Raw genomic sequence first — 288,358 nt, 5'->3', positions numbered from 1 at the left:
TTAACCCACAAGATATAGCTGATTCTGAGCTATTTGGTACATATAGTAATTAGGACTAAGATGTCACTGATGTGATAAGAAAAAAAAGGACACACAGATGCATGCACACACACACACACACAGTGTAACCCTATTAGAACATTTTGGACATCAAAGCAATGCTGTACCCTGTTCTGAAAGCATAGCCATTGTTGAGTGGCTTCTAAATGTAACTGTTTTGATGTTTTGTGTTTATGTTTGTAAAGCACATCACAGCTTGTAAGGATATCTAAAATCAAATTATCTACAATATGGTTACAATTACCACTAACACATACCCCCCAGCATTGGAGGTGTCCAAATTGGGACACTTGTGTTGGAGAGAGGCTGGTCCTACAAGCAGACAGGGTCTGAAGTGTGACCATTGAGCTGGCTTTCCCCAATAGCCACCTTGCAATGGTAACTAGCATTGCATTGAGGCTTTGTTTAAGCAGCAATCGAGGTCTGTGCTATAGCAGCAAAACTGGGACAGTGGTGCAGCTACCTGGGAAAACAGGCCAATGCCTAAAAAAACAGGGCAGTGTGGTGAAAAACAGGATTGTTTGGAGGTATGCTAACAATGAGTGCCTTTGTGCCAGTGTTAGTGGCTCCCCCAAACTAAAACACATGCACATACTAATACCCAAGCTTGCTCCAGCATTTATTCACTCTTTAACGTCATACACTTACACATACGTAAATAGTACTAAGTTCTATAAAATACCGCATATTCATGTAAATGTTGAGGTGACTGGATGAGGTCTAAAGAAAGATATACTCCACCCTAACCTCGCCCAAATCCTATGTATGACCCACCCCATTTGGCGTGCTTCTTCTGTTTTTTTTAGGAGAGGAAGGGGTGTTTAAGGTACAGTTAGTTACTTGATAAACATGGGGAGTAAGCTGAGCAACCTGCAAACCTACTTGCTAACTAGAGAGCTTTATGTTAGCCATCAACAGTGTACTGTTTAGTAAATTCTTTGTCTCTCACTTTCTCCCTCTCTCAAACAAAGCTCTCTTAGGTGACATATCACCTTATCAATTGAAACTTATTCCTTTTGTAGTTCCTTGCTTGCAATTATAAATCCCATTCTGCTGAGGAAGACATCACTCTAGACCTTCATTTCTACATAAATTCTCTTTGAATATCTCTTTATATCTACTTGACTAAAGTACATTGGTCTGTTTAAAGTCTTCAAATGACTGACAGCAGTAGCATGCCTAAAGGGGGGCTGTCTGCCCCGGGTGCCGCAGTGGGCCTCCTAACATGGACCTGCAGCTTACCGCATGGTGCCCGTACACTGTGCGGGAAAACTTTTCCCACCCTCACACAGCGCGCAGCTGCCACAGCATTAATCTGCGGGCTCCAGTGATGCTTGGCCGGCCTCCGGACCAGTGAAAATGCAACAGATGTAATGGGGTGTGAAAGACTCAATGGGTGAATTAATTAAGTGAGTAAGTGTTTAGGGGCTGAAATGGGACAGGCAGGCTGTTTAAGGAGGCATAAATAGGACAGGCAGGCTGTTCAGGGGAAGAGGGGGCACATGCCTGTTGCTTCAGGGACAGATAGGGCACAGGCAGGCTGCTTCAGGGGCAGCTGTGACACAGGCAGGCTGTTTCAAGGGCAGCTGTGACACAGGCACGCTGTTTCAAGGGCAGAGGTGCACAGGCAGGCTGTTTTAGGGGCAGCGGTGGCACAAGCAGGCTGTTTTAGGAGCAGAGGCCTACAACATCAATGAGTGGCTTAGCATATAGTGATAGGGGTTATGTTGCACTACTGTCAATGTCTGGCTCAGTTTATAGTCATAGGAGTTATGCTGTACCATATCTGTTCAGTAAATGTTATTTATTTAAACATATTTAATTTATTTTTAAGTTGATATATTTTTCAAATTCTTAGTTATTCCCATTTGACTTACAGTTTACAAATTTGTGAAATAAATATTCTTGCCAACATTCTTTTTGTGTGTGTGTGTATGTGGGGGGGGTGCCACATACAGGATCCGCCCTGGGTACCAAATACTCTAGGTACGCCCCTGACTGACATTTGAAGTTCTTCATAGGTCATTTGGTGGAGAAATTCTGTTATTCATCATACACACGCATACAGTATATACTGTGTTTTTATGCTGCTGTGACAGTGAGTTTTTTTGCCTATAATAGGCACTTTCTTCTTCGGTAGAGCATCCAGCTACCATGACTATCGGGACGTAGCTGTAACACTCAAAAATCAGAACAGGATAAGAAATTCGGAAGAAATTGAATTCAGTAAATAGGCCATAAGATCACAGCAAAATGAGAAAAGACATGGTCAAATGGACTAGCCAATGTTATATACCGTTACTATCAATAACAGAAAAATAGGCAGGAGAGAGAGCCCGGTTTTAATAAATGTCAATGCAGTAGTTTTTTGGTGCTAATCAAATGTTGCAATGTCCAGTGACACATTAAAAGATGCTGATGCCTGCATACAAAAGAACACAGAAAGGAGGGTGCCGGAAACATGAGAGAACATTCTACAAAATATGACGCTGTCCATATCTGGAAGCCAGGAAAAGAAGGTCTTGACAGTGATAAAGATAAAAAGACATCAAAATTATAATGGACGATGCAATGGGCCAAACACAATTTACTAAAGATCAGTTCCCAAAATATGCTCACACAATATTTATAGTATAATAGTGCAAAATATGAGTCTAAGCCAAAGTATAAGTCTATAAAATCTAAGTCTGTATATACATAATGTATTGAGAAGATTTTTTATAAAGTAAGCCATCATATACATTAAATATCATATGAGGACTAAAGATACTTTTAATATTTTGTTCAATGTCCCACCCTTAAAATTCATAGTTATATATTCCAGCTGTGGCATCATAACCTGCTCAACTGCTGCCATTGCCAGGATACTTTATGAAAATTACTTTAATAATGATCTCACAGTAAAGATTATATTAGGATCCTATTGTCGGCTCATGTAAGAAGTTATAAAGCACCTGGACTTTATGTGTATTGCTTTTACAGACTTTTTATACCTTTGTGATCTCTCTGTGATGTTATTCTTGTGACTATAAATATGTTGTCTATAGGTGTAAAACGCAGGGCAGTGGGTGATTTACGTGCCCCCATCTCTGCTGTATGAAAATAGCCTCTGAACTGCTGTCATTTATTTTATTATTAAAGCTGACATTTAACATTAAAATCAATAATAACATGTTCATAAAATATATTATGTACAGATGGAGCTATATTTGTTGAAGGGCTGAATCTCTAGTACATATTAATGCTGTTTTTCCCTTTGAATATTTATGTTTGCTAAATGATAAATACTTTAGGAGATCAGGCAATTTTTATGCTTTCAGTAATTGAAGACAGTTTAATTTAAAAAGATTTTCATTATATAGGTATTATGTAATTTATTTTATAATGTGTCTGAAATCCCATTTGAATAGTTTAATTATCTGAGTCTCGGTAGTATTTTGGTTTATTCAGTGTGAGTAATGGGTTCTTCTTTTTACTGCTAAATCTATATTTGATTCCTAGTTGAATATTATTGAAATTAGATTATTGGAATTCAACTCTAGTAAAGCAGTTTCAGATATTTTAGTGCAAGCTTCATTGAGTGCAAGATAAGCACACCACACCTTGATATAACTGAGTGTCCAAAAGTAAATATAATATAGTATATATAATATATAATTAATATATACTATATATATATATATATTATTATTATTAATATATAATTATATATATACCGTATTGGCTCAAATATGGGTCGCACCCAATTATAGGCTGCACCCTAAAAGTTTGGAGCTAACAAAAAATATTTTTAAAAAATAAATACATATTAGTGGAATGGTAAAACAGTATTTTACCTAAAGAACAGTAATACATGTATTTTAACATTTTTGGTATCTATTACGCAGTTAGTCAGCGAGTGTTATATACAAACAGAAAACCATTAGCCATTTTAAGGACCCCCCCCTTAATTCATAATGCACCTTACTTATAGATATGCCCTTTTGCCCCCTGATATGCCCCTCTGCCCCCAGATATGCTTTATAACCCCTGATATGATTTATAACCCCTGGTATGCCACTCTGCCCCAGATATGCCACACTGCCCCCCAGATACGATTTTTAACCCCAGATATGCCACTCTGCCCCAGATATGCTTTATGCCCCAGATATGCTTTAAGTCCCCATAGAAGCACTGGCGGAAGTGAAAGCAGCGGAAGTTGTCTAAGCGCATCGCACAAACGTCCATGGCTGCCGGAGAGGAGGATCCAGGTCCCCTGCAGCGCTGCGGGGGATCTGGATCCTAACCCTTCTGCTTAAACGCAGGGCTAAATGAAAAAAAGACCCGCCTGGCGCCTGGAACTGCATGTGCCAGGCGTCAGGCGATACGAACTGTGCATCCCTGCGCGCAGATTAGGACAGGCTGAGAATAGACAAGGTCAAACAGACATATCCTGTAAATATCAATAACAGAAAAGAGAGAGAGAGAGAGAGAGAGAGAGAGAGAGCCTGGTTTAAATAAATGCCCATGTGTGAGTTGTTTAGTGCTAATCCAATGTTGCAATATCCGGGGACACATCAAAAGACGCGAAAAAGGGTAGAAAAGATGCTGATGCCTACATACACAATAGATGGTCTTCACAGTGATAAAAGAAACTAAAAAACATCAAAATGATAAAAGAGAACACAGTGGGCAAATGACAATTTACTAGTACCCTTCAAGATTGGTTCCTAAAAAATAGGCTCACAGAATATTAATATTACAATATCGCAGTCTAGGCCAACATAAAAGTCTATAAGATCTAGGTCTGTATATAAGGGATGATCCTTAGCTGGTATAAAGACTGGGTTGTTAGTACACACATGATTACAACTGTTGCCAATAGTCTGTTTAGTACTATAGGTACCAAATTCTGTTTATACTAAATATGTGTAGTACTACATTTGTACTACATCTGGGCTGAACATATTTGAAGCAATGATTTGGTCATGTAAGCGTTAAGCAGCCCTCTCTTGTAATTCTTTCTTCATGATTTTGTCTCTGCCTCGGTTTTTCATTGTCTCGATTTCTATTTTTTAGGAAAATGGATTAGAGTTGTATTTATATTTCATTTTACAGTAGCAAATCAGAAGAAATTTCTGACACAAAAGAAACCGTGTGAATTATGCATGGTGAGTTCATTTTCTCAGACAAATGTGTTTTCTGGCAAGAAGCACAAACTGAAAAAAGAATAAATGGAGAGAAAAATGATTATTAACACATTATTTCAGCATTATATCAGGATTCGGATTTAGTTGTTGAAGTTGCTGTGAAAGTGCCATGGTGGGCTCTAAATCCAAAAATGCTACTCTGATTCGACATAATCTTTGAATAAGAGTCAAAAATCAACATATCTTCCATACACAAGATGGGGCTTTTAAGAAAGGATTTGTGAAGGCTTTTAAAATATATACTAAGAATTGTAGTCATTTTACTGTACTTTTTTCTTTACAATCACATTTGTGTTCCCAGGCTTGTGTCAGTTGAGCATATACTTCTCAAGGCATTAGGCAGGAGTACTTTGTGTATCGGTTACTTTTTTTAGCTGGACAGACATGGGCCAATTTCCTGATTGCCTCAAAAGGTTCAATCTAGAAATGTAGAAGTTTTGGTCACTGGAGTGCCTGATATTCAACTTTGCAATCCTCAGTACTGGATTGAAATTGAAAGTTTGTACTCTGTATTCTGTACCTTTTTAGAAAATGGACTTCAAATATGAATTTAACTGTACCATCTCCAGATGATGGAGTTTAATGGCTTAAATTCCTTTATGATTATGATAGCTTGGATAAATTGGCTTCTTGTTCTGTGAATGTTAGCATATCGCAAACCGCTAAGAACATCATCTTACTTTGGGCGACTACTGCAGTATCTTCTTTTATGACAGTCATACATTTTTTTCCCATTTAAGGACCCATGGGTGTCTGGTGCAGGGCCGGCCTTAGGGGTGTGCGCCATGAAAACAGTGGCGCCGTCCGGGCCTTAAATTAAAACATTGTTGTTTTTTTTTTTAACTTTAACAGCTTCCATGTTAAATAAAGTTTTTTTAACTTTATTTAACACGGAGGATGTTAAATAAAGTTAAAACAAAAAACTTTATTTAACATCCCCATGTTAAATAAAGTTTTTTTAACTTTAAATAAAGTTTATTTAATAAATAAGGATGTTAAATAAAGTTAAACAAAAAAAAAAAACGGTGTTTTAATTTAAGTCCCGGGCAGGGGCGCCGAGCGGTCGCTCGTGAAGTTTTCAGCAACCACTCGGCGCCCCTCACTCTCCGTGACATTGTTGTGGTGCCGGCGTTTCATGCTGAGCGCCGGCGCTCAGCTGTGAAGCGTGCACAGCGGCAGAGCAGGAAGACGGACGCCTCCGCTTCCACCGCAGGACTCAACAAGGTAAGTAAGGATAATGAGACGTAGGGAGAGGGGTAGATAGTGAGAAGGGGCGGGGGGCAGTGAGAAGGGGCGGGGGGCAGTGAGAAGGGGCAGTGAGAAGGGGAAGGGGGTAGATAGTGAGAAGGGGCAGAGGGGGTAGATAGTGAGAAGGGGCAGAGGGGGGAGATTTTTTTCCTTTCTTTTTTTTGGGATGGGGGGCGTCAGAGGAGCAGTCCGCACAGGGCGCCAGAACACTTAAGGCCGGCTCTGGTCTGGTGTTGTGGGTTGTGCTCATCCAGCAAGGGTAGGCTCCGGGTAGCTGGAGCCCACAAGTTCCCAGGTATTTGTTTGGGTACAGGAAAAATTACAAAGGAGAATCACGGTTAAATAATGTAAAAGTGGGGAAAAAAGCTAAGTACAAAATACCCTCAGTAAAAAAAAAAAGTTAATATCATCCAATCAACAATTATGTCAACAGAAAAACAAAAATGAAAAAAGTTTAAAGAACATTCTAAACTTAATAGTTTTCAGTATAAGCTCATAGTATGTTATTATTAATTTTATTGTTGCCATGTGAAAAACATCAAAAGTATTATTCATAACCTAAAATGCAACAAAGTCACTGGAAGTATATAGAAAAAGCCCTTCAGAAATACAGCCACATTAATATGGAGCAGAATGCAATCATATAAAGGCCTTTCCACACATTAGCTCAGAAGACAGAATTTGTGAAGCATTGGAATGTACATATACAAGCCATCCACAAAGATCTCTCATGTAGGTCATTTAAGAAGCTCTTTATGTTTATTCTTTTCTCTGGAACAGATTTTCCATCAGATTGGCTGGCAGTAATGAAAGGATTGTTAGGATATCTTTCAACAGAAAGAACAGAGGCATTTTAAAATATTTTAAATTGGGATCCTAACCCTTTCTGTACCAATGTAATTGGCTTTTCTGAGGCTGCTACAATGGGGGGAAAAAAAAGAGAAAAGTAATGGCATTACCTACATTTACATTTTTCTGTTTACTTCCTTTAATTTATTTTAATTTATCCTGTAGGGTATTGCGCACTGTAGATGTCTATAACAGCGGATGTATTAATAAGGTTTGTACTATGTATTCCTAGCCACGATGAAAACCTAAAAGCCTCTATGTACTTGTCGTAAATAATTTGATCATTTTCACAACATTAGTCGCAGAACCATTTGTAGCTTGGCCTCAGCGCTGCAGGCTTTCGATGCGAGAAACAGGAGCTGACGCTCCCATTGCAGAACTGTTGTACTATTATTTTTGCTTTGGGGGGTAACATTTACACTCCAAGGTTATTCTGGGTAAAAATCAGTACCTACATTTTATTACTAAGTAATAATACTGAATATCAGAGCAAAAAGTGGTTTAACAATCATTTTTTACTCTCCTCTGTTGACCTTCGGCACAGTTACTTTTAATCAGGTTACCCCCAGGCAATAACGTAGACTATAACCTATTATTGAAGATCATAGGTTTCGAAAGAACAAAATAACTTGGTCCATATAGTCTGTTCATTTTTCCTGAAGTAAAGACCTTACTAAGTCCTTGGTCTTGACTTGGATTCAGGATAGCTTTATTTGTATCGCATGCATGTTTTCAACCCACATATTAAATTGATGATCATTAGCACCAGCTCCTGGTTTAATTGTAGGCATATAGTTAGGTATAAGATTAAACAAAGTCTTTGTGGAAGTGTACCTATAAATAATTGAGGCTGTTTTGAACGCAAAGGTTGCTCACACCAAATATTGATTTGAATTAGATTTGTCTTCTGTTCACTCACTTTACATTTTGGTAAATGGTAAAAAATAAGCTATTAACATGTCTACTTTTGAAAACATTCTTACTTTACAGCATTTTTTCACACTTTCGTAAAACCTTTGCACAGTATTGTGTATATACACCGATCAGCCGTTACATTATGACCACTGACAGGTGAAGTGAATAGCACTGATAATCTTGGTATCATGGCACCTGTCAGTGGGTGGCATTTATTAGACAGCTAGCGATTATTTCTTCTTCAAAGTTGATATGTTGGAAGCCGGAAAAGGTTAGTAGCGTATGAGGCTGTGTAGTTGTAGACCAGTCAGGGTGCCTATGCTGGTCCCTGTCCAATGCCGAAGGTGCCTGCAATGGGCGCATGAGCAGAAGAACTAAAGTATGGAGCAAAGGAAGAAGGTGGCCTGGTCTAATAAATCATGTTTTGGTTTATATCAGTAAAAGGGGCACCTACACAATACTAGGCTAGTGATCATAATGATCATAATAATATACTGTGTATATATATATATGTGTGTGTGTGTGTGTGTGTGTGTGTGTGTGTGTGTATAGGGTCATACTTGCTTAGCACAATAGAACATTCTGATGTCCTACATATGTCACCAGCTATTCGCATGACTCAACACAGTCTGTAAAAGCATCTGTACATGTGCAACAGCAATCATAAATTACTTATGCAGCATATTAACTATGGTTATAAATAACCAATAAGCCGATGTGAAGTGCTGATTTACTAGGCAAGGTCAGAGAGACTGAACGATACCTTTGACAGTTCAATTTCCTTTTCTAGAGCAAAACTGAAAGTCTTTGGAGATTCATTGAAAATGTATACTTGCGGCAAAAAAAAATAGAAAGTTTTCTTACGTCATTCTGGCACTATAACACATGAGCACACGCATACGGGCGCATATATTGTGAATGACAGTGTTCGCCTTATTGAAAGAAGGCAATTGTTCGATTAGTATGCAGCACCATAAACAGTACAAATTGTGTGCCACACAGGTATTTTTCTTTCTGTTTGTTAGGTTTTAATGCTAACATAATGACAAGATCATTCTAAAGAAGAAATATATTATACCAGAGATTCTGGGACTTTAGCTTAGGCATACAAATTATCTCAGAGACATTTTACTTTGTGCTTCTTCTGGCATTTTGGGACAAATTTTAATGAACTACTGAGATGCTCTAGTCTAGGAAGATATAAATATTTGCTTCTGCTAAATAATGAATATTACATTTCTGCTAATGCTTTTGTATCAAACTGCATTTTAAAACATGAGAGCAGATGATAACAGGTAATGTTTTTTTCTGACCCCACACAGCATAGGTATATTATTTGTGGCACAAAAAAGGAAACCAACCCTTTGTAATCATCTGGTTTTATACCATAATTGTTCATAAAATGTGATCTGATCAACATAATCAAAAGTATAGACAAACACAATGTGCTTAAGCAACTAAAATTGAGTACTTTTGCCTGGGATGCCATTTGGCTTTGGACTGGCCATGAAGGCAAGCAGTGTAAAGCGAGAAAAGAAGGGGCCCTAGAACTGATTGTCTATTAATAAGGTGTAGGTGACACCAATATCCAACTCCCCAATATACAAAAATGACAAAAATTGAAGATACCATTTGTAAAAGAAAAGAAACAATAAATTTATTTTTTCCAATACAACAAGTAGATTGTAACAACGCATTCAACATGAATAAGACATTTTAAATGCATGTACACGAAGTGGAATAGAGGCCGCAAAAGCAGGGTCGATCTGTTCTGTGCAAAACTTTAATATTTATGTTACCTTCAGTTGCTTAAACATAATAACTTTTTCCCCCACTTATCATCTTATCTTTCATAGCCTACAATATAAAAGGCTGGCATTTTAGCTCATGACATTTAATTCCTAAAATTGTCAGATTATGAACATGAAATGAATGCTTTCAGGAAGAAAGCATTTATTTCCTACTAAAATCAATATTCCATAAATGTTTTGGTGCCCTTTGGTTGATAAATTATATAGAACAGTTTGAACAGCAATGCAAAGTGACCAGATAACTGAACTTAAGCAGACAGAAAGTGGAAACAAAAATGAATATGATGCAATACTGAAAATATAGGAATGCTGACCACAAAAACATTGCCGGATATATATATATATGGAAACACAAATCAGGGACACAATTTTGATCAATCTACTTAATCTGTTGAATATAGTAGTTGTATAATTAAATTTAGTATTAGAATTATTAAACCAGTTACTTTGGAAGGACCCCACTGTGCCCTGAAAAATATTTAATCTCAGTGATTGCAAACTTCCTGTCATGTGACACAGGAAGAGGACTTTTATACATTGAGGCAGAACTTTGTTTTGGTAAAAGAAGACTGGAAGAGCCATTGGCATGTTCTTCTTATAGAAGGTGATTATGGGAAGGGCTATTAATGTTTGTGTCAGTTAGGTACGGGTTCCTTTTGACTTACCCAGCCAGTAAATGCAGGCATGTGAAAAAAAAGATGTATGCGGTTGAGGCCTTGTTGGAGAAGCTATGACCCATTTGCACATGTCTAATCTCTGGTGCCTTTTTAGGTGGGTTGATTGGTGATGCGAATGGGACCCCCGTGGTTGCCGTTGACTGTTTTAATTAGGATGGATTTAAGAAAGATGATGATAAGAAAAGAGGATGAAGAGAGGTGCCGACACCGTCTTATCTTTAGGACTGGCTCTTGGCGAGAAACACCCTTAGCAATGTTTGGGTCTTTTTTGGTACTTTTACAGCATAAGTTAAGCCTATTGGGTTTATGAGGGTCAATGTTATCTTAAGTGCAATGAGCAATTTCAGCAGAGGATGGCTGTCTGTCCTGGGATGAGGTACATACTGTGTATTTTCTGACTAGATATATTGAATTGATGTCCTATTTTTCCAGACTAAGTAAATTCAACTTCTCTTGCCTTTCTTTTAAACAAATGTGTTTATTGCCTTGTTATAATTTAGTACCCACCAATGCATTTAGTCAAGCTCAATAATGTCCTTTTCAAGAACAGGTGCCTAGACTTGTAAGGCATATTACAAGGTGGGTGGGTATCAATTACAATTGACCTCTACAGAGGCAAAATTATATTTACCGCACATGAGTCAATATGTCTTTTTATACGTGACAATATATGTCTCTTGGTCTTGTTTATAGTCTACAATCATACCCGAGACCTTTTCATTCAATCATTTCCTTAACACATCCCCATTCAAAGTCTAATTAGGAATAACATTTATTTCGACCAAATGCATTTGTCAACATTAAAACTCATTTGCCACATGGCTGACCAGTCCTCCGATTTGACCAACTCTCCCTGCAGGGAAGTAATGTCTGGTTTAGACTGTGTCACCTTACCTAATTTTAACACATCTGCAAATATTAATACATGGCTTCCAAAACCCATTACAAGAAGATTAATAAGAAAAATTAAGAACAGCAGGTCTAGGATAGAACCCCAATGTAGGGACGTACTAAACAGCATATTGGGGATGATGGGATGATGGGATGATTGGCTGCAATATTCAGCACTATCAATAGGTGTCAGTATACTTTTTACACTCATGGTAAATCAAAGGATGTTCTTTTTGGTAGTTCTTGATACTAAGTTGCAACGAATACATTGCAAAAAGAAGCTGCAAATGTTTAACTGTTTACTTGCTGAAATATATACAGTTTTATAACGAAATCATGGTAAATTATATAGAAATAATAGAAACATTTTAAGTAATCAACATATTGATATAATATGGTACATGTATGTGCAAACACCATATTTTACCTGTTTTGATTGGCACAATATGGGAATATATATTATTATTATTATTACATGGGGATTATGGGTGGAATATTATAGTTACACATGCCAAGGAACATATTTGACCCATTTCTGATAAGAATATGGGAATATTATTATTTTTACATGGGGATTATGGGTTGAATATCATGGTTACAGATGCCAAGGAACAAATTTGAACTTTTTCTGAAAGGAATATGGGAGTATTATTATTTTTATATGGGGATTATGGGTGGAATATTATAGTTACACATGCTAAGGAACATATTTGACCCATTTCTGATAAGAATATGGGTATAATTATTTTTTTACATGGGGATTATGGGTGGAATATTATAGTTACACATGCTAAGGAACATATTTGACCCATTTTTATAAGAATATGGGAGTATTCTTATTTTTATATGGGGAATATGGGTGGAATATTATAGTTACACATGCTAAGGAACACATTTGACCCATTTCTGATAAGAATATGGGAATATTATTATTTTTATTTGGGGATTATGGGTGGAATATTATAGTTACACATGCTAAGGAACATATTTGACCCATTTCTGATAAGAATATGGGTATAATTATTTTTTAGATGGGGATTATGGGTGGGATATTATCGTTACCCATGCTAAGGAACACATTTGACCTGTTTTTGATAACAATATGGCTATAAATATTTTTTTACATGGGGAATATGGGTGGAATATTATAGTTACACATGCTAAGGAACATATTTGACCCATTTCTGATAAGAATATGGGTATAATATTTTTTTACATGGGTGGAATATTATAGTTACACATGCTAAGGAACACATTTCACTCATTTCTGATAAGAATATGGCTATAAATATTTTTTTTACATGGGGATTATGGGTGGAATATTATAGCTACACATGCTAAGGAACACATTTGACCCATTTCTGATAAGAATATGGGTATAATATTTTTTTTACATGGGGATTATGGGTGGAATATTATACTTACACATGCTAAGTAAAATATTTGACCCATTTCTGATAAGAATATGGGTGTACTCATTTTTTTACATGGGGATTATGGGTGGAATATCATGGTTACACATGCTAAATAACACATTTGACCCATTTCTGATAAGAATATGGGTGTACTCATTTTTTTACATGGGGATTATGGGTGGAATACCATGGTAACACATGCTAAATAACACATTGACCCATTTCTGATAAGAACATGGGCATAATAATATTTTTAAATGGGGATTATGGGTGGAATATTATAGTTACACATGCTAAGTAACATATTTGACCTATTTCTGATAAGAATATGGGTATAATATTTTTTTTTACATGGGGTCGTGGGTGGAATTAATATGCTAAGGAACATATTTGACCTGTTTCTGATAAGAATATGGGTATAATATTTTTTTACATGGGGATTATGGGTGGAATATTACAGTTACACATGCAAAGTAACAAATTTGACCTGTTTCTGATAAGAATATGGGTATACAATTTTTTTTCTTGGGGATTATGGGTGGAATATTATAGTTACAAATGCTAAGTAACACATTTGACCCATTTCTGATAAGAATATGGGTATACTAATTTTTTTACATGGGGATTATGGGTGGAATATTATAGTTACACATGCTAAGGAACACATTTGATCTATTTCTGATAAGAATATGGGTGTACTCATTTTTTTACATGGGGATGATGGGTGGAATATTATAGTTACACATGTTAAGGAACATATTTGACCTGTTTCTGATAAGAATATGGGTATAATATTTTTTTACATGGGGATTATGGGTGGAATATTACAGTTACACATGCTAAGGAACACATTTGACCTGTTTCTGATAAGAATGCGGCTATAGATATTTTTTTACATGGGGATTATAGGTGGAATATCATGGTTATAGATGCCAAGGAACAAATTTGACCTTTTTCCGATAAGAATATGGGAATATTATTATTTTTACAGGGGGATTATGGGTGGAATATTATAGTTACACATGCTAAGTAACATAGTTGACCCATTTCTGATAAGAATATGAGTATACTCATTTTTTTACATGGGGATAATAGGTGGAATATTATAGTTACACATGCTAAGGAACATATTTGACCTGTTTCTGATAAGAATATGGCTATAAATATTTTTTTACATGGGGATTATGGGTGGAATTTTATGGTTACAAATGCCAAAGAACACATTTGACCTGCTTCTGATAAGAATATGGGAATTTTATTATTTGTACATGGGGATTATGGGTGGAATATTATAGTTACACATCATAAGGAACACATTTGACCTGTTTCTGATAAGAATATGGCTATAAATAATTTTTATATATGGGGATTATGGGTGGAATATTATGGTTACACATGTTTAGTACCTTATTTAACAAGTTTCTGTTAAGAATATGGCTATAATTATTTTCTACATGGGGATTTTGGGCGCAATATCAAGGTTACACATGCCATGGAACATAATTGACCTGTTTCTGATAAGAATATGGGTAAAATCATTTTTCTACATGGGGATTATGGGTGGAATATTACACATGGCTAGTGATGTATTTCACTTGTTTCTCGTAAGAAAATGGGTATGATTAATTTTTTTCATAGATATTATGGATACTATGATATGATTGCATCCCCATATAAAAATAAGAATACTCCCATATTCTTATAAAAATGGGTCAAATATGTTCCTTAGCATGTGTAACTATAATATTCCACCCATATTCCCCATATAAAAAAGTATTTATAGCCATATTCTTATCAAAAACAGGTCAAATGTGTTCCTTAGCATGTGTAACTATAATATTCCACCCATATTCCCCATGTAAAAAAATATTTATAGCCATATTCTTATCAAAAACAGGTCAAATGTGTTCCTTAGCATGTGTAACTATAATATTCCACCCATAATCCCCATGTAAAAAAATAATTATACCCATATTCTTATCAGAAACGGGTCAAATATGTTCCTTAGCATGTGTAACTATAATATTCCACCCATAATCCCCATGTAAAAATAATAATATTCCAATATTCTTATCAGAAATGGGTCAAATGTGTTCCTTAGCATGTGTAACTATAATATTCCACCCATATTCCCCATGTAAAAAAATATTTATAGCCAGATTCTTATCAGAAACGGGTCAAATATGTTCCTTAGCATGTGTAACTATAATATTCCACCCATAATCCCCATGTAAAAATAATAATATTCCCATATTCTTATCAGAAATGGGTCAAATATGTTCCTTAGCATGTGTAACTATAATATTCCACCCATACTCCCCATGTAAAAAAATAATTATACCCATATTCTTATCAGAAATGGGTCAAATATGTTCCTTAGCATGTGTAACTATAATATTCCACCCATAATCCCCATATAAAAATAATAATACTCCCATATTCCTTTCAGAAAAAGGTCAAATTTGTTCCTTGGCATCTGTAACCATGATATTCAACCCATAATCCCAATGTAACAATAATAATATTCCCATATTCTTATCAGAAATGGGTCAAATATGTTCCTTAGCATGTGTAACTATAATATTCCACCCATAATCCCCATGTAAAAAAATAATTATACCCATATTCTTATCAAAAACAGGTCAAATGTGTTCCTTAGCATGTGTAACTATAATATTCCACCCATATTCCCCATGTAAAAAAATGAGTATACCCATATTCTTATCAGAAATGGGTCAAATGTGTTCCTTAGCATGTGTAACTATAATATTCCACCCATATTCCCCATATAAAAAAGTATTTATAGCCATATTCTTATCAAAAACAGGATAAATGTGTTCCTTAGCATGTGTAACTATAATATTCCACCCATAATCCCCATGTACAAATAATAAAATTCCCATATTCTTATCAGAAATGGGTCAAATGTGTTCCTTAGCTTGTGTAACTATAATATTCCACCCATAATCCCCATGTAAAAAAATATTTATACCCATATTCTTATCAGAAATGGGTCAAATGTGTTCCTTAGCATGTGTAACTATAATATTCCACCCATAATCCCCATGTAAAAAAATAATTATACCCATATTCTTATCAAAAACAGGTCAAATGTGTTCCTTAGCATGTGTAACTATAATATTCCACCCATAATCCCCATGTACAAATAATAAAATTCCCATATTCTTATCAGAAATGGGTCAAATATGTTCCTTAGCATGTGTAACTATAATATTCCACCCATATTCCCCATATAAAAAAGTATTTATAGCCATATTCTTATCAAAAACAGGATAAATGTGTTCCTTAGCATGTGTAACTATAATATTCCACCCATAATCCCCATGTAAAAAAATAATTATACCCATATTCTTATCAGAAATGGGTCAAATATGTTCCTTAGCATGTGTAACTATAATATTCCACCCATAATCCCCATGTAAAAATAATAATACTCCCATATTCCTTTCAGAAAAAGGTCAAATTTGTTCCTTGGCATCTGTAACCATGATATTCAACCCATAATCCCCATGTAAAAATAATAATATTCCCATATTTTTATCAGAAATGGGTCAAATGTGTTCCTTGGCATGTGAAACTCTGATATTACACCCATAATCCCCATATAAAAATAATAATATTCCCATATTCTTATCAGAAATGGGTCAAATGTGTTCCTTAGCATGTGAAACTATAATATTCCACCCATAATCCCCATGTAATAATAATAATAATATATATTCCCATATTGTGCCAATCAAAACAGGTAAAATATGGTGTTTGCACATACATGTACCATATTATATCAATATGTTGATTACTTAAAATGTTTCTATTATTTCTATATAATTTACCATGATTTCGTTATAAAACTGTATATATTTCAGCAAGTAAACAGTTAAACATTTGCAGCTTCTTTTTGCAATGTATTCGTTGCAACTCAGTATCAAGAACTACCAAAAAGAACATCCTTTGATTTACCATGAGTGTAAAAAGTATACTGACACCTATTGATAGTGCTGAATATTGCAGCCAATCATCCCATCATCCCATCATCCCCAATATGCTGTTTAGTACGTCCCCCCCAATGTACTTCACTCATAGTACCACCTTTCACAACTCTCTGAAGCCTATCTTTAACCCCTTAAGGACAATGGGCGTACATGTATGGGCTTTGTCATTAAGGGGTTAAACTAGTTTTCAATCCAAGTGCAAGCAATACTGTCTAGCTGTATAGCAACATTGTTTGTGGGACTGTATCAGATGCTTTCATAAAATCCAAGAGGTGAGCAAATATACTACTGTATATAATATTAGTATGAAGAGGTGAGCAAATATATATAATATTAAATCATAATATAATAATCTAATATATATATTTGCTCAACTCTTCATAGAATGCAATTACGTTTGTCTGACAAAATCTGTCCTCTATAAAAGACTTTCACTAATGATATTATTGGATGAAGTATAGTCCTGAATATTATCCCAAGTTTTCAAATAATTTCCCCACCGTGTATACTCAAAATCACTGGGTGTTATAACATGTTTTTTTATTGACATATCACTTACAGCTCACCTACTCTCACTGTTTATTTGTTGTCTTTCATATTCTGGGGAGGGAGACTGCCCTTTATTTAACATTTATACATATTTTTCAGTCTCTGTAATTACCTGGCTGAGGTTTTCATCCCTTTTTGAATACTTCTTCTACTACTTCTGTACTCTAGGCAAGAGAAAGTCCTTGAAGATCAAAAACAATGGTCTGGCTATTAATCAAGCAAGTTAACTAAGTACCCGGGGACGTATACTGTCTTGTCCCGAGAAATTACCTATTTTAACTTTATTTAGCCTTTTAAGGGCTGTGTCCTGTGTAAGCCAATCACGTGCTTGCTGCAGGCTTCAGTTCTTTATTGGTATACATAGAGGCAAAAGATTAAAAACGACCTGTTCCTGATTTTCAGTAGCCAACTTACCAATTAAATATTTAAATGAGCCAACATTTTTTGGCATTAATGTATTTTAAAAATGGGGTTTATATTGTTGTCATCGCTTATGTTCTACGTTAACCATTCTAATTGCTCCTTTGCATTTTTTACTGGCATCTTTGTGTTTTATAAATAATGCTACTGATCTGTTAAAGTCAGAGTAACCTTATCATTGCTTCTGCAAAGATTGCCGACATTTTAATGATTTGTGATCCCCAGAGTAAGCCTTCCATATTTCAGGTTTCTATTAAGATAGAAATATGTTTAGTGTCCCCAAAATATAGCGAGCAGCACTTCAATTTCTATAGTAAGATGTATTTGTTTTACCTTTTCAAGCCAGGTATACATTTACAGGAAGAGCAGAACTAATTCTTTTACCAGTTGCTGCCATTAGGTCTTTAAAATAGTCCAATCCTGAGAAAATCCACTTAACCAACTGGGGAAACGGCAGAAAACCCAATTTTCAAAGCTTAATAAAAATGTTATAATTTTTGCGAATCAAATAACTTGCGCGTTTATTACTGTGCAGGCATCTTCATGAAAGTAAGGCAAACTTAATCTGCCGAACACAACAGCTGCAGGGCTTACTCTGTGTGACTGAGATGGATGCCTCTGAGGTATGGTTTTCATTAGTTGACTAATTCAAAACAAGGTTTACTGTAGTTGATTCTGATTTAAAGCAACACGGTTTTTTTTGTGCATAGAATTCCAACTCTATAGCCTGCCTCTGGTGAATTAAGTTGAATTTATTAAAGGAATTATGATTCTGCAGTACAAATATTTTCTATGTAGGATACTAGCTGTTATCTTGTGGCAATCCCAAAATTGTTCCATAGGGAAGCCTGCTCTAAAGGGAAATGTTAGCTGTTAGATGTTTGTTTGTTTTACACATATTATATGTTTATACATACAAGCACAGTTTTAGGAATATCTCTATGCCCTAGTACAATTTTTTAAAATTATTTTGTTGTGATCACTCAACATAATATTGCCTGTTATATGGCTATTCTCATTTTCTTCTTAAGGATTAATGCACCTTACATTGGGGTGACCTGATTTCTACTTTAAGAGTTTATGTTTATAGAAAAGTCTCAGGGCTGCATTAAAATCATTACACGCAAACATGGGATGTTTTCTGTGATCCCAAGGGATCCCATCCTTTGCCATAGACGCCATATTCCTTGTAGAGGAATTGCCTTACAGAAACATAGAATTTGACAGCAGATAAGAACCATTCACCTCATCTAGTTTGCCAGTTTTTCTGCTGCTGCAAAGACTGAAACCTTAATCAGTCCTTCACCTTAGCATCCCATACTAGGGTTACCACATGTCCCTAATTGCCCATGACAGTCGTGTATTTTGAGGCAACCTTGCTGGTGCCTAAAGTCAGTGGTTACATCCAAAATGTAGACTCCTTAAATCAGCTGACATGTTGTGTCCTTCTTTGTGACCTGGTTTGTAGAATACTTTCTGTGAATGAGCTATATTTTATTCTGAAAACCAGAGAAGCTACTTACCTGTAGACAGCTCAGAGTGGAAGGAAGGTGGCAATGACAACCAGGGACCCTCTTGTCTACCTGGTTCCTGTTACAGGGAATGTTTACAGGGGAGTTGCATTCTTGCATGAGTTGTGCAGAAGTCCAACTGGACAATTCGCTAAAGCTAACACTGTCTGTTTAAGTATGGAGCTAGCCCCAGATAGTTTAAATTTGTATGAGGGTGAGAGAGGACGTGGGCATGTCTTCACGCAGCTCCCACGACCTGGAGACAGAGCATCGTGACCCAGAGACCCAGTGCTTTACCTAGAGTCTCTGAAATCCAGAGAGTTGCCAAGTGTACTACCTCTTCTCTATACATCAACAAAGACATGACAACTAATAAAAAATGCTATATTCCCCAGGTATAAATTACAGACCTCCCTTTTTCCTGTACTGTGATGATATTGCACCATTTGTGGTCTCCTTGTTTTTATAGATTTTAGAAGCCATTAAACTCTGCAGATATCCTACTGAACCTTGATGAGCCTATTTTATTCAATACGTTTGTGAGTGGATCTTACACCCCTCCTTATGTTTTATTTTGTGTGTACATATTACACTATTATTGTTGTTTTTTCTCTCCCCATGTATATGCGCTCCATGGTTGTCGTATAAATTACAGAAAAAAATATTTCTAAATAATATTTTAAAATATGATACTATTGCTAAACAATGTGTATTTTAACCCTTTAAGGATGGAGGACATAATATTATGTCCTCAGAACACCAGCCCTTAAGACCTATAATGTAAAGTTACTGTCAAGGATTGTGGAGAACTACAGTTGTGCTCAAAAGTTTGCATACCCTGGCAGAAATTGTGAAATGTTGACATATATTTGGTTTTGAAAATATGACAGATCATGCAAAAAAAGCATGTCTTTTATTTAAGGCAAGTGATCATATGAAGCCATTTATTATGACTATTGTTTGATAACAGATATCACCCAAGTGGCCCTGATCAAAAGTTTACATACCCTTGAATGTTTGGCCTTGTTACAGATACACAAGGTGACACACACACAGGTTAAAAGGAAATTAAAGGTTAATTTCCCATACCTGTGGCTTTTTAAATTGCAATTATTGTCAGTGTATAAATAGTCAGTGGTTTGTTAGCTCTCACGTGGATGCACTGAGCAGGCTAGATACTGAGCCATGAGGAGCAGAAAATGACCAGTGTAACAAGGTAATGGAACTTTATAAAGATGGGAAAGGATGTAAAAAGATAACCAAAGCCTTAAATGTGCCAGTCAGTACTGTTCAATCACTTGTTAAGAAGTGGAAAATTCTGGGATCTCTTGATACCAAGCCAAGGTCAAGCAGACCAAGAAAGATTTTAGCCACAACTGCCAGAAGGAATGAGAGGCTGCTCTGGAAAAAGATGGTGTGGTTGTTTCAAGGAGCACAATATGGCAATACTTTAACAAAAATGAGCTGCATGGTCGAGTTGCCAGAAAGAAGCCTTTACTGCGCGAAGGCAACAAAAAAACAATATGCCAGACAACACCTTGACACACATCACAGCTTCTGCCACACTGTAATTCCAAGGGAGGAAATCAAAATAATGCTATGTTTGGTAAGGGGTCTACAAGGCCTATAGTGAAAATAATACCATCCCCACTGTGAAGCATGGTGGTGGCTCAATTATGTTTTGGTGATGTGTGAGCTCTAAAGGCACAGGGAATCTTGTGACAATTGATGGCAAGATGAATGCAGCATGTTATCAGAAAATACTGGCAGACAATTTACATTCTTCCATAAGAAAGCTGCTCATGGGACGCTCTTGGACTTTTCAGCACGACAATGACCCTAAGCACAAGGTCAAATTGACCATCCATTCTGGAGTTGATATCACATTCTCCTGACCTTAATATTATTGAGCCATTCTGGGGACATCTCAAACATGCAGTTCATGAAAGACGACTGAAGACTTTGCATGACCTGGAGCCAGCGGCTAATTTTATGGTTCTCATATTCAAAAAAAAATTAAAAGTAAAATCTTTTCTGAGCACTAAATAAAAATTTGCTTTCTAAGATTTGTGTGGCTTCTCTACTTCTCAACATAATGAAAATGCTGTAGCCAATAGAAAATAGTCCAGCAGTTTATGATCCATCTGTCTTGGCTAAGATAAGGGAGCGTGTAAACTAGACCATCCTTTTAAACATTTGGCCAGGTGAGCGGCAACTTTACCTGTTTGAAAATCCTGGCCTGGACTTTCAAGACTGTTAGTGCACCAGCCCACCCTACTATCTAGATGCTCTACCGCAGGAACTCAAAACATAATTTGTAGGTCTCACAAGTTATATAGCAGGCCTTATGTATATACATATGTATACATTTATTTATTTTTTAAAACGTTTTCGATTTATATATATATATATATATATGTATGTGTGTTTTCGTTTTAAATTATGTTTTTTCTATATGTGTAAAGCTTCTTAAAAAAATCCTTGCTTGTTTTGAAAAGAACCCAATATATATATATATATATATATATATATAGATATATATAATCCATGTGATAAAACTAAAGGAGAGAGGGGGAAATTAATTGCTTAGAAACAAGATAGCAAACTGTTAAAATAATTTGCTCCTTAAGTGTAAAAGAAAGAAGAAAGATAGCCTTAGTCCTTAAATAGTTAATAAGCACTCTGATAAATTAGCTTCATTAAATAACATAGGTTTTGTGACTTGGACTAAGGCCCCCATTGTCTGAACACTCATATAGCTGCTAGCTAAAACTTGGGTCTTTACGTGATCATAATTATAGAAGCTAATAATCTCAAAGCTTGCTATAACAAATTAAGTTCATTAGACAAAATTAGATGCAAATATTTTACCAATGAGCCATAAAGATACACAATTTCTATTTAAAGGTAAGAAGTTAATTCCTGAATAAAGCATAGCATCAAGTATTTCATAACTGAATATTCTGTTTAATGTTCTTCCTGTAATCCTTTTGGAATACAAATTCTCACGAGCGGTGTCATAAATAAATACTTTGCAGAGAATTATGTTAGTAATCTCTAAATGCCACATTATGCAACATATAGCATTTTGAATTTTAAGCATACCTGGGAACTCACAGGATTTAGAATTTGTACTTTAAGTCCTGTTGAGCATCTGTCTTTTCTCCCCTTGCTGCAGCTGCATCTATTCCTTTCTTTTGGCGCCAACATCTCAGATAAAATTTTTCCCCCTCTGTGTTGTTTGCAACAATATCTTGTCCTTTACAGCAATGTCAGGGAAAGAGTTCACACATCGGGATATTGTTTCCATATTGTTATGGATTGCCAGTGGCTAATTTTATGGTTCTCATATTCAGGGCCAGATTAAGAGCATCATGGGCCTGGTGCTGAAGTTTTGGGTGGGCCTTTTTATGCAAATAAATTAGACACCTTGGCATCCATGTGTACTGGATAAATATGCCATCAGTGCTAGGCAGATAATATAGGATAGAATCTTATGTGATGGGGAGTACATCAGTACACTAAAAAAGTCATCATACATTCCCCATTTAGTGCCTAAGGTGACTACAAATTCAGGAGAGTGTTTTATCTCTGGATAAGTAAAAATTAAATTAGTTCAATTTATTACTACAGTAAGTAAAGTGCCTGGAAACAGATGACCAAATATACACCAGGACAGGCTCTGCCACACCGACACCCAGACACACACACCAGAACAGGCTCTGCCACATCGATACCAGGACAAGCTCTGCCACACCGCCACCAGGACAAGCTCTACCACACAGACACCCAGACACACACCAGGACAGGCTCTACCACACAGACACACCCAAACACATACCAGGACAGGCTGTGCCACACTGACACCCAAAACACACACACACCAGGAAAGGCTCTACCACATTGACACTAAAACACACACCAGGACAGGCTATGCCACACAGACACCCAAATAAACACCAGGACAGGCTCTGCCACACAGACACACCCAAACACATACCAGGACAGGCTCTGCCACACCGACACCCAGACACACATACCTGGACAGGCTATGCTACATAAACACCAGGACAAGCTCTGCCACATCGACACTAAAACACACGCCAGGACAGGCTCTGCCACACCGACACCAGGACAAGCTCTGCCACACCAACACCCAAACACACACACACCAGGACAGGCTCTGTCACACAGACACACCCAAACACACACCAAGAAAGGCTCTGTCACACCGACACCCACACACACACATACCAGGAAAGGCAAAAGGCTCTACCACACCAAGACCAAAACACACAAACCAGAACAGGCTCTGCCATACTGACACCCAAACACACACACAAGGACAGGCTCTACCACAGCAACACACCCAAACACACACACCAGGACAGGCTCTACCACACCGACACACCCAAACACACACCAGGACAGGCTCTGCCACACCTACACATCCAAACATACTACCATGTATACTTATGCCCCCCAGCCCCCCTTTAATGTCATGTCATTATCAACATAATTTTTTTTTTTTACTTTACTTTTTTTCCAGACTTTCCTGCTTGCTTTTTGCTCTCCTCCATGGGACCAACTGCCACACAAGGAACTCCGTTGAACTCCGTGTCAGCCCACCCCCTCGAGCGTCACGTCGAGTCTCTAAGGGGGCGGGACGAAGAGCCTCGCTGAGGCACTAAGCATCATGACGTCTACAAGCCAGACGCTTTAACTTTATGTGGCCGTTGGAGGTGGTCATTCAGAATCCAAGATGAAACATATATTTATAAAATGTCTTACCTGCTGTGTTCTGCCATTGTATGTAAATTTATACATGGAGCTTTTTTTTTTTTAAAATAGCAATTATCTAAACATTAAGTTTCACATTTCCTCTGTGGAAAAATATCTTTAAATGAAATTAATGTAGTTTAAGGATCCTGAGAGCTGAATATGTGATGTATGCCTTCTGGCTACCATCAAAGGAATAGGTAGTCTTCCTATCTTATAAATCATTAGCATAATTGGATTCAGAGATGACAGTCTTTATGTCTGTTAAACAGAGATGCAGTACCCTGCAGTTTTCTATTATACCATCCTACTTCTGCATGATACAAATAATAAGGTATCCACCCATAATACATACAATTGTTTTTTCCTTTTTAATACCTTACTTTGATGATGAATGGAAAACATTGTATAGTCACATTGGTGCAGGTAGGGAACTTATCCTCTCTATAACCTTGTCTAGTTGGTTAACAATTTTGCTACTTAAAAAGTCTACACCTTGTTTCATCATACTGCAATCATACCCAAGTCTCAATGACATTAAAATGTTTCAGATTCTAGGACAGGCAACAAAAGGCTTTGTAGCAGACACCCACGAATTGTTATAGATAATGGTGTTTTGGTAAGGACAAAATTGGTCCTGACCACTAAAGTCAGACAACTTAAGAGTCTCTTAGATTCATCTCAAATGAACTTACTCAAATGAAGTCACATGTACTTGCATTGTAATACTCGCAAAGCAACTCATATGTTCACTAATATATGTTATGGTAGGGGCAACCGGGTAGAATTTATAGGGACCAAGAATTTAGAGAAAAAGAGAGCTCATGCGGTCTGAGGCATGCCAAAACCGACATACCAGGTAGACATAGAAGAGGGCCCCTCAAGTTTAAAGAAATGCAAGAAAAAGGATAGGAAAAAGAATAAGAAAGAAAAAGAAAGGCAAGATGCCTCAATACTCCTTGTCGCGGTAGCAGGATCCTTATGAATGAGTATGCATGAATGAATGAGAAATTGAATTAGTATTTGTGAATGAGTATTTATGAACAAATGAATAAATAAGTATTTGTCAATGATCATCTGTGAATGAATGAAAAGCTGTGAATGAAGGAAAAGCAGGCTGTTTGGGGCAACGATGGCACAGGAAAGGTGTTTGTGAGAGAAATATGTTTGGGGACAAAGATGGCAAGTCCTATGTGTCCAATCTCGGTGCTGGGCAGGTCCTGTGGATGCAATCTGGGTGTCAGGGCTGGTCTTGAGGTGTGTGACCTGTGATCTATGTCTGCAATTTATTTACACACATTATTTATTTGATCTCTACCTTCAAGGCTGAGTTTGCTTCTGATTTTTCACTTGATACATACCTGCAAGGGTGAGTTTGTGTGTTATTTATTTCACTATACCTGTTAATAAAGGCTTTGTCTTATTCAGTTGATCTATACCTGCAGTGATGTGTTTCCATGTGTTGTTTATTTGATCTATACTTGAACTACATGAGGGAGGAAATCCTAACCCGGGGTCCAATCAATATTAAAGGCCGCCCTGCACCAGAGGAGGAAGGAAGGACGGGTATTTGGGTGGTATGTTAATGTTAATGTAATCAGAAATAAAAGGCTAATGGGGATCTTTTCTTAAATTTTTTAAATATTTTGTTGAACTGTTTTGTAGCAGTATTAGCAATTCACATAACCAGCATTGGCAAACATTTTAAAGGATGCATAAACATCCTCTGTCTGTCCCACCTCTGTCTGTAAATTATTTGCTAGTTACACTGCTTCTTCTGTTTTGGTGTGATATACATTAAACATGCAGTGAAAATTAAGTGTTGTCATGAAAGCCATAGAAGATGCTTCTCCAGTCCCAGTGTTGCTAAGCAGTCATTACTCAAAGCTAATACTAATGACAAAAATACACCCTTGTCTAATGAAGCCTGTCGTGAACGCATCCTACTCCAAGCATGCGCGTGACTTGGTTCTGGTGGTAAAAGGGTTAAAATTCACTATCTCTCTGCCCTAGACTGTAAATAGTAATAAAAATAAAAATATTCACCCTTAATACCACCCGCAATTTACTATGATAGCAGGGAGACTCTCGCCGCAGGTTTGCTGGAAGGTAAGTGAAGTACAAAGGAGGGGGGGTTGATATTAGGGAGGTAGGGACATAGGGTAGATAATAGGGAGAGGAAGGGTAGATAGTAGGGAGGGAGAGGGGGGGTCGATTATGAGAAGGGAGGGAGAGAAGGGTAGATTGTGAGAAGTTGGGGAGGGAGAGAGGTAGATGAGTAGGAAGGGAGAGGGGGTAGATAATGAGAAGGGAGGAAGAGGGGGGTAGGTTATGAGAAGGGAGGGAGAGGGGCAGGGTCGGCCCTACCATGGAGCACAGTGGGGCAATTGCTCCAGGCGGCACTTTTGAAGGCCCAAACCCTTTTTTTTTATAAAGCAGAAAAGAGAGACTGCGCCGAGTGGTTTTCGCTTACCAAGTGGTCAGTACCTGCTCGGCGCCCCTCTCTCTCCTCTGCGAGCCCTCTAGCTCGGTCTCGGTGCCGGCTTGTAATGCTGAGTGCCGGAAGATGACGTAATTTCCGGCGCTCAGCATTACAAGCCGGCACCGAGACCGAGCAGGGAGACTTGCCGCAGGACTGCTGAAAGGTAAGTACAAAGGGGGGGTAGGGTCGATAATAGGGAGGGAGAGTAAGGGTAGATAATAGGGAGGGAGAGGAAGGGTAGATAAAGGGGGGGTGGCATTTTAAACTTCGCCGCAGGCAGCATTATGTCTTGGGCCGGCCCTGGAGAGGGGGGTAGGTTATGAGAAGGGAGGGAGAGAAGGGTAGATTGTGAGAAGTTGGGGAGGGAGAGAGGTAGATGAGTAGGAAGGGAGAGGGGGTAGATAATGAGAAGGGAGGAAGAGGGGGGTAGGTTATGAGAAGGGAGGGAGAGGGGCAGGGTCGGCCCTACCATGGAGCACAGTGGGGCAATTGCTCCAGGCGGCACTTTTGAAGGCCCAACCCCTTTTTTTTATAAAGCGGAAGAGAGAGACTGCGCCGAGTGGTTTTCGCTTACCAAGTGGTCAGTACCTGCTCGGCGCCCCTCTCTCTCCTCTGCGAGCCCTCTAGCTCGGTCTCGGTGCCGACTTGTAATGCTGAGTGCCGGAAGATGACGTAATTTCCGGCGCTCAGCATTACAAGCCGGCACCGAGACCGAGCAGGGAGACTTGCCGCAGGACTGCTGAAAGGTAAGTACAAAGGGGGGGGGTAGGGTCGATAATAGGGAGGGAGGGAGAGTAATGGTAGATAATAGGGAGGGAGAGGAAGGGTAGATAAAGGGGGGTGGCATTTTAAACTTCGCCGCACACAGCATTATGTCTTGGGCCGGCCCTGGAGAGGGGGGTAGGTTATGAGAAGGGAGGAAGAGGGGGGTAGGTTATGAGAAAGGGGGGAGTGGTAGATTATATTGAAATAAATAAATATATTGACATGAATAAAGAGTGGGATTGAGTGAGAGAATAAATGAATTAGTGTATGGATGAATTGTCTGAATGAGGGAGGATGAATTAATGTGCTGATGAATTGTCTGGATGAGGGAGATAATGAATTTGTGAGAATGCATTAATGAATATAGGTAAATGATTTTTGTGAGTGAGAGAATAAACGATTATGTGAATTAGTGAGTGACTGTAAAAGTGTATCATAGATGGATTTGTGGAAGATGACACAGGCAGGGTGTTTTTGTGACAAAGTTGACTAATGCTAGGCTGTTTGGGGACAATGATGGCAGGTCCTATGTGTGTTATCTCGGTGCTTGTCAGGTTCTATGTGGGCCGCCAGGGCTGTCTTTTTGGTGTGCAACCTGTGATCTGTGCCTGTAATTTAGGGGGGTTTACCTTTATTGCTGAGTTTTTAAGCAAATTCCAATTGATCTATACCTGCAAAGCTGGGTTTGTGTGTTTATTTGATTTATACCATCAGTGCTGAGTTTACATGTGATTTCCAGTTGATCTATACCTGCAATGCTATGTTTCCATACATTATTATTATATACATGCAAATACAGGGTTTGTTTGCCTGATTCTATGCCTTCAGTGCTGAGTTCACATGTGAATTTCAATTGATCTGTACATGCAAAGCCGTGTTTGTGTGTTAATGTGTTGATCTATCCCTGCTATGCAATGTTTCCATACATTACTTATGTATGTAGTTATGTAGGTTTGTGTCGTATTCAGTTGATCTATACATGCATGTGCTCTTTTATGCGTTGTTTATTTGATCTGTACCTATTTTGTGGTGCTGGAGCTGAGGGAGTGATTGCATGCTAAGGAGCGTGAAAATGTATTGGCAGCAAGGTCTAATAGTTATTTATATATTGGCAGCAGGATCTAATATTTATACATATTGACAGCAGGGGCTAATATTAATATATATATATTGACAGCAGGGGCTAATATAAAAGAAACCGCACAGTTTGGTTGTTTTTTTTTTTTGTTTATCTGTGTATGATCTCATGGGCTTCATAGTGTGTCCCGAGAAAGGCAGAAATAAAATGTGGTCACCCTATTTTGGACACCGCAGCAAGCTATTAGCTTGTCTGCAGACCTAATGCACGCTGTGCAGAACGTCTTCTCCTCCGTAATTGGAGGTCAGCTCTCGCGTGGCAGCATGAGTTTCCCGGAAAGCGAGGTGACGTTAGGCATCACATCAGCGCTCACTCAGAGTGAATCCTGTTATATCCAATTATAGCGGCGGCCAGCAGTGACACTGTGACAGATATTTGATCCGTGATCCCCGTGGGTGAGCTCTCACTCTTTGAAAAAATATTTTATTATTATATTATTTTATTGAGTTGGGTTAATTCCAGGCTGAGCCTGGACATAATAATGTTATATTTCCCCTTTCTTTTCACCCTGTGGCACTTTTTGTAGCACTTCCTGGGCGGGGGCAGGATTTCACACTTCGCCCCAGGCAGTACAATGTCTTGGGCCGGCCCTGAGAGGGAAGGTGTACCTATAGGAACCATAAGTGACCCCCCTTTTGTGCTGGAAACATATCAGTCAAAATAACTCATTTTCATTTTGCATGCCACAGCAATAATTCTTGCATTTATAAATTTCTTGTAAATTATGAAGTCCATAGATATGTCACACTTGCTACTTATGACTGAATACCACGGACTCCACAATTTCTTCCAAACCACTTACGTTGTACAAGCGATACTTGTATTCTTTTTGTAGGGTGTGCTTTCTCTGTTCTAGATATGCACAAAAGGAAGTATGGTTATGAATTTATGTATGAAACAATTTATGTGTTGGATATGACCCTGGTTTTACTGACTGCTAGTGGTCACTTAACATATCAAAAGAATCCACTATCTATGATGGGATACAGGCATATGGTGGATCACTCAGGAAGTAGACATAGAGGCACCTCCGCTGTAACATTTCACACCTTGCAGAGGGCCCTGGTTGGAGTCCCAGCTTCAAAAGACAACTTTATCTCATAAGACCTTTTGGCGCCACATGCCTATACAATTGAATTAACCCCTCTCATGCTAAAATTTGCCATACCATATCTACCAGGTAGCAAGTCCATGTATGCATTACACAAGTTGGTGTGACACAAGCTGTATATGATGGAGTTATAACTATTTGCTGTCTCCACACTCCTCCATATCTCTGAGAGATTAGGGTTCCAACACGATCAAGTAAATACTGTGATTGCAGCATTATGCCTCTATGTTATTTAACAACATTTTGTTCATAAACTATGTACAGAATGTTTAGAATTTGGTGCTCAATACCACCATTTTATTTTCTGTTTCCTTTGTGCTTTTTTCGATTTCCTCCCTTGTATTTAAGTTTTCCCAATTTTCCCATAGATCTTTTCATTTCTCCCTTTGTGGCTTATACTCTTCTTTGGCCTTTGAGATTTGTATTTGGCTTCCATTATTTCACCCTAAAAAAATGTTAAGCAGACACACACTGATATACCTAGGCAGACACACATGCATACCCAGGCAGACACACATGCATACCCAGGCAGACACACATGCATACCCATGCAGACACTAGCATACATACTCATGCAGACACTAGCATACATACTCATGCAGACACTAACATACATACAGACACACACTAAAATACCCAGGCAGACACTAACATACACACATACACACACACTAACGTACTCAGGCAGACACACACTTATGTACCCCGGCAGACACACACATACACCCAGCTCACTTACCCCAGGAAAACTGATGCAGCTCGCCTTGCGGGGTCAAGCGATGCATGACCTTGTCTATCTTGGGGGAGGATTGATGCTCCAATATCAGCCGGCACTGGTAGCATCGCAAGGGAGCAGTGAGATGGAGGTCTGAACAAACCCCATGCTCCTTTTATTTAGGGTTAGAGGGAGATCCATGATCTCAACCAACTGGCCCTGCTCCTCCAGCGGATCTATGTGGAGACACCTTCTCTGCAGAGGACTGGAATACCTTCCAGTCCACCCCTGAGAAGGCAACCGTGTGTAGATCTGTGTTGTAGGTCGGTGCCTACCTTGCCTTTATGTAGTGCCGTGCCAGCTGTTTAGATCCAAAGCAGGATGCATAGATGGAGAATGGGGTTCTTACATGTTTGTTCTTAATAATATTAAAAAAAGGAAAAGATAAATATACCTAGTCTCAGCTGTGCTCCTCTACACTATCGTGAGCATACACCACACACTCTCCTTTAAACTACAAGACTTTAAACCTACTGCCCCTTCTATAATGTCAGAGATGGGCAGGCAGAGTAGTGGAGCAAAGGACTGAGAGGACCCTCTAAAATGTTTTTAACAAGAAACTACAGCAAAATGGCTTTTTTTAAAAAAAATGTTTAAAGTAATGTTTATTTAAGATGTATACCATAGCAGTACAAAATAATACTAAGAATCTAGAAAAGTTTGGAACAGCGCTTGAATTCATTTTTATTGTTGTAGTTTTCACTGTACAATTATCATATTTCATATTTGAACTGCATATCAGCATACACAACATAAACAGAAGACTGTGTCCCTCCCTTTGCTTTTTATTATAAAACAATTTATTCATGTCTCATATATTTTTCTTGGAAGCTGTTGTTGGTGATGAATAGTGTCAGCACGGTTATGTAAATGTTTTGGATTCCTGACTGGTTGTTCGATAAGACATTCAATGCTTTTACTTCTGCTTTTCAGGACGTAGTTATTGCAATTTTAGATTAAAGAAGGGTGTGAGTGAAGAATTGATTATGGAGCTGACACCTAGGCCTGTCGTAAGGTTCTTCAGGTCCTCTGTGTATCTCTTCCCTCTGTATAGATTTGCTTGGTAACATAAGGAAGAAAATCATCTTGGCAACCCCAACCAGCTCAGTTCCTTAGGTAGTTATCTATTTATACTATATGGTTACCTGGGAACATTCAGACTCCAGCTACCTGGAGCCCTTACTTTTCAGGATGTGGGTGGACTCTGGAACAGCGGAAATGTGCTCTCTGGAGTAATGAATCACATTTCACTTTCTGGAGGTCTAATGGATGAATCTGGATTTGCCAGATGCCAGGAAACTGCTACCTACTGGAATCCATAGTGCCTACTGTTTGTGGAGAAGGCAAAATTGTCTGGTACTGTTTTTCAGCATTTGGGCTGGGCCCCTGAGTTCGTACGATCACATGATCAATGACGCAACAAAATAAAAAATCACCTAAAAACGCATAAAGTGTAATTACTTTCAATATATCTAATATGGGGCAGTATACAGACCAATTAGTATAACTTTTATATGGTAAAGTATCTGTGGTTCATAATCTGCATTCTGAACCTCCTAAATAATGGACTATTTCTACTACATTTATAACTTAACAGGTAAAGAAAATCATGTGTTTCTGGGAACTAATCACCTAATTTATCTCAAAGTGCTGAAAATGCAATTCAGCAAAAGTTATTCTTCATTGCGTGTAATACATTTATGGGAAATATCTTTGATATACAAATTAAAAACAAGCTACTATTAAACATGTGCATAGTTAATTTACATTCCTCACGGATTTAACTAATGAAGGGTTAAAGAATTCCTCAATAATTACCTTACTAAGCATAAGAAGGAATGTTCTCATTCCAATAAGACTAATATGGAGTGGAGTGTCTAGTATCTGAAAATGAACACCCAGTGAACTAATGCTATTGAAATGTTTAGTGACTGGGCATGCAGTACAAATAAAATGTAAACATTTACTCTTTAATGATTTGTACTTTGCTGCTTGAGATTAGCTCTAAATATTGACAAATCCATTTAGTGACATATAGTGGTGGCGGGCAACTTTAGTACTCAAGCGCCAGGATTAGAGGTAGATAAAGGTTGGGAACTCTGTAAGTGTCTAATTACCAGTTAGGCATATTAGATTAATGGCACCTCCAGGCTGCTCTGGTTGCAATCAAGGTATGAAGTGGTTTGAAAAATCTCCCTAAACGGTAAATTAGAAAGACAGCTGTGCCCTTAATGGGACAGAATACTCTCATGATCTCCTAATACTACACAAACACTAAACCACCTCCTTTGCCCTGCCCTACATGCTGATTTAATGATTTTAGTGGTCGTAAAGATAACCCCATTAATCTACATCTACTACCCTTAACACGTCCTGTTTTAAATATTTTCTTATGAACACTGAGGTTTTTTAACACCATGCAAACAGACAGCCGCTTAATAGACTACCCTATGGTATCTCCATCGGCATATCAGTGCAGACCATGAAACCATCAACCCCAGATCTACATTTTGGCCTTCAAGGGCCTCATCAGTGGAGTGCAGTTGGTTTCTTTTTAAGGACTTCGAACGCCCAGTGGAGCAGGCTATTAAACTGCTGCCTGTTCTCAGTTGAGTTGTTCTGAAATCTTTTTAGTTTTTTTGTTTCACCATGCAAGCAAAGGCAAACAAATATAGAAGTAACATGGAGCGGATAACCATATACACCATGAGTCTAGAAAAGCAAAACACAATGTACTTCATAGCGATGCAGACTCCAATATTATAACTGCAACCAGCAGCAGTATTGTTGCAGTATGGTCATTTCTGTAATATTACAAAATATTTATTTTTAAGATCATTTTTAGTGACATTTTAATTACAGGGTGAAAATAAATCAGATTGCGTAGGTAAACCTATGTATCCTCCCTGGTTTCAGAATACACAAACTGACGACTTATTGAAGAGGATGACCTTGTACCCCATGAATTTGATTTATTTTATATTACATGATTTTGCCATTTTCCTCTAGTTTCTGAGAATCTGAGAGTGCTCTTAAAGATTCCGGCTTATAATATATGCTATCATACATGTATTTATAGAACTTCCTTTATTCGATCAGTTTCTTTTCAAGGGCCACAGGTTGTGAGCTTCAAAAGAAAAAAAAAAAGAAAACCCTGACATATCTTTTAAAAAGGTTTTGTTGTTTTTGGTACTGCCAAATTCGGTTTTCAAGCCCATATTTTAAAATGGGCTATCTATGTTTTGTCTGGTGAAAGGTCACTCTAATGTGCTGACCATTGAGCAATATCACGATATTAGAATTGTTATTGTTATACCTAGTGGAGACCTTTAAAGGAAGTTGTTAAGAGGGAAATAATACAGTAGATTCTATTAGCAGATATTATCGTGTTCTCTTGCCATAATAAAACCAGACAGTCAGGGCTGGCACCACTGTAAGACCATCATAGACACCAGTAGGTTCTATGCTATGTTACAAAGCCAATGTGTATAGGAAGGGATGTTTTTTGCAAATGTTTAACAGTAGTTGTGCAGCAGATGGATAATTCATGCAGACCGTCATACTAGTAAATGTTTTAACGAAGATGAATACAGGCTCTCTGTTAAACATCGGTTTGGAACTTATACAGGTTATGGGACTTAGAATTGCTTTGCTTAGTCTGGGAAATAACACAATCGGTACACAGCAGAAATATCCTGCTTGTTATGTCATTCTCAATCATTCAAGAACCTCTTACAGCAAAAAATTTTGATGTCAAAGATTATTTTGGAACAAATGGTCTCTTTCCCTATTATCTAAACAGTGAGTTGTTAGTTGTTAGTTATGCTAACATGAAGAATTGCATATCTCAACTATGCCCTCGATAGGAGCCAATGCCCACCTTTATCCAGAAGAAATTCACCATGATAAGCGCTATGTTATGGATATATATTACAAGCATATATATTACAAGTCGCTGATGGAAAGGGCATAGCTTTTGGCTGCTCTGATTTGGTTGGAAGAGTCTTGACATTGGATTATTAGCCACAATAAACAGTGTAATGCACTGACATTGTAGCAGTCCAGCTGGATTTGTACTGCTGAAACTTGGTATTTGCATGCATTTCTTTGTTGGGGGGGGGCTAGGTTTAACAATAGTAGACTGTTACACACTATCATAGCCATGACACATAATGATAGTGGAGCATTATTTGTTGTCACAGCCCTTCTCAGTCATGTAATATCACTTTATGGCATTCGTTATTTACCTTAGTACTTTATAAACAGAGTTTGTAATACATTAAAGGCATACTACCGTATGCTTCATATTTCTAGCACTGGGAAATTATAAAAAGAGAATGGATCGACTGTGGACAGGCCAACACGCTACTATTCCTACCTCTAGCGCCTAGCTTGCACAATGGGGAATACCTGACAGAAGACATGGAGTGTCTGGTTGACATTATAATTTTGAAAAATATAAACTTGCTTACAAAAAGCTAAAGAAGTTTCTTAAAATTCCATCCACAATGTGTATTTGTATTTATGTATGTGTATATATATATATATATATATATATATCTGACAAACTGTGTTATTTATGTGAAAGTGCATAAATTGAACATCCCAAAACAAAATCAGCTCCCGATTGGAGCCAACTCTATAATTTTCTGGTCCAGACTGACTAGCCTAAGCTTCCACTAACTATATATCCCTGCCAGACCTAGCTAAGCCAGGATCTGGAAATTTCCCCCAGACAGAGCACAGAAGACCCGGCAGGTAACAGCTGCTACACTTGGCTCAGAGGTTCTTTTTAGGTTCTCTGTTTGTCCTGGAACCACAGGGGAACTTCTCAACCTCTCCCCTACACAGTTTCGCTGATTGTCAGGCTTCCAGGGGCTTTTACCATTACCGGATGCAGGCTTCGTAGGAATCCCACAATGGATCCTGCAGACATCTAGACTCTTGCAATAGCTGGCATGGATTTTCAGGGGAAGGGGAAAGTGAGGATTGCCCGCCATCCTCTCCAAGTGCTTCACCCCAGGGACGCATATAAATATCTAGGTAAACCCTACGTAACTACACCCAACAACACAAAACTCAGTCAATATGTAGCTCCACACTCACCTGCTTCTGGCCAGCTACCACTATGGCTCCTGGATAATCTCCATAAAAGCCCTCAAAATGATTCCTCATTCCTCCGCAACCTCTACTCACCCTGCAGTTTTGACAAAAGCACCACCTACCATTTATACCAGGGTGGGCCCTCCGGTCGCTGTGTAGGCTTGTCATGCTGTCCTTGCACCTAGTCTCGTCCGGGGCAGTCTTTAATTGTATAGCACTTGTGCCAAATGTCAAACAAGTCATGCTCCGTGCGGCTCACAGTGTCACAATAAAAAGAAACATACAATTTTACTTGCAATCTCTATTCAACTTTTTATTTGATAAGAATAATCTTAAAAGTATATACATAATATGAAACAGTAATTTTAAACATCAGAATAATAGTAAATGTCATATATGTCAAAGATTAAATCTTTGGTATGTACATAATATTCCATCCTAATATATTATAGCCTCTGTAAAAAGATTTGCACTTGTGTATGTGACAGATTAACGCAATATGATATTGTGTCCTTCATTTTAGTAATTTTCCAATTTAGAAATCTTCTAATCTCAGCATCCACAGTGTTCTCAAGAATCTTTTAAATTTTGTACTTAATGACTCATTTTGCTTTCAAAGCACACTTGTACGCACATTCATTTCTTATCTGAAGCACTCTTTTTTTTCTCCACTTGCTAAAATAAAATATACAAGGAGACTCTTGTTCTCTTTATCTGGAGAGCTATATTTTACAGAGAACTTGCAAGAGTCAGTTTTTCTTTAATGAAGTACTTTTGTCGCTAATCTCTCCACAATTCAAAAAACAACATTAATGTCACTGTTCTTTTTTTCCCCTCAATAAATTCAGGCAAACTTAACTTTCCTTACAGAAATAGGATTTTTTTTTTTCACAACTAAATAATAAGCTGTTCTCGGCATTCGGTTAGCTAATGATGTCTTCAAGAAAAGCTGAAGTTCTAATTAGTGCTGACTCTTGTAAATAACCAAAACGATACTTATTTAAATGCTAATCGTGTCGAAATAAGCAAAGACATTCCATGCTAAATGGGTATTGACCTATTTAGACAGCAAAAACTATTTTATTAAAAGACATGTGAATCAGCCGTGTGATCTGCTCGTCACAACATTGAGAACCTTCACATTTTTTTTTAGCAGCCCATATTTGCTATGCATTTTTAATTGGGTGACATTGCTTTGGATTTAACATGTAAACCCACAGATAGTTTCCCATCTTTTCATGTAGCGTATTTTTTAGATACAATTAGGGTACATCAGAAAACAGCTGGTGCCACAGGGATATTTACAGCTAGTATGTAATCTACAAACTAGCTTATAAACTCCTAACATTTCAAATAGCCATGTTATATATTGTGTAAATTAGAATACTGTAAACTGTACAGTAAACCAAAGCCATTTTGGAAAATACAAAATCATTTCTAAAAATAAATCTAAATATTTGTTATCCATATGGTACTATGTGCCTCCCTAAAATGTTAAGCTTCTACATATGATATTGACTGGGGTGGTGAGCAAATATAGACGGATATAGGTGCAAAATAGTGTGTTATCTGCATTGCCAATGTGGTGTGTTTTCCATCACAAGTATTTTCCAATATCCTAAAATGAAAAGATGAAAAAAAATTTACATTTACCGGTAAACAGACACTGCGGATGGCATGTTGGGGAAAATGGCCAGGACAGCTCACAGATGGATAGAGATGGCTTTGGAGAAATTGTCTGGCTAAAACCTGGATTCCCAGGTTAACTTTTATTGTTGCCAATGAAAAAAAAACACTTGCAGGGCAATTTTAATTCCTCTTTCTGAAAGTACACATTCATGATGTCCCCAGGTTCAATAGCAATGTTATACCTTATTATGTCTCTAGTCACTACTATGTGTGGCCTGGACACCATAATATTATTATTATTATGTTTTATATAGAGTCATCAAATTCCGCAGTGCTGTACAATGGGTGAACAGGACAAAACAAGTAGTATGTAACATAACATGTGGTGCAGCACTCGCAGTGAGAAGACATAAGTCTCATTGCAGCTGAACTGGCCTCTGCGGCCATACTTATAATTGGATGACCGGCCTTTCTGGTATCCCGGTATGCCAGTCCAGCATTGCTATTTTTGTACACACATACATTTCACGCAGATTAGAGGGAGCATCACTCGTCAAGGGTGCCACCAACCTCCTCCAACTTCCTGTTTGTTCTCACAGTGACTCATACATGCCCATAGACAGTGATTCACCTAAATTGTAAAAGCATATGTATAAGAGGAACCTTCCCATTCCAACATTTTCAACATTTCCCTCTTTACATCATCAAAGGTTCGAAGGAGTTTATACGTGTACTAAATTGTAGCCCCTAATCAAAGTAATTGTAACAAATTTCCCAGTTATCCGTATCGTGTGTCATTAATGGAGTGAATGAAGATATTTACATTGCAGTCTGGGAAAGCATAATCAATTATATATTAACAAACTGAATAAATTGTCATAATGCAACTTAATTAAATAATAAACACCAATTATGAATACATTAATTGAGAAGTTGTATTTTATTTATTATAATGATCTAATTGAATTAGATCAATTGATAATTGAAATTTACACACTGGTTCATGTCATCATATACAATGATTTCCATTAATCACAATGAATCCTTGAATTGCAACATACACTATATGGAGAAATAGATTTGTGACATCTGACCATTACACCTGCAGTGACTTTTATGACAGCATATTCTAAGTACATAGACATTTATATGTAGTGGGTCCCCCCTTTGCAGATATAACAGCTTCCACTCTTCTGGGAAGGCTTTCCACAAGATTTTGGAATGTTTCTGTGGGAATGTTTGCCCAGTCATCCAGTAGAGCATCAGGCACTGATGTTGGACAAGAAGGCCTGACTTGCAATCTCCGTTCCAGTTCATCCCAAAGGGGTTGAGGTCAGGGTCCTGTGGGGGCCATTTAAGTTATTCCACAGTCATGCTGGTACATCAGAAAACAGCTGGTGCCACAGGGATATTTACAGCTAGTATGGTTATGGAGGATTTTTTCCCCCACTATTTACAATGTTGCTTTAGTTCTTTGAGGTTTGCGGGCATTTGTTTATGCACAGCTCTCTTAAAGTCCTGTCAGAGCATTTCAATTGAGTTCAGGTCTGGACTTTAACTGAGCCATTCCAACACCTTTTTATTTTTCAGCCATTTTGTTGTAGATTTCCTGGTGTGCTTGGAGTCATTGTCCTGTTACATGACCCAATTCAGGCTTTAGCTTTTGGACAAAGGGCCTCACATTTCACTCTAGAATACTTTGATATACAGAGTAGTTCATGATCAACTCCATGACTGCAAGGTTCCTCGGTCATGTTGCTGCAAAACATACCAAAATCACCACCCCTCCTCCAGTGTGCCTGAAAGTTGGTATGAGGTGTTTGGGCTAATATGCTGTGTTTGTTTTTTGCCAAACGTGGTGCCGTGCACTATGGCCAAACACCTCTTCTTTATTCTTGCCTGTCCAAAGGACATTGTTTCAGATGTCTTGTGGTTTGTTCAGATGCAACATTGAAAACCTAAGCTGTGCTGCCATGTTCTTTTTAGAGAAGAGGCTTTCTCCTGGTAATCCCTCCAAACAAACCATGCTTGTTCAGTCTAATTATACTGTCATGAACTTTAACATTTAACATATAACCAGTACAAAAGGGATAGTAACCCATTGAGTTCAAATGTCAAGTACAGGAGCTGAGCTCAAGCTCAGGTGGTGTCCACTAGCACCTAAATAAATCAGCTATAACCACAAACTAAAAGACAATCAATGCTTAATTAGCAAAAAATATATAAATAAGTGATAGATTGCCACAATAGGGATGGCCACCCAAGTAGCAGTTAAACAAACTCATACATAATTAGATATCAGTTAAACCAATATACATCTGGATCTTCCTGCCCCCCCCCCCAATTTACCGGTACTTCTGACTCCCGGTGTGTAGCCGGGGCAGCGTGTAGACGTCTACGCGATTTGCGTAGACAACTTCCGCTGCAGCCGGAAGGAGGTGCGGTTAGCAGCAGGGGTTGTCTGCGTCCATCGCGCAGACCTTCCCCGGCTGTCAGAGATCAGAGTTCCCCTCACCGGGGAATTCTCTCTGACAATCGGGGAAGGTCTGCGCGATGGACGCAGACAACCCCCGCTGCTAACCGCACCTCCTTCCATTGCTGAAATATATCCATATATGCCAAGCTGCCGCATAATATGACTTTTAACCCCCTAAATGCCAGAGTGGCATATAGGGGTATAAGGCATTTCTGGAGGCAGAGTGGCACATAGGGGGTTAAAAGGCATTTCTGGAGGCAGAGTGGCATTAAGGGGGTTAAAAGGCTCCAGCCCACAACACCAGCAAGACCGCCCCGCAAGTTTTTTGGCAGGTCCCATGGGACCCGCATTCCAATGCAGTCCTCTAGTGGCAGGGAGAGGAGGAGAGGGATACCGAGCAGTCACGGAAAACTTTTTAAGGAAAGAGCCACTCGTTCGCGAGGAAGTTATGACCAACCGATTGGCGCCCCTCCCTTTCCCCTGGATGCTGTGCAACGTTGTCATGGCCCTGGTTCTTCTACTGTAATGCATTAAAAAAAAATATATATATCTTTGCTTTAATTTATCTTTTACAAAAATATTTGCTCCTTTAAATGTATCTACTGGTATTTAATATTCGATTTATTGTTCATTTCTTAATCATTGATTAATTCTAAAGTGCTAAAATTGCTGAATGGCTAGTAAAATAATTTAGTTGTTTGTAAATGTATTTCTCTGTTTGCTAAAGCATACTTTTAATGCATTTCTGCAATAATTAACCTTGAAATCTGGCTCACCATTTCTAAGTCACTTTACTCCACTGTAATAAGCAATTACTTCAACCTGGAATAATGTTATTAAGACACTGTTATGGATAATTTTCTAGAACAGCAACACAAATCAGATCAAGTCTTTCAGCAGTCATTTTAGAAATCCCCTATTTGTTGTAACAGTCACACAGATTTTAAAGTGAGAAAAATGATCAGATGAAAGATCAAGAAATGTCTTATTTGGTCAAAGTAAGTGGATTTTGGGTATTATTGGATTCTCTATGGATCTTTTGTTAATGCTTTTTTCTGTGTATGATTTTTGAGTGATAATTTGAAAGCTAATGCTTAAATCCATATAACTCGTTCGCTGTACATGTTTTTTTAAATTACAAATCTTCTTGTAAATATGGATTGTAGCTTCAAAACAAAAATGCCTAGGGTGACGTAAGTCGTGAATTATTATGCATACTCACCAATAAACTGTATTGTTCATGCATTGTTTTCGGACAGCATATTTTGTTTCCTGGCTGTTTGGCTAGGATGAAATCCGGGGACCTTTTGTGACTCGGAATGACATTTGGGGGGCATTCTCAAAGGGGGGGGGTCCCTGACACTTTCTGGACTCGCCTTTCATTATAGAAAATTTAAAAAAAGGTTCCCCAAGCAGTGGCGGAACTACCGGGGTTGCAGGGGTCGCGACTGTGACCGGGCCCTGGAGTTCTGTCAGTCAGGGGGGCCCAAGGGGTGCCGAGCGGTTGCTGAAAATGACCACTCGGCAACTCTTGGCCCCCCCCTGACTGACAGAAACTCAAGATGCCTCTGCTCCCCGCCGCTGCCGCCGCCGCCGCAGCCGCGCTGCCCAGCGTGCAGTGTTGGGAGCGTGAGGAGTTTGTCTCGGGTGCCAGCGCTTCACGCTGAACGCCGGCATATAACGTCATATGCCGGCGCTCAGCAGTGAAGAGCCGATCCCGAGACAAACGCCTCACGCTCCCAACACAGGAGTTGACGGTAAGTGACCTACAAAGGGGGGGTAGGGAGGGAGTGGGTAGATCGTGAGAAGGGAGGGAGTGGGTAGATCGTGGGAAGGGGGTGGTAGGGAGGGAGAGGGTAGATCGTGAGAAGGGGGGTAAGGAGGGAGAGGGTAGATCTTGAGAAGGGGGGGAGGGAGAGGGTAGATCGTGAGAAGTGGGGGGAGGGAGAGGGTAGATCTTGAGAAGGGGGGGTGGGGAGGGAGAGGGTAGATCGTGAGAAGGGGGGTAGGGAGGGAGAGGGTAGATCATGAGAAGGGGGGTAGGGAGGGAGAGGGTAGATCATGAGAAGGGGGGTAGGGAAGAGAGGGTAGATCGTGAGAAGGGGGGTAGGGAGGGAGAGGGGACATCGTGAGAAGGGGGTAGGGAGGGAGAGGGGAGATCGTGAGAAGGGGGGTAGGGAGGGAGAGGGGAGATAGTGGGGAGGGAGAGGGGAGATAGTGAGAAAGGGATAGATGGGTTGGGGGTGGGGGGGCCCTTAACAGATTCACGCACCGGGGCCCGGAGGTTTCTAGTTACGCCCCTGTCCCCAAGAGTAAGGATGGCTAAACAGGTGCAGCAGCAGTTAGAGAGCAGTGGGCCTGGACAGGCAGATGCTGGCAGATGGTAGGAACATGCAGCCCCTTGGAGCAGGAGTAAATTTCACCAGTATTATATATTATACATATTATAATCCCTGGTAATTAAATGGCTGTCCATTCTTAGCTTAGTTGATCTCAAACCTTCATGTATGTTATTTCATCCATCACGGATCTCTTGGAGTTCAGATGTAAAGATGAGTCTGGATATGGGCCTCATTGCTTACTTAAGGAAAACCAACTGTAAGGCCTATGAAGGAGAAACATATATGTGAGGTTGTTAGTTTACCTTTTGTAGAGGAAGTTTGCTTTGTTCTGCCCTTGGACTAGTTTGCCATTAAGACATGGTATAAGTGAACTAAAACTGCAGACACTCCTAAGCGAGAACGCACTGTAAAATAAGATGTTAAGCGGCTGCCTGTTATTGGATAAGTTGATCTCAAACCTTCTTGCATATTATTTCACCCTTTGGGAGTCCATTGGGGTTCACCCCAAGTGTAAAGGTGAGTCCAAATGTGGACCTTCTTGATTACTTGTACCTAGAGGGATATAAACTGGACCTCAATGATGATGCCAATTAAGGACAAATATGTCTGCAGTTGTTGATACCCTTTTGCAGAAGAAATTTGCCCTGAAGTTTGGTTCTGGTCTATCCTTGTGGGCAAGATCAATCAGTTGTCAATAAAAATGTAGCATAAATGAACTCAATCATGAGACACTCCTAAGTGAGGATGCACTGTAGGGTAGGCTTTTAAGCATCTGTCTGTTCTTGGGAAAGTTGATATCAAACCTTCTTGCATTTTATTTCACCCTTCGGGGATCATTTGAGGCACACCCCAAATGTATAGGTATGTCCAGATGTGGACCTTTTTGCTCATATTTGCCTAGAGGGATACCAACTGGATCACACAGTGTCAGGCTCCATTCAGGCTGCGGATCTGCTTCTCTCTTGTTCCCCCCTGTCTCGCTAGAGTTTACCCCCCATCTGGCTAGAGTTTCTCCCTGTCTTGCTAGAGTTTCCCCCCGTCTCGCTAGAGTTTCCCCCCATCTCGCTAGAGTTCCCCCTTGCTGTAATCCATTCCTGGATTTCCTTATGCTCTGTCCTGTACTTCTGATTTCTTGATTCCTGTTCGGCTCTTTGCTTCATCTCTGTTTCCTGTATAAGGTTTGCCCCACCTGTTTATTATGTTTGCCTCAGTCAGCAGTCTAAAGGTATGTCCTTCTTGGTTTTTTGTTTAGGTTCAATGTTTAGTTTTAGCATATTTGTAATTCAGTAGGCAGGGTTTAGTGCTAGGACCCACTGAATATTGGAGTACTTTGTTGTAGTGGTGGGCTAAGCATACTATGGCCATATGATGTCACAGAATCTCCAATTGTTATCACATAGTCCTAGGCTAGTTCCTCTATTCATGTTTGTCTGTCGCTTAGGTACCTTAGTTCTATTTTCTCTGAATCATCTGAGGATTTCGGTTCCTCTCTCCTCTCCCCATGTTCCAGTTAAGATGTCCTATACTTGCTTAAAGGAGAAGCATCTGAGGATCTTGGCCCCTCACTCCATCTGCTGTTACTCTGCTTAGCTTCCCTACTCCCAGCCTGCAGCATCCTGCACATTCATCTGCATAGACCCAGTCCCTGACACACAGTGGTTGGTATCTGGCCCACAATGGCCAAAATGTACATCTGGGGTTTATGGTTGCTTGTGCAGAGAGAAATTGCACTGTGTTTTAGTTTTGTACTGCCTTTCTGGGCTTATATGTTGATGGAGATTTTTTCTCTGTAATGGCAGAATGACTGGGGATGCATCATTGGGTAGGCTAGTAAGTGGCTGTCCATTCTGGGTTGAGTTTATCTGAAACCTTCTTGTATGTTAGTAGATGTAAATAGAAGGAATCCACCAAGAATTTCCATAGGCATTATCCATGCCTAACACCTTTCCAATTCTCAATCACCTTTTCTCTTTATTGATTTTTTTAAATGTAATTATCAGAACATCTTGGGGATGCTTAACTAAACAGAGCTTTTTTAGTAATACTCACCAGATGCTGTCATGAATGTAACAGTTTCTTGGAGCCCAGAATATACTATACTATATGTTAAAATAATAACATTATACTGCACTAAGGATCCTCTCATTGCAGGTTATTATTATCTTAGCCCCTGAAACCTGTACTGTCTGACTTTACTTTTAGTTTCCCGTCAGGACTGTACCAATGGACTTGCTCTATGCCTTCTCTGACTGATCGGGTGATTTGTGACTTGTTATGACATGTCAGGGTGGTCATTTAACTTTGATTTGACACAACTAATCTGTGTACCTGTATATGCGAGTGGACTATATCCCAGGGCTCTCCCTCCACTGCTCCGTATAGAGGGAATAGCCATGCTAGGAAGGTGTTCTTCTCTTTCTTCTTTTTCTCTTCATATGTTTCTATTTTCTAGGAATTCAGAATATAGGTCTGTGTTCTAGAGTCCTAAACATCACAATAATGTGTATATAAACAGCAGAAAATTTCCACACAAAGGCGTTAAATATTAACCCTGAAGCTTTTTTGTGAAAAACCAATCCACAAATCACAAATCTCATAGTTCAATAGCAGCTGCTCTCAATGAGAATCAATCTGACAAATGACATGAGTTGTACAATCATTTTATAGCCTGTGCCTTATACCTAAAAGAGCAATATCAAAATAGACACCATCAATCTTTGTAGAAAGTTACACGCTGGGATACTGCCATGGAGAAGATTAACAATGCTCATTTAACCCCTTCTCTACAAGAGCTGTGGTTGAACCATCAATCAATTAATTGTTCCATTGGGCACTGTTACTAAATAAACACATTTATTAGTTAGTCGTCCCCCCTGACTACCTGAAGATAACAATTGTTTAGGAGGTTAAATTAAAGTAAATCACGGAAATAATATAATGCAAATGCATACTGGAGACGCCATCATGAATCTAACAGTCTATTCTGTATGTGTAATTATTTTTGGAGTTCAATGGATTTACTGTGTTTTCACTACCAGTTTACTGAAGAATCCTGCAGGAGTAACCCTGGCTAGGGCCGAGCGGGATCTGTCTGAATCACGTGAAAGTGCCATCTTATTGCCAGAAACTAATATGTGAACATATCTTGCGAAGGAGGTACTCATTGTATCTCATCTTCTTTTATCAAATATGATAGATGCCCAACACCTATTGAGTACTTGTCTTGTTGCTATTCCAGCGTCCCAACAGACTTTGTACTATTATTTCACAAATATTTCAAATATTAATGATACGATCAATATGTAACAACATGACACATTCTTTCTAGCCCCTTATGATTATTGCAGCAATTGTTCCGCCACTTATGAAAAATCTGACGAAGATTAAAACAGGACAAGTTGTTATACTTGATGATACTATCACAGGTGTAATGTGATGACAGTATATCTGATATGATGTTATTATCTAGGTCAGAATATGTAAGTCTTGGAGTATCCATAATTGGATGGGGCAGTTTGGCCATCTACACTACTCGCGCTAGCCTGTGCCATGGTGAAGGGGTTAAATCAAACATTGATGGCTTTAAAAGCGATGTTGTTAGATTTAAAGGGTACAAAAGAAGCTGTATTAACAGACTTTTATTAAAATATGATCATGGTTGCGAGTAGTTTGCTGGTGTCACGGCTAGAGGACCAGCAATGCAGGAACTTGGTATCATCCACCGGTTACAGGAGCAGAGCAGGATACAGGTAGCAATAGGCAAAAGAGTAGTCGTTACACGGAGCCAAGGTGAGGACAGGATCATCAAAACAAGCCGGGTCAAATGCAGGAGATAGACAGGAACGTCAAAAGACAAGCCAAGGTCAAAAGCCAAAATCACGATGTAAGAAATTTAATAAGCACAGTCAACATGCACAAGGCACTATCACAGGCACTGATCTAGTGCAACAGCCAGGTTTAAATAGACATACTAATTGAATTTCCCGCCCCACATGAAACGGAGGCTTGGAACGCATAAGTGCGGTCCCTATAAGAGGCCACATGGTGGCGCGCGTGTGCCGACAGAGCCAGAGAACATGCGGTCGGCATTGAGGAAACTTGCCAGCAGCTACAGGCGTCGAGGGACTTCAGTGGAACAGTGGTTCGGACGGAAGGTAAGTACCCCGTAGTTACAGCTTTGTTGTTTCAATTTAACAGACCATTCCAAATCCATACAATACCATATACAGTCCCTTAGAAATTTGGTACAAGGTATAATAAACAGATATTATTATCCTATCCTGTCTGTGTGTCTGATTTCTCTCGAGCCGCTCGATAAAGATATCTATATAATTTGGAACCCCAAGGTATAGAAGTGCTCAGAAATTCTCCGACACAGTCATTATCTTCCAATACCTACGTGTATACAGCTACCTTAAAAAGAGACCACTAGGATACACTGTTCTGCCTCTATTATTTTAGCTGAAAGTCCTGATCCTGGCTTGAGGAGTTCTATACTCTTAATATAAAGTAACAAACTATATTTCTTTTCTCTTTCCAACATTTGAAGCTTTGAGAACTTTTAACAGCATACAAGAAAGTTTTAAATTTTTCCTGAAAATATCAAGAATCGAGTGCTTATATCCCCGGAAGGCATCACAATGACATAGCTATGACATAACACTTTTTTAAAGAAGTCTATAAAAATCCTGGGCTTCCATTGCTAAAGTCCCAATAATTAGGAGTTTACCATAGGATTTCATTATACGCTGATACTTTAATTATCAGAAACTAATTTGTCCTCTCATCTACCGCTAATCTACTTTTTTGCATTTACCCGTGTTCGTTATGTGCTGGCTGTCCTGCTTAATTAATAATTTAGGTAATTCAGGTTTTTTTGCATTCACCCTGTTTGTTATCTGCATCATTGCTGGCTGTCCTGATTAAGTAATTATTTAGGTATTTTACTCTTGCTTTAATATTATTCATTTGTTTGTCCTTTAATTTTCCTTTATTGAATTATTAGCAAACAGTTATCTACCTTCCTCTCTCCCTGATGTGTATGTGATTTTATTGGAGTATTTATTAAATTGGTAAATATCTAACTAGCAGCCATTCCTTATATGAGAACTGGTAACTTTCTGGGTTTTGCCCGGAGACTCTAGGTAAAGTGCCGGTTCTCTGGGTCGACACCTGAATCCTCCAGGTCATGGGAGCAGGCTCCTGACACACCCCACTCCCCCTTTTTCCCTACAAATAGGGGTGTGACTGGCAATGTCACCGGGAAAGCACACAGACATCAGCAGAGATGCCCACAGCATCAGTGGGACTGCCCGCAACATCAGTGGGACCATCCACTGGCATCAGGAATGCTTTGGAGGCACAGGCTACTTTCCATCTAAGTGTCACTAATTAGAAGTTTACAAATGGAGTTCACCAAAGAGGGCAACTAGGAAGGACAAAGAGGAACTTTGTGCTTGCTCCACTACCATTACATTCCTATAACAATCATTCTCAAAGTACCATGTTCTTCTTGTTTCTATTCTCAATTTCCTCTATTGTCAACAGAATGTTAAACTCTGTCCAGCCACTAGCACCTACACACTATATCTGAATTGCTCTCTCATTACTTTCTTTTCCCCTTCTCTTATCTCAGGCACTTTTAATCTCCTCTCTTTCCCTCACATCCCCCCCACTCCCAGCAATTTCTCTGCTCCCACAAGTCCTTTCCCCACCTTTTCTCATCCTCTCCTTTTTTACTTTTAGCAGCTGGGGGTAGCTCCCTAAAAACCAGCCCTCCTCTACTGTTTTCTTCCCTTTCTTCTGCCACAGAAATCTCAATAATATTATCCACATACTCTGCCACTCCACCTGACATTATTACTTTTTTGCTCTGTGGATTGCTATTTCTGTGTGTAACAGCTATACACTTCACCTCTAGTTCCCTACACCTTATCTTTCTAACCGAAACAAGGCTAACTTTTTGTAACACTGTCTCTCCTGCTGTCCTCTCCTATGGTGGTCTCCACCTCAATCACACTCCCAGACCCGATGGGTGGTGTAGGCTATTCCCTTTGTTCCATCACTCTCCCTCAACAAGCTTGTCTGACAGAGTATCTTCAGAAATTTTCAACTCATTGACTCCCTCTAGTCTCTCCCCACCAACATGTTATGCCCTAACCTTTCTACCTCTCTCTATAACTTTATCTTTACATCTGCTCTTGACGACGTAACCCCAACTGCTACTCGCTCTTCAGGTTTTAAAACCTGGCATAGCACAGTAACCTGACACGTTTGACATTGTTCATGCAAGCTTAACGTAGTTAGCAGAAGTCTCATTCTATGTCTGACTTTCTGCACTATAAATTCATGCTACGTTCATACTATTCTGCTCTCACTTACTTCACCTCCCTTATCTTCTCTCTTATAACCCTAAACGTCATTTCAGTACCTTTAACTCCCTTCTTCATCCATCATAACTTCCACTGTTATCATTCAATAATAAAATTGATACTATCAGATATGAAATATCTGCATTGTCTCCCTCCTGTCCTTGCCCTCTCTCCACACCTCTCTATACATTGAAATCCTTTTCATTAAACCGATTCTTCCTTTTCACTGAAGATGAGGTTCATGATCTTCTTTCCTCTTGTCCAATAACATGTCCCCTTGATCTGATCCCTTCTCACACTCAACCCTTACTCAGTCTCTTTCATCTACTTTTGTCCCTACACTAGCTCATATCTTCAACCTCTCCCTCTCTACTGGATCTATCCCATCCTCCTTCTGTCCAACTACTGTCCCATCTCTCTACTTCCTCTCGCCTCCAAGCTTCTTAAAATAATTGTTTATACTCAACCCTTTTTCTGCAATACTTATACTAGTGTGGCTGGTCCATCTCCAACAGTGGCACTTTAACCTCTTGTGTAATACACCCCAGAGGCACACGGGGCCTACCTGAGGCAGAAGAGTCGGAACCTCTAGGCAGGATGGAACACCAGGTCAGGCAGATGCAGAGCAGGCAAAAATCAGGAAGAAGATAAATTGTCTTAGACAAGCCTGGGTCAGTAACGGGTTAACACATTCAGGAGACTGAGATGTAGTCAAAGCGCAGGCCGAGGTCGGTAATAGTTCCAGGAGACAGGCGTGGTTGTGACACAAGCCGAGGTCGTTAACAGGTTAATAGGTTCATGAAAAAGAGGTGTGGTTGTAGCATTAGCCTAGGTCAGCAATGAGTTAACAGGGTCACAGAGACTCATTGGATGCTGGTGCTCGCATAGGGCAGACTGTGTGGGACAGCTCCAGGATGCCCGATTCTTTGTGTCTGGCGAGAAGCAGACTTGCAGGACGGCAGAGGATAACTACTGCTTCAACCACCCAAACTCGCTCAAGTTTGTAAGCTTGTTCGAGCTGGGCCCTCTTTACCTGTTGTTTCTGTAATTTTCTGTACTTGTTATGTCCTGTTTACCCACTGTACAGTACTACGGAATATGATGGCACTATATACCGATCAGCCATAACACTATGGCCACTGGCAGGTGAATTGAATAACACTGATAATCTTGTTATAATGTCACCTGTCAGTGGGTAGGATATAATAGGCAGCAAGTGAACATTTTGTCCTCAAGGTTGATGCGTTAGAAGCAGGGGAAAAAAAAAGAAAAAATCTGAATGACTTTGACAAGGGCTAAATTGTGATGACAAGACAACTGGGTTAGAGCATCTCCAAAACTGCAGCTCTTGTGGGGTGATCCCAATCTGCAGTGGTCAGTACCTATCAAAAGTGGTCCACTCTGCATCATTTGCCGTCATTTAAATGGTTTCCTAAATGTTGGGCTGGTTAGGGTGATCTCCCCAACCAGTCCTGGAGGCTGCAGCTGGAGGCTGCCTCACCCTTCCTACGGCCCTGTGGCTGCACAAGTGTAACAGCGCAGCGACACAAGTTATTCAGAGGCCTCTGTATAATCCAACAATACAGTGGTTTAAACAGAAGTAAAACAACATTATGTTTAGCAGTAAAAAAAAAAACATAATAATGGAAAAGTGATTTAATGTAAGAGTCTAACATGGTGTAACATGAGGTCTAAAATTGTGACGAAAGTGTTAATTACTATATGTTAAAGCATTATTACTTTAAGATCGGGCTGCTAGAGTACTGATTTTCAGAACAATGACATTGAATTACAACCAAGACCATGCTAACCTCTCTATATATATACATATATATATACTGCTACTGGGAAGAAAACAAATCAGCAATCAGGGCTGAGATAAGAAACCAATCAATTGAAGGTGCTTACGAAAATGTTAGAATTGATTTCTGTCTTGAATTATACTTCGCCAAGTGTTAAATTTCTGGGTGAACATAATTGCCATAATCAATCATAGAACAAAAAACCTTATTGGTTGCATTGTGACACTTTCACAAATGCATTGGATGATAATACATGTATATATTAATTGCCCTACTTTTTCCTTGATGCACAATCTCTATAAAAAAATATAGGCATCAAGCTGACCAAATCTAGCGAGATAAAAAATATTGATTTTCAAGCCTTTATGTCATTTGAATAACAATATTAAAATAAAAAAAAACATTTAAAAACATTACTGCATTGAACTGTATTTCACTATGAAAAGATCTGTACAAACCATGATTGCTAAGGTTTACCAATTGAATTTACCGTATTTATTTTGTACAACCATAAAAGGTGGAAATGATTCAACAATGCAAATTATAGCAATATAGAAAAGGTGTGATCCCCACCAAAGGAAAAATCAAAATAGTGTGATATTCTCAGATGTGTGACTACACGTGTAAAGTGTGTAAGTTCCACTCACACTTTGAATAGAAATATCGGGCCCATCTAGTGATTCTTTAAAAGGTTCTTTTATTCTTCACAAAAATCTAAAATGGTGAAACAGACCTCAATGGTGAAAGTACCTCTGCAATAGGAGACACAATAAAGAAATGCACTTACAATTTGGGTTAAGCGCAAAGGCAATAACCCTGTAGAACAGTTCCAAAATGTCTTTACAGAGTCCACCGCTGGTCCGGTACAAAGATAAGTAATAAAAGAATTTAAAAATAAACTTGTTCTCTACGCGTTTGATTTTTCCTTTTTTCCTTTATGTTATTGCGCTCCCATTTTTGGACACAATGCAAATTATAGTACTGGTTACATAATAGTGCAAAAATATGCACATATCAGTTTAATGTTTAACCAAGCTGCCTTGTATCCCTTGCAAATAGTGAATCAATGATTATTTCATTAGCTCCTTTACACAAGAACTAATCGCTCGGATCAAGCCTGGAAGGATTTAGAACTCTGTTCATTTTATTGGCTCCCGGCTCTCTCAGCTACTACAAAATGAAAAGATGTTCACAAAGCGAAGCTTTACAGTGACCATAGATTACCTGATCAGTCTGCATTTATCAGGCAATGCTATTTAGTTGTTAAAGGGATCATGGTTCTAAGATTAAATGAAGCAATATCACTTTTCTGTAAAAAAAAAAAATACTGTTCTTATATTTCTAGTCATAACATTTAAGAATATTGTCGAAAAACATACATTCTCATTTCTTCCCATGACCATATTCATAGGGGGAAAAAAAGTGCCCTTTCAAATCTGATTACAAGCCTGCAAATATATTAAATAAGAACATTGCATAACAAATGATATGTGGGATACATAAACTCTAATCATTCAATTAAATATTAAACACAACATCGGGCTTTAAAATACAGCCAACCATTTATTCTTACCAATATGTGCACTTAGAGTCTGTACGGTTTACAATCAGCAGGACAATAGAAAATTTGATTCAAAAGAGACATGCCCAAATAAATCCAGGGTAATACGGCAAATTGGTACACACTTCCACAACTCACATACAAAAATCTTTGAAAAAAAATATGAATAACAGAACTGTTAAACAATGTTCCCACTAAGCTATACGCATGTAAACACGGTTTGCAACCAGGGCACAAAGTCAGTGGCGCACCAGATGTGACTTAAACTCCCCTGGTTTACAAGCGATCTCATCCTAGCTGCCATCTAGACTTCAATATGGGCATCTTCAGATATGCCTCAACTCTTCAGAAATGCCTCAATATTTTTTTACAATATTAATTTCATTTGTATCATTTAATCTACTAAATTGCTATGTTATAACTGATGAATACCCCTTTAGGTCATTGATCAATCACACTGGTTAGTAGTGTGTGACTTAATCTGATCATCCATGTGGCTATACACCAACTCTAACCTACCCATAATATTTAACACTATCACTGTCCCCTTACGGCTCCCCTTACGTTAGATATAATCACTTACCCCTAACTGATGTAAAAAAAACTTAAATCCAAGGTAGGAGATATACCAACAAATATTTCAAAAATTGCCCCAAAATTCGGCAAAAACCATGCCAGGTGTGCAAGAAAAAAAGCAAAGACTCCAATATGTAGTGTTCATCCTGATACTTGCAACAATGGGAGAGGAGGAAAATACCTCAATATCCTGTGTTCCCATCAGACTTGTGGTTATGGTGGTCCACCTAGAAAGGGGAGTTGGGTGTCTTACTGGTTAAACGGTTTAAAGCTGCTATTTGGGTCCAACATAACAAATTTAAAATAAAAAAATTAAAACATTTAGTTTGATAGTGGTTGTACCATATGCTGTATTTGCAATTAAAAGATATCTACACAGCTAGTGTGGCAAATTACAAATGCATACAGGGAGCTCTTTACACAAACTTGTCGATTAAAGCGACACATCATGCTTACTTCTCCCCAGGTTGGTGGACGGTGCATACAGGGATAACAAAGCCATACTTAGAACTTGCATTGCAGCAGCTAGAAAATCTGTGCTACAGCAATAGGTTCAAGAGTAGCCGCCAACATTGGGTCATTAGAGATGAGATGACATATCTGATGAGGATGGATTGCCTAGAGGCAAGTCTTGATAAGGAAAATCAAAAAATCCTTTAAACGCTGGGCCCGGTTCATAAACCTTCTCCCAGTGGAGACCGAAATACACAGTGTGCCATTGTCAAAGAGTTATCACAAACAACCCCCCACTCAGGTTCTTGACATAAGGCTTACAGATACACTTACTAGAACATATGGCATGAAATATCAACAGAGACAAGTCAGACAGGCAAGACGTTGGTTTGCTTTAGGCTAGTTTATGGTTTTATGACCAGATATTATACTTTTATCGTTGCTTATTATTTGCTGTTATTCAAGATATAAGAAAAAAATGAGATGGTGTTTTGACTTGGAAATCACAAGTTATTATTAAATATATAATTTGCGCTGGACTACTCCATTGACGCTCTCCAAATAGGTGCTTTATAAACTTCTTTTACCTCTCCTGTACAGGAGGTTCACTTTTGTCTTATACAACTGACTTTTGGAATTATATGTTATGTGTGTGTATGAATTTTCTGTGTGAGAAGCATCATGTCAATAAAAAAGATTTTTAAAAAAATTGTTTGGAAACAGTGATGCACATCATTCAATGAAAATACCAGACATATGGGATATTTCTTAAATCAGGACAATTACATATATGTATAGGTGGAAAATGAGATATTTCTCATACTTTCTCCCATTCTTTTAGATTGTTTGTGAGGTACTGTTAGGCTACCTGTTATGGTGTGTGGACGTATTTAGGGCATTGTTATGAGGGTTTTGTTTATGTTAATTTAAGTTATTAACCCAATCTCAGTGTCTCAAATTGAATGGGCGGATTCACAAGGACACGAAGTTTGGAGCTGACTTCTTATGTTTTACTTTGATTTTAACAAGTTGGTGCTCGTATATTACAGATTACATCTATGGTTGAATAGATGTGACTTGAATTAGAATATCTATCTACTGAGCTTGGAGAAAAGTAAAATTTTCCTCTTATGGGAGTTACAGAAAATGATGTTGACACATGATGTATAATTTTCTCTGACTTCAGAACCTACACTTTCTATGTAGAGACAGACCTTTTTGCCACTTAATAGATGCCATAATTTAAGTTGTGCAGAGTGTCACGATCCCGGCTCCGGACGCCGCCGGGAGTGTTACCATCCCGGCTCCGGACGCCGCCGGGAGGAAGTCTGCCCGCGGTTCCCGTACGCCGGCCGTTCGGGACGGCGGGCGGTCCTCCGCTCGCGGCATTAGTAGTGGGCGAAGGGTTGTCTGCGGGTCCCGGGAAAACATCTCCCCGGACAGCGGACGATCCTCCGCCCGAGGTGTTGGGACACGGGGAGGATTCGGCCCCGGGAACAGTAGTTCCCGGAGCCTGTGTACTTACCCGTCCTCCGGTCGTCGGTCCGCCTCCCGGGCACGCTGCACATTGCTGGAGGAATGATGGACAGCTGGGGGGCGTGGTTTTGGTTCTGGTCTGGGAGGGGCTTGTGGAATGGCGCCAGTTTTAAAAAGCTGGCTGTACCTTTCACAAGCACCCTGTTGTGGTCTTCAGTTTATGTCTTTGGCTCGTGCAATCAAGTTTCCTGGTTTTGACCTCTGGCTTGTTGACTCTCCCTTGCTCTACGATTCGGTACCTTTGCTTGTGATCTCCGGTTTTGACCCCTGGCTCGTCTGACTATCCGCTCCGTGCATCTGACCTCTGGCTTAGCTGACTACCTGCTCCGTGTATCAGACCCCTGGCTCGTCCGACTATCCTGCTCCGTGTATCAGACCCCTGGCTTTGCTGACTACCCGCATTGTGCTCCTGTCTTGTGCTGCGCCTTGCCGCGGCTGCTGCCGCTCAGAACCTATCTCCAGCTGGTGGGAGGTTGTCCACTGTTGGGATCGTCTAAGTCCTGGACTACTGCTGCCGGGAATTCCCCTCTCAGTAGCGGTAGTTTGGGCAGAAGAACTTCTGCGGGGACGACCTTCCTTAATAGTCCAGCGAAACAGTGACACAGAGAATGATGAATATTATTATTATTATCTTTATTTATATAGCGCCAACAATTTACGCAGCGCTTAATACAATACATATATTCAAGGGGTATGACAAGACAAGAATTGACAGACTAAGACAAACCGATACAATATGTGGAGAGAGCCCTGCTCGCAAGCTTACAATCTTGAGGGAATGGGGTGACAAACATAAGGCACAGAGAACATTGAATTTGATTGCTAGCTTTCCCTTAATCCTTGGATCGCAAAGGCATGCTAGCATCATTTCGGGGCATTCTTCCATGCGTTTGCGAAGGCGTACTTTTAGCAGATCTTTCAGCTTCCTGACTATGGCTGCTACGTCAGGACGTAGAGTGCCACCTTGAACAGACTCACAGTTTTCAAGGAACACATCCATATTGCTGCCTAGATGGGAGAACACTGGGATTACCTGGGCAGTGTTTGATCTTAAATTTTCTGTGGCATCCCCGCATGGTTTAAGGACTGCCACTAGCACAGGGCGATCACTGTCCAATCCTCCCTATTCAATGGAGATGTAATCCCAGTATTGTGCTCTCTGCCCTCTGCTGCTCCAAAATCCTCTCCAGCATATCTAAAGTGGAGTTCCACCGCATACTCACTTCTTGTCGTAGACAGTGTACGGGAAGACCTGCCCTCTCTTGCTCTTCCCTCAAAAGTTGGCTAGCTTTAACACTGTGGTAGAATTCCTCAGCAATCTTTCTGCAGCATGACAGAACTACTGCTGCTAAATTACTTCCTCCTTCTGACATTGCTGCCTTCACTATAAAATAGATGATGTGGGCTGCACAGGGCACACCAACAATATGACCATCTGGCATCACTTTCACCATGTTTGCACCTCGGTCAGTTACCACAAACCCAACTTTAAAGTTGGTGCCCGCCCCTACTTCCACCCAAAGGCAAAACATTTTCCTTATTGCATGCAGAATATTTTCGGGAAGTGTGCTTTTCATCCATCACTTCTGCATGGAGAAGGAATGATCGGTAGCCTGCTGCAGCAGCTTCCTTAGACACACTGGGCTGCCACCAGTGTGCTGTCAAGGAAAGAAAGGCATGCTGCCCGCTAGGTGCACTCCATAAATCTGTTGTGAAATGTACACACTGACCAGCAGCCTTGGAAAGCTCCTCTTTCACTGCTGAAACACAGGGCCGATACAGTGAGGGGACAACATTCCTGCTGAAAGTGGAACGTGACGGAACTGTGTATTGTGGAGCCACAGCCGCCATCAATTGTTTGAAAAGCTCCCCTTCAATCATGGACAAGAATGCCCCCCCAACAGCAATGGACTGACCAATAAGTCTGGTTATTTTTATTGGCCTGCTGTTTGGACATTGACCTCCTGGAGTGGAATCCCCCAAATTCTTCCAGGGTGGGCTGGACATGTTGTAGCCTTGGTCTTTGGCTGCCAGCACTAGCTGTAGCTGCTATTGGCTCAGAAGCAGCTGTTGGGGTTTTTCCACTCTCTCTGGAAATGGTACTAATTGTTGTAGTACCAAGGCCACCAGCTATGCTGCCTGCTCTATGTTTTTCTGCATCTTTCCCCAATAACACAGCGTTGTGTTGAGTGCTGAGGTGATGTTTCATGCCAGTACTGATGAAATACCCAGACACTGACCTCTCATTACCAGCTCTGCTACACTAATTCGACAGGTATTCTACAGTCTCATACCATAAAATCAATGTCACTAAGACGCAAGCCATGTGCCTTAACATAGACCAAACACTTGAATCTAACCTCTCTCACACTTATCATTTTGAGTGGAGGGACTCTCACTTGGCCTACCTGGGAATAAAACTACCCAAAACCATACACTCACTCAATGCATTATCTCCATATGGAAACAAATAAAGTCTGACATTTTATGATGGAAACAGTTTGAGTTGTCCTGGCTGGGTTGAGTCAATGCATTGAAGATGACCGCTCTGCCTAAATTGCTTTGCGTCATGCACGATATACTGATACAGCCCCCCTAATCTTTTACGTTCTATACAAACCCTTTGTGTTACCTTTACGAAGATCAAAGACAGATCTAGAGACGCAAACTGCACTAGGTTGGTTTCCAGACTTAGTGGTGGTTTGGGGATCCCTCATGTAGAGTCATATCATAACGCTTGCATTTTGTCCCAAACATTAATGTTTCACGCACACATTAATACACCAGCTTGGGTTGATCAGGAAAACGCCATTCTCTCCCCCCATGAGGTAGCTCAGATCCTCTGGGTGAGTCTCACCTTCCCTGATCTTCCTCCCACAACTACATACACATTCACAGTTTGGTACAAATCGCTTCAACGTTTTCCTTCCCTCGTTGGGCTCAAGTCTATAACCTCACTGGATACACTTAAATTGTTAATCCCCGGGTTGCACATTTGTCATTGACTTAGACCAGGGGTTCTGGGTGGCCTTTATCAGGATGAAATTTATGCATCGTTCACACACTTATCAACCACTCACAACATCCCAAAAAAGGACTTTTTCAAATACTTACACATTCGCCATTTACTCAACACTATCCCCACCTCGATTACTCCAATTTCATATGATCTCCACACAATGCTCTCATTGTTTCGGTCGGCCCGGAAGATTGGAAGTGCAATCTCTCAATGGTACTCGTTGCTAATCTCACAGTTTTCTGCCCGTAAACTTCCCCACATACGGGCTTGGGAGAAGGAACTACAAAGTGAATTTTCTCCTGACTCTTGGCTTGAGTCAGAGGACATGATGAGGTGGGTGTCCCATTGTCTTAATCACTTGGAGTTGCAGACAAAAGTTAGCTGCTGTTGGTATTTAACTCCTGTTAGGCTTTCCTTCATGGTCAAGGGCCATTCTAAGCAAACATTGGAGGGGATGTGGGCATGAGGGTTCTATGCTTCACATGTGGTAGACCTGTCCGATACTAAATCAACTATGGTTCCGCTTATTTTACGTCCTACATTCTCTTTCATCTCAGATTAGAACCACTCCCCGAAATTGCACTGCTGCATATGTTTCCAGATCCCCCTTCTCGCCCCGTACGAAAATTAATTATACATTTCTTGCCATCAAACTCTGTATAACGAGGAAGTGGAAAAATGTAATGCCTAAACTGCGTTGGAAGTTCTGGCCACTTTAGAAAAACACAGGATTTTGGAGAAGATGTCACATTGGCCCTCAAACACTTCTAACTAGTGTTTGAAAGTGTGGTCCCCATGGCTCAACAGCCCGGAGTTTACATCTTTGGGTTGCTAGGTTTGTCGAGTCCGGTTGGAGTGCTTGTGTTTGGGTGCTGAGCAGTCGCGCCTGACCAGGGCCAAGACCGGTGCCGAGGCAGATACCTAATAATTATGTATGGCTTTGGAGACAATGCTTATACCTTTTTTATTCCTGTGCCTACTTTAATGCACTTTGTGTCCCACTCCAGACTTGTACGTAAGCGATCCAAGAATGATGCAGATCATTAGAAAAGTGCTTATGGCAGAGAAAACAAACATTTAAAAAAGCTGTTCTGATGGTGACGATTTTGATGATTGAGTACTCTAAAAAAGATCCACAGATTTAACAACATACTCATAACAAACTTAATAAACCTCAAGTTTTCAATGGTCATGTGTGATTTGGTAAAGCAAAAGGTAACTTTAATCAGTTTTCAACTTTAGAATTAATTTTAAGAGCCAAAGTACTATCAAGTAAAATTTTACAATAGTATCTGAACATTTATTCAGTTGGACTAAAGGAACCTACACAAAAGATGATGACACATTTGGGTTATTGTAACATACTATAAAATAAGTATCAAATACATACATTATCCCGATAATAGGCTGCACCCCTATAGTTTGGTGCTATTTTAAAGAAAATATAATTTAAAAAACTCAGTACAAGGTTAAAATAGTATTTTCTCACCCTCTCACCCTTACTCATGCCCGTCACTCACTTTTCTTACGCTCTCGCACACTCTCCCTCACCCTCTCACACAACTTATCCCTGTGTTTTCTGTCTTCTTCTCAGTGAAAGAGGCCTCTCTCGCACTTCCGCAAAAGAATAGAGTCTACGGGCACACTATCTCCCCTGATTGAAAGAAGGGGGGAGAAGCTGTCCACTCTTTTGAGGAAGTACTCTGATAGGCCAGAATAATGCAGACAGATTTGTGGAGAGAGAGAAGCATTAGTACATCTGGTGGGAGGCCTGGTTCACGGAAAAGAAGATAGAAGACACAAGGAAAAATGGACACGGACAGAAGAACAAGAAGATGCAAGAGAAGCAGCGGATCTACAGGAAAGGAGATAGTAACTGTCAACCGAGAAGGCAGGGAGACATTGAGAATATCTAAACCCCGATTACAGACTGCACCCCTAATTCAAAGATTTAAATTAGGGGGACATGTGTGGCCTATGATCGGTACCAGCATCTTGAGATTTAACGTCTGTAAATGAGGTAAAAATGATTACTGGATCTGATTGATTATCACAGATAAAATGTATTGCCAAATTTTATTGAGTTCCAAAAAGGAAGGGATCAATTAATGTTGACTTATAGTATAGAGTTAATGTTACCTCCCGATTCTTTCAATTACATCTTATCCTCCAATTGGATGATCAGGGAGAGGACATCACCACAGGCACCATATTGCCCCTAGTTCAATTTAAGGCAAAATGACAGATGAATATGTAAACTTCTTGAACCTTTGTAACATTTTTCCAGCTTTATGGAAATCAACAATTCTTGATTGTAGGTTCTTCTGAGATTTCTTTTCGGTGAGGAATAGTTAAAGTCAGAAGATTATTCTTGGCAAAAGCAAACTCAAAATATTTTTTAGTGGTTCATTATGTATAAGTAGCATTTAAACACACCTTCAATATTTTGCATTGATTGAACACCAGGTTTGCTAACTCCTGACTCAAATTAGCTTTTGCTGAAGTTATAGCCAAGGGGTTCACATAAATTTTCCAACCCTCACTATACATATTTGAATGATATATGGTAATTTGTGTGCTATTAGTTAATATATATTGTTTTTGTTCATTATTGTAACTTAGATATTAAATTTATACATAAATGCTAGTATTTCCACAGCCTTTGTGAAACTTTGTGGTCAGTTTTTTTTGGGGGGGGTTCACATACATTTTACTTCAGGTATAAATATGTAGCTCCTGGTATATATCACTTTCAAACAACATCCCAATAAGTGTTAAGCAAAATCTCCTGAGTACAGCAATATGATCCATATTTATCAGGTTGTTTGGTAGGCAAAAGGTCACATTTGGGGCATGCGCAATTCCATTTTTCAACTTGGAATTTTGACATGTTTTGACATGCTCCCATGCCATTTGTTCATCATTATTTTTGAGGAATGAATAAAAAAGATTGTTTTTTAAATCGTGCAGTGTCTCCCCATATTCCATATGTTCATTTTAAAACATGAAGAAAAGGTCAGCGCCGACCTGTTGTGCCTACAGCAAGTAAAAATGTATTTAGATATGCTATTTGCTTAAAGCATGATGTTTCTTTCATCAGTTTTACAGATGAAGAAGTTTGATAAATTGTTTCCCTAGAATTTCACTTCAGGGAATGAAAGAGGGATGGGCAAGGACATCTTTCATTTCTACTTTACGAGTGGATATGACAGAACGCAGAAGTTAAATATTGCTAACTCAAAGGGAAATAGAGCCAATGTCTCATTTGTGACAAATCTGCACATTAAAATTTGAATATTGCCGAAAAAGATATACAGTCATTGCCTGTCATGATTCTAATGTCGCATTCAATTGTACAACCTCCCTCTGTTATTACAAGAGGATAGCCTCAAGAGGTCTGTCTGTCATTATTGTCCTACCCACCTCTGGATTTACGGTGCTGATTTATAAATTCATTACATATCTTATGCTTAGAATTGCTTGTTATAAGAACGTTTCTTTGAGCCTGACATTCAAGCGGATTTTTTTATATACTAGGCCCATAACACTCTGCAAACCTAATGACTGAGTGCAAATGTGGATTGGTCATTTTTGGCTCTTAAAAACATGCTTTTGCCTACCGACATACACACATTTTTTTTTTTTTTTAGGGAATAGACCTGCATCTGTTTGAATGCCCCTAGCAGAAATCGAGAACAAAGACAAAAACATAATATTACGCATTAAGTTGTTTTTCTGAGAGGTACTCTCAATATAGGAATATCAGTGATCTCCTGCATTCTGTTGTGGCATTGAGAAAGGGACATAGGTGAAACTATCTGGAGCATGGATGGGATCAGGTTGATTATTAATAAATACAAAGTACCAACAAAAGAATGTGCTAAAGAAGTTTGGCTACAGTTTAAAACAAGGTTAAATGGCAAGTAATCTATAAAAATGGCTGCATCCTAGCACTTAACAATTTAAGAAAATTCAAAGCTCTAAATCACCCCTATCAACCCCTTAAAGACCAGGCTGTTTTTTTTATTTTTGTACCCTTCGTGAACAAGGCTGTTTTAACACTTTTACGGTACTCATGTTTAGCTGTAATTTTCTTCTCTCCCATTTAGCGAACCCATATAGGTTATATATTGTGTTTTTTTTTCAGAAGAAGGGCTTATTATTACCATAATGTCCTATAAAAAATAATAAAATATGGTGAAAAATATCCTTTTTAGTAGTTATTATGTATCAAATGCACTCACATTCAACTGAAAAAAAACAGGCACTTCAGAAGATCTTCTTTGTGTAAAGGAGACTTTTGAGACCTCTAATACATGCTCACACAAAAGAGGAGCAAGAGCAACACAAAAGTGAAGTATTGTATAAAACTTTGAGTATTTAAATATGCATCAGATGCACTCATGTGTAATCAAGGATTCAATAGGCACTTCAGCAATAAAGTAGGTGGATATCTTCATCATGGTGGAATAGACTCCAATGCACAGCAGGAGTGGATATGAAGAAAAAAAATTTCTCTATGGGACTGCTAAATTATTCAATCATAAATAAATAACATTTATTTATATATTTTATTTTATATTTTGTGGCATGATTGTCCCATTGTCCTTTATGTCACATTAATCTGCATCCAGCACAAAATGGGAATAAAATACCGGGTTTGGGGAAATTAGCTTTACTGTTTCTTTTTTTTTTAAATTCTCTGCAGTCAGAATATCATTAATTCCCTTGTCATTTATTTATCTACTTTCCTGAATATAAACTCTGTGAAGGTGATAAAATTCACCTGCCTGATATACATGCTATGCTGCAAATGTATCATCTTCATGCCAAGGATGTATGGTAGCGTTGGTGGGAATTTGATAATATAATCTGTTCCATTAAAACAAGACGGAGCTAAATTATGTTAATTATGTGGGTTGTGTGAGGTGGGCGGAGCTTTGGGTAGTGGGTGTGGTGCATTTTTAAGCTGTGCTGCAAAGGGTCCCTGGAAATATTTTTCAAATGTTAGCAACTATGTATGGACTAGAGATGGTTATTTTGTATCCTATTCTGATATAACGATATCCAAAAAAATCAAACTCCTGCTTGCCTCACTAGTATACCTCACACGTTGGACAAAATTCCAAATCACAAAATCACTTTAATGTCAGTTACCTAATGGTGGTTTGTTTAATATCTATGATTGCATCTGGAACTACAAGAAATGGGTATTATGATCAGGGGCCTCAGGGCCCCGGTGCGAGAATCTGTTAAGGGTCCCCCAACCCCCGGCAAAAAAACATGATTTAAAAAAAAAAATGCAACACACTATTTACTCCTCCCCCCTTCTCAGGCTATCTACCCCCTCCATACCCCCCATTCATACTATATACCCTCTTCCTACCCCCCTTCTCACTATCTACCCTTCCTTCTCACTATCTACCCTCTCCCTCCCTTCTCACTATCTACCCTTCTCCTCCCCCGCTCACTAGGAATCCCTCGCTCTGATTGGTCAGCCCTGGTCAGGTGACACCACCCACCAATCAGGAGGCTAGGGCTGAGGGGCAGCCCCTGATTGGCTGAGCCTAGTCAGCTGACCCCAGCAGCCAGCACAGGTTTCCCTCGCTCTGATTGGTCAGCCCTGGTCAGGTGACACCACCCACCAATCAGGAAGCTAGGGCTGAGGGGCAGCCCCTGATTGGCTGAGCCTAGTCAGCTGACTCCAGCGACCAATCAGCAGCCGGCCTAGGAATCCCTCGCTCTGATTGGTCAGCCCTGGTCAGGTGACACCACCCACCAATCAGGAGGCTAGGGCTGAGGGGCAGCCCCTGATTGGCTGAGCCTAGTCAGCTGACCCCAGCGACCAATCAGCAGCCGACCCAGGAATCCTTCGCTCTGATTGGTCAGCCCTGGTCAGGTGACACCACCCACCAATCAGGAGGCTAGGGCTGAGGGGCAGCCCCTGATTGGCTGAGCCTAGTCAGCTGACCCCAGCGACCAATCAGCAGCCGGCCTAGGAATCCCTCGCTCTGATTGGTCAGCCCTGGTCAGGTGACAACACCCACCAATCAGGACGCTAGGGCTGAGGGGCAGCCCCTGATTGGCTGAGCCTAGTCAGCTGACCCCAGCGACCAATCAGCACCCGGCCTAGGAATCCCTCGCTCTGATTGGTCAGCCCTGGTCAGGTGACACCACCCACCAATCAGGAGGCTAGGGCTGAGGGGCAGCCCCTGATTGGCTGAGCCTAGTCAGCTGACTCCAGCGACCAATCAGCAGCCGGCCTAGAAATCCCTCGCTCTGATTGGTCAGCCCTGGTCAGGTGACACCACCTACCAATCAGGATGCTAGGGCTGAGGGGCAGCTGCTGCTTGACTAAGATAAGCCTGTCTTGGCTCAGTATCTCTACATCTCTACATGTAAAGAAGCAACACAATTCTCTGAGGAAACTATGAGTACTAGATGAGTTACAGTGAAAGGAAATGTTCAACTTACCATTGTAGATAAGAATAACGCAGGCTCAGGATCAGGAAAGACTAGGGAATCTCGATATGTATAAGCTTGGAGAAAATACTGGAAATCCTTAAAGGCATTTAACAAATCACAGGAGGGATGTTTGTGTCAAAAGAGGAGATATGGTTAAACAAGGTCATAATCTGAAACTAGTGAGTTAGAGGCTTAGATGGAATGTAAAGGAGTTTTACTCCTAGAGTGGTAGAGAAATGGAACAGTCTCCCAGCAGAAGCGGTAGAGACTAAAAGCGAGGGAACCTTAGCTTCAAAGACACAACACAACAGAAAAGGGATTGAACAGGACATGTTAAAGCTATGGAAAGAAGAAGAACTACTCATGATAAGTGAAGGAAAATACATTAGTATTATTGGAGATGATAGGGTCTGTGACGCCTTGTGCCTTCAGTAACAGCAAAGGTGGAAGCAGGAAAAAAACAACTAAAACACAAAAGAATAGGGCCAATGTCAATGCAAAAACAGAGACAGGGGAAATACTGTACAAAGATAAGCCCTGGCCTGGACACATCCCACTGCAACCACAGCACCTGGATTTCTCAAAGAAAATGAACATCAAAAGAACCAAGGGCTGCAAGTGAAGCTTAACCCCCGCCGGGTCTCAATCCCAATGCCTGGTTGGCTGGTGGAGTCACTTGACCAGGTTCAACCAATCGGACACATCCCACTGCAACCACAGCACCTGGATTTCTCAAAGAAAATGGATGAGGACAATACACAAGGATGTGGGGGGCAATGGGGCATTCATTTACATGTAGGGGTGGCTGAGGGTCATCACATAAATCAATACACAATGTGGGGATGTATGGTGGGATAACTATACAATGCAGGGGTAATTTTTAAGTTGATGATTTTGTACGGCCTGTGAATGATGATATAAATATTCAAATGTGGGGAAAATGGCTAATGCTGACAGAGTGACCCAAATCCCTTTGAGTAAATCATTCAATTTAAATGCATGAACTTGGTGGCTTGTGTTTTGGTCTACCTGGTTGCTAACAATAGCTTTTTTCTCCCTCACCAAACAAAAAAAATGTAGAAGAGAGCTCAGAGAAAGTTCAGATGGAGCACAAGGGAATTGAACCCTGGGCCTTAAGCACTGGGGTTCAGCTCCTTAACCATTACTCTACATAGTCATATGGGAGTGGCACCTAGCTTGTCTCCCTCACAAACACAATTAATAAACGAAAGAAGGGTAGCATATACACTACAGACACTAGCAAACCTGTCCCCTGCAAACAATCCATTGTTTTTTGACCTCATTGCAATCTTGTAGCGTGCCTTCCTCCCAAACAAACACACCAAATAAATCAACTGGAGTGAATTAAACCCAAAACCTCAAAAACTAAATTCAACATCTCTACCATTGCACCACAGAGAACAGGTATAAGGCCCTGTTTTCAATCTTTTCGTTTTTACAGCCCTTTAACTAGCCTGACTCCCAAACAAATGTACTAAATAAACTAAAGAAGGGTGGCTTGCAAGGGCAAAGACAAAATGGCTTATGTTTTGGTCTATGTGCTTACTTAAAAACCAAAACAGACACAGTTGAAGCCTAGGGGAATTGAACTCAGGGTGTCAAGGTACCAAGCACAACACCTTAGCCATTAGGCTACAGAGCCTGGATGGCAAAGTTTGGAAAATCAGTCCTTTATACAATACAGTCCTCCAGCTGGCCTGACTTCTAAATAAACTAAAGAATGGTAGCTTGTAGGGGCAGAGACAATATGGCTTCAATTTTGGTCTACGTGGTGACGTAAAAAATAAGCCTCAGGGAATCACCTAAAGCTAAACTAAAATCACGTAACACCTAAACCAATATGCTACTGAGACGGGTGCCTCTCAGTATCTCTGGCTTAGAGTTGTGGTTAAGGTGTTCGATTTCCACCCCGTTGCTCGTGAGTTTGATTCTGGCTACTGCCGGCTCGTTCCCACACCAGTCATGCCCGTAAAGCGCCATTTATTAAGGATTCCTTTAACAATTTAATATTAATTCATAATTCATAAATCATAATTCATAATTCATAAATAATAATACAAAGCAATCAGGAGGCTAGGGCTGAGGGACAGCGCCTGATTGGCTGAGCCTAGTCAGCTGACCCCAGCGACCAATCAGCAGCCGGCCCAGGAATCCTTCGCTCTGATTGGTCAGCCCTGGTCAGGTGACACCACCCACCAATCAGGAGGCTAGGGCTGAGGGGCAGCCCCTGATTGGCTGAGCCTAGTCAGCTGACCCCAGCGACCAATCAGCAGCCGGCCCAGGAATCCTTCGCTCTGATTGGTCAGCCCTGGTCAGATGACACCACCCACCAATCAGGAGGCTAGGGCTGAGGGGCAGCCCCTGATTGGCTGAGCCTAGTCAGCTGATCCCAGCGACCAATCAGCAGCCAGCCTAGGAATCCCTCGCTCTGATTGGTCAGCCCTGGTCAGGTGACACCACCCACCAATCAGGAGGCTAGGGCTGAGGGGCAGCCCCTGATTGGCTGAGCCTAGTCAGCTGACCCCAGCGACCAATCAGCAGCCAGCACAGGTTTCCCTCGCTCTGATTGGTCAGCCGTGGTCAGGTGACACCATATCCTCTGATTGGTCAGCCCTGGTCAGGTGACACCACCCACCAATCAGCAGGCTAGGGCTGAGGGGCAGCCCCTGATTGGCTAGGAATCCCTCGCTCTGATTAGTCAGCCTTGGTCAGGTGACACCACCCACCAATCAGGAGGCTAGGGCTGAGGGGCAGCCCCTGATTGGCTGAGCCTAGTCAGCTGACTCCAGCGACCAATCAGCAGCCGGCCTAGGAATCCCTCGCTCTGATTGGTCAGCCCTGGTCAGGTGACACCACCCACCAATCAGGAGGCTAGGGCTGAGGGGCAGCCCCTGATTGGCTGAGCCTAGTCAGCTGACCCCAGCGACCAATCAGCAGCCAGGCCAGGTTTCCCTCGCTTTGATTGGTCAGCCCTGGTCAGGTGACACCACCCACCAATCAGGAAGCTAGGGCTGAGGGGCAGCCCCTGATTGGCTGAGCCTAGTCAGCTGACCCCAGCGACCAATCAGCAGCCGGCCCAGGTTTCCCTCGCTCTGATTGGTCAGCCCTGGTCAGGTGGCAACACCCACCAATCAGGACGCTAGGGCTGAGGGGCATCCCCTGATTGGCTTAGCCTAGTCAGCTGACTCCAGCGACCAATCAGCAGCCGGCCCAGGTTCACCTCGCTCTGATTGGTCAGCCCTGGTCAGGTGAGACCACCTACCAATCAGGATGCTAGGGCTGAGGGGCAGCTGCTGCTTGACTAAGATAAGCCTGTCTTGGCTCAGTATCTCTACATCTCTACATGTAAAGAAGCAACACAATTCTCTGAGGAAACTATGAGTACTAGATGAGTTACAGTGAAAGGAAATGTTCAACTTACCATTGTAGATAAGAATAACGCAGGCTCAGGATCAGGAAAGACTAGGGAATCTCGATATGTATAAGCTTGGAGAAAATACTGGAAATCCTTAAAGGCATTTAACAAATCACAGGAGGGATGTTTGTTTCAAAAGAGGAGATATGGTTAAACAAGGTCATAATCTGAAACTAGTGAGTTAGAGGCTTAGATGGAATGTAAAGGAGTTTTACTCCTAGAGTGGTAGAGAAATGGAACAGTCTCCCAGCAGAAGCGGTAGAGACTAAAAGCGAGGGAACGTTAGCTTCAAAGACACAACACAACAGAAAAGGGATTGAACAGGACATGTTAAAGCTATGGAAAGAAGAAGAACTACTCATGATAAGTGAAGGAAAATACATTAGTATTATTGGAGATGATAGGGTCTGTGACGCCTTGTGCCTTCAGTAACAGCAAAGGTGGAAGCAGGAAAAAAACAACTAAAACACAAAAGAATAGGGCCAATGGCAATGCAAAAACAGAGACAGGGGAAATACTGTACAAAGATAAGCCCTGGCCTTGACACATCCCACTGCAACCACAGCAGCTGGATTTCTCAAAGAAAATGAACATCAAAAGAACCAAGGGCTGCAAGTGAAGTTTAACCCCCGCCGGGTCTCAATCCCAATGCCTGGTTGGCTGGTGGAGTCACTTGACCAGGTTCAACCAATCGGACACATCCCACTGCAACCACAGCACCTGGATTTCTCAAAGAAAATGGATGAGGACAATACACAAGGGTGTGGGGGGCAATGGGGCATTCATTTACATGTAGGGGTGGCTGAGGGTCATCACATAAATCAATACACAATGTGGGGATGTATGGTGGGATAACTATACAATGCAGGGGTAATTTTTAAGTTGATGATTTTGTACGGCCTGTGAATGATGATATAAATATTCAAATGTGGGGAAAATGGCTAATGCTGACAGAGTGACCCAAATCCCTTTGAGTAAATCATTCAATTTAAATGCATGAACTTGGTGGCTTGTGTTTTGGTCTACCTGGTTGCTAACAATAGCTTTTTTCTCCCTCACCAAACAAAAAAATGTAGAAGACAGCTCAGAGAAAGTTCAGATGGAGCACAAGGGAATTGAACCCTGGACCTTAAGCACTGGGGTTCAGCTCCTTAACCATTACTCTACATAGTCATATGGGAGTGGCACCTAGCTTGTCTCCCTCACAAACACAATTAATAAACGAAAGAAGGGTAGCATATACACTACAGACACTAGCAAACCTGTCCCCTGCAAACAATCCATTGGTTTTTGACCTCATTGCAATCTTGTAGCGTGCCTTCCTCCCAAACAAACACACCAAATAAATCAATTGGAGTGAATTAAACCCAAAACCTCAAAAACTAAATTCAACATCTCTACCATTGCACCACAGAGAACAGGTATAAGGCCCTGTTTTCAATCTTTTAGTTTTTACAGCCCTTTAACTAGCCTGACTCCCAAACAAATGTACTAAATAAACTAAAGAAGGGTGGCTTGCAAGGGCAAAGACAAAATGGCTTATGTTTTGGTCTATGTGCTTACTTAAAAACCAAAACAGACACAGGTGAAGCATAGGGGAATTGAACTCAGGGCATCAAGGTACCATGCACAACACCTTAGCCATTAGGCTACAGAGACTGGATGGCAAAGCTTGGAAAATCAGTCCTATATACAATACAGTCCTCCAGCTGGCCTGACTTCTAAATAAACTAAAGAATGGTAGCTTGTAGGGGCAGAGACAATATGGCTTAAATTTTGGTCTACGTGGTGACGTAAAAAATAAGCCTCAGGGAATCACCTAAAGCTAAACTAAAATCACGTAACACCTAAACCAATATGCTACTGAGACGGTTGCCTCTCAGTATCTCTGGCTTAGAGTTGTGGTTAAGGTGTTCGACTTCCACCCCGTTGCTCGTGAGTTTGATTCTGGCTACTGCCGGCTCGTTCCCACACCAGTAATGTCACTCGTGATGCCCGTAAATTCAAGCGCCAATTATTAAGGATTCCTTTAACAATTTAATATTAATCCATAACTCATAAATCATAATTCATAATTCATAAATATTAATACAAAGCAATCAGGAGGCTAGGGCTGAGGGGCAGCGCCTGATTGGCTGAGCCTAGTCAGCTGACCCCAGCGACCAATCAGCAGCCGGCCTAGGAATCCCTCGCTCTGATTGGTCAGCCCTGGTCAGGTGACACCACCCACCAATCAGGAGGCTAGGGCTGAGGGGCAGCCCCTGATTGGCTGAGCCTAGTCAGCTGACCCCAGCGACCAATCAGCAGCCGGCCTAGGAATCCCTCGCTCTGATTGGTCAGCCCTGGTCAGGTGACACCACCCACCAATCAGGAGGCTAGGGCTGAGGGGCAGCCCCTGATTGGCTGAGCCTAGTCAGCTGACCCCAGCGACCAATCAGCAGCCGGCCCAGGTTTCCCTCGCTCTGATTGGTCAGCCCTGGTCAAGTGACACCACCCACCAATCAGGAGGCTAGGGCTGAGGGGCAGCCCCTGATTGGCTGAGCCGAGTCAGCTGACCCCAGCGACCAATCAGCAGCCGGCCCAGGTTTCCCTCGCTCTGATTGGTCAGCCCTGGTCAGGTGACAACACCCACCAATCAGGAGGCTAGGGCTGAGGGGCAGCCCCTGATTGGCTGAGCCTAGTCAGCTGACTCCAGCGACCAATCAGCAGCCGGCCTAGAAATCCCTGGCTCTGATTGGTCAGCCCTGGTCAGGTGACACCACCCACCAATCAGGAGGCTAGGGCTGAGGGGCTGCCCCTGATTGGCTGAGCCTAGTCAGCTGACCCCAGCGACCAATCAGCAGCCGGCCCAGGTTTCCCTCGCTCTGATTGGTCAGCCCTGGTCAGGTGACACCACCCACCAATCAGGAAGCTTAGGGCTGAGGGGCAGCCCCTGATTGGCTGAGCCTAGTCAGCTGACTCCAGCGACCAATCAGCAGCCGGCCCAGGTTCACCTCGCTCTGATTGGTCAGCCCTGGTCAGGTGAGACCACCTACCAATCAGGAGGCTAGGGCTGAGAGGCAGCCCCTGATTGGCTGAGCCTAGTCAGCTGACTCCAGCAACCAATCAGCAGCCGGCCCAGGTCCACCTCGCTCTGATTGGTCAGCCCTGGTCAGGTGACACCACCTACCAATCAGGATGCTAGGGCTGAGGGGCAGCTGCTGCTTGACTAAGATAAGCCTGTCTTGGCTCAGTATCTCTACATCTCTACATGTAAAGAAGCAACACAATTCTCTGAGGAAACTATGAGTACTAGATGAGTTACAGTGAAAGGAAATGTTCAACTTACCATTGTAGATAAGAATAACGCAGGCTCAGGATCAGGAAAGACTAGGGAATCTCGATATGTATAAGCTTGGAGAAAATACTGGAAATCCTTAAAGGCATTTAACAAATCACAGGAGGGATGTTTGTTTCAAAAGAGGAGATATGGTTAAACAAGGTCATAATCTGAAACTAGTGAGTTAGAGGCTTAGATGGAATGTAAAGGAGTTTTACTCCTAGAGTGGTAGAGAAATGGAACAGTCTCCCAGCAGAAGCGGTAGAGACTAAAAGCGAGGGAACGTTAGCTTCAAAGACACAACACAACAGAAAAGGGATTGAACAGGACATGTTAAAGCTATGGAAAGAAGAAGAACTACTCATGATAAGTGAAGGAAAATACATTAGTATTATTGGAGATGATAGGGTCTGTGACGCCTTGTGCCTTCAGTAACAGCAAAGGTGGAAGCAGGAAAAAAACAACTAAAACACAAAAGAATAGGGCCAATGGCAATGCAAAAACAGAGACAGGGGAAATACTGTACAAAGATAAGCCCTGGCCTGGACACATCCCACTGCAACCACAGCACCTGGATTTCTCAAAGAAAATGAACATCAAAAGAACCAAGGGCTGCAAGTGAAGCTTAACCCCCGCCGGGTCTCAATCCCAATGCCTGGTTGGCTGGTGGAGTCACTTGACCAGGTTCAACCAATCGGACACATCCCACTGCAACCACAGCACCTGGATTTCTCAAAGAAAATGGATGAGGACAATACACAAGGGTGTGGGGGGCAATGGGGCATTCATTTACATGTAGGGGTGGCTGAGGGTCATCACATAAATCAATACACAATGTGGGGATGTATGGTGGGATAACTATACAATGCAGGGGTAATTTTTAAGTTGATGATTTTGTACGGCCTGTGAATGATGATATAAATATTCAAATGTGGGGAAAATGGCTAATGCTGACAGAGTTACCCAAATCCCTTTGAGTAAATCATTCAATTTAAATGCATGAACTGGGTGGCTTGTGTTTTGGTCTACCTGGTTGCTAACAATAGCTTTTTTCTCCCTCACCAAACAAAAAAATGTAGAAGACAGCTCAGAGAAAGTTCAGAGGGAGCACAAGGGAATTGAACCCTGGACCTTAAGCACTGGGGTTCAGCTCCTTAACCATTACTCTACATAGTCATATGGGAGTGGCACCTAGCTTGTCTCCCTCACAAACACAATTAATAAACGAAAGAAGGGTAGCATATACACTACAGACACTAGCAAACCTGTCCCCTGCAAACAATCCATTGGTTTTTGACCTCATTGCAATCTTGTAGCGTGCCTTCCTCCCAAACAAACACACCAAATAAATCAATTGGAGTGAATTAAACCCAAAACCTCAAAAACTAAATTCAACATCTCTACCATTGCACCACAGAGAACAGGTATAAGGCCCTGTTTTCAATCTTTTAGTTTTTACAGCCCTTTAACTAGCCTGACTCCCAAACAAATGTACTAAATAAACTAAAGGGTGGCTTGCAAGGGCAAAGACAAAATGGCTAATGTTTTGGTCTATGTGCTTACTTAAAAACCAAAACAGACACAGTTGAAGCATAGGGGAATTGAACTCAGGGCGTCAAGGTACCATGCACAACACCTTAGCCATTAGGCTACAGAGTCTGGATGGCAAAGCTTGGAAAATCAGTCCTATATACAATACAGTCCTCCAGCTGGCCTGACTTCTAAATAAACTAAAGAATGGTAGCTTGTAGGGGCAGAGACAATATGGCTTAAATTTTGGTCTACGTGGTGACGTAAAAAATAAGCCTCAGGGAATCACCTAAAGCTAAACTAAAATCACGTAACACCTAAACCAATATGCTACTGAGACGGGTGCCTCTCAGTATCTCTGGCTTAGAGTTGTGGTTAAGGTGTTCGACTTCCACCCCGTTGCTCGTGAGTTTGATTCTGGCTACTGCCGGCTCGTTCCCACACCAGTAATGTCGCTCGTGATGCCCGTAAATTCAAGCGCCAATTATTAAGGATTCCTTTAACAATTTAATATTAATCCATAAATCATAATTCATAATTCATAAATATTAATACAAAGCAATCAGGAGGCTAGGGCTGAGGGGCAGCGCCTGATTGGCTGAGCCTAGTCAGCTGACCCCAGCGACCAATCAGCAGCCGGCCTAGGAATCCCTCGCTCTGATTGGTCAGCCCTGGTCAGGTGACACCACCCACCAATCAGGAGGCTAGGGCTGAGGGGCAGCCCCTGATTGGCTGAGCCTAGTCAGCTGACCCCAGCGACCAATCAGCAGCCGGCCTAGGAATCCCTCGCTCTGATTGGTCAGCCCTGGTCAGGTGACACCACCCACCAATCAGGAGGCTAGGGCTGAGGGGCAGCCCCTGATTGGCTGAGCCTAGTCAGCTGACCCCAGCGACCAATCAGCAGCCGGCCCAGGTTTCCCTCGCTCTGATTGGTCAGCCCTGGTCAGGTGACAACACCCACCAATCAGGACGCTAGGGCTGAGGGGCAGCCCCTGATTGGCTGAGCCTAGTCAGCTGACCCCAGCGACCAATCAGCAGCCGGCCTAGGAATCCCTCGCTCTGATTGGTCAGCCCTGGTCAGGTGACACCACCCACCAATCAGGAGGCTAGGGCTGAGGGGCAGCCCCTGATTGGCTAAGCCTAGTCAGCTGACCCCAGCGACCAATCAGCAGCCGGCCTAGGAATCCCTCGCTCTGATTGGTCAGCCCTGGTCAGGTGACACCACCCACCAATCAGGAGGCTAGGGCTGAGGGGCAGCCCCTGATTGGCTGAGCCTAGTCAGCTGACCCCAGCGACCAATCAGCAGCCGGCCCAGGAATCCTTCGCTCTGATTGGTCAGCCCTGGTCAAGTGACACCACCCACCAATCAGGAGGCTAGGGCTGAGGGGCAGCCCCTGATTGGCTGAGCCGAGTCAGCTGACCCCAGCGACCAATCAGCAGCCGGCCCAGGTTTCCCTCGCTCTGATTGGTCAGCCCTGGTCAGGTGACAACACCCACCAATCAGGAGGCTAGGGCTGAGGGGCAGCCCCTGATTGGCTGAGCCTAGTCAGCTGACCCCAGCGACCAATCAGCAGCCGGCCTAGGAATCCCTCGCTCTGATTGGTCAGCCCTGGTCAGGTGACAACACCCACCAATCAGGACGCTAGGGCTGAGGGGCAGCCCCTGATTGGCTGAGCCTAGTCAGCTGACTCCAGCGACCAATCAGCAGCCGGCCTAGAAATCCCTGGCTCTGATTGGTCAGCCCTGGTCAGGTGACACCACCCACCAATCAGGAGGCTAGGGCTGAGGGGCAGCCCCTGATTGGCTGAGCCTAGTCAGCTGATCCCAGCGACCAATCAGCAGCTGGCCCAGGAATCCTTCGCTCTGATTGGTCAGCCCTGGTCAGGTGACACCACCCACCAATCAGCAGGCTAGGGCTGAGGGGCAGGCCCTGATTGGCTGAGCCTAGTCAGCTGACCCCAACGACCAATCAGCAGCCAGGCCAGGTTTCCCTCGCTTTGATTGGTCAGCCCTGGTCAGGTGACACCACCCACCAATCAGGAAGCTAGGGCTGAGGGGCAGCCCCTCATTGGCTGAGCCTAGTCAGCTGACCCCAGCGACCAATCAGCAGCCGGCCCAGGAATCCTTCGCTCTGATTGGTCAGCCCTGGTCAGGTGACACCACCCACCAATCAGGAGGCTAGGGCTGAGGGGCAGTCCCTGATTGGCTGAGCCTAGTCAGCTGACCCCAGCGACCAATCAGCAGCCGGCCTAGGAATCCCTCGCTCTGATTGGTCAGCCCTGGTCAGGTGACAACACCCACCAATCAGGACGCTAGGGCTGAGGGGCAGCCCCTGATTGGCTGAGCCTAGTCAGCTGACTCCAGCGACCAATCAGCAGCCGGCCTAGAAATCCCTGGCTCTGATTGGTCAGCCCTGGTCAGGTGACACCACCCACCAATCAGGAGGCTAGGGCTGAGGGGCAGCCCCTGATTGGCTGAGCCTAGTCAGCTGATCCCAGCGACCAATCAGCAGCTGGCCGAGGAATCCGTCGCTCTGATTGGTCAGCCCTGGTCAGGTGACACCACCCACCAATCAGCAGGCTAGGGCTGAGGGGCAGCCCCTGATTGGCTGAGCCTAGTCAGCTGACCCCAGCGACCAATCAGCAGCCGGCCTAAGAATCCCCCGCTCTGATTGGTCAGCCCTGGTCAGGTGACACCACCCACCAATCAGGAGGCTAGGGCTGAGGGGCAGCCCCTGATTGGCTGAGCCTAGTCAGCTGACCCCAGCGACCAATCAGCAGCCAGGCCAGGTTTCCCTCGCTTTGATTGGTCAGCCCTGGTCAGGTGACACCACCCACCAATCAGGAAGCTAGGGCTGAGGGGCAGCCCCTGATTGGCTGAGCCTAGTCAGCTGACCCCAGCGACCAATCAGCAGCCGGCCCAGGTTTCCCTCGCTCTGATTGGTCAGCCCTGGTCAGGTGGCAACACCCACCAATCAGGACGCTAGGGCTGAGGGGCATCCCCTGATTGGCTTAGCCTAGTCAGCTGACTCCAGCGACCAATCAGCAGCCGGCCCAGGTTCACCTCGCTCTGATTGGTCAGCCCTGGTCAGGTGAGACCACCTACCAATCAGGAGGCTAGGGCTGAGAGGCAGCCCCTGATTGGCTGAGCCTAGTCAGCTGACTCCAGCAACCAATCAGCAGCCGGCCCAGGTCCACCTCGCTCTGATTGGTCAGCCCTGGTCAGGTGACACCACCTACCAATCAGGATGCTAGGGCTGAGGGGCAGCTGCTGCTTGACTAAGATAAGCCTGTCTTGGCTCAGTATCTCTACATCTCTACATGTAAAGAAGCAACACAATTCTCTGAGGAAACTATGAGTACTAGATGAGTTACAGTGAAAGGAAATGTTCAACTTACCATTGTAGATAAGAATAACGCAGGCTCAGGATCAGGAAAGACTAGGGAATCTCGATATGTATAAGCTTGGAGAAAATACTGGAAATCCTTAAAGGCATTTAACAAATCACAGGAGGGATGTTTGTTTCAAAAGAGGAGATATGGTTAAACAAGGTCATAATCTGAAACTAGTGAGTTAGAGGCTTAGATGGAATGTAAAGGAGTTTTACTCCTAGAGTGGTAGAGAAATGGAACAGTCTCCCAGCAGAAGCGGTAGAGACTAAAAGCGAGGGAACGTTAGCTTCAAAGACACAACACAACAGAAAAGGGATTGAACAGGACATGTTAAAGCTATGGAAAGAAGAAGAACTACTCATGATAAGTGAAGGAAAATACATTAGTATTATTGGAGATGATAGGGTCTGTGACGCCTTGTGCCTTCAGTAACAGCAAAGGTGGAAGCAGGAAAAAAACAACTAAAACACAAAAGAATAGGGCCAATGGCAATGCAAAAACAGAGACAGGGGAAATACTGTACAAAGATAAGCCCTGGCCTGGACACATCCCACTGCAACCACAGCACCTGGATTTCTCAAAGAAAATGAACATCAAAAGAACCAAGGGCTGCAAGTGAAGCTCAACCCCCGCCGGGTCTCAATCCCAATGCCTGGTTGGCTGGTGGAGTCACTTGACCAGGTTCAACCAATCGGACACATCCCACTGCAACCACAGCACCTGGATTTCTCAAAGAAAATGGATGAGGACAATACACAAGGGTGTGGGGGGCAATGGGGCATTCATTTACATGTAGGGGTGGCTGAGGGTCATCACATAAATCAATACACAATGTGGGGATGTATGGTGGGATAACTATACAATGCAGGGGTAATTTTTAAGTTGATGATTTTGTACGGCCTGTGAATGATGATATAAATATTCAAATGTGGGGAAAATGGCTAATGCTGACAGAGTTACCCAAATCCCTTTGAGTAAATCATTCAATTTAAATGCATGAACTGGGTGGCTTGTGTTTTGGTCTACCTGGTTGCTAACAATAGCTTTTTTCTCCCTCACCAAACAAAAAAATGTAGAAGACAGCTCAGAGAAATTTCAGATGGAGCACAAGGGAATTGAACCCTGGACCTTAAGCACTGGGGTTCAGCTCCTTAACCATTACTCTACATAGTCATATGGGAGTGGCACCTAGCTTGTCTCCCTCACAAACACAATTAATAAACGAAAGAAGGGTAGCATATACACTACAGACACTAGCAAACCTGTCCCCTGCAAACAATCCATTGGTTTTTGACCTCATTGCAATCTTGTAGCGTGCCTTCCTCCCAAACAAACACACCAAATAAATCAATTGGAGTGAATTAAACCCAAAACCTCAAAAACTAAATTCAACATCTCTACCATTGCACCACAGAGAACAGGTATAAGGCCCTGTTTTCAATCTTTTAGTTTTTACAGCCCTTTAACTAGCCTGACTCCCAAACAAATGTACTAAATAAACTAAAGAAGGGTGGCTTGCAAGGGCAAAGACAAAATGGCTAATGTTTTGGTCTATGTGCTTACTTAAAAACCAAAACAGACACAGTTGAAGCATAGGGGAATTGAACTCAGGGCGTCAAGGTACCATGCACAACACCTTAGCCATTAGGCTACAGAGACTGGATGGCAAAGCTTGGAAAATCAGTCCTATATACAATACAGTCCTCCAGCTGGCCTGACTTCTAAATAAACTAAAGAATGGTAGCTTGTAGGGGCAGAGACAATATGGCTTAAATTTTGGTCTACGTGGTGACGTAAAAAATAAGCCTCAGGGAATCACCTAAAGCTAAACTAAAATCACGTAACACCTAAACCAATATGCTACTGAGACGGGTGCCTCTCAGTATCTCTGGCTTAGAGTTGTGGTTAAGGTGTTCGACTTCCACCCCGTTGCTCGTGAGTTTGATTCTGGCTACTGCCGGCTCGTTCCCACACCAGTAATGTCGCTTGTGATGCCCGTAAATTCAAGCGCCAATTATTAAGGATTCCTTTAACAATTTAATATTAATCCATAACTCATAAATCATAATTCATAATTCATAAATATTAATACAAAGCAATCAGGAGGCTAGGGCTGAGGGGCAGCGCCTGATTGGCTGAGCCTAGTCAGCTGACCCCAGCGACCAATCAGCAGCCGGCCTAGGAATCCCTCGCTCTGATTGGTCAGCCCTGGTCAGGTGACACCACCCACCAATCAGGAGGCTAGGGCTGAGGGGCAGCCCCTGATTGGCTGAGCCTAGTCAGCTGACCCCAGCGACCAATCAGCAGCCGGCCTAGGAATCCCTCGCTCTGATTGGTCAGCCCTGGTCAGGTGACACCACCCACCAATCAGGAGGCTAGGGCTGAGGGGCAGCCCCTGATTGGCTGAGCCTAGTCAGCTGACCCCAGCGACCAATCAGCAGCCGGCCCAGGTTTCCCTCGCTCTGATTGGTCAGCCCTGGTCAGGTGACAACACCCACCAATCAGGACGCTAGGGCTGAGGGGCAGCCCCTGATTGGCTGAGCCTAGTCAGCTGACCCCAGCGACCAATCAGCAGCCGGCCTAGGAATCCCTCGCTCTGATTGGTCAGCCCTGGTCAGGTGACACCACCCACCAATCAGGAGGCTAGGGCTGAGGGGCAGCCCCTGATTGGCTAAGCCTAGTCAGCTGACCCCAGCGACCAATCAGCAGCCGGCCTAGGAATCCCTCGCTCTGATTGGTCAGCCCTGGTCAGGTGACACCACCCACCAATCAGGAGGCTAGGGCTGAGGGGCAGCCCCTGATTGGCTGAGCCTAGTCAGCTGACCCCAGCGACCAATCAGCAGCCGGCCCAGGAATCCTTCGCTCTGATTGGTCAGCCCTGGTCAAGTGACACCACCCACCAATCAGGAGGCTAGGGCTGAGGGGCAGCCCCTGATTGGCTGAGCCGAGTCAGCTGACCCCAGCGACCAATCAGCAGCCGGCCCAGGTTTCCCTCGCTCTGATTGGTCAGCCCTGGTCAGGTGACAACACCCACCAATCAGGAGGCTAGGGCTGAGGGGCAGCCCCTGATTGGCTGAGCCTAGTCAGCTGACCCCAGCGACCAATCAGCAGCCGGCCTAGGAATCCCTCGCTCTGATTGGTCAGCCCTGGTCAGGTGACAACACCCACCAATCAGGACGCTAGGGCTGAGGGGCAGCCCCTGATTGGCTGAGCCTAGTCAGCTGACTCCAGCGACCAATCAGCAGCCGGCCTAGAAATCCCTGGCTCTGATTGGTCAGCCCTGGTCAGGTGACACCACCCACCAATCAGGAGGCTAGGGCTGAGGGGCAGCCCCTGATTGGCTGAGCCTAGTCAGCTGATCCCAGCGACCAATCAGCAGCTGGCCCAGGAATCCTTCGCTCTGATTGGTCAGCCCTGGTCAGGTGACACCACCCACCAATCAGCAGGCTAGGGCTGAGGGGCAGGCCCTGATTGGCTGAGCCTAGTCAGCTGACCCCAGCGACCAATCAGCAGCCAGGCCAGGTTTCCCTCGCTTTGATTGGTCAGCCCTGGTCAGGTGACACCACCCACCAATCAGGAAGCTAGGGCTGAGGGGCAGCCCCTCATTGGCTGAGCCTAGTCAGCTGACCCCAGCGACCAATCAGCAGCCGGCCCAGGAATCCTTCGCTCTGATTGGTCAGCCCTGGTCAGGTGACACCACCCACCAATCAGGAGGCTAGGGCTGAGGGGCAGTCCCTGATTGGCTGAGCCTAGTCAGCTGACCCCAGCGACCAATCAGCAGCCGGCCTAGGAATCCCTCGCTCTGATTGGTCAGCCCTGGTCAGGTGACAACACCCACCAATCAGGACGCTAGGGCTGAGGGGCAGCCCCTGATTGGCTGAGCCTAGTCAGCTGACTCCAGCGACCAATCAGCAGCCGGCCTAGAAATCCCTGGCTCTGATTGGTCAGCCCTGGTCAGGTGACACCACCCACCAATCAGGAGGCTAGGGCTGAGGGGCAGCCCCTGATTGGCTGAGCCTAGTCGGCTGATCCCAGCGACCAATCAGCAGCTGGCCGAGGAATCCGTCGCTCTGATTGGTCAGCCCTGGTCAGGTGACACCACCCACCAATCAGCAGGCTAGGGCTGAGGGGCAGCCCCTGATTGGCTGAGCCTAGTCAGCTGACCCCAGCGACCAATCAGCAGCCGGCCTAAGAATCCCCCGCTCTGATTGGTCAGCCCTGGTCAGGTGACACCACCCACCAATCAGGAGGCTAGGGCTGAGGGGCAGCCCCTGATTGGCTGAGCCTAGTCAGCTGACCCCAGCGACCAATCAGCAGCCAGGCCAGGTTTCCCTCGCTTTGATTGGTCAGCCCTGGTCAGGTGACACCACCCACCAATCAGGAAGCTAGGGCTGAGGGGCAGCCCCTGATTGGCTGAGCCTAGTCAGCTGACCCCAGCGACCAATCAGCAGCCGGCCCAGGTTTCCCTCGCTCTGATTGGTCAGCCCTGGTCAGGTGGCAACACCCACCAATCAGGACGCTAGGGCTGAGGGGCATCCCCTGATTGGCTTAGCCTAGTCAGCTGACTCCAGCGACCAATCAGCAGCCGGCCCAGGTTCACCTCGCTCTGATTGGTCAGCCCTGGTCAGGTGAGACCACCTACCAATCAGGAGGCTAGGGCTGAGAGGCAGCCCCTGATTGGCTGAGCCTAGTCAGCTGACTCCAGCAACCAATCAGCAGCCGGCCCAGGTCCACCTCGCTCTGATTGGTCAGCCCTGGTCAGGTGACACCACCTACCAATCAGGATGCTAGGGCTGAGGGGCAGCTGCTGCTTGACTAAGATAAGCCTGTCTTGGCTCAGTATCTCTACATCTCTACATGTAAAGAAGCAACACAATTCTCTGAGGAAACTATGAGTACTAGATGAGTTACAGTGAAAGGAAATGTTCAACTTACCATTGTAGATAAGAATAACGCAGGCTCAGGATCAGGAAAGACTAGGGAATCTCGATATGTATAAGCTTGGAGAAAATACTGGAAATCCTTAAAGGCATTTAACAAATCACAGGAGGGATGTTTGTTTCAAAAGAGGAGATATGGTTAAACAAGGTCATAATCTGAAACTAGTGAGTTAGAGGCTTAGATGGAATGTAAAGGAGTTTTACTCCTAGAGTGGTAGAGAAATGGAACAGTCTCCCAGCAGAAGCGGTAGAGACTAAAAGCGAGGGAACGTTAGCTTCAAAGACACAACACAACAGAAAAGGGATTGAACAGGACATGTTAAAGCTATGGAAAGAAGAAGAACTACTCATGATAAGTGAAGGAAAATACATTAGTATTATTGGAGATGATAGGGTCTGTGACGCCTTGTGCCTTCAGTAACAGCAAAGGTGGAAGCAGGAAAAAAACAACTAAAACACAAAAGAATAGGGCCAATGGCAATGCAAAAACAGAGACAGGGGAAATACTGTACAAAGATAAGCCCTGGCCTGGACACATCCCACTGCAACCACAGCACCTGGATTTCTCAAAGAAAATGAACATCAAAAGAACCAAGGGCTGCAAGTGAAGCTTAACCCCCGCCGGGTCTCAATCCCAATGCCTGGTTGGCTGGTGGAGTCACTTGACCAGGTTCAACCAATCGGACACATCCCACTGCAACCACAGCACCTGGATTTCTCAAAGAAAATGGATGAGGACAATACACAAGGGTGTGGGGGGCAATGGGGCATTCATTTACATGTAGGGGTGGCTGAGGGTCATCACATAAATCAATACACAATGTGGGGATGTATGGTGGGATAACTATACAATGCAGGGGTAATTTTTAAGTTGATGATTTTGTACGGCCTGTGAACGATGATATAAATATTCAAATGTGGGGAAAATGGCTAATGCTGACAGAGTGACCCAAATCCCTTTGAGTAAATCATTCAATTTAAATGCATGAACTGGGTGGCTTGTGTTTTGGTCTACCTGGTTGCTAACAATAGCTTTTTTCTCCCTCACCAAACAAAAAAATGTAGAAGACAGCTCAGAGAAAGTTCAGATGGAGCACAAGGGAATTGAACCCTGGACCTTAAGCACTGGGGTTCAGCTCCTTAACCATTACTCTACATAGTCATATGGGAGTGGCACCTAGCTTGTCTCCCTCACAAACACAATTAATAAACGAAAGAAGGGTAGCATATACACTACAGACACTAGCAAACCTGTCCCCTGCAAACAATCCATTGGTTTTTGACCTCATTGCAATCTTGTAGCGTGCCTTCCTCCCAAACAAACACACCAAATAAATCAATTGGAGTGAATTAAACCCAAAACCTCAAAAACTAAATTCAACATCTCTACCATTGCACCACAGAGAACAGGTATAAGGCCCTGTTTTCAATCTTTTAGTTTTTACAGCCCTTTAACTAGCCTGACTCCCAAACAAATGTACTAAATAAACTAAAGAAGGGTGGCTTGCAAGGGCAAAGACAAAATGGCTAATGTTTTGGTCTATGTGCTTACTTAAAAACCAAAACAGACAAAGTTGAAGCATAGGGGAATTGAACTCAGGGCGTCAAGGTACCATGCACAACACCTTAGCCATTAGGCTACAGAGACTGGATGGCAAAGCTTGGAAAATCAGTCCTATATACAATACAGTCCTCCAGCTGGCCTGACTTCTAAATAAACTAAAGAATGGTAGCTTGTAGGGGCAGAGACAATATGGCTTAAATTTTGGTCTACGTGGTGACGTAAAAAATAAGCCTCAGGGAATCACCTAAAGCTAAACTAAAATCACGTAACACCTAAACCAATATGCTACTGAGACGGGTGCCTCTCAGTATCTCTGGCTTAGAGTTGTGGTTAAGGTGTTCGACTTCCACCCCGTTGCTCGTGAGTTTGATTCTGGCTACTGCCGGCTCGTTCCCACACCAGTAATGTCGCTCGTGATGCCCGTCAATTCAAGCGCCAATTATTAAGGATTCCTTTAACAATTTAATATTAATCCATAACTCATAAATCATAATTCATAATTCATAAATATTAATACAAAGCAATCAGGAGGCTAGGGCTGAGGGGCAGCGCCTGATTGGCTGAGCCTAGTCAGCTGACCCCAGCGACCAATCAGCAGCCGGCCTAGGAATCCCTCGCTCTGATTGGTCAGCCCTGGTCAGGTGACACCACCCACCAATCAGGAGGCTAGGGCTGAGGGGCAGCCCCTGATTGGCTGAGCCTAGTCAGCTGACCCCAGCGACCAATCAGCAGCCGGCCTAGGAATCCCTCGCTCTGATTGGTCAGCCCTGGTCAGGTGACACCACCCACCAATCAGGAGGCTAGGGCTGAGGGGCAGCCCCTGATTGGCTGAGCCTAGTCAGCTGACCCCAGCGACCAATCAGCAGCCGGCCCAGGTTTCCCTCGCTCTGATTGGTCAGCCCTGGTCAGGTGACAACACCCACCAATCAGGACGCTAGGGCTGAGGGGCAGCCCCTGATTGGCTGAGCCTAGTCAGCTGACCCCAGCGACCAATCAGCAGCCGGCCTAGGAATCCCTCGCTCTGATTGGTCAGCCCTGGTCAGGTGACACCACCCACCAATCAGGAGGCTAGGGCTGAGGGGCAGCCCCTGATTGGCTAAGCCTAGTCAGCTGACCCCAGCGACCAATCAGCAGCCGGCCTAGGAATCCCTCGCTCTGATTGGTCAGCCCTGGTCAGGTGACACCACCCACCAATCAGGAGGCTAGGGCTGAGGGGCAGCCCCTGATTGGCTGAGCCTAGTCAGCTGACCCCAGCGACCAATCAGCAGCCGGCCCAGGAATCCTTCGCTCTGATTGGTCAGCCCTGGTCAAGTGACACCACCCACCAATCAGGAGGCTAGGGCTGAGGGGCAGCCCCTGATTGGCTGAGCCGAGTCAGCTGACCCCAGCGACCAATCAGCAGCCGGCCCAGGTTTCCCTCGCTCTGATTGGTCAGCCCTGGTCAGGTGACAACACCCACCAATCAGGAGGCTAGGGCTGAGGGGCAGCCCCTGATTGGCTGAGCCTAGTCAGCTGACCCCAGCGACCAATCAGCAGCCGGCCTAGGAATCCCTCGCTCTGATTGGTCAGCCCTGGTCAGGTGACAACACCCACCAATCAGGACGCTAGGGCTGAGGGGCAGCCCCTGATTGGCTGAGCCTAGTCAGCTGACTCCAGCGACCAATCAGCAGCCGGCCTAGAAATCCCTGGCTCTGATTGGTCAGCCCTGGTCAGGTGACACCACCCACCAATCAGGAGGCTAGGGCTGAGGGGCAGCCCCTGATTGGCTGAGCCTAGTCAGCTGATCCCAGCGACCAATCAGCAGCTGGCCCAGGAATCCTTCGCTCTGATTGGTCAGCCCTGGTCAGGTGACACCACCCACCAATCAGCAGGCTAGGGCTGAGGGGCAGGCCCTGATTGGCTGAGCCTAGTCAGCTGACCCCAACGACCAATCAGCAGCCAGGCCAGGTTTCCCTCGCTTTGATTGGTCAGCCCTGGTCAGGTGACACCACCCACCAATCAGGAAGCTAGGGCTGAGGGGCAGCCCCTCATTGGCTGAGCCTAGTCAGCTGACCCCAGCGACCAATCAGCAGCCGGCCCAGGAATCCTTCGCTCTGATTGGTCAGCCCTGGTCAGGTGACACCACCCACCAATCAGGAGGCTAGGGCTGAGGGGCAGTCCCTGATTGGCTGAGCCTAGTCAGCTGACCCCAGCGACCAATCAGCAGCCGGCCTAGGAATCCCTCGCTCTGATTGGTCAGCCCTGGTCAGGTGACAACACCCACCAATCAGGACGCTAGGGCTGAGGGGCAGCCCCTGATTGGCTGAGCCTAGTCAGCTGACTCCAGCGACCAATCAGCAGCCGGCCTAGAAATCCCTGGCTCTGATTGGTCAGCCCTGGTCAGGTGACACCACCCACCAATCAGGAGGCTAGGGCTGAGGGGCAGCCCCTGATTGGCTGAGCCTAGTCAGCTGATCCCAGCGACCAATCAGCAGCTGGCCGAGGAATCCGTCGCTCTGATTGGTCAGCCCTGGTCAGGTGACACCACCCACCAATCAGCAGGCTAGGGCTGAGGGGCAGCCCCTGATTGGCTGAGCCTAGTCAGCTGACCCCAGCGACCAATCAGCAGCCGGCCTAAGAATCCCCCGCTCTGATTGGTCAGCCCTGGTCAGGTGACACCACCCACCAATCAGGAGGCTAGGGCTGAGGGGCAGCCCCTGATTGGCTGAGCCTAGTCAGCTGACCCCAGCGACCAATCAGCAGCCAGGCCAGGTTTCCCTCGCTTTGATTGGTCAGCCCTGGTCAGGTGACACCACCCACCAATCAGGAAGCTAGGGCTGAGGGGCAGCCCCTGATTGGCTGAGCCTAGTCAGCTGACCCCAGCGACCAATCAGCAGCCGGCCCAGGTTTCCCTCGCTCTGATTGGTCAGCCCTGGTCAGGTGGCAACACCCACCAATCAGGACGCTAGGGCTGAGGGGCATCCCCTGATTGGCTTAGCCTAGTCAGCTGACTCCAGCGACCAATCAGCAGCCGGCCCAGGTTCACCTCGCTCTGATTGGTCAGCCCTGGTCAGGTGAGACCACCTACCAATCAGGAGGCTAGGGCTGAGAGGCAGCCCCTGATTGGCTGAGCCTAGTCAGCTGACTCCAGCAACCAATCAGCAGCCGGCCCAGGTCCACCTCGCTCTGATTGGTCAGCCCTGGTCAGGTGACACCACCTACCAATCAGGATGCTAGGGCTGAGGGGCAGCTGCTGCTTGACTAAGATAAGCCTGTCTTGGCTCAGTATCTCTACATCTCTACATGTAAAGAAGCAACACAATTCTCTGAGGAAACTATGAGTACTAGATGAGTTACAGTGAAAGGAAATGTTCAACTTACCATTGTAGATAAGAATAACGCAGGCTCAGGATCAGGAAAGACTAGGGAATCTCGATATGTATAAGCTTGGAGAAAATACTGGAAATCCTTAAAGGCATTTAACAAATCACAGGAGGGATGTTTGTTTCAAAAGAGGAGATATGGTTAAACAAGGTCATAATCTGAAACTAGTGAGTTAGAGGCTTAGATGGAATGTAAAGGAGTTTTACTCCTAGAGTGGTAGAGAAATGGAACAGTCTCCCAGCAGAAGCGGTAGAGACTAAAAGCGAGGGAACGTTAGCTTCAAAGACACAACACAACAGAAAAGGGATTGAACAGGACATGTTAAAGCTATGGAAAGAAGAAGAACTACTCATGATAAGTGAAGGAAAATACATTAGTATTATTGGAGATGATAGGGTCTGTGACGCCTTGTGCCTTCAGTAACAGCAAAGGTGGAAGCAGGAAAAAAACAACTAAAACACAAAAGAATAGGGCCAATGGCAATGCAAAAACAGAGACAGGGGAAATACTGTACAAAGATAAGCCCTGGCCTGGACACATCCCACTGCAACCACAGCACCTGGATTTCTCAAAGAAAATGAACATCAAAAGAACCAAGGGCTGCAAGTGAAGCTCAACCCCCGCCGGGTCTCAATCCCAATGCCTGGTTGGCTGGTGGAGTCACTTGACCAGGTTCAACCAATCGGACACATCCCACTGCAACCACAGCACCTGGATTTCTCAAAGAAAATGGATGAGGACAATACACAAGGGTGTGGGGGGCAATGGGGCATTCATTTACATGTAGGGGTGGCTGAGGGTCATCACATAAATCAATACACAATGTGGGGATGTATGGTGGGATAACTATACAATGCAGGGGTAATTTTTAAGTTGATGATTTTGTACGGCCTGTGAATGATGATATAAATATTCAAATGTGGGGAAAATGGCTAATGCTGACAGAGTTACCCAAATCCCTTTGAGTAAATCATTCAATTTAAATGCATGAACTGGGTGGCTTGTGTTTTGGTCTACCTGGTTGCTAACAATAGCTTTTTTCTCCCTCACCAAACAAAAAAATGTAGAAGACAGCTCAGAGAAATTTCAGATGGAGCACAAGGGAATTGAACCCTGGACCTTAAGCACTGGGGTTCAGCTCCTTAACCATTACTCTACATAGTCATATGGGAGTGGCACCTAGCTTGTCTCCCTCACAAACACAATTAATAAACGAAAGAAGGGTAGCATATACACTACAGACACTAGCAAACCTGTCCCCTGCAAACAATCCATTGGTTTTTGACCTCATTGCAATCTTGTAGCGTGCCTTCCTCCCAAACAAACACACCAAATAAATCAATTGGAGTGAATTAAACCCAAAACCTCAAAAACTAAATTCAACATCTCTACCATTGCACCACAGAGAACAGGTATAAGGCCCTGTTTTCAATCTTTTAGTTTTTACAGCCCTTTAACTAGCCTGACTCCCAAACAAATGTACTAAATAAACTAAAGAAGGGTGGCTTGCAAGGGCAAAGACAAAATGGCTAATGTTTTGGTCTATGTGCTTACTTAAAAACCAAAACAGACACAGTTGAAGCATAGGGGAATTGAACTCAGGGCGTCAAGGTACCATGCACAACACCTTAGCCATTAGGCTACAGAGACTGGATGGCAAAGCTTGGAAAATCAGTCCTATATACAATACAGTCCTCCAGCTGGCCTGACTTCTAAATAAACTAAAGAATGGTAGCTTGTAGGGGCAGAGACAATATGGCTTAAATTTTGGTCTACGTGGTGACGTAAAAAATAAGCCTCAGGGAATCACCTAAAGCTAAACTAAAATCACGTAACACCTAAACCAATATGCTACTGAGACGGGTGCCTCTCAGTATCTCTGGCTTAGAGTTGTGGTTAAGGTGTTCGACTTCCACCCCGTTGCTCGTGAGTTTGATTCTGGCTACTGCCGGCTCGTTCCCACACCAGTAATGTCGCTTGTGATGCCCGTAAATTCAAGCGCCAATTATTAAGGATTCCTTTAACAATTTAATATTAATCCATAACTCATAAATCATAATTCATAATTCATAAATATTAATACAAAGCAATCAGGAGGCTAGGGCTGAGGGGCAGCGCCTGATTGGCTGAGCCTAGTCAGCTGACCCCAGCGACCAATCAGCAGCCGGCCTAGGAATCCCTCGCTCTGATTGGTCAGCCCTGGTCAGGTGACACCACCCACCAATCAGGAGGCTAGGGCTGAGGGGCAGCCCCTGATTGGCTGAGCCTAGTCAGCTGACCCCAGCGACCAATCAGCAGCCGGCCTAGGAATCCCTCGCTCTGATTGGTCAGCCCTGGTCAGGTGACACCACCCACCAATCAGGAGGCTAGGGCTGAGGGGCAGCCCCTGATTGGCTGAGCCTAGTCAGCTGACCCCAGCGACCAATCAGCAGCCGGCCCAGGTTTCCCTCGCTCTGATTGGTCAGCCCTGGTCAGGTGACAACACCCACCAATCAGGACGCTAGGGCTGAGGGGCAGCCCCTGATTGGCTGAGCCTAGTCAGCTGACCCCAGCGACCAATCAGCAGCCGGCCTAGGAATCCCTCGCTCTGATTGGTCAGCCCTGGTCAGGTGACACCACCCACCAATCAGGAGGCTAGGGCTGAGGGGCAGCCCCTGATTGGCTAAGCCTAGTCAGCTGACCCCAGCGACCAATCAGCAGCCGGCCTAGGAATCCCTCGCTCTGATTGGTCAGCCCTGGTCAGGTGACACCACCCACCAATCAGGAGGCTAGGGCTGAGGGGCAGCCCCTGATTGGCTGAGCCTAGTCAGCTGACCCCAGCGACCAATCAGCAGCCGGCCCAGGAATCCTTCGCTCTGATTGGTCAGCCCTGGTCAAGTGACACCACCCACCAATCAGGAGGCTAGGGCTGAGGGGCAGCCCCTGATTGGCTGAGCCGAGTCAGCTGACCCCAGCGACCAATCAGCAGCCGGCCCAGGTTTCCCTCGCTCTGATTGGTCAGCCCTGGTCAGGTGACAACACCCACCAATCAGGAGGCTAGGGCTGAGGGGCAGCCCCTGATTGGCTGAGCCTAGTCAGCTGACCCCAGCGACCAATCAGCAGCCGGCCTAGGAATCCCTCGCTCTGATTGGTCAGCCCTGGTCAGGTGACAACACCCACCAATCAGGACGCTAGGGCTGAGGGGCAGCCCCTGATTGGCTGAGCCTAGTCAGCTGACTCCAGCGACCAATCAGCAGCCGGCCTAGAAATCCCTGGCTCTGATTGGTCAGCCCTGGTCAGGTGACACCACCCACCAATCAGGAGGCTAGGGCTGAGGGGCAGCCCCTGATTGGCTGAGCCTAGTCAGCTGATCCCAGCGACCAATCAGCAGCTGGCCCAGGAATCCTTCGCTCTGATTGGTCAGCCCTGGTCAGGTGACACCACCCACCAATCAGCAGGCTAGGGCTGAGGGGCAGGCCCTGATTGGCTGAGCCTAGTCAGCTGACCCCAGCGACCAATCAGCAGCCAGGCCAGGTTTCCCTCGCTTTGATTGGTCAGCCCTGGTCAGGTGACACCACCCACCAATCAGGAAGCTAGGGCTGAGGGGCAGCCCCTCATTGGCTGAGCCTAGTCAGCTGACCCCAGCGACCAATCAGCAGCCGGCCCAGGAATCCTTCGCTCTGATTGGTCAGCCCTGGTCAGGTGACACCACCCACCAATCAGGAGGCTAGGGCTGAGGGGCAGTCCCTGATTGGCTGAGCCTAGTCAGCTGACCCCAGCGACCAATCAGCAGCCGGCCTAGGAATCCCTCGCTCTGATTGGTCAGCCCTGGTCAGGTGACAACACCCACCAATCAGGACGCTAGGGCTGAGGGGCAGCCCCTGATTGGCTGAGCCTAGTCAGCTGACTCCAGCGACCAATCAGCAGCCGGCCTAGAAATCCCTGGCTCTGATTGGTCAGCCCTGGTCAGGTGACACCACCCACCAATCAGGAGGCTAGGGCTGAGGGGCAGCCCCTGATTGGCTGAGCCTAGTCGGCTGATCCCAGCGACCAATCAGCAGCTGGCCGAGGAATCCGTCGCTCTGATTGGTCAGCCCTGGTCAGGTGACACCACCCACCAATCAGCAGGCTAGGGCTGAGGGGCAGCCCCTGATTGGCTGAGCCTAGTCAGCTGACCCCAGCGACCAATCAGCAGCCGGCCTAAGAATCCCCCGCTCTGATTGGTCAGCCCTGGTCAGGTGACACCACCCACCAATCAGGAGGCTAGGGCTGAGGGGCAGCCCCTGATTGGCTGAGCCTAGTCAGCTGACCCCAGCGACCAATCAGCAGCCAGGCCAGGTTTCCCTCGCTTTGATTGGTCAGCCCTGGTCAGGTGACACCACCCACCAATCAGGAAGCTAGGGCTGAGGGGCAGCCCCTGATTGGCTGAGCCTAGTCAGCTGACCCCAGCGACCAATCAGCAGCCGGCCCAGGTTTCCCTCGCTCTGATTGGTCAGCCCTGGTCAGGTGGCAACACCCACCAATCAGGACGCTAGGGCTGAGGGGCATCCCCTGATTGGCTTAGCCTAGTCAGCTGACTCCAGCGACCAATCAGCAGCCGGCCCAGGTTCACCTCGCTCTGATTGGTCAGCCCTGGTCAGGTGAGACCACCTACCAATCAGGAGGCTAGGGCTGAGAGGCAGCCCCTGATTGGCTGAGCCTAGTCAGCTGACTCCAGCAACCAATCAGCAGCCGGCCCAGGTCCACCTCGCTCTGATTGGTCAGCCCTGGTCAGGTGACACCACCTACCAATCAGGATGCTAGGGCTGAGGGGCAGCTGCTGCTTGACTAAGATAAGCCTGTCTTGGCTCAGTATCTCTACATCTCTACATGTAAAGAAGCAACACAATTCTCTGAGGAAACTATGAGTACTAGATGAGTTACAGTGAAAGGAAATGTTCAACTTACCATTGTAGATAAGAATAACGCAGGCTCAGGATCAGGAAAGACTAGGGAATCTCGATATGTATAAGCTTGGAGAAAATACTGGAAATCCTTAAAGGCATTTAACAAATCACAGGAGGGATGTTTGTTTCAAAAGAGGAGATATGGTTAAACAAGGTCATAATCTGAAACTAGTGAGTTAGAGGCTTAGATGGAATGTAAAGGAGTTTTACTCCTAGAGTGGTAGAGAAATGGAACAGTCTCCCAGCAGAAGCGGTAGAGACTAAAAGCGAGGGAACGTTAGCTTCAAAGACACAACACAACAGAAAAGGGATTGAACAGGACATGTTAAAGCTATGGAAAGAAGAAGAACTACTCATGATAAGTGAAGGAAAATACATTAGTATTATTGGAGATGATAGGGTCTGTGACGCCTTGTGCCTTCAGTAACAGCAAAGGTGGAAGCAGGAAAAAAACAACTAAAACACAAAAGAATAGGGCCAATGGCAATGCAAAAACAGAGACAGGGGAAATACTGTACAAAGATAAGCCCTGGCCTGGACACATCCCACTGCAACCACAGCACCTGGATTTCTCAAAGAAAATGAACATCAAAAGAACCAAGGGCTGCAAGTGAAGCTTAACCCCCGCCGGGTCTCAATCCCAATGCCTGGTTGGCTGGTGGAGTCACTTGACCAGGTTCAACCAATCGGACACATCCCACTGCAACCACAGCACCTGGATTTCTCAAAGAAAATGGATGAGGACAATACACAAGGGTGTGGGGGGCAATGGGGCATTCATTTACATGTAGGGGTGGCTGAGGGTCATCACATAAATCAATACACAATGTGGGGATGTATGGTGGGATAACTATACAATGCAGGGGTAATTTTTAAGTTGATGATTTTGTACGGCCTGTGAACGATGATATAAATATTCAAATGTGGGGAAAATGGCTAATGCTGACAGAGTGACCCAAATCCCTTTGAGTAAATCATTCAATTTAAATGCATGAACTGGGTGGCTTGTGTTTTGGTCTACCTGGTTGCTAACAATAGCTTTTTTCTCCCTCACCAAACAAAAAAATGTAGAAGACAGCTCAGAGAAAGTTCAGATGGAGCACAAGGGAATTGAACCCTGGACCTTAAGCACTGGGGTTCAGCTCCTTAACCATTACTCTACATAGTCATATGGGAGTGGCACCTAGCTTGTCTCCCTCACAAACACAATTAATAAACGAAAGAAGGGTAGCATATACACTACAGACACTAGCAAACCTGTCCCCTGCAAACAATCCATTGGTTTTTGACCTCATTGCAATCTTGTAGCGTGCCTTCCTCCCAAACAAACACACCAAATAAATCAATTGGAGTGAATTAAACCCAAAACCTCAAAAACTAAATTCAACATCTCTACCATTGCACCACAGAGAACAGGTATAAGGCCCTGTTTTCAATCTTTTAGTTTTTACAGCCCTTTAACTAGCCTGACTCCCAAACAAATGTACTAAATAAACTAAAGAAGGGTGGCTTGCAAGGGCAAAGACAAAATGGCTAATGTTTTGGTCTATGTGCTTACTTAAAAACCAAAACAGACAAAGTTGAAGCATAGGGGAATTGAACTCAGGGCGTCAAGGTACCATGCACAACACCTTAGCCATTAGGCTACAGAGACTGGATGGCAAAGCTTGGAAAATCAGTCCTATATACAATACAGTCCTCCAGCTGGCCTGACTTCTAAATAAACTAAAGAATGGTAGCTTGTAGGGGCAGAGACAATATGGCTTAAATTTTGGTCTACGTGGTGACGTAAAAAATAAGCCTCAGGGAATCACCTAAAGCTAAACTAAAATCACGTAACACCTAAACCAATATGCTACTGAGACGGGTGCCTCTCAGTATCTCTGGCTTAGAGTTGTGGTTAAGGTGTTCGACTTCCACCCCGTTGCTCGTGAGTTTGATTCTGGCTACTGCCGGCTCGTTCCCACACCAGTAATGTCGCTCGTGATGCCCGTCAATTCAAGCGCCAATTATTAAGGATTCCTTTAACAATTTAATATTAATCCATAACTCATAAATCATAATTCATAATTCATAAATATTAATACAAAGCAATCAGGAGGCTAGGGCTGAGGGGCAGCGCCTGATTGGCTGAGCCTAGTCAGCTGACCCCAGCGACCAATCAGCAGCCGGCCTAGGAATCCCTCGCTCTGATTGGTCAGCCCTGGTCAGGTGACACCACCCACCAATCAGGAGGCTAGGGCTGAGGGGCAGCCCCTGATTGGCTGAGCCTAGTCAGCTGACCCCAGCGACCAATCAGCAGCCGGCCTAGGAATCCCTCGCTCTGATTGGTCAGCCCTGGTCAGGTGACACCACCCACCAATCAGGAGGCTAGGGCTGAGGGGCAGCCCCTGATTGGCTGAGCCTAGTCAGCTGACCCCAGCGACCAATCAGCAGCCGGCCCAGGTTTCCCTCGCTCTGATTGGTCAGCCCTGGTCAGGTGACAACACCCACCAATCAGGACGCTAGGGCTGAGGGGCAGCCCCTGATTGGCTGAGCCTAGTCAGCTGACCCCAGCGACCAATCAGCAGCCGGCCTAGGAATCCCTCGCTCTGATTGGTCAGCCCTGGTCAGGTGACACCACCCACCAATCAGGAGGCTAGGGCTGAGGGGCAGCCCCTGATTGGCTAAGCCTAGTCAGCTGACCCCAGCGACCAATCAGCAGCCGGCCTAGGAATCCCTCGCTCTGATTGGTCAGCCCTGGTCAGGTGACACCACCCACCAATCAGGAGGCTAGGGCTGAGGGGCAGCCCCTGATTGGCTGAGCCTAGTCAGCTGACCCCAGCGACCAATCAGCAGCCGGCCCAGGAATCCTTCGCTCTGATTGGTCAGCCCTGGTCAAGTGACACCACCCACCAATCAGGAGGCTAGGGCTGAGGGGCAGCCCCTGATTGGCTGAGCCGAGTCAGCTGACCCCAGCGACCAATCAGCAGCCGGCCCAGGTTTCCCTCGCTCTGATTGGTCAGCCCTGGTCAGGTGACAACACCCACCAATCAGGAGGCTAGGGCTGAGGGGCAGCCCCTGATTGGCTGAGCCTAGTCAGCTGACCCCAGCGACCAATCAGCAGCCGGCCTAGGAATCCCTCGCTCTGATTGGTCAGCCCTGGTCAGGTGACAACACCCACCAATCAGGACGCTAGGGCTGAGGGGCAGCCCCTGATTGGCTGAGCCTAGTCAGCTGACTCCAGCGACCAATCAGCAGCCGGCCTAGAAATCCCTGGCTCTGATTGGTCAGCCCTGGTCAGGTGACACCACCCACCAATCAGGAGGCTAGGGCTGAGGGGCAGCCCCTGATTGGCTGAGCCTAGTCAGCTGATCCCAGCGACCAATCAGCAGCTGGCCCAGGAATCCTTCGCTCTGATTGGTCAGCCCTGGTCAGGTGACACCACCCACCAATCAGCAGGCTAGGGCTGAGGGGCAGCCCCTGATTGGCTGAGCCTAGTCAGCTGACCCCAGCGACCAATCAGCAGCCGGCCTAGGAATCCCTCGCTCTGATTGGTCAGCCCTGGTCAGGTGACACCACCCACCAATCAGGAGGCTAGGGCTGAGGGGCAGGCCCTGATTGGCTGAGCCTAGTCAGCTGACCCCAGCGACCAATCAGCAGCCAGGCCAGGTTTCCCTCGCTTTGATTGGTCAGCCCTGGTCAGGTGACACCACCCACCAATCAGGAAGCTAGGGCTGAGGGGCAGCCCCTCATTGGCTGAGCCTAGTCAGCTGACCCCAGCGACCAATCAGCAGCCGGCCCAGGAATCCTTCGCTCTGATTGGTCAGCCCTGGTCAGGTGACACCACCCACCAATCAGGAGGCTAGGGCTGAGGGGCAGTCCCTGATTGGCTGAGCCTAGTCAGCTGACCCCAGCGACCAATCAGCAGCCGGCCTAGGAATCCCTCGCTCTGATTGGTCAGCCCTGGTCAGCTGACAACACCCACCAATCAGGACGCTAGGGCTGAGGGGCAGCCCCTGATTGGCTGAGCCTAGTCAGCTGACTCCAGCGACCAATCAGCAGCCGGCCTAGAAATCCCTGGCTCTGATTGGTCAGCCCTGGTCAGGTGACACCACCCACCAATCAGGAGGCTAGGGCTGAGGGGCAGCCCCTGATTGGCTGAGCCTAGTCAGCTGATCCCAGCGACCAATCAGCAGCTGGCCGAGGAATCCGTCGCTCTGATTGGTCAGCCCTGGTCAGGTGACACCACCCACCAATCAGCAGGCTAGGGCTGAGGGGCAGCCCCTGATTGGCTGAGCCTAGTCAGCTGACCCCAGCGACCAATCAGCAGCCGGCCTAAGAATCCCCCGCTCTGATTGGTCAGCCCTGGTCAGGTGACACCACCCACCAATCAGGAGGCTAGGGCTGAGGGGCAGCCCCTGATTGGCTGAGCCTAGTCAGCTGACCCCAGCGACCAATCAGCAGCCAGGCCAGGTTTCCCTCGCTTTGATTGGTCAGCCCTGGTCAGGTGACACCACCCACCAATCAGGAAGCTAGGGCTGAGGGGCAGCCCCTGATTGGCTGAGCCTAGTCAGCTGACCCCAGCGACCAATCAGCAGCCGGCCCAGGTTTCCCTCGCTCTGATTGGTCAGCCCTGGTCAGGTGGCAACACCCACCAATCAGGACGCTAGGGCTGAGGGGCATCCCCTGATTGGCTTAGCCTAGTCAGCTGACTCCAGCGACCAATCAGCAGCCGGCCCAGGTTCACCTCGCTCTGATTGGTCAGCCCTGGTCAGGTGAGACCACCTACCAATCAGGAGGCTAGGGCTGAGAGGCAGCCCCTGATTGGCTGAGCCTAGTCAGCTGACTCCAGCAACCAATCAGCAGCCGGCCCAGGTCCACCTCGCTCTGATTGGTCAGCCCTGGTCAGGTGACACCACCTACCAATCAGGATGCTAGGGCTGAGGGGCAGCTGCTGCTTGACTAAGATAAGCCTGTCTTGGCTCAGTATCTCTACATCTCTACATGTAAAGAAGCAACACAATTCTCTGAGGAAACTATGAGTACTAGATGAGTTACAGTGAAAGGAAATGTTCAACTTACCATTGTAGATAAGAATAACGCAGGCTCAGGATCAGGAAAGACTAGGGAATCTCGATATGTATAAGCTTGGAGAAAATACTGGAAATCCTTAAAGGCATTTAACAAATCACAGGAGGGATGTTTGTTTCAAAAGAGGAGATATGGTTAAACAAGGTCATAATCTGAAACTAGTGAGTTAGAGGCTTAGATGGAATGTAAAGGAGTTTTACTCCTAGAGTGGTAGAGAAATGGAACAGTCTCCCAGCAGAAGCGGTAGAGACTAAAAGCGAGGGAACGTTAGCTTCAAAGACACAACACAACAGAAAAGGGATTGAACAGGACATGTTAAAGCTATGGAAAGAAGAAGAACTACTCATGATAAGTGAAGGAAAATACATTAGTATTATTGGAGATGATAGGGTCTGTGACGCCTTGTGCCTTCAGTAACAGCAAAGGTGGAAGCAGGAAAAAAACAACTAAAACACAAAAGAATAGGGCCAATGGCAATGCAAAAACAGAGACAGGGGAAATACTGTACAAAGATAAGCCCTGGCCTGGACACATCCCACTGCAACCACAGCACCTGGATTTCTCAAAGAAAATGAACATCAAAAGAACCAAGGGCTGCAAGTGAAGCTTAACCCCCGCCGGGTCTCAATCCCAATGCCTGGTTGGCTGGTGGAGTCACTTGACCAGGTTCAACCAATCGGACACATCCCACTGCAACCACAGCACCTGGATTTCTCAAAGAAAATGGATGAGGACAATACACAAGGGTGTGGGGGGCAATGGGGCATTCATTTACATGTAGGGGTGGCTGAGGGTCATCACATAAATCAATACACAATGTGGGGATGTATGGTGGGATAACTATACAATGCAGGGGTAATTTTTAAGTTGATGATTTTGTACGGCCTGTGAATGATGATATAAATATTCAAATGTGGGGAAAATGGCTAATGCTGACAGAGTTACCCAAATCCCTTTGAGTAAATCATTCAATTTAAATGCATGAACTGGGTGGCTTGTGTTTTGGTCTACCTGGTTGCTAACAATAGCTTTTTTCTCCCTCACCAAACAAAAAAATGTAGAAGACAGCTCAGAGAAAGTTCAGAGGGAGCACAAGGGAATTGAACCCTGGACCTTAAGCACTGGGGTTCAGCTCCTTAACCATTACTCTACATAGTCATATGGGAGTGGCACCTAGCTTGTCTCCCTCACAAACACAATTAATAAACGAAAGAAGGGTAGCATATACACTACAGACACTAGCAAACCTGTCCCCTGCAAACAATCCATTGGTTTTTGACCTCATTGCAATCTTGTAGCGTGCCTTCCTCCCAAACAAACACACCAAATAAATCAATTGGAGTGAATTAAACCCAAAACCTCAAAAACTAAATTCAACATCTCTACCATTGCACCACAGAGAACAGGTATAAGGCCCTGTTTTCAATCTTTTAGTTTTTACAGCCCTTTAACTAGCCTGACTCCCAAACAAATGTACTAAATAAACTAAAGAAGGGTGGCTTGCAAGGGCAAAGACAAAATGGCTAATGTTTTGGTCTATGTGCTTACTTAAAAACCAAAACAGACACAGTTGAAGCATAGGGGAATTGAACTCAGGGCGTCAAGGTACCATGCACAACACCTTAGCCATTAGGCTACAGAGACTGGATGGCAAAGCTTGGAAAATCAGTCCTATATACAATACAGTCCTCCAGCTGGCCTGACTTCTAAATAAACTAAAGAATGGTAGCTTGTAGGGGCAGAGACAATATGGCTTAAATTTTGGTCTACGTGGTGACGTAAAAAATAAGCCTCAGGGAATCACCTAAAGCTAAACTAAAATCACGTAACACCTAAACCAATATGCTACTGAGACGGGTGCCTCTCAGTATCTCTGGCTTAGAGTTGTGGTTAAGGTGTTCGACTTCCACCCCGTTGCTCGTGAGTTTGATTCTGGCTACTGCCGGCTCGTTCCCACACCAGTAATGTCGCTCGTGATGCCCGTAAATTCAAGCGCCAATTATTAAGGATTCCTTTAACAATTTAATATTAATCCATAAATCATAATTCATAATTCATAAATATTAATACAAAGCAATCAGGAGGCTAGGGCTGAGGGGCAGCGCCTGATTGGCTGAGCCTAGTCAGCTGACCCCAGCGACCAATCAGCAGCCGGCCTAGGAATCCCTCGCTCTGATTGGTCAGCCCTGGTCAGGTGACACCACCCACCAATCAGGAGGCTAGGGCTGAGGGGCAGCCCCTGATTGGCTGAGCCTAGTCAGCTGACCCCAGCGACCAATCAGCAGCCGGCCTAGGAATCCCTCGCTCTGATTGGTCAGCCCTGGTCAGGTGACACCACCCACCAATCAGGAGGCTAGGGCTGAGGGGCAGCCCCTGATTGGCTGAGCCTAGTCAGCTGACCCCAGCGACCAATCAGCAGCCGGCCCAGGTTTCCCTCGCTCTGATTGGTCAGCCCTGGTCAGGTGACAACACCCACCAATCAGGACGCTAGGGCTGAGGGGCAGCCCCTGATTGGCTGAGCCTAGTCAGCTGACCCCAGCGACCAATCAGCAGCCGGCCTAGGAATCCCTCGCTCTGATTGGTCAGCCCTGGTCAGGTGACACCACCCACCAATCAGGAGGCTAGGGCTGAGGGGCAGCCCCTGATTGGCTAAGCCTAGTCAGCTGACCCCAGCGACCAATCAGCAGCCGGCCTAGGAATCCCTCGCTCTGATTGGTCAGCCCTGGTCAGGTGACACCACCCACCAATCAGGAGGCTAGGGCTGAGGGGCAGCCCCTGATTGGCTGAGCCTAGTCAGCTGACCCCAGCGACCAATCAGCAGCCGGCCCAGGAATCCTTCGCTCTGATTGGTCAGCCCTGGTCAAGTGACACCACCCACCAATCAGGAGGCTAGGGCTGAGGGGCAGCCCCTGATTGGCTGAGCCGAGTCAGCTGACCCCAGCGACCAATCAGCAGCCGGCCCAGGTTTCCCTCGCTCTGATTGGTCAGCCCTGGTCAGGTGACAACACCCACCAATCAGGAGGCTAGGGCTGAGGGGCAGCCCCTGATTGGCTGAGCCTAGTCAGCTGACCACAGCGACCAATCAGCAGCCGGCCTAGGAATCCCTCGCTCTGATTGGTCAGCCCTGGTCAGGTGACAACACCCACCAATCAGGACGCTAGGGCTGAGGGGCAGCCCCTGATTGGCTGAGCCTAGTCAGCTGACTCCAGCGACCAATCAGCAGCCGGCCTAGAAATCCCTGGCTCTGATTGGTCAGCCCTGGTCAGGTGACACCACCCACCAATCAGGAGGCTAGGGCTGAGGGGCAGCCCCTGATTGGCTGAGCCTAGTCAGCTGATCCCAGCGACCAATCAGCAGCTGGCCCAGGAATCCTTCGCTCTGATTGGTCAGCCCTGGTCAGGTGACACCACCCACCAATCAGCAGGCTAGGGCTGAGGGGCAGGCCCTGATTGGCTGAGCCTAGTCAGCTGACCCCAGCGACCAATCAGCAGCCAGGCCAGGTTTCCCTCGCTTTGATTGGTCAGCCCTGGTCAGGTGACACCACCCACCAATCAGGAAGCTAGGGCTGAGGGGCAGCCCCTCATTGGCTGAGCCTAGTCAGCTGACCCCAGCGACCAATCAGCAGCCGGCCCAGGAATCCTTCGCTCTGATTGGTCAGCCCTGGTCAGGTGACACCACCCACCAATCAGGAGGCTAGGGCTGAGGGGCAGTCCCTGATTGGCTGAGCCTAGTCAGCTGACCCCAGCGACCAATCAGCAGCCGGCCTAGGAATCCCTCGCTCTGATTGGTCAGCCCTGGTCAGGTGACAACACCCACCAATCAGGACGCTAGGGCTGAGGGGCAGCCCCTGATTGGCTGAGCCTAGTCAGCTGACTCCAGCGACCAATCAGCAGCCGGCCTAGAAATCCCTGGCTCTGATTGGTCAGCCCTGGTCAGGTGACACCACCCACCAATCAGGAGGCTAGGGCTGAGGGGCAGCCCCTGATTGGCTGAGCCTAGTCGGCTGATCCCAGCGACCAATCAGCAGCTGGCCGAGGAATCCGTCGCTCTGATTGGTCAGCCCTGGTCAGGTGACACCACCCACCAATCAGCAGGCTAGGGCTGAGGGGCAGCCCCTGATTGGCTGAGCCTAGTCAGCTGACCCCAGCGACCAATCAGCAGCCGGCCTAAGAATCCCCCGCTCTGATTGGTCAGCCCTGGTCAGGTGACACCACCCACCAATCAGGAGGCTAGGGCTGAGGGGCAGCCCCTGATTGGCTGAGCCTAGTCAGCTGACCCCAGCGACCAATCAGCAGCCAGGCCAGGTTTCCCTCGCTTTGATTGGTCAGCCCTGGTCAGGTGACACCACCCACCAATCAGGAAGCTAGGGCTGAGGGGCAGCCCCTGATTGGCTGAGCCTAGTCAGCTGACCCCAGCGACCAATCAGCAGCCGGCCCAGGTTTCCCTCGCTCTGATTGGTCAGCCCTGGTCAGGTGGCAACACCCACCAATCAGGACGCTAGGGCTGAGGGGCATCCCCTGATTGGCTTAGCCTAGTCAGCTGACTCCAGCGACCAATCAGCAGCCGGCCCAGGTTCACCTCGCTCTGATTGGTCAGCCCTGGTCAGGTGAGACCACCTACCAATCAGGAGGCTAGGGCTGAGAGGCAGCCCCTGATTGGCTGAGCCTAGTCAGCTGACTCCAGCAACCAATCAGCAGCCGGCCCAGGTCCACCTCGCTCTGATTGGTCAGCCCTGGTCAGGTGACACCACCTACCAATCAGGATGCTAGGGCTGAGGGGCAGCTGCTGCTTGACTAAGATAAGCCTGTCTTGGCTCAGTATCTCTACATCTCTACATGTAAAGAAGCAACACAATTCTCTGAGGAAACTATGAGTACTAGATGAGTTACAGTGAAAGGAAATGTTCAACTTACCATTGTAGATAAGAATAACGCAGGCTCAGGATCAGGAAAGACTAGGGAATCTCGATATGTATAAGCTTGGAGAAAATACTGGAAATCCTTAAAGGCATTTAACAAATCACAGGAGGGATGTTTGTTTCAAAAGAGGAGATATGGTTAAACAAGGTCATAATCTGAAACTAGTGAGTTAGAGGCTTAGATGGAATGTAAAGGAGTTTTACTCCTAGAGTGGTAGAGAAATGGAACAGTCTCCCAGCAGAAGCGGTAGAGACTAAAAGCGAGGGAACGTTAGCTTCAAAGACACAACACAACAGAAAAGGGATTGAACAGGACATGTTAAAGCTATGGAAAGAAGAAGAACTACTCATGATAAGTGAAGGAAAATACATTAGTATTATTGGAGATGATAGGGTCTGTGACGCCTTGTGCCTTCAGTAACAGCAAAGGTGGAAGCAGGAAAAAAACAACTAAAACACAAAAGAATAGGGCCAATGGCAATGCAAAAACAGAGACAGGGGAAATACTGTACAAAGATAAGCCCTGGCCTGGACACATCCCACTGCAACCACAGCACCTGGATTTCTCAAAGAAAATGAACATCAAAAGAACCAAGGGCTGCAAGTGAAGCTTAACCCCCGCCGGGTCTCAATCCCAATGCCTGGTTGGCTGGTGGAGTCACTTGACCAGGTTCAACCAATCGGACACATCCCACTGCAACCACAGCACCTGGATTTCTCAAAGAAAATGGATGAGGACAATACACAAGGGTGTGGGGGGCAATGGGGCATTCATTTACATGTAGGGGTGGCTGAGGGTCATCACATAAATCAATACACAATGTGGGGATGTATGGTGGGATAACTATACAATGCAGGGGTAATTTTTAAGTTGATGATTTTGTACGGCCTGTGAATGATGATATAAATATTCAAATGTGGGGAAAATGGCTAATGCTGACAGAGTTACCCAAATCCCTTTGAGTAAATCATTCAATTTAAATGCATGAACTGGGTGGCTTGTGTTTTGGTCTACCTGGTTGCTAACAATAGCTTTTTTCTCCCTCACCAAACAAAAAAATGTAGAAGACAGCTCAGAGAAAGTTCAGAGGGAGCACAAGGGAATTGAACCCTGGACCTTAAGCACTGGGGTTCAGCTCCTTAACCATTACTCTACATAGTCATATGGGAGTGGCACCTAGCTTGTCTCCCTCACAAACACAATTAATAAACGAAAGAAGGGTAGCATATACACTACAGACACTAGCAAACCTGTCCCCTGCAAACAATCCATTGGTTTTTGACCTCATTGCAATCTTGTAGCGTGCCTTCCTCCCAAACAAACACACCAAATAAATCAATTGGAGTGAATTAAACCCAAAACCTCAAAAACTAAATTCAACATCTCTACCATTGCACCACAGAGAACAGGTATAAGGCCCTGTTTTCAATCTTTTAGTTTTTACAGCCCTTTAACTAGCCTGACTCCCAAACAAATGTACTAAATAAACTAAAGAAGGGTGGCTTGCAAGGGCAAAGACAAAATGGCTAATGTTTTGGTCTATGTGCTTACTTAAAAACCAAAACAGACACAGTTGAAGCATAGGGGAATTGAACTCAGGGCGTCAAGGTACCATGCACAACACCTTAGCCATTAGGCTACAGAGACTGGATGGCAAAGCTTGGAAAATCAGTCCTATATACAATACAGTCCTCCAGCTGGCCTGACTTCTAAATAAACTAAAGAATGGTAGCTTGTAGGGGCAGAGACAATATGGCTTAAATTTTGGTCTACGTGGTGACGTAAAAAATAAGCCTCAGGGAATCACCTAAAGCTAAACTAAAATCACGTAACACCTAAACCAATATGCTACTGAGACGGGTGCCTCTCAGTATCTCTGGCTTAGAGTTGTGGTTAAGGTGTTCGACTTCCACCCCGTTGCTCGTGAGTTTGATTCTGGCTACTGCCGGCTCGTTCCCACACCAGTAATGTCGCTCGTGATGCCCGTAAATTCAAGCGCCAATTATTAAGGATTCCTTTAACAATTTAATATTAATCCATAAATCATAATTCATAATTCATAAATATTAATACAAAGCAATCAGGAGGCTAGGGCTGAGGGGCAGCGCCTGATTGGCTGAGCCTAGTCAGCTGACCCCAGCGACCAATCAGCAGCCGGCCTAGGAATCCCTCGCTCTGATTGGTCAGCCCTGGTCAGGTGACACCACCCACCAATCAGGAGGCTAGGGCTGAGGGGCAGCCCCTGATTGGCTGAGCCTAGTCAGCTGACCCCAGCGACCAATCAGCAGCCGGCCTAGGAATCCCTCGCTCTGATTGGTCAGCCCTGGTCAGGTGACACCACCCACCAATCAGGAGGCTAGGGCTGAGGGGCAGCCCCTGATTGGCTGAGCCTAGTCAGCTGACCCCAGCGACCAATCAGCAGCCGGCCCAGGTTTCCCTCGCTCTGATTGGTCAGCCCTGGTCAGGTGACAACACCCACCAATCAGGACGCTAGGGCTGAGGGGCAGCCCCTGATTGGCTGAGCCTAGTCAGCTGACCCCAGCGACCAATCAGCAGCCGGCCTAGGAATCCCTCGCTCTGATTGGTCAGCCCTGGTCAGGTGACACCACCCACCAATCAGGAGGCTAGGGCTGAGGGGCAGCCCCTGATTGGCTAAGCCTAGTCAGCTGACCCCAGCGACCAATCAGCAGCCGGCCTAGGAATCCCTCGCTCTGATTGGTCAGCCCTGGTCAGGTGACACCACCCACCAATCAGGAGGCTAGGGCTGAGGGGCAGCCCCTGATTGGCTGAGCCTAGTCAGCTGACCCCAGCGACCAATCAGCAGCCGGCCCAGGAATCCTTCGCTCTGATTGGTCAGCCCTGGTCAAGTGACACCACCCACCAATCAGGAGGCTAGGGCTGAGGGGCAGCCCCTGATTGGCTGAGCCGAGTCAGCTGACCCCAGCGACCAATCAGCAGCCGGCCCAGGTTTCCCTCGCTCTGATTGGTCAGCCCTGGTCAGGTGACAACACCCACCAATCAGGAGGCTAGGGCTGAGGGGCAGCCCCTGATTGGCTGAGCCTAGTCAGCTGACCACAGCGACCAATCAGCAGCCGGCCTAGGAATCCCTCGCTCTGATTGGTCAGCCCTGGTCAGGTGACAACACCCACCAATCAGGACGCTAGGGCTGAGGGGCAGCCCCTGATTGGCTGAGCCTAGTCAGCTGACTCCAGCGACCAATCAGCAGCCGGCCTAGAAATCCCTGGCTCTGATTGGTCAGCCCTGGTCAGGTGACACCACCCACCAATCAGGAGGCTAGGGCTGAGGGGCAGCCCCTGATTGGCTGAGCCTAGTCAGCTGATCCCAGCGACCAATCAGCAGCTGGCCCAGGAATCCTTCGCTCTGATTGGTCAGCCCTGGTCAGGTGACACCACCCACCAATCAGCAGGCTAGGGCTGAGGGGCAGGCCCTGATTGGCTGAGCCTAGTCAGCTGACCCCAGCGACCAATCAGCAGCCAGGCCAGGTTTCCCTCGCTTTGATTGGTCAGCCCTGGTCAGGTGACACCACCCACCAATCAGGAAGCTAGGGCTGAGGGGCAGCCCCTCATTGGCTGAGCCTAGTCAGCTGACCCCAGCGACCAATCAGCAGCCGGCCCAGGAATCCTTCGCTCTGATTGGTCAGCCCTGGTCAGGTGACACCACCCACCAATCAGGAGGCTAGGGCTGAGGGGCAGTCCCTGATTGGCTGAGCCTAGTCAGCTGACCCCAGCGACCAATCAGCAGCCGGCCTAGGAATCCCTCGCTCTGATTGGTCAGCCCTGGTCAGGTGACAACACCCACCAATCAGGACGCTAGGGCTGAGGGGCAGCCCCTGATTGGCTGAGCCTAGTCAGCTGACTCCAGCGACCAATCAGCAGCCGGCCTAGAAATCCCTGGCTCTGATTGGTCAGCCCTGGTCAGGTGACACCACCCACCAATCAGGAGGCTAGGGCTGAGGGGCAGCCCCTGATTGGCTGAGCCTAGTCGGCTGATCCCAGCGACCAATCAGCAGCTGGCCGAGGAATCCGTCGCTCTGATTGGTCAGCCCTGGTCAGGTGACACCACCCACCAATCAGCAGGCTAGGGCTGAGGGGCAGCCCCTGATTGGCTGAGCCTAGTCAGCTGACCCCAGCGACCAATCAGCAGCCGGCCTAAGAATCCCCCGCTCTGATTGGTCAGCCCTGGTCAGGTGACACCACCCACCAATCAGGAGGCTAGGGCTGAGGGGCAGCCCCTGATTGGCTGAGCCTAGTCAGCTGACCCCAGCGACCAATCAGCAGCCAGGCCAGGTTTCCCTCGCTTTGATTGGTCAGCCCTGGTCAGGTGACACCACCCACCAATCAGGAAGCTAGGGCTGAGGGGCAGCCCCTGATTGGCTGAGCCTAGTCAGCTGACCCCAGCGACCAATCAGCAGCCGGCCCAGGTTTCCCTCGCTCTGATTGGTCAGCCCTGGTCAGGTGGCAACACCCACCAATCAGGACGCTAGGGCTGAGGGGCATCCCCTGATTGGCTTAGCCTAGTCAGCTGACTCCAGCGACCAATCAGCAGCCGGCCCAGGTTCACCTCGCTCTGATTGGTCAGCCCTGGTCAGGTGAGACCACCTACCAATCAGGAGGCTAGGGCTGAGAGGCAGCCCCTGATTGGCTGAGCCTAGTCAGCTGACTCCAGCAACCAATCAGCAGCCGGCCCAGGTCCACCTCGCTCTGATTGGTCAGCCCTGGTCAGGTGACACCACCTACCAATCAGGATGCTAGGGCTGAGGGGCAGCTGCTGCTTGACTAAGATAAGCCTGTCTTGGCTCAGTATCTCTACATCTCTACATGTAAAGAAGCAACACAATTCTCTGAGGAAACTATGAGTACTAGATGAGTTACAGTGAAAGGAAATGTTCAACTTACCATTGTAGATAAGAATAACGCAGGCTCAGGATCAGGAAAGACTAGGGAATCTCGATATGTATAAGCTTGGAGAAAATACTGGAAATCCTTAAAGGCATTTAACAAATCACAGGAGGGATGTTTGTTTCAAAAGAGGAGATATGGTTAAACAAGGTCATAATCTGAAACTAGTGAGTTAGAGGCTTAGATGGAATGTAAAGGAGTTTTACTCCTAGAGTGGTAGAGAAATGGAACAGTCTCCCAGCAGAAGCGGTAGAGACTAAAAGCGAGGGAACGTTAGCTTCAAAGACACAACACAACAGAAAAGGGATTGAACAGGACATGTTAAAGCTATGGAAAGAAGAAGAACTACTCATGATAAGTGAAGGAAAATACATTAGTATTATTGGAGATGATAGGGTCTGTGACGCCTTGTGCCTTCAGTAACAGCAAAGGTGGAAGCAGGAAAAAAACAACTAAAACACAAAAGAATAGGGCCAATGGCAATGCAAAAACAGAGACAGGGGAAATACTGTACAAAGATAAGCCCTGGCCTGGACACATCCCACTGCAACCACAGCACCTGGATTTCTCAAAGAAAATGAACATCAAAAGAACCAAGGGCTGCAAGTGAAGCTTAACCCCCGCCGGGTCTCAATCCCAATGCCTGGTTGGCTGGTGGAGTCACTTGACCAGGTTCAACCAATCGGACACATCCCACTGCAACCACAGCACCTGGATTTCTCAAAGAAAATGGATGAGGACAATACACAAGGGTGTGGGGGGCAATGGGGCATTCATTTACATGTAGGGGTGGCTGAGGGTCATCACATAAATCAATACACAATGTGGGGATGTATGGTGGGATAACTATACAATGCAGGGGTAATTTTTAAGTTGATGATTTTGTACGGCCTGTGAATGATGATATAAATATTCAAATGTGGGGAAAATGGCTAATGCTGACAGAGTGACCCAAATCCCTTTGAGTAAATCATTCAATTTAAATGCATGAACTGGGTGGCTTGTGTTTTGGTCTACCTGGTTGCTAACAATAGCTTTTTTCTCCCTCACCAAACAAAAAAATGTAGAAAACAGCTCAGAGAAAGTTCAGATGGAGCACAAGGGAATTGAACCCTGGACCTTAAGCACTGGGGTTCAGCTCCTTAACCATTACTCTACATAGTCATATGGGAGTGGCACCTAGCTTGTCTCCCTCACAAACACAATTAATAAACGAAAGAAGGGTAGCATATACACTACAGACACTAGCAAACCTGTCCCCTGCAAACAATCCATTGGTTTTTGACCTCATTGCAATCTTGTAGCGTGCCTTCCTCCCAAACAAACACACCAAATAAATCAATTGGAGTGAATTAAACCCAAAACCTCAAAAACTAAATTCAACATCTCTACCATTGCACCACAGAGAACAGGTATAAGGCCCTGTTTTCAATCTTTTAGTTTTTACAGCCCTTTAACTAGCCTGACTCCCAAACAAATGTACTAAATAAACTAAAGAAGGGTGGCTTGCAAGGGCAAAGACAAAATGGCTAATGTTTTGGTCTATGTGCTTACTTAAAAACCAAAACAGACAAAGTTGAAGCATAGGGGAATTGAACTCAGGGCGTCAAGGTACCATGCACAACACCTTAGCCATTAGGCTACAGAGACTGGATGGCAAAGCTTGGAAAATCAGTCCTATATACAATACAGTCCTCCAGCTGGCCTGACTTCTAAATAAACTAAAGAATGGTAGCTTGTAGGGGCAGAGACAATATGGCTTAAATTTTGGTCTACGTGGTGACGTAAAAAATAAGCCTCAGGGAATCACCTAAAGCTAAACTAAAATCACGTAACACCTAAACCAATATGCTACTGAGACGGGTGCCTCTCAGTATCTCTGGCTTAGAGTTGTGGTTAAGGTGTTCGACTTCCACCCCGTTGCTCGTGAGTTTGATTCTGGCTACTGCCGGCTCGTTCCCACACCAGTAATGTCGCTCGTGATGCCCGTAAATTCAAGCGCCAATTATTAAGGATTCCTTTAACAATTTAATATTAATCCATAACTCATAAATCATAATTCATAATTCATAAATATTAATACAAAGCAATCAGGAGGCTAGGGCTGAGGGGCAGCGCCTGATTGGCTGAGCCTAGTCAGCTGACCCCAGCGACCAATCAGCAGCCGGCCTAGGAATCCCTCGCTCTGATTGGTCAGCCCTGGTCAGGTGACACCACCCACCAATCAGGAGGCTAGGGCTGAGGGGCAGCCCCTGATTGGCTGAGCCTAGTCAGCTGACCCCAGCGACCAATCAGCAGCCGGCCTAGGAATCCCTCGCTCTGATTGGTCAGCCCTGGTCAGGTGACACCACCCACCAATCAGGAGGCTAGGGCTGAGGGGCAGCCCCTGATTGGCTGAGCCTAGTCAGCTGACCCCAGCGACCAATCAGCAGCCGGCCCAGGTTTCCCTCGCTCTGATTGGTCAGCCCTGGTCAGGTGACAACACCCACCAATCAGGACGCTAGGGCTGAGGGGCAGCCCCTGATTGGCTGAGCCTAGTCAGCTGACCCCAGCGACCAATCAGCAGCCGGCCTAGGAATCCCTCGCTCTGATTGGTCAGCCCTGGTCAGGTGACACCACCCACCAATCAGGAGGCTAGGGCTGAGGGGCAGCCCCTGATTGGCTAAGCCTAGTCAGCTGACCCCAGCGACCAATCAGCAGCCGGCCTAGGAATCCCTCGCTCTGATTGGTCAGCCCTGGTCAGGTGACACCACCCACCAATCAGGAGGCTAGGGCTGAGGGGCAGCCCCTGATTGGCTGAGCCTAGTCAGCTGACCCCAGCGACCAATCAGCAGCCGGCCCAGGAATCCTTCGCTCTGATTGGTCAGCCCTGGTCAGGTGACACCTCCTGATTGGTGGGTGGTGTCACCTGACCAGGGCTGACCAATCAGAGCGAGGGATTCCTAGGCCGGCTGCTGATTGGTCGCTGGGGTCAGCTGACTAGGCTCAGCCAATCAGGGGCTGCCCCTCAGCCCTAGCCTGCTGATTGGTGGGTGGTGTCACCTGACCAGGGCTGACCAATCAGAGCGAAGGATTCCTGGGCCAGCTGCTGATTGGTCGCTGGGATCAGCTGACTAGGCTCAGCCAATCAGGGGCTGCCCCTCAGCCCTAGCCTCCTGATTGGCTGAGCCTAGTCAGCTGACTCCAGCGACCAATCAGCAGCCGGCCTAGAAATCCCTGGCTCTGATTGGTCAGCCCTGGTCAGGTGACACCACCCACCAATCAGGAGGCTAGGGCTGAGGGGCAGCCCCTGATTGGCTGAGCCTAGTCAGCTGATCCCAGCGACCAATCAGCAGCTGGCCCAGGAATCCTTCGCTCTGATTGGTCAGCCCTGGTCAGGTGACACCACCCACCAATCAGCAGGCTAGGGCTGAGGGGCAGCCCCTGATTGGCTGAGCCTAGTCAGCTGACCCCAGCGACCAATCAGCAGCCGGCCTAGGAATCCCTCGCTCTGATTGGTCAGCCCTGGTCAGGTGACACCACCCACCAATCAGGAGGCTAGGGCTGAGGGGCAGCCCCTCATTGGCTGAGCCTAGTCAGCTGACCCCAGCGACCAATCAGCAGCCGGCCCAGGAATCCTTCGCTCTGATTGGTCAGCCCTGGTCAGGTGACACCACCCACCAATCAGGAGGCTAGGGCTGAGGGGCAGCCCCTGATTGGCTGAGCCTAGTCAGCTGACCCCAGCGACCAATCAGCAGCCGGCCTAGGAATCCCTCGCTCTGATTGGTCAGCCCTGGTCAGGTGACAACACCCACCAATCAGGACGCTAGGGCTGAGGGGCAGCCCCTGATTGGCTGAGCCTAGTCAGCTGACTCCAGCGACCAATCAGCAGCCGGCCTAGAAATCCCTGGCTCTGATTGGTCAGCCCTGGTCAGGTGACACCACCCACCAATCAGGAGGCTAGGGCTGAGGGGCAGCCCCTGATTGGCTGAGCCTAGTCAGCTGATCCCAGCGACCAATCAGCAGCTGGCCCAGGAATCCTTCGCTCTGATTGGTCAGCCCTGGTCAGGTGACACCACCCACCAATCAGCAGGCTAGGGCTGAGGGGCAGCCCCTGATTGGCTGAGCCTAGTCAGCTGACCCCAGCGACCAATCAGCAGCCGGCCTAGGAATCCCTCGCTCTGATTGGTCAGCCCTGGTCAGGTGACACCACCCACCAATCAGGAGGCTAGGGCTGAGGGGCAGCCCCTGATTGGCTGAGCCTAGTCAGCTGACCCCAGCGACCAATCAGCAGCCAGGCCAGGTTTCCCTCGCTTTGATTGGTCAGCCCTGGTCAGGTGACACCACCCACCAATCAGGAAGCTAGGGCTGAGGGGCAGCCCCTGATTGGCTGAGCCTAGTCAGCTGACCCCAGCGACCAATCAGCAGCCGGCCCAGGTTTTCCTCGCTCTGATTGGTCAGCCCTGGTCAGGTGGCAACACCCACCAATCAGGACGCTAGGGCTGAGGGGCATCCCCTGATTGGCTTAGCCTAGTCAGCTGACTCCAGCGACCAATCAGCAGCCGGCCCAGGTTCACCTCGCTCTGATTGGTCAGCCCTGGTCAGGTGAGACCACCTACCAATCAGGAGGCTAGGGCTGAGAGGCATCCCCTGATTGGCTGAGCCTAGTCAGCTGACTCCAGCGACCAATCAGCAGCCGGCCCAGGTTCACCTCGCTCTGATTGGTCAGCCCTGGTCAGGTGACACCACCTACCAATCAGGATGCTAGGGCTGAGGGGCAGCTGCTGCTTGACTAAGATAAGCCTGCCTTGGCTCAGTATCTCTACATCTCTACATGTAAAGAAGCAACACAATTCTCTGAGGAAACTATGAGTACTAGATGAGTTACAGTGAAAGGAAATGTTCAACTTACCATTGTAGATAAGAATAACGCAGGCTCAGGATCAGGAAAGACTAGGGAATCTCGATATGTATAAGCTTGGAGAAAATACTGGAAATCCTTAAAGGCATTTAACAAATCACAGGAGGGATGTTTGTTTCAAAAGAGGAGATATGGTTAAATAAGGTCATAATCTGAAACTAGTGAGTTAGAGGCTTAGATGGAATGTAAAGGAGTTTTACTCCTAGAGTGGTAGAGAAATGGAACAGTCTCCCAGCAGAAGCGGTAGAGACTAAAAGCGAGGGAACGTTAGCTTCAAAGACACAACACAACAGAAAAGGGATTGAACAGGACATGTTAAAGCTATGGAAAGAAGACGAAGTATCTCTGGCTTAGAGTTGTGGTTAAGGTGTTCGACTTCCACCCCGTTGCTCGTGAGTTTGATTCTGGCTACTGCCGGCTCGTTCCCACACCAGTAATGTCGCTCGTGATGCCCGTAAATTCAAGCGCCAATTATTAAGGATTCCTTTAACAATTTAATATTAATCCATAACTCATAAATCATAATTCATAATTCATAAATAATAATACAAAGCAATCAGGAGGCTAGGGCTGAGGGGCAGCGCCTGATTGGCTGAGCCTAGTCAGCTGACCCCAGCGACCAATCAGGAGCCGGCCTAGGAATCCCTCGCTCTGATTGGTCAGCCCTGGTCAGGTGACACCACCCACCAATCAGGAGGCTAGGGCTGAGGGGCAGCCCCTGATTGGCTGAGTCTAGTCAGCTGACCCCAGCGACCAATCAGCAGCCGGCCTAGGAATCCCTCGCTCTGATTGGCCAGCCCTGGTCAGGTGACACCACCCACCAATCAGGAGGCTAGGGCTGAGGGGCAGCCCCTGATTGGCTGAGCCTAGTCAGCTGACCCCAGCGACCAATCAGCAGCCGGCCCAGGTTTCCCTCGCTCTGATTGGTCAGCCCTGGTCAGGTGACAACACCCACCAATCAGGACGCTAGGGCTGAGGGGCAGCCCCTGATTGGCTGAGCCTAGTCAGCTGACCCCAGCGACCAATCAGCAGCCGGCCTAGGAATCCCTCGCTCTGATTGGTCAGCCCTGGTCAGGTGACACCACCCACCAATCAGGAGGCTAGGGCTGAGGGGCAGCCCCTGATTGGCTGAGCCTAGTCAGCTGATCCCAGCGACCAATCAGCAGCTGGCCCAGGAATCCTTCGCTCTGATTGGTCAGCCCTGGTCAGGTGACACCACCCACCAATCAGCAGGCTAGGGCTGAGGGGCAGCCCCTGATTGGCTGAGCCTAGTCAGCTGACCCCAGCGACCAATCAGCAGCCGGCCTAGGAATCCCTCGCTCTGATTGGTCAGCCCTGGTCAGGTGACACCACCCACCAATCAGGAGGCTAGGGCTGAGGGGCAGCCCCTGATTGGCTGAGCCTAGTCAGCTGACCCCAGCGACCAATCAGCAGCCAGGCCAGGTTTCCCTCGCTTTGATTGGTCAGCCCTGGTCAGGTGACACCACCCACCAATCAGGAAGCTAGGGCTGAGGGGCAGCCCCTGATTGGCTGAGCCTAGTCAGCTGACCCCAGCGACCAATCAGCAGCCGGCCCAGGTTTTCCTCGCTCTGATTGGTCAGCCCTGGTCAGGTGGCAACACCCACCAATCAGGACGCTAGGGCTGAGGGGCATCCCCTGATTGGCTTAGCCTAGTCAGCTGACTCCAGCGACCAATCAGCAGCCGGCCCAGGTTCACCTCGCTCTGATTGGTCAGCCCTGGTCAGGTGAGACCACCTACCAATCAGGAGGCTAGGGCTGAGAGGCATCCCCTGATTGGCTGAGCCTAGTCAGCTGACTCCAGCGACCAATCAGCAGCCGGCCCAGGTTCACCTCGCTCTGATTGGTCAGCCCTGGTCAGGTGACACCACCTACCAATCAGGATGCTAGGGCTGAGGGGCAGCTGCTGCTTGACTAAGATAAGCCTGCCTTGGCTCAGTATCTCTACATCTCTACATGTAAAGAAGCAACACAATTCTCTGAGGAAACTATGAGTACTAGATGAGTTACAGTGAAAGGAAATGTTCAACTTACCATTGTAGATAAGAATAACGCAGGCTCAGGATCAGGAAAGACTAGGGAATCTCGATATGTATAAGCTTGGAGAAAATACTGGAAATCCTTAAAGGCATTTAACAAATCACAGGAGGGATGTTTGTTTCAAAAGAGGAGATATGGTTAAACAAGGTCATAATCTGAAACTAGTGAGTTAGAGGCTTAGATGGAATGTAAAGGAGTTTTACTCCTAGAGTGGTAGAGAAATGGAACAGTCTCCCAGCAGAAGCGGTAGAGACTAAAAGCGAGGGAACGTTAGCTTCAAAGACACAACACAACAGAAAAGGGATTGAACAGGACATGTTAAAGCTATGGAAAGAAGAAGAACTACTCATGATAAGTGAAGGAAAATACATTAGTATTATTGGAGATGATAGGGTCTGTGACGCCTTGTGCCTTCAGTAACAGCAAAGGTGGAAGCAGGAAAAAAACAACTAAAACACAAAAGAATAGGGCCAATGGCAATGCAAAAACAGAGACAGGGGAAATACTGTACAAAGATAAGCCCTGGCCTGGACACATCCCACTGCAACCACAGCACCTGGATTTCTCAAAGAAAATGAACATCAAAAGAACCAAGGGCTGCAAGTGAAGCTTAACCCCCGCCGGGTCTCAATCCCAATGCCTGGTTGGCTGGTGGAGTCACTTGACCAGGTTCAACCAATCGGACACATCCCACTGCAACCACAGCACCTGGATTTCTCAAAGAAAATGGATGAGGACAATACACAAGGGTGTGGGGGGCAATGGGGCATTCATTTACATGTAGGGGTGGCTGAGGGTCATCACATAAATCAATACACAATGTGGGGATGTATGGTGGGATAACTATACAATGCAGGGGTAATTTTTAAGTTGATGATTTTGTACGGCCTGTGAATGATGATATAAATATTCAAATGTGGGGAAAATGGCTAATGCTGACAGAGTGACCCAAATCCCTTTGAGTAAATCATTCAATTTAAATGCATGAACTGGGTGGCTTGTGTTTTGGTCTACCTGGTTGCTAACAATAGCTTTTTTCTCCCTCACCAAACAAAAAAATGTAGAAGACAGCTCAGAGAAAGTTCAGATGGAGCACAAGGGAATTGAACCCTGGACCTTAAGCACTGGGGTTCAGCTCCTTAACCATTACTCTACATAGTCATATGGGAGTGGCACCTAGCTTGTCTCCCTCACAAACACAATTAATAAACGAAAGAAGGGTAGCATATACACTACAGACACTAGCAAACCTGTCCCCTGCAAACAATCCATTGGTTTTTGACCTCATTGCAATCTTGTAGCGTGCCTTCCTCCCAAACAAACACACCAAATAAATCAATTGGAGTGAATTAAACCCAAAACCTCAAAAACTAAATTCAACATCTCTACCATTGCACCACAGAGAACAGGTATAAGGCCCTGTTTTCAATCTTTTAGTTTTTACAGCCCTTTAACTAGCCTGACTCCCAAACAAATGTACTAAATAAACTAAAGAAGGGTGGCTTGCAAGGGCAAAGACAAAATGGCTAATGTTTTGGTCTATGTGCTTACTTAAAAACCAAAACAGACAAAGTTGAAGCATAGGGGAATTGAACTCAGGGCGTCAAGGTACCATGCACAACACCTTAGCCATTAGGCTACAGAGACTGGATGGCAAAGCTTGGAAAATCAGTCCTATATACAATACAGTCCTCCAGCTGGCCTGACTTCTAAATAAACTAAAGAATGGTAGCTTGTAGGGGCAGAGACAATATGGCTTAAATTTTGGTCTACGTGGTGACGTAAAAAATAAGCCTCAGGGAATCACCTAAAGCTAAACTAAAATCACGTAACACCTAAACCAATATGCTACTGAGACGGGTGCCTCTCAGTATCTCTGGCTTAGAGTTGTGGTTAAGGTGTTCGACTTCCACCCCGTTGCTCGTGAGTTTGATTCTGGCTACTGCCGGCTCGTTCCCACACCAGTAATGTCGCTCGTGATGCCCGTAAATTCAAGCGCCAATTATTAAGGACTCCTTTAACAATTTAATATTAATCCATAACTCATAAATCATAATTCATAATTCATAAATATTAATACAAAGCAATCAGGAGGCTAGGGCTGAGGGGCAGCGCCTGATTGGCTGAGCCTAGTCAGCTGACCCCAGCGACCAATCAGCAGCCGGCCTAGGAATCCCTCGCTCTGATTGGTCAGCCCTGGTCAGGTGACACCACCCACCAATCAGGAGGCTAGGGCTGAGGGGCAGCCCCTGATTGGCTGAGCCTAGTCAGCTGACCCCAGCGACCAATCAGCAGCCGGCCTAGGAATCCCTCGCTCTGATTGGTCAGCCCTGGTCAGGTGACACCACCCACCAATCAGGAGGCTAGGGCTGAGGGGCAGCCCCTGATTGGCTGAGCCTAGTCAGCTGACCCCAGCGACCAATCAGCAGCCGGCCTAGGAATCCCTCGCTCTGATTGGTCAGCCCTGGTCAGGTGACAACACCCACCAATCAGGACGCTAGGGCTGAGGGGCAGCCCCTGATTGGCTGAGCCTAGTCAGCTGACCCCAGCGACCAATCAGCAGCCGGCCTAGGAATCCCTCGCTCTGATTGGTCAGCCCTGGTCAGGTGACACCACCCACCAATCAGGAGGCTAGGGCTGAGGGGCAGCCCCTGATTGGCTAAGCCTAGTCAGCTGACCCCAGCGACCAATCAGCAGCCGGCCTAGGAATCCCTCGCTCTGATTGGTCAGCCCTGGTCAGGTGACACCACCCACCAATCAGGAGGCTAGGGCTGAGGGGCAGCCCCTGATTGGCTGAGCCTAGTCAGCTGACCCCAGCGACCAATCAGCAGCCGGCCCAGGAATCCTTCGCTCTGATTGGTCAGCCCTGGTCAGGTGACACCACCCACCAATCAGGAGGCTAGGGCTGAGGGGCAGCCCCTGATTGGCTGAGCCTAGTCAGCTGACCCCAGCGACCAATCAGCAGCCAGGCCAGGTTTCCCTCGCTTTGATTGGTCAGCCCTGGTCAGGTGACACCACCCACCAATCAGGAAGCTAGGGCTGAGGGGCAGCCCCTGATTGGCTGAGCCTAGTCAGCTGACCCCAGCGACCAATCAGCAGCCGGCCCAGGTTTTCCTCGCTCTGATTGGTCAGCCCTGGTCAGGTGGCAACACCCACCAATCAGGACGCTAGGGCTGAGGGGCATCCCCTGATTGGCTTAGCCTAGTCAGCTGACTCCAGCGACCAATCAGCAGCCGGCCCAGGTTCACCTCGCTCTGATTGGTCAGCCCTGGTCAGGTGAGACCACCTACCAATCAGGAGGCTAGGGCTGAGAGGCATCCCCTGATTGGCTGAGCCTAGTCAGCTGACTCCAGCGACCAATCAGCAGCCGGCCCAGGTTCACCTCGCTCTGATTGGTCAGCCCTGGTCAGGTGACACCACCTACCAATCAGGATGCTAGGGCTGAGGGGCAGCTGCTGCTTGACTAAGATAAGCCTGCCTTGGCTCAGTATCTCTACATCTCTACATGTAAAGAAGCAACACAATTCTCTGAGGAAACTATGAGTACTAGATGAGTTACAGTGAAAGGAAATGTTCAACTTACCATTGTAGATAAGAATAACGCAGGCTCAGGATCAGGAAAGACTAGGGAATCTCGATATGTATAAGCTTGGAGAAAATACTGGAAATCCTTAAAGGCATTTAACAAATCACAGGAGGGATGTTTGTTTCAAAAGAGGCGATATGGTTAAATAAGGTCATAATCTGAAACTAGTGAGTTAGAGGCTTAGATGGAATGTAAAGGAGTTTTACTCCTAGAGTGGTAGAGAAATGGAACAGTCTCCCAGCAGAAGCGGTAGAGACTAAAAGCGAGGGAACGTTAGCTTCAAAGACACAACACAACAGAAAAGGGATTGAACAGGACATGTTAAAGCTATGGAAAGAAGACGAAGTATCTCTGGCTTAGAGTTGTGGTTAAGGTGTTCGACTTCCACCCCGTTGCTCGTGAGTTTGACTCTGGCTACTGCCGGCTCGTTCCCACACCAGTAATGTCGCTCGTGATGCCCGTAAATTCAAGCGCCAATTATTAAGGATTCCTTTAACAATTTAATATTAATCCATAACTCATAAATCATAATTCATAATTCATAAATAATAATACAAAGCAATCAGGAGGCTAGGGCTGAGGGGCAGCGCCTGATTGGCTGAGCCTAGTCAGCTGACCCCAGCGACCAATCAGGAGCCGGCCTAGGAATCCCTCGCTCTGATTGGTCAGCCCTGGTCAGGTGACACCACCCACCAATCAGGAGGCTAGGGCTGAGGGGCAGCCCCTGATTGGCTGAGTCTAGTCAGCTGACCCCAGCGACCAATCAGCAGCCGGCCTAGGAATCCCTCGCTCTGATTGGCCAGCCCTGGTCAGGTGACACCACCCACCAATCAGGAGGCTAGGGCTGAGGGGCAGCCCCTGATTGGCTGAGCCTAGTCAGCTGACCCCAGCGACCAATCAGCAGCCGGCCCAGGTTTCCCTCGCTCTGATTGGTCAGCCCTGGTCAGGTGACAACACCCACCAATCAGGACGCTAGGGCTGAGGGGCAGCCCCTGATTGGCTGAGCCTAGTCAGCTGACCCCAGCGACCAATCAGCAGCCGGCCTAGGAATCCCTCGCTCTGATTGGTCAGCCCTGGTCAGGTGACACCACCCACCAATCAGGAGGCTAGGGCTGAGGGGCAGCCCCTGATTGGCTGAGCCTAGTCAGCTGATCCCAGCGACCAATCAGCAGCTGGCCCAGGAATCCTTCGCTCTGATTGGTCAGCCCTGGTCAGGTGACACCACCCACCAATCAGCAGGCTAGGGCTGAGGGGCAGCCCCTGATTGGCTGAGCCTAGTCAGCTGACCCCAGCGACCAATCAGCAGCCGGCCTAGGAATCCCTCGCTCTGATTGGTCAGCCCTGGTCAGGTGACACCACCCACCAATCAGGAGGCTAGGGCTGAGGGGCAGCCCCTGATTGGCTGAGCCTAGTCAGCTGACCCCAGCGACCAATCAGCAGCCAGGCCAGGTTTCCCTCGCTTTGATTGGTCAGCCCTGGTCAGGTGACACCACCCACCAATCAGGAAGCTAGGGCTGAGGGGCAGCCCCTGATTGGCTGAGCCTAGTCAGCTGACCCCAGCGACCAATCAGCAGCCGGCCCAGGTTTTCCTCGCTCTGATTGGTCAGCCCTGGTCAGGTGGCAACACCCACCAATCAGGACGCTAGGGCTGAGGGGCATCCCCTGATTGGCTTAGCCTAGTCAGCTGACTCCAGCGACCAATCAGCAGCCGGCCCAGGTTCACCTCGCTCTGATTGGTCAGCCCTGGTCAGGTGAGACCACCTACCAATCAGGAGGCTAGGGCTGAGAGGCATCCCCTGATTGGCTGAGCCTAGTCAGCTGACTCCAGCGACCAATCAGCAGCCGGCCCAGGTTCACCTCGCTCTGATTGGTCAGCCCTGGTCAGGTGACACCACCTACCAATCAGGATGCTAGGGCTGAGGGGCAGCTGCTGCTTGACTAAGATAAGCCTGCCTTGGCTCAGTATCTCTACATCTCTACATGTAAAGAAGCAACACAATTCTCTGAGGAAACTATGAGTACTAGATGAGTTACAGTGAAAGGAAATGTTCAACTTACCATTGTAGATAAGAATAACGCAGGCTCAGGATCAGGAAAGACTAGGGAATCTCGATATGTATAAGCTTGGAGAAAATACTGGAAATCCTTAAAGGCATTTAACAAATCACAGGAGGGATGTTTGTTTCAAAAGAGGAGATATGGTTAAATAAGGTCATAATCTGAAACTAGTGAGTTAGAGGCTTAGATGGAATGTAAAGGAGTTTTACTCCTAGAGTGGTAGAGAAATGGAACAGTCTCCCAGCAGAAGCGGTAGAGACTAAAAGCGAGGGAACGTTAGCTTCAAAGACACAACACAACAGAAAAGGGATTGAACAGGACATGTTAAAGCTATGGAAAGAAGAAGAACTACTCATGATAAGTGAAGGAAAATACATTAGTATTATTGGAGATGATAGGGTCTGTGACGCCTTGTGCCTTCAGTAACAGCAAAGGTGGAAGCAGGAAAAAAACAACTAAAACACAAAAGAATAGGGCCAATGGCAATGCAAAAACAGAGACAGGGGAAATACTGTACAAAGATAAGCCCTGGCCTGGACACATCCCACTGCAACCACAGCACCTGGATTTCTCAAAGAAAATGAACATCAAAAGAACCAAGGGCTGCAAGTGAAGCTTAACCCCCGCCGGGTCTCAATCCCAATGCCTGGTTGGCTGGTGGAGTCACTTGACCAGGTTCAACCAATCGGACACATCCCACTGCAACCACAGCACCTGGATTTCTCAAAGAAAATGGATGAGGACAATACACAAGGGTGTGGGGGGCAATGGGGCATTCATTTACATGTAGGGGTGGCTGAGGGTCATCACATAAATCAATACACAATGTGGGGATGTATGGTGGGATAACTATACAATGCAGGGGTAATTTTTAAGTTGATGATTTTGTACGGCCTGTGAATGATGATATAAATATTCAAATGTGGGGAAAATGGCTAATGCTGACAGAGTGACCCAAATCCCTTTGAGTAAATCATTCAATTTAAATGCATGAACTGGGTGGCTTGTGTTTTGGTCTACCTGGTTGCTAACAATAGCTTTTTTCTCCCTCACCAAACAAAAAAATGTAGAAGACAGCTCAGAGAAAGTTCAGATGGAGCACAAGGGAATTGAACCCTGGACCTTAAGCACTGGGGTTCAGCTCCTTAACCATTACTCTACATAGTCATATGGGAGTGGCACCTAGCTTGTCTCCCTCACAAACACAATTAATACACGAAAGAAGGGTAGCATATACACTACAGACACTAGCAAACCTGTCCCCTGCAAACAATCCATTGGTTTTTGACCTCATTGCAATCTTGTAGCGTGCCTTCCTCCCAAACAAACACACCAAATAAATCAATTGGAGTGAATTAAACCCAAAACCTCAAAAACTAAATTCAACATCTCTACCATTGCACCACAGAGAACAGGTATAAGGCCCTGTTTTCAATCTTTTAGTTTTTACAGCCCTTTAACTAGCCTGACTCCCAAACAAATGTACTAAATAAACTAAAGAAGGGTGGCTTGCAAGGGCAAAGACAAAATGGCTAATGTTTTGGTCTATGTGCTTACTTAAAAACCAAAACAGACAAAGTTGAAGCATAGGGGAATTGAACTCAGGGCGTCAAGGTACCATGCACAACACCTTAGCCATTAGGCTACAGAGACTGGATGGCAAAGCTTGGAAAATCAGTCCTATATACAATACAGTCCTCCAGCTGGCCTGACTTCTAAATAAACTAAAGAATGGTAGCTTGTAGGGGCAGAGACAATATGGCTTAAATTTTGGTCTACGTGGTGACGTAAAAAATAAGCCTCAGGGAATCACCTAAAGCTAAACTAAAATCACGTAACACCTAAACCAATATGCTACTGAGACGGGTGCCTCTCAGTATCTCTGGCTTAGAGTTGTGGTTAAGGTGTTCGACTTCCACCCCGTTGCTCGTGAGTTTGATTCTGGCTACTGCCGGCTCGTTCCCACACCAGTAATGTCGCTCGTGATGCCCGTAAATTCAAGCGCCAATTATTAAGGATTCCTTTAACAATTTAATATTAATCCATAACTCATAAATCATAATTCATAATTCATAAATATTAATACAAAGCAATCAGGAGGCTAGGGCTGAGGGGCAGCGCCTGATTGGCTGAGCTTAGTCAGCTGACCCCAGCGACCAATCAGCAGCCGGCCTAGGAATCCCTCGCTCTGATTGGTCAGCCCTGGTCAGGTGACACCACCCACCAATCAGGAGGCTAGGGCTGAGGGGCAGCCCCTGATTGGCTGAGCCTAGTCAGCTGACCCCAGCGACCAATCAGCAGCCGGCCTAGGAATCCCTCGCTCTGATTGGTCAGCCCTGGTCAGGTGACACCACCCACCAATCAGGAGGCTAGGGCTGAGGGGCAGCCCCTGATTGGCTGAGCCTAGTCAGCTGACCCCAGCGACCAATCAGCAGCCGGCCCAGGAATCCTTCGCTCTGATTGGTCAGCCCTGGTCAGGTGACACCACCCACCAATCAGGAGGCTAGGGCTGAGGGGCAGCCCCTGATTGGCTGAGCCTAGTCAGCTGACCCCAGCGACCAATCAGCAGCCGGCCCAGGTTTCCCTCGTGACAACACCCACCAATCAGGAGGCTAGGGCTGAGGGGCAGCCCCTGATTGGCTGAGCCTAGTCAGCTGACCCCAGCGACCAATCAGCAGCCGGCCTAGGAATCCCTCGCTCTGATTGGTCAGCCCTGGTCAGGTGACAACACCCACCAATCAGGACGCTAGGGCTGAGGGGCAGCCCCTGATTGGCTGAGCCTAGTCAGCTGACTCCAGCGACCAATCAGCAGCCGGCCTAGAAATCCCTGGCTCTGATTGGTCAGCCCTGGTCAGGTGACACCACCCACCAATCAGGAGGCTAGGGCTGAGGGGCAGCCCCTGATTGGCTGAGCCTAGTCAGCTGATCCCAGCGACCAATCAGCAGCTGGCCCAGGAATCCTTCGCTCTGATTGGTCAGCCCTGGTCAGGTGACACCACCCACCAATCAGCAGGCTAGGGCTGAGGGGCAGCCCCTGATTGGCTGAGCCTAGTCAGCTGACCCCAGCGACCAATCAGCAGCCGGCCTAGGAATCCCTCGCTCTGATTGGTCAGCCCTGGTCAGGTGACACCACCCACCAATCAGGAGGCTAGGGCTGAGGGGCAGCCCCTCATTGGCTGAGCCTAGTCAGCTGACCCCAGCGACCAATCAGCAGCCGGCCCAGGAATCCTTCGCTCTGATTGGTCAGCCCTGGTCAGGTGACACCACCCACCAATCAGGAGGCTAGGGCTGAGGGGCAGCCCCTGATTGGCTGAGCCTAGTCAGCTGACCCCAGCGACCAATCAGCAGCCGGCCTAGGAATCCCTCGCTCTGATTGGTCAGCCCTGGTCAGGTGACAACACCCACCAATCAGGACGCTAGGGCTGAGGGGCAGCCCCTGATTGGCTGAGCCTAGTCAGCTGACTCCAGCGACCAATCAGCAGCCGGCCTAGAAATCCCTGGCTCTGATTGGTCAGCCCTGGTCAGGTGACACCACCCACCAATCAGGAGGCTAGGGCTGAGGGGCAGCCCCTGATTGGCTGAGCCTAGTCAGCTGATCCCAGCGACCAATCAGCAGCTGGCCCAGGAATCCTTCGCTCTGATTGGTCAGCCCTGGTCAGGTGACACCACCCACCAATCAGCAGGCTAGGGCTGAGGGGCAGCCCCTGATTGGCTGAGCCTAGTCAGCTGACCCCAGCGACCAATCAGCAGCCGGCCTAGGAATCCCTCGCTCTGATTGGTCAGCCCTGGTCAGGTGACACCACCCACCAATCAGGAGGCTAGGGCTGAGGGGCAGCCCCTGATTGGCTGAGCCTAGTCAGCTGACCCCAGCGACCAATCAGCAGCCAGGCCAGGTTTCCCTCGCTTTGATTGGTCAGCCCTGGTCAGGTGACACCACCCACCAATCAGGAAGCTAGGGCTGAGGGGCAGCCCCTGATTGGCTGAGCCTAGTCAGCTGACCCCAGCGACCAATCAGCAGCCGGCCCAGGTTTTCCTCGCTCTGATTGGTCAGCCCTGGTCAGGTGGCAACACCCACCAATCAGGACGCTAGGGCTGAGGGGCATCCCCTGATTGGCTTAGCCTAGTCAGCTGACTCCAGCGACCAATCAGCAGCCGGCCCAGGTTCACCTCGCTCTGATTGGTCAGCCCTGGTCAGGTGAGACCACCTACCAATCAGGAGGCTAGGGCTGAGAGGCATCCCCTGATTGGCTGAGCCTAGTCAGCTGACTCCAGCGACCAATCAGCAGCCGGCCCAGGTTCACCTCGCTCTGATTGGTCAGCCCTGGTCAGGTGACACCACCTACCAATCAGGATGCTAGGGCTGAGGGGCAGCTGCTGCTTGACTAAGATAAGCCTGCCTTGGCTCAGTATCTCTACATCTCTACATGTAAAGAAGCAACACAATTCTCTGAGGAAACTATGAGTACTAGATGAGTTACAGTGAAAGGAAATGTTCAACTTACCATTGTAGATAAGAATAACGCAGGCTCAGGATCAGGAAAGACTAGGGAATCTCGATATGTATAAGCTTGGAGAAAATACTGGAAATCCTTAAAGGCATTTAACAAATCACAGGAGGGATGTTTGTTTCAAAAGAGGAGATATTGTTAAATAAGGTCATAATCTGAAACTAGTGAGTTAGAGGCTTAGATGGAATGTAAAGGAGTTTTACTCCTAGAGTGGTAGAGAAATGGAACAGTCTCCCAGCAGAAGCGGTAGAGACTAAAAGCGAGGGAACGTTAGCTTCAAAGACACAACACAACAGAAAAGGGATTGAACAGGACATGTCAAAGCTATGGAAAGAAGAAGAAGTATCTCTGGCTTAGAGTTGTGGTTAAGGTGTTCGACTTCCACCCCGTTGCTCGTGAGTTTGATTCTGGCTACTGCCGGCTCGTTCCCACACCAGTAATGTCGCTCGTGATGCCCGTAAATTCAAGCGCCAATTATTAAGGATTCCTTTAACAATTTAATATTAATCCATAACTCATAAATCATAATTCATAATTCATAAATAATAATACAAAGCAATCAGGAGGCTAGGGCTGAGGGGCAGCGCCTGATTGGCTGAGCCTAGTCAGCTGACCCCAGCGACCAATCAGGAGCCGGCCTAGGAATCCCTCGCTCTGATTGGTCAGCCCTGGTCAGGTGACACCACCCACCAATCAGGAGGCTAGGGCTGAGGGGCAGCCCCTGATTGGCTGAGTCTAGTCAGCTGACCCCAGCGACCAATCAGCAGCCGGCCTAGGAATCCCTCGCTCTGATTGGTCAGCCCTGGTCAGGTGACACCACCCACCAATCAGGAGGCTAGGGCTGAGGGGCAGCCCCTGATTGGCTGAGCCTAGTCAGCTGACCCCAGCGACCAATCAGCAGCCGGCCCAGGTTTCCCTCGCTCTGATTGGTCAGCCCTGGTCAGGTGACAACACCCACCAATCAGGACGCTAGGGCTGAGGGGCAGCCCCTGATTGGCTGAGCCTAGTCAGCTGACCCCAGCGACCAATCAGCAGCCGGCCTAGGAATCCCTCGCTCTGATTGGTCAGCCCTGGTCAGGTGACACCACCCACCAATCAGGAGGCTAGGGCTGAGGGGCAGCCCCTGATTGGCTGAGCCTAGTCAGCTGATCCCAGCGACCAATCAGCAGCTGGCCCAGGAATCCTTCGCTCTGATTGGTCAGCCCTGGTCAGGTGACACCACCCACCAATCAGCAGGCTAGGGCTGAGGGGCAGCCCCTGATTGGCTGAGCCTAGTCAGCTGACCCCAGCGACCAATCAGCAGCCGGCCTAGGAATCCCTCGCTCTGATTGGTCAGCCCTGGTCAGGTGACACCACCCACCAATCAGGAGGCTAGGGCTGAGGGGCAGCCCCTGATTGGCTGAGCCTAGTCAGCTGACCCCAGCGACCAATCAGCAGCCAGGCCAGGTTTCCCTCGCTTTGATTGGTCAGCCCTGGTCAGGTGACACCACCCACCAATCAGGAAGCTAGGGCTGAGGGGCAGCCCCTGATTGGCTGAGCCTAGTCAGCTGACCCCAGCGACCAATCAGCAGCCGGCCCAGGTTTTCCTCGCTCTGATTGGTCAGCCCTGGTCAGGTGGCAACACCCACCAATCAGGACGCTAGGGCTGAGGGGCATCCCCTGATTGGCTTAGCCTAGTCAGCTGACTCCAGCGACCAATCAGCAGCCGGCCCAGGTTCACCTCGCTCTGATTGGTCAGCCCTGGTCAGGTGAGACCACCTACCAATCAGGAGGCTAGGGCTGAGAGGCATCCCCTGATTGGCTGAGCCTAGTCAGCTGACTCCAGCGACCAATCAGCAGCCGGCCCAGGTTCACCTCGCTCTGATTGGTCAGCCCTGGTCAGGTGACACCACCTACCAATCAGGATGCTAGGGCTGAGGGGCAGCTGCTGCTTGACTAAGATAAGCCTGCCTTGGCTCAGTATCTCTACATCTCTACATGTAAAGAAGCAACACAATTCTCTGAGGAAACTATGAGTACTAGATGAGTTACAGTGAAAGGAAATGTTCAACTTACCATTGTAGATAAGAATAACGCAGGCTCAGGATCAGGAAAGACTAGGGAATCTCGATATGTATAAGCTTGGAGAAAATACTGGAAATCCTTAAAGGCATTTAACAAATCACAGGAGGGATGTTTGTTTCAAAAGAGGAGATATGGTTAAATAAGGTCATAATCTGAAACTAGTGAGTTAGAGGCTTAGATGGAATGTAAAGGAGTTTTACTCCTAGAGTGGTAGAGAAATGGAACAGTCTCCCAGCAGAAGCGGTAGAGACTAAAAGCGAGGGAACGTTAGCTTCAAAGACACAACACAACAGAAAAGGGATTGAACAGGACATGTTAAAGCTATGGAAAGAAGAAGAACTACTCATGATAAGTGAAGGAAAATACATTAGTATTATTGGAGATGATAGGGTCTGTGACGCCTTGTGCCTTCAGTAACAGCAAAGGTGGAAGCAGGAAAAAAACAACTAAAACACAAAAGAATAGGGCCAATGGCAATGCAAAAACAGAGACAGGGGAAATACTGTACAAAGATAAGCCCTGGCCTGGACACATCCCACTGCAACCACAGCACCTGGATTTCTCAAAGAAAATGAACATCAAAAGAACCAAGGGCTGCAAGTGAAGCTTAACCCCCGCCGGGTCTCAATCCCAATGCCTGGTTGGCTGGTGGAGTCACTTGACCAGGTTCAACCAATCGGACACATCCCACTGCAACCACAGCACCTGGATTTCTCAAAGAAAATGGATGAGGACAATACACAAGGGTGTGGGGGGCAATGGGGCATTCATTTACATGTAGGGGTGGCTGAGGGTCATCACATAAATCAATACACAATGTGGGGATGTATGGTGGGATAACTATACAATGCAGGGGTAATTTTTAAGTTGATGATTTTGTACGGCCTGTGAATGATGATATAAATATTCAAATGTGGGGAAAATGGCTAATGCTGACAGAGTGACCCAAATCCCTTTGAGTAAATCATTCAATTTAAATGCATGAACTGGGTGGCTTGTGTTTTGGTCTACCTGGTTGCTAACAATAGCTTTTTTCTCCCTCACCAAACAAAAAAATGTAGAAGACAGCTCAGAGAAAGTTCAGATGGAGCACAAGGGAATTGAACCCTGGACCTTAAGCACTGGGGTTCAGCTCCTTAACCATTACTCTACATAGTCATATGGGAGTGGCACCTAGCTTGTCTCCCTCACAAACACAATTAATACACGAAAGAAGGGTAGCATATACACTACAGACACTAGCAAACCTGTCCCCTGCAAACAATCCATTGGTTTTTGACCTCATTGCAATCTTGTAGCGTGCCTTCCTCCCAAACAAACACACCAAATAAATCAATTGGAGTGAATTAAACCCAAAACCTCAAAAACTAAATTCAACATCTCTACCATTGCACCACAGAGAACAGGTATAAGGCCCTGTTTTCAATCTTTTAGTTTTTACAGCCCTTTAACTAGCCTGACTCCCAAACAAATGTACTAAATAAACTAAAGAAGGGTGGCTTGCAAGGGCAAAGACAAAATGGCTAATGTTTTGGTCTATGTGCTTACTTAAAAACCAAAACAGACAAAGTTGAAGCATAGGGGAATTGAACTCAGGGCGTCAAGGTACCATGCACAACACCTTAGCCATTAGGCTACAGAGACTGGATGGCAAAGCTTGGAAAATCAGTCCTATATACAATACAGTCCTCCAGCTGGCCTGACTTCTAAATAAACTAAAGAATGGTAGCTTGTAGGGGCAGAGACAATATGGCTTAAATTTTGGTCTACGTGGTGACGTAAAAAATAAGCCTCAGGGAATCACCTAAAGCTAAACTAAAATCACGTAACACCTAAACCAATATGCTACTGAGACGGGTGCCTCTCAGTATCTCTGGCTTAGAGTTGTGGTTAAGGTGTTCGACTTCCACCCCGTTGCTCGTGAGTTTGATTCTGGCTACTGCCGGCTCGTTCCCACACCAGTAATGTCGCTCGTGATGCCCGTAAATTCAAGCGCCAATTATTAAGGATTCCTTTAACAATTTAATATTAATCCATAACTCATAAATCATAATTCATAATTCATAAATATTAATACAAAGCAATCAGGAGGCTAGGGCTGAGGGGCAGCGCCTGATTGGCTGAGCTTAGTCAGCTGACCCCAGCGACCAATCAGCAGCCGGCCTAGGAATCCCTCGCTCTGATTGGTCAGCCCTGGTCAGGTGACACCACCCACCAATCAGGAGGCTAGGGCTGAGGGGCAGCCCCTGATTGGCTGAGCCTAGTCAGCTGACCCCAGCGACCAATCAGCAGCCGGCCTAGGAATCCCTCGCTCTGATTGGTCAGCCCTGGTCAGGTGACACCACCCACCAATCAGGAGGCTAGGGCTGAGGGGCAGCCCCTGATTGGCTGAGCCTAGTCAGCTGACCCCAGCGACCAATCAGCAGCCGGCCCAGGAATCCTTCGCTCTGATTGGTCAGCCCTGGTCAGGTGACACCACCCACCAATCAGGAGGCTAGGGCTGAGGGGCAGCCCCTGATTGGCTGAGCCTAGTCAGCTGACCCCAGCGACCAATCAGCAGCCGGCCCAGGTTTCCCTCGTGACAACACCCACCAATCAGGAGGCTAGGGCTGAGGGGCAGCCCCTGATTGGCTGAGCCTAGTCAGCTGACCCCAGCGACCAATCAGCAGCCGGCCTAGGAATCCCTCGCTCTGATTGGTCAGCCCTGGTCAGGTGACAACACCCACCAATCAGGACGCTAGGGCTGAGGGGCAGCCCCTGATTGGCTGAGCCTAGTCAGCTGACTCCAGCGACCAATCAGCAGCCGGCCTAGAAATCCCTGGCTCTGATTGGTCAGCCCTGGTCAGGTGACACCACCCACCAATCAGGAGGCTAGGGCTGAGGGGCAGCCCCTGATTGGCTGAGCCTAGTCAGCTGATCCCAGCGACCAATCAGCAGCTGGCCCAGGAATCCTTCGCTCTGATTGGTCAGCCCTGGTCAGGTGACACCACCCACCAATCAGCAGGCTAGGGCTGAGGGGCAGCCCCTGATTGGCTGAGCCTAGTCAGCTGACCCCAGCGACCAATCAGCAGCCGGCCTAGGAATCCCTCGCTCTGATTGGTCAGCCCTGGTCAGGTGACACCACCCACCAATCAGGAGGCTAGGGCTGAGGGGCAGCCCCTCATTGGCTGAGCCTAGTCAGCTGACCCCAGCGACCAATCAGCAGCCGGCCCAGGAATCCTTCGCTCTGATTGGTCAGCCCTGGTCAGGTGACACCACCCACCAATCAGGAGGCTAGGGCTGAGGGGCAGCCCCTGATTGGCTGAGCCTAGTCAGCTGACCCCAGCGACCAATCAGCAGCCGGCCTAGGAATCCCTCGCTCTGATTGGTCAGCCCTGGTCAGGTGACAACACCCACCAATCAGGACGCTAGGGCTGAGGGGCAGCCCCTGATTGGCTGAGCCTAGTCAGCTGACTCCAGCGACCAATCAGCAGCCGGCCTAGAAATCCCTGGCTCTGATTGGTCAGCCCTGGTCAGGTGACACCACCCACCAATCAGGAGGCTAGGGCTGAGGGGCAGCCCCTGATTGGCTGAGCCTAGTCAGCTGATCCCAGCGACCAATCAGCAGCTGGCCCAGGAATCCTTCGCTCTGATTGGTCAGCCCTGGTCAGGTGACACCACCCACCAATCAGCAGGCTAGGGCTGAGGGGCAGCCCCTGATTGGCTGAGCCTAGTCAGCTGACCCCAGCGACCAATCAGCAGCCGGCCTAGGAATCCCTCGCTCTGATTGGTCAGCCCTGGTCAGGTGACACCACCCACCAATCAGGAGGCTAGGGCTGAGGGGCAGCCCCTGATTGGCTGAGCCTAGTCAGCTGACCCCAGCGACCAATCAGCAGCCAGGCCAGGTTTCCCTCGCTTTGATTGGTCAGCCCTGGTCAGGTGACACCACCCACCAATCAGGAAGCTAGGGCTGAGGGGCAGCCCCTGATTGGCTGAGCCTAGTCAGCTGACCCCAGCGACCAATCAGCAGCCGGCCCAGGTTTTCCTCGCTCTGATTGGTCAGCCCTGGTCAGGTGGCAACACCCACCAATCAGGACGCTAGGGCTGAGGGGCATCCCCTGATTGGCTTAGCCTAGTCAGCTGACTCCAGCGACCAATCAGCAGCCGGCCCAGGTTCACCTCGCTCTGATTGGTCAGCCCTGGTCAGGTGAGACCACCTACCAATCAGGAGGCTAGGGCTGAGAGGCATCCCCTGATTGGCTGAGCCTAGTCAGCTGACTCCAGCGACCAATCAGCAGCCGGCCCAGGTTCACCTCGCTCTGATTGGTCAGCCCTGGTCAGGTGACACCACCTACCAATCAGGATGCTAGGGCTGAGGGGCAGCTGCTGCTTGACTAAGATAAGCCTGCCTTGGCTCAGTATCTCTACATCTCTACATGTAAAGAAGCAACACAATTCTCTGAGGAAACTATGAGTACTAGATGAGTTACAGTGAAAGGAAATGTTCAACTTACCATTGTAGATAAGAATAACGCAGGCTCAGGATCAGGAAAGACTAGGGAATCTCGATATGTATAAGCTTGGAGAAAATACTGGAAATCCTTAAAGGCATTTAACAAATCACAGGAGGGATGTTTGTTTCAAAAGAGGAGATATTGTTAAATAAGGTCATAATCTGAAACTAGTGAGTTAGAGGCTTAGATGGAATGTAAAGGAGTTTTACTCCTAGAGTGGTAGAGAAATGGAACAGTCTCCCAGCAGAAGCGGTAGAGACTAAAAGCGAGGGAACGTTAGCTTCAAAGACACAACACAACAGAAAAGGGATTGAACAGGACATGTCAAAGCTATGGAAAGAAGAAGAAGTATCTCTGGCTTAGAGTTGTGGTTAAGGTGTTCGACTTCCACCCCGTTGCTCGTGAGTTTGATTCTGGCTACTGCCGGCTCGTTCCCACACCAGTAATGTCGCTCGTGATGCCCGTAAATTCAAGCGCCAATTATTAAGGATTCCTTTAACAATTTAATATTAATCCATAACTCATAAATCATAATTCATAAATAATAATACAAAGCAATCAGGAGGCTAGGGCTGAGGGGCAGCGCCTGATTGGCTGAGCCTAGTCAGCTGACCCCAGCGACCAATCAGGAGCCGGCCTAGGAATCCCTCGCTCTGATTGGTCAGCCCTGGTCAGGTGACACCACCCACCAATCAGGAGGCTAGGGCTGAGGGGCAGCCCCTGATTGGCTGAGTCTAGTCAGCTGACCCCAGCGACCAATCAGCAGCCGGCCTAGGAATCCCTCGCTCTGATTGGTCAGCCCTGGTCAGGTGACACCACCCACCAATCAGGAGGCTAGGGCTGAGGGGCAGCCCCTGATTGGCTGAGCCTAGTCAGCTGACCCCAGCGACCAATCAGCAGCCGGCCCAGGTTTCCCTCGCTCTGATTGGTCAGCCCTGGTCAGGTGACAACACCCACCAATCAGGACGCTAGGGCTGAGGGGCAGCCCCTGATTGGCTGAGCCTAGTCAGCTGACCCCAGCGACCAATCAGCAGCCGGCCTAGGAATCCCTCGCTCTGATTGGTCAGCCCTGGTCAGGTGACACCACCCACCAATCAGGAGGCTAGGGCTGAGGGGCAGCCCCTGATTGGCTGAGCCTAGTCAGCTGATCCCAGCGACCAATCAGCAGCTGGCCCAGGAATCCTTCGCTCTGATTGGTCAGCCCTGGTCAGGTGACACCACCCACCAATCAGCAGGCTAGGGCTGAGGGGCAGCCCCTGATTGGCTGAGCCTAGTCAGCTGACCCCAGCGACCAATCAGCAGCCGGCCTAGGAATCCCTCGCTCTGATTGGTCAGCCCTGGTCAGGTGACACCACCCACCAATCAGGAGGCTAGGGCTGAGGGGCAGCCCCTGATTGGCTGAGCCTAGTCAGCTGACCCCAGCGACCAATCAGCAGCCAGGCCAGGTTTCCCTCGCTTTGATTGGTCAGCCCTGGTCAGGTGACACCACCCACCAATCAGGAAGCTAGGGCTGAGGGGCAGCCCCTGATTGGCTGAGCCTAGTCAGCTGACCCCAGCGACCAATCAGCAGCCGGCCCAGGTTTTCCTCGCTCTGATTGGTCAGCCCTGGTCAGGTGGCAACACCCACCAATCAGGACGCTAGGGCTGAGGGGCATCCCCTGATTGGCTTAGCCTAGTCAGCTGACTCCAGCGACCAATCAGCAGCCGGCCCAGGTTCACCTCGCTCTGATTGGTCAGCCCTGGTCAGGTGAGACCACCTACCAATCAGGAGGCTAGGGCTGAGAGGCATCCCCTGATTGGCTGAGCCTAGTCAGCTGACTCCAGCGACCAATCAGCAGCCGGCCCAGGTTCACCTCGCTCTGATTGGTCAGCCCTGGTCAGGTGACACCACCTACCAATCAGGATGCTAGGGCTGAGGGGCAGCTGCTGCTTGACTAAGATAAGCCTGCCTTGGCTCAGTATCTCTACATCTCTACATGTAAAGAAGCAACACAATTCTCTGAGGAAACTATGAGTACTAGATGAGTTACAGTGAAAGGAAATGTTCAACTTACCATTGTAGATAAGAATAACGCAGGCTCAGGATCAGGAAAGACTAGGGAATCTCGATATGTATAAGCTTGGAGAAAATACTGGAAATCCTTAAAGGCATTTAACAAATCACAGGAGGGATGTTTGTTTCAAAAGAGGAGATATGGTTAAATAAGGTCATAATCTGAAACTAGTGAGTTAGAGGCTTAGATGGAATGTAAAGGAGTTTTACTCCTAGAGTGGTAGAGAAATGGAACAGTCTCCCAGCAGAAGCGGTAGAGACTAAAAGCGAGGGAACGTTAGCTTCAAAGACACAACACAACAGAAAAGGGATTGAACAGGACATGTTAAAGCTATGGAAAGAAGAAGAACTACTCATGATAAGTGAAGGAAAATACATTAGTATTATTGGAGATGATAGGGTCTGTGACGCCTTGTGCCTTCAGTAACAGCAAAGGTGGAAGCAGGAAAAAAACAACTAAAACACAAAAGAATAGGGCCAATGGCAATGCAAAAACAGAGACAGGGGAAATACTGTACAAAGATAAGCCCTGGCCTGGACACATCCCACTGCAACCACAGCACCTGGATTTCTCAAAGAAAATGAACATCAAAAGAACCAAGGGCTGCAAGTGAAGCTTAACCCCCGCCGGGTCTCAATCCCAATGCCTGGTTGGCTGGTGGAGTCACTTGACCAGGTTCAACCAATCGGACACATCCCACTGCAACCACAGCACCTGGATTTCTCAAAGAAAATGGATGAGGACAATACACAAGGGTGTGGGGGGCAATGGGGCATTCATTTACATGTAGGGGTGGCTGAGGGTCATCACATAAATCAATACACAATGTGGGGATGTATGGTGGGATAACTATACAATGCAGGGGTAATTTTTAAGTTGATGATTTTGTACGGCCTGTGAATGATGATATAAATATTCAAATGTGGGGAAAATGGCTAATGCTGACAGAGTGACCCAAATCCCTTTGAGTAAATCATTCAATTTAAATGCATGAACTGGGTGGCTTGTGTTTTGGTCTATCTGGTTGCTAACAATAGCTTTTTTCTCCCTCACCAAACAAAAAAATGTAGAAGACAGCTCAGAGAAAGTTCAGACGGAGCACAAGGGAATTGAACCCTGGACCTTAAGCACTGGGGTTCAGCTCCTTAACCATTACTCTACATAGTCATATGGGAGTGGCACCTAGCTTGTCTCCCTCACAAACACAATTAATAAACGAAAGAAGGGTAGCATATACACTACAGACACTAGCAAACCTGTCCCCTGCAAACAATCCATTGGTTTTTGACCTCATTGCAATCTTGTAGCGTGCCTTCCTCCCAAACAAACACACCAAATAAATCAATTGGAGTGAATTAAACCCAAAACCTCAAAAACTAAATTCAACATCTCTACCATTGCACCACAGAGAACAGGTATAAGGCCCTGTTTTCAATCTTTTAGTTTTTACAGCCCTTTAACTAGCCTGACTCCCAAACAAATGTACTAAATAAACTAAAGAAGGGTGGCTTGCAAGGGCAAAGACAAAATGGCTTATGTTTTGGTCTATGTGCTTACTTAAAAACCAAAACAGACACAGTTGAAGCATAGGGGAATTGAACTCAGGGCGTCAAGGTACCATGCAAAACACCTTAGCCATTAGGCTACAGAGACTGGATGGCAAAGCTTGGAAAATCAGTCCTATATACAATACAGTCCTCCAGCTGGCCTGACTTCTAAATAAACTAAAGAATGGTAGCTTGTAGGGGCAGAGACAATATGGCTTAAATTTTGGTCTACGTGGTGACGTAAAAAATAAGCCTCAGGGAATCACCTAAAGCTAAACTAAAATCACGTAACACCTAAACCAATATGCTACTGAGACGGGTGCCTCTCAGTATCTCTGGCTTAGAGTTGTGGTTAAGGTGTTCGACTTCCACCCCGTTGCTCGTGAGTTTGATTCTGGCTACTGCCGGATCGTTCCCACACCAGTTATGTCGCTCGTGATGCCCGTAAATTCAAGCGCCAATTATTAAGGATTCCTTTAACAATTTAATATTAATCCATAACTCATAAATCATAATTCATAATTCATAAATATTAATACAAAGCAATCAGGAGGCTAGGGCTGAGGGGCAGCGCCTGATTGGCTGAGCCTAGTCAGCTGACCCCAGCGACCAATCAGCAGCCGGCCTAGGAATCCCTCGCTCTGATTGGTCAGCCCTGGTCAGGTGACACCACCCACCAATCAGGAGGCTAGGGCTGAGGGGCAGCCCCTGATTGGCTGAGCCTAGTCAGCTGACCCCAGCGACCAATCAGCAGCCGGCCTAGGAATCCCTCGCTCTGATTGGTCAGCCCTGGTCAGGTGACACCACCCACCAATCAGGAGGCTAGGGCTGAGGGGCAGCCCCTGATTGGCTGAGCCTAGTCAGCTGACCCCAGCGACCAATCAGCAGCCGGCCCAGGTTTCCCTCGCTCTGATTGGTCAGCCCTGGTCAGGTGACAACACCCACCAATCAGGACGCTAGGGCTGAGGGGCAGCCCCTGATTGGCTGAGCCTAGTCAGCTGACCCCAGCGACCAATCAGCAGCCGGCCTAGGAATCCCTCGCTCTGATTGGTCAGCCCTGGTCAGGTGACACCACCCACCAATCAGGAGGCTAGGGCTGAGGGGCAGCCCCTGATTGGCTAAGCCTAGTCAGCTGACCCCAGCGACCAATCAGCAGCCGGCCTAGGAATCCCTCGCTCTGATTGGTCAGCCCTGGTCAGGTGACACCACCCACCAATCAGGAGGCTAGGGCTGAGGGGCAGCCCCTGATTGGCTGAGCCTAGTCAGCTGACCCCAGCGACCAATCAGCAGCCGGCCCAGGAATCCTTCGCTCTGATTGGTCAGCCCTGGTCAGGTGACACCACCCACCAATCAGGAGGCTAGGGCTGAGGGGCAGCCCCTGATTGGCTGAGCCTAGTCAGCTGACCCCAGCGACCAATCAGCAGCCGGCCCAGGTTTCCCTCGTGACAACACCCACCAATCAGGAGGCTAGGGCTGAGGGGCAGCCCCTGATTGGCTGAGCCTAGTCAGCTGACCCCAGCGACCAATCAGCAGCCGGCCTAGGAATCCCTCGCTCTGATTGGTCAGCCCTGGTCAGGTGACAACACCCACCAATCAGGACGCTAGGGCTGAGGGGCAGCCCCTGATTGGCTGAGCCTAGTCAGCTGACTCCAGCGACCAATCAGCAGCCGGCCTAGAAATCCCTGGCTCTGATTGGTCAGCCCTGGTCAGGTGACACCACCCACCAATCAGGAGGCTAGGGCTGAGGGGCAGCCCCTGATTGGCTGAGCCTAGTCAGCTGATCCCAGCGACCAATCAGCAGCTGGCCCAGGAATCCTTCGCTCTGATTGGTCAGCCCTGGTCAGGTGACACCACCCACCAATCAGCAGGCTAGGGCTGAGGGGCAGCCCCTGATTGGCTGAGCCTAGTCAGCTGACCCCAGCGACCAATCAGCAGCCGGCCTAGGAATCCCTCGCTCTGATTGGTCAGCCCTGGTCAGGTGACACCACCCACCAATCAGGAGGCTAGGGCTGAGGGGCAGCCCCTCATTGGCTGAGCCTAGTCAGCTGACCCCAGCGACCAATCAGCAGCCGGCCCAGGAATCCTTCGCTCTGATTGGTCAGCCCTGGTCAGGTGACACCACCCACCAATCAGGAGGCTAGGGCTGAGGGGCAGCCCCTGATTGGCTGAGCCTAGTCAGCTGACCCCAGCGACCAATCAGCAGCCGGCCTAGGAATCCCTCGCTCTGATTGGTCAGCCCTGGTCAGGTGACAACACCCACCAATCAGGACGCTAGGGCTGAGGGGCAGCCCCTGATTGGCTGAGCCTAGTCAGCTGACTCCAGCGACCAATCAGCAGCCGGCCTAGAAATCCCTGGCTCTGATTGGTCAGCCCTGGTCAGGTGACACCACCCACCAATCAGGAGGCTAGGGCTGAGGGGCAGCCCCTGATTGGCTGAGCCTAGTCAGCTGATCCCAGCGACCAATCAGCAGCTGGCCCAGGAATCCTTCGCTCTGATTGGTCAGCCCTGGTCAGGTGACACCACCCACCAATCAGCAGGCTAGGGCTGAGGGGCAGCCCCTGATTGGCTGAGCCTAGTCAGCTGACCCCAGCGACCAATCAGCAGCCGGCCTAGGAATCCCTCGCTCTGATTGGTCAGCCCTGGTCAGGTGACACCACCCACCAATCAGGAGGCTAGGGCTGAGGGGCAGCCCCTGATTGGCTGAGCCTAGTCAGCTGACCCCAGCGACCAATCAGCAGCCAGGCCAGGTTTCCCTCGCTTTGATTGGTCAGCCCTGGTCAGGTGACACCACCCACCAATCAGGAAGCTAGGGCTGAGGGGCAGCCCCTGATTGGCTGAGCCTAGTCAGCTGACCCCAGCGACCAATCAGCAGCCGGCCCAGGTTTTCCTCGCTCTGATTGGTCAGCCCTGGTCAGGTGGCAACACCCACCAATCAGGACGCTAGGGCTGAGGGGCATCCCCTGATTGGCTTAGCCTAGTCAGCTGACTCCAGCGACCAATCAGCAGCCGGCCCAGGTTCACCTCGCTCTGATTGGTCAGCCCTGGTCAGGTGAGACCACCTACCAATCAGGAGGCTAGGGCTGAGAGGCATCCCCTGATTGGCTGAGCCTAGTCAGCTGACTCCAGCGACCAATCAGCAGCCGGCCCAGGTTCACCTCGCTCTGATTGGTCAGCCCTGGTCAGGTGACACCACCTACCAATCAGGATGCTAGGGCTGAGGGGCAGCTGCTGCTTGACTAAGATAAGCCTGCCTTGGCTCAGTATCTCTACATCTCTACATGTAAAGAAGCAACACAATTCTCTGAGGAAACTATGAGTACTAGATGAGTTACAGTGAAAGGAAATGTTCAACTTACCATTGTAGATAAGAATAACGCAGGCTCAGGATCAGGAAAGACTAGGGAATCTCGATATGTATAAGCTTGGAGAAAATACTGGAAATCCTTAAAGGCATTTAACAAATCACAGGAGGGATGTTTGTTTCAAAAGAGGAGATATTGTTAAATAAGGTCATAATCTGAAACTAGTGAGTTAGAGGCTTAGATGGAATGTAAAGGAGTTTTACTCCTAGAGTGGTAGAGAAATGGAACAGTCTCCCAGCAGAAGCGGTAGAGACTAAAAGCGAGGGAACGTTAGCTTCAAAGACACAACACAACAGAAAAGGGATTGAACAGGACATGTCAAAGCTATGGAAAGAAGAAGAAGTATCTCTGGCTTAGAGTTGTGGTTAAGGTGTTCGACTTCCACCCCGTTGCTCGTGAGTTTGATTCTGGCTACTGCCGGCTCGTTCCCACACCAGTAATGTCGCTCGTGATGCCCGTAAATTCAAGCGCCAATTATTAAGGATTCCTTTAACAATTTAATATTAATCCATAACTCATAAATCATAATTCATAAATAATAATACAAAGCAATCAGGAGGCTAGGGCTGAGGGGCAGCGCCTGATTGGCTGAGCCTAGTCAGCTGACCCCAGCGACCAATCAGGAGCCGGCCTAGGAATCCCTCGCTCTGATTGGTCAGCCCTGGTCAGGTGACACCACCCACCAATCAGGAGGCTAGGGCTGAGGGGCAGCCCCTGATTGGCTGAGTCTAGTCAGCTGACCCCAGCGACCAATCAGCAGCCGGCCTAGGAATCCCTCGCTCTGATTGGTCAGCCCTGGTCAGGTGACACCACCCACCAATCAGGAGGCTAGGGCTGAGGGGCAGCCCCTGATTGGCTGAGCCTAGTCAGCTGACCCCAGCGACCAATCAGCAGCCGGCCCAGGTTTCCCTCGCTCTGATTGGTCAGCCCTGGTCAGGTGACAACACCCACCAATCAGGACGCTAGGGCTGAGGGGCAGCCCCTGATTGGCTGAGCCTAGTCAGCTGACCCCAGCGACCAATCAGCAGCCGGCCTAGGAATCCCTCGCTCTGATTGGTCAGCCCTGGTCAGGTGACACCACCCACCAATCAGGAGGCTAGGGCTGAGGGGCAGCCCCTGATTGGCTGAGCCTAGTCAGCTGATCCCAGCGACCAATCAGCAGCTGGCCCAGGAATCCTTCGCTCTGATTGGTCAGCCCTGGTCAGGTGACACCACCCACCAATCAGCAGGCTAGGGCTGAGGGGCAGCCCCTGATTGGCTGAGCCTAGTCAGCTGACCCCAGCGACCAATCAGCAGCCGGCCTAGGAATCCCTCGCTCTGATTGGTCAGCCCTGGTCAGGTGACACCACCCACCAATCAGGAGGCTAGGGCTGAGGGGCAGCCCCTGATTGGCTGAGCCTAGTCAGCTGACCCCAGCGACCAATCAGCAGCCAGGCCAGGTTTCCCTCGCTTTGATTGGTCAGCCCTGGTCAGGTGACACCACCCACCAATCAGGAAGCTAGGGCTGAGGGGCAGCCCCTGATTGGCTGAGCCTAGTCAGCTGACCCCAGCGACCAATCAGCAGCCGGCCCAGGTTTTCCTCGCTCTGATTGGTCAGCCCTGGTCAGGTGGCAACACCCACCAATCAGGACGCTAGGGCTGAGGGGCATCCCCTGATTGGCTTAGCCTAGTCAGCTGACTCCAGCGACCAATCAGCAGCCGGCCCAGGTTCACCTCGCTCTGATTGGTCAGCCCTGGTCAGGTGAGACCACCTACCAATCAGGAGGCTAGGGCTGAGAGGCATCCCCTGATTGGCTGAGCCTAGTCAGCTGACTCCAGCGACCAATCAGCAGCCGGCCCAGGTTCACCTCGCTCTGATTGGTCAGCCCTGGTCAGGTGACACCACCTACCAATCAGGATGCTAGGGCTGAGGGGCAGCTGCTGCTTGACTAAGATAAGCCTGCCTTGGCTCAGTATCTCTACATCTCTACATGTAAAGAAGCAACACAATTCTCTGAGGAAACTATGAGTACTAGATGAGTTACAGTGAAAGGAAATGTTCAACTTACCATTGTAGATAAGAATAACGCAGGCTCAGGATCAGGAAAGACTAGGGAATCTCGATATGTATAAGCTTGGAGAAAATACTGGAAATCCTTAAAGGCATTTAACAAATCACAGGAGGGATGTTTGTTTCAAAAGAGGAGATATGGTTAAATAAGGTCATAATCTGAAACTAGTGAGTTAGAGGCTTAGATGGAATGTAAAGGAGTTTTACTCCTAGAGTGGTAGAGAAATGGAACAGTCTCCCAGCAGAAGCGGTAGAGACTAAAAGCGAGGGAACGTTAGCTTCAAAGACACAACACAACAGAAAAGGGATTGAACAGGACATGTTAAAGCTATGGAAAGAAGAAGAACTACTCATGATAAGTGAAGGAAAATACATTAGTATTATTGGAGATGATAGGGTCTGTGACGCCTTGTGCCTTCAGTAACAGCAAAGGTGGAAGCAGGAAAAAAACAACTAAAACACAAAAGAATAGGGCCAATGGCAATGCAAAAACAGAGACAGGGGAAATACTGTACAAAGATAAGCCCTGGCCTGGACACATCCCACTGCAACCACAGCACCTGGATTTCTCAAAGAAAATGAACATCAAAAGAACCAAGGGCTGCAAGTGAAGCTTAACCCCCGCCGGGTCTCAATCCCAATGCCTGGTTGGCTGGTGGAGTCACTTGACCAGGTTCAACCAATCGGACACATCCCACTGCAACCACAGCACCTGGATTTCTCAAAGAAAATGGATGAGGACAATACACAAGGGTGTGGGGGGCAATGGGGCATTCATTTACATGTAGGGGTGGCTGAGGGTCATCACATAAATCAATACACAATGTGGGGATGTATGGTGGGATAACTATACAATGCAGGGGTAATTTTTAAGTTGATGATTTTGTACGGCCTGTGAATGATGATATAAATATTCAAATGTGGGGAAAATGGCTAATGCTGACAGAGTGACCCAAATCCCTTTGAGTAAATCATTCAATTTAAATGCATGAACTGGGTGGCTTGTGTTTTGGTCTATCTGGTTGCTAACAATAGCTTTTTTCTCCCTCACCAAACAAAAAAATGTAGAAGACAGCTCAGAGAAAGTTCAGACGGAGCACAAGGGAATTGAACCCTGGACCTTAAGCACTGGGGTTCAGCTCCTTAACCATTACTCTACATAGTCATATGGGAGTGGCACCTAGCTTGTCTCCCTCACAAACACAATTAATAAACGAAAGAAGGGTAGCATATACACTACAGACACTAGCAAACCTGTCCCCTGCAAACAATCCATTGGTTTTTGACCTCATTGCAATCTTGTAGCGTGCCTTCCTCCCAAACAAACACACCAAATAAATCAATTGGAGTGAATTAAACCCAAAACCTCAAAAACTAAATTCAACATCTCTACCATTGCACCACAGAGAACAGGTATAAGGCCCTGTTTTCAATCTTTTAGTTTTTACAGCCCTTTAACTAGCCTGACTCCCAAACAAATGTACTAAATAAACTAAAGAAGGGTGGCTTGCAAGGGCAAAGACAAAATGGCTTATGTTTTGGTCTATGTGCTTACTTAAAAACCAAAACAGACACAGTTGAAGCATAGGGGAATTGAACTCAGGGCGTCAAGGTACCATGCAAAACACCTTAGCCATTAGGCTACAGAGACTGGATGGCAAAGCTTGGAAAATCAGTCCTATATACAATACAGTCCTCCAGCTGGCCTGACTTCTAAATAAACTAAAGAATGGTAGCTTGTAGGGGCAGAGACAATATGGCTTAAATTTTGGTCTACGTGGTGACGTAAAAAATAAGCCTCAGGGAATCACCTAAAGCTAAACTAAAATCACGTAACACCTAAACCAATATGCTACTGAGACGGGTGCCTCTCAGTATCTCTGGCTTAGAGTTGTGGTTAAGGTGTTCGACTTCCACCCCGTTGCTCGTGAGTTTGATTCTGGCTACTGCCGGATCGTTCCCACACCAGTTATGTCGCTCGTGATGCCCGTAAATTCAAGCGCCAATTATTAAGGATTCCTTTAACAATTTAATATTAATCCATAACTCATAAATCATAATTCATAATTCATAAATATTAATACAAAGCAATCAGGAGGCTAGGGCTGAGGGGCAGCGCCTGATTGGCTGAGCCTAGTCAGCTGACCCCAGCGACCAATCAGCAGCCGGCCTAGGAATCCCTCGCTCTGATTGGTCAGCCCTGGTCAGGTGACACCACCCACCAATCAGGAGGCTAGGGCTGAGGGGCAGCCCCTGATTGGCTGAGCCTAGTCAGCTGACCCCAGCGACCAATCAGCAGCCGGCCTAGGAATCCCTCGCTCTGATTGGTCAGCCCTGGTCAGGTGACACCACCCACCAATCAGGAGGCTAGGGCTGAGGGGCAGCCCCTGATTGGCTGAGCCTAGTCAGCTGACCCCAGCGACCAATCAGCAGCCGGCCCAGGTTTCCCTCGCTCTGATTGGTCAGCCCTGGTCAGGTGACAACACCCACCAATCAGGACGCTAGGGCTGAGGGGCAGCCCCTGATTGGCTGAGCCTAGTCAGCTGACCCCAGCGACCAATCAGCAGCCGGCCTAGGAATCCCTCGCTCTGATTGGTCAGCCCTGGTCAGGTGACACCACCCACCAATCAGGAGGCTAGGGCTGAGGGGCAGCCCCTGATTGGCTAAGCCTAGTCAGCTGACCCCAGCGACCAATCAGCAGCCGGCCTAGGAATCCCTCGCTCTGATTGGTCAGCCCTGGTCAGGTGACACCACCCACCAATCAGGAGGCTAGGGCTGAGGGGCAGCCCCTGATTGGCTGAGCCTAGTCAGCTGACCCCAGCGACCAATCAGCAGCCGGCCCAGGAATCCTTCGCTCTGATTGGTCAGCCCTGGTCAGGTGACACCACCCACCAATCAGGAGGCTAGGGCTGAGGGGCAGCCCCTGATTGGCTGAGCCTAGTCAGCTGACCCCAGCGACCAATCAGCAGCCGGCCCAGGTTTCCCTCGCTCTGATTGGTCAGCCCTGGTCAGGTGACAACACCCACCAATCAGGAGGCTAGGGCTGAGGGGCAGCCCCTGATTGGCTGAGCCTAGTCAGCTGACCCCAGCGACCAATCAGCAGCCGGCCTAGGAATCCCTCGCTCTGATTGGTCAGCCCTGGTCAGGTGACAACACCCACCAATCAGGACGCTAGGGCTGAGGGGCAGCCCCTGATTGGCTGAGCCTAGTCAGCTGACTCCAGCGACCAATCAGCAGCCGGCCTAGAAATCCCTGGCTCTGATTGGTCAGCCCTGGTCAGGTGACACCACCCACCAATCAGGAGGCTAGGGCTGAGGGGCAGCCCCTGATTGGCTGAGCCTAGTCAGCTGATCCCAGCGACCAATCAGCAGCTGGCCCAGGAATCCTTCGCTCTGATTGGTCAGCCCTGGTCAGGTGACACCACCCACCAATCAGCAGGCTAGGGCTGAGGGGCAGCCCCTGATTGGCTGAGCCTAGTCAGCTGACCCCAGCGACCAATCAGCAGCCGGCCTAGGAATCCCTCGCTCTGATTGGTCAGCCCTGGTCAGGTGACACCACCCACCAATCAGGAGGCTAGGGCTGAGGGGCAGCCCCTCATTGGCTGAGCCTAGTCAGCTGACCCCAGCGACCAATCAGCAGCCGGCCCAGGAATCCTTCGCTCTGATTGGTCAGCCCTGGTCAGGTGACACCACCCACCAATCAGGAGGCTAGGGCTGAGGGGCAGCCCCTGATTGGCTGAGCCTAGTCAGCTGACCCCAGCGACCAATCAGCAGCCGGCCTAGGAATCCCTCGCTCTGATTGGTCAGCCCTGGTCAGGTGACAACACCCACCAATCAGGACGCTAGGGCTGAGGGGCAGCCCCTGATTGGCTGAGCCTAGTCAGCTGACTCCAGCGACCAATCAGCAGCCGGCCTAGAAATCCCTGGCTCTGATTGGTCAGCCCTGGTCAGGTGACACCACCCACCAATCAGGAGGCTAGGGCTGAGGGGCAGCCCCTGATTGGCTGAGCCTAGTCAGCTGATCCCAGCGACCAATCAGCAGCTGGCCCAGGAATCCTTCGCTCTGATTGGTCAGCCCTGGTCAGGTGACACCACCCACCAATCAGCAGGCTAGGGCTGAGGGGCAGCCCCTGATTGGCTGAGCCTAGTCAGCTGACCCCAGCGACCAATCAGCAGCCGGCCTAGGAATCCCTCGCTCTGATTGGTCAGCCCTGGTCAGGTGACACCACCCACCAATCAGGAGGCTAGGGCTGAGGGGCAGCCCCTGATTGGCTGAGCCTAGTCAGCTGACCCCAGCGACCAATCAGCAGCCAGGCCAGGTTTCCCTCGCTTTGATTGGTCAGCCCTGGTCAGGTGACACCACCCACCAATCAGGAAGCTAGGGCTGAGGGGCAGCCCCTGATTGGCTGAGCCTAGTCAGCTGACCCCAGCGACCAATCAGCAGCCGGCCCAGGTTTTCCTCGCTCTGATTGGTCAGCCCTGGTCAGGTGGCAACACCCACCAATCAGGACGCTAGGGCTGAGGGGCATCCCCTGATTGGCTTAGCCTAGTCAGCTGACTCCAGCGACCAATCAGCAGCCGGCCCAGGTTCACCTCGCTCTGATTGGTCAGCCCTGGTCAGGTGAGACCACCTACCAATCAGGAGGCTAGGGCTGAGAGGCATCCCCTGATTGGCTGAGCCTAGTCAGCTGACTCCAGCGACCAATCAGCAGCCGGCCCAGGTTCACCTCGCTCTGATTGGTCAGCCCTGGTCAGGTGACACCACCTACCAATCAGGATGCTAGGGCTGAGGGGCAGCTGCTGCTTGACTAAGATAAGCCTGCCTTGGCTCAGTATCTCTACATCTCTACATGTAAAGAAGCAACACAATTCTCTGAGGAAACTATGAGTACTAGATGAGTTACAGTGAAAGGAAATGTTCAACTTACCATTGTAGATAAGAATAACGCAGGCTCAGGATCAGGAAAGACTAGGGAATCTCGATATGTATAAGCTTGGAGAAAATACTGGAAATCCTTAAAGGCATTTAACAAATCACAGGAGGGATGTTTGTTTCAAAAGAGGAGATATGGTTAAATAAGGTCATAATCTGAAACTAGTGAGTTAGAGGCTTAGATGGAATGTAAAGGAGTTTTACTCCTAGAGTGGTAGAGAAATGGAACAGTCTCCCAGCAGAAGCGGTAGAGACTAAAAGCGAGGGAACGTTAGCTTCAAAGACACAACACAACAGAAAAGGGATTGAACAGGACATGTTAAAGCTATGGAAAGAAGAAGAAGTATCTCTGGCTTAGAGTTGTGGTTAAGGTGTTCGACTTCCACCCCGTTGCTCGTGAGTTTGATTCTGGCTACTGCCGGCTCGTTCCCACACCAGTAATGTCGCTCGTGATGCCCGTAAATTCAAGCGCCAATTATTAAGGATTCCTTTAACAATTTAATATTAATCCATAACTCATAAATCATAATTCATAATTCATAAATAATAATACAAAGCAATCAGGAGGCTAGGGCTGAGGGGCAGCGCCTGATTGGCTGAGCCTAGTCAGCTGACCCCAGCGACCAATCAGCAGCCGGCCTAGGAATCCCTCGCTCTGATTGGTCAGCCCTGGTCAGGTGACACCACCCACCAATCAGGAGGCTAGGGCTGAGGGGCAGCCCCTGATTGGCTGAGCCTAGTCAGCTGACCCCAGCGACCAATCAGCAGCCGGCCCAGGTTTCCCTCGCTCTGATTGGTCAGCCCTGGTCAGGTGACAACACCCACCAATCAGGACGCTAGGGCTGAGGGGCAGCCCCTGATTGGCTGAGCCTAGTCAGCTGACCCCAGCGACCAATCAGCAGCCGGCCTAGGAATCCCTCGCTCTGATTGGTCAGCCCTGGTCAGGTGACACCACCCACCAATCAGGAGGCTAGGGCTGAGGGGCAGCCCCTGATTGGCTGAGCCTAGTCAGCTGATCCCAGCGACCAATCAGCAGCTGGCCCAGGAATCCTTCGCTCTGATTGGTCAGCCCTGGTCAGGTGACACCACCCACCAATCAGCAGGCTAGGGCTGAGGGGCAGCCCCTGATTGGCTGAGCCTAGTCAGCTGACCCCAGCGACCAATCAGCAGCCGGCCTAGGAATCCCTCGCTCTGATTGGTCAGCCCTGGTCAGGTGACACCACCCACCAATCAGGAGGCTAGGGCTGAGGGGCAGCCCCTGATTGGCTGAGCCTAGTCAGCTGACCCCAGCGACCAATCAGCAGCCAGGCCAGGTTTCCCTCGCTTTGATTGGTCAGCCCTGGTCAGGTGACACCACCCACCAATCAGGAAGCTAGGGCTGAGGGGCAGCCCCTGATTGGCTGAGCCTAGTCAGCTGACCCCAGCGACCAATCAGCAGCCGGCCCAGGTTTTCCTCGCTCTGATTGGTCAGCCCTGGTCAGGTGGCAACACCCACCAATCAGGACGCTAGGGCTGAGGGGCATCCCCTGATTGGCTTAGCCTAGTCAGCTGACTCCAGCGACCAATCAGCAGCCGGCCCAGGTTCACCTCGCTCTGATTGGTCAGCCCTGGTCAGGTGAGACCACCTACCAATCAGGAGGCTAGGGCTGAGAGGCATCCCCTGATTGGCTGAGCCTAGTCAGCTGACTCCAGCGACCAATCAGCAGCCGGCCCAGGTTCACCTCGCTCTGATTGGTCAGCCCTGGTCAGGTGACACCACCTACCAATCAGGATGCTAGGGCTGAGGGGCAGCTGCTGCTTGACTAAGATAAGCCTGCCTTGGCTCAGTATCTCTACATCTCTACATGTAAAGAAGCAACACAATTCTCTGAGGAAACTATGAGTACTAGATGAGTTACAGTGAAAGGAAATGTTCAACTTACCATTGTAGATAAGAATAACGCAGGCTCAGGATCAGGAAAGACTAGGGAATCTCGATATGTATAAGCTTGGAGAAAATACTGGAAATCCTTAAAGGCATTTAACAAATCACAGGAGGGATGTTTGTTTCAAAAGAGGAGATATGGTTAAATAAGGTCATAATCTGAAACTAGTGAGTTAGAGGCTTAGATGGAATGTAAAGGAGTTTTACTCCTAGAGTGGTAGAGAAATGGAACAGTCTCCCAGCAGAAGCGGTAGAGACTAAAAGCGAGGGAACGTTAGCTTCAAAGACACAACACAACAGAAAAGGGATTGAACAGGACATGTTAAAGCTATGGAAAGAAGAAGAACTACTCATGATAAGTGAAGGAAAATACATTAGTATTATTGGAGATGATAGGGTCTGTGACGCCTTGTGCCTTCAGTAACAGCAAAGGTGGAAGCAGGAAAAAAACAACTAAAACACAAAAGAATAGGGCCAATGGCAATGCAAAAACAGAGACAGGGGAAATACTGTACAAAGATAAGCCCTGGCCTGGACACATCCCACTGCAACCACAGCACCTGGATTTCTCAAAGAAAATGAACATCAAAAGAACCAAGGGCTGCAAGTGAAGCTTAACCCCCGCCGGGTCTCAATCCCAATGCCTGGTTGGCTGGTGGAGTCACTTGACCAGGTTCAACCAATCGGACACATCCCACTGCAACCACAGCACCTGGATTTCTCAAAGAAAATGGATGAGGACAATACACAAGGGTGTGGGGGGCAATGGGGCATTCATTTACATGTAGGGGTGGCTGAGGGTCATCACATAAATCAATACACAATGTGGGGATGTATGGTGGGATAACTATACAATGCAGGGGTAATTTTTAAGTTGATGATTTTGTACGGCCTGTGAATGATGATATAAATATTCAAATGTGGGGAAAATGGCTAATGCTGACAGAGTGACCCAAATCCCTTTGAGTAAATCATTCAATTTAAATGCATGAACTGGGTGGCTTGTGTTTTGGTCTATCTGGTTGCTAACAATAGCTTTTTTCTCCCTCACCAAACAAAAAAATGTAGAAGACAGCTCAGAGAAAGTTCAGACGGAGCACAAGGGAATTGAACCCTGGACCTTAAGCACTGGGGTTCAGCTCCTTAACCATTACTCTACATAGTCATATGGGAGTGGCACCTAGCTTGTCTCCCTCACAAACACAATTAATAAACGAAAGAAGGGTAGCATATACACTACAGACACTAGCAAACCTGTCCCCTGCAAACAATCCATTGGTTTTTGACCTCATTGCAATCTTGTAGCGTGCCTTCCTCCCAAACAAACACACCAAATAAATCAATTGGAGTGAATTAAACCCAAAACCTCAAAAACTAAATTCAACATCTCTACCATTGCACCACAGAGAACAGGTATAAGGCCCTGTTTTCAATCTTTTAGTTTTTACAGCCCTTTAACTAGCCTGACTCCCAAACAAATGTACTAAATAAACTAAAGAAGGGTGGCTTGCAAGGGCAAAGACAAAATGGCTTATGTTTTGGTCTATGTGCTTACTTAAAAACCAAAACAGACACAGTTGAAGCATAGGGGAATTGAACTCAGGGCGTCAAGGTACCATGCACAACACCTTAGCCATTAGGCTACAGAGACTGGATGGCAAAGCTTGGAAAATCAGTCCTATATACAATACAGTCCTCCAGCTGGCCTGACTTCTAAATAAACTAAAGAATGGTAGCTTGTAGGGGCAGAGACAATATGGCTTAAATTTTGGTCTACGTGGTGACGTAAAAAATAAGCCTCAGGGAATCACCTAAAGCTAAACTAAAATCACGTAACACCTAAACCAATATGCTACTGAGACGGGTGCCTCTCAGTATCTCTGGCTTAGAGTTGTGGTTAAGGTGTTCGACTTCCACCCCGTTGCTCGTGAGTTTGATTCTGGCTACTGCCGGCTCGTTCCCACACCAGTAATGTCGCTCGTGATGCCCGTAAATTCAAGCGCCAATTATTAAGGATTCCTTTAACAATTTAATATTAATCCATAACTCATAAATCATAATTCATAATTCATAAATATTAATACAAAGCAATCAGGAGGCTAGGGCTGAGGGGCAGCGCCTGATTGGCTGAGCCTAGTCAGCTGACCCCAGCGACCAATCAGCAGCCGGCCTAGGAATCCCTCGCTCTGATTGGTCAGCCCTGGTCAGGTGACACCACCCACCAATCAGGAGGCTAGGGCTGAGGGGCAGCCCCTGATTGGCTGAGCCTAGTCAGCTGACCCCAGCGACCAATCAGCAGCCGGCCTAGGAATCCCTCGCTCTGATTGGTCAGCCCTGGTCAGGTGACACCACCCACCAATCAGGAGGCTAGGGCTGAGGGGCAGCCCCTGATTGGCTGAGCCTAGTCAGCTGACCCCAGCGACCAATCAGCAGCCGGCCCAGGTTTCCCTCGCTCTGATTGGTCAGCCCTGGTCAGGTGACAACACCCACCAATCAGGACGCTAGGGCTGAGGGGCAGCCCCTGATTGGCTGAGCCTAGTCAGCTGACCCCAGCGACCAATCAGCAGCCGGCCTAGGAATCCCTCGCTCTGATTGGTCAGCCCTGGTCAGGTGACACCACCCACCAATCAGGAGGCTAGGGCTGAGGGGCAGCCCCTGATTGGCTAAGCCTAGTCAGCTGACCCCAGCGACCAATCAGCAGCCGGCCTAGGAATCCCTCGCTCTGATTGGTCAGCCCTGGTCAGGTGACACCACCCACCAATCAGGAGGCTAGGGCTGAGGGGCAGCCCCTGATTGGCTGAGCCTAGTCTGCTGACCCCAGCGACCAATCAGCAGCCGGCCCAGGAATCCTTCGCTCTGATTGGTCAGCCCTGGTCAGGTGACACCACCCACCAATCAGGAGGCTAGGGCTGAGGGGCAGCCCCTGATTGGCTGAGCCTAGTCAGCTGACCCCAGCGACCAATCAGCAGCCGGCCCAGGTTTCCCTCGCTCTGATTGGTCAGCCCTGGTCAGGTGACAACACCCACCAATCAGGAGGCTAGGGCTGAGGGGCAGCCCCTGATTGGCTGAGCCTAGTCAGCTGACCCCAGCGACCAATCAGCAGCCGGCCTAGGAATCCCTCGCTCTGATTGGTCAGCCCTGGTCAGGTGACAACACCCACCAATCAGGACGCTAGGGCTGAGGGGCAGCCCCTGATTGGCTGAGCCTAGTCAGCTGACTCCAGCGACCAATCAGCAGCCGGCCTAGAAATCCCTGGCTCTGATTGGTCAGCCCTGGTCAGGTGACACCACCCACCAATCAGGAGGCTAGGGCTGAGGGGCAGCCCCTGATTGGCTGAGCCTAGTCAGCTGATCCCAGCGACCAATCAGCAGCTGGCCCAGGAATCCTTCGCTCTGATTGGTCAGCCCTGGTCAGGTGACACCACCCACCAATCAGCAGGCTAGGGCTGAGGGGCAGCCCCTGATTGGCTGAGCCTAGTCAGCTGACCCCAGCGACCAATCAGCAGCCGGCCTAGGAATCCCTCGCTCTGATTGGTCAGCCCTGGTCAGGTGACACCACCCACCAATCAGGAGGCTAGGGCTGAGGGGCAGCCCCTCATTGGCTGAGCCTAGTCAGCTGACCCCAGCGACCAATCAGCAGCCGGCCCAGGAATCCTTCGCTCTGATTGGTCAGCCCTGGTCAGGTGACACCACCCACCAATCAGGAGGCTAGGGCTGAGGGGCAGCCCCTGATTGGCTGAGCCTAGTCAGCTGACCCCAGCGACCAATCAGCAGCCGGCCTAGGAATCCCTCGCTCTGATTGGTCAGCCCTGGTCAGGTGACAACACCCACCAATCAGGACGCTAGGGCTGAGGGGCAGCCCCTGATTGGCTGAGCCTAGTCAGCTGACTCCAGCGACCAATCAGCAGCCGGCCTAGAAATCCCTGGCTCTGATTGGTCAGCCCTGGTCAGGTGACACCACCCACCAATCAGGAGGCTAGGGCTGAGGGGCAGCCCCTGATTGGCTGAGCCTAGTCAGCTGATCCCAGCGACCAATCAGCAGCTGGCCCAGGAATCCTTCGCTCTGATTGGTCAGCCCTGGTCAGGTGACACCACCCACCAATCAGCAGGCTAGGGCTGAGGGGCAGCCCCTGATTGGCTGAGCCTAGTCAGCTGACCCCAGCGACCAATCAGCAGCCGGCCTAGGAATCCCTCGCTCTGATTGGTCAGCCCTGGTCAGGTGACACCACCCACCAATCAGGAGGCTAGGGCTGAGGGGCAGCCCCTGATTGGCTGAGCCTAGTCAGCTGACCCCAGCGACCAATCAGCAGCCAGGCCAGGTTTCCCTCGCTTTGATTGGTCAGCCCTGGTCAGGTGACACCACCCACCAATCAGGAAGCTAGGGCTGAGGGGCAGCCCCTGATTGGCTGAGCCTAGTCAGCTGACCCCAGCGACCAATCAGCAGCCGGCCCAGGTTTTCCTCGCTCTGATTGGTCAGCCCTGGTCAGGTGGCAACACCCACCAATCAGGACGCTAGGGCTGAGGGGCATCCCCTGATTGGCTTAGCCTAGTCAGCTGACTCCAGCGACCAATCAGCAGCCGGCCCAGGTTCACCTCGCTCTGATTGGTCAGCCCTGGTCAGGTGAGACCACCTACCAATCAGGAGGCTAGGGCTGAGAGGCATCCCCTGATTGGCTGAGCCTAGTCAGCTGACTCCAGCGACCAATCAGCAGCCGGCCCAGGTTCACCTCGCTCTGATTGGTCAGCCCTGGTCAGGTGACACCACCTACCAATCAGGATGCTAGGGCTGAGGGGCAGCTGCTGCTTGACTAAGATAAGCCTGCCTTGGCTCAGTATCTCTACATCTCTACATGTAAAGAAGCAACACAATTCTCTGAGGAAACTATGAGTACTAGATGAGTTACAGTGAAAGGAAATGTTCAACTTACCATTGTAGATAAGAATAACGCAGGCTCAGGATCAGGAAAGACTAGGGAATCTCGATATGTATAAGCTTGGAGAAAATACTGGAAATCCTTAAAGGCATTTAACAAATCACAGGAGGGATGTTTGTTTCAAAAGAGGAGATATTGTTAAATAAGGTCATAATCTGAAACTAGTGAGTTAGAGGCTTAGATGGAATGTAAAGGAGTTTTACTCCTAGAGTGGTAGAGAAATGGAACAGTCTCCCAGCAGAAGCGGTAGAGACTAAAAGCGAGGGAACGTTAGCTTCAAAGACACAACACAACAGAAAAGGGATTGAACAGGACATGTTAAAGCTATGGAAAGAAGAAGAAGTATCTCTGGCTTAGAGTTGTGGTTAAGGTGTTCGACTTCCACCCCGTTGCTCGTGAGTTTGATTCTGGCTACTGCCGGCTCGTTCCCACACCAGTAATGTCGCTCGTGATGCCCGTAAATTCAAGCGCCAATTATTAAGGATTCCTTTAACAATTTAATATTAATCCATAACTCATAAATCATAATTCATAATTCATAAATAATAATACAAAGCAATCAGGAGGCTAGGGCTGAGGGGCAGCGCCTGATTGGCTGAGCCTAGTCAGCTGACCCCAGCGACCAATCAGGAGCCGGCCTAGGAATCCCTCGCTCTGATTGGTCAGCCCTGGTCAGGTGACACCACCCACCAATCAGGAGGCTAGGGCTGAGGGGCAGCCCCTGATTGGCTGAGTCTAGTCAGCTGACCCCAGCGACCAATCAGCAGCCGGCCTAGGAATCCCTCGCTCTGATTGGTCAGCCCTGGTCAGGTGACACCACCCACCAATCAGGAGGCTAGGGCTGAGGGGCAGCCCCTGATTGGCTGAGCCTAGTCAGCTGACCCCAGCGACCAATCAGCAGCCGGCCCAGGTTTCCCTCGCTCTGATTGGTCAGCCCTGGTCAGGTGACAACACCCACCAATCAGGACGCTAGGGCTGAGGGGCAGCCCCTGATTGGCTGAGCCTAGTCAGCTGACCCCAGCGACCAATCAGCAGCCGGCCTAGGAATCCCTCGCTCTGATTGGTCAGCCCTGGTCAGGTGACACCACCCACCAATCAGGAGGCTAGGGCTGAGGGGCAGCCCCTGATTGGCTGAGCCTAGTCAGCTGATCCCAGCGACCAATCAGCAGCTGGCCCAGGAATCCTTCGCTCTGATTGGTCAGCCCTGGTCAGGTGACACCACCCACCAATCAGCAGGCTAGGGCTGAGGGGCAGCCCCTGATTGGCTGAGCCTAGTCAGCTGACCCCAGCGACCAATCAGCAGCCGGCCTAGGAATCCCTCGCTCTGATTGGTCAGCCCTGGTCAGGTGACACCACCCACCAATCAGGAGGCTAGGGCTGAGGGGCAGCCCCTGATTGGCTGAGCCTAGTCAGCTGACCCCAGCGACCAATCAGCAGCCAGGCCAGGTTTCCCTCGCTTTGATTGGTCAGCCCTGGTCAGGTGACACCACCCACCAATCAGGAAGCTAGGGCTGAGGGGCAGCCCCTGATTGGCTGAGCCTAGTCAGCTGACCCCAGCGACCAATCAGCAGCCGGCCCAGGTTTTCCTCGCTCTGATTGGTCAGCCCTGGTCAGGTGGCAACACCCACCAATCAGGACGCTAGGGCTGAGGGGCATCCCCTGATTGGCTTAGCCTAGTCAGCTGACTCCAGCGACCAATCAGCAGCCGGCCCAGGTTCACCTCGCTCTGATTGGTCAGCCCTGGTCAGGTGAGACCACCTACCAATCAGGAGGCTAGGGCTGAGAGGCATCCCCTGATTGGCTGAGCCTAGTCAGCTGACTCCAGCGACCAATCAGCAGCCGGCCCAGGTTCACCTCGCTCTGATTGGTCAGCCCTGGTCAGGTGACACCACCTACCAATCAGGATGCTAGGGCTGAGGGGCAGCTGCTGCTTGACTAAGATAAGCCTGCCTTGGCTCAGTATCTCTACATCTCTACATGTAAAGAAGCAACACAATTCTCTGAGGAAACTATGAGTACTAGATGAGTTACAGTGAAAGGAAATGTTCAACTTACCATTGTAGATAAGAATAACGCAGGCTCAGGATCAGGAAAGACTAGGGAATCTCGATATGTATAAGCTTGGAGAAAATACTGGAAATCCTTAAAGGCATTTAACAAATCACAGGAGGGATGTTTGTTTCAAAAGAGGAGATATGGTTAAATAAGGTCATAATCTGAAACTAGTGAGTTAGAGGCTTAGATGGAATGTAAAGGAGTTTTACTCCTAGAGTGGTAGAGAAATGGAACAGTCTCCCAGCAGAAGCGGTAGAGACTAAAAGCGAGGGAACGTTAGCTTCAAAGACACAACACAACAGAAAAGGGATTGAACAGGACATGTTAAAGCTATGGAAAGAAGAAGAACTACTCATGATAAGTGAAGGAAAATACATTAGTATTATTGGAGATGATAGGGTCTGTGACGCCTTGTGCCTTCAGTAACAGCAAAGGTGGAAGCAGGAAAAAAACAACTAAAACACAAAAGAATAGGGCCAATGGCAATGCAAAAACAGAGACAGGGGAAATACTGTACAAAGATAAGCCCTGGCCTGGACACATCCCACTGCAACCACAGCACCTGGATTTCTCAAAGAAAATGAACATCAAAAGAACCAAGGGCTGCAAGTGAAGCTTAACCCCCGCCGGGTCTCAATCCCAATGCCTGGTTGGCTGGTGGAGTCACTTGACCAGGTTCAACCAATCGGACACATCCCACTGCAACCACAGCACCTGGATTTCTCAAAGAAAATGGATGAGGACAATACACAAGGGTGTGGGGGGCAATGGGGCATTCATTTACATGTAGGGGTGGCTGAGGGTCATCACATAAATCAATACACAATGTGGGGATGTATGGTGGGATAACTATACAATGCAGGGGTAATTTTTAAGTTGATGATTTTGTACGGCCTGTGAATGATGATATAAATATTCAAATGTGGGGAAAATGGCTAATGCTGACAGAGTGACCCAAATCCCTTTGAGTAAATCATTCAATTTAAATGCATGAACTGGGTGGCTTGTGTTTTGGTCTATCTGGTTGCTAACAATAGCTTTTTTCTCCCTCACCAAACAAAAAAATGTAGAAGACAGCTCAGAGAAAGTTCAGACGGAGCACAAGGGAATTGAACCCTGGACCTTAAGCACTGGGGTTCAGCTCCTTAACCATTACTCTACATAGTCATATGGGAGTGGCACCTAGCTTGTCTCCCTCACAAACACAATTAATAAACGAAAGAAGGGTAGCATATACACTACAGACACTAGCAAACCTGTCCCCTGCAAACAATCCATTGGTTTTTGACCTCATTGCAATCTTGTAGCGTGCCTTCCTCCCAAACAAACACACCCAATAAATCAATTGGAGTGAATTAAACCCAAAACCTCAAAAACTAAATTCAACATCTCTACCATTGCACCACAGAGAACAGGTATAAGGCCCTGTTTTCAATCTTTTAGTTTTTACAGCCCTTTAACTAGCCTGACTCCCAAACAAATGTACTAAATAAACTAAAGAAGGGTGGCTTGCAAGGGCAAAGACAAAATGGCTTATGTTTTGGTCTATGTGCTTACTTAAAAACCAAAACAGACACAGTTGAAGCATAGGGGAATTGAACTCAGGGCGTCAAGGTACCATGCACAACACCTTAGCCATTAGGCTACAGAGACTGGATGGCAAAGCTTGGAAAATCAGTCCTATATACAATACAGTCCTCCAGCTGGCCTGACTTCTAAATAAACTAAAGAATGGTAGCTTGTAGGGGCAGAGACAATATGGCTTAAATTTTGGTCTACGTGGTGACGTAAAAAATAAGCCTCAGGGAATCACCTAAAGCTAAACTAAAATCACGTAACACCTAAACCAATATGCTACTGAGACGGGTGCCTCTCAGTATCTCTGGCTTAGAGTTGTGGTTAAGGTGTTCGAATTCCACCCCGTTGCTCGTGAGTTTGATTCTGGCTACTGCCAGATCGTTCCCACACCAGTAATGTCGCTCGTGATGCCCGTAAATTCAAGCGCCAATTATTAAGGATTCCTTTAACAATTTAATATTAATCCATAACTCATAAATCATAATTCATAATTCATAAATATTAATACAAAGCAATCAGGAGGCTAGGGCTGAGGGGCAGCGCCTGATTGGCTGAGCCTAGTCAGCTGACCCCAGCGACCAATCAGCAGCCGGCCTAGGAATCCCTCGCTCTGATTGGTCAGCCCTGGTCAGGTGACACCACCCACCAATCAGGAGGCTAGGGCTGAGGGGCAGCCCCTGATTGGCTGAGCCTAGTCAGCTGACCCCAGCGACCAATCAGCAGCCGGCCTAGGAATCCCTCGCTCTGATTGGTCAGCCCTGGTCAGGTGACACCACCCACCAATCAGGAGGCTAGGGCTGAGGGGCAGCCCCTGATTGGCTGAGCCTAGTCAGCTGACCCCAGCGACCAATCAGCAGCCGGCCCAGGTTTCCCTCGCTCTGATTGGTCAGCCCTGGTCAGGTGACAACACCCACCAATCAGGACGCTAGGGCTGAGGGGCAGCCCCTGATTGGCTGAGCCTAGTCAGCTGACCCCAGCGACCAATCAGCAGCCGGCCTAGGAATCCCTCGCTCTGATTGGTCAGCCCTGGTCAGGTGACACCACCCACCAATCAGGAGGCTAGGGCTGAGGGGCAGCCCCTGATTGGCTAAGCCTAGTCAGCTGACCCCAGCGACCAATCAGCAGCCGGCCTAGGAATCCCTCGCTCTGATTGGTCAGCCCTGGTCAGGTGACACCACCCACCAATCAGGAGGCTAGGGCTGAGGGGCAGCCCCTGATTGGCTGAGCCTAGTCAGCTGACCCCAGCGACCAATCAGCAGCCGGCCCAGGAATCCTTCGCTCTGATTGGTCAGCCCTGGTCAGGTGACACCACCCACCAATCAGGAGGCTAGGGCTGAGGGGCAGCCCCTGATTGGCTGAGCCTAGTCAGCTGACCCCAGCGACCAATCAGCAGCCGGCCCAGGTTTCCCTCGCTCTGATTGGTCAGCCCTGGTCAGGTGACAACACCCACCAATCAGGAGGCTAGGGCTGAGGGGCAGCCCCTGATTGGCTGAGCCTAGTCAGCTGACCCCAGCGACCAATCAGCAGCCGGCCTAGGAATCCCTCGCTCTGATTGGTCAGCCCTGGTCAGGTGACAACACCCACCAATCAGGACGCTAGGGCTGAGGGGCAGCCCCTGATTGGCTGAGCCTAGTCAGCTGACTCCAGCGACCAATCAGCAGCCGGCCTAGAAATCCCTGGCTCTGATTGGTCAGCCCTGGTCAGGTGACACCACCCACCAATCAGGAGGCTAGGGCTGAGGGGCAGCCCCTGATTGGCTGAGCCTAGTCAGCTGATCCCAGCGACCAATCAGCAGCTGGCCCAGGAATCCTTCGCTCTGATTGGTCAGCCCTGGTCAGGTGACACCACCCACCAATCAGCAGGCTAGGGCTGAGGGGCAGCCCCTGATTGGCTGAGCCTAGTCAGCTGACCCCAGCGACCAATCAGCAGCCGGCCTAGGAATCCCTCGCTCTGATTGGTCAGCCCTGGTCAGGTGACACCACCCACCAATCAGGAGGCTAGGGCTGAGGGGCAGCCCCTCATTGGCTGAGCCTAGTCAGCTGACCCCAGCGACCAATCAGCAGCCGGCCCAGGAATCCTTCGCTCTGATTGGTCAGCCCTGGTCAGGTGACACCACCCACCAATCAGGAGGCTAGGGCTGAGGGGCAGCCCCTGATTGGCTGAGCCTAGTCAGCTGACCCCAGCGACCAATCAGCAGCCGGCCTAGGAATCCCTCGCTCTGATTGGTCAGCCCTGGTCAGGTGACAACACCCACCAATCAGGACGCTAGGGCTGAGGGGCAGCCCCTGATTGGCTGAGCCTAGTCAGCTGACTCCAGCGACCAATCAGCAGCCGGCCTAGAAATCCCTGGCTCTGATTGGTCAGCCCTGGTCAGGTGACACCACCCACCAATCAGGAGGCTAGGGCTGAGGGGCAGCCCCTGATTGGCTGAGCCTAGTCAGCTGATCCCAGCGACCAATCAGCAGCTGGCCCAGGAATCCTTCGCTCTGATTGGTCAGCCCTGGTCAGGTGACACCACCCACCAATCAGCAGGCTAGGGCTGAGGGGCAGCCCCTGATTGGCTGAGCCTAGTCAGCTGACCCCAGCGACCAATCAGCAGCCGGCCTAGGAATCCCTCGCTCTGATTGGTCAGCCCTGGTCAGGTGACACCACCCACCAATCAGGAGGCTAGGGCTGAGGGGCAGCCCCTGATTGGCTGAGCCTAGTCAGCTGACCCCAGCGACCAATCAGCAGCCAGGCCAGGTTTCCCTCGCTTTGATTGGTCAGCCCTGGTCAGGTGACACCACCCACCAATCAGGAAGCTAGGGCTGAGGGGCAGCCCCTGATTGGCTGAGCCTAGTCAGCTGACCCCAGCGACCAATCAGCAGCCGGCCCAGGTTTTCCTCGCTCTGATTGGTCAGCCCTGGTCAGGTGGCAACACCCACCAATCAGGACGCTAGGGCTGAGGGGCATCCCCTGATTGGCTTAGCCTAGTCAGCTGACTCCAGCGACCAATCAGCAGCCGGCCCAGGTTCACCTCGCTCTGATTGGTCAGCCCTGGTCAGGTGAGACCACCTACCAATCAGGAGGCTAGGGCTGAGAGGCATCCCCTGATTGGCTGAGCCTAGTCAGCTGACTCCAGCGACCAATCAGCAGCCGGCCCAGGTTCACCTCGCTCTGATTGGTCAGCCCTGGTCAGGTGACACCACCTACCAATCAGGATGCTAGGGCTGAGGGGCAGCTGCTGCTTGACTAAGATAAGCCTGCCTTGGCTCAGTATCTCTACATCTCTACATGTAAAGAAGCAACACAATTCTCTGAGGAAACTATGAGTACTAGATGAGTTACAGTGAAAGGAAATGTTCAACTTACCATTGTAGATAAGAATAACGCAGGCTCAGGATCAGGAAAGACTAGGGAATCTCGATATGTATAAGCTTGGAGAAAATACTGGAAATCCTTAAAGGCATTTAACAAATCACAGGAGGGATGTTTGTTTCAAAAGAGGAGATATGGTTAAATAAGGTCATAATCTGAAACTAGTGAGTTAGAGGCTTAGATGGAATGTAAAGGAGTTTTACTCCTAGAGTGGTAGAGAAATGGAACAGTCTCCCAGCAGAAGCGGTAGAGACTAAAAGCGAGGGAACGTTAGCTTCAAAGACACAACACAACAGAAAAGGGATTGAACAGGACATGTTAAAGCTATGGAAAGAAGAAGAACTACTCATGATAAGTGAAGGAAAATACATTAGTATTATTGGAGATGATAGGGTCTGTGACGCCTTGTGCCTTCAGTAACAGCAAAGGTGGAAGCAGGAAAAAAACAACTAAAACACAAAAGAATAGGGCCAATGGCAATGCAAAAACAGAGACAGGGGAAATACTGTACAAAGATAAGCCCTGGCCTGGACACATCCCACTGCAACCACAGCACCTGGATTTCTCAAAGAAAATGAACATCAAAAGAACCAAGGGCTGCAAGTGAAGCTTAACCCCCGCCGGGTCTCAATCCCAATGCCTGGTTGGCTGGTGGAGTCACTTGACCAGGTTCAACCAATCGGACACATCCCACTGCAACCACAGCACCTGGATTTCTCAAAGAAAATGGATGAGGACAATACACAAGGGTGTGGGGGGCAATGGGGCATTCATTTACATGTAGGGGTGGCTGAGGGTCATCACATAAATCAATACACAATGTGGGGATGTATGGTGGGATAACTATACAATGCAGGGGTAATTTTTAAGTTGATGATTTTGTACGGCCTGTGAATGATGATATAAATATTCAAATGTGGGGAAAATGGCTAATGCTGACAGAGTGACCCAAATCCCTTTGAGTAAATCATTCAATTTAAATGCATGAACTGGGTGGCTTGTGTTTTGGTCTATCTGGTTGCTAACAATAGCTTTTTTCTCCCTCACCAAACAAAAAAATGTAGAAGACAGCTCAGAGAAAGTTCAGACGGAGCACAAGGGAATTGAACCCTGGACCTTAAGCACTGGGGTTCAGCTCCTTAACCATTACTCTACATAGTCATATGGGAGTGGCACCTAGCTTGTCTCCCTCACAAACACAATTAATAAACGAAAGAAGGGTAGCATATACACTACAGACACTAGCAAACCTGTCCCCTGCAAACAATCCATTGGTTTTTGACCTCATTGCAATCTTGTAGCGTGCCTTCCTCCCAAACAAACACACCAAATAAATCAATTGGAGTGAATTAAACCCAAAACCTCAAAAACTAAATTCAACATCTCTACCATTGCACCACAGAGAACAGGTATAAGGCCCTGTTTTCAATCTTTTAGTTTTTACAGCCCTTTAACTAGCCTGACTCCCAAACAAATGTACTAAATAAACTAAAGAAGGGTGGCTTGCAAGGGCAAAGACAAAATGGCTTATGTTTTGGTCTATGTGCTTACTTAAAAACCAAAACAGACACAGTTGAAGCATAGGGGAATTGAACTCAGGGCGTCAAGGTACCATGCACAACACCTTAGCCATTAGGCTACAGAGACTGGATGGCAAAGCTTGGAAAATCAGTCCTATATACAATACAGTCCTCCAGCTGGCCTGACTTCTAAATAAACTAAAGAATGGTAGCTTGTAGGGGCAGAGACAATATGGCTTAAATTTTGGTCTACGTAGTGACGTAAAAAATAAGCCTCAGGGAATCACCTAAAGCTAAACTAAAATCACGTAACACCTAAACCAATATGCTACTGAGACGGGTGCCTCTCAGTATCTCTGGCTTAGAGTTGTGGTTAAGGTGTTCGACTTCCACCCCGTTGCTCGTGAGTTTGATTCTGGCTACTGCCGGCTCGTTCCCACACCAGTAATGTCGCTCGTGATGCCCGTAAATTCAAGCGCCAATTATTAAGGATTCCTTTAACAATTTAATATTAATCCATAACTCATAAATCATAATTCATAATTCATAAATATTAATACAAAGCAATCAGGAGGCTAGGGCTGAGGGGCAGCGCCTGATTGGCTGAGCCTAGTCAGCTGACCCCAGCGACCAATCAGCAGCCGGCCTAGGAATCCCTCGCTCTGATTGGTCAGCCCTGGTCAGGTGACACCACCCACCAATCAGGAGGCTAGGGCTGAGGGGCAGCCCCTGATTGGCTGAGCCTAGTCAGCTGACCCCAGCGACCAATCAGCAGCCGGCCTAGGAATCCCTCGCTCTGATTGGTCAGCCCTGGTCAGGTGACACCACCCACCAATCAGGAGGCTAGGGCTGAGGGGCAGCCCCTGATTGGCTAAGCCTAGTCAGCTGACCCCAGCGACCAATCAGCAGCCGGCCTAGGAATCCCTCGCTCTGATTGGTCAGCCCTGGTCAGGTGACACCACCCACCAATCAGGAGGCTAGGGCTGAGGGGCAGCCCCTGATTGGCTGAGCCTAGTCAGCTGACCCCAGCGACCAATCAGCAGCCGGCCCAGGAATCCTTCGCTCTGATTGGTCAGCCCTGGTCAGGTGACACCACCCACCAATCAGGAGGCTAGGGCTGAGGGGCAGCCCCTGATTGGCTGAGCCTAGTCAGCTGACCCCAGCGACCAATCAGCAGCCGGCCCAGGTTTCCCTCGCTCTGATTGGTCAGCCCTGGTCAGGTGACAACACCCACCAATCAGGAGGCTAGGGCTGAGGGGCAGCCCCTGATTGGCTGAGCCTAGTCAGCTGACCCCAGCGACCAATCAGCAGCCGGCCTAGGAATCCCTCGCTCTGATTGGTCAGCCCTGGTCAGGTGACAACACCCACCAATCAGGACGCTAGGGCTGAGGGGCAGCCCCTGATTGGCTGAGCCTAGTCAGCTGACTCCAGCGACCAATCAGCAGCCGGCCTAGAAATCCCTGGCTCTGATTGGTCAGCCCTGGTCAGGTGACACCACCCACCAATCAGGAGGCTAGGGCTGAGGGGCAGCCCCTGATTGGCTGAGCCTAGTCAGCTGATCCCAGCGACCAATCAGCAGCTGGCCCAGGAATCCTTCGCTCTGATTGGTCAGCCCTGGTCAGGTGACACCACCCACCAATCAGCAGGCTAGGGCTGAGGGGCAGCCCCTGATTGGCTGAGCCTAGTCAGCTGACCCCAGCGACCAATCAGCAGCCGGCCTAGGAATCCCTCGCTCTGATTGGTCAGCCCTGGTCAGGTGACACCACCCACCAATCAGGAGGCTAGGGCTGAGGGGCAGCCCCTGATTGGCTGAGCCTAGTCAGCTGACCCCAGCGACCAATCAGCAGCCAGGCCAGGTTTCCCTCGCTTTGATTGGTCAGCCCTGGTCAGGTGACACCACCCACCAATCAGGAAGCTAGGGCTGAGGGGCAGCCCCTGATTGGCTGAGCCTAGTCAGCTGACCCCAGCGACCAATCAGCAGCCGGCCCAGGTTTTCCTCGCTCTGATTGGTCAGCCCTGGTCAGGTGGCAACACCCACCAATCAGGACGCTAGGGCTGAGGGGCATCCCCTGATTGGCTTAGCCTAGTCAGCTGACTCCAGCGACCAATCAGCAGCCGGCCCAGGTTCACCTCGCTCTGATTGGTCAGCCCTGGTCAGGTGAGACCACCTACCAATCAGGAGGCTAGGGCTGAGAGGCATCCCCTGATTGGCTGAGCCTAGTCAGCTGACTCCAGCGACCAATCAGCAGCCGGCCCAGGTTCACCTCGCTCTGATTGGTCAGCCCTGGTCAGGTGACACCACCTACCAATCAGGATGCTAGTGCTGAGGGGCAGCTGCTGCTTGACTAAGATAAGCCTGCCTTGGCTCAGTATCTCTACATCTCTACATGTAAAGAAGCAACACAATTCTCTGAGGAAACTATGAGTACTAGATGAGTTACAGTGAAAGGAAATGTTCAACTTACCATTGTAGATAAGAATAACGCAGGCTCAGGATCAGGAAAGACTAGGGAATCTCGATATGTATAAGCTTGGAGAAAATACTGGAAATCCTTAAAGGCATTTAACAAATCACAGGAGGGATGTTTGTTTCAAAAGAGGAGATATGGTTAAATAAGGTCATAATCTGAAACTAGTGAGTTAGAGGCTTAGATGGAATGTAAAGGAGTTTTACTCCTAGAGTGGTAGAGAAATGGAACAGTCTCCCAGCAGAAGCGGTAGAGACTAAAAGCGAGGGAACGTTAGCTTCAAAGACACAACACAACAGAAAAGGGATTGAACAGGACATGTTAAAGCTATGGAAAGAAGAAGAACTACTCATGATAAGTGAAGGAAAATACATTAGTATTATTGGAGATGATAGGGTCTGTGACGCCTTGTGCCTTCAGTAACAGCAAAGGTGGAAGCAGGAAAAAAACAACTAAAACACAAAAGAATAGGGCCAATGGCAATGCAAAAACAGAGACAGGGGAAATACTGTACAAAGATAAGCCCTGGCCTGGACACATCCCACTGCAACCACAGCACCTGGATTTCTCAAAGAAAATGAACATCAAAAGAACCAAGGGCTGCAAGTGAAGCTTAACCCCCGCCGGGTCTCAATCCCAATGCCTGGTTGGCTGGTGGAGTCACTTGACCAGGTTCAACCAATCGGACACATCCCACTGCAACCACAGCACCTGGATTTCTCAAAGAAAATGGATGAGGACAATACACAAGGGTGTGGGGGGCAATGGGGCATTCATTTACATGTAGGGGTGGCTGAGGGTCATCACATAAATCAATACACAATGTGGGGATGTATGGTGGGATAACTATACAATGCAGGGGTAATTTTTAAGTTGATGATTTTGTACGGCCTGTGAATGATGATATAAATATTCAAATGTGGGGAAAATGGCTAATGCTGACAGAGTGACCCAAATCCCTTTGAGTAAATCATTCAATTTAAATGCATGAACTGGGTGGCTTGTGTTTTGGTCTATCTGGTTGCTAACAATAGCTTTTTTCTCCCTCACCAAACAAAAAAATGTAGAAGACAGCTCAGAGAAAGTTCAGACGGAGCACAAGGGAATTGAACCCTGGACCTTAAGCACTGGGGTTCAGCTCCTTAACCATTACTCTACATAGTCATATGGGAGTGGCACCTAGCTTGTCTCCCTCACAAACACAATTAATAAACGAAAGAAGGGTAGCATATACACTACAGACACTAGCAAACCTGTCCCCTGCAAACAATCCATTGGTTTTTGACCTCATTGCAATCTTGTAGCGTGCCTTCCTCCCAAACAAACACACCAAATAAATCAATTGGAGTGAATTAAACCCAAAACCTCAAAAACTAAATTCAACATCTCTACCATTGCACCACAGAGAACAGGTATAAGGCCCTGTTTTCAATCTTTTAGTTTTTACAGCCCTTTAACTAGCCTGACTCCCAAACAAATGTACTAAATAAACTAAAGAAGGGTGGCTTGCAAGGGCAAAGACAAAATGGCTTATGTTTTGGTCTATGTGCTTACTTAAAAACCAAAACAGACACAGTTGAAGCATAGGGGAATTGAACTCAGGGCGTCAAGGTACCATGCACAACACCTTAGCCATTAGGCTACAGAGACTGGATGGCAAAGCTTGGAAAATCAGTCCTATATACAATACAGTCCTCCAGCTGGCCTGACTTCTAAATAAACTAAAGAATGGTAGCTTGTAGGGGCAGAGACAATATGGCTTAAATTTTGGTCTACGTAGTGACGTAAAAAATAAGCCTCAGGGAATCACCTAAAGCTAAACTAAAATCACGTAACACCTAAACCAATATGCTACTGAGACGGGTGCCTCTCAGTATCTCTGGCTTAGAGTTGTGGTTAAGGTGTTCGACTTCCACCCCGTTGCTCGTGAGTTTGATTCTGGCTACTGCCGGCTCGTTCCCACACCAGTAATGTCGCTCGTGATGCCCGTAAATTCAAGCGCCAATTATTAAGGATTCCTTTAACAATTTAATATTAATCCATAACTCATAAATCATAATTCATAATTCATAAATATTAATACAAAGCAATCAGGAGGCTAGGGCTGAGGGGCAGCGCCTGATTGGCTGAGCCTAGTCAGCTGACCCCAGCGACCAATCAGCAGCCGGCCTAGGAATCCCTCGCTCTGATTGGTCAGCCCTGGTCAGGTGACACCACCCACCAATCAGGAGGCTAGGGCTGAGGGGCAGCCCCTGATTGGCTGAGCCTAGTCAGCTGACCCCAGCGACCAATCAGCAGCCGGCCCAGGTTTCCCTCGCTCTGATTGGTCAGCCCTGGTCAGGTGACAACACCCACCAATCAGGACGCTAGGGCTGAGGGGCAGCCCCTGATTGGCTGAGCCTAGTCAGCTGACCCCAGCGACCAATCAGCAGCCGGCCTAGGAATCCCTCGCTCTGATTGGTCAGCCCTGGTCAGGTGACACCACCCACCAATCAGGAGGCTAGGGCTGAGGGGCAGCCCCTGATTGGCTAAGCCTAGTCAGCTGACCCCAGCGACCAATCAGCAGCCGGCCTAGGAATCCCTCGCTCTGATTGGTCAGCCCTGGTCAGGTGACACCACCCACCAATCAGGAGGCTAGGGCTGAGGGGCAGCCCCTGATTGGCTGAGCCTAGTCAGCTGACCCCAGCGACCAATCAGCAGCCGGCCCAGGAATCCTTCGCTCTGATTGGTCAGCCCTGGTCAGGTGACACCACCCACCAATCAGGAGGCTAGGGCTGAGGGGCAGCCCCTGATTGGCTGAGCCTAGTCAGCTGACCCCAGCGACCAATCAGCAGCCGGCCCAGGAATCCTTCGCTCTGATTGGTCAGCCCTGGTCAGGTGACACCACCCACCAATCAGGAGGCTAGGGCTGAGGGGCAGCCCCTGATTGGCTGAGCCTAGTCAGCTGACCCCAGCGACCAATCAGCAGCCGGCCCAGGTTTCCCTCGCTCTGATTGGTCAGGTGACAACACCCACCAATCAGGAGGCTAGGGCTGAGGGGCAGCCCCTGATTGGCTGAGCCTAGTCAGCTGACCCCAGCGACCAATCAGCAGCCGGCCTAGGAATCCCTCGCTCTGATTGGTCAGCCCTGGTCAGGTGACAACACCCACCAATCAGGACGCTAGGGCTGAGGGGCAGCCCCTGATTGGCTGAGCCTAGTCAGCTGACTCCAGCGACCAATCAGCAGCCGGCCTAGAAATCCCTGGCTCTGATTGGTCAGCCCTGGTCAGGTGACACCACCCACCAATCAGGAGGCTAGGGCTGAGGGGCAGCCCCTGATTGGCTGAGCCTAGTCAGCTGATCCCAGCGACCAATCAGCAGCTGGCCCAGGAATCCTTCGCTCTGATTGGTCAGCCCTGGTCAGGTGACACCACCCACCAATCAGCAGGCTAGGGCTGAGGGGCAGCCCCTGATTGGCTGAGCCTAGTCAGCTGACCCCAGCGACCAATCAGCAGCCGGCCTAGGAATCCCTCGCTCTGATTGGTCAGCCCTGGTCAGGTGACACCACCCACCAATCAGGAGGCTAGGGCTGAGGGGCAGCCCCTGATTGGCTGAGCCTAGTCAGCTGACCCCAGCGACCAATCAGCAGCCAGGCCAGGTTTCTCTCGCTTTGATTGGTCAGCCCTGGTCAGGTGACACCACCCACCAATCAGGAAGCTAGGGCTGAGGGGCAGCCCCTGATTGGCTGAGCCTAGTCAGCTGACCCCAGCGACCAATCAGCAGCCGGCCCAGGTTTCCCTCGCTCTGATTGGTCAGCCCTGGTCAGGTGGCAACACCCACCAATCAGGACGCTAGGGCTGAGGGGCATCCCCTGATTGGCTTAGCCTAGTCAGCTGACTCCAGCGACCAATCAGCAGCCGGCCCAGGTTCACCTCGCTCTGAATGGTCAGCCCTGGTCAGGTGAGACCACCTACCAATCAGGAGGCTAGGGCTGAGAGGCAGCCCCTGATTGGCTGAGCCTAGTCAGCTGACTCCAGCAACCAATCAGCAGCCGGCCCAGGTCCACCTCGCTCTGATTGGTCAGCCCTGGTCAGGTGACACCACCTACCAATCAGGATGCTAGGGCTGAGGGGCAGCTGCTGCTTGACTAAGATAAGCCTGTCTTGGCTCAGTATCTCTACATCTCTACATGTAAAGAAGCAACACAATTCTCTGAGGAAACTATGAGTACTAGATGAGTTACAGTGAAAGGAAATGTTCAACTTACCATTGTAGATAAGAATAACGCAGGCTCAGGATCAGGAAAGACTAGGGAATCTCGATATGTATAAGCTTGGAGAAAATACTGGAAATCCTTAAAGGCATTTAACAAATCACAGGAGGGATGTTTGTTTCAAAAGAGGAGATATGGTTAAACAAGGTCATAATCTGAAACTAGTGAGTTAGAGGCTTAGATGGAATGTAAAGGAGTTTTACTCCTAGAGTGGTAGAGAAATGGAACAGTCTCCCAGCAGAAGCGGTAGAGACTAAAAGCGAGGGAACGTTAGCTTCAAAGACACAACACAACAGAAAAGGGATTGAACAGGACATGTTAAAGCTATGGAAAGAAGAAGAACTACTCATGATAAGTGAAGGAAAATACATTAGTATTATTGGAGATGATAGGGTCTGTGACGCCTTGTGCCTTCAGTAACAGCAAAGGTGGAAGCAGGAAAAAAACAACTAAAACACAAAAGAATAGGGCCAATGGCAATGCAAAAACAGAGACAGGGGAAATACTGTACAAAGATAAGCCCTGGCCTGGACACATCCCACTGCAACCACAGCACCTGGATTTCTCAAAGAAAATGAACATCAAAAGAACCAAGGGCTGCAAGTGAAGCTTAACCCCCGCCGGGTCTCAATCCCAATGCCTGGTTGGCTGGTGGAGTCACTTGACCAGGTTCAACCAATCGGACACATCCCACTGCAACCACAGCACCTGGATTTCTCAAAGAAAATGGATGAGGACAATACACAAGGGTGTGGGGGGCAATGGGGCATTCATTTACATGTAGGGGTGGCTGAGGGTCATCACATAAATCAATACACAATGTGGGGATGTATGGTGGGATAACTATACAATGCAGGGGTAATTTTTAAGTTGATGATTTTGTACGGCCTGTGAATGATGATATAAATATTCAAATGTGGGGAAAATGGCTAATGCTGACAGAGTGACCCAAATCCCTTTGAGTAAATCATTCAATTTAAATGCATGAACTGGGTGGCTTGTGTTTTGGTCTATCTGGTTGCTAACAATAGCTTTTTTCTCCCTCACCAAACAAAAAAATGTAGAAGACAGCTCAGAGAAAGTTCAGACGGAGCACAAGGGAATTGAACCCTGGACCTTAAGCACTGGGGTTCAGCTCCTTAACCATTACTCTACATAGTCATATGGGAGTGGCACCTAGCTTGTCTCCCTCACAAACACAATTAATAAACGAAAGAAGGGTAGCATATACACTACAGACACTAGCAAACCTGTCCCCTGCAAACAATCCATTGGTTTTTGACCTCATTGCAATCTTGTAGCGTGCCTTCCTCCCAAACAAACACACCAAATAAATCAATTGGAGTGAATTAAACCCAAAACCTCAAAAACTAAATTCAACATCTCTACCATTGCACCACAGAGAACAGGTATAAGGCCCTGTTTTCAATCTTTTAGTTTTTACAGCCCTTTAACTAGCCTGACTCCCAAACAAATGTACTAAATAAACTAAAGAAGGGTGGCTTGCAAGGGCAAAGACAAAATGGCTTATGTTTTGGTCTATGTGCTTACTTAAAAACCAAAACAGACACAGTTGAAGCATAGGGGAATTGAACTCAGGGCGTCAAGGTACCATGCACAACACCTTAGCCATTAGGCTACAGAGACTGGATGGCAAAGCTTGGAAAATCAGTCCTATATACAATACAGTCCTCCAGCTGGCCTGACTTCTAAATAAACTAAAGAATGGTAGCTTGTAGGGGCAGAGACAATATGGCTTAAATTTTGGTCTACGTGGTGACGTAAAAAATAAGCCTCAGGGAATCACCTAAAGCTAAACTAAAATCACGTAACACCTAAACCAATATGCTACTGAGACGGGTGCCTCTCAGTATCTCTGGCTTAGAGTTGTGGTTAAGGTGTTCGACTTCCACCCCGTTGCTCGTGAGTTTGATTCTGGCTACTGCCGGCTCGTTCCCACACCAGTAATGTCGCTCGTGATGCCCGTAAATTCAAGCGCCAATTATTAAGGATTCCTTTAACAATTTAATATTAATCCATAACTCATAAATCATAATTCATAATTCATAAATAATAATACAAAGCAATCAGGAGGCTAGGGCTGAGGGGCAGCGCCTGATTGGCTGAGCCTAGTCAGCTGACCCCAGCGACCAATCAGGAGCCGGCCTAGGAATCCCTCGCTCTGATTGGTCAGCCCTGGTCAGGTGACACCACCCACCAATCAGGAGGCTAGGGCTGAGGGGCAGCCCCTGATTGGCTGAGCCTAGTCAGCTGACCCCAGCGACCAATCAGCAGCCGGCCCAGGTTTCCCTCGCTCTGATTGGTCAGCCCTGGTCAGGTGACAACACCCACCAATCAGGACGCTAGGGCTGAGGGGCAGCCCCTGATTGGCTGAGCCTAGTCAGCTGACCCCAGCGACCAATCAGCAGCCGGCCTAGGAATCCCTCGCTCTGATTGGTCAGCCCTGGTCAGGTGACACCACCCACCAATCAGGAGGCTAGGGCTGAGGGGCAGCCCCTGATTGGCTGAGCCTAGTCAGCTGATCCCAGCGACCAATCAGCAGCTGGCCCAGGAATCCTTCGCTCTGATTGGTCAGCCCTGGTCAGGTGACACCACCCACCAATCAGCAGGCTAGGGCTGAGGGGCAGCCCCTGATTGGCTGAGCCTAGTCAGCTGACCCCAGCGACCAATCAGCAGCCGGCCTAGGAATCCCTCGCTCTGATTGGTCAGCCCTGGTCAGGTGACACCACCCACCAATCAGGAGGCTAGGGCTGAGGGGCAGCCCCTGATTGGCTGAGCCTAGTCAGCTGACCCCAGCGACCAATCAGCAGCCAGGCCAGGTTTCCCTCGCTTTGATTGGTCAGCCCTGGTCAGGTGACACCACCCACCAATCAGGAAGCTAGGGCTGAGGGGCAGCCCCTGATTGGCTGAGCCTAGTCAGCTGACCCCAGCGACCAATCAGCAGCCGGCCCAGGTTTTCCTCGCTCTGATTGGTCAGCCCTGGTCAGGTGGCAACACCCACCAATCAGGACGCTAGGGCTGAGGGGCATCCCCTGATTGGCTTAGCCTAGTCAGCTGACTCCAGCGACCAATCAGCAGCCGGCCCAGGTTCACCTCGCTCTGATTGGTCAGCCCTGGTCAGGTGACACCACCTACCAATCAGGATGCTAGGGCTGAGGGGCAGCTGCTGCTTGACTAAGATAAGCCTGCCTTGGCTCAGTATCTCTACATCTCTACATGTAAAGAAGCAACACAATTCTCTGAGGAAACTATGAGTACTAGATGAGTTACAGTGAAAGGAAATGTTCAACTTACCATTGTAGATAAGAATAACGCAGGCTCAGGATCAGGAAAGACTAGGGAATCTCGATATGTATAAGCTTGGAGAAAATACTGGAAATCCTTAAAGGCATTTAACAAATCACAGGAGGGATGTTTGTTTCAAAAGAGGAGATATGGTTAAATAAGGTCATAATCTGAAACTAGTGAGTTAGAGGCTTAGATGGAATGTAAAGGAGTTTTACTCCTAGAGTGGTAGAGAAATGGAACAGTCTCCCAGCAGAAGCGGTAGAGACTAAAAGCGAGGGAACGTTAGCTTCAAAGACACAACACAACAGAAAAGGGATTGAACAGGACATGTTAAAGCTATGGAAAGAAGAAGAACTACTCATGATAAGTGAAGGAAAATACATTAGTATTATTGGAGATGATAGGGTCTGTGACGCCTTGTGCCTTCAGTAACAGCAAAGGTGGAAGCAGGAAAAAAACAACTAAAACACAAAAGAATAGGGCCAATGGCAATGCAAAAACAGAGACAGGGGAAATACTGTACAAAGATAAGCCCTGGCCTGGACACATCCCACTGCAACCACAGCACCTGGATTTCTCAAAGAAAATGAACATCAAAAGAACCAAGGGCTGCAAGTGAAGCTTAACCCCCGCCGGGTCTCAATCCCAATGCCTGGTTGGCTGGTGGAGTCACTTGACCAGGTTCAACCAATCGGACACATCCCACTGCAACCACAGCACCTGGATTTCTCAAAGAAAATGGATGAGGACAATACACAAGGGTGTGGGGGGCAATGGGGCATTCATTTACATGTAGGGGTGGCTGAGGGTCATCACATAAATCAATACACAATGTGGGGATGTATGGTGGGATAACTATACAATGCAGGGGTAATTTTTAAGTTGATGATTTTGTACGGCCTGTGAATGATGATATAAATATTCAAATGTGGGGAAAATGGCTAATGCTGACAGAGTGACCCAAATCCCTTTGAGTAAATCATTCAATTTAAATGCATGAACTGGGTGGCTTGTGTTTTGGTCTATCTGGTTGCTAACAATAGCTTTTTTCTCCCTCACCAAACAAAAAAATGTAGAAGACAGCTCAGAGAAAGTTCAGACGGAGCACAAGGGAATTGAACCCTGGACCTTAAGCACTGGGGTTCAGCTCCTTAACCATTACTCTACATAGTCATATGGGAGTGGCACCTAGCTTGTCTCCCTCACAAACACAATTAATAAACGAAAGAAGGGTAGCATATACACTACAGACACTAGCAAACCTGTCCCCTGCAAACAATCCATTGGTTTTTGACCTCATTGCAATCTTGTAGCGTGCCTTCCTCCCAAACAAACACACCAAATAAATCAATTGGAGTGAATTAAACCCAAAACCTCAAAAACTAAATTCAACATCTCTACCATTGCACCACAGAGAACAGGTATAAGGCCCTGTTTTCAATCTTTTAGTTTTTACAGCCCTTTAACTAGCCTGACTCCCAAACAAATGTACTAAATAAACTAAAGAAGGGTGGCTTGCAAGGGCAAAGACAAAATGGCTTATGTTTTGGTCTATGTGCTTACTTAAAAACCAAAACAGACACAGTTGAAGCATAGGGGAATTGAACTCAGGGCGTCAAGGTACCATGCACAACACCTTAGCCATTAGGCTACAGAGACTGGATGGCAAAGCTTGGAAAATCAGTCCTATATACAATACAGTCCTCCAGCTGGCCTGACTTCTAAATAAACTAAAGAATGGTAGCTTGTAGGGGCAGAGACAATATGGCTTAAATTTTGGTCTACGTAGTGACGTAAAAAATAAGCCTCAGGGAATCACCTAAAGCTAAACTAAAATCACGTAACACCTAAACCAATATGCTACTGAGACGGGTGCCTCTCAGTATCTCTGGCTTAGAGTTGTGGTTAAGGTGTTCGACTTCCACCCCGTTGCTCGTGAGTTTGATTCTGGCTACTGCCGGCTCGTTCCCACACCAGTAATGTCGCTCGTGATGCCCGTAAATTCAAGCGCCAATTATTAAGGATTCCTTTAACAATTTAATATTAATCCATAACTCATAAATCATAATTCATAATTCATAAATATTAATACAAAGCAATCAGGAGGCTAGGGCTGAGGGGCAGCGCCTGATTGGCTGAGCCTAGTCAGCTGACCCCAGCGACCAATCAGCAGCCGGCCTAGGAATCCCTCGCTCTGATTGGTCAGCCCTGGTCAGGTGACACCACCCACCAATCAGGAGGCTAGGGCTGAGGGGCAGCCCCTGATTGGCTGAGCCTAGTCAGCTGACCCCAGCGACCAATCAGCAGCCGGCCCAGGTTTCCCTCGCTCTGATTGGTCAGCCCTGGTCAGGTGACAACACCCACCAATCAGGACGCTAGGGCTGAGGGGCAGCCCCTGATTGGCTGAGCCTAGTCAGCTGACCCCAGCGACCAATCAGCAGCCGGCCTAGGAATCCCTCGCTCTGATTGGTCAGCCCTGGTCAGGTGACACCACCCACCAATCAGGAGGCTAGGGCTGAGGGGCAGCCCCTGATTGGCTAAGCCTAGTCAGCTGACCCCAGCGACCAATCAGCAGCCGGCCTAGGAATCCCTCGCTCTGATTGGTCAGCCCTGGTCAGGTGACACCACCCACCAATCAGGAGGCTAGGGCTGAGGGGCAGCCCCTGATTGGCTGAGCCTAGTCAGCTGACCCCAGCGACCAATCAGCAGCCGGCCCAGGAATCCTTCGCTCTGATTGGTCAGCCCTGGTCAGGTGACACCACCCACCAATCAGGAGGCTAGGGCTGAGGGGCAGCCCCTGATTGGCTGAGCCTAGTCAGCTGACCCCAGCGACCAATCAGCAGCCGGCCCAGGAATCCTTCGCTCTGATTGGTCAGCCCTGGTCAGGTGACACCACCCACCAATCAGGAGGCTAGGGCTGAGGGGCAGCCCCTGATTGGCTGAGCCTAGTCAGCTGACCCCAGCGACCAATCAGCAGCCGGCCCAGGTTTCCCTCGCTCTGATTGGTCAGGTGACAACACCCACCAATCAGGAGGCTAGGGCTGAGGGGCAGCCCCTGATTGGCTGAGCCTAGTCAGCTGACCCCAGCGACCAATCAGCAGCCGGCCTAGGAATCCCTCGCTCTGATTGGTCAGCCCTGGTCAGGTGACAACACCCACCAATCAGGACGCTAGGGCTGAGGGGCAGCCCCTGATTGGCTGAGCCTAGTCAGCTGACTCCAGCGACCAATCAGCAGCCGGCCTAGAAATCCCTGGCTCTGATTGGTCAGCCCTGGTCAGGTGACACCACCCACCAATCAGGAGGCTAGGGCTGAGGGGCAGCCCCTGATTGGCTGAGCCTAGTCAGCTGATCCCAGCGACCAATCAGCAGCTGGCCCAGGAATCCTTCGCTCTGATTGGTCAGCCCTGGTCAGGTGACACCACCCACCAATCAGCAGGCTAGGGCTGAGGGGCAGCCCCTGATTGGCTGAGCCTAGTCAGCTGACCCCAGCGACCAATCAGCAGCCGGCCTAGGAATCCCTCGCTCTGATTGGTCAGCCCTGGTCAGGTGACACCACCCACCAATCAGGAGGCTAGGGCTGAGGGGCAGCCCCTGATTGGCTGAGCCTAGTCAGCTGACCCCAGCGACCAATCAGCAGCCAGGCCAGGTTTCTCTCGCTTTGATTGGTCAGCCCTGGTCAGGTGACACCACCCACCAATCAGGAAGCTAGGGCTGAGGGGCAGCCCCTGATTGGCTGAGCCTAGTCAGCTGACCCCAGCGACCAATCAGCAGCCGGCCCAGGTTTCCCTCGCTCTGATTGGTCAGCCCTGGTCAGGTGGCAACACCCACCAATCAGGACGCTAGGGCTGAGGGGCATCCCCTGATTGGCTTAGCCTAGTCAGCTGACTCCAGCGACCAATCAGCAGCCGGCCCAGGTTCACCTCGCTCTGAATGGTCAGCCCTGGTCAGGTGAGACCACCTACCAATCAGGAGGCTAGGGCTGAGAGGCAGCCCCTGATTGGCTGAGCCTAGTCAGCTGACTCCAGCAACCAATCAGCAGCCGGCCCAGGTCCACCTCGCTCTGATTGGTCAGCCCTGGTCAGGTGACACCACCTACCAATCAGGATGCTAGGGCTGAGGGGCAGCTGCTGCTTGACTAAGATAAGCCTGTCTTGGCTCAGTATCTCTACATCTCTACATGTAAAGAAGCAACACAATTCTCTGAGGAAACTATGAGTACTAGATGAGTTACAGTGAAAGGAAATGTTCAACTTACCATTGTAGATAAGAATAACGCAGGCTCAGGATCAGGAAAGACTAGGGAATCTCGATATGTATAAGCTTGGAGAAAATACTGGAAATCCTTAAAGGCATTTAACAAATCACAGGAGGGATGTTTGTTTCAAAAGAGGAGATATGGTTAAACAAGGTCATAATCTGAAACTAGTGAGTTAGAGGCTTAGATGGAATGTAAAGGAGTTTTACTCCTAGAGTGGTAGAGAAATGGAACAGTCTCCCAGCAGAAGCGGTAGAGACTAAAAGCGAGGGAACGTTAGCTTCAAAGACACAACACAACAGAAAAGGGATTGAACAGGACATGTTAAAGCTATGGAAAGAAGAAGAACTACTCATGATAAGTGAAGGAAAATACATTAGTATTATTGGAGATGATAGGGTCTGTGACGCCTTGTGCCTTCAGTAACAGCAAAGGTGGAAGCAGGAAAAAAACAACTAAAACACAAAAGAATAGGGCCAATGGCAATGCAAAAACAGAGACAGGGGAAATACTGTACAAAGATAAGCCCTGGCCTGGACACATCCCACTGCAACCACAGCACCTGGATTTCTCAAAGAAAATGAACATCAAAAGAACCAAGGGCTGCAAGTGAAGCTTAACCCCCGCCGGGTCTCAATCCCAATGCCTGGTTGGCTGGTGGAGTCACTTGACCAGGTTCAACCAATCGGACACATCCCACTGCAACCACAGCACCTGGATTTCTCAAAGAAAATGGATGAGGACAATACACAAGGGTGTGGGGGGCAATGGGGCATTCATTTACATGTAGGGGTGGCTGAGGGTCATCACATAAATCAATACACAATGTGGGGATGTATGGTGGGATAACTATACAATGCAGGGGTAATTTTTAAGTTGATGATTTTGTACGGCCTGTGAATGATGATATAAATATTCAAATGTGGGGAAAATGGCTAATGCTGACAGAGTGACCCAAATCCCTTTGAGTAAATCATTCAATTTAAATGCATGAACTGGGTGGCTTGTGTTTTGGTCTATCTGGTTGCTAACAATAGCTTTTTTCTCCCTCACCAAACAAAAAAATGTAGAAGACAGCTCAGAGAAAGTTCAGACGGAGCACAAGGGAATTGAACCCTGGACCTTAAGCACTGGGGTTCAGCTCCTTAACCATTACTCTACATAGTCATATGGGAGTGGCACCTAGCTTGTCTCCCTCACAAACACAATTAATAAACGAAAGAAGGGTAGCATATACACTACAGACACTAGCAAACCTGTCCCCTGCAAACAATCCATTGGTTTTTGACCTCATTGCAATCTTGTAGCGTGCCTTCCTCCCAAACAAACACACCAAATAAATCAATTGGAGTGAATTAAACCCAAAACCTCAAAAACTAAATTCAACATCTCTACCATTGCACCACAGAGAACAGGTATAAGGCCCTGTTTTCAATCTTTTAGTTTTTACAGCCCTTTAACTAGCCTGACTCCCAAACAAATGTACTAAATAAACTAAAGAAGGGTGGCTTGCAAGGGCAAAGACAAAATGGCTTATGTTTTGGTCTATGTGCTTACTTAAAAACCAAAACAGACACAGTTGAAGCATAGGGGAATTGAACTCAGGGCGTCAAGGTACCATGCACAACACCTTAGCCATTAGGCTACAGAGACTGGATGGCAAAGCTTGGAAAATCAGTCCTATATACAATACAGTCCTCCAGCTGGCCTGACTTCTAAATAAACTAAAGAATGGTAGCTTGTAGGGGCAGAGACAATATGGCTTAAATTTTGGTCTACGTGGTGACGTAAAAAATAAGCCTCAGGGAATCACCTAAAGCTAAACTAAAATCACGTAACACCTAAACCAATATGCTACTGAGACGGGTGCCTCTCAGTATCTCTGGCTTAGAGTTGTGGTTAAGGTGTTCGACTTCCACCCCGTTGCTCGTGAGTTTGATTCTGGCTACTGCCGGCTCGTTCCCACACCAGTAATGTCGCTCGTGATGCCCGTAAATTCAAGCGCCAATTATTAAGGATTCCTTTAACAATTTAATATTAATCCATAACTCATAAATCATAATTCATAATTCATAAATAATAATACAAAGCAATCAGGAGGCTAGGGCTGAGGGGCAGCGCCTGATTGGCTGAGCCTAGTCAGCTGACCCCAGCGACCAATCAGGAGCCGGCCTAGGAATCCCTCGCTCTGATTGGTCAGCCCTGGTCAGGTGACACCACCCACCAATCAGGAGGCTAGGGCTGAGGGGCAGCCCCTGATTGGCTGAGCCTAGTCAGCTGACCCCAGCGACCAATCAGCAGCCGGCCCAGGTTTCCCTCGCTCTGATTGGTCAGCCCTGGTCAGGTGACAACACCCACCAATCAGGACGCTAGGGCTGAGGGGCAGCCCCTGATTGGCTGAGCCTAGTCAGCTGACCCCAGCGACCAATCAGCAGCCGGCCTAGGAATCCCTCGCTCTGATTGGTCAGCCCTGGTCAGGTGACACCACCCACCAATCAGGAGGCTAGGGCTGAGGGGCAGCCCCTGATTGGCTGAGCCTAGTCAGCTGATCCCAGCGACCAATCAGCAGCTGGCCCAGGAATCCTTCGCTCTGATTGGTCAGCCCTGGTCAGGTGACACCACCCACCAATCAGCAGGCTAGGGCTGAGGGGCAGCCCCTGATTGGCTGAGCCTAGTCAGCTGACCCCAGCGACCAATCAGCAGCCGGCCTAGGAATCCCTCGCTCTGATTGGTCAGCCCTGGTCAGGTGACACCACCCACCAATCAGGAGGCTAGGGCTGAGGGGCAGCCCCTGATTGGCTGAGCCTAGTCAGCTGACCCCAGCGACCAATCAGCAGCCAGGCCAGGTTTCCCTCGCTTTGATTGGTCAGCCCTGGTCAGGTGACACCACCCACCAATCAGGAAGCTAGGGCTGAGGGGCAGCCCCTGATTGGCTGAGCCTAGTCAGCTGACCCCAGCGACCAATCAGCAGCCGGCCCAGGTTTTCCTCGCTCTGATTGGTCAGCCCTGGTCAGGTGGCAACACCCACCAATCAGGACGCTAGGGCTGAGGGGCATCCCCTGATTGGCTTAGCCTAGTCAGCTGACTCCAGCGACCAATCAGCAGCCGGCCCAGGTTCACCTCGCTCTGATTGGTCAGCCCTGGTCAGGTGACACCACCTACCAATCAGGATGCTAGGGCTGAGGGGCAGCTGCTGCTTGACTAAGATAAGCCTGCCTTGGCTCAGTATCTCTACATCTCTACATGTAAAGAAGCAACACAATTCTCTGAGGAAACTATGAGTACTAGATGAGTTACAGTGAAAGGAAATGTTCAACTTACCATTGTAGATAAGAATAACGCAGGCTCAGGATCAGGAAAGACTAGGGAATCTCGATATGTATAAGCTTGGAGAAAATACTGGAAATCCTTAAAGGCATTTAACAAATCACAGGAGGGATGTTTGTTTCAAAAGAGGAGATATGGTTAAATAAGGTCATAATCTGAAACTAGTGAGTTAGAGGCTTAGATGGAATGTAAAGGAGTTTTACTCCTAGAGTGGTAGAGAAATGGAACAGTCTCCCAGCAGAAGCGGTAGAGACTAAAAGCGAGGGAACGTTAGCTTCAAAGACACAACACAACAGAAAAGGGATTGAACAGGACATGTTAAAGCTATGGAAAGAAGAAGAACTACTCATGATAAGTGAAGGAAAATACATTAGTATTATTGGAGATGATAGGGTCTGTGACGCCTTGTGCCTTCAGTAACAGCAAAGGTGGAAGCAGGAAAAAAACAACTAAAACACAAAAGAATAGGGCCAATGGCAATGCAAAAACAGAGACAGGGGAAATACTGTACAAAGATAAGCCCTGGCCTGGACACATCCCACTGCAACCACAGCACCTGGATTTCTCAAAGAAAATGAACATCAAAAGAACCAAGGGCTGCAAGTGAAGCTTAACCCCCGCCGGGTCTCAATCCCAATGCCTGGTTGGCTGGTGGAGTCACTTGACCAGGTTCAACCAATCGGACACATCCCACTGCAACCACAGCACCTGGATTTCTCAAAGAAAATGGATGAGGACAATACACAAGGGTGTGGGGGGCAATGGGGCATTCATTTACATGTAGGGGTGGCTGAGGGTCATCACATAAATCAATACACAATGTGGGGATGTATGGTGGGATAACTATACAATGCAGGGGTAATTTTTAAGTTGATGATTTTGTACGGCCTGTGAATGATGATATAAATATTCAAATGTGGGGAAAATGGCTAATGCTGACAGAGTGACCCAAATCCCTTTGAGTAAATCATTCAATTTAAATGCATGAACTGGGTGGCTTGTGTTTTGGTCTATCTGGTTGCTAACAATAGCTTTTTTCTCCCTCACCAAACAAAAAAATGTAGAAGACAGCTCAGAGAAAGTTCAGACGGAGCACAAGGGAATTGAACCCTGGACCTTAAGCACTGGGGTTCAGCTCCTTAACCATTACTCTACATAGTCATATGGGAGTGGCACCTAGCTTGTCTCCCTCACAAACACAATTAATAAACGAAAGAAGGGTAGCATATACACTACAGACACTAGCAAACCTGTCCCCTGCAAACAATCCATTGGTTTTTGACCTCATTGCAATCTTGTAGCGTGCCTTCCTCCCAAACAAACACACCAAATAAATCAATTGGAGTGAATTAAACCCAAAACCTCAAAAACTAAATTCAACATCTCTACCATTGCACCACAGAGAACAGGTATAAGGCCCTGTTTTCAATCTTTTAGTTTTTACAGCCCTTTAACTAGCCTGACTCCCAAACAAATGTACTAAATAAACTAAAGAAGGGTGGCTTGCAAGGGCAAAGACAAAATGGCTTATGTTTTGGTCTATGTGCTTACTTAAAAACCAAAACAGACACAGTTGAAGCATAGGGGAATTGAACTCAGGGCGTCAAGGTACCATGCACAACACCTTAGCCATTAGGCTACAGAGACTGGATGGCAAAGCTTGGAAAATCAGTCCTATATACAATACAGTCCTCCAGCTGGCCTGACTTCTAAATAAACTAAAGAATGGTAGCTTGTAGGGGCAGAGACAATATGGCTTAAATTTTGGTCTACGTGGTGACGTAAAAAATAAGCCTCAGGGAATCACCTAAAGCTAAACTAAAATCACGTAACACCTAAACCAATATGCTACTGAGACGGGTGCCTCTCAGTATCTCTGGCTTAGAGTTGTGGTTAAGGTGTTCGACTTCCACCCCGTTGCTCGTGAGTTTGATTCTGGCTACTGCCGGCTCGTTCCCACACCAGTAATGTCGCTCGTGATGCCCGTAAATTCAAGCGCCAATTATTAAGGATTCCTTTAACAATTTAATATTAATCCATAACTCATAAATCATAATTCATAATTCATAAATATTAATACAAAGCAATCAGGAGGCTAGGGCTGAGGGGCAGCGCCTGATTGGCTGAGCCTAGTCAGCTGACCCCAGCGACCAATCAGCAGCCGGCCTAGGAATCCCTCGCTCTGATTGGTCAGCCCTGGTCAGGTGACACCACCCACCAATCAGGAGGCTAGGGCTGAGGGGCAGCCCCTGATTGGCTGAGCCTAGTCAGCTGACCCCAGCGACCAATCAGCAGCCGGCCCAGGTTTCCCTCGCTCTGATTGGTCAGCCCTGGTCAGGTGACAACACCCACCAATCAGGACGCTAGGGCTGAGGGGCAGCCCCTGATTGGCTGAGCCTAGTCAGCTGACCCCAGCGACCAATCAGCAGCCGGCCTAGGAATCCCTCGCTCTGATTGGTCAGCCCTGGTCAGGTGACACCACCCACCAATCAGGAGGCTAGGGCTGAGGGGCAGCCCCTGATTGGCTAAGCCTAGTCAGCTGACCCCAGCGACCAATCAGCAGCCGGCCTAGGAATCCCTCGCTCTGATTGGTCAGCCCTGGTCAGGTGACACCACCCACCAATCAGGAGGCTAGGGCTGAGGGGCAGCCCCTGATTGGCTGAGCCTAGTCAGCTGACCCCAGCGACCAATCAGCAGCCGGCCCAGGAATCCTTCGCTCTGATTGGTCAGCCCTGGTCAGGTGACACCACCCACCAATCAGGAGGCTAGGGCTGAGGGGCAGCCCCTGATTGGCTGAGCCTAGTCAGCTGACCCCAGCGACCAATCAGCAGCCAGCCCAGGAATCCTTCGCTCTGATTGGTCAGCCCTGGTCAGGTGACACCACCCACCAATCAGGAGGCTAGGGCTGAGGGGCAGCCCCTGATTGGCTGAGCCTAGTCAGCTGACCCCAGCGACCAATCAGCAGCCGGCCCAGGTTTCCCTCGCTCTGATTGGTCAGGTGACAACACCCACCAATCAGGAGGCTAGGGCTGAGGGGCAGCCCCTGATTGGCTGAGCCTAGTCAGCTGACCCCAGCGACCAATCAGCAGCCGGCCTAGGAATCCCTCGCTCTGATTGGTCAGCCCTGGTCAGGTGACAACACCCACCAATCAGGACGCTAGGGCTGAGGGGCAGCCCCTGATTGGCTGAGCCTAGTCAGCTGACTCCAGCGACCAATCAGCAGCCGGCCTAGAAATCCCTGGCTCTGATTGGTCAGCCCTGGTCAGGTGACACCACCCACCAATCAGGAGGCTAGGGCTGAGGGGCAGCCCCTGATTGGCTGAGCCTAGTCAGCTGATCCCAGCGACCAATCAGCAGCTGGCCCAGGAATCCTTCGCTCTGATTGGTCAGCCCTGGTCAGGTGACACCACCCACCAATCAGCAGGCTAGGGCTGAGGGGCAGCCCCTGATTGGCTGAGCCTAGTCAGCTGACCCCAGCGACCAATCAGCAGCCGGCCTAGGAATCCCTCGCTCTGATTGGTCAGCCCTGGTCAGGTGACACCACCCACCAATCAGGAGGCTAGGGCTGAGGGGCAGCCCCTGATTGGCTGAGCCTAGTCAGCTGACCCCAGCGACCAATCAGCAGCCAGGCCAGGTTTCTCTCGCTTTGATTGGTCAGCCCTGGTCAGGTGACACCACCCACCAATCAGGAAGCTAGGGCTGAGGGGCAGCCCCTGATTGGCTGAGCCTAGTCAGCTGACCCCAGCGACCAATCAGCAGCCGGCCCAGGTTTCCCTCGCTCTGATTGGTCAGCCCTGGTCAGGTGGCAACACCCACCAATCAGGACGCTAGGGCTGAGGGGCATCCCCTGATTGGCTTAGCCTAGTCAGCTGACTCCAGCGACCAATCAGCAGCCGGCCCAGGTTCACCTCGCTCTGATTGGTCAGCCCTGGTCAGGTGAGACCACCTACCAATCAGGAGGCTAGGGCTGAGAGGCAGCCCCTGATTGGCTGAGCCTAGTCAGCTGACTCCAGCAACCAATCAGCAGCCGGCCCAGGTCCACCTCGCTCTGATTGGTCAGCCCTGGTCAGGTGACACCACCTACCAATCAGGATGCTAGGGCTGAGGGGCAGCTGCTGCTTGACTAAGATAAGCCTGTCTTGGCTCAGTATCTCTACATCTCTACATGTAAAGAAGCAACACAATTCTCTGAGGAAACTATGAGTACTAGATGAGTTACAGTGAAAGGAAATGTTCAACTTACCATTGTAGATAAGAATAACGCAGGCTCAGGATCAGGAAAGACTAGGGAATCTCGATATGTATAAGCTTGGAGAAAATACTGGAAATCCTTAAAGGCATTTAACAAATCACAGGAGGGATGTTTGTTTCAAAAGAGGAGATATGGTTAAACAAGGTCATAATCTGAAACTAGTGAGTTAGAGGCTTAGATGGAATGTAAAGGAGTTTTACTCCTAGAGTGGTAGAGAAATGGAACAGTCTCCCAGCAGAAGCGGTAGAGACTAAAAGCGAGGGAACGTTAGCTTCAAAGACACAACACAACAGAAAAGGGATTGAACAGGACATGTTAAAGCTATGGAAAGAAGAAGAACTACTCATGATAAGTGAAGGAAAATACATTAGTATTATTGGAGATGATAGGGTCTGTGACGCCTTGTGCCTTCAGTAACAGCAAAGGTGGAAGCAGGAAAAAAACAACTAAAACACAAAAGAATAGGGCCAATGGCAATGCAAAAACAGAGACAGGGGAAATACTGTACAAAGATAAGCCCTGGCCTGGACACATCCCACTGCAACCACAGCACCTGGATTTCTCAAAGAAAATGAACATCAAAAGAACCAAGGGCTGCAAGTGAAGCTTAACCCCCGCCGGGTCTCAATCCCAATGCCTGGTTGGCTGGTGGAGTCACTTGACCAGGTTCAACCAATCGGACACATCCCACTGCAACCACAGCACCTGGATTTCTCAAAGAAAATGGATGAGGACAATACACAAGGGTGTGGGGGGCAATGGGGCATTCATTTACATGTAGGGGTGGCTGAGGGTCATCACATAAATCAATACACAATGTGGGGATGTATGGTGGGATAACTATACAATGCAGGGGTAATTTTTAAGTTGATGATTTTGTACGGCCTGTGAATGATGATATAAATATTCAAATGTGGGGAAAATGGCTAATGCTGACAGAGTGACCCAAATCCCTTTGAGTAAATCATTCAATTTAAATGCATGAACTGGGTGGCTTGTGTTTTGGTCTATCTGGTTGCTAACAATAGCTTTTTTCTCCCTCACCAAACAAAAAAATGTAGAAGACAGCTCAGAGAAAGTTCAGACGGAGCACAAGGGAATTGAACCCTGGACCTTAAGCACTGGGGTTCAGCTCCTTAACCATTACTCTACATAGTCATATGGGAGTGGCACCTAGCTTGTCTCCCTCACAAACACAATTAATAAACGAAAGAAGGGTAGCATATACACTACAGACACTAGCAAACCTGTCCCCTGCAAACAATCCATTGGTTTTTGACCTCATTGCAATCTTGTAGCGTGCCTTCCTCCCAAACAAACACACCAAATAAATCAATTGGAGTGAATTAAACCCAAAACCTCAAAAACTAAATTCAACATCTCTACCATTGCACCACAGAGAACAGGTATAAGGCCCTGTTTTCAATCTTTTAGTTTTTACAGCCCTTTAACTAGCCTGACTCCCAAACAAATGTACTAAATAAACTAAAGAAGGGTGGCTTGCAAGGGCAAAGACAAAATGGCTTATGTTTTGGTCTATGTGCTTACTTAAAAACCAAAACAGACACAGTTGAAGCATAGGGGAATTGAACTCAGGGCGTCAAGGTACCATGCACAACACCTTAGCCATTAGGCTACAGAGACTGGATGGCAAAGCTTGGAAAATCAGTCCTATATACAATACAGTCCTCCAGCTGGCCTGACTTCTAAATAAACTAAAGAATGGTAGCTTGTAGGGGCAGAGACAATATGGCTTAAATTTTGGTCTACGTGGTGACGTAAAAAATAAGCCTCAGGGAATCACCTAAAGCTAAACTAAAATCACGTAACACCTAAACCAATATGCTACTGAGACGGGTGCCTCTCAGTATCTCTGGCTTAGAGTTGTGGTTAAGGTGTTCGACTTCCACCCCGTTGCTCGTGAGTTTGATTCTGGCTACTGCCGGCTCGTTCCCACACCAGTAATGTCGCTCGTGATGCCCGTAAATTCAAGCGCCAATTATTAAGGATTCCTTTAACAATTTAATATTAATCCATAACTCATAAATCATAATTCATAAATAATAATACAAAGCAATCAGGAGGCTAGGGCTGAGGGGCAGCCCCTGATTGGCTGAGCCTAGTCAGCTGACCCCAGCGACCAATCAGCAGCCGGCCTAGGAATCCCTCGCTCTGATTGGTCAGCCCTGGTCAGGTGACACCACCCACCAATCAGGAGGCTAGGGCTGAGGGGCAGCGCCTGATTGGCTGAGCCTAGTCAGCTGACCCCAGCGACCAATCAGCAGCCAGCCCAGGTTTCCCTCGCTCTGATTGGTCAGCCCTGGTCAGGTGACAACACCCACCAATCAGGACGCTAGGGCTGAGGGGCAGCCCCTGATTGGCTGAGCCTAGTCAGCTGACCCCAGCGACCAATCAGCAGCCGGCCTAGGAATCCCTCGCTCTGATTGGTCAGCCCTGGTCAGGTGACACCACCCACCAATCAGGAGGCTAGGGCTGAGGGGCAGCCCCTGATTGGCTGAGCCTAGTCAGCTGACCCCAGCGACCAATCAGCAGCCGGCCCAGGAATCCTTCGCTCTGATTGGTCAGCCCTGGTCAGGTGACACCACCCACCAATCAGGAGGCTAGGGCTGAGGGGCAGCCCCTGATTGGCTGAGCCTAGTCAGCTGACCCCAGCGACCAATCAGCAGCCGGCCTAGGAATCCCTCGCTCTGATTGGTCAGCCCTGGTCAGGTGACACCACCCACCAATCAGGAGGCTAGGGCTGAGGGGCAGCCCCTGATTGGCTGAGCCTAGTCAGCTGACCCCAGCGACCAATCAGCAGCCGGCCTAGGAATCCCTCGCTCTGATTGGTCAGCCCTGGTCAGGTGACAACACCCACCAATCAGGACGCTAGGGCTGAGGGGCAGCCCCTGATTGGCTGAGCCTAGTCAGCTGACTCCAGCGACCAATCAGCAGCCGGCCTAGAAATCCCTCGCTCTGATAGGTCAGCCCTGGTCAGGTGACACCACCCACCAATCAGGAAGCTAGGGCTGAGGGGCAGCCCCTGATTGGCTGAGCCTAGTCAGCTGACCCCAGCGACCAATCAGCAGCCGGCCTAGGAATCCCTCGCTCTGATTGGTCAGCCCTGGTCAGGTGACACCACCCACCAATCAGGAGGCTAGGGCTGAGGGGCAGCCCCTGATTGGCTGAGCCTAGTCAGCTGACCCCAGCGACCAATCAGCAGCCAGGCCAGGTTTCCCTCGCTTTGATTGGTCAGCCCTGGTCAGGTGACACCACCCACCAATCAGGAAGCTAGGGCTGAGGGGCAGCCCCTGATTGGCTGAGCCTAGTCAGCTGACCCCAGCGACCAATCAGCAGCCGGCCCAGGTTTCCCTCGCTCTGATTGGTCAGCCCTGGTCAGGTGGCAACACCCACCAATCAGGACGCTAGGGCTGAGGGGCATCCCCTGATTGGCTTAGCCTAGTCAGCTGACTCCAGCGACCAATCAGCAGCGACCAATCAGCAGCGACCAATCAGCAGCCAGGCCAGGTTTCCCTCGCTTTGATTGGTCAGCCCTGGTCAGGTGACACCACCCATCAGGAAGCTAGGGCTGAGGGGCAGCCCCTGATTGGCTGAGCCTAGTCAGCTGACCCCAGCGACCAATCAGCAGCCGGCCTAGGAATCCCTCGCTCTGATTGGTCAGCCCTGGTCAGGTGACACCACCCACCAATCAGGAGGCTAGGGCTGAGGGGCATCCCCTGATTGGCTTAGCCTAGTCAGCTGACTCCAGCGACCAATCAGCAGCCGGCCTAGGAATCCCTCGCTCTGATTGGTCAGCCCTGGTCAGGTGACACCACCCACCAATCAGGAGGCTAGGGCTGAGGGGCAGCCCCTGATTGGCTGAGCCTAGTCAGCTGACCCCAGCGACCAATCAGCAGCCGGCCCAGGTTTCCCTCGCTCTGATTGGTCAGCCCTGGTCAGGTGACAACACCCACCAATCAGGACGCTAGGGCTGAGGGGCAGCCCCTGATTGGCTGAGCCTAGTCAGCTGACCCCAGCGACCAATCAGCAGCCGGCCTAGGAATCCCTCGCTCTGATTGGTCAGCCCTGGTCAGGTGACACCACCCACCAATCAGGAGGCTAGGGCTGAGGGGCAGCCCCTGATTGGCTAAGCCTAGTCAGCTGACCCCAGCGACCAATCAGCAGCCGGCCTAGGAATCCCTCGCTCTGATTGGTCAGCCCTGGTCAGGTGACACCACCCACCAATCAGGAGGCTAGGGCTGAGGGGCAGCCCCTGATTGGCTGAGCCTAGTCAGCTGACCCCAGCGACCAATCAGCAGCCGGCCCAGGAATCCTTCGCTCTGATTGGTCAGCCCTGGTCAGGTGACACCACCCACCAATCAGGAGGCTAGGGCTGAGGGGCAGCCCCTGATTGGCTGAGGTTAGTCAGCTGACCCCAGCGACCAATCAGCAGCCGGCCCCGGTTTCCCTCGCTCTGATTGGTCAGTCCTGGTCAGGTGACAACACCCACCAATCAGGAGGCTAGGGCTGAGGGGCAGCCCCTGATTGGCTGAGCCTAGTCAGCTGACCCCAGCGACCAATCAGCAGCCGGCCTAGGAATCCCTCGCTCTGATTGGTCAGCCCTGGTCAGGTGACAACACCCACCAATCAGGACGCTAGGGCTGAGGGGCAGCCCCTGATTGGCTGAGCCTAGTCAGCTGACTCCAGCGACCAATCAGCAGCCGGCCTAGAAATCCCTGGCTCTGATTGGTCAGCCCTGGTCAGGTGACACCACCCACCAATCAGGAGGCTAGGGCTGAGGGGCAGCCCCTGATTGGCTGAGCCTAGTCAGCTGATCCCAGCGACCAATCAGCAGGTGGCCCAGGAATCCTTCGCTCTGATTGGTCAGCCCTGGTCAGGTGACACCACCCACCAATCAGCAGGCTAGGGCTGAGGGGTAGCCCCTGATTGGCTGAGCCTAGTCAGCTGACCCCAGCGACCAATCAGCAGCCGGCCTAGGAATCCCTCGCTCTGATTGGTCAGCCCTGGTCAGGTGACACCACCCACCAATCAGGAGGCTAGGGCTGAGGGGCAGCCCCTGATTGGCTGAGCCTAGTCAGCTGACCCCAGCGACCAATCAGCAGCCAGGCCAGGTTTCTCTCGCTTTGATTGGTCAGCCCTGGTCAGGTGACACCACCCACCAATCAGGAAGCTAGGGCTGAGGGGCAGCCCCTGATTGGCTGAGCCTAGTCAGCTGACCCCAGCGACCAATCAGCAGCCGGCCCAGGTTTCCCTCGCTCTGATTGGTCAGCCCTGGTCAGGTGGCAACACCCACCAATCAGGACGCTAGGGCTGAGGGGCATCCCCTGATTGGCTTAGCCTAGTCAGCTGACTCCAGCGACCAATCAGCAGCCGGCCCAGGTTCACCTCGCTCTGATTGGTCAGCCCTGGTCAGGTGAGACCACCTACCAATCAGGAGGCTAGGGCTGAGAGGCAGCCCCTGATTGGCTGAGCCTAGTCAGCTGACTCCAGCAACCAATCAGCAGCCGGCCCAGGTCCACCTCGCTCTGATTGGTCAGCCCTGGTCAGGTGACACCACCTACCAATCAGGATGCTAGGGCTGAGGGGCAGCTGCTGCTTGACTAAGATAAGCCTGTCTTGGCTCAGTATCTCTACATCTCTACATGTAAAGAAGCAACACAATTCTCTGAGGAAACTATGAGTACTAGATGAGTTACAGTGAAAGGAAATGTTCAACTTACCATTGTAGATAAGAATAACGCAGGCTCAGGATCAGGAAAGACTAGGGAATCTCGATATGTATAAGCTTGGAGAAAATACTGGAAATCCTTAAAGGCATTTAACAAATCACAGGAGGGATGTTTGTTTCAAAAGAGGAGATATGGTTAAACAAGGTCATAATCTGAAACTAGTGAGTTAGAGGCTTAGATGGAATGTAAAGGAGTTTTACTCCTAGAGTGGTAGAGAAATGGAACAGTCTCCCAGCAGAAGCGGTAGAGACTAAAAGCGAGGGAACGTTAGCTTCAAAGACACAACACAACAGAAAAGGGATTGAACAGGACATGTTAAAGCTATGGAAAGAAGAAGAACTACTCATGATAAGTGAAGGAAAATACATTAGTATTATTGGAGATGATAGGGTCTGTGACGCCTTGTGCCTTCAGTAACAGCAAAGGTGGAAGCAGGAAAAAAACAACTAAAACACAAAAGAATAGGGCCAATGGCAATGCAAAAACAGAGACAGGGGAAATACTGTACAAAGATAAGCCCTGGCCTGGACACATCCCACTGCAACCACAGCACCTGGATTTCTCAAAGAAAATGAACATCAAAAGAACCAAGGGCTGCAAGTGAAGCTTAACCCCCGCCGGGTCTCAATCCCAATGCCTGGTTGGCTGGTGGAGTCACTTGACCAGGTTCAACCAATCGGACACATCCCACTGCAACCACAGCACCTGGATTTCTCAAAGAAAATGGATGAGGACAATACACAAGGGTGTGGGGGGCAATGGGGCATTCATTTACATGTAGGGGTGGCTGAGGGTCATCACATAAATCAATACACAATGTGGGGATGTATGGTGGGATAACTATACAATGCAGGGGTAATTTTTAAGTTGATGATTTTGTACGGCCTGTGAATGATGATATAAATATTCAAATGTGGGGAAAATGGCTAATGCTGACAGAGTGACCCAAATCCCTTTGAGTAAATCATTCAATTTAAATGCATGAACTGGGTGGCTTGTGTTTTGGTCTACCTGGTTGCTAACAATAGCTTTTTTCTCCCTCACCAAACAAAAAAATGTAGAAGACAACTCAGAGAAAGTTCAGATGGAGCACAAGGGAATTGAACCCTGGACCTTAAGCACTGGGGTTCAGCTCCTTAACCATTACTCTACATAGTCATATGGGAGTGGCACCTAGCTTGTCTCCCTCACAAACACAATTAATAAACGAAAGAAGGGTAGCATATACACTACAGACACTAGCAAACCTGTCCCCTGCAAACAATCCATTGGTTTTTGACCTCATTGCAATCTTGTAGCGTGCCTTCCTCCCAAACAAACACACCAAATAAATCAATTGGAGTGAATTAAACCCAAAACCTCAAAAACTAAATTCAACATCTCTACCATTGCACCACAGAGAACAGGTATAAGGCCCTGTTTTCAATCTTTTAGTTTTTACAGCCCTTTAACTAGCCTGACTCCCAAACAAATGTACTAAATAAACTAAAGAAGGGTGGCTTGCAAGGGCAAAGACAAAATGGCTTATGTTTTGGTCTATGTGCTTACTTAAAAACCAAAACAGACAAAGTTGAAGCATAGGGGAATTGAACTCAGGGCGTCAAGGTACCTTGCACAACACCTTAGCCATTAGGCTACAGAGACTGGATGGCAAAGCTTGGAAAATCAGTCCTATATACAATATAGTCCTCCAGCTGGCCTGACTTCTAAATAAACTAAAGAATGGTAGCTTGTAGGGGCAGAGACAATATGGCTTAAATTTTGGTCTACGTGGTGACGTAAAAAATAAGCCTCAGGGAATCACCTAAAGCTAAACTAAAATCACGTAACACCTAAACCAATATGCTACTGAGACGGGTGCCTCTCAGTATCTCTGGCTTAGAGTTGTGGTTAAGGTGTTCGACTTCCACCCCGTTGCTCGTGAGTTTGATTCTGGCTACTGCCGGCTCGTTCCCACACCAGTAATGTCGCTCGTGATGCCCGTAAATTCAAGTGCCAATTATTAAGGATTCCTTTAACAATTTAATATTAATCCATAACTCATAAATCATAATTCATAAATAATAATACAAAGCAATCAGGAGGCTAGGGCTGAGGGGCAGCCCCTGATTGGCTGAGCCTAGTCAGCTGACCCCAGCGACCAATCAGCAGCCGGCCTAGGAATCCCTCGCTCTGATTGGTCAGCCCTGGTCAGGTGACACCACCCACCAATCAGGAGGCTAGGGCTGAGGGGCAGCCCCTGATTGGCTGAGCCTAGTCAGCTGACCCCAGCGACCAATCAGCAGCCAGCCCAGGTTTCCCTCGCTCTGATTGGTCAGCCCTGGTCAGGTGACAACACCCACCAATCAGGACGCTAGGGCTGAGGGGCAGCCCCTGATTGGCTGAGCCTAGTCAGCTGACCCCAGCGACCAATCAGCAGCCGGCCTAGGAATCCCTCGCTCTGATTGGTCAGCCCTGGTCAGGTGACACCACCCACCAATCAGGAGGCTAGGGCTGAGGGGCAGCCCCTGATTGGCTGAGCCTAGTCAGCTGACCCCAGCGACCAATCAGCAGCCGGCCCAGGAATCCTTCGCTCTGATTGGTCAGCCCTGGTCAGGTGACACCACCCACCAATCAGGAGGCTAGGGCTGAGGGGCAGCCCCTGATTGGCTGAGCCTAGTCAGCTGACCCCAGCGACCAATCAGCAGCCGGCCTAGGAATCCCTCGCTCTGATTGGTCAGGTGACAACACCCACCAATCAGGACGCTAGGGCTGAGGGGCAGCCCCTGATTGGCTGAGCCTAGTCAGCTGACTCCAGCGACCAATCAGCAGCCGGCCTAGAAATCCCTCGCTCTGATTGGTCAGCCCTGGTCAGGTGACACCACCCACCAATCAGCAGGCTAGGGCTGAGGGGCAGCCCCTGATTGGCTGAGCCTAGTCAGCTGACCCCAGCGACCAATCAGCAGCCGGCCTAGGAATCCCTCGCTCTGATTGGTCAGCCCTGGTCAGGTGACACCACCCACCAATCAGGAGGCTAGGGCTGAGGGGCAGCCCCTGATTGGCTGAGCCTAGTCAGCTGACCCCAGCGACCAATCAGCAGCCAGGCCAGGTTTCCCTCGCTTTGATTGGTCAGCCCTGGTCAGGTGACACCACCCACCAATCAGGAAGCTAGGGCTGAGGGGCAGCCCCTGATTGGCTGAGCCTAGTCAGCTGACCCCAGCGACCAATCAGCAGCCGGCCCAGGTTTCCCTCGCTCTGATTGGTCAGCCCTGGTCAGGTGGCAACACCCACCAATCAGGACGCTAGGACTGAGGGGCATCCCCTGATTGGCTTAGCCTAGTCAGCTGACTCCAGCGACCAATCAGCAGCCGGCCCAGGTTCACCTCGCTCTGATTGGTCAGCCCTGGTCAGGTGAGACCACCTACCAATCAGGAGGCTAGGGCTGAGAGGCATCCCCTGATTGGCTGAGCCTAGTCAGCTGACTCCAGCGACCAATCAGCAGCCGGCCCAGGTTCACCTCGCTCTGATTGGTCAGCCCTGGTCAGGTGACACCACCTACCAATCAGGATGCTAGGGCTGAGGGGCAGCTGCTGCTTGACTAAGATAAGCCTGTCTTGGCTCAGTATCTCTACATCTCTACATGTAAAGAAGCAACACAATTCTCTGAGGAAACTATGAGTACTAGATGAGTTACAGTGAAAGGAAATGTTCAACTTACCATTGTAGATAAGAATAACGCAGGCTCAGGATCAGGAAAGACTAGGGAATCTCGATATGTATAAGCTTGGAGAAAATACTGGAAATCCTTAAAGGCATTTAACAAATCACAGGAGGGATGTTTGTTTCAAAAGAGGAGATATGGTTAAATAAGGTCATAATCTGAAACTAGTGAGTTAGAGGCTTAGATGGAATGTAAAGGAGTTTTACTCCTAGAGTGGTAGAGAAATGGAACAGTCTCCCAGCAGAAGCGGTAGAGACTAAAAGCGAGGGAACGTTAGCTTCAAAGACACAACACAACAGAAAAGGGATTGAACAGGACATGTTAAAGCTATGGAAAGAAGAAGAACTACTCATGATAAGTGAAGGAAAATACATTAGTATTATTGGAGATGATAGGGTCTGTGACGCCTTGTGCCTTCAGTAACAGCAAAGGTGGAAGCAGGAAAAAAACAACTAAAACACAAAAGAATAGGGCCAATGGCAATGCAAAAACAGAGACAGGGGAAATACTGTACAAAGATAAGCCCTGGCCTGGACACATCCCACTGCAACCACAGCACCTGGATTTCTCAAAGAAAATGAACATCAAAAGAACCAAGGGCTGCAAGTGAAGCTTAACCCCCGCCGGGTCTCAATCCCAATGCCTGGTTGGCTGGTGGAGTCACTTGACCAGGTTCAACCAATCGGACACATCCCACTGCAACCACAGCACCTGGATTTCTCAAAGAAAATGGATGAGGACAATACACAAGGGTGTGGGGGGCAATGGGGCATTCATTTACATGTAGGGGTGGCTGAGGGTCATCACATAAATCAATACACAATGTGGGGATGTATGGTGGGATAACTATACAATGCAGGGGTAATTTTTAAGTTGATGATTTTGTACGGCCTGTGAATGATGATATAAATATTCAAATGTGGGGAAAATGGCTAATGCTGACAGAGTGACCCAAATCCCTTTGAGTAAATCATTCAATTTAAATGCATGAACTTGGTGGCTTGTGTTTTGGTCTACCTGGTTGCTAACAATAGCTTTTTTCTCCCTCACCAAACAAAAAAATGTAGAAGACAGCTCAGAGAAAGTTCAGATGGAGCACAAGGGAATTGAACCCTGGACCTTAAACACTGGGGTTCAGCTCCTTAACCATTACTCTACATAGTCATATGGGAGTGGCACCTAGCTTGTCTCCCTCACAAACACAATTAATAAACGAAAGAAGGGTAGCATATACACTACAGACACTAGCAAACCTGTCCCCTGCAAACAATCCATTGGTTTTTGACCTCATTGCAATCTTGTAGCGTGCCTTCCTCCCAAACAAACACACCAAATAAATCAATTGGAGTGAATTAAACCCAAAACCTCAAAAACTAAATTCAACATCTCTACCATTGCACCACAGAGAACAGGTATAAGGCCCTGTTTTCAATCTTTTAGTTTTTACAGCCCTTTAACTAGCCTGACTCCCAAACAAATGTACTAAATAAACTAAAGAAGGGTGGCTTGCAAGGGCAAAGACAAAATGGCTTATGTTTTGGTCTATGTGCTTACTTAAAAACCAAAACAGACACAGTTGAAGCATAGGGGAATTGAACTCAGGGCGTCAAGGTACCTTGCACAACACCTTAGCCATTAGGCTACAGAGACTGGATGGCAAAGCTTGGAAAATCAGTCCTATATACAATATAGTCCTCCAGCTGGCCTGACTTCTAAATAAACTAAAGAATGGTAGCTTGTAGGGGCAGAGACAATATGGCTTAAATTTTGGTCTACGTGGTGACGTAAAAAATAAGCCTCAGGGAATCACCTAAAGCTAAACTAAAATCACGTAACACCTAAACCAATATGCTACTGAGACGGGTGCCTCTCAGTATCTCTGGCTTAGAGTTGTGGTTAAGGTGTTCGACTTCCACCCCGTTGCTCGTGAGTTTGATTCTGGCTACTGCCGGCTCGTTCCCACACCAGTAATGTCGCTCGTGATGCCCGTAAATTCAAGTGCCAATTATTAAGGATTCCTTTAACAATTTAATATTAATCCATAACTCATAAATCATAATTCATAAATAATAATACAAAGCAATCAGGAGGCTAGGGCTGAGGGGCAGCCCCTGATTGGCTGAGCCTAGTCAGCTGACCCCAGCGACCAATCAGCAGCCGGCCTAGGAATCCCTCGCTCTGACTGGTCAGCCCTGGTCAGGTGACACCACCCACCAATCAGGAGGCTAGGGCTGAGGGGCAGCCCCTGATTGGCTGAGCCTAGTCAGCTGACCCCAGCGACCAATCAGCAGCCAGCCCAGGTTTCCCTCGCTCTGATTGGTCAGCCCTGGTCAGGTGACAACACCCACCAATCAGGACGCTAGGGCTGAGGGGCAGCCCCTGATTGGCTGAGCCTAGTCAGCTGACCCCAGCGACCAATCAGCAGCCGGCCTAGGAATCCCTCGCTCTGATTGGTCAGCCCTGGTCAGGTGACACCACCCACCAATCAGGAGGCTAGGGCTGAGGGGCAGCCCCTGATTGGCTGAGCCTAGTCAGCTGACCCCAGCGACCAATCAGCAGCCGGCCTAGGAATCCCTCGCTCTGATTGGTCAGGTGACAACACCCACCAATCAGGACGCTAGGGCTGAGGGGCAGCCCCTGATTGGCTGAGCCTAGTCAGCTGACTCCAGCGACCAATCAGCAGCCGGCCTAGAAATCCCTCGCTCTGATTGGTCAGCCCTGGTCAGGTGACACCACCCACCAATCAGCAGGCTAGGGCTGAGGGGCAGCCCCTGATTGGCTGAGCCTAGTCAGCTGACCCCAGCGACCAATCAGCAGCCGGCCTAGGAATCCCTCGCTCTGATTGGTCAGCCCTGGTCAGGTGACACCACCCACCAATCAGGAGGCTAGGGCTTGGGGCAGCCCCTGATTGGCTGAGCCTAGTCAGCTGACCCCAGCGACCAATCAGCAGCCAGGCCAGGTTTCCCTCGCTTTGATTGGTCAGCCCTGGTCAGGTGACACCACCCACCAATCAGGAAGCTAGGGCTGAGGGGCAGCCCCTGATTGGCTGAGCCTAGTCAGCTGACCCCAGCGACCAATCAGCAGCCGGCCCAGGTTTCCCTCGCTCTGATTGGTCAGCCCTGGTCAGGTGGCAACACCCACCAATCAGGACGCTAGGACTGAGGGGCATCCCCTGATTGGCTTAGCCTAGTCAGCTGACTCCAGCGACCAATCAGCAGCCGGCCCAGGTTCACCTCGCTCTGATTGGTCAGCCCTGGTCAGGTGAGACCACCTACCAATCAGGAGGCTAGGGCTGAGAGGCATCCCCTGATTGGCTGAGCCTAGTCAGCTGACTCCAGCGACCAATCAGCAGCCGGCCCAGGTTCACCTCGCTCTGATTGGTCAGCCCTGGTCAGGTGACACCACCTACCAATCAGGATGCTAGGGCTGAGGGGCAGCTGCTGCTTGACTAAGATAAGCCTGTCTTGGCTCAGTATCTCTACATCTCTACATGTAAAGAAGCAACACAATTCTCTGAGGAAACTATGAGTACTAGATGAGTTACAGTGAAAGGAAATGTTCAACTTACCATTGTAGATAAGAATAACGCAGGCTCAGGATCAGGAAAGACTAGGGAATCTCGATATGTATAAGCTTGGAGAAAATACTGGAAATCCTTAAAGGCATTTAACAAATCACAGGAGGGATGTTTGTTTCAAAAGAGGAGATATGGTTAAATAAGGTCATAATCTGAAACTAGTGAGTTAGAGGCTTAGATGGAATGTAAAGGAGTTTTACTCCTAGAGTGGTAGAGAAATGGAACAGTCTCCCAGCAGAAGCGGTAGAGACTAAAAGCGAGGGAACGTTAGCTTCAAAGACACAACACAACAGAAAAGGGATTGAACAGGACATGTTAAAGCTATGGAAAGAAGAAGAACTACTCATGATAAGTGAAGGAAAATACATTAGTATTATTGGAGATGATAGGGTCTGTGACGCCTTGTGCCTTCAGTAACAGCAAAGGTGGAAGCAGGAAAAAAACAACTAAAACACAAAAGAATAGGGCCAATGGCAATGCAAAAACAGAGACAGGGGAAATACTGTACAAAGATAAGCCCTGGCCTGGACACATCCCACTGCAACCACAGCACCTGGATTTCTCAAAGAAAATGAACATCAAAAGAACCAAGGGCTGCAAGTGAAGCTTAACCCCCGCCGGGTCTCAATCCCAATGCCTGGTTGGCTGGTGGAGTCACTTGACCAGGTTCAACCAATCGGACACATCCCACTGCAACCACAGCACCTGGATTTCTCAAAGAAAATGGATGAGGACAATACACAAGGGTGTGGGGGGCAATGGGGCATTCATTTACATGTAGGGGTGGCTGAGGGTCATCACATAAATCAATACACAATGTGGGGATGTATGGTGGGATAACTATACAATGCAGGGGTAATTTTTAAGTTGATGATTTTGTACGGCCTGTGAATGATGATATAAATATTCAAATGTGGGGAAAATGGCTAATGCTGACAGAGTGACCCAAATCCCTTTGAGTAAATCATTCAATTTAAATGCATGAACTTGGTGGCTTGTGTTTTGGTCTACCTGGTTGCTAACAATAGCTTTTTTCTCCCTCACCAAACAAAAAAATGTAGAAGACAGCTCAGAGAAAGTTCAGATGGAGCACAAGGGAATTGAACCCTGGACCTTAAGCACTGGGGTTCAGCTCCTTAACCATTACTCTACATAGTCATATGGGAGTGGCACCTAGCTTGTCTCCCTCACAAACACAATTAATAAACGAAAGAAGGGTAGCATATACACTACAGACACTAGCAAACCTGTCCCCTGCAAACAATCCATTGGTTTTTGACCTCATTGCAATCTTGTAGCGTGCCTTCCTCCCAAACAAACACACCAAATAAATCAATTGGAGTGAATTAAACCCAAAACCTCAAAAACTAAATTCAACATCTCTACCATTGCACCACAGAGAACAGGTATAAGGCCCTGTTTTCAATCTTTTAGTTTTTACAGCCCTTTAACTAGCCTGACTCCCAAACAAATGTACTAAATAAACTAAAGAAGGGTGGCTTGCAAGGGCAAAGACAAAATGGCTTATGTTTTGGTCTATGTGCTTACTTAAAAACCAAAACAGACACAGTTGAAGCATAGGGGAATTGAACTCAGGGCATCAAGGTACCATGCACAACACCTTAGCCATTAGGCTACAGAGACTGGATGGCAAAACTTGGAAAATCAGTCCTATATACAATACAGTCCTCCAGCTGGCCTGACTTCTAAATAAACTAAAGAATGGTAGCTTGTAGGGGCAGAGACAATATGGCTTAAATTTTGGTCTACGTAGTGACGTAAAAAATAAGCCTCAGGGAATCACCTAAAGCTAAACTAAAATCACGTAACACCTAAACCAATATGCTACTGAGACGGGTGCCTCTCAGTATCTCTGGCTTAGAGTTGTGGTTAAGGTGTTCGACTTCCACCCCGTTGCTCGTGAGTTTGATTCTGGCTACTGCCGGCTCGTTCCCACACCAGTAATGTCGCTCGTGATGCCCGTAAATTCAAGGGCCAATTATTAAGGATTCCTTTAACAATTTAATATTAATCCATAACTCATAAATCATAATTCATAATTCATAAATAATAATACAAAGCAATCAGGAGGCTAGGGCTGAGGGGCAGCGCCTGATTGGCTGAGCCTAGTCAGCTGACCCCAGCGACCAATCAGCAGCCGGCCTAGGAATCCCTCGCTCTGATTGGTCAGCCCTGGTCAGGTGACACCACCCACCAATCAGGAGGCTAGGGCTGAGGGGCAGCCCCTGATTGGCTGAGCCTAGTCAGCTGACCCCAGCGACCAATCAGCAGCCGGCCTAGGAATCCCTCGCTCTGATTGGTCAGCCCTGGTCAGGTGACACCACCCACCAATCAGGAGGCTAGGGCTGAGGGGCAGCCCCTGATTGGCTGAGCCTAGTCAGCTGACCCCAGCGACCAATCAGCAGCCGGCCCAGGTTTCCCTCGCTCTGATTGGTCAGCCCTGGTCAGGTGACAACACCCACCAATCAGGACGCTAGGGCTGAGGGGCAGCCCCTGATTGGCTGAGCCTAGTCAGCTGACCCCAGCGACCAATCAGCAGCCGGCCTAGGAATCCCTCGCTCTGATTGGTCAGCCCTGGTCAGGTGACACCACCCACCAATCAGGAGGCTAGGGCTGAGGGGCAGCCCCTGATTGGCTAAGCCTAGTTAGCTGACCCCAGCGACCAATCAGCAGCCGGCCTAGGAATCCCTCGCTCTGATTGGTCAGCCCTGGTCAGGTGACACCACCCACCAATCAGGAGGCTAGGGCTGAGGGGCAGCCCCTGATTGGCTGAGCCTAGTCAGCTGATCCCAGCGACCAATCAGCAGCCGGCCCAGGTTTCCCTCGCTCTGATTGGTCAGCCCTGGTCAGGTGACAACACCCACCAATCAGGAGGCTAGGGCTGAGGGGCAGCCCCTGATTGGCTGAGCCTAGTCAGCTGACCCCAGCGACCAATCAGCAGCCGGCCTAGGAATCCCTCGCTCTGATTGGTCAGCCCTGGTCAGGTGACACCACCCACCAATCAGGACGCTAGGGCTGAGGGGCAGCGCCTGATTGGCTGAGCCTAGTCAGCTGACCCCAGCGACCAATCAGCAGCCAGCCCAGGTTTCCCTCGCTCTGATTGGTCAGCCCTGGTCAGGTGACAACACCCACCAATCAGGACGCTAGGGCTGAGGGGCAGCCCCTGATTGGCTGAGCCTAGTCAGCTGACCCCAGCGACCAATCAGCAGCCGGCCTAGGAATCCCTCGCTCTGATTGGTCAGCCCTGGTCAGGTGACACCACCCACCAATCAGGAGGCTAGGGCTGAGGGGCAGCCCCTGATTGGCTGAGCCTAGTCAGCTGACCCCAGCGACCAATCAGCAGCCGGCCCAGGAATCCTTCGCTCTGATTGGTCAGCCCTGGTCAGGTGACACCACCCACCAATCAGGAGGCTAGGGCTGAGGGGCAGCCCCTGATTGGCTGAGCCTAGTCAGCTGACCCCAGCGACCAATCAGCAGCCGGCCTAGGAATCCCTCGCTCTGATTGGTCAGCCCTGGTCAGGTGACACCACCCACCAATCAGGAGGCTAGGGCTGAGGGGCAGCCCCTGATTGGCTGAGCCTAGTCAGCTGACCCCAGCGACCAATCAGCAGCCGGCCCAGGAATCCTTCGCTCTGATTGGTCAGCCCTGGTCAGGTGACACCACCCACCAATCAGGAGGCTAGGGCTGAGGGGCAGCCCCTGATTGGCTGAGCCTAGTCAGCTGACCCCAGCGACCAATCAGCAGCCGGCCCCGGTTTCCCTCGCTCTGATTGGTCAGTCCTGGTCAGGTGACAACACCCACCAATCAGGAGGCTAGGGCTGAGGGGCAGCCCCTGATTGGCTGAGCCTAGTCAGCTGACCCCAGCGACCAATCAGCAGCCGGCCTAGGAATCCCTCGCTCTGATTGGTCAGCCCTGGTCAGGTGACAACACCCACCAATCAGGACGCTAGGGCTGAGGGGCAGCCCCTGATTGGCTGAGCCTAGTCAGCTGACTCCAGCGACCAATCAGCAGCCGGCCTAGAAATCCCTGGCTCTGATTGGTCAGCCCTGGTCAGGTGACACCACCCACCAATCAGGAGGCTAGGGCTGAGGGGCAGCCCCTGATTGGCTGAGCCTAGTCAGCTGATCCCAGCGACCAATCAGCAGGTGGCCCAGGAATCCTTCGCTCTGATTGGTCAGCCCTGGTCAGGTGACACCACCCACCAATCAGCAGGCTAGGGCTGAGGGGTAGCCCCTGATTGGCTGAGCCTAGTCAGCTGACCCCAGCGACCAATCAGCAGCCGGCCTAGGAATCCCTCGCTCTGATTGGTCAGCCCTGGTCAGGTGACACCACCCACCAATCAGGAGGCTAGGGCTGAGGGGCAGCCCCTGATTGGCTGAGCCTAGTCAGCTGACCCCAGCGACCAATCAGCAGCCAGGCCAGGTTTCTCTCGCTTTGATTGGTCAGCCCTGGTCAGGTGACACCACCCACCAATCAGGAAGCTAGGGCTGAGGGGCAGCCCCTGATTGGCTGAGCCTAGTCAGCTGACCCCAGCGACCAATCAGCAGCCGGCCCAGGTTTCCCTCGCTCTGATTGGTCAGCCCTGGTCAGGTGGCAACACCCACCAATCAGGACGCTAGGGCTGAGGGGCATCCCCTGATTGGCTTAGCCTAGTCAGCTGACTCCAGCGACCAATCAGCAGCCGGCCCAGGTTCACCTCGCTCTGATTGGTCAGCCCTGGTCAGGTGAGACCACCTACCAATCAGGAGGCTAGGGCTGAGAGGCAGCCCCTGATTGGCTGAGCCTAGTCAGCTGACTCCAGCAACCAATCAGCAGCCGGCCCAGGTCCACCTCGCTCTGATTGGTCAGCCCTGGTCAGGTGACACCACCTACCAATCAGGATGCTAGGGCTGAGGGGCAGCTGCTGCTTGACTAAGATAAGCCTGTCTTGGCTCAGTATCTCTACATCTCTACATGTAAAGAAGCAACACAATTCTCTGAGGAAACTATGAGTACTAGATGAGTTACAGTGAAAGGAAATGTTCAACTTACCATTGTAGATAAGAATAACGCAGGCTCAGGATCAGGAAAGACTAGGGAATCTCGATATGTATAAGCTTGGAGAAAATACTGGAAATCCTTAAAGGCATTTAACAAATCACAGGAGGGATGTTTGTTTCAAAAGAGGAGATATGGTTAAACAAGGTCATAATCTGAAACTAGTGAGTTAGAGGCTTAGATGGAATGTAAAGGAGTTTTACTCCTAGAGTGGTAGAGAAATGGAACAGTCTCCCAGCAGAAGCGGTAGAGACTAAAAGCGAGGGAACGTTAGCTTCAAAGACACAACACAACAGAAAAGGGATTGAACAGGACATGTTAAAGCTATGGAAAGAAGAAGAACTACTCATGATAAGTGAAGGAAAATACATTAGTATTATTGGAGATGATAGGGTCTGTGACGCCTTGTGCCTTCAGTAACAGCAAAGGTGGAAGCAGGAAAAAAACAACTAAAACACAAAAGAATAGGGCCAATGGCAATGCAAAAACAGAGACAGGGGAAATACTGTACAAAGATAAGCCCTGGCCTGGACACATCCCACTGCAACCACAGCACCTGGATTTCTCAAAGAAAATGAACATCAAAAGAACCAAGGGCTGCAAGTGAAGCTTAACCCCCGCCGGGTCTCAATCCCAATGCCTGGTTGGCTGGTGGAGTCACTTGACCAGGTTCAACCAATCGGACACATCCCACTGCAACCACAGCACCTGGATTTCTCAAAGAAAATGGATGAGGACAATACACAAGGGTGTGGGGGGCAATGGGGCATTCATTTACATGTAGGGGTGGCTGAGGGTCATCACATAAATCAATACACAATGTGGGGATGTATGGTGGGATAACTATACAATGCAGGGGTAATTTTTAAGTTGATGATTTTGTACGGCCTGTGAATGATGATATAAATATTCAAATGTGGGGAAAATGGCTAATGCTGACAGAGTGACCCAAATCCCTTTGAGTAAATCATTCAATTTAAATGCATGAACTGGGTGGCTTGTGTTTTGGTCTACCTGGTTGCTAACAATAGCTTTTTTCTCCCTCACCAAACAAAAAAATGTAGAAGACAACTCAGAGAAAGTTCAGATGGAGCACAAGGGAATTGAACCCTGGACCTTAAGCACTGGGGTTCAGCTCCTTAACCATTACTCTACATAGTCATATGGGAGTGGCACCTAGCTTGTCTCCCTCACAAACACAATTAATAAACGAAAGAAGGGTAGCATATACACTACAGACACTAGCAAACCTGTCCCCTGCAAACAATCCATTGGTTTTTGACCTCATTGCAATCTTGTAGCGTGCCTTCCTCCCAAACAAACACACCAAATAAATCAATTGGAGTGAATTAAACCCAAAACCTCAAAAACTAAATTCAACATCTCTACCATTGCACCACAGAGAACAGGTATAAGGCCCTGTTTTCAATCTTTTAGTTTTTACAGCCCTTTAACTAGCCTGACTCCCAAACAAATGTACTAAATAAACTAAAGAAGGGTGGCTTGCAAGGGCAAAGACAAAATGGCTTATGTTTTGGTCTATGTGCTTACTTAAAAACCAAAACAGACACAGTTGAAGCATAGGGGAATTGAACTCAGGGCATCAAGGTACCATGCACAACACCTTAGCCATTAGGCTACAGAGACTGGATGGCAAAACTTGGAAAATCAGTCCTATATACAATACAGTCCTCCAGCTGGCCTGACTTCTAAATAAACTAAAGAATGGTAGCTTGTAGGGGCAGAGACAATATGGCTTAAATTTTGGTCTACGTAGTGACGTAAAAAATAAGCCTCAGGGAATCACCTAAAGCTAAACTAAAATCACGTAACACCTAAACCAATATGCTACTGAGACGGGTGCCTCTCAGTATCTCTGGCTTAGAGTTGTGGTTAAGGTGTTCGACTTCCACCCCGTTGCTCGTGAGTTTGATTCTGGCTACTGCCGGCTCGTTCCCACACCAGTAATGTCGCTCGTGATGCCCGTAAATTCAAGGGCCAATTATTAAGGATTCCTTTAACAATTTAATATTAATCCATAACTCATAAATCATAATTCATAATTCATAAATAATAATACAAAGCAATCAGGAGGCTAGGGCTGAGGGGCAGCGCCTGATTGGCTGAGCCTAGTCAGCTGACCCCAGCGACCAATCAGCAGCCGGCCTAGGAATCCCTCGCTCTGATTGGTCAGCCCTGGTCAGGTGACACCACCCACCAATCAGGAGGCTAGGGCTGAGGGGCAGCCCCTGATTGGCTGAGCCTAGTCAGCTGACCCCAGCGACCAATCAGCAGCCGGCCTAGGAATCCCTCGCTCTGATTGGTCAGCCCTGGTCAGGTGACACCACCCACCAATCAGGAGGCTAGGGCTGAGGGGCAGCCCCTGATTGGCTGAGCCTAGTCAGCTGACCCCAGCGACCAATCAGCAGCCGGCCCAGGTTTCCCTCGCTCTGATTGGTCAGCCCTGGTCAGGTGACAACACCCACCAATCAGGACGCTAGGGCTGAGGGGCAGCCCCTGATTGGCTGAGCCTAGTCAGCTGACCCCAGCGACCAATCAGCAGCCGGCCTAGGAATCCCTCGCTCTGATTGGTCAGCCCTGGTCAGGTGACACCACCCACCAATCAGGAGGCTAGGGCTGAGGGGCAGCCCCTGATTGGCTAAGCCTAGTTAGCTGACCCCAGCGACCAATCAGCAGCCGGCCTAGGAATCCCTCGCTCTGATTGGTCAGCCCTGGTCAGGTGACACCACCCACCAATCAGGAGGCTAGGGCTGAGGGGCAGCCCCTGATTGGCTGAGCCTAGTCAGCTGATCCCAGCGACCAATCAGCAGCCGGCCCAGGTTTCCCTCGCTCTGATTGGTCAGCCCTGGTCAGGTGACAACACCCACCAATCAGGAGGCTAGGGCTGAGGGGCAGCCCCTGATTGGCTGAGCCTAGTCAGCTGACCCCAGCGACCAATCAGCAGCCGGCCTAGGAATCCCTCGCTCTGATTGGTCAGCCCTGGTCAGGTGACACCACCCACCAATCAGGACGCTAGGGCTGAGGGGCAGCGCCTGATTGGCTGAGCCTAGTCAGCTGACCCCAGCGACCAATCAGCAGCCAGCCCAGGTTTCCCTCGCTCTGATTGGTCAGCCCTGGTCAGGTGACAACACCCACCAATCAGGACGCTAGGGCTGAGGGGCAGCCCCTGATTGGCTGAGCCTAGTCAGCTGACCCCAGCGACCAATCAGCAGCCGGCCTAGGAATCCCTCGCTCTGATTGGTCAGCCCTGGTCAGGTGACACCACCCACCAATCAGGAGGCTAGGGCTGAGGGGCAGCCCCTGATTGGCTGAGCCTAGTCAGCTGACCCCAGCGACCAATCAGCAGCCGGCCCAGGAATCCTTCGCTCTGATTGGTCAGCCCTGGTCAGGTGACACCACCCACCAATCAGGAGGCTAGGGCTGAGGGGCAGCCCCTGATTGGCTGAGCCTAGTCAGCTGACCCCAGCGACCAATCAGCAGCCGGCCTAGGAATCCCTCGCTCTGATTGGTCAGCCCTGGTCAGGTGACACCACCCACCAATCAGGAGGCTAGGGCTGAGGGGCAGCCCCTGATTGGCTGAGCCTAGTCAGCTGACCCCAGCGACCAATCAGCAGCCGGCCCAGGAATCCTTCGCTCTGATTGGTCAGCCCTGGTCAGGTGACACCACCCACCAATCAGGAGGCTAGGGCTGAGGGGCAGCCCCTGATTGGCTGAGCCTAGTCAGCTGACCCCAGCGACCAATCAGCAGCCGGCCCCGGTTTCCCTCGCTCTGATTGGTCAGTCCTGGTCAGGTGACAACACCCACCAATCAGGAGGCTAGGGCTGAGGGGCAGCCCCTGATTGGCTGAGCCTAGTCAGCTGACCCCAGCGACCAATCAGCAGCCGGCCTAGGAATCCCTCGCTCTGATTGGTCAGCCCTGGTCAGGTGACAACACCCACCAATCAGGACGCTAGGGCTGAGGGGCAGCCCCTGATTGGCTGAGCCTAGTCAGCTGACTCCAGCGACCAATCAGCAGCCGGCCTAGAAATCCCTGGCTCTGATTGGTCAGCCCTGGTCAGGTGACACCACCCACCAATCAGGAGGCTAGGGCTGAGGGGCAGCCCCTGATTGGCTGAGCCTAGTCAGCTGATCCCAGCGACCAATCAGCAGGTGGCCCAGGAATCCTTCGCTCTGATTGGTCAGCCCTGGTCAGGTGACACCACCCACCAATCAGCAGGCTAGGGCTGAGGGGTAGCCCCTGATTGGCTGAGCCTAGTCAGCTGACCCCAGCGACCAATCAGCAGCCGGCCTAGGAATCCCTCGCTCTGATTGGTCAGCCCTGGTCAGGTGACACCACCCACCAATCAGGAGGCTAGGGCTGAGGGGCAGCCCCTGATTGGCTGAGCCTAGTCAGCTGACCCCAGCGACCAATCAGCAGCCAGGCCAGGTTTCTCTCGCTTTGATTGGTCAGCCCTGGTCAGGTGACACCACCCACCAATCAGGAAGCTAGGGCTGAGGGGCAGCCCCTGATTGGCTGAGCCTAGTCAGCTGACCCCAGCGACCAATCAGCAGCCGGCCCAGGTTTCCCTCGCTCTGATTGGTCAGCCCTGGTCAGGTGGCAACACCCACCAATCAGGACGCTAGGGCTGAGGGGCATCCCCTGATTGGCTTAGCCTAGTCAGCTGACTCCAGCGACCAATCAGCAGCCGGCCCAGGTTCACCTCGCTCTGATTGGTCAGCCCTGGTCAGGTGAGACCACCTACCAATCAGGAGGCTAGGGCTGAGAGGCAGCCCCTGATTGGCTGAGCCTAGTCAGCTGACTCCAGCAACCAATCAGCAGCCGGCCCAGGTCCACCTCGCTCTGATTGGTCAGCCCTGGTCAGGTGACACCACCTACCAATCAGGATGCTAGGGCTGAGGGGCAGCTGCTGCTTGACTAAGATAAGCCTGTCTTGGCTCAGTATCTCTACATCTCTACATGTAAAGAAGCAACACAATTCTCTGAGGAAACTATGAGTACTAGATGAGTTACAGTGAAAGGAAATGTTCAACTTACCATTGTAGATAAGAATAACGCAGGCTCAGGATCAGGAAAGACTAGGGAATCTCGATATGTATAAGCTTGGAGAAAATACTGGAAATCCTTAAAGGCATTTAACAAATCACAGGAGGGATGTTTGTTTCAAAAGAGGAGATATGGTTAAACAAGGTCATAATCTGAAACTAGTGAGTTAGAGGCTTAGATGGAATGTAAAGGAGTTTTACTCCTAGAGTGGTAGAGAAATGGAACAGTCTCCCAGCAGAAGCGGTAGAGACTAAAAGCGAGGGAACGTTAGCTTCAAAGACACAACACAACAGAAAAGGGATTGAACAGGACATGTTAAAGCTATGGAAAGAAGAAGAACTACTCATGATAAGTGAAGGAAAATACATTAGTATTATTGGAGATGATAGGGTCTGTGACGCCTTGTGCCTTCAGTAACAGCAAAGGTGGAAGCAGGAAAAAAACAACTAAAACACAAAAGAATAGGGCCAATGGCAATGCAAAAACAGAGACAGGGGAAATACTGTACAAAGATAAGCCCTGGCCTGGACACATCCCACTGCAACCACAGCACCTGGATTTCTCAAAGAAAATGAACATCAAAAGAACCAAGGGCTGCAAGTGAAGCTTAACCCCCGCCGGGTCTCAATCCCAATGCCTGGTTGGCTGGTGGAGTCACTTGACCAGGTTCAACCAATCGGACACATCCCACTGCAACCACAGCACCTGGATTTCTCAAAGAAAATGGATGAGGACAATACACAAGGGTGTGGGGGGCAATGGGGCATTCATTTACATGTAGGGGTGGCTGAGGGTCATCACATAAATCAATACACAATGTGGGGATGTATGGTGGGATAACTATACAATGCAGGGGTAATTTTTAAGTTGATGATTTTGTACGGCCTGTGAATGATGATATAAATATTCAAATGTGGGGAAAATGGCTAATGCTGACAGAGTGACCCAAATCCCTTTGAGTAAATCATTCAATTTAAATGCATGAACTGGGTGGCTTGTGTTTTGGTCTACCTGGTTGCTAACAATAGCTTTTTTCTCCCTCACCAAACAAAAAAATGTAGAAGACAACTCAGAGAAAGTTCAGATGGAGCACAAGGGAATTGAACCCTGGACCTTAAGCACTGGGGTTCAGCTCCTTAACCATTACTCTACATAGTCATATGGGAGTGGCACCTAGCTTGTCTCCCTCACAAACACAATTAATAAACGAAAGAAGGGTAGCATATACACTACAGACACTAGCAAACCTGTCCCCTGCAAACAATCCATTGGTTTTTGACCTCATTGCAATCTTGTAGCGTGCCTTCCTCCCAAACAAACACACCAAATAAATCAATTGGAGTGAATTAAACCCAAAACCTCAAAAACTAAATTCAACATCTCTACCATTGCACCACAGAGAACAGGTATAAGGCCCTGTTTTCAATCTTTTAGTTTTTACAGCCCTTTAACTAGCCTGACTCCCAAACAAATGTACTAAATAAACTAAAGAAGGGTGGCTTGCAAGGGCAAAGACAAAATGGCTTATGTTTTGGTCTATGTGCTTACTTAAAAACCAAAACAGACACAGTTGAAGCATAGGGGAATTGAACTCAGGGCGTCAAGGTACCTTGCACAACACCTTAGCCATTAGGCTACAGAGACTGGATGGCAAAGCTTGGAAAATCAGTCCTATATACAATATAGTCCTCCAGCTGGCCTGACTTCTAAATAAACTAAAGAATGGTAGCTTGTAGGGGCAGAGACAATATGGCTTAAATTTTGGTCTACGTGGTGACGTAAAAAATAAGCCTCAGGGAATCACCTAAAGCTAAACTAAAATCACGTAACACCTAAACCAATATGCTACTGAGACGGGTGCCTCTCAGTATCTCTGGCTTAGAGTTGTGGTTAAGGTGTTCGACTTCCACCCCGTTGCTCGTGAGTTTGATTCTGGCTACTGCCGGCTCGTTCCCACACCAGTAATGTCGCTCGTGATGCCCGTAAATTCAAGTGCCAATTATTAAGGATTCCTTTAACAATTTAATATTAATCCATAACTCATAAATCATAATTCATAAATAATAATACAAAGCAATCAGGAGGCTAGGGCTGAGGGGCAGCCCCTGATTGGCTGAGCCTAGTCAGCTGACCCCAGCGACCAATCAGCAGCCGGCCTAGGAATCCCTCGCTCTGATTGGTCAGCCCTGGTCAGGTGACACCACCCACCAATCAGGAGGCTAGGGCTGAGGGGCAGCCCCTGATTGGCTGAGCCTAGTCAGCTGACCCCAGCGACCAATCAGCAGCCAGCCCAGGTTTCCCTCGCTCTGATTGGTCAGCCCTGGTCAGGTGACAACACCCACCAATCAGGACGCTAGGGCTGAGGGGCAGCCCCTGATTGGCTGAGCCTAGTCAGCTGACCCCAGCGACCAATCAGCAGCCGGCCTAGGAATCCCTCGCTCTGATTGGTCAGCCCTGGTCAGGTGACACCACCCACCAATCAGGAGGCTAGGGCTGAGGGGCAGCCCCTGATTGGCTGAGCCTAGTCAGCTGACCCCAGCGACCAATCAGCAGCCGGCCTAGGAATCCCTCGCTCTGATTGGTCAGGTGACAACACCCACCAATCAGGACGCTAGGGCTGAGGGGCAGCCCCTGATTGGCTGAGCCTAGTCAGCTGACTCCAGCGACCAATCAGCAGCCGGCCTAGAAATCCCTCGCTCTGATTGGTCAGCCCTGGTCAGGTGACACCACCCACCAATCAGCAGGCTAGGGCTGAGGGGCAGCCCCTGATTGGCTGAGCCTAGTCAGCTGACCCCAGCGACCAATCAGCAGCCGGCCTAGGAATCCCTCGCTCTGATTGGTCAGCCCTGGTCAGGTGACACCACCCACCAATCAGGAGGCTAGGGCTGAGGGGCAGCCCCTGATTGGCTGAGCCTAGTCAGCTGACCCCAGCGACCAATCAGCAGCCAGGCCAGGTTTCCCTCGCTTTGATTGGTCAGCCCTGGTCAGGTGACACCACCCACCAATCAGGAAGCTAGGGCTGAGGGGCAGCCCCTGATTGGCTGAGCCTAGTCAGCTGACCCCAGCGACCAATCAGCAGCCGGCCCAGGTTTCCCTCGCTCTGATTGGTCAGCCCTGGTCAGGTGGCAACACCCACCAATCAGGACGCTAGGACTGAGGGGCATCCCCTGATTGGCTTAGCCTAGTCAGCTGACTCCAGCGACCAATCAGCAGCCGGCCCAGGTTCACCTCGCTCTGATTGGTCAGCCCTGGTCAGGTGAGACCACCTACCAATCAGGAGGCTAGGGCTGAGAGGCATCCCCTGATTGGCTGAGCCTAGTCAGCTGACTCCAGCGACCAATCAGCAGCCGGCCCAGGTTCACCTCGCTCTGATTGGTCAGCCCTGGTCAGGTGACACCACCTACCAATCAGGATGCTAGGGCTGAGGGGCAGCTGCTGCTTGACTAAGATAAGCCTGTCTTGGCTCAGTATCTCTACATCTCTACATGTAAAGAAGCAACACAATTCTCTGAGGAAACTATGAGTACTAGATGAGTTACAGTGAAAGGAAATGTTCAACTTACCATTGTAGATAAGAATAACGCAGGCTCAGGATCAGGAAAGACTAGGGAATCTCGATATGTATAAGCTTGGAGAAAATACTGGAAATCCTTAAAGGCATTTAACAAATCACAGGAGGGATGTTTGTTTCAAAAGAGGAGATATGGTTAAATAAGGTCATAATCTGAAACTAGTGAGTTAGAGGCTTAGATGGAATGTAAAGGAGTTTTACTCCTAGAGTGGTAGAGAAATGGAACAGTCTCCCAGCAGAAGCGGTAGAGACTAAAAGCGAGGGAACGTTAGCTTCAAAGACACAACACAACAGAAAAGGGATTGAACAGGACATGTTAAAGCTATGGAAAGAAGAAGAACTACTCATGATAAGTGAAGGAAAATACATTAGTATTATTGGAGATGATAGGGTCTGTGACGCCTTGTGCCTTCAGTAACAGCAAAGGTGGAAGCAGGAAAAAAACAACTAAAACACAAAAGAATAGGGCCAATGGCAATGCAAAAACAGAGACAGGGGAAATACTGTACAAAGATAAGCCCTGGCCTGGACACATCCCACTGCAACCACAGCACCTGGATTTCTCAAAGAAAATGAACATCAAAAGAACCAAGGGCTGCAAGTGAAGCTTAACCCCCGCCGGGTCTCAATCCCAATGCCTGGTTGGCTGGTGGAGTCACTTGACCAGGTTCAACCAATCGGACACATCCCACTGCAACCACAGCACCTGGATTTCTCAAAGAAAATGGATGAGGACAATACACAAGGGTGTGGGGGGCAATGGGGCATTCATTTACATGTAGGGGTGGCTGAGGGTCATCACATAAATCAATACACAATGTGGGGATGTATGGTGGGATAACTATACAATGCAGGGGTAATTTTTAAGTTGATGATTTTGTACGGCCTGTGAATGATGATATAAATATTCAAATGTGGGGAAAATGGCTAATGCTGACAGAGTGACCCAAATCCCTTTGAGTAAATCATTCAATTTAAATGCATGAACTTGGTGGCTTGTGTTTTGGTCTACCTGGTTGCTAACAATAGCTTTTTTCTCCCTCACCAAACAAAAAAATGTAGAAGACAGCTCAGAGAAAGTTCAGATGGAGCACAAGGGAATTGAACCCTGGACCTTAAGCACTGGGGTTCAGCTCCTTAACCATTACTCTACATAGTCATATGGGAGTGGCACCTAGCTTGTCTCCCTCACAAACACAATTAATAAACGAAAGAAGGGTAGCATATACACTACAGACACTAGCAAACCTGTCCCCTGCAAACAATCCATTGGTTTTTGACCTCATTGCAATCTTGTAGCGTGCCTTCCTCCCAAACAAACACACCAAATAAATCAATTGGAGTGAATTAAACCCAAAACCTCAAAAACTAAATTCAACATCTCTACCATTGCACCACAGAGAACAGGTATAAGGCCCTGTTTTCAATCTTTTAGTTTTTACAGCCCTTTAACTAGCCTGACTCCCAAACAAATGTACTAAATAAACTAAAGAAGGGTGGCTTGCAAGGGCAAAGACAAAATGGCTTATGTTTTGGTCTATGTGCTTACTTAAAAACCAAAACAGACACAGTTGAAGCATAGGGGAATCGAACTCAGGGCATCAAGGTACCATGCACAACACCTTAGCCATTAGGCTACAGAGACTGGATGGCAAAACTTGGAAAATCAGTCCTATATACAATACAGTCCTCCAGCTGGCCTGACTTCTAAATAAACTAAAGAATGGTAGCTTGTAGGGGCAGAGACAATATGGCTTAAATTTTGGTCTACGTAGTGACGTAAAAAATAAGCCTCAGGGAATCACCTAAAGCTAAACTAAAATCACGTAACACCTAAACCAATATGCTACTGAGACGGGTGCCTCTCAGTATCTCTGGCTTAGAGTTGTGGTTAAGGTGTTCGACTTCCACCCCGTTGCTCGTGAGTTTGATTCTGGCTACTGCCGGCTCGTTCCCACACCAGTAATGTCGCTCGTGATGCCCGTAAATTCAAGGGCCAATTATTAAGGATTCCTTTAACAATTTAATATTAATCCATAACTCATAAATCATAATTCATAATTCATAAATAATAATACAAAGCAATCAGGAGGCTAGGGCTGAGGGGCAGCGCCTGATTGGCTGAGCCTAGTCAGCTGACCCCAGCGACCAATCAGCAGCCGGCCTAGGAATCCCTCGCTCTGATTGGTCAGCCCTGGTCAGGTGACACCACCCACCAATCAGGAGGCTAGGGCTGAGGGGCAGCCCCTGATTGGCTGAGCCTAGTCAGCTGACCCCAGCGACCAATCAGCAGCCGGCCTAGGAATCCCTCGCTCTGATTGGTCAGCCCTGGTCAGGTGACACCACCCACCAATCAGGAGGCTAGGGCTGAGGGGCAGCCCCTGATTGGCTGAGCCTAGTCAGCTGACCCCAGCGACCAATCAGCAGCCGGCCCAGGTTTCCCTCGCTCTGATTGGTCAGCCCTGGTCAGGTGACAACACCCACCAATCAGGACGCTAGGGCTGAGGGGCAGCCCCTGATTGGCTGAGCCTAGTCAGCTGACCCCAGCGACCAATCAGCAGCCGGCCTAGGAATCCCTCGCTCTGATTGGTCAGCCCTGGTCAGGTGACACCACCCACCAATCAGGAGGCTAGGGCTGAGGGGCAGCCCCTGATTGGCTAAGCCTAGTTAGCTGACCCCAGCGACCAATCAGCAGCCGGCCTAGGAATCCCTCGCTCTGATTGGTCAGCCCTGGTCAGGTGACACCACCCACCAATCAGGAGGCTAGGGCTGAGGGGCAGCCCCTGATTGGCTGAGCCTAGTCAGCTGATCCCAGCGACCAATCAGCAGCCGGCCCAGGTTTCCCTCGCTCTGATTGGTCAGCCCTGGTCAGGTGACAACACCCACCAATCAGGAGGCTAGGGCTGAGGGGCAGCCCCTGATTGGCTGAGCCTAGTCAGCTGACCCCAGCGACCAATCAGCAGCCGGCCTAGGAATCCCTCGCTCTGATTGGTCAGCCCTGGTCAGGTGACACCACCCACCAATCAGGACGCTAGGGCTGAGGGGCAGCGCCTGATTGGCTGAGCCTAGTCAGCTGACCCCAGCGACCAATCAGCAGCCAGCCCAGGTTTCCCTCGCTCTGATTGGTCAGCCCTGGTCAGGTGACAACACCCACCAATCAGGACGCTAGGGCTGAGGGGCAGCCCCTGATTGGCTGAGCCTAGTCAGCTGACCCCAGCGACCAATCAGCAGCCGGCCTAGGAATCCCTCGCTCTGATTGGTCAGCCCTGGTCAGGTGACACCACCCACCAATCAGGAGGCTAGGGCTGAGGGGCAGCCCCTGATTGGCTGAGCCTAGTCAGCTGACCCCAGCGACCAATCAGCAGCCGGCCCAGGAATCCTTCGCTCTGATTGGTCAGCCCTGGTCAGGTGACACCACCCACCAATCAGGAGGCTAGGGCTGAGGGGCAGCCCCTGATTGGCTGAGCCTAGTCAGCTGACCCCAGCGACCAATCAGCAGCCAGGCCAGGTTTCCCTCGCTTTGATTGGTCAGCCCTGGTCAGGTGACACCACCCACCAATCAGGAAGCTAGGGCTGAGGGGCAGCCCCTGATTGGCTGAGCCTAGTCAGCTGACCCCAGCGACCAATCAGCAGCCGGCCCAGGTTTCCCTCGCTCTGATTGGTCAGCCCTGGTCAGGTGGCAACACCCACCAATCAGGACGCTAGGGCTGAGGGGCATCCCCTGATTGGCTTAGCCTAGTCAGCTGACTCCAGCGACCAATCAGCAGCGACCAATCAGCAGCGACCAATCAGCAGCCAGGCCAGGTTTCCCTCGCTTTGATTGGTCAGCCCTGGTCAGGTGACACCACCCATCAGGAAGCTAGGGCTGAGGGGCAGCCCCTGATTGGCTGAGCCTAGTCAGCTGACCCCAGCGACCAATCAGCAGCCGGCCTAGGAATCCCTCGCTCTGATTGGTCAGCCCTGGTCAGGTGACACCACCCACCAATCAGGAGGCTAGGGCTGAGGGGCATCCCCTGATTGGCTTAGCCTAGTCAGCTGACTCCAGCGACCAATCAGCAGCCGGCCTAGGAATCCCTCGCTCTGATTGGTCAGCCCTGGTCAGGTGACACCACCCACCAATCAGGAGGCTAGGGCTGAGGGGCAGCCCCTGATTGGCTGAGCCTAGTCAGCTGACCCCAGCGACCAATCAGCAGCCGGCCCAGGTTTCCCTCGCTCTGATTGGTCAGCCCTGGTCAGGTGACAACACCCACCAATCAGGACGCTAGGGCTGAGGGGCAGCCCCTGATTGGCTGAGCCTAGTCAGCTGACCCCAGCGACCAATCAGCAGCCGGCCTAGGAATCCCTCGCTCTGATTGGTCAGCCCTGGTCAGGTGACACCACCCACCAATCAGGAGGCTAGGGCTGAGGGGCAGCCCCTGATTGGCTAAGCCTAGTCAGCTGACCCCAGCGACCAATCAGCAGCCGGCCTAGGAATCCCTCGCTCTGATTGGTCAGCCCTGGTCAGGTGACACCACCCACCAATCAGGAGGCTAGGGCTGAGGGGCAGCCCCTGATTGGCTGAGCCTAGTCAGCTGACCCCAGCGACCAATCAGCAGCCGGCCCAGGAATCCTTCGCTCTGATTGGTCAGCCCTGGTCAGGTGACACCACCCACCAATCAGGAGGCTAGGGCTGAGGGGCAGCCCCTGATTGGCTGAGCCTAGTCAGCTGACCCCAGCGACCAATCAGCAGCCGGCCCCGGTTTCCCTCGCTCTGATTGGTCAGTCCTGGTCAGGTGACAACACCCACCAATCAGGAGGCTAGGGCTGAGGGGCAGCCCCTGATTGGCTGAGCCTAGTCAGCTGACCCCAGCGACCAATCAGCAGCCGGCCTAGGAATCCCTCGCTCTGATTGGTCAGCCCTGGTCAGGTGACAACACCCACCAATCAGGACGCTAGGGCTGAGGGGCAGCCCCTGATTGGCTGAGCCTAGTCAGCTGACTCCAGCGACCAATCAGCAGCCGGCCTAGAAATCCCTGGCTCTGATTGGTCAGCCCTGGTCAGGTGACACCACCCACCAATCAGGAGGCTAGGGCTGAGGGGCAGCCCCTGATTGGCTGAGCCTAGTCAGCTGATCCCAGCGACCAATCAGCAGGTGGCCCAGGAATCCTTCGCTCTGATTGGTCAGCCCTGGTCAGGTGACACCACCCACCAATCAGCAGGCTAGGGCTGAGGGGTAGCCCCTGATTGGCTGAGCCTAGTCAGCTGACCCCAGCGACCAATCAGCAGCCGGCCTAGGAATCCCTCGCTCTGATTGGTCAGCCCTGGTCAGGTGACACCACCCACCAATCAGGAGGCTAGGGCTGAGGGGCAGCCCCTGATTGGCTGAGCCTAGTCAGCTGACCCCAGCGACCAATCAGCAGCCAGGCCAGGTTTCTCTCGCTTTGATTGGTCAGCCCTGGTCAGGTGACACCACCCACCAATCAGGAAGCTAGGGCTGAGGGGCAGCCCCTGATTGGCTGAGCCTAGTCAGCTGACCCCAGCGACCAATCAGCAGCCGGCCCAGGTTTCCCTCGCTCTGATTGGTCAGCCCTGGTCAGGTGGCAACACCCACCAATCAGGACGCTAGGGCTGAGGGGCATCCCCTGATTGGCTTAGCCTAGTCAGCTGACTCCAGCGACCAATCAGCAGCCGGCCCAGGTTCACCTCGCTCTGATTGGTCAGCCCTGGTCAGGTGAGACCACCTACCAATCAGGAGGCTAGGGCTGAGAGGCAGCCCCTGATTGGCTGAGCCTAGTCAGCTGACTCCAGCAACCAATCAGCAGCCGGCCCAGGTCCACCTCGCTCTGATTGGTCAGCCCTGGTCAGGTGACACCACCTACCAATCAGGATGCTAGGGCTGAGGGGCAGCTGCTGCTTGACTAAGATAAGCCTGTCTTGGCTCAGTATCTCTACATCTCTACATGTAAAGAAGCAACACAATTCTCTGAGGAAACTATGAGTACTAGATGAGTTACAGTGAAAGGAAATGTTCAACTTACCATTGTAGATAAGAATAACGCAGGCTCAGGATCAGGAAAGACTAGGGAATCTCGATATGTATAAGCTTGGAGAAAATACTGGAAATCCTTAAAGGCATTTAACAAATCACAGGAGGGATGTTTGTTTCAAAAGAGGAGATATGGTTAAACAAGGTCATAATCTGAAACTAGTGAGTTAGAGGCTTAGATGGAATGTAAAGGAGTTTTACTCCTAGAGTGGTAGAGAAATGGAACAGTCTCCCAGCAGAAGCGGTAGAGACTAAAAGCGAGGGAACGTTAGCTTCAAAGACACAACACAACAGAAAAGGGATTGAACAGGACATGTTAAAGCTATGGAAAGAAGAAGAACTACTCATGATAAGTGAAGGAAAATACATTAGTATTATTGGAGATGATAGGGTCTGTGACGCCTTGTGCCTTCAGTAACAGCAAAGGTGGAAGCAGGAAAAAAACAACTAAAACACAAAAGAATAGGGCCAATGGCAATGCAAAAACAGAGACAGGGGAAATACTGTACAAAGATAAGCCCTGGCCTGGACACATCCCACTGCAACCACAGCACCTGGATTTCTCAAAGAAAATGAACATCAAAAGAACCAAGGGCTGCAAGTGAAGCTTAACCCCCGCCGGGTCTCAATCCCAATGCCTGGTTGGCTGGTGGAGTCACTTGACCAGGTTCAACCAATCGGACACATCCCACTGCAACCACAGCACCTGGATTTCTCAAAGAAAATGGATGAGGACAATACACAAGGGTGTGGGGGGCAATGGGGCATTCATTTACATGTAGGGGTGGCTGAGGGTCATCACATAAATCAATACACAATGTGGGGATGTATGGTGGGATAACTATACAATGCAGGGGTAATTTTTAAGTTGATGATTTTGTACGGCCTGTGAATGATGATATAAATATTCAAATGTGGGGAAAATGGCTAATGCTGACAGAGTGACCCAAATCCCTTTGAGTAAATCATTCAATTTAAATGCATGAACTGGGTGGCTTGTGTTTTGGTCTACCTGGTTGCTAACAATAGCTTTTTTCTCCCTCACCAAACAAAAAAATGTAGAAGACAACTCAGAGAAAGTTCAGATGGAGCACAAGGGAATTGAACCCTGGACCTTAAGCACTGGGGTTCAGCTCCTTAACCATTACTCTACATAGTCATATGGGAGTGGCACCTAGCTTGTCTCCCTCACAAACACAATTAATAAACGAAAGAAGGGTAGCATATACACTACAGACACTAGCAAACCTGTCCCCTGCAAACAATCCATTGGTTTTTGACCTCATTGCAATCTTGTAGCGTGCCTTCCTCCCAAACAAACACACCAAATAAATCAATTGGAGTGAATTAAACCCAAAACCTCAAAAACTAAATTCAACATCTCTACCATTGCACCACAGAGAACAGGTATAAGGCCCTGTTTTCAATCTTTTAGTTTTTACAGCCCTTTAACTAGCCTGACTCCCAAACAAATGTACTAAATAAACTAAAGAAGGGTGGCTTGCAAGGGCAAAGACAAAATGGCTTATGTTTTGGTCTATGTGCTTACTTAAAAACCAAAACAGACACAGTTGAAGCATAGGGGAATTGAACTCAGGGCGTCAAGGTACCTTGCACAACACCTTAGCCATTAGGCTACAGAGACTGGATGGCAAAGCTTGGAAAATCAGTCCTATATACAATATAGTCCTCCAGCTGGCCTGACTTCTAAATAAACTAAAGAATGGTAGCTTGTAGGGGCAGAGACAATATGGCTTAAATTTTGGTCTACGTGGTGACGTAAAAAATAAGCCTCAGGGAATCACCTAAAGCTAAACTAAAATCACGTAACACCTAAACCAATATGCTACTGAGACGGGTGCCTCTCAGTATCTCTGGCTTAGAGTTGTGGTTAAGGTGTTCGACTTCCACCCCGTTGCTCGTGAGTTTGATTCTGGCTACTGCCGGCTCGTTCCCACACCAGTAATGTCGCTCGTGATGCCCGTAAATTCAAGTGCCAATTATTAAGGATTCCTTTAACAATTTAATATTAATCCATAACTCATAAATCATAATTCATAAATAATAATACAAAGCAATCAGGAGGCTAGGGCTGAGGGGCAGCCCCTGATTGGCTGAGCCTAGTCAGCTGACCCCAGCGACCAATCAGCAGCCGGCCTAGGAATCCCTCGCTCTGATTGGTCAGCCCTGGTCAGGTGACACCACCCACCAATCAGGAGGCTAGGGCTGAGGGGCAGCCCCTGATTGGCTGAGCCTAGTCAGCTGACCCCAGCGACCAATCAGCAGCCAGCCCAGGTTTCCCTCGCTCTGATTGGTCAGCCCTGGTCAGGTGACAACACCCACCAATCAGGACGCTAGGGCTGAGGGGCAGCCCCTGATTGGCTGAGCCTAGTCAGCTGACCCCAGCGACCAATCAGCAGCCGGCCTAGGAATCCCTCGCTCTGATTGGTCAGCCCTGGTCAGGTGACACCACCCACCAATCAGGAGGCTAGGGCTGAGGGGCAGCCCCTGATTGGCTGAGCCTAGTCAGCTGACCCCAGCGACCAATCAGCAGCCGGCCCAGGAATCCTTCGCTCTGATTGGTCAGCCCTGGTCAGGTGACACCACCCACCAATCAGGAGGCTAGGGCTGAGGGGCAGCCCCTGATTGGCTGAGCCTAGTCAGCTGACCCCAGCGACCAATCAGCAGCCGGCCTAGGAATCCCTCGCTCTGATTGGTCAGGTGACAACACCCACCAATCAGGACGCTAGGGCTGAGGGGCAGCCCCTGATTGGCTGAGCCTAGTCAGCTGACTCCAGCGACCAATCAGCAGCCGGCCTAGAAATCCCTCGCTCTGATTGGTCAGCCCTGGTCAGGTGACACCACCCACCAATCAGCAGGCTAGGGCTGAGGGGCAGCCCCTGATTGGCTGAGCCTAGTCAGCTGACCCCAGCGACCAATCAGCAGCCGGCCTAGGAATCCCTCGCTCTGATTGGTCAGCCCTGGTCAGGTGACACCACCCACCAATCAGGAGGCTAGGGCTGAGGGGCAGCCCCTGATTGGCTGAGCCTAGTCAGCTGACCCCAGCGACCAATCAGCAGCCAGGCCAGGTTTCCCTCGCTTTGATTGGTCAGCCCTGGTCAGGTGACACCACCCACCAATCAGGAAGCTAGGGCTGAGGGGCAGCCCCTGATTGGCTGAGCCTAGTCAGCTGACCCCAGCGACCAATCAGCAGCCGGCCCAGGTTTCCCTCGCTCTGATTGGTCAGCCCTGGTCAGGTGGCAACACCCACCAATCAGGACGCTAGGACTGAGGGGCATCCCCTGATTGGCTTAGCCTAGTCAGCTGACTCCAGCGACCAATCAGCAGCCGGCCCAGGTTCACCTCGCTCTGATTGGTCAGCCCTGGTCAGGTGAGACCACCTACCAATCAGGAGGCTAGGGCTGAGAGGCATCCCCTGATTGGCTGAGCCTAGTCAGCTGACTCCAGCGACCAATCAGCAGCCGGCCCAGGTTCACCTCGCTCTGATTGGTCAGCCCTGGTCAGGTGACACCACCTACCAATCAGGATGCTAGGGCTGAGGGGCAGCTGCTGCTTGACTAAGATAAGCCTGTCTTGGCTCAGTATCTCTACATCTCTACATGTAAAGAAGCAACACAATTCTCTGAGGAAACTATGAGTACTAGATGAGTTACAGTGAAAGGAAATGTTCAACTTACCATTGTAGATAAGAATAACGCAGGCTCAGGATCAGGAAAGACTAGGGAATCTCGATATGTATAAGCTTGGAGAAAATACTGGAAATCCTTAAAGGCATTTAACAAATCACAGGAGGGATGTTTGTTTCAAAAGAGGAGATATGGTTAAATAAGGTCATAATCTGAAACTAGTGAGTTAGAGGCTTAGATGGAATGTAAAGGAGTTTTACTCCTAGAGTGGTAGAGAAATGGAACAGTCTCCCAGCAGAAGCGGTAGAGACTAAAAGCGAGGGAACGTTAGCTTCAAAGACACAACACAACAGAAAAGGGATTGAACAGGACATGTTAAAGCTATGGAAAGAAGAAGAACTACTCATGATAAGTGAAGGAAAATACATTAGTATTATTGGAGATGATAGGGTCTGTGACGCCTTGTGCCTTCAGTAACAGCAAAGGTGGAAGCAGGAAAAAAACAACTAAAACACAAAAGAATAGGGCCAATGGCAATGCAAAAACAGAGACAGGGGAAATACTGTACAAAGATAAGCCCTGGCCTGGACTCATCCCACTGCAACCACAGCACCTGGATTTCTCAAAGAAAATGAACATCAAAAGAACCAAGGGCTGCAAGTGAAGCTTAACCCCCGCCGGGTCTCAATCCCAATGCCTGGTTGGCTGGTGGAGTCACTTGACCAGGTTCAACCAATCGGACACATCCCACTGCAACCACAGCACCTGGATTTCTCAAAGAAAATGGATGAGGACAATACACAAGGGTGTGGGGGGCAATGGGGCATTCATTTACATGTAGGGGTGGCTGAGGGTCATCACATAAATCAATACACAATGTGGGGATGTATGGTGGGATAACTATACAATGCAGGGGTAATTTTTAAGTTGATGATTTTGTACGGCCTGTGAATGATGATATAAATATTCAAATGTGGGGAAAATGGCTAATGCTGACAGAGTGACCCAAATCCCTTTGAGTAAATCATTCAATTTAAATGCATGAACTTGGTGGCTTGTGTTTTGGTCTACCTGGTTGCTAACAATAGCTTTTTTCTCCCTCACCAAACAAAAAAATGTAGAAGACAGCTCAGAGAAAGTTCAGATGGAGCACAAGGGAATTGAACCCTGGACCTTAAGCACTGGGGTTCAGCTCCTTAACCATTACTCTACATAGTCATATGGGAGTGGCACCTAGCTTGTCTCCCTCACAAACACAATTAATAAACGAAAGAAGGGTAGCATATACACTACAGACACTAGCAAACCTGTCCCCTGCAAACAATCCATTGGTTTTTGACCTCATTGCAATCTTGTAGCGTGCCTTCCTCCCAAACAAACACACCAAATAAATCAATTGGAGTGAATTAAACCCAAAACCTCAAAAACTAAATTCAACATCTCTACCATTGCACCACAGAGAACAGGTATAAGGCCCTGTTTTCAATCTTTTAGTTTTTACAGCCCTTTAACTAGCCTGACTCCCAAACAAATGTACTAAATAAACTAAAGAAGGGTGGCTTGCAAGGGCAAAGACAAAATGGCTTATGTTTTGGTCTATGTGCTTACTTAAAAACCAAAACAGACACAGTTGAAGCATAGGGGAATTGAACTCAGGGCGTCAAGGTACCTTGCACAACACCTTAGCCATTAGGCTACAGAGACTGGATGGCAAAGCTTGGAAAATCAGTCCTATATACAATACAGTCCTCCAGCTGGCCTGACTTCTAAATAAACTAAAGAATGGTAGCTTGTAGGGGCAGAGACAATATGGCTTAAATTTTGGTCTACGTGGTGACGTAAAAAATAAGCCTCAGGGAATCACCTAAAGCTAAACTAAAATCACGTAACACCTAAACCAATATGCTACTGAGACGGGTGCCTCTCAGTATCTCTGGCTTAGAGTTGTGGTTAAGGTGTTCGACTTCCACCCCGTTGCTTGTGAGTTTGATTCTGGCTACTGCCGGCTCGTTCCCACACCAGTAATGTCGCTCACGATACCCGTAAATTCAAGCGCCAATTATTAAGGATTCCTTTAACAATTTAATATTAATCCATAACTCATAAATCATAATTCATAATTCATAAATAATAATACAAAGCAATCAGGAGGCTAGGGCTGAGGGGCAGCGCCTGATTGGCTGAGCCTAGTCAGCTGACCCCAGCGACCAATCAGCAGCCGGCCTAGGAATCCCTCGCTCTGATTGGTCAGCCCTGGTCAGGTGACACCACCCACCAATCAGGAGGCTAGGGCTGAGGGGCAGCCCCTGATTGGCTGAGCCTAGTCAGCTGACCCCAGCGACCAATCAGCAGCCGGCCTAGGAATCCCTCGCTCTGATTGGTCAGCCCTGGTCAGGTGACACCACCCACCAATCAGGACGCTAGGGCTGAGGGGCAGCCCCTGATTGGCTGAGCCTAGTCAGCTGACTCCAGCGACCAATCAGCAGCCGGCCTAGAAATCCCTCGCTCTGATTGGTCAGCCCTGGTCAGGTGACACCACCCACCAATCAGCAGGCTAGGGCTGAGGGGCAGCCCCTGATTGGCTGAGCCTAGTCAGCTGACCCCAGCGACCAATCAGCAGCCGGCCTAGGAATCCCTCGCTCTGATTGGTCAGCCCTGGTCAGGTGACACCACCCACCAATCAGGAGGCTAGGGCTGAGGGGCAGCCCCTGATTGGCTGAGCCTAGTCAGCTGACCCCAGCGACCAATCAGCAGCCGGCCTAGGAATCCCTCGCTCTGATTGGTCAGCCCTGGTCAGGTGACACCACCCACCAATCAGGAGGCTAGGGCTGAGGGGCAGCCCCTGATTGGCTGAGCCTAGTCAGCTGACCCCAGCGACCAATCAGCAGCCGGCCTAGGAATCCTTCGCTCTGATTGGTCAGCCCTGGTCAGGTGACACCACCCACCAATCAGGAGGCTAGGGCTGAGGGGCAGCCCCTGATTGGCTGAGCCTAGTCAGCTGACCCCAGCGACCAATCAGCAGCCAGCCCAGGTTTCCCTCGCTCTGATTGGTCAGCCCTGGTCAGGTGACAACACCCACCAATCAGGACGCTAGGGCTGAGGGGCAGCCCCTGATTGGCTGAGCCTAGTCAGCTGACCCCAGCGACCAATCAGCAGCCGGCCTAGGAATCCCTCGCTCTGATTGGTCAGCCCTGGTCAGGTGACACCACCCACCAATCAGGAGGCTAGGGCTGAGGGGCAGCCCCTGATTGGCTGAGCCTAGTCAGCTGACCCCAGCGACCAATCAGCAGCCGGCCTAGGAATCCCTCGCTCTGATTGGTCAGCCCTGGTCAGGTGACACCACCCACCAATCAGGAGGCTAGGGCTGAGGGGCAGCCCCTGATTGGCTGAGCCTAGTCAGCTGACCCCAGCAGCCGGCCCAGGAATCCTTCGCTCTGATTGGTCAGCCCTGGTCAGGTGACACCACCCACCAATCAGGACGCTAGGGCTGAGGGGCATCCCCTGATTGGCTTAGCCTAGTCAGCTGACTCCAGCGACCAATCAGCAGCCGGCCCAGGTTCACCTCGCTCTGATTGGTCAGCCCTGGTCAGGTGAGACCACCTACCAATCAGGAGGCTAGGGCTGAGAGGCATCCCCTGATTGGCTGAGCCTAGTCAGCTGACTCCAGCGACCAATCAGCAGCCGGCCCAGGTTCACCTCGCTCTGATTGGTCAGCCCTGGTCAGGTGACACCACCTACCAATCAGGATGCTAGGGCTGAGGGGCAGCTGCTGCTTGACTAAGATAAGCCTGTCTTGGCTCAGTATCTCTACATCTCTACATGTAAAGAAGCAACACAATTCTCTGAGGAAACTATGAGTACTAGATGAGTTACAGTGAAAGGAAATGTTCAACTTACCATTGTAGATAAGAATAACGCAGGCTCAGGATCAGGAAAGACTAGGGAATCTTGATATGTATAAGCTTGGAGAAAATACTGGAAATCCTTAAAGGCATTTAACAAATCACAGGAGGGATGTTTGTTTCAAAAGAGGAGATATGGTTAAACAAGGTCATAATCTGAAACTAGTGAGTTAGAGGCTTAGATGGAATGTAAAGGAGTTTTACTCCTAGAGTGGTAGAGAAATGGAACAGTCTCCCAGCAGAAGCGGTAGAGACTAAAAGCGAGGGAACGTTAGCTTCAAAGACACAACACAACAGAAAAGGGATTGAACAGGACATGTTAAAGCTATGGAAAGAAGAAGAACTACTCATGATAAGTGAAGGAAAATACATTAGTATTATTGGAGATGATAGGGTCTGTGACGCCTTGTGCCTTCAGTAACAGCAAAGGTGGAAGCAGGAAAAAAACAACTAAAACACAAAAGAATAGGGCCAATGGCAATGCAAAAACAGAGACAGGGGAAATACTGTACAAAGATAAGCCCTGGCCTGGACACATCCCACTGCAACCACAGCACCTGGATTTCTCAAAGAAAATGAACATCAAAAGAACCAAGGGCTGCAAGTGAAGCTTAACCCCCGCCGGGTCTCAATCCCAATGCCTGGTTGGCTGGTGGAGTCACTTGACCAGGTTCAACCAATCGGACACATCCCACTGCAACCACAGCACCTGGATTTCTCAAAGAAAATGGATGAGGACAATACACAAGGGTGTGGGGGGCAATGGGGCATTCATTTACATGTAGGGGTGGCTGAGGGTCATCACATAAATCAATACACAATGTGGGGATGTATGGTGGGATAACTATACAATGCAGGGGTAATTTTTAAGTTGATGATTTTGTACGGCCTGTGAATGATGATATAAATATTCAAATGTGGGGAAAATGGCTAATGCTGACAGAGTGACCCAAATCCCTTTGAGTAAATCATTCAATTTAAATGCATGAACTGGGTGGCTTGTGTTTTGGTCTACCTGGTTGCTAACAATAGCTTTTTTCTCCCTCACCAAACAAAAAAATGTAGAAGACAGCTCAGATGGAGCACAAGGGAATTGAACCCTGGACCTTAAGCACTGGGGTTCAGCTCCTTAACCATTACTCTACATAGTCATATGGGAGTGGCACCTAGCTTGTCTCCCTCACAAACACAATTAATAAACGAAAGAAGGGTAGCATATACACTACAGACACTAGCAAACCTGTCCCCTGCAAACAATCCATTGGTTTTTGACCTCATTGCAATCTTGTAGCGTGCCTTCCTCCCAAACAAACACACCAAATAAATCAATTGGAGTGAATTAAACCCAAAACCTCAAAAACTAAATTCAACATCTCTACCATTGCACCACAGAGAACAGGTATAAGGCCCTGTTTTCAATCTTTTAGTTTTTACAGCCCTTTAACTAGCCTGACTCCCAAACAAATGTACTAAATAAACTAAAGAAGGGTGGCTTGCAAGGGCAAAGACAAAATGGCTTATGTTTTGGTCTATGTGCTTACTTAAAAACCAAAACAGACACAGTTGAAGCATAGGGGAATTTAACTCAGGGCGTCAAGGTACCTTGCACAACACCTTAGCCATTAGGCTACAGAGACTGGATGGCAAAGCTTGGAAAATCAGTCCTATATACAATATAGTCCTCCAGCTGGCCTGACTTCTAAATAAACTAAAGAATGGTAGCTTGTAGGGACAGAGACAATATGGCTTAAATTTTGGTCTACGTGGTGACGTAAAAAATAAGCCTCAGGGAATCACCTAAAGCTAAACTAAAATCACGTAACACCTAAACCAATATGCTCCTGAGACGGGCGCCTCTCAGTATCTCTGGCTTAGAGTTGTGTTTAAGGTGTTCGACTTCCACCCCGTTGCTCGTGAGTTTGATTCTGGCTACTGCCGGCTCGTTCCCACGCCAGTAATGTCGCTCGTGATGCCCGTAAATTCAAGCGCCAATTAATTAATATTAATCCATAACTCATAAATCATAATTCATAATTCATAAATAATAATACAAAGCAATCAGGAGGCTAGGGCTGAGGGGCAGCCCCTGATTGGCTGAGCCTAGTCAGCTGACCCCAGCGACCAATCAGCAGCCGGCCTAGGAATCCCTCGCTCTGATTGGTCAGCCCTGGTCAGGTGACACCACCCACCAATCAGGAGGCTAGGGCTGAGGGGCAGCCCCTGATTGGCTGAGCCTAGTCAGCTGACCCCAGCGACCACTCAGCAGCCGGCCCAGGAATCCTTCGCTCTGATTGGTCAGCCCTGGTCAGGTGACACCACCCACCAATCAGGAGGCTAGGGCTGAGGGGCAGCCCCTGATTGGCTGAGCCTAGTCAGCTGACCCCAGCGACCAATCAGCAGCCGGCCCAGGTTTCCCTCGCTCTGATTGGTCAGCCCTGGTCAGGTGACAACACCCACCAATCAGGACGCTAGGGCTGAGGGGCAGCCCCTGATTGGCTGAGCCTAGTCAGCTGACCCCAGCGACCAATCAGCAGCCGGCCTAGGAATCCCTCGCTCTGATTGGTCAGCCCTGGTCAGGTGACACCACCCACCAATCAGGAGGCTAGGGCTGAGGGGCAGCCCCTGATTGGCTGAGCCTAGTCAGCTGACCCCAGCGACCAATCAGCAGCCGGCCTAGGAATCCCTCGCTCTGATTGGTCAGGTGACAACACCCACCAATCAGGACGCTAGGGCTGAGGGGCAGCCCCTGATTGGCTGAGCCTAGTCAGCTGACTCCAGCGACCAATCAGCAGCCGGCCTAGAAATCCCTCGCTCTGATTGGTCAGCCCTGGTCAGGTGACACCACCCACCAATCAGCAGGCTAGGGCTGAGGGGCAGCCCCTGATTGGCTGAGCCTAGTCAGCTGACCCCAGCGACCAATCAGCAGCCGGCCTAGGAATCCCTCGCTCTGATTGGTCAGCCCTGGTCAGGTGACACCACCCACCAATCAGGAGGCTAGGGCTGAGGGGCAGCCCCTGATTGGCTGAGCCTAGTCAGCTGACCCCAGCGACCAATCAGCAGCCAGGCCAGGTTTCCCTCGCTTTGATTGGTCAGCCCTGGTCAGGTGACACCACCCACCAATCAGGAAGCTAGGGCTGAGGGGCAGCCCCTGATTGGCTGAGCCTAGTCAGCTGACCCCAGCGACCAATCAGCAGCCGGCCCAGGTTTCCCTCGCTCTGATTGGTCAGCCCTGGTCAGGTGGCAACACCCACCAATCAGGACGCTAGGACTGAGGGGCATCCCCTGATTGGCTTAGCCTAGTCAGCTGACTCCAGCGACCAATCAGCAGCCGGCCCAGGTTCACCTCGCTCTGATTGGTCAGCCCTGGTCAGGTGAGACCACCTACCAATCAGGAGGCTAGGGCTGAGAGGCATCCCCTGATTGGCTGAGCCTAGTCAGCTGACTCCAGCGACCAATCAGCAGCCGGCCCAGGTTCACCTCGCTCTGATTGGTCAGCCCTGGTCAGGTGACACCACCTACCAATCAGGATGCTAGGGCTGAGGGGCAGCTGCTGCTTGACTAAGATAAGCCTGTCTTGGCTCAGTATCTCTACATCTCTACATGTAAAGAAGCAACACAATTCTCTGAGGAAACTATGAGTACTAGATGAGTTACAGTGAAAGGAAATGTTCAACTTACCATTGTAGATAAGAATAACGCAGGCTCAGGATCAGGAAAGACTAGGGAATCTCGATATGTATAAGCTTGGAGAAAATACTGGAAATCCTTAAAGGCATTTAACAAATCACAGGAGGGATGTTTGTTTCAAAAGAGGAGATATGGTTAAATAAGGTCATAATCTGAAACTAGTGAGTTAGAGGCTTAGATGGAATGTAAAGGAGTTTTACTCCTAGAGTGGTAGAGAAATGGAACAGTCTCCCAGCAGAAGCGGTAGAGACTAAAAGCGAGGGAACGTTAGCTTCAAAGACACAACACAACAGAAAAGGGATTGAACAGGACATGTTAAAGCTATGGAAAGAAGAAGAACTACTCATGATAAGTGAAGGAAAATACATTAGTATTATTGGAGATGATAGGGTCTGTGACGCCTTGTGCCTTCAGTAACAGCAAAGGTGGAAGCAGGAAAAAAACAACTAAAACACAAAAGAATAGGGCCAATGGCAATGCAAAAACAGAGACAGGGGAAATACTGTACAAAGATAAGCCCTGGCCTGGACACATCCCACTGCAACCACAGCACCTGGATTTCTCAAAGAAAATGAACATCAAAAGAACCAAGGGCTGCAAGTGAAGCTTAACCCCCGCCGGGTCTCAATCCCAATGCCTGGTTGGCTGGTGGAGTCACTTGACCAGGTTCAACCAATCGGACACATCCCACTGCAACCACAGCACCTGGATTTCTCAAAGAAAATGGATGAGGACAATACACAAGGGTGTGGGGGGCAATGGGGCATTCATTTACATGTAGGGGTGGCTGAGGGTCATCACATAAATCAATACACAATGTGGGGATGTATGGTGGGATAACTATACAATGCAGGGGTAATTTTTAAGTTGATGATTTTGTACGGCCTGTGAATGATGATATAAATATTCAAATGTGGGGAAAATGGCTAATGCTGACAGAGTGACCCAAATCCCTTTGAGTAAATCATTCAATTTAAATGCATGAACTTGGTGGCTTGTGTTTTGGTCTACCTGGTTGCTAACAATAGCTTTTTTCTCCCTCACCAAACAAAAAAATGTAGAAGACAGCTCAGAGAAAGTTCAGATGGAGCACAAGGGAATTGAACCCTGGACCTTAAGCACTGGGGTTCAGCTCCTTAACCATTACTCTACATAGTCATATGGGAGTGGCACCTAGCTTGTCTCCCTCACAAACACAATTAATAAACGAAAGAAGGGTAGCATATACACTACAGACACTAGCAAACCTGTCCCCTGCAAACAATCCATTGGTTTTTGACCTCATTGCAATCTTGTAGCGTGCCTTCCTCCCAAACAAACACACCAAATAAATCAATTGGAGTGAATTAAACCCAAAACCTCAAAAACTAAATTCAACATCTCTACCATTGCACCACAGAGAACAGGTATAAGGCCCTGTTTTCAATCTTTTAGTTTTTACAGCCCTTTAACTAGCCTGACTCCCAAACAAATGTACTAAATAAACTAAAGAAGGGTGGCTTGCAAGGGCAAAGACAAAATGGCTTATGTTTTGGTCTATGTGCTTACTTAAAAACCAAAACAGACACAGTTGAAGCATAGGGGAATTGAACTCAGGGCATCAAGGTACCATGCACAACACCTTAGCCATTAGGCTACAGAGACTGGATGGCAAAACTTGGAAAATCAGTCCTATATACAATACAGTCCTCCAGCTGGCCTGACTTCTAAATAAACTAAAGAATGGTAGCTTGTAGGGGCAGAGACAATATGGCTTAAATTTTGGTCTACGTAGTGACGTAAAAAATAAGCCTCAGGGAATCACCTAAAGCTAAACTAAAATCACGTAACACCTAAACCAATATGCTACTGAGACGGGTGCCTCTCAGTATCTCTGGCTTAGAGTTGTGGTTAAGGTGTTCGACTTCCACCCCGTTGCTCGTGAGTTTGATTCTGGCTACTGCCGGCTCGTTCCCACACCAGTAATGTCGCTCGTGATGCCCGTAAATTCAAGGGCCAATTATTAAGGATTCCTTTAACAATTTAATATTAATCCATAACTCATAAATCATAATTCATAATTCATAAATAATAATACAAAGCAATCAGGAGGCTAGGGCTGAGGGGCAGCGCCTGATTGGCTGAGCCTAGTCAGCTGACCCCAGCGACCAATCAGCAGCCGGCCTAGGAATCCCTCGCTCTGATTGGTCAGCCCTGGTCAGGTGACACCACCCACCAATCAGGAGGCTAGGGCTGAGGGGCAGCCCCTGATTGGCTGAGCCTAGTCAGCTGACCCCAGCGACCAATCAGCAGCCGGCCTAGGAATCCCTCGCTCTGATTGGTCAGCCCTGGTCAGGTGACACCACCCACCAATCAGGAGGCTAGGGCTGAGGGGCAGCCCCTGATTGGCTGAGCCTAGTCAGCTGACCCCAGCGACCAATCAGCAGCCGGCCCAGGTTTCCCTCGCTCTGATTGGTCAGCCCTGGTCAGGTGACAACACCCACCAATCAGGACGCTAGGGCTGAGGGGCAGCCCCTGATTGGCTGAGCCTAGTCAGCTGACCCCAGCGACCAATCAGCAGCCGGCCTAGGAATCCCTCGCTCTGATTGGTCAGCCCTGGTCAGGTGACACCACCCACCAATCAGGAGGCTAGGGCTGAGGGGCAGCCCCTGATTGGCTAAGCCTAGTTAGCTGACCCCAGCGACCAATCAGCAGCCGGCCTAGGAATCCCTCGCTCTGATTGGTCAGCCCTGGTCAGGTGACACCACCCACCAATCAGGAGGCTAGGGCTGAGGGGCAGCCCCTGATTGGCTGAGCCTAGTCAGCTGATCCCAGCGACCAATCAGCAGCCGGCCCAGGTTTCCCTCGCTCTGATTGGTCAGCCCTGGTCAGGTGACAACACCCACCAATCAGGAGGCTAGGGCTGAGGGGCAGCCCCTGATTGGCTGAGCCTAGTCAGCTGACCCCAGCGACCAATCAGCAGCCGGCCTAGGAATCCCTCGCTCTGATTGGTCAGCCCTGGTCAGGTGACACCACCCACCAATCAGGACGCTAGGGCTGAGGGGCAGCGCCTGATTGGCTGAGCCTAGTCAGCTGACCCCAGCGACCAATCAGCAGCCAGCCCAGGTTTCCCTCGCTCTGATTGGTCAGCCCTGGTCAGGTGACAACACCCACCAATCAGGACGCTAGGGCTGAGGGGCAGCCCCTGATTGGCTGAGCCTAGTCAGCTGACCCCAGCGACCAATCAGCAGCCGGCCTAGGAATCCCTCGCTCTGATTGGTCAGCCCTGGTCAGGTGACACCACCCACCAATCAGGAGGCTAGGGCTGAGGGGCAGCCCCTGATTGGCTGAGCCTAGTCAGCTGACCCCAGCGACCAATCAGCAGCCGGCCCAGGAATCCTTCGCTCTGATTGGTCAGCCCTGGTCAGGTGACACCACCCACCAATCAGGAGGCTAGGGCTGAGGGGCAGCCCCTGATTGGCTGAGCCTAGTCAGCTGACCCCAGCGACCAATCAGCAGCCAGGCCAGGTTTCCCTCGCTTTGATTGGTCAGCCCTGGTCAGGTGACACCACCCACCAATCAGGAAGCTAGGGCTGAGGGGCAGCCCCTGATTGGCTGAGCCTAGTCAGCTGACCCCAGCGACCAATCAGCAGCCGGCCCAGGTTTCCCTCGCTCTGATTGGTCAGCCCTGGTCAGGTGGCAACACCCACCAATCAGGACGCTAGGGCTGAGGGGCATCCCCTGATTGGCTTAGCCTAGTCAGCTGACTCCAGCGACCAATCAGCAGCGACCAATCAGCAGCGACCAATCAGCAGCCAGGCCAGGTTTCCCTCGCTTTGATTGGTCAGCCCTGGTCAGGTGACACCACCCATCAGGAAGCTAGGGCTGAGGGGCAGCCCCTGATTGGCTGAGCCTAGTCAGCTGACCCCAGCGACCAATCAGCAGCCGGCCTAGGAATCCCTCGCTCTGATTGGTCAGCCCTGGTCAGGTGACACCACCCACCAATCAGGAGGCTAGGGCTGAGGGGCATCCCCTGATTGGCTTAGCCTAGTCAGCTGACTCCAGCGACCAATCAGCAGCCGGCCTAGGAATCCCTCGCTCTGATTGGTCAGCCCTGGTCAGGTGACACCACCCACCAATCAGGAGGCTAGGGCTGAGGGGCAGCCCCTGATTGGCTGAGCCTAGTCAGCTGACCCCAGCGACCAATCAGCAGCCGGCCCAGGTTTCCCTCGCTCTGATTGGTCAGCCCTGGTCAGGTGACAACACCCACCAATCAGGACGCTAGGGCTGAGGGGCAGCCCCTGATTGGCTGAGCCTAGTCAGCTGACCCCAGCGACCAATCAGCAGCCGGCCTAGGAATCCCTCGCTCTGATTGGTCAGCCCTGGTCAGGTGACACCACCCACCAATCAGGAGGCTAGGGCTGAGGGGCAGCCCCTGATTGGCTAAGCCTAGTCAGCTGACCCCAGCGACCAATCAGCAGCCGGCCTAGGAATCCCTCGCTCTGATTGGTCAGCCCTGGTCAGGTGACACCACCCACCAATCAGGAGGCTAGGGCTGAGGGGCAGCCCCTGATTGGCTGAGCCTAGTCAGCTGACCCCAGCGACCAATCAGCAGCCGGCCCAGGAATCCTTCGCTCTGATTGGTCAGCCCTGGTCAGGTGACACCACCCACCAATCAGGAGGCTAGGGCTGAGGGGCAGCCCCTGATTGGCTGAGCCTAGTCAGCTGACCCCAGCGACCAATCAGCAGCCGGCCCCGGTTTCCCTCGCTCTGATTGGTCAGTCCTGGTCAGGTGACAACACCCACCAATCAGGAGGCTAGGGCTGAGGGGCAGCCCCTGATTGGCTGAGCCTAGTCAGCTGACCCCAGCGACCAATCAGCAGCCGGCCTAGGAATCCCTCGCTCTGATTGGTCAGCCCTGGTCAGGTGACAACACCCACCAATCAGGACGCTAGGGCTGAGGGGCAGCCCCTGATTGGCTGAGCCTAGTCAGCTGACTCCAGCGACCAATCAGCAGCCGGCCTAGAAATCCCTGGCTCTGATTGGTCAGCCCTGGTCAGGTGACACCACCCACCAATCAGGAGGCTAGGGCTGAGGGGCAGCCCCTGATTGGCTGAGCCTAGTCAGCTGATCCCAGCGACCAATCAGCAGGTGGCCCAGGAATCCTTCGCTCTGATTGGTCAGCCCTGGTCAGGTGACACCACCCACCAATCAGCAGGCTAGGGCTGAGGGGTAGCCCCTGATTGGCTGAGCCTAGTCAGCTGACCCCAGCGACCAATCAGCAGCCGGCCTAGGAATCCCTCGCTCTGATTGGTCAGCCCTGGTCAGGTGACACCACCCACCAATCAGGAGGCTAGGGCTGAGGGGCAGCCCCTGATTGGCTGAGCCTAGTCAGCTGACCCCAGCGACCAATCAGCAGCCAGGCCAGGTTTCTCTCGCTTTGATTGGTCAGCCCTGGTCAGGTGACACCACCCACCAATCAGGAAGCTAGGGCTGAGGGGCAGCCCCTGATTGGCTGAGCCTAGTCAGCTGACCCCAGCGACCAATCAGCAGCCGGCCCAGGTTTCCCTCGCTCTGATTGGTCAGCCCTGGTCAGGTGGCAACACCCACCAATCAGGACGCTAGGGCTGAGGGGCATCCCCTGATTGGCTTAGCCTAGTCAGCTGACTCCAGCGACCAATCAGCAGCCGGCCCAGGTTCACCTCGCTCTGATTGGTCAGCCCTGGTCAGGTGAGACCACCTACCAATCAGGAGGCTAGGGCTGAGAGGCAGCCCCTGATTGGCTGAGCCTAGTCAGCTGACTCCAGCAACCAATCAGCAGCCGGCCCAGGTCCACCTCGCTCTGATTGGTCAGCCCTGGTCAGGTGACACCACCTACCAATCAGGATGCTAGGGCTGAGGGGCAGCTGCTGCTTGACTAAGATAAGCCTGTCTTGGCTCAGTATCTCTACATCTCTACATGTAAAGAAGCAACACAATTCTCTGAGGAAACTATGAGTACTAGATGAGTTACAGTGAAAGGAAATGTTCAACTTACCATTGTAGATAAGAATAACGCAGGCTCAGGATCAGGAAAGACTAGGGAATCTCGATATGTATAAGCTTGGAGAAAATACTGGAAATCCTTAAAGGCATTTAACAAATCACAGGAGGGATGTTTGTTTCAAAAGAGGAGATATGGTTAAACAAGGTCATAATCTGAAACTAGTGAGTTAGAGGCTTAGATGGAATGTAAAGGAGTTTTACTCCTAGAGTGGTAGAGAAATGGAACAGTCTCCCAGCAGAAGCGGTAGAGACTAAAAGCGAGGGAACGTTAGCTTCAAAGACACAACACAACAGAAAAGGGATTGAACAGGACATGTTAAAGCTATGGAAAGAAGAAGAACTACTCATGATAAGTGAAGGAAAATACATTAGTATTATTGGAGATGATAGGGTCTGTGACGCCTTGTGCCTTCAGTAACAGCAAAGGTGGAAGCAGGAAAAAAACAACTAAAACACAAAAGAATAGGGCCAATGGCAATGCAAAAACAGAGACAGGGGAAATACTGTACAAAGATAAGCCCTGGCCTGGACACATCCCACTGCAACCACAGCACCTGGATTTCTCAAAGAAAATGAACATCAAAAGAACCAAGGGCTGCAAGTGAAGCTTAACCCCCGCCGGGTCTCAATCCCAATGCCTGGTTGGCTGGTGGAGTCACTTGACCAGGTTCAACCAATCGGACACATCCCACTGCAACCACAGCACCTGGATTTCTCAAAGAAAATGGATGAGGACAATACACAAGGGTGTGGGGGGCAATGGGGCATTCATTTACATGTAGGGGTGGCTGAGGGTCATCACATAAATCAATACACAATGTGGGGATGTATGGTGGGATAACTATACAATGCAGGGGTAATTTTTAAGTTGATGATTTTGTACGGCCTGTGAATGATGATATAAATATTCAAATGTGGGGAAAATGGCTAATGCTGACAGAGTGACCCAAATCCCTTTGAGTAAATCATTCAATTTAAATGCATGAACTGGGTGGCTTGTGTTTTGGTCTACCTGGTTGCTAACAATAGCTTTTTTCTCCCTCACCAAACAAAAAAATGTAGAAGACAACTCAGAGAAAGTTCAGATGGAGCACAAGGGAATTGAACCCTGGACCTTAAGCACTGGGGTTCAGCTCCTTAACCATTACTCTACATAGTCATATGGGAGTGGCACCTAGCTTGTCTCCCTCACAAACACAATTAATAAACGAAAGAAGGGTAGCATATACACTACAGACACTAGCAAACCTGTCCCCTGCAAACAATCCATTGGTTTTTGACCTCATTGCAATCTTGTAGCGTGCCTTCCTCCCAAACAAACACACCAAATAAATCAATTGGAGTGAATTAAACCCAAAACCTCAAAAACTAAATTCAACATCTCTACCATTGCACCACAGAGAACAGGTATAAGGCCCTGTTTTCAATCTTTTAGTTTTTACAGCCCTTTAACTAGCCTGACTCCCAAACAAATGTACTAAATAAACTAAAGAAGGGTGGCTTGCAAGGGCAAAGACAAAATGGCTTATGTTTTGGTCTATGTGCTTACTTAAAAACCAAAACAGACACAGTTGAAGCATAGGGGAATTGAACTCAGGGCGTCAAGGTACCTTGCACAACACCTTAGCCATTAGGCTACAGAGACTGGATGGCAAAGCTTGGAAAATCAGTCCTATATACAATATAGTCCTCCAGCTGGCCTGACTTCTAAATAAACTAAAGAATGGTAGCTTGTAGGGGCAGAGACAATATGGCTTAAATTTTGGTCTACGTGGTGACGTAAAAAATAAGCCTCAGGGAATCACCTAAAGCTAAACTAAAATCACGTAACACCTAAACCAATATGCTACTGAGACGGGTGCCTCTCAGTATCTCTGGCTTAGAGTTGTGGTTAAGGTGTTCGACTTCCACCCCGTTGCTCGTGAGTTTGATTCTGGCTACTGCCGGCTCGTTCCCACACCAGTAATGTCGCTCGTGATGCCCGTAAATTCAAGTGCCAATTATTAAGGATTCCTTTAACAATTTAATATTAATCCATAACTCATAAATCATAATTCATAAATAATAATACAAAGCAATCAGGAGGCTAGGGCTGAGGGGCAGCCCCTGATTGGCTGAGCCTAGTCAGCTGACCCCAGCGACCAATCAGCAGCCGGCCTAGGAATCCCTCGCTCTGATTGGTCAGCCCTGGTCAGGTGACACCACCCACCAATCAGGAGGCTAGGGCTGAGGGGCAGCCCCTGATTGGCTGAGCCTAGTCAGCTGACCCCAGCGACCAATCAGCAGCCAGCCCAGGTTTCCCTCGCTCTGATTGGTCAGCCCTGGTCAGGTGACAACACCCACCAATCAGGACGCTAGGGCTGAGGGGCAGCCCCTGATTGGCTGAGCCTAGTCAGCTGACCCCAGCGACCAATCAGCAGCCGGCCTAGGAATCCCTCGCTCTGATTGGTCAGCCCTGGTCAGGTGACACCACCCACCAATCAGGAGGCTAGGGCTGAGGGGCAGCCCCTGATTGGCTGAGCCTAGTCAGCTGACCCCAGCGACCAATCAGCAGCCGGCCCAGGAATCCTTCGCTCTGATTGGTCAGCCCTGGTCAGGTGACACCACCCACCAATCAGGAGGCTAGGGCTGAGGGGCAGCCCCTGATTGGCTGAGCCTAGTCAGCTGACCCCAGCGACCAATCAGCAGCCGGCCTAGGAATCCCTCGCTCTGATTGGTCAGGTGACAACACCCACCAATCAGGACGCTAGGGCTGAGGGGCAGCCCCTGATTGGCTGAGCCTAGTCAGCTGACTCCAGCGACCAATCAGCAGCCGGCCTAGAAATCCCTCGCTCTGATTGGTCAGCCCTGGTCAGGTGACACCACCCACCAATCAGCAGGCTAGGGCTGAGGGGCAGCCCCTGATTGGCTGAGCCTAGTCAGCTGACCCCAGCGACCAATCAGCAGCCGGCCTAGGAATCCCTCGCTCTGATTGGTCAGCCCTGGTCAGGTGACACCACCCACCAATCAGGAGGCTAGGGCTGAGGGGCAGCCCCTGATTGGCTGAGCCTAGTCAGCTGACCCCAGCGACCAATCAGCAGCCAGGCCAGGTTTCCCTCGCTTTGATTGGTCAGCCCTGGTCAGGTGACACCACCCACCAATCAGGAAGCTAGGGCTGAGGGGCAGCCCCTGATTGGCTGAGCCTAGTCAGCTGACCCCAGCGACCAATCAGCAGCCGGCCCAGGTTTCCCTCGCTCTGATTGGTCAGCCCTGGTCAGGTGGCAACACCCACCAATCAGGACGCTAGGACTGAGGGGCATCCCCTGATTGGCTTAGCCTAGTCAGCTGACTCCAGCGACCAATCAGCAGCCGGCCCAGGTTCACCTCGCTCTGATTGGTCAGCCCTGGTCAGGTGAGACCACCTACCAATCAGGAGGCTAGGGCTGAGAGGCATCCCCTGATTGGCTGAGCCTAGTCAGCTGACTCCAGCGACCAATCAGCAGCCGGCCCAGGTTCACCTCGCTCTGATTGGTCAGCCCTGGTCAGGTGACACCACCTACCAATCAGGATGCTAGGGCTGAGGGGCAGCTGCTGCTTGACTAAGATAAGCCTGTCTTGGCTCAGTATCTCTACATCTCTACATGTAAAGAAGCAACACAATTCTCTGAGGAAACTATGAGTACTAGATGAGTTACAGTGAAAGGAAATGTTCAACTTACCATTGTAGATAAGAATAACGCAGGCTCAGGATCAGGAAAGACTAGGGAATCTCGATATGTATAAGCTTGGAGAAAATACTGGAAATCCTTAAAGGCATTTAACAAATCACAGGAGGGATGTTTGTTTCAAAAGAGGAGATATGGTTAAATAAGGTCATAATCTGAAACTAGTGAGTTAGAGGCTTAGATGGAATGTAAAGGAGTTTTACTCCTAGAGTGGTAGAGAAATGGAACAGTCTCCCAGCAGAAGCGGTAGAGACTAAAAGCGAGGGAACGTTAGCTTCAAAGACACAACACAACAGAAAAGGGATTGAACAGGACATGTTAAAGCTATGGAAAGAAGAAGAACTACTCATGATAAGTGAAGGAAAATACATTAGTATTATTGGAGATGATAGGGTCTGTGACGCCTTGTGCCTTCAGTAACAGCAAAGGTGGAAGCAGGAAAAAAACAACTAAAACACAAAAGAATAGGGCCAATGGCAATGCAAAAACAGAGACAGGGGAAATACTGTACAAAGATAAGCCCTGGCCTGGACACATCCCACTGCAACCACAGCACCTGGATTTCTCAAAGAAAATGAACATCAAAAGAACCAAGGGCTGCAAGTGAAGCTTAACCCCCGCCGGGTCTCAATCCCAATGCCTGGTTGGCTGGTGGAGTCACTTGACCAGGTTCAACCAATCGGACACATCCCACTGCAACCACAGCACCTGGATTTCTCAAAGAAAATGGATGAGGACAATACACAAGGGTGTGGGGGGCAATGGGGCATTCATTTACATGTAGGGGTGGCTGAGGGTCATCACATAAATCAATACACAATGTGGGGATGTATGGTGGGATAACTATACAATGCAGGGGTAATTTTTAAGTTGATGATTTTGTACGGCCTGTGAATGATGATATAAATATTCAAATGTGGGGAAAATGGCTAATGCTGACAGAGTGACCCAAATCCCTTTGAGTAAATCATTCAATTTAAATGCATGAACTTGGTGGCTTGTGTTTTGGTCTACCTGGTTGCTAACAATAGCTTTTTTCTCCCTCACCAAACAAAAAAATGTAGAAGACAGCTCAGAGAAAGTTCAGATGGAGCACAAGGGAATTGAACCCTGGACCTTAAGCACTGGGGTTCAGCTCCTTAACCATTACTCTACATAGTCATATGGGAGTGGCACCTAGCTTGTCTCCCTCACAAACACAATTAATAAACGAAAGAAGGGTAGCATATACACTACAGACACTAGCAAACCTGTCCCCTGCAAACAATCCATTGGTTTTTGACCTCATTGCAATCTTGTAGCGTGCCTTCCTCCCAAACAAACACACCAAATAAATCAATTGGAGTGAATTAAACCCAAAACCTCAAAAACTAAATTCAACATCTCTACCATTGCACCACAGAGAACAGGTATAAGGCCCTGTTTTCAATCTTTTAGTTTTTACAGCCCTTTAACTAGCCTGACTCCCAAACAAATGTACTAAATAAACTAAAGAAGGGTGGCTTGCAAGGGCAAAGACAAAATGGCTTATGTTTTGGTCTATGTGCTTACTTAAAAACCAAAACAGACACAGTTGAAGCATAGGGGAATCGAACTCAGGGCATCAAGGTACCATGCACAACACCTTAGCCATTAGGCTACAGAGACTGGATGGCAAAACTTGGAAAATCAGTCCTATATACAATACAGTCCTCCAGCTGGCCTGACTTCTAAATAAACTAAAGAATGGTAGCTTGTAGGGGCAGAGACAATATGGCTTAAATTTTGGTCTACGTAGTGACGTAAAAAATAAGCCTCAGGGAATCACCTAAAGCTAAACTAAAATCACGTAACACCTAAACCAATATGCTACTGAGACGGGTGCCTCTCAGTATCTCTGGCTTAGAGTTGTGGTTAAGGTGTTCGACTTCCACCCCGTTGCTCGTGAGTTTGATTCTGGCTACTGCCGGCTCGTTCCCACACCAGTAATGTCGCTCGTGATGCCCGTAAATTCAAGGGCCAATTATTAAGGATTCCTTTAACAATTTAATATTAATCCATAACTCATAAATCATAATTCATAATTCATAAATAATAATACAAAGCAATCAGGAGGCTAGGGCTGAGGGGCAGCGCCTGATTGGCTGAGCCTAGTCAGCTGACCCCAGCGACCAATCAGCAGCCGGCCTAGGAATCCCTCGCTCTGATTGGTCAGCCCTGGTCAGGTGACACCACCCACCAATCAGGAGGCTAGGGCTGAGGGGCAGCCCCTGATTGGCTGAGCCTAGTCAGCTGACCCCAGCGACCAATCAGCAGCCGGCCTAGGAATCCCTCGCTCTGATTGGTCAGCCCTGGTCAGGTGACACCACCCACCAATCAGGAGGCTAGGGCTGAGGGGCAGCCCCTGATTGGCTGAGCCTAGTCAGCTGACCCCAGCGACCAATCAGCAGCCGGCCCAGGTTTCCCTCGCTCTGATTGGTCAGCCCTGGTCAGGTGACAACACCCACCAATCAGGACGCTAGGGCTGAGGGGCAGCCCCTGATTGGCTGAGCCTAGTCAGCTGACCCCAGCGACCAATCAGCAGCCGGCCTAGGAATCCCTCGCTCTGATTGGTCAGCCCTGGTCAGGTGACACCACCCACCAATCAGGAGGCTAGGGCTGAGGGGCAGCCCCTGATTGGCTAAGCCTAGTTAGCTGACCCCAGCGACCAATCAGCAGCCGGCCTAGGAATCCCTCGCTCTGATTGGTCAGCCCTGGTCAGGTGACACCACCCACCAATCAGGAGGCTAGGGCTGAGGGGCAGCCCCTGATTGGCTGAGCCTAGTCAGCTGATCCCAGCGACCAATCAGCAGCCGGCCCAGGTTTCCCTCGCTCTGATTGGTCAGCCCTGGTCAGGTGACAACACCCACCAATCAGGAGGCTAGGGCTGAGGGGCAGCCCCTGATTGGCTGAGCCTAGTCAGCTGACCCCAGCGACCAATCAGCAGCCGGCCTAGGAATCCCTCGCTCTGATTGGTCAGCCCTGGTCAGGTGACACCACCCACCAATCAGGACGCTAGGGCTGAGGGGCAGCGCCTGATTGGCTGAGCCTAGTCAGCTGACCCCAGCGACCAATCAGCAGCCAGCCCAGGTTTCCCTCGCTCTGATTGGTCAGCCCTGGTCAGGTGACAACACCCACCAATCAGGACGCTAGGGCTGAGGGGCAGCCCCTGATTGGCTGAGCCTAGTCAGCTGACCCCAGCGACCAATCAGCAGCCGGCCTAGGAATCCCTCGCTCTGATTGGTCAGCCCTGGTCAGGTGACACCACCCACCAATCAGGAGGCTAGGGCTGAGGGGCAGCCCCTGATTGGCTGAGCCTAGTCAGCTGACCCCAGCGACCAATCAGCAGCCGGCCCAGGAATCCTTCGCTCTGATTGGTCAGCCCTGGTCAGGTGACACCACCCACCAATCAGGAGGCTAGGGCTGAGGGGCAGCCCCTGATTGGCTGAGCCTAGTCAGCTGACCCCAGCGACCAATCAGCAGCCAGGCCAGGTTTCCCTCGCTTTGATTGGTCAGCCCTGGTCAGGTGACACCACCCACCAATCAGGAAGCTAGGGCTGAGGGGCAGCCCCTGATTGGCTGAGCCTAGTCAGCTGACCCCAGCGACCAATCAGCAGCCGGCCCAGGTTTCCCTCGCTCTGATTGGTCAGCCCTGGTCAGGTGGCAACACCCACCAATCAGGACGCTAGGGCTGAGGGGCATCCCCTGATTGGCTTAGCCTAGTCAGCTGACTCCAGCGACCAATCAGCAGCGACCAATCAGCAGCGACCAATCAGCAGCCAGGCCAGGTTTCCCTCGCTTTGATTGGTCAGCCCTGGTCAGGTGACACCACCCATCAGGAAGCTAGGGCTGAGGGGCAGCCCCTGATTGGCTGAGCCTAGTCAGCTGACCCCAGCGACCAATCAGCAGCCGGCCTAGGAATCCCTCGCTCTGATTGGTCAGCCCTGGTCAGGTGACACCACCCACCAATCAGGAGGCTAGGGCTGAGGGGCATCCCCTGATTGGCTTAGCCTAGTCAGCTGACTCCAGCGACCAATCAGCAGCCGGCCTAGGAATCCCTCGCTCTGATTGGTCAGCCCTGGTCAGGTGACACCACCCACCAATCAGGAGGCTAGGGCTGAGGGGCAGCCCCTGATTGGCTAAGCCTAGTTAGCTGACCCCAGCGACCAATCAGCAGCCGGCCCAGGTTTCCCTCGCTCTGATTGGTCAGCCCTGGTCAGGTGACAACACCCACCAATCAGGACGCTAGGGCTGAGGGGCAGCCCCTGATTGGCTGAGCCTAGTCAGCTGACCCCAGCGACCAATCAGCAGCCGGCCTAGGAATCCCTCGCTCTGATTGGTCAGCCCTGGTCAGGTGACACCACCCACCAATCAGGAGGCTAGGGCTGAGGGGCAGCCCCTGATTGGCTAAGCCTAGTCAGCTGACCCCAGCGACCAATCAGCAGCCGGCCTAGGAATCCCTCGCTCTGATTGGTCAGCCCTGGTCAGGTGACACCACCCACCAATCAGGAGGCTAGGGCTGAGGGGCAGCCCCTGATTGGCTGAGCCTAGTCAGCTGACCCCAGCGACCAATCAGCAGCCGGCCCAGGAATCCTTCGCTCTGATTGGTCAGCCCTGGTCAGGTGACACCACCCACCAATCAGGAGGCTAGGGCTGAGGGGCAGCCCCTGATTGGCTGAGCCTAGTCAGCTGACCCCAGCGACCAATCAGCAGCCGGCCCCGGTTTCCCTCGCTCTGATTGGTCAGTCCTGGTCAGGTGACAACACCCACCAATCAGGAGGCTAGGGCTGAGGGGCAGCCCCTGATTGGCTGAGCCTAGTCAGCTGACCCCAGCGACCAATCAGCAGCCGGCCTAGGAATCCCTCGCTCTGATTGGTCAGCCCTGGTCAGGTGACAACACCCACCAATCAGGACGCTAGGGCTGAGGGGCAGCCCCTGATTGGCTGAGCCTAGTCAGCTGACTCCAGCGACCAATCAGCAGCCGGCCTAGAAATCCCTGGCTCTGATTGGTCAGCCCTGGTCAGGTGACACCACCCACCAATCAGGAGGCTAGGGCTGAGGGGCAGCCCCTGATTGGCTGAGCCTAGTCAGCTGATCCCAGCGACCAATCAGCAGGTGGCCCAGGAATCCTTCGCTCTGATTGGTCAGCCCTGGTCAGGTGACACCACCCACCAATCAGCAGGCTAGGGCTGAGGGGTAGCCCCTGATTGGCTGAGCCTAGTCAGCTGACCCCAGCGACCAATCAGCAGCCGGCCTAGGAATCCCTCGCTCTGATTGGTCAGCCCTGGTCAGGTGACACCACCCACCAATCAGGAGGCTAGGGCTGAGGGGCAGCCCCTGATTGGCTGAGCCTAGTCAGCTGACCCCAGCGACCAATCAGCAGCCAGGCCAGGTTTCTCTCGCTTTGATTGGTCAGCCCTGGTCAGGTGACACCACCCACCAATCAGGAAGCTAGGGCTGAGGGGCAGCCCCTGATTGGCTGAGCCTAGTCAGCTGACCCCAGCGACCAATCAGCAGCCGGCCCAGGTTTCCCTCGCTCTGATTGGTCAGCCCTGGTCAGGTGGCAACACCCACCAATCAGGACGCTAGGGCTGAGGGGCATCCCCTGATTGGCTTAGCCTAGTCAGCTGACTCCAGCGACCAATCAGCAGCCGGCCCAGGTTCACCTCGCTCTGATTGGTCAGCCCTGGTCAGGTGAGACCACCTACCAATCAGGAGGCTAGGGCTGAGAGGCAGCCCCTGATTGGCTGAGCCTAGTCAGCTGACTCCAGCAACCAATCAGCAGCCGGCCCAGGTCCACCTCGCTCTGATTGGTCAGCCCTGGTCAGGTGACACCACCTACCAATCAGGATGCTAGGGCTGAGGGGCAGCTGCTGCTTGACTAAGATAAGCCTGTCTTGGCTCAGTATCTCTACATCTCTACATGTAAAGAAGCAACACAATTCTCTGAGGAAACTATGAGTACTAGATGAGTTACAGTGAAAGGAAATGTTCAACTTACCATTGTAGATAAGAATAACGCAGGCTCAGGATCAGGAAAGACTAGGGAATCTCGATATGTATAAGCTTGGAGAAAATACTGGAAATCCTTAAAGGCATTTAACAAATCACAGGAGGGATGTTTGTTTCAAAAGAGGAGATATGGTTAAACAAGGTCATAATCTGAAACTAGTGAGTTAGAGGCTTAGATGGAATGTAAAGGAGTTTTACTCCTAGAGTGGTAGAGAAATGGAACAGTCTCCCAGCAGAAGCGGTAGAGACTAAAAGCGAGGGAACGTTAGCTTCAAAGACACAACACAACAGAAAAGGGATTGAACAGGACATGTTAAAGCTATGGAAAGAAGAAGAACTACTCATGATAAGTGAAGGAAAATACATTAGTATTATTGGAGATGATAGGGTCTGTGACGCCTTGTGCCTTCAGTAACAGCAAAGGTGGAAGCAGGAAAAAAACAACTAAAACACAAAAGAATAGGGCCAATGGCAATGCAAAAACAGAGACAGGGGAAATACTGTACAAAGATAAGCCCTGGCCTGGACACATCCCACTGCAACCACAGCACCTGGATTTCTCAAAGAAAATGAACATCAAAAGAACCAAGGGCTGCAAGTGAAGCTTAACCCCCGCCGGGTCTCAATCCCAATGCCTGGTTGGCTGGTGGAGTCACTTGACCAGGTTCAACCAATCGGACACATCCCACTGCAACCACAGCACCTGGATTTCTCAAAGAAAATGGATGAGGACAATACACAAGGGTGTGGGGGGCAATGGGGCATTCATTTACATGTAGGGGTGGCTGAGGGTCATCACATAAATCAATACACAATGTGGGGATGTATGGTGGGATAACTATACAATGCAGGGGTAATTTTTAAGTTGATGATTTTGTACGGCCTGTGAATGATGATATAAATATTCAAATGTGGGGAAAATGGCTAATGCTGACAGAGTGACCCAAATCCCTTTGAGTAAATCATTCAATTTAAATGCATGAACTGGGTGGCTTGTGTTTTGGTCTACCTGGTTGCTAACAATAGCTTTTTTCTCCCTCACCAAACAAAAAAATGTAGAAGACAACTCAGAGAAAGTTCAGATGGAGCACAAGGGAATTGAACCCTGGACCTTAAGCACTGGGGTTCAGCTCCTTAACCATTACTCTACATAGTCATATGGGAGTGGCACCTAGCTTGTCTCCCTCACAAACACAATTAATAAACGAAAGAAGGGTAGCATATACACTACAGACACTAGCAAACCTGTCCCCTGCAAACAATCCATTGGTTTTTGACCTCATTGCAATCTTGTAGCGTGCCTTCCTCCCAAACAAACACACCAAATAAATCAATTGGAGTGAATTAAACCCAAAACCTCAAAAACTAAATTCAACATCTCTACCATTGCACCACAGAGAACAGGTATAAGGCCCTGTTTTCAATCTTTTAGTTTTTACAGCCCTTTAACTAGCCTGACTCCCAAACAAATGTACTAAATAAACTAAAGAAGGGTGGCTTGCAAGGGCAAAGACAAAATGGCTTATGTTTTGGTCTATGTGCTTACTTAAAAACCAAAACAGACACAGTTGAAGCATAGGGGAATTGAACTCAGGGCGTCAAGGTACCTTGCACAACACCTTAGCCATTAGGCTACAGAGACTGGATGGCAAAGCTTGGAAAATCAGTCCTATATACAATATAGTCCTCCAGCTGGCCTGACTTCTAAATAAACTAAAGAATGGTAGCTTGTAGGGGCAGAGACAATATGGCTTAAATTTTGGTCTACGTGGTGACGTAAAAAATAAGCCTCAGGGAATCACCTAAAGCTAAACTAAAATCACGTAACACCTAAACCAATATGCTACTGAGACGGGTGCCTCTCAGTATCTCTGGCTTAGAGTTGTGGTTAAGGTGTTCGACTTCCACCCCGTTGCTCGTGAGTTTGATTCTGGCTACTGCCGGCTCGTTCCCACACCAGTAATGTCGCTCGTGATGCCCGTAAATTCAAGTGCCAATTATTAAGGATTCCTTTAACAATTTAATATTAATCCATAACTCATAAATCATAATTCATAAATAATAATACAAAGCAATCAGGAGGCTAGGGCTGAGGGGCAGCCCCTGATTGGCTGAGCCTAGTCAGCTGACCCCAGCGACCAATCAGCAGCCGGCCTAGGAATCCCTCGCTCTGATTGGTCAGCCCTGGTCAGGTGACACCACCCACCAATCAGGAGGCTAGGGCTGAGGGGCAGCCCCTGATTGGCTGAGCCTAGTCAGCTGACCCCAGCGACCAATCAGCAGCCAGCCCAGGTTTCCCTCGCTCTGATTGGTCAGCCCTGGTCAGGTGACAACACCCACCAATCAGGACGCTAGGGCTGAGGGGCAGCCCCTGATTGGCTGAGCCTAGTCAGCTGACCCCAGCGACCAATCAGCAGCCGGCCTAGGAATCCCTCGCTCTGATTGGTCAGCCCTGGTCAGGTGACACCACCCACCAATCAGGAGGCTAGGGCTGAGGGGCAGCCCCTGATTGGCTGAGCCTAGTCAGCTGACCCCAGCGACCAATCAGCAGCCGGCCCAGGAATCCTTCGCTCTGATTGGTCAGCCCTGGTCAGGTGACACCACCCACCAATCAGGAGGCTAGGGCTGAGGGGCAGCCCCTGATTGGCTGAGCCTAGTCAGCTGACCCCAGCGACCAATCAGCAGCCGGCCTAGGAATCCCTCGCTCTGATTGGTCAGGTGACAACACCCACCAATCAGGACGCTAGGGCTGAGGGGCAGCCCCTGATTGGCTGAGCCTAGTCAGCTGACTCCAGCGACCAATCAGCAGCCGGCCTAGAAATCCCTCGCTCTGATTGGTCAGCCCTGGTCAGGTGACACCACCCACCAATCAGCAGGCTAGGGCTGAGGGGCAGCCCCTGATTGGCTGAGCCTAGTCAGCTGACCCCAGCGACCAATCAGCAGCCGGCCTAGGAATCCCTCGCTCTGATTGGTCAGCCCTGGTCAGGTGACACCACCCACCAATCAGGAGGCTAGGGCTGAGGGGCAGCCCCTGATTGGCTGAGCCTAGTCAGCTGACCCCAGCGACCAATCAGCAGCCAGGCCAGGTTTCCCTCGCTTTGATTGGTCAGCCCTGGTCAGGTGACACCACCCACCAATCAGGAAGCTAGGGCTGAGGGGCAGCCCCTGATTGGCTGAGCCTAGTCAGCTGACCCCAGCGACCAATCAGCAGCCGGCCCAGGTTTCCCTCGCTCTGATTGGTCAGCCCTGGTCAGGTGGCAACACCCACCAATCAGGACGCTAGGACTGAGGGGCATCCCCTGATTGGCTTAGCCTAGTCAGCTGACTCCAGCGACCAATCAGCAGCCGGCCCAGGTTCACCTCGCTCTGATTGGTCAGCCCTGGTCAGGTGAGACCACCTACCAATCAGGAGGCTAGGGCTGAGAGGCATCCCCTGATTGGCTGAGCCTAGTCAGCTGACTCCAGCGACCAATCAGCAGCCGGCCCAGGTTCACCTCGCTCTGATTGGTCAGCCCTGGTCAGGTGACACCACCTACCAATCAGGATGCTAGGGCTGAGGGGCAGCTGCTGCTTGACTAAGATAAGCCTGTCTTGGCTCAGTATCTCTACATCTCTACATGTAAAGAAGCAACACAATTCTCTGAGGAAACTATGAGTACTAGATGAGTTACAGTGAAAGGAAATGTTCAACTTACCATTGTAGATAAGAATAACGCAGGCTCAGGATCAGGAAAGACTAGGGAATCTCGATATGTATAAGCTTGGAGAAAATACTGGAAATCCTTAAAGGCATTTAACAAATCACAGGAGGGATGTTTGTTTCAAAAGAGGAGATATGGTTAAATAAGGTCATAATCTGAAACTAGTGAGTTAGAGGCTTAGATGGAATGTAAAGGAGTTTTACTCCTAGAGTGGTAGAGAAATGGAACAGTCTCCCAGCAGAAGCGGTAGAGACTAAAAGCGAGGGAACGTTAGCTTCAAAGACACAACACAACAGAAAAGGGATTGAACAGGACATGTTAAAGCTATGGAAAGAAGAAGAACTACTCATGATAAGTGAAGGAAAATACATTAGTATTATTGGAGATGATAGGGTCTGTGACGCCTTGTGCCTTCAGTAACAGCAAAGGTGGAAGCAGGAAAAAAACAACTAAAACACAAAAGAATAGGGCCAATGGCAATGCAAAAACAGAGACAGGGGAAATACTGTACAAAGATAAGCCCTGGCCTGGACTCATCCCACTGCAACCACAGCACCTGGATTTCTCAAAGAAAATGAACATCAAAAGAACCAAGGGCTGCAAGTGAAGCTTAACCCCCGCCGGGTCTCAATCCCAATGCCTGGTTGGCTGGTGGAGTCACTTGACCAGGTTCAACCAATCGGACACATCCCACTGCAACCACAGCACCTGGATTTCTCAAAGAAAATGGATGAGGACAATACACAAGGGTGTGGGGGGCAATGGGGCATTCATTTACATGTAGGGGTGGCTGAGGGTCATCACATAAATCAATACACAATGTGGGGATGTATGGTGGGATAACTATACAATGCAGGGGTAATTTTTAAGTTGATGATTTTGTACGGCCTGTGAATGATGATATAAATATTCAAATGTGGGGAAAATGGCTAATGCTGACAGAGTGACCCAAATCCCTTTGAGTAAATCATTCAATTTAAATGCATGAACTTGGTGGCTTGTGTTTTGGTCTACCTGGTTGCTAACAATAGCTTTTTTCTCCCTCACCAAACAAAAAAATGTAGAAGACAGCTCAGAGAAAGTTCAGATGGAGCACAAGGGAATTGAACCCTGGACCTTAAGCACTGGGGTTCAGCTCCTTAACCATTACTCTACATAGTCATATGGGAGTGGCACCTAGCTTGTCTCCCTCACAAACACAATTAATAAACGAAAGAAGGGTAGCATATACACTACAGACACTAGCAAACCTGTCCCCTGCAAACAATCCATTGGTTTTTGACCTCATTGCAATCTTGTAGCGTGCCTTCCTCCCAAACAAACACACCAAATAAATCAATTGGAGTGAATTAAACCCAAAACCTCAAAAACTAAATTCAACATCTCTACCATTGCACCACAGAGAACAGGTATAAGGCCCTGTTTTCAATCTTTTAGTTTTTACAGCCCTTTAACTAGCCTGACTCCCAAACAAATGTACTAAATAAACTAAAGAAGGGTGGCTTGCAAGGGCAAAGACAAAATGGCTTATGTTTTGGTCTATGTGCTTACTTAAAAACCAAAACAGACACAGTTGAAGCATAGGGGAATTGAACTCAGGGCGTCAAGGTACCTTGCACAACACCTTAGCCATTAGGCTACAGAGACTGGATGGCAAAGCTTGGAAAATCAGTCCTATATACAATACAGTCCTCCAGCTGGCCTGACTTCTAAATAAACTAAAGAATGGTAGCTTGTAGGGGCAGAGACAATATGGCTTAAATTTTGGTCTACGTGGTGACGTAAAAAATAAGCCTCAGGGAATCACCTAAAGCTAAACTAAAATCACGTAACACCTAAACCAATATGCTACTGAGACGGGTGCCTCTCAGTATCTCTGGCTTAGAGTTGTGGTTAAGGTGTTCGACTTCCACCCCGTTGCTTGTGAGTTTGATTCTGGCTACTGCCGGCTCGTTCCCACACCAGTAATGTCGCTCACGATACCCGTAAATTCAAGCGCCAATTATTAAGGATTCCTTTAACAATTTAATATTAATCCATAACTCATAAATCATAATTCATAATTCATAAATAATAATACAAAGCAATCAGGAGGCTAGGGCTGAGGGGCAGCGCCTGATTGGCTGAGCCTAGTCAGCTGACCCCAGCGACCAATCAGCAGCCGGCCTAGGAATCCCTCGCTCTGATTGGTCAGCCCTGGTCAGGTGACACCACCCACCAATCAGGAGGCTAGGGCTGAGGGGCAGCCCCTGATTGGCTGAGCCTAGTCAGCTGACCCCAGCGACCAATCAGCAGCCGGCCTAGGAATCCCTCGCTCTGATTGGTCAGCCCTGGTCAGGTGACACCACCCACCAATCAGGACGCTAGGGCTGAGGGGCAGCCCCTGATTGGCTGAGCCTAGTCAGCTGACTCCAGCGACCAATCAGCAGCCGGCCTAGAAATCCCTCGCTCTGATTGGTCAGCCCTGGTCAGGTGACACCACCCACCAATCAGCAGGCTAGGGCTGAGGGGCAGCCCCTGATTGGCTGAGCCTAGTCAGCTGACCCCAGCGACCAATCAGCAGCCGGCCTAGGAATCCCTCGCTCTGATTGGTCAGCCCTGGTCAGGTGACACCACCCACCAATCAGGAGGCTAGGGCTGAGGGGCAGCCCCTGATTGGCTGAGCCTAGTCAGCTGACCCCAGCGACCAATCAGCAGCCGGCCTAGGAATCCCTCGCTCTGATTGGTCAGCCCTGGTCAGGTGACACCACCCACCAATCAGGAGGCTAGGGCTGAGGGGCAGCCCCTGATTGGCTGAGCCTAGTCAGCTGACCCCAGCGACCAATCAGCAGCCGGCCTAGGAATCCTTCGCTCTGATTGGTCAGCCCTGGTCAGGTGACACCACCCACCAATCAGGAGGCTAGGGCTGAGGGGCAGCCCCTGATTGGCTGAGCCTAGTCAGCTGACCCCAGCGACCAATCAGCAGCCAGCCCAGGTTTCCCTCGCTCTGATTGGTCAGCCCTGGTCAGGTGACAACACCCACCAATCAGGACGCTAGGGCTGAGGGGCAGCCCCTGATTGGCTGAGCCTAGTCAGCTGACCCCAGCGACCAATCAGCAGCCGGCCTAGGAATCCCTCGCTCTGATTGGTCAGCCCTGGTCAGGTGACACCACCCACCAATCAGGAGGCTAGGGCTGAGGGGCAGCCCCTGATTGGCTGAGCCTAGTCAGCTGACCCCAGCGACCAATCAGCAGCCGGCCTAGGAATCCCTCGCTCTGATTGGTCAGCCCTGGTCAGGTGACACCACCCACCAATCAGGAGGCTAGGGCTGAGGGGCAGCCCCTGATTGGCTGAGCCTAGTCAGCTGACCCCAGCAGCCGGCCCAGGAATCCTTCGCTCTGATTGGTCAGCCCTGGTCAGGTGACACCACCCACCAATCAGGACGCTAGGGCTGAGGGGCATCCCCTGATTGGCTTAGCCTAGTCAGCTGACTCCAGCGACCAATCAGCAGCCGGCCCAGGTTCACCTCGCTCTGATTGGTCAGCCCTGGTCAGGTGAGACCACCTACCAATCAGGAGGCTAGGGCTGAGAGGCATCCCCTGATTGGCTGAGCCTAGTCAGCTGACTCCAGCGACCAATCAGCAGCCGGCCCAGGTTCACCTCGCTCTGATTGGTCAGCCCTGGTCAGGTGACACCACCTACCAATCAGGATGCTAGGGCTGAGGGGCAGCTGCTGCTTGACTAAGATAAGCCTGTCTTGGCTCAGTATCTCTACATCTCTACATGTAAAGAAGCAACACAATTCTCTGAGGAAACTATGAGTACTAGATGAGTTACAGTGAAAGGAAATGTTCAACTTACCATTGTAGATAAGAATAACGCAGGCTCAGGATCAGGAAAGACTAGGGAATCTTGATATGTATAAGCTTGGAGAAAATACTGGAAATCCTTAAAGGCATTTAACAAATCACAGGAGGGATGTTTGTTTCAAAAGAGGAGATATGGTTAAACAAGGTCATAATCTGAAACTAGTGAGTTAGAGGCTTAGATGGAATGTAAAGGAGTTTTACTCCTAGAGTGGTAGAGAAATGGAACAGTCTCCCAGCAGAAGCGGTAGAGACTAAAAGCGAGGGAACGTTAGCTTCAAAGACACAACACAACAGAAAAGGGATTGAACAGGACATGTTAAAGCTATGGAAAGAAGAAGAACTACTCATGATAAGTGAAGGAAAATACATTAGTATTATTGGAGATGATAGGGTCTGTGACGCCTTGTGCCTTCAGTAACAGCAAAGGTGGAAGCAGGAAAAAAACAACTAAAACACAAAAGAATAGGGCCAATGGCAATGCAAAAACAGAGACAGGGGAAATACTGTACAAAGATAAGCCCTGGCCTGGACACATCCCACTGCAACCACAGCACCTGGATTTCTCAAAGAAAATGAACATCAAAAGAACCAAGGGCTGCAAGTGAAGCTTAACCCCCGCCGGGTCTCAATCCCAATGCCTGGTTGGCTGGTGGAGTCACTTGACCAGGTTCAACCAATCGGACACATCCCACTGCAACCACAGCACCTGGATTTCTCAAAGAAAATGGATGAGGACAATACACAAGGGTGTGGGGGGCAATGGGGCATTCATTTACATGTAGGGGTGGCTGAGGGTCATCACATAAATCAATACACAATGTGGGGATGTATGGTGGGATAACTATACAATGCAGGGGTAATTTTTAAGTTGATGATTTTGTACGGCCTGTGAATGATGATATAAATATTCAAATGTGGGGAAAATGGCTAATGCTGACAGAGTGACCCAAATCCCTTTGAGTAAATCATTCAATTTAAATGCATGAACTGGGTGGCTTGTGTTTTGGTCTACCTGGTTGCTAACAATAGCTTTTTTCTCCCTCACCAAACAAAAAAATGTAGAAGACAGCTCAGATGGAGCACAAGGGAATTGAACCCTGGACCTTAAGCACTGGGGTTCAGCTCCTTAACCATTACTCTACATAGTCATATGGGAGTGGCACCTAGCTTGTCTCCCTCACAAACACAATTAATAAACGAAAGAAGGGTAGCATATACACTACAGACACTAGCAAACCTGTCCCCTGCAAACAATCCATTGGTTTTTGACCTCATTGCAATCTTGTAGCGTGCCTTCCTCCCAAACAAACACACCAAATAAATCAATTGGAGTGAATTAAACCCAAAACCTCAAAAACTAAATTCAACATCTCTACCATTGCACCACAGAGAACAGGTATAAGGCCCTGTTTTCAATCTTTTAGTTTTTACAGCCCTTTAACTAGCCTGACTCCCAAACAAATGTACTAAATAAACTAAAGAAGGGTGGCTTGCAAGGGCAAAGACAAAATGGCTTATGTTTTGGTCTATGTGCTTACTTAAAAACCAAAACAGACACAGTTGAAGCATAGGGGAATTTAACTCAGGGCGTCAAGGTACCTTGCACAACACCTTAGCCATTAGGCTACAGAGACTGGATGGCAAAGCTTGGAAAATCAGTCCTATATACAATATAGTCCTCCAGCTGGCCTGACTTCTAAATAAACTAAAGAATGGTAGCTTGTAGGGACAGAGACAATATGGCTTAAATTTTGGTCTACGTGGTGACGTAAAAAATAAGCCTCAGGGAATCACCTAAAGCTAAACTAAAATCACGTAACACCTAAACCAATATGCTCCTGAGACGGGCGCCTCTCAGTATCTCTGGCTTAGAGTTGTGTTTAAGGTGTTCGACTTCCACCCCGTTGCTCGTGAGTTTGATTCTGGCTACTGCCGGCTCGTTCCCACGCCAGTAATGTCGCTCGTGATGCCCGTAAATTCAAGCGCCAATTAATTAATATTAATCCATAACTCATAAATCATAATTCATAATTCATAAATAATAATACAAAGCAATCAGGAGGCTAGGGCTGAGGGGCAGCCCCTGATTGGCTGAGCCTAGTCAGCTGACCCCAGCGACCAATCAGCAGCCGGCCTAGGAATCCCTCGCTCTGATTGGTCAGCCCTGGTCAGGTGACACCACCCACCAATCAGGAGGCTAGGGCTGAGGGGCAGCCCCTGATTGGCTGAGCCTAGTCAGCTGACCCCAGCGACCACTCAGCAGCCGGCCCAGGAATCCTTCGCTCTGATTGGTCAGCCCTGGTCAGGTGACACCACCCACCAATCAGGAGGCTAGGGCTGAGGGGCAGCCCCTGATTGGCTGAGCCTAGTCAGCTGACCCCAGCGACCAATCAGCAGCCGGCCCAGGTTTCCCTCGCTCTGATTGGTCAGCCCTGGTCAGGTGACAACACCCACCAATCAGGACGCTAGGGCTGAGGGGCAGCCCCTGATTGGCTGAGCCTAGTCAGCTGACCCCAGCGACCAATCAGCAGCCGGCCTAGGAATCCCTCGCTCTGATTGGTCAGCCCTGGTCAGGTGACAACACCCACCAATCAGGACGCTAGGGCTGAGGGGCAGCCCCTGATTGGCTGAGCCTAGTCAGCTGACCCCAGCGACCAATCAGCAGCCGGCCCAGGAATCCCTCGCTCTGATTGGTCAGCCCTGGTCAGGTGACACCACCCACCAATCAGGAAGCTAGGGCTGAGGGGCAGCCCCAGATTGGCTGAGCCTAGTCAGCTGACCCCAGCGACCAATCAGCAGCCGGCCCAGGTTTCCCTCGCTCTGATTGGTCAGCCCTGGTCAGGTGACAACACCCACCAATCAGGACGCTAGGGCTGAGGGGCATCCCCTGATTGGCTGAGCCTAGTCAGCTGACTCCAGCGACCAATCAGCAGCCGGCCCAGGTTCACCTCGCTCTGATTGGTCAGCCCTGGTCAGGTGACACCACCTAGCAATCAGGAGGCTAGGGCTGAGAGGCAGCCCCTGATTGGCTGAGCCTAGTCAGCTGACTCCAGCAACCAATCAGCAGCCGGCCCAGGTCCACCTCGCTCTGATTGGTCAGCCCTGGTCAGGTGACACCACCTACCAATCAGGATGCTAGGGCTGAGGGGCAGCTGCTGCTTGACTAAGATAAGCCTGTCTTGGCTCAGTATCTCTACATCTCTACATGTAAAGAAGCAACACAATTCTCTGAGGAAACTATGAGTACTAGATGAGTTACAGTGAAAGGAAATGTTCAACTTACCATTGTAGATAAGAATAACGCAGGCTCAGGATCAGGAAAGACTAGGGAATCTCGATATGCATAAGCTTGGAGAAAATACTGGAAATCCTTAAAGGCATTTAACAAATCACAGGAGGGATGTTTGTTTCAAAAGAGGAGATATGGTTAAACAAGGTCATAATCTGAAACTAGTGAGTTAGAGGCTTAGATGGAATGTAAAGGAGTTTTACTCCTAGAGTGGTAGAGAAATGGAACAGTCTCCCAGCAGAAGCGGTAGAGACTAAAAGCGAGGGGACGTTAGCTTCAAAGACACAACACAACAGAAAAGGGATTGAACAGGACATGTTAAAGCTATGGAAAGAAGAAGAACTACTCATGATAAGTGAAGGAAAATACATTAGTATTATTGGAGATGATAGGGTCTGTGACGCCTTGTGCCTTCAGTAACAGCAAAGGTGGAAGCAGGAAAAAAACAACTAAAACACAAAAGAATAGGGCCAATGTCAATGCAAAAACAGAGACAGGGGAAATACTGTACAAAGATAAGCCCTGGCCTGGACACATCCCACTGCAACCACAGCACCTGGATTTCTCAAAGAAAATGAACATCAAAAGAACCAAGGGCTGCAAGTGAAGCTTAACCCCCGCCGGGTCTCAATCCCAATGCCTGGTTGGCTGGTGGAGTCACTTGACCAGGTTCAACCAATCGGACACATCCCACTGCAACCACAGCACCTGGATTTCTCAAAGAAAATGGATGAGGACAATACACAAGGGTGTGGGGGGCAATGGGGCATTCATTTACATGTAGGGGTGGCTGAGGGTCATCACATAAATCAATACACAATGTGGGGATGTATGGTGGGATAACTATACAATGCAGGGGTAATTTTTAAGTTGATGATTTTGTACGGCCTGTGAATGATGATATAAATATTCAAATGTGGGGAAAATGGCTAATGCTGACAGAGTGACCCAAATCCCTTTGAGTAAATCATTCAATTTAAATGCATGAACTGGGTGGCTTGTGTTTTGGTCTACCTGGTTGCTAACAATAGCTTTTTTCTCCCTCACCAAACAAAAAAAATGTAGAAGAGAGCTCAGATGGAGCACAAGGGAATTGAACCCTGGACCTTAAGCACTGGGGTTCAGCTCCTTAACCATTACTCTACATAGTCATATGGGAGTGGCACCTAGCTTGTCTCCCTCACAAACACAATTAATAAACGAAAGAAGGGTAGCATATACACTACAGACACTAGCAAACCTGTCCCCTGCAAACAATCCATTGGTTTTTGACCTCATTGCAATCTTGTAGCGTGCCTTCCTCCCAAACAAACACACCAAATAAATCAATTGGAGTGAATTAAACCCAAAACCTCAAAAACTAAATTCAACATCTCTACCATTGCACCACAGAGAACAGGTATAAGGCCCTGTTTTCAATCTTTTAGTTTTTACAGCCCTTTAACTAGCCTGACTCCCAAACAAATGTACTAAATAAACTAAAGAAGGGTGGCTTGCAAGGGCAAAGACAAAATGGCTTATGTTTTGGTCTATGTGCTTACTTAAAAACCAAAACAGACTCAGTTGAAGCATAGGGGAATTGAACTCAGGGCGTCAAGGTACTAAGCACAACACCTTAGCCATTAGGCTACAGAGACTGGATGGCAAAGCTTGGAAAATCAGTCCTTCATACAATACAGTCCTCCAGCTGGCCTGACTTCTAAATAAACTAAAGAAAAGCTAAACTAAAATCACGTAACACCTAAACCAATATGCTCCTGAGACGGGTGCCTCTCAGTATCTCTGGCTTAGAGTTGTGGTTAAGGTGTTCGACTTCCACCCCGTTGCTCGTGAGTTTGATTCTGGCTACTGCCGGCTCGTTCCCACACCAGTAATGTCGCTCGTGATGCCCGTAAAGTCAAGCGCCAATTATTAAGGATTCCTTTAACAATTTAATATTAATCCATAACTCATAAATCATAATTCATAATTCATAAATAATAATAGAAAGTAATCAGGAGGCTAGGGCTGAGGGGCAGCGCCTGATTGGCTGAGCCTAGTCAGCTGACCCCAGCGACCAATCAGCAGCCGGCCTAGGAATCCCTCGCTCTGATTGGTCAGCCCTGGTCAGGTGACACCACCCACCAATCAGGAGGCTAGGGCTGAGGGGCAGCCCCTGGTTGGCTAAGCCTAGTCAGCTGACCCCAGCGACCAATCAGCAGCCGGCCCAGGAATCCTTCGCTCTGATTGGTCAGCCCTGGTCAGGTGACACCACCCACCAATCAGGAGGCTAGGGCTGAGGGGCAGCCCCTGATTGGCTGAGCCTAGTCAGCTGACCCCAGCGACCAATCAGCAGCCGGCCCAGGTTTCCCTTGCTCTGATTGGTCAGCCCTGGTCAGGTGACAACACCCACCAATCAGGACGCTAGGGCTGAGGGGCAGCCCCTGATTGGCTGAGCCTAGTCAGCTGACCCCAGCGACCAATCAGCAGCCGGCCTAGGAATCCCTCGCTCTGATTGGTCAGCCCTGGTCAGGTGACACCACCCACCAATCAGGAAGCTAGGGCTGAGGGGCAGCCCCAGATTGGCTGAGCCTAGTCAGCTGACCCCAGCGACCAATCAGCAGCCGGCCCAGGTTTCCCTCGCTCTGATTGGTCAGCCCTGGTCAGGTGACAACACCCACCAATCAGGACGCTAGGGCTGAGGGGCATCCCCTGATTGGCTGAGCCTAGTCAGCTGACTCCAGCGACCAATCAGCAGCCGGCCCAGGTTCACCTCGCTCTGATTGGTCAGCCCTGGTCAGGTGACACCACCTACCAATCAGGAGGCTAGGGCTGAGAGGCAGCCCCTGATTGGCTGAGCCTAGTCAGCTGACTCCAGCAACCAATCAGCAGCCGGCCCAGGTCCACCTCGCTCTGATTGGTCAGCCCTGGTCAGGTGACACCACCTACCAATCAGGATGCTAGGGCTGAGGGGCAGCTGCTGCTTGACTAAGATAAGCCTGTCTTGGCTCAGTATCTCTACATCTCTACATGTAAAGAAGCAACACAATTCTCTGAGGAAACTATGAGTACTAGATGAGTTACAGTGAAAGGAAATGTTCAACTTACCATTGTAGATAAGAATAACGCAGGCTCAGGATCAGGAAAGACTAGGGAATCTCGATATGCATAAGCTTGGAGAAAATACTGGAAATCCTTAAAGGCATTTAACAAATCACAGGAGGGATGTTTGTTTCAAAAGAGGAGATATGGTTAAACAAGGTCATAATCTGAAACTAGTGAGTTAGAGGCTTAGATGGAATGTAAAGGAGTTTTACTCCTAGAGTGGTAGAGAAATGGAACAGTCTCCCAGCAGAAGCGGTAGAGACTAAAAGCGAGGGGACGTTAGCTTCAAAGACACAACACAACAGAAAAGGGATTGAACAGGACATGTTAAAGCTATGGAAAGAAGAAGAACTACTCATGATAAGTGAAGGAAAATACATTAGTATTATTGGAGATGATAGGGTCTGTGACGCCTTGTGCCTTCAGTAACAGCAAAGGTGGAAGCAGGAAAAAAACAACTAAAACACAAAAGAATAGGGCCAATGTCAATGTAAAAACAGAGACAGGGGAAATACTGTACAAAGATAAGCCCTGGCCTGGACACATCCCACTGCAACCACAGCACCTGGATTTCTCAAAGAAAATGAACATCAAAAGAACCAAGGGCTGCAAGTGAAGCTTAACCCCCGCCGGGTCTCAATCCCAATGCCTGGTTGGCTGGTGGAGTCACTTGACCAGGTTCAACCAATCGGACACATCCCACTGCAACCACAGCACCTGGATTTCTCAAAGAAAATGGATGAGGACAATACACAAGGGTGTGGGGGGCAATGGGGCATTCATTTACATGTAGGGGTGGCTGAGGGTCATCACATAAATCAATACACAATGTGGGGATGTATGGTGGGATAACTATACAATGCAGGGGTAATTTTTAAGTTGATGATTTTGTACGGCCTGTGAATGATGATATAAATATTCAAATGTGGGGAAAATGGCTAATGCTGACAGAGTGACCCAAATCCCTTTGAGTAAATCATTCAATTTAAATGCATGAACTGGGTGGCTTGTGTTTTGGTCTACCTGGTTGCTAACAATAGCTTTTTTCTCCCTCACCAAACAAAAAAAATGTAGAAGAGAGCTCAGATGGAGCACAAGGGAATTGAACCCTGGACCTTAAGCACTGGGGTTCAGCTCCTTAACCATTACTCTACATAGTCATATGGGAGTGGCACCTAGCTTGTCTCCCTCACAAACACAATTAATAAACGAAAGAAGGGTAGCATATACACTACAGACACTAGCAAACCTGTCCCCTGCAAACAATCCATTGGTTTTTGACCTCATTGCAATCTTGTAGCGTGCCTTCCTCCCAAACAAACACACCAAATAAATCAATTGGAGTGAATTAAACCCAAAACCTCAAAAACTAAATTCAACATCTCTACCATTGCACCACAGAGAACAGGTATAAGGCCCTGTTTTCAATCTTTTAGTTTTTACAGCCCTTTAACTAGCCTGACTCCCAAACAAATGTACTAAATAAACTAAAGAAGGGTGGCTTGCAAGGGCAAAGACAAAATGGCTTATGTTTTGGTCTATGTGCTTACTTAAAAACCAAAACAGACTCAGTTGAAGCATAGGGGAATTGAACTCAGGGCGTCAAGGTACTAAGCACAACACCTTAGCCATTAGGCTACAGAGACTGGATGGCAAAGCTTGGAAAATCAGTCCTTCATACAATACAGTCCTCCAGCTGGCCTGACTTCTAAATAAACTAAAGAATGGTAGCTTGTAGGGGCAGAGACAATATGGCTTAAATTTTGGTCTACGTGGTGACGTAAAAAATAAGCCTCAGGGAATCACCTAAAGCTAAACTAAAATCACGTAACACCTAAACCAATATGCTCCTGAGACAGGTGCCTCTCAGTATCTCTGGCTTAGAGTTGTGGTTAAGGTGTTCGACTTCCACCCCGTTGCTCGTGAGTTTGATTCTGGCTACTGCCGGCTCGTTCCCACACCAGTAATGTCGCTCGTGATGCCCGTAAATTCAAGCGCCAGTTATTAAGGATTCCTTTAACAATTTAATATTAATCCATAACTCATAAATCATAATTCATAATTCATAAATAATAATACAAAGTAATCAGGAGGCTAGGGCGGAGGGGCAGCGCCTGATTGGCTGAGCCTAGTCAGCTGACCCCAGCGACCAATCAGCAGCCGGCCTAGGAATCCCTCGCTCTGATTGGTCAGCCCTGGTCAGGTGACACCACCCACCAATCAGGAGGCTAGGGCTGAGGGGCAGCCCCTGGTTGGCTAAGCCTAGTCAGCTGACCCCAGCGACCAATCAGCAGCCGGCCTAGGAATCCCTCGCTCTGATTGGTCAGCCCTGGTCAGGTGACACCACCCACCAATCAGGAAGCTAGGGCTGAGGGGCAGCCCCAGATTGGCTGAGCCTAGTCAGCTGACCCCAGCGACCAATCAGCAGCCGGCCCAGGTTTCCCTCGCTCTGATTGGTCAGCCCTGGTCAGGTGACAACACCCACCAATCAGGACGCTAGGGCTGAGGGGCATCCCCTGATTGGCTGAGCCTAGTCAGCTGACTCCAGCGACCAATCAGCAGCCGGCCCAGGTTCACCTCGCTCTGATTGGTCAGCCCTGGTCAGGTGACACCACCTACCAATCAGGAGGCTAGGGCTGAGAGGCAGCCCCTGATTGGCTGAGCCTAGTCAGCTGACTCCAGCAACCAATCAGCAGCCGGCCCAGGTCCACCTCGCTCTGATTGGTCAGCCCTGGTCAGGTGACACCACCTACCAATCAGGATGCTAGGGCTGAGGGGCAGCTGCTGCTTGACTAAGATAAGCCTGTCTTGGCTCAGTATCTCTACATCTCTACATGTAAAGAAGCAACACAATTCTCTGAGGAAACTATGAGTACTAGATGAGTTACAGTGAAAGGAAATGTTCAACTTACCATTGTAGATAAGAATAACGCAGGCTCAGGATCAGGAAAGACTAGGGAATCTCGATATGCATAAGCTTGGAGAAAATACTGGAAATCCTTAAAGGCATTTAACAAATCACAGGAGGGATGTTTGTTTCAAAAGAGGAGATATGGTTAAACAAGGTCATAATCTGAAACTAGTGAGTTAGAGGCTTAGATGGAATGTAAAGGAGTTTTACTCCTAGAGTGGTAGAGAAATGGAACAGTCTCCCAGCAGAAGCGGTAGAGACTAAAAGCGTGGGGAAGTTAGCTTCAAAGACACAACACAACAGAAAAGGGATTGAACAGGACATGTTAAAGCTATGGAAAGAAGAAGAACTACTCATGATAAGTGAAGGAAAATACATTAGTATTATTGGAGATGATAGGGTCTGTGACGCCTTGTGCCTTCAGTAACAGCAAAGGTGGAAGCAGGAAAAAAACAACTAAAACACAAAAGAATAGGGCCAATGTCAATGCAAAAACAGAGACAGGGGAAATACTGTACAAAGATAAGCCCTGGACACATCCCACTGCAACCACAGCACCTGGATTTCTCAAAGAAAATGAACATCAAAAGAACCAAGGGCTGCAAGTGAAGCTTAACCCCCGCCGGGTCTCAATCCCAATGCCTGGTTGGCTGGTGGAGTCACTTGACCAGGTTCAACCAATCGGACACATCCCACTGCAACCACAGCACCTGGATTTCTCAAAGAAAATGGATGAGGACAATACACAAGGGTGTGGGGGGCAATGGGGCATTCATTTACATGTAGGGGTGGCTGAGGGTCATCACATAAATCAATACACAATGTGGGGATGTATGGTGGGATAACTATACAATGCAGGGGTAATTTTTAAGTTGATGATTTTGTACGGCCTGTGAATGATGATATAAATATTCAAATGTGGGGAAAATGGCTAATGCTGACAGAGTGACCCAAATCCCTTTGAGTAAATCATTCAATTTAAATGCATGAACTGGGTGGCTTGTGTTTTGGTCTACCTGGTTGCTAACAATAGCTTTTTTCTCCCTCACCAAACAAAAAAAATGTAGAAGAGAGCTCAGATGGAGCACAAGGGAATTGAACCCTGGACCTTAAGCACTGGGGTTCAGCTCCTTAACCATTACTCTACATAGTCATATGGGAGTGGCACCTAGCTTGTCTCCCTCACAAACACAATTAATAAACGAAAGAAGGGTAGCATATACACTACAGACACTAGCAAACCTGTCCCCTGCAAACAATCCATTGGTTTTTGACCTCATTGCAATCTTGTAGCGTGCCTTCCTCCCAAACAAACACACCAAATAAATCAATTGGAGTGAATTAAACCCAAAACCTCAAAAACTAAATTCAACATCTCTACCATTGCACCACAGAGAACAGGTATAAGGCCCTGTTTTCAATCTTTTAGTTTTTACAGCCCTTTAACTAGCCTGACTCCCAAACAAATGTACTAAATAAACTAAAGAAGGGTGGCTTGCAAGGGCAAAGACAAAATGGCTTATGTTTTGGTCTATGTGCTTACTTAAAAACCAAAACAGACTCAGTTGAAGCATAGGGGAATTGAACTCAGGGCGTCAAGGTACTAAGCACAACACCTTAGCCATTAGGCTACAGAGACTGGATGGCAAAGCTTGGAAAATCAGTCCTTCATACAATACAGTCCTCCAGCTGGCCTGACTTCTAAATAAACTAAAGAATGGTAGCTTGTAGGGGCAGAGACAATATGGCTTAAATTTTGGTCTACGTGGTGACGTAAAAAATAAGCCTCAGGGAATCACCTAAAGCTAAACTAAAATCACGTAACACCTAAACCAATATGCTCCTGAGACAGGTGCCTCTCAGTATCTCTGGCTTAGAGTTGTGGTTAAGGTGTTCGACTTCCACCCCGTTGCTCGTGAGTTTGATTCTGGCTACTGCCGGCTCGTTCCCACACCAGTAATGTCGCTCGTGATGCCCGTAAATTCAAGCGCCAATTATTAAGGATTCCTTTAACAATTTAATATTAATCCATAACTCATAAATCATAATTCATAATTCATAAATAATAATACAAAGTAATCAGGAGGCTAGGGCGGAGGGGCAGCGCCTGATTGGCTGAGCCTAGTCAGCTGACCCCAGCGACCAATCAGCAGCCGGCCTAGGAATCCCTCGCTCTGATTGGTCAGCCCTGGTCAGGTGACACCACCCACCAATCAGGAGGCTAAGGCTGAGGGGCAGCCCCTGGTTTGCTAAGCCTAGTCAGCTGACCCCAGCGACCAATCAGCAGCCGGCCTAGGAATCCCTCGCTCTGATTGGTCAGCCCTGGTCAGGTGACACCACCCACCAATCAGGAAGCTAGGGCTGAGGGGCAGCCCCAGATTGGCTGAGCCTAGTCAGCTGACCCCAGCGACCAATCAGCAGCCGGCCCAGGTTTCCCTCGCTCTGATTGGTCAGCCCTGGTCAGGTGACAACACCCACCAATCAGGACGCTAGGGCTGAGGGGCATCCCCTGATTGGCTGAGCCTAGTCAGCTGACTCCAGCGACCAATCAGCAGCCGGCCCAGGTTCACCTCGCTCTGATTGGTCAGCCCTGGTCAGGTGACACCACCTACCAATCAGGAGGCTAGGGCTGAGAGGCAGCCCCTGATTGGCTGAGCCTAGTCAGCTGACTCCAGCAACCAATCAGCAGCCGGCCCAGGTCCACCTCGCTCTGATTGGTCAGCCCTGGTCAGGTGACACCACCTACCAATCAGGATGCTAGGGCTGAGGGGCAGCTGCTGCTTGACTAAGATAAGCCTGTCTTGGCTCAGTATCTCTACATCTCTACATGTAAAGAAGCAACACAATTCTCTGAGGAAACTATGAGTACTAGATGAGTTACAGTGAAAGGAAATGTTCAACTTACCATTGTAGATAAGAATAACGCAGGCTCAGGATCAGGAAAGACTAGGGAATCTCGATATGCATAAGCTTGGAGAAAATACTGGAAATCCTTAAAGGCATTTAACAAATCACAGGAGGGATGTTTGTTTCAAAAGAGGAGATATGGTTAAACAAGGTCATAATCTGAAACTAGTGAGTTAGAGGCTTAGATGGAATGTAAAGGAGTTTTACTCCTAGAGTGGTAGAGAAATGGAACAGTCTCCCAGCAGAAGCGGTAGAGACTAAAAGCGAGGGGACGTTAGCTTCAAAGACACAACACAACAGAAAAGGGATTGAACAGGACATGTTAAAGCTATGGAAAGAAGAAGAACTACTCATGATAAGTGAAGGAAAATACATTAGTATTATTGGAGATGATAGGGTCTGTGACGCCTTGTGCCTTCAGTAACAGCAAAGGTGGAAGCAGGAAAAAAACAACTAAAACACAAAAGAATAGGGCCAATGTCAATGCAAAAACAGAGACAGGGGAAATACTGTACAAAGATAAGCCCTGGCCTGGACACATCCCACTGCAACCACAGCACCTGGATTTCTCAAAGAAAATGAACATCAAAAGAACCAAGGGCTGCAAGTGAAGCTTAACCCCCGCCGGGTCTCAATCCCAATGCCTGGTTGGCTGGTGGAGTCACTTGACCAGGTTCAACCAATCGGACACATCCCACTGCAACCACAGCACCTGGATTTCTCAAAGAAAATGGATGAGGACAATACACAAGGGTGTGGGGGGCAATGGGGCATTCATTTACATGTAGGGGTGGCTGAGGGTCATCACATAAATCAATACACAATGTGGGGATGTATGGTGGGATAACTATACAATGCAGGGGTAATTTTTAAGTTGATGATTTTGTACGGCCTGTGAATGATGATATAAATATTCAAATGTGGGGAAAATGGCTAATGCTGACAGAGTGACCCAAATCCCTTTGAGTAAATCATTCAATTTAAATGCATGAACTGGGTGGCTTGTGTTTTGGTCTACCTGGTTGCTAACAATAGCTTTTTTCTCCCTCACCAAACAAAAAAAATGTAGAAGAGAGCTCAGATGGAGCACAAGGGAATTGAACCCTGGACCTTAAGCACTGGGGTTCAGCTCCTTAACCATTACTCTACATAGTCATATGGGAGTGGCACCTAGCTTGTCTCCCTCACAAACACAATTAATAAACGAAAGAAGGGTAGCATATACACTACAGACACTAGCAAACCTGTCCCCTGCAAACAATCCATTGGTTTTTGACCTCATTGCAATCTTGTAGCGTGCCTTCCTCCCAAACAAACACACCAAATAAATCAATTGGAGTGAATTAAACCCAAAACCTCAAAAACTAAATTCAACATCTCTACCATTGCACCACAGAGAACAGGTATAAGGCCCTGTTTTCAATCTTTTAGTTTTTACAGCCCTTTAACTAGCCTGACTCCCAAACAAATGTACTAAATAAACTAAAGAAGGGTGGCTTGCAAGGGCAAAGACAAAATGGCTTATGTTTTGGTCTATGTGCTTACTTAAAAACCAAAACAGACTCAGTTGAAGCATAGGGGAATTGAACTCAGGGCGTCAAGGTACTAAGCACAACACCTTAGCCATTAGGCTACAGAGACTGGATGGCAAAGCTTGGAAAATCAGTCCTTCATACAATACAGTCCTCCAGCTGGCCTGACTTCTAAATAAACTAAAGAATGGTAGCTTGTAGGGGCAGAGACAATATGGCTTAAATTTTGGTCTACGTGGTGACGTAAAAAATAAGCCTCAGGGAATCACCTAAAGCTAAACTAAAATCACGTAACACCTAAACCAATATGCTCCTGAGACGGGTGCCTCTCAGTATCTCTGGCTTAGAGTTGTGGTTAAGGTGTTCGACTTCCACCCCGTTGCTCGTGAGTTTGATTCTGGCTACTGCCGGCTCGTTCCCACACCAGTAATGTCGCTCGTGATGCCCGTAAATTCAAGCGCCAATTATTAAGGATTCCTTTAACAATTTAATATTAATCAGGAGGCTAGGGCTGAGGGGCAGCCCCTGATTGGCTGAGCCTAGTCAGCTGACCCCAGCGACCAATCAGCAGCCGGCCTAGGAATCCCTCGCTCTGATTGGTCAGCCCTGGTCAGGTGACACCACCCACCAATCAGGAGGCTAGGGCTGAGGGGCAGCCCCTGATTGGCTGAGCCTAGTCAGCTGACCCCAGCGACCAATCAGCACCCCTTCTCATTATCTACCCTCCCCCTTCTCACTATCTACCCTCTCCCTACCCCCCTTTGTAGGTCACTTACCGTGCAGTCCTGTGATGGGAGCGCGAGACCACTGCTGAGCGCCGGCATATGACGTCACTCGAGACGGCACTGAAGCGCCGGCACCCGAGACAGACGCCTCATGCTCCCACCAATTCAGTCGGGGCAGCGCTGAGGCAGGCGGTAGCGGCGGCAGAGGAGACAGAAGGGCACCGAGCGGTTGCTGAAAATGACCGATCGGCACCCCTTGGGCCCCCTGACTGGGATAACTCCAGGGCCCGGTCGCAGTCGCAACCCCGGTAGTTCCGCCACTGATTATGATCACAACCTGATAACCTTTAGCTGTTGCCAATTTTTTTTTTAACCTACATAAGTGCAGTCATAGTCCCTGCGGTTATGTTTTTCCTTCTTTAGCTATTTATGCTTGCTAATGGTACTTAAAAGATGTATATCATAGTTAATTTTCAGAAACATTAACTCAACCGCAGGATTCAGAATCAGAATGTGTTTCAGCATGTTAACTGGGCTGCGTTTGTACCCCGTGTAACAAGCACTAGAAAAGTGTGAATCGATAAGAAATGGATATGTCGGACTGATTAGCACAAAGACCCTGTGAGTCAAAATGAATAAAGACTCACACCTTTCAAAAGTGTATAGTAGAAATCCTTGATGATCTAGTCAGTGTAGTTCTCTGAGCATCTTATATTCTTAAATTCCTAAAATCAACTCATAAATTCACTAATTTGAAAGTTACCTCTGTGAGTGGGAATTTTGGAACTCATCAGTCCCTTGGGCATCTTCTCTGCTGCATAAAATATAACTTAAAAATATATTAATAAAAATAAATAAAGAAAGAAAAAGCCCATGGAAGGAGATGCAATACAAGCTTCTAACAGTGGGGGCAGCTGGTGACTGGGTGTATATAAGAATGCTCCCATGGAATCGGTAGCTAACAGGCAAAGATGGGTTATTTTTACAATTTTGTAAATTGACTCTTTCTGTGGCAATTACTATTAAGGATCATCACTGGATGGGTCCTTAAAAAGGTAAATGACACTTTTTTCCCCGGTAAGTGACACTTTTTTTTTACCCTTTACGAGAGGGTGTCTGAATGGAGACTTTTCCCCCTACCAAATTGTATTGGATTTAACCCCCTCTATGCCACAGGGCAAGAATGGAAGGAGTGTGCAGGGGATGGGGTCCGTGTCCCTCTAAAGGGAATTTTTTTTTTCTTATCCTTTTAACCTGAAAGGGATGAGAGGCCCCCAAGTGGCATTCTTTATATTTAAAGCCCTCATCGGACCAGGAAAGGGATGGTGGTGAGGGTTATTTAGCTCCCTATCCCGATTAACAGGATGGGTGAGAGGGGTATAAATTAACATATTCCCCCAAGGAGTTATTTAACTACTTCTCACCCCTACTATGTATGGGATGCAGGAAGAAGAGGGACAATTGTCGCCCCCTCTTGGATAATAGGGGCCCTGGGGACCATGTTATTTTATTTATTAATGTAATTAATAAAGAGGGGGTTAATTTTGTGAGTTATAGGCAAGGATATGAAAATTCACATTGAGCTTGCATGCCCTCGCCTTTAACCAACAATATTTAAAGTTGCAGGTACTCATATGAGCTTGTAAACAACCCCCACAAATGTGACTGCGTGCAGCTGGAGCCAAATCTAGTCAATAGAGTTAACCCTTAACCTCTTAGCGAATAGACCCATCGTGTTCTGGGGGTTGTGACATTCTTTTGCCCCTGGCGGAGGGTTGGGTAAATATTTGTAATGTTGCTATAGTTATATTTAGGTGACAATAGCCTATACCTTACCTAGGGAAACTAAATATTGTTTAGGAAAAGCTACCATACAATCTTAAGTATAATACACAGCTGTGTATAATACTCAGGTTTAACTTTACACTCAATTTTGTAGGAAAGAATGAAGCCAACAGATTAGGTCACTGATGATTGGTGAGACTGATCAATGAGATAAGAGTCATTACTAAAACACTCATACTATAATACTAAGATAATTACACACAAACTAATACGCACACATAGATACACACATGCTACCACACACACACACTGACTTAGATACACATATACGACCATACTTAAACACGCATACACACTGCTTTCACTTTGTTGGCTGAGGAGGGCGGTCCTGTAGGATACTTACACATGGACTTAAATACACACACACTCATACTCAATAACATACACATAGTAACATATACACACTAACACACCAACACATACATACTTTCACACACACAGTAACATACTTAAACACACACTCACACCACAGTTACAGACTTGCGCATGGTAATATGCTTACACATAATCATAGGGCCGGTCTAAATACGGGGAAATACGGTATGTATTGATGTACCTCTGCTAAGAAGAAAAGTAATGTATACCCTTTTGGATCCGGCAATACGGCAACATCGTTGTGCTTTCTTTTTCTTTTTTTTTCTTCTTTTATGTAATTTTAATCTATATTTCTATATTATGTATGTCATTGTATGGTCCATTTGTCAAAGGACGGTATTGCGAAAAATAAAAATATATATAAAAAAAAAGAAGAAAATCCTGTGAAACTGACGTAAACTTTCCTTCTTCTTAATCCAGGAAAAAACATTGTATTGTGTTATATTTAGCCCCAAGAAAAAATAGGTAAAATTGCACTGGAAGGATAAAGGAAAAAAGTAAGCAGCAAGTTTTGAGATTAAAATTCTCTTTGGGCGATGATTAGATCAGAATTAAAACCTTTTTCAGAGACTGAGTTTATTGAGGATCATTTGAAAATCCTCTTAGAGCAATAGTAGTTCTTAATAAAACTATTTTTTTAAATGCAATGCTTTACAGTTGCATGCCAGATCTTGTTTCCTAAAACCTGGGACCTGATCTTGCCACATTTAAAGTGAATGAGCTCTTTAGCTGCCAGGGTTTGTCTTTGGAAGATGGATTGGCTATGTGCTTGATGTTATATACCTGTTAGCAATGAGTGTGGCTAAAATACCTAAACTCAATAATTAAAAACTGGGGTGTTCACATACTTTTGGTCATATAGTGTACTTTACCACTCTCAGTTTTAAAAACAAAGTACCTTGAAGGTCTAGATTATTTTATGAAGCATTCTCAAGAGCTGCCTAGATTGGTTGTATTGTACACATTATCCTAGGGCGTGGGGATTTTTTCTAGTAACAATATGCTCAGCATATTCCATGTTGTGTGAACAGGGCCACTGTGCAAACGGTTAATCTCTGCTAATTATCTTATGTTAAATTGTTGCGTTTGGAGAATCTGAACTCTGTAACTAACATCTGTCGAGCAGTTATAATCTGTGTTAACTGATAATGACTGATACATATGAATCAGCTTGCAGACTAATGATAAATAATGTAACGTTAAAAGCATGAATACAGCTGGCACCCCGCACCTTCTGACTGATTGCAACTTTTATTGGCATGCGTTCTGTATTATTTTTGTTACTACACAATCAATTCTGTAAAAGTGTTTTTTCCAGACTTGGAAAAAACACAGAGCTGCATCACATGTACAGTGTAGGTACATGTAGGTACAGTTGGTGGAACCGATTAATGAATTATCCATTTAATCTTCCTAGCCAAGAAAGAAAAGACTGCAGTAATATTTGAAATGGGAGGTCTATTCACTTGATAGCTTGTACGCGTGAGTTGGCAGAAAATGTGAGTTTACAGCAGAAAACTCATACAAATTGGATTAAAGTCTAGCTCACATATTCATAGTTGTATTTACGCTCACATAAGTTAACATTTGACTTGTATACACTACAACTGCATGACAGTCAAGTTGATTCAAGTTGAAAAATGGAAGCAATTCGTCGATGAATTAACTTGTCAGGTCTCATCACAAAAGTGCGATTGCTTTAAAATTGCTTTAAAAAGGGAGTTAACCCTTAACTCAAATTACCATTCTACGTCTTACTGAACATATCCTGTTTTTCTACAGCATATAGTATAGAATTTAATAAGATCAAAACTATTGTACGGATGCATCTAAAAGTGGTATTTATAATAAGATTGTTGATGATTATTTATGCCAATAAAAAGTAATATAGAGTCTCTTACTTCCTTTACAACGTGGCTTCAGACTGTAGGTATGTTTTCATGTGGGTGTAAGAAATGCAAATGCTGTCCTTTTGTAAATTTAACAAACCATTTCATATCTACATTGAATACATGTGCCTTCAATATTAACTAAGATATAAATTGTGCTTCATGAAATGTTATTTATTTTATTACCTGTGATACATGTGGTGCACAATACGCGGGTCGCACAATGCATCAGGGAGGATCGTAGTGTTAAACTGAAGGTACTCTCTTCTCACATTGAGCAACAGTGGTGACCTTAAATATTTTATGTTTTAAGGAATAGAACATGGTTTTAGTCCCCCTGGAGGTGGTTATATACTCAAGTAATAAGAGTTTTACTGGATCTTTAAGATGGCTACTAGAAAACCCTCCTGTCTTATCTCTCTACATTCCAGTTCATCCCAAAGATGTTCGATGGGGTTGAGGTCAGGGCTCTGTGTAGGCCAGTCAAGTTCTTCCACACAAAACCCATCCAACCATGTCTTACATCCAACACATGTACTTACATACACACACACATACAGTAGTATACTTACACAGACACGCAACCTACCTTTGTTGTCTAAGAAGGGGGTAAGCTTGGTAGATCTTCTGTTCCCTCAAAGTCCTCACATGATATGTGCCGGGAAATTCCATCTATGGGACGGGTTGGTGGAGCTACTCCTTTCCATGGGGGTTAAGTAATGCATGTTTTGTGACCCACGCTGGGTGCTTTATTGAGGCCAAGTAGGGAGGCTCAACCTCCCTGCTCTATTAGGTGTATCGGAAGTACCACCGTGATGGTAGCCTTGTTTGCAAGACGTGCTGATGGACACTGGCGATGATAAGACTCCGTACCATTATTCACATCTTTCAATAATGTTCATATCTTTGTGGGACTTCTTGGTATCTTGTAAAGTTGAAGTTCGTTTGGGTGTTGTGCTTTAGGTGTGAGATCCTAGATAAACAGTGATGAATACTCACAGGTACGTAATAATTATGATACATTTTTATAAAAAACATGTTGAGTAGATTATGAGCATCATCATGATCACTCTTTTTGCATGGAAATAATTTGATGGTACTATTTTCTATTTTTGGACTTGCTTTTCTTCTCATATTTTTTCTTAAATCGTTTTATTTGGCTGTATCATAGCTACAGTTGTTTCTTTGTTTTATAATAAACCTATTCTTGTCACAATAAGAGCCCTGGAAGGTGATTAAGTTGAAATATAGAACTTAATTATTTTTCATAACTGTTATGACCTGTCATGATCTAAGCTTGTTTAACCAGGGACCTCATTATGTTTTGTTTCTGTAAGTTAAAATGTTATATAATAATGTAGCACCATTACTTCCACTGGGCAAACTGGTTAGCAGCCCCATTCTGAGTAGTGCATATGAGAGTCCCTGTGGCAAAGCTCCCTTCTGCTTCAGTAGCTGATGTGACATGAGCATGTGTGGTAAATTGATTAGTGCTATATAAATAAAAATTACATATATATATATATATATATATATATATATATATTGCCCGGAGTGTGAGGCAGGAGCGTACAGCCTTAGGCCCTGACAGACAGACAGAGAATAGGGCACACACCTCAACAGATGGTCCAGTGGTCAGGGCAGGCAATGCAGGTTCACTATGATCAGTAAGTATGCAGCCCTATTTCCCCCTGGTCCACTGGGAATTTGACACGTAATGATACCAACAAATTGAAACAGTTTAAAAGTGGTACAATGCAATTATTGTAATGAATATTTTAGACCAGGCATCTTCAAAATTATACAATTATTCAGATCATTTTCATGCAACAGAAACTTGTTCTATGGAGTGCTACACTGTACAGTGATTGAAGGGGAAAATATCTGCAGTGATCAACTGTTTGATTGTAGTTCTCATGCATGCAGTATGTTTTTGGAAGGAACAAATGTGGTGTAATTAATCTATGTAATGAAACCTTGTTACATATTGCTATGCAAACCACTGAGATATATAACCAATGTGTATCTGACACCAGAAAACAACAATATAAAAAAACTCCACTTCTAAAAAATCAAGTTTCTGGTGTGAATTTTCCCCATATCGGCATCAATGGCAGGGCACCTTTTGGAAAGTAAGTATTTCTTGTCTATCCTCAGCATTTCCTTCCAAGACTCAAAACAGGAGAGTGGGATTAAACGGCGGTGGTGGTGGGGTATGTATTCTAACTGTATAATGTATCATGTAGTTTGTATTTGTTTTTGTTAGCTTGTGGATAGCAGCTTGATCTTGATTTAAATCACACTACCAACACATACTGGATTAATAAGAAACCTATACCTGTCATGATTATTAAGACTATATATGATGTAGGATTTTTTTAAATAGAGCATCCATGATTAACTCACATGGTTTACCTTTAACAAGCACCCCATAGTCCTGATTAAAAGTTGTTTGTGAGTACAGGCAAATGTCTCTAAATTCAATTTTGAGAGTATCATGCAAGGGCATGCGAGGAAAAAGTTGAGTGAAAACAAACACAGAAAAGATAGATAAACTTTTTAATAGATTTTTTAAAAGATTTTGAAATTTTTAATGAATGCAGTCCCTTTTTAATGAAATACTGTTCTATTTGCAGAGTGATGTCTAATCCAATAAATGTTAAAACTTGCCCCATATTTTATAAACTCAAAATGGTCATTGGGTCACAGACAACTAGAATACTATGTTTTCATGTGTTACTTGGATGTTTGACAAATACTCGAATATGCAATTTGTAACTGCTTTTAATATATCTCTGTGGTAAATAATTATAAATCAAGGATACCAGACATGTTAATTTCACTGGGAACATTCATTAGGGGAAATAAAATTGAGATTAATACATAATATTTAATTAGTATTTTTAATACAGTACATTCTGTACAAGCAGCCAGGAGAAACATTCTTATCAATATTCACTGCTGCACAATGACCTGCTTAGAAATGTCTCAGGAAATAATTACATCAGACATACTGAAGTCTAACATATCCCATTAGGATCACCTAATGCACTGGAAAAATATTTCCTATCTTTCCATCCAATCTGTTTATCCTTCTCGACTTCCTTACCATCTGCTCAGGCTTTATCATTTAATCTTCCTGTGAAGATTCAATGAAGTTTAAAAAGATGGTTTCAGGAAAGCAAAAAAGCAGGTAACCTTTTATAGAGAATTGACCATTATTGACTGATTCATATTTTAAATTTGGAAAAATAAATAAATTCAACTATTCCTCTCAGACATATTTTTTTCTAAAATATTGACTTTTCCTAAATTGACCCCCTCTTGACACTTATTATGATTAATGTGGGTATGGGAGCAGGTTTCCAATGAATATGTTTAAATAGTAATTGCTAAATAGAAACATTGCACTGTGGTAATAACTTTTTGCATCCCCATCTTATAAGTTTACCATGTAACCATTTTTATTCACCACGCTATCTTACATAGATTTGAACAAATGTTTGTGTGGGCCTTTCTTTTTTTTAGATTGACAGGACAATGGCAAACTGGTCTTACGAAAAATTAATGCAGTTTTTTCTGAAGTAATACTGCAGTTTTTTGGACATGAAAAAACTGCAATACTGCACTTTTACTGCAGTATTACTGCACATTTACTGCACTTTTACTGCAGTATTACTGCACATTTACTGCACTTTTACTGCAGTATTACTGCACATTTACCGCACTTTTTTCTATTGCAAACCTACAGTTGTACTTCAATGTACTGCAGCTTTATTGCATTTGTACTTCTTTACAAAAATAACTGCAGTAAAACTGCAGTACAGTGAAGTACAAATGCAGTAAAAGTGCAGTAAATATGCAGTAAAAGTGCAGTATTGCAGTTTTTTCATGTCCAAAAAACTGCAGTATTACTTCAGAAAAAACTGCAGTAGTTTTTTGTAAGGGACATGTATGTGCATCCTAATGTGCAGGAACAACTTGCTTGTATTTTGTGGGTGACTTCACATACATACTTACCACATTTTATATGGGTAACAGGGCACCCAACAGTGGTTTTACACATGGGTCCACTCACATCTTCATACAATTTCTGCATGGTGTAGTACCGCATAGTAACCCCTTTTTATGTAAAATTTCTATTTTATTTATTTATTTATTATTATTATTAAAACCCTCATCACACATTTATGAAATTACACATTCCTGCAAAATATATTAATAATTTATCGTACGCTTCTGTTATTTTATCAACTATAGCTCACAAAGCAAACTATATTTTTTCTAAGAGCCAAAGGTGGTTATACTACCATCTTCTCTGACTTTAAATGCTGCCCAGGCTTAATAACAAGAAATCATCTCCTACAGGTACGGGGCTCAATTGTTGCTGCCAGCTTCTAATTTTTATTTTTATCCCAATTTATTTTCCAGTCACAGCCAAGAATCTGTCAGTGGAAAACAGTAAAACAATGGAAACCAAATCCATGTTCTATTTTGGTATCAGCAATGATTAAAAGTTAAGGAAATATGTCCAAACTGTCTCTAACATGAGTTTGTACATCCATAAAGTTATGTTAGGCTGTTGACTGGACCTCTGTATGAATATTTCTACCAGGAATAGCATTATTCATGTGGACCTGACATCTGAAAATCAATTGCTTATTAAAAATGTATTGGTATACATATGTATATGTGTATGTGTATGTATATATATATATATATATATATTTAATATAAAAATATTTTGAAATATGTTGATAGTTTACAAAGATACAATTGTCCATGTGTAACCCACCAACAGTGAGCGGAGCGACAGAAGTAAATATAAATGTAACTCACCCTCACCCCAATGGGTTATATAGAATAAATGACCAAAAAAAAACCAGAGAGGTGGTCTCATTGATGTTATGGCTGTGATTGATGGGTCCACCACCCTATGGGAGGTTTTCCTTAGTTGTTTTACTCTGACCAAACAGCATTTACAAGGGGAAGGAAGAAGCATTAGATATATATGTCTGCTGACCCTATTTTAACTAAGTAGCAGCAGTTACAGACTGATGCGAGTTGCAAGACAATCAGTTTAGCTGAGATTGATGCTTATTGCTCATATACAATTAATTAAATAATAGTTTTTTATTATTACTACCATATTTGCTCGATTATAAGATGACCCCCCAAAAATTTGATAATTATAAGATTACCCTATAGGAAAAATGTTTTACAAGTAATATTAATTCACATGTAAAAAAATTTTCATATTTCATAAAAACTATAATTTCTTGTTTTTATTTCCTTTTATTTCCTTTTATTTGCCAACCTACTGCCCCAGTTATGCCCCAGTTATGCACATCTGCCCCCCAGATATACCTGTGGGGGACAAGTGACTCTTGGTAGCTTGGACAGATTTGGGGCATCTGCCTTTTGGGAGGGAGTTTTACGTGTGGTGTTACTCTCCATCGGGTCAGTAGTTGCAGGACAGAGACCTCAATGGCCAGTATTTGCACCTGGATCTGATATCTAGCAGGTTTCAGCCAGAAGTCAGGGAAAGGCCCCTGTTTACCATCCTCCCCACAGACTACAATAGCGACCCCCCTACTGGGCTGAGGTGGGCTGAGTGAAAATACTGAGCCTTGTGCAAAGGAAGACCTGATGAAAAACTTTATGTGGTTTGTTGTGTCTATTGTATGTAAATTATCCCCTTGTACTGTTTAAATACCCCTGTGTTTCCAAATCAACTTGAGTTCTGTCTGATGCTTGGGGTGGGCTACGCTGTGTACTTTTACGGACCATTCTGTTTCTTAGAGTTTGACGAATGCATTTATTTACTTATTGATAAACACATAAACTAAATAACCATGCACGTGTATCTCAATTGTTGCCTTTCGTGTTTTAAAATCAGGTAGTTTTTTTATTTGAAAAAAATATATTGTGGTTACAGTGAAACAGAGACGTTTCCTGGGTCCATTTATGGCTTTTCTCTCCTTATTACTTTCTGGTGCTCAGGATAGACAATGTTTGGATTACATCTTCCTTACCGGGCAATCATCTTCTTCAAATCCAGGTATAATCTTGCCGGGCAATCTGTTGAAAATGTTCGTAGCCTTTTGACCCTTGTAAAATCAATGTGTAGAATTCTGTCTCTTTTCGTTTGTTCGAACAGCAAGACATTGTAGTTAAAAAGGTTATGATTCTCTCATCTTGTATCCATCGTGTTATATAACCTTTCTGCCCTGTTGAGCTTTAAATGAGATTTTAGAGGGCTGATAGATAAGCCACTGGGGGTAACATCACATCTGCTGACCAGAACCGCTTACATCACGTAAATATCCATCACACACAATACTTGAGTGAAATCTATTTAGGGAAGACGCATGTTGGAATAATTTGTCCACAAAAATCCCACATAAGTCATGGAGGCATATTTGCACTCTGTGGCAGACATGAGTTGCATTGTTATTGATTAAATGTAACCACTTCAGTGCCAGTGCATCAAAGGCTGATACGCTATGCTAGAAATTCACCAAGTCTTTAAAAAAACATTTTAATTGGCTGATAACCAGCACAAAAATCCTAAGCGATTGTCAGACTGCAGTGGAAATGTTCTGATCTTTGCCCTGTAGTTCCCAAAAAAACGTTACAAGATTAAAAATCTGAAGAAATAACTAAATACATCTTTGCAGATTTATCTGTAGTTGGACATAATCTGTACAAAAGATCTTAAGCAACACAAAAGTGTTTAGGAAGAATCACATAGATTAATAGGATGGGTAGAAAAAATGGCTACAACAAGTGTCCTATCCAAAAACCTTGAGTTTTTCTGCTATTAACCAATATGCATCTTTTGTGGGGGTACCTTGAACGAGTGGGCTGCTTACCAGCCTCAAATAAGATATAGACCCATGTGAAATAGTTTAACGTTTCTGGGCATATTTAGATTTGTGCCTTATAACAAAAACAAAAAACAAAACGTGTAGGTGTTGTATTTCTATATTGCGCTTAAGTATATAAGCAAACAGAATCTTGTAATACCTTTTTATTGGACTAACAGTATTTAAAATAATAGATGAGCTTTATCAAGTCAAAAGCATTGAGAAATGTGTATGCGTACATGTGTAGGTGTTTGTGAGCATGGATGAGTTTGTGTGTTAAAATGGGTGTGTAAGTGTTTTGGGCAAAGGTGGCACATGCAGGCGGTTTGGGTGGACTTACAAGCTGTTTAGCAAAGATGGAACAATCAGGCTGTTTGAACGGAACTGACAAGCTGTTAGGTTGCAAATATGGCAAGGCAATCTGTTTATGGCACTGACAGGATGTTTGGGGACAAAGATGGCATATACGAGCTGTTTAGGGACACTGACAAACTGGGAGCAAAGATGGCAGAAACATGCTGTTTGGGGGCTAAAATAAGATGCAGAATGTTTGGTTGCAAAGATGGCACTGGAAAGCTGTTTGGAACACTGACACACTGTTTGGAGACAAAGATGGCACTGGAAAGCTGTTTGTGGGCAAGGGTGGCATTATGGGATATGTTGCTTGTGAAGTCAGGGCCACGTGTTTTCTAGTTATGCTTCTGTCTTAAATTGTATGAATTAATGAAAATTATTGTTGAATATTGTTTGACTATGAAGGGGGCATGCTAAAGGGAAGGGTATTAAGATGATGAGAAAATAAAGGATGGGTATAGAGATTATGATTAGAGTTATTTTAGAGAGCAATAAGATGGAGTAAGATGATTGTGGTCCAATATGGTGATTGGGTGTCAGGACCCGGGCCAGCAGGTCGGATAAGGGCCCAGTTGCAGGGGATACCAGGGTCTATGTCTGTACCCCTTGATGCATCATGACTGGTAGGTAGGTACAGACAGGCACACAACAGACAGAAAAGCGGGACTGGAATCAAAGAATAAAGGGGAACTGTAGCGAGGACGGGGGAAACCAGAGTGGCAGGGTACACAGCTTGGAAGCCATCAGGCAGGGCACACGGCTTGGAAGCCTGCCAGACGTAGTCAGGCAGGCTGGGTCAGAACCAGAAGGAGGGTATCATTGCCAAATCGGAATCCAAGGCAGATGAACTGTAATGCAAAGGCCCAGACTGAAGCGCAGAGCAGGTATAAAAAGGCAGTGTTAAACTCAAGTAACGTTGCTCAGCTGTCCCAAGTAATTAGAAAGGGGTGCTCCTAAGAGGGAAGGGTGGCCACTAGTGACGGTAGGTAGACAATGACAGTGAATAATTATTGCATACTCCAGGCTGGCAGGGTGGAACCCTGACATTGGGGACAATGGTGGTTTGGCGACAATGATTGTAGTTGGGTATTAGAATGAATCATCATGATGTGTGTATGATGATGGTCAGGAGCAGCTCTACTCTAACACATACATACATTCATACATACAGCCTTTCTAACACCATAAGCATACATACATTTACATATACTGTACCAACTATTAATGTTACACATACATGAATACACACACTCTTGCAACATATACATACAATTACACAAACATACAGACACAGCCACTGTAACACCGTATACTTATGGATACATACACACGCACAGCCCCTTTAACACAATATACTTATAGATACATATGTATATACACATAGCCCCTCTAACTCCATACACTTCAACATACATGTACGCACACACACTATACACTTACTGTAAACATACAATCAAAAAACCATACCCTTGCATACATACGCAGTTATGCACAGTCACTGATAATCCATGCAGCTCACACACACCCTCCTTACAGCTCTATATTTTTTTGTAATGCTACAAGCTTATTTGCAATGTTTATTACTTATCATCAAAGTAATTCCTCTATTTTAAATAGCTTTGTTCTCAGTATTTTTTACGCAAGAGTTTTTTGCATATTATATGAACTAAACCAGTGCTCTTTAATTTTTTCCCAGCCCATTACATGATGTCATGGGCCACAGTGATATCAGGAACTATGTGTTTTCATATGTACTGTATCTTGTTTAAGACTAATGTGTTTTTTCAACTATACTTTGGGTGTGTCCCTATGCTATAGAAAAATATTGGGGCCACAACCCAACGTGTACTGTGTCCAAAAAAGGCATGAAATATGGTGCTGGTGTTTCATTATTTCCCAGTCTGGCCCTGCCTCAGAACCAGTGAATGTTCCTGCAACTAAAGAAGTATGTCACAGACTATCCAAAACTCTTCATCTTCTTAAAGAAAAGTTTAAGTGAGCAGATACTTCTCCAGCAAAGAGGTCTATTGATGCTCCTTCATCGAGGTTCAACTTTCAATGTAAACTGAGCTCAGAGGGCAACTTTCTCTAAAACTCAGCTTGACAGATATTCCAGATTTTCTGACAACCGCATTAATGTTAGCAGTTAGGATAATACGCTTATTTTCTTTGCACTTTCTAGGAGATACCAAAATATTGCTGGCAGGCACCAAATCAAGATTCATTAAGTAATGGATCACTTAGTGCCACAGGGGTTTTACAGTGCTGACATTTGGCCTTATGCTCCTGTTACTGCAGAAAATCTATAATAGACCAAAGACAGCTATTTATCAAAATAATACAACAGCTAATTGGATAAAGGCAGATTTTGAAACGTTCAACTTGCAAAACATTTTCTCTAAAAATGAACATAATGTAACATGGCTACATTTACGAAAGGTATAACATCTAATTATCTTAGAACCTGGGGTAAAATACACTCTGGTGTATAATGTTTATGCTTAGCGCTAAGCAACTATACCCCTGTGCTACTATAAATCGGGCTGGCACATGGTGGGAAGCAGGAGCTCAGTAGGATCATGACCCCGCAGTTGAAGCACGACAGTTTTCAACAGATGTGTCTCACAACATAACTGATATACGATTGTATATTTGAGTGTGCATGAGGGATTGAGTGGGTGTAACTAAAGTGAACTGGAAGGAGTGTGTGTGTATGTACAGGAACACAGGGACCAAGTATTTTTCCAAAATGTGCAAGCTCACCCCTTTCTGTATATGCTACATATGCCCTTCTAAATGTCCTATACATTTTTTTTACAACACTTTGATTACCCATATAAACATAAACACATAGTCACAACCTTAGGTAGCTTTAACAAGCTTTCCGACCCTGATGTTTCAAGAAAATTCATTAAAAATCAAGAATAATGGTTAGTATGGCCAGATTAATAATTAGTAGCACTCAAAATACAACAAAAAAAACAACTCATGCATTCACTAATATACGAGCTGTTTGTGATTGGTCTGCAATTTTAAAAATATAGTAACCCCCATGATGAAAGTTTATGTAAATATAAAAATTATGTAAAAGAAAAAAAGAAGTCCCCAGACACATTTTAACAAAATGCAAATATAACTAAGTTTAAGGCAAGGGCATAAGAATTAAATAAAAAGTTTGTAACCCCCAGAGACTACAACTTCCAACATGCTCAGGGACTAGCTAGCAAAGTAATTGGATGTCTTACCAAGCTTTATAGGACGAAACTAGGGCTGTGGAGAGTGAGACTCTTGGTTCTGTTTTAATTAAACCAGACTATAATGTCTGCTGTAGAGCCTGAGTGTAAATCTCTCCCAGAGAAAGATTTGTAGACAATAGCGAGAAACCTGAAGAAATGGAGATTGACCCTGTTTGTGCCAGCAATTCAGAAGGAGTGCAACACTAGTTAGAAAGACAGGATCCAGTCTCAGCCTGAGCAAAGTGACAAGAGTCTTCCCCCCAGCAAAGCAGCAGTGAGATTCATGAAAGACCACAGCTAGATATTATCAGCAATAAGTATTTCTTATATAATGGCATACCAGAACTCACACAAGCACTGTTACACAAGATCAGTCAACAGGAAGCCATTCTGCTGACAGAGGGAAGTGCAGGCTGTCAAAAGACAGACTGATCTCCCATGTAGCACAGGGAAATGTCATTGCTGCTGCCAAACTAAATCAGGATGTACCAGTAAGTCCTAATGGGCATCTAGGCACGGATTTTAAGGACGTACTGGTATGTCCATATGGTCACAAAGGGGTTAAACACAAAAAGGGCTAATGCTACTCCCATCACTTTGAGCTCCATAAAGTGCACCACTTCTTCTGGGTATTTCTTATCCAGGTTTGCTGATTCCTTTAGGGAAGGAAATAGATCTGGTTTGGATGGGTTATCATTGGGGTTTGATTTTATGTTGGGCTGGTATTGTTGCTTATGATTGCATTGTATTTGTTATACAGTCTTGTGAAATAGTATTTGCCCCATCCAGACTTCTTCTATTTTTCAGATCGTTCAGATTGTTTCAGATCAGCAAATTATTTATAATATTAGTCAAACATGACCCGCGTAATAACCAGTTTTTCATTTTGGGGGAGGAATTACTTTTTCACATGGATGATACAGGTTTTAAATGACTCTTTGTGTTCACTCACTTTGTCTTTGTCTTATATGAACCATCTTTATGATGTTCCATACCGTCATGAAAAAAGTCTATAATGCCAGCATGGAGCTTCATGAAGAAAGAAGTGATGTGTGCTTCTGTGCATACTTCTACCTGCCAGTTCCTGGTGCCATTCATCATGCAATTCCTTATTAAACCCGATGCTCTGTTTACGTAAAATGAAGAGCCTCAGAAAAAAAAATTAAATAACTAAATAAAGAGAAGTTAGCTCAGCCTGCTGGCATAGTGAAACAACTGCCTGATCCCTGCTGTCTTGCATGAGATTAGACATTAGGGCACAACCACCCACCCCCTATCTGCAAACAAAATCAATTAAGTTTACACACGTAATACAAATAAGAAAAAACCCTACACCCACATTTTTTTTATTGGTCAGATGTCAATTCCTTTTATCCAAATGGGTGAAAGATGTAGGAATAGATAGGCATGGATGGGTTTTCTGCCCTCTGATGTTATTTTTGCTTTTAACCCCCATCCTACCAAGTTTGAAATGCTGTACATTGTGAGAAGCACAAGATGGGCTCTGTGCCTCCCATAGGCTGCCTATTGGCTAATAGAGGGTCTAGGGCACACCCTGTTTTTCTTTTATTCATTTTACTTATTTTTTTAGATTTTAACATTTAATTATAGGGGGCATAGTTGCCCTCTAAAAAAGCACAACTTTAAGAAAAGCTTCTTAGTTTCCATGGCAACAGCCTATCAGTGTCTGTGTCACAAGTCACTGTTCCAAGCAAAAATCGTGAATTTCACAAACTTTGATTAAACAGTTAATTTTGTTATGGGATTTTTGGTGAGTTAAAGCCCTACCAATAAAAATATAAAATGATTGTAAAATTAAGGAATTTACAAAAAAGGCTAAAGTTTTTTCATTTGTAAAAAAATATATAGACATACAAAATATAAATGCAATACAAACTATTTATTTAGCACATCTCAAAATAATTATGATAGTTTGACTGGAGAGCATCAGGCATAATACTCAAGTGATCTAGCTCCCTTGACAAATGAAGGACCTAGATGCAATCTCACTAGAGTTTTCCCAACATTAATGGCGTGTACTCGAAACCAATTTTAAGTACACAGTGGTTTATTTCAGTGCTGTGCACAAATTTCCAAACAAAGAATTCAAAAGCTGGCAGCAAATGTTACATGTTACAGAAATGGTAATTACATCGTGTAATTAGTATTTGTATTTGCTTGATGTTTTACAATAAAGAAAGCTTAAGCCGACCCACACTAAATCCATTCCTACAGATTCATTTCACAGCAAAGCGAAACAATACTGATTAAACCAAGGATTCTATTAATTCTTATATCACAAGTAGTAAATAGGCTTCTTAGAACATTTGATGACTTTTTTTCTGCCATTACTCAGCTAGGAATACAAAGTGAATTTGCAATACATTAGCTGAAATGTATTCTTGGTTAGTAAAAGTACAGTACTTCTTGTGTTTTCTTTGATTTTCATAATGTTTGTTTTATATCTTTCTAGTGTAGCCCATCTTTTATTTAATGTTTTTGCTCATGAACTTCCAGTGAATCTGAATTATGGACTAGGAGAAAAGAACATAAAACAAAACTATGGCTTTTTCCGACAATGCATTACTGTTTTTTTTTTATTATTGCAAACCAAAGAATATGTGGGATAGCGTGATTCATTTAAGTAGATCATGAGAAAAACAAACAGCCCATTCTTTCCAGATATGCTTTTTTGTGATTTTTTTTTTAAACTATGGATTCTACATGTTTATGGTGTGGAAAAATGTATAAATATAAATAAATATAATCCTACCACTGTACTTCAGAGCAGGATTGTTTTTAGACATGCCAATGTTGTATGTGTATATACACTCACTGGCCACTTTATTAGGTACACTTGTTCAATTGCTTGTTAACACAAATAGCTAATCAGCCAATCACATGGCAGCAACTTAATGTATTTAGGCATATAGACATGGTCAAGACAATTTACTGAAGTTCAAACCGAGCATCAGAATGGGGAAGAAAGGGGATGTAAGTGACTTTGAACGTGGCATGATTGATGGTGCTCGACAGGCTAGTCTGAGTATTTTGGAAACTGCTGATCTACTGGAATTTTCACACAAAACCATCTCTAGGGTTTACAGAGAATGGTCAGAAAAAAAGAAAAATATCCAGTGAGCGTCAGTTGTGTGGTGAAAATTCCTTGTTGATGTCAGAGGAGAATAAGCAGACTGGTTTAAGATGACAGAAAGGTAACAGTAACTCAAACCAGGGTATGCAGAATACCATCTCTGAAGCACAACACGTCGAACCTTGAAGCAGATGGGTTACCGAAGAGCACACCGGGTGCCACTCCTGTCAGCTAAGAACAGGAAACTGAGGCTACAATTCTCACAGGTTCACCAAAATTGGACAATGGAAGACTGGAAGAACATTACCTGGTATTAGTCTAAGTTACAGCTGCTACATTCAGGTGACCTGGTCAGACTTTGGCATAAACAACATGAAAGCATGGATCCATCCTGCCTTGTATCAATGGTTCGGGCTGGTGGTGGTGGTGTAATGGTGTGGGGGACATTTTCTTGGCACACTTTGGGCCCCTTAGTACCAATTAAGCATCTTTTAAACGCGACAGCCTACCTGAGTATTGTTGCCGACCATGTCCATCCCTTTATGACCACAGTGTACCTATCTTCTGATGGCTACTTCCAGCAGGGTAATGCACCATGTAACAAAGCTCACATCATCTCAAACTCAAAATGAGTTCAATGTACTCCAATGGCCTCCACAGTCACCTTTGGAACGGGAGATTTGCATCATGGATGTGCAGCCAACAAATCTGCGTGATGCCATCATGTCAGTTCATTCACATAAACAATATAGATATACTTATCCTACCTCATGACATTTCTCATCCACCAGGAAAAGGCAACTGGAGTCTGTACCACAGTAGGCAAGTGTTAGACGTCTTCTTGCCTAGACAGGCCATCTGTGTTACCATAAGTTAGTTTGTTTCAGTATTGATTAGTGAAATCATAGGAGTGTAGTGCCAAGCTCCAGCACAACAATTGTCCAAATCCCCCTGCCACACAGTTTAGCCATGTTAAGGGGTTGTGATATGTGATTATTGTAAACTCCAAAGAGATAATGTTATAACAGTAGAGCCAGTGGCGGAACTACCGGGGTCGCAGGGGTCGCGACTGCAACCGGGCCCTGGCGTTCTGCCAGTCAGGGGGGCCCAGGGGGTGTGCCGAGCGGTTGCTGAAAACGAACGCTCGGCACCTCTTGGGCCCCCCTGACTGACAGAATTCCAAGACTCCTCTGCTCAACGCTGCTGCCGCCGCCGGCCTCAGCGCTGCCCACACTGCAGTGTGGGGAGCGTGAGGCGTCTGTCTTGGGTCATATGCCGGCGCTCATCAGTGAAGCCGTGCTCAGCGAGACAGAGGCCTCGCGTCCCCACCACAGGTAAGTGACCTACAAAAGGGGGTAGGGAGGGAGTGGATAGATCGTGAGAAGGGGGGTAGGGAGGGTAGATCATGAGAAGGGAGGGTGGAGAGGGTAGATCGTGAGAAGGGGGGTGGATAGGGTAGATCGTGAGAAGGGGAGGTGGAGAGGGTAGATCGTGAAAAGGGGGTAGGGAGGGAGAGGGTAGATCGTGAGAAGGGGGGTAGGGAGGGAGACGGTAGATCGTGAGAAGGGGGGTAGGGAGGGAGAGGGTAGATGGTTTGGGGGGCCCTTAACAGATTCTCGCACCGGGGCCCTGAGGTTTCTAGTTACGCCCCTGAGTAGAGCCCATACAATGGCCAAGCATTCCTTTTCAATTGCAGTGTTTCCTACTTCAATGTCGAGAAGCCTCCTGTTGAGATATGCCACAAAGTGTTCCTTAACATGATCACCCACACAGCTAATGATTTTTTAATATGTGTCAGACAGATTGTACTCCAGATTTTATCCCATACAATCAATATATGATGTACGGTATGCCATTATGTATTACACATTACCACGGATGACACCATAATACCATTTTTTGTGTGTCCAACTTCTTTCAAACATTATAAAAGCTACAATAAAATTTCTTCTAATTTGCCAACATTTTTTTTTTATATACAGCTATATAATTGATGCGGGAGTGCTCAAACTAGAAGTGAAGCATCTCAACTGAACATGGAATTTGCTACGGAATAAAGAATGAAAATGAAATTACAAAAGCAATCCATCCACAACCTTTGCAGGCAGTGTTTGGTGTGAACACTTAATAGACATGAATGCTGTTACATTTCTCTTTTCTTGTTCTGTCCTGACTATAAATGACTTTTAGTTTTGTTTCAGAAATTCTTATTATATAACTTATTAAATATGAATTTTACATAATACATTTAGACCTATTGTATTTACTGGACATATGAACAGGCCGCAGTTCTATCAAGCTTTGGGCTGTGTTTCACCAAGACAAAAAAAGTAAATAAGAGGCATTGTCAATTATTTAGAAGATAAGGCAAAACAACAGCTATTGGTTTCACGGTAACAAACCTCTCTATTTTTTCATGTCAAACACATGTATTTCTCCAAGGTGTGAATGAGAAAAAAAAGACTTGATTGAATGAAAGGGTAGGAAGCATTGAAAAGCTGCACCACTTCATCTATATTCTCAGATGTTTTTATCAAATGTTTTGTTTTAACTGTGCGAAAGCATTCTGTATAATGATAATTGTATGCGACAAACAGGAAAACTGGCAGGAATATTCAATTATTTAATATCAAAAAAAATAAACACGTACATTCCTTAGTGTAACTTGTGCGCTAATCACCCTGTGGAATAAAGCATGGCTGATCGATATGCACTATTGTTTAATTGTGTGCACCACATATATATAATAGGGACCCTCATGAAGCCATACTGTACCTATGTTAAAATATGTATAGCCCTAGAGAAAAGGGAACATAGCGGTGGTCACTGGGACATGTAGGAGCATTGTATGTTTATTTTTTAAAAAAGTATATCATTTTATTATAGTTTTATTATTATTTTCACATCCTGACAGGTGTCATTGAAATGTATTCATATGATCGTATTATTTAAAATGTTGGTTAATGAATAAAAACAGGTACATCCCCAGTGGTTGCTGCATATTAGTTGTACCATAAATGCAGCAGGTACAAAGCAGCATGTTCACATTACACAGTGCTGTGATCCATGTTTTTCTTCAGCATCTCCTTCCAATTACAGCACTACGGAATCTGCTGGCGCTATATAAATGTGATGTAAATGTAATGCCGTGTTCGACAGGCACGATCATTATTTTAACGTCCTTTGTGTAAGTGTGAGTATTTTTAAGATTGTCAAGTTAACGTTAGGTTTATAATATAAATAATTTTAATCCATTCTGAATTTAACTTGCTACAGGATGATCACTATCACCAGCATTTCTGAATGCATTCACAGAAATATTTGTAAGTTTATGCAGGGGTAGTTCTAGATTTTCAGGGGCCCCTCAATTCAAATCATGAAAATAATAAGTAAACATCTATCTGGTTTGTACTTTTTGAAAGATATTTAATTTAATTTATACACAATGTGTTTTATTGTCGTAAAAACCTCATCATTGGCCAGTTAGGAATGGCCATCTAAACACCAGGCGTGTGAGCATCCATGGAGTTCCAGTTAAAGAAACTCTTTAGATATAATGGTATTTTTTTATAAAGCTTTACAAATAATGGCATATAAAGCCAACTATTTTTGCTTATACTTTTCTTTAAAATAAACTGCTTCTTTAATCCTGCTGAATCAAAGTGGCACCTGCATCCATCAAATTTAGAGATCTACGTAGCTTTAACCCAATGCTTTGCAGGTGCCACTTATTTCTAATATTCCAAAATAATATGACAGACGTAACTGAATGACATAAATGCGGTTTAACGTTAAACTCTTCAGTCCGCAATTGAGGCTCTCATTTGTTGGCCTGTTATTTTGGCACCCATTATATTCTGGGGAGGTAGAATAGTCTACTTAAACTACCATGTTTGCAACAGCAAAAAAAGCTATACTAACAGAAGAGAATAACCACTATAATATTGCTCCCAATATCTGATATAATGGAAAGATTTTGAATTTATATTATAATATCACAGTTTAGCTACTCAGTTGTATTAATCAAAGCATTGTGGAGTTTTAGATTGATAAACGACATCGTACTATTTCACACTATTGACAGGGATTTCTAGATTTTTCGTTACTGATTTTTTTATTGTACGGCTAAGAAGAATTAGCATGTGTTGTGGTAACATTTCAAATGGCTAAAGAGAGACAATTCTTAGGAGGTGTTGTCATGGGCAAAACTTTCCAGTTTTAAACTCTGGCAGTTTCTTCAGTGTTAAGATCAAAATTTCCAATGTTTAGGCTGGTGTATAGGATCTAACCAAGGGTAGAAACTGGAGATTTTGTAAGAAAATATTATCTTTATTTGCCAAAACAGGAACAAAACTACCAATCGTACTTACACAGCTTACTTACAGATAGTTTTAAAAATGTTTCTTATACGCCCATGTGCATGTATTATTAAAGTGGGTGATCCAGCCCTGGTGCAGCATGACACAAGCAGATGCCAAGGTACTGAGTTAGACATTCCCAACAGGTACCAGAAATTAGTAGACTTGGAGATGCTGGACAACAGAAACAGCAGTGGCCACCGGGTACCATTACAGTGGAGGGGGAATTCAGTCATGTGGTTAGATGTGCCTGCCCTGTCACCTGCTCTGCCTCTGCTATGGCTCAGTCTCCTTCCTTACTCGGTGGGATCAGTTCTTGTTTTTTTTCTAATATTGGGGTGGGGTTTAGTGGCTTTTTGGAGAAATTCAGTCCCATAGCATGCTGGCGGATGTGTCTTTCCATTGGTGTAGTGCTGTTGTTGCTAGTGGTGGTCCTGCAATTCAAAATCTATTCCTAAACCTTGGAATGCTGGTGTAAGTGAAATGTGAGTCCAGAAGGTGGCATCAACGTCCGAATTCTGCTTGCCGTTTAATATGTATTGTGTTTAAGTTATCACTCTTACTCCCTGTCCAATGGTATACATATTAGATGGGTTTTTATACTGTATACTTAGTTTATTTTGATCTGTGAGTGTAATTGCTTCAGGTTATTTTAGGTTACTGAACTATAAAATTTAGGATTTGGGAAAAGTTACAGAGCTGCTTAAAAATTTAGCCCTCCTTAATATTTTTTTAATGCTACAAATTGTATGTTTTCTCATAGACTGCATACAATAACTTGACAGATTTGCTTCCTGTGAAATCATGAATGCTTGTTTAGAATTTGAATGAAATTGATGGAATCAGCAGTAACGAAATCACTAACTTTAATTCTTTTTTCCCAAGACATATCTTGAGGCTCGCTGGAGAAAAATTAGAATTATTGGTAAAGATTTATTAACCTCTGCGTTCTCTTGTACTGCACAGAGGAATCAGGACTGCAGCAGAGTCATGTGATGTCACGTGAACTCTGCTGGGTTCAGCTTGGTAAGTAGCAGGGCTCTTGTGATCACGGTTGCCCTGGCTGCCGATCTCATGCGGGCCGCACCTCAAGGTGCCGCGGGCCACATTTGGCCTGCGGGCCGCATGTTGGACGCCCCTGATCTTGACCATTTCGTGCGTACATATATTTGGCTACACTTTTGAAGCTGTGGATGGTACAAGACCTACATGTAAGATTTTTTAAGAAACCGCCTCAAATTTCTGCAGAGATCTGGGATCTACCCCTTCAAATTGTGTATGAGTTTTATTACTCATATAAAACAGAGCTACACAGTATGCGTCAGTAATTTACATCTTCCATTAAACACACCACAATACTTAGTCACAGTAGCTTATTAACAACGGCTCCATATGTGACTGAAGCTTCCACTAGGTCAGGGGTAGGCAATCTTCGGCTCTCCAGATGTTGTGAACTACATTTCTCCTATGGGAGATGTAGTCCACAACATCAGGAGAGCCAAAGATTGCCTACCCTTGCACTAGGTAATAGGTTTTTTTTTACTAGCTTTTCGCGAAGTGCAAGTGCTTCCATATCAAAGTGAAGATTGTGTGGTGAAAACTCCAGTGGAGCCACAAAGGATCATCAGATTCCAAATCTTCTCCCAAGAGGGATATGTAGGAGGTCCTATAGAAAGTGCCATATAGTCCCAGCTACTTGGTTGGCTTTATAAAAAAGAAATCCTGCCTTACCAGCATATACCCAGTGAAGTGGCTGGTGTACACCACCACCATACCACAGCCAGGTTGGACCTCAGTGAAGGCTTGGAAGCACTTTGAGGTTTATGCTACCTAGGCCTGACTATTTCAAGTGACCTGTAGAAAAAAAGTTTATGTTTTACAGCTTTGGTTGAATAATCTAAGTAATTGTGAAGATCAGTCCATTGAGTATAATTACATACTTTTTAAGAAAAGTCAATACTTCATTTTATCAGCATTTTGCAGCAAATACGAAGACAAACGCATAATATCTAGCAAAATACTGAATTTTTTTAAGCTCACAAACGAACTTGATAAAAAAAGAATCACGTTGAGAAGTAGTTCCTGCATTTTCAATTTCCATTTGCCATGTCAGAAGCGAAAATTATTTTTAGTCTTAGTAAATGAGGTTTTTGTTCCATGCCGCTTGGCGCAATAGGCTTACTGAGAATTTATCAGCTAGCTGCACTGTTATTTGCAATCTTAAAGAAATCTCTTATCTGCAACTCTCAATGGCAACTACATGAACAGTATAAATGTTTTGTATTTGCTTTTTGCAGAAAACTCACAGCTCATTTGGTAACAATGATAAAACGATAAGCAAAGCAGTCTGATCTAAGTGAGAAGTGGAAATATAGAAAATGCTAGATTATACTAGGCATACTAATCAAAAGTTGGTTAAATATTTTTTATCGTTTATAGAATGTTTTGATAACTTTTAAAAGGAACGACATTAGATGCATTTAGATTTGTCAGACATTAGCTAGCCTTTTGTTGTCCAGCAATGAAGGATTACACCATTGGTGGGTAATAGGTTGAAATAACTAAGTGAATTAGGACATCAAAAGTATACTTTGTAATAGCAGATGCCAGATCAGGCACAACTTGTTTTTTTATTGAAGTAACCGATATTAAGTCTTGACAAAACTAAACCAAGCTCCATGAGGCCAATCATCATTAGGTCAAATGGTGAGCCTCATGCAGAACAATTGTAGTGAACAAAAAAAGTTGTTTAAATCCCTTAAACACCTTAAACACAACATAAGAACTGTAAAACTTCCCCTTGTGTATTTGACTGTTCACAGATGCGCAGAATGGTAGCAAGTATGGCATCTGCAAATTAAAAATAACTTGGGACGTAAAAATACTGAGGCAGAATATAGCATTGGGACACTGCTCTGTCTGGAAAAGAGGGAATTAGGAGTAATTATTTCTGTTGAATTAAAGGTAAGCAGGCAATGCAAAAAAGCACTAGGAAAAGCAAGCAGGGTGGTGGGTTGTATAGAGAGAGGCATTAGTACCAGTTAGAGGGAGATGAGTATGCTACTTGATAGATCTCTGGTCTGGTCACACCTAGAGTATTGTGTACAGTTCTGGAGACCCCAAAACTAATAATTTAAACAGGCATGTCAAATTCTATGGTTGTATCTAGATCATCAAAGTCCAGGTCCACACTTAGGGTGACAGCCCCAGTTCAAAACCAGGGGGCAGATCGATGTCTGGCCACACAATGGGCAGGTTACAAGAGAGATCTCCCCAACCTGACTATTTACACTATGGAGGCTGTGCTGAGCCGCCTTCTTAGACTTTATTAAAAGTCGCTGTGCACCTTTAAGATACATCACATTGGGATAAGATGTCATATTCCAGTGCTCCATTTCTTAAAGGCATATAGCATCCCTGAGTGCTGTGGAATTCATTATTGCAACGGTGGTTTCTACTGAAATCACCTTTTAAACTAGCAATTACATGACACCACAGCCCTGTCTTCACAAAAAACGACTTTCTTACTTTATATGGGTAAGAAAGATATAACCTAGGTTAGGAACATTAACGGCTTTGACGCAACATTGCTAGAAATTGTTGTGAGCTCCTTAGGTGGCATCAGTGCTTCGGGATCATGGGATATTAGGGAGTGGAATGTAACCCAGTACAACAATAAGCATCAGCTCAAACTCGGTTAACATGGTAAATTTGGTTTTAGAAACTCATCACATACTATAATACGTATAAATGTAGTAAACCAACAACTGCATCAACAAAGAATACAGCAGGCTTAGAAAGAAAAATACAAATTTGGATAGATGTCAGGATACATTACTTTTTATTACAAATGTTTGCACTGAGCTCAAATCCTGGAGATGTTTATTTTTCCTGCTTGTACTTTGATTCTATCACTGTCATCCCAAATTGTCTCAATGTTTTTTGTTCACATAGAGAATGGAGTGGCATACACAGCAGATGGCTTATCTTACTAAGACTTCCGCTGACAATTATGGACTGCATGCAGGATGTCTTGATGGTGATTAATATGATGTCCAATGGCCCTCTCCTAATAGAGAATCAAGTACAAAGTTAATTTTCTCCTATAAAAAGACAGGAATTCGCACAGGAAAATGGATTTATTTTTTTTAATTTCTTTCACTTATCTCCAGCATTAGACGAATAGGATTCACCCTGCCATAGTCAAGTTAAATCACATTCAGCTTCCTATAATCTTGATGATGTTTCTTGCGTGTCAGATTCAGCTTCAATGCTCATACTGCTAGAACCACACCATACACTTTTTAATACATAGTATGTTTATTTATTGAGCTTTTTAGGGGACAAAGGAAAAGTGCCTTTCCAAATTTAGTTGAGCATATGCCTCTCCGTTTGTTAGAAAGCACTGGAGCAGGCTGTCTGACAGATGTTCCTTTTAGTCCTT

The sequence above is a fragment of the Spea bombifrons genome, chromosome 2 (assembly GCF_027358695.1).
Source record: "Spea bombifrons isolate aSpeBom1 chromosome 2, aSpeBom1.2.pri, whole genome shotgun sequence".
Taxonomy (NCBI): Eukaryota; Metazoa; Chordata; class Amphibia; order Anura; family Pelobatidae; genus Spea; species Spea bombifrons.
Note: the sequence above shows the minus strand (reverse complement) of the source record.